We start from the raw sequence: 280,544 nt of genomic DNA on the forward strand, positions 1-280,544 counted from the left end.
TCCAAACTCTTCGGAGTTCTTATTTTCTCAACCTGCGAGAGTAGGCCTGATTTCATCCTCCTCGGATACGAAAACGGAGCTGAGTAAGAAGTCAGAAGGGATCGGAGCAGCAGGAGAAGTCTACCGGGACCAGCCTTTCCCATGCTGGTTGAGGATAATGGGGGTTGTAATCCAAGATGGCTAGAGGGTGCCGGCTGGGAGAAGGATGTCCTTGAAACGCTTCCTGCTGAGACCCAGCTGTCTCTCCCCTGCACTCCAGAAGGCCAGAAACACACGTTGTAGGCAAATTAGCCCTTAAAATGGGCAGACCTTGAAGCAAGAATATTTACAGCCCCAGATGAAACTTACTGGATACTGAGCAGTACGTTAAAATAACATTTCAGTAAATTCTTAGTTCAGGTGTTGAATCTCTTTTAGCCGGAGGGCCGAAATCAATTCCCTTGCCTGAAAAAAACAACCAGCAACACACTAGAAAAGGTCCCCCTTGTCCAGGGTTGGCACGGTGGGGCAGGACCCACACCCCGGCAGGGGCCCACCGACAAAGGAGCCCCCTGGAGTGCTCCTGCTCTTCCTCACTGCAGCCTGCTTGTCCATCCGGCTTCTTGCTCTGACCCAGACAACGGAGGCTGTGAGAAGGAGGAGGAGCAGACACCGTGGCCTCCTCGCTCTCGGCCTCTCAAGCAAGTGGTGTCCAGGAGGAGGAGGAGGAGGAAGAAGGACGACATGTGTGGGTAACCATGGTGGTGAGGGAGGGGGCCCTATTGAGGGTGCCCTAAAAACCACTCTTCCGTTTGCCTCTATTGCTGGGCCACTGGGCCAGTGACTCCGTTTCCCTCCACCAGGGATTCACGCTTCCACGACAATGCATCTCATTCAACAAGTGGGAGCTACACAGACCCTTCGCGGCAGGGGTCCGCTAGGCCAACACCCCCCCACCCCCAGATCCACTTGTACAAACAATCCTTCTTGCGGTTCACTGCAAGCAGGGAGAAAGAAAAAACTTACAAGCGAAACTTACTAGAATGGGCAAAAGCTCAACATTTCTGTTTGAGAACAGTAGGCAGGAATACTTTTTGGTGCACGGAGAGAAATCTCTTTCTTCTAAGCTTAAAGCCCACGACCACCCTGTCCCTTGCTTTTGGGGGGGGGGTGAGAATGGCCACAGAGCTCAGCCCCCCTTTTTCATTTTTGCTGCATGACTGCCCCCTGCTGGTGTTGGGAGCGGGGAATCGCGCATCCCAGGAGCGGGGTACAATCCCAGGATCTCCTTCTGAGACCGGCAAAGCTGGATAAGAGCTTTAGTGGAAATAGGGCAGAATTGACCTGTGGTTCAAGCAAGGCGGGTTCAGCAACCCTCCGGTGCAGGCGAGCATAACGTAAGCACGTGAGAAGAGCCGTGCCGGAACAGACCCAAGGGATGAATTCGGGATCTGCCTTCCTCAAGAGGGCGGGGTCCGCTCAAAGAGGGCCCCTCTGCCCCATTTTGAGGGCTTTCTCTCCGACACGGCAGCTGACCCTGTTCAGCGGGGGGCAGAGGCCGTCCAGCGCCAGTGCAGCTGACCCAGCGCAAATCTAGCTCCAACCCCAGGGGCTCACCGAGTTTTCAACGATTCAGAGCTGAACTTGGCTCCCGGCATCGCTTTCCCCTCCGCCCTGCCGCACTGGAAGAGTTTGTCCCCGTCAATCTCTTCCTCTGCCACAATGAGAAGAATGGCTGCGTTGGCTCCACGCTCCTCCTAGGCAGCCTTTTACGCCTTGGAGGTGACGGGGGACAGGATGCAGCCCTGGGGGGGTGGAGGAAGAGGCCTCAACCTCAGCCTTCCCCCACATGGTGCCCTCTAGATGTGTCGGACTACGATGCGCACACACATGTGGTTGGATACACGCACACGCACACACCACACAGCAGGGGTGCAAAACATCAGGTCTGTGGATAAAGCCCCCCCCCCCCAGCTCTCCAGTTCGGCGTTGGAAGAGGTTGGTGCCCTTTCTGCCTCATCCACATTCCCTCCACACGTGCTATCGAAGTGCAAATAAAACTGCATCGGTCCTTACAAACGCCTCCTTTCAATAATTAGAAACTGATAAGAACATAAACCTAAGAACAGCCCTGATGCTGGCCCAGGCCAAGCCCCCCCCCCCAGCCCAGTGCTCTGTTCACACAGGGCCCAGCTAGATGCCCACGGGAAAACCACACGCAGGATAGGATTGCAACAGCACCTTCCTGCCCATGTTCCCCAGCAACTGGTGCACATAAGCCTACTGCCTCTGATCCTGGAGATAGCATAGAGGCATCAGGACTAGTAGCCATTTGATAGCCTCCGCCGCTGCCTCTTCCTCCTCCTCCTCCTCCAGGGATTTATCTAAGCCCCAAGAGATTGGAAGAGACACATTCACCTAACCAAGGTAAGTTCAATGAAGGCTTTCTTCGAGGGGGGGGGATGTGTTGGAATAAGAGGGTATCAAATGGGGGTGTCCTTCCCCTTCAATCCCAGCTTTAGCACTGTCATTTGGGGTCTTTTTCTCCATCGCCTTCTAAGTGTTGGCTTGGGGGTCCCACCGGCTCCGCGTCCTCGAGTAGGAGCTCCACAGCGTCTTCACCAACGACCCGCCTCACTTTCTCCCCTTTGGCGGCCAGGATCTCCTCGATGTTTCTGCATCACGAACAACGAGGGCGCGTTAAAAGTGGAGAGTCGAGGCGGAGGCTGCATTCCTCTAATTCTGGCTTCCTGCAACCTGGGGCCCTCCTGCTGTGTTGGACTGGGGATGATGGGAATTGCAGTCCAACACATCAGGAGGGCACCAGGTTGGAGGAAGACCGCTCGAACAGCTGGAAATTCTGGTGTGATTTGTCGCCGTTTTTCCTTCTTCTTCCAGATCTCTTTATTTGTTTGTTTATTTATTGCATTTATAGCCCAACTTTTTTCTTCCAAGGAACCCAAGGCAATTTACATCCTCTTCCTCCTCTCCATTTTATCCTCACAACAACAACCCTGCGAGGTAGGTTGGGCTGGGAGTCTGACTGTCCCAAAGTCACCCAGTGGACTTCCATGGCTGAGTGGGGACTAGAACCCGGATCTCAAGACTCCCAGTCCAACACTTTAGCCACTACACCGCACTTGTGTCTTTAACAGTGGCTTGGCAGACAGAAGTTGAGCAGGTGAAGCTTTTCCAAGCAATGCACATCTGCCTGCTAAACGGCTGCCCGTTCAGCATCTGCGAAAGACACACCGAAAGATCGACACAAGCTTCGAACAGGTTCCGGTTCTCGCCCCCCCCACCCAGCCGAAGGACCAGAAATCCTAACGGAAGGCAACGTCTCCGGTCCCTTTTCCCTGCTCACCTTTTCCCACCCAAGTCTGAGAACCAGCCCAGGTTATCGGCGATGATGTGGTGGTTTTTGCAGCCCGAGCATTTCACGATCACCACGCCGTTGTGGTAAGCCACCTTGGAAATCGTCTTGGCGGACCGCGTGCCGCACACCTGAAAAAAGAACACAAACACAACATTACAAACTCCTTTAAAAGTGGTCGTCTGGATGAGCCAGCACGGAAACCTCTTTTCCTTTGGAGCCAGTACATTGCTTTATATTTTAGATAGACAATATTATTGCATAAGCTAAGAAACGAAGAATAGCTGGTGCCTGAGTGTTGCTTTCTTTCCTCATCCCGCCACAACGCTTTTCCTTTTGTGCCGTGTCTTTTAAGATAATGAGCCTGAAGGTAGAGACTTATACAAGATTACTCTTTGTAAGGCAAAGTGCTGGGAGTTGTAGTCCAACACCCCTGGAGGGCACCAGGTTGGGGAAAGTAGAGTCTGATCATTTCCCTCCCTGTCGCAGCCTTTTGTCTTTGAGCTTTCTCTAACTTGGTTCCCTCCAGATGTGCAGGACTGCAACTCCCATCATCCTCCCGCTGCGGAGTTCTGGGAATTGTAGTCCAACGTATCTGGGCGGGACCAGGTTGGGGAAAGCTGAGCCTGGCAGAAGGTTTCTTTGCCAGGTCCCAAGATGGCCGCCCAGGCTTCACCACTCACAGGCCGCGCCCCCCTCAGGTTTCCCTTCGGTCTCCCCCGCCGCGTATCCGTCCGTACACACAAACACGCACCTTACACGTGTACACCAGCCTATAGTGCGCTGCGGCCTTCACGGACGGCTGCTCCTCCGCGTGTCGTGATCCGCCGCCCAGGCTTAGGCTCAGGCCCCGCCGCCGGGGAGTCGCGGCAAGCAACGAGGCCGCCGGAGCCAAGCGCCACAGCGGGCCGCCGAGACCCCGCCACACCCGGCGGCCCAGGAGCGCACTGGCGGCTCCGGCGGCGGCGGCAGCGGCGACGCCGGGGCGCCTCAGCAACAGAGAGCAGGCCGCGGCCGCCATCTTAACTAAGGGCAGGCGGGAAAGGCCTTCCTCCTCCTCCTCCTCCCCTCAGCGCGGCTGGGGCATTCTGGGAGTTGTAGTCCAACACCTCTGGAGCGCCCCAGGTTGAGGAAGGCTGGTTTAGAACAACACATCATCATCATCATATACTAATTAATATAGTAAATGCTAATATAATATCATAAATATGGTAATATTTATTACTAAATATTTCCCACCATCCTAAACAGTCTCCTTTATGCTTTAAATAAATAAATAAATAAATAAACTCATTTCTTTTTATTTTCTCCCTCTTCCCTCCCCATCCCCTTTTCCTTGTGTGTCATGTCTTTTTTTTGGAATGTCAGCCTTCTTTATTGATAAATTGTAAGCCGCTCCGAGAGCCTTTTGGCTGACGTGCGGGATAAAAATACTCTAAATAAATAAATAATAATAAATGAATTAAAAAATAAATGAATAATAGTAAATAGTATAACATAACAACACATAAAACAATAAACTGAATATATAACTTAAGTATGCATTTATATAACTTAAAAATAGGTATAACTTATTATAAAAAGAATAAATATGATGATGATGATTTGCACCAAGTGAAATGTGTTTAATAGCTTATTTATTTATTTCATTTTTATATCGCCCAATAGCCGAAGCTCTCTGGGCGGTTCTTGGGTCAGATCTGGGGCGTGTGTGTTGGGGTTGCAACTCATATTAAACCTTGACAGTCTTTTAGCATTTACAAAAGGAATAAAGACTGATCTATTCCGGCAGGCCTGTCCGGTGAAATTTTAGAATGTTTTTTAATCAGTTTTTAATGTGTTTAGTATTCACTGTTGTTCCCTGCCTTGATCCAAGTGGAGAGGCAGGTAAGAAATTATTTCTTCTTCTTCTTCTCCTTCTCCCTTCTTCTTCCCCCCTCCCCAGCTGTGATTTCTCCTCCGTGCAAATCCTTCCCGCTGGAACTCCTGAGTTTCATTGAATTAAATGAAATTACTACCGTAAATGTAGATCGTGGATTTACCGGGGGGTAGGTGGGCGGGCAGTTAAAGCAACCGTGTTTGCATGGGGTTTCCAAAACCAAACAGAAAAGAAATAATATGCTCCATTTGTTTTATTTATTTATTTGAAAAGCCCCTGGCCCAGCCCTTCATGCATCGCCGCTCCGCCAGGATGACTTACGAAGAAGCTAAAACAATTCAAAACAACCACGTAACAGCAATAAAGCCGTGGGACAAAAGCACAAGAGAGCACACACACCCCCAAATAAATAAGGACGCAACCCTATGCATTTTTAGACAGAAAAGTCCTAGCGTTCCCCAGCCTGGGAGTTGTGGGACTTTTTTTTTTGTCTCAACACGCACAGGATTACCAACTAAATCACATTTCCACGTGGTTAATTATGCTGAACTTCACGCAGAGCCCTTTTAGTGCCAGCTTCGGCATCAGCATTCCCCAACCTGACGTCCTCTAGATGTGTTGGACTACACCTCCCAGCACCCCCCAGCTAGGAATGCTGGGAAACGTAGTCCAACACATCTGGACATGTTTGCAACCCCCTAATGTGGACCTGACCTTCCTCTGCCCAACACTCTGTGTGTGATGTGTTCAAGGATTCCCAGTTCATGACCCTGCTCACCTTGAGAGAACCAAATGCAGATTTTGCCCACCTTTACCCAAGTGCGGGTGCAACACTAATCTCCGCCTTTGCTAATGCAATGAGTGTGCCTTGCTCTTTCGCTCCCTGCTGTCAAGTCCAAACAGAGTCCGAGAGAAAGAGGGGCTGTATATAATCAGGGCTGCCGTCTCCAGGTTTCTGGGTGCCCTTGGGCAAGGCACTTTCTCCCCGCCATGGTCACCAGCGTCTCTTCCTCTACACTGCATTGGCAGGCAGGGAGCCAGGAGGCTGCGGCGTCTCCTGCTCCTCCTCCTCACCACCTCCGTTGCCTGAACCAAAGCAAGAGGCAGGTGAACAAGCCAGTTGCAAAGGGCAGGAGGAGGCACAACTCCATGGACTTCTTGTCAGTGGGCCCCTCTTGGGATAAGCGTGCCCAGTCATGCTTATCCTTGACTTGCCTTCCTTCCCTTCCTTCCTTTTTACTGCTTTCTCCACTACGGTTCGACAGGACTAGAGATTAAACCTGTTTGTAACCCGATTATGATTATGATTAACAACCACAAAAACTGTGCAAGGTTTTGAGATCTCCAGATCTCTTCATCGGGCGAGATGCCTTTTAAATGCTACTCAGTCCAAAGAGAACGGTCAACTGGGTATCCTCCACGTTCCTTGGGAATGAGAAGGACGACGCCTGGTTGACCGGAGGCCGACGCTGTCAGGAGCCCTCGGTGTCCGTGTTGTCGCTCCCCGACGTGTTTTCCCAGTCCACGGCGTGGTATTTGCCCTTCTGGGCTCTTCTCAGGGCCCTCTTTCTGCAAGGGAGGGTTCCGGGTGTGTCTTTAGAGGGAGGGGTGCCCACCAGCCCCATGGCCCAATAAAACCATCTAATTCATCATCACCAGCCAAGCCGACCCATCCCATCCCATCTTCCATGGGTCCCCCTCTCTCACGGTCACCGCGAAATGTTGGGAGGTGCAGGCTGCAAAAGGGGGGAGCATTTCTCTAGCTCTGCTCACGCACAAGTCCCGGGTTAGCAAAACCTAGCAACGCCTTTAAGTTTAGCAGAAATCATTAGAACCTACCATGCTCCCAGACTGTGTTTTCCCTTAAGCCACAGAGGTAGCATCTCAGGTCTGGGGACAAACCTGGCCCACCTGGGGTCCCAATCCAGATCCCCTTCCCCTGGCTGCAACCCCTTTCCACCAACCACCCATGGTTCAGTAGTTTCCCCCCTTTGGCCCCGCCCACCAGTGGGATGCGGCCCCCGAGAGTGGGATGCGGCCCCCAGGTTGTGCACTCCAACCTTAGCAGCAATAAGCTCGCCTGTATATTTTTGCCCGTCTCAGGGGTAAAGATTTGCATCAAGAAACTGGCATGGGGGGCGTTACCTCTGGTAGTGCTCAAAGCTGTCCTTCATCCGGCGGCGCCCTTTCTCCGCCATATCCCCGTTGAGGTGGTCACCATCCTGGAAAAGCAAAGCAAAACCAGGGCCTGAAGACTTTGAGCGGGCGGCAGCCCAAAGCCACTCCGCTAAATTGCAAGAGAACCAACCGACTGGGCAGGCGAGACCCTGAACTGCCAGCGCGGAGCTCAAGGTTCTACATCGGGTCCGTGCTGGTTGGGGATGATGGGATTTGTAGTCCAACCCATTTGGAGGGTGTCAGGTGGGGGAAGGCTGTCTGTGTCTTATATCATTCTACATGCTTGGTATTTAGGGAGGCGCTGAGAAGCACGTTTCCAGCCCTCATGGGTCCTGTTTTGCCTCATCGATGGATTGTTGCCGAAGCATCTGTATCTGAAGCTCCTACGGATCTCAGGCTACGTCCTATTCAGCCAAAAATCTTGTTTTGGGTTTATTGGACTCCACAACGCCTTTTCAATAAGGATCTCTCCAAATTGCATAACTGTTGGAGATGTAATGCACCTCACGCTTCTTTAATTCATATGTTTTGCCAATGCGCCGTAGTTGCCTCCTTTGGGGAGGAAGTTATAATAAGGATAAACTTTGTACTGGAACAGTCTTTAATATGGAACGATGTGCCTGCCCTCCTAAACTACCTACCGGCTTCTTGGAAGTTAACACATGGTCAGCACAAATGGATCTTCAGAGCCCCTTATGACAGCCAAAAGATTTAAACTATCACGCTGGAAGGAGAAATGCTCACCTCCCATAACAATGGATTGAGGACTTTGCAAAGTTATCAACATTTGAACGGGTGTTATATAGGCGCGACTTGCGAGTGGATAACTATGTGAATATTTGGTCTGCTTTTCTTGAAACCAATATATAACTCCTTTTTTTAAAAAATGAATGCTATACTTTGTTTATTGTTGTATTTTATATTTTGTCGAGTTTTGGTCTTTCGTTGCATTTTTATGAATGGGTTATAGAAGGTTAAAATAAACAAAAACCTGTGGTGATTGAGGAAGCGAGATATTTCCCAGAGAATTGAACTGCTGGTCTTGAATGTCGGAGCATTCTTCTGAGAACGTGGAGGAAAAACAGAGAGAGACAATAAACAAAATGCAGATTCACTGGCCAGTTATTACTTGCTAGTCAAAATATTATGCCTGTGCGGAACCAAAGTGTATTCAGAACTAGGAGACTTGTCTTTTTAGTTTTGATCAATGATACTTCTGAACCCTAACCCACCCCCCCGCCTTGAAGTCCTGCACCTCTGACTTAAGCAGAGAGGGAAAACCACACCGGGTGACATAAAAGCAACTTACTTTTTTCAGCGCCTTTCCCATCTTCGTCTACATTTCCATGGGGAGTCAGCTTCATGCAAGAAAAACAGAGGGGGTGAGCAGGGAGAATAGCTTCTTTTTGTGCATGCATGTTACTGATGATCCTTTCCTCATTTCCCACCAAGGAAACACGAAGAGACCGGGGAGAAAAGCGGGCTGTTTTCTGAAGGAATTCTGCAGATGCAATCAAAACTCTGCACATGTCTTTTTCTAGCAGTCACAGAACTGAAGATTAGTCAAGGATCCTCAGTTTATCACCAGCAAGAGGGCCAGCGCTTAGGTTATAGGCGGCGGCGGGGTTGTGGGGCCTGAGGGTCAATTTCCAGAACCTTCAGATGGGTCTTTCAGTGGGGGCTGGTGACTCGGATGTCAGTGGGGCAGTGAATCCATTCTGGGTTTCAGTCGGAACCAGTCAGAATTCTAAAGGAGCTGTCCGCACCTTGTACAGATTCTTTAGAGTTCTGACTGGTTCCGGCTGAAACCCGGAGCGGATTCACCGCCCCACTGACATCTGAGACACCAGCCTCCACTAATCCATACACACACCCAAATAGCCACCACCACCCTCCCCATATGTTGTAAATTTATTGTAAATATGAGAAACTTATTGCGGTCCTAAGGACCTCTCAAACAAAACCAAAAAAGGCATTGTTCCCGACGCATTTCAGGAAAACCTCTTTATAAGGGGAAATTCTTATATATATTTTTCTTCTAAAACCTCCAAATAATCCCAAGTAGCCATTTGGAAGTTTTAGGCTATAGGTGGGTAAATGTTCTAGAGACATGGTGTCAGCAGTGGGATTTTAATGAAACGCAACTCACTTCTTGGGAGCTTCTGGATGAGGTTTCTTCAAGGTCTGACGTCTGGAATGGGAAGACGTGAATTGGAAAGGAGTTAGGCAGCGACAATGGGGAAAAAACGAAGTTATGCACCAGGGCTCAGATGCTCAGAGAAAGCACTGCCTAAGGACAGGATCCGGGTGAGTGGGCAGGGCGGGGGGTGGAGCGATATTTAGAATGGACCCGAGCCTCCCTCCTGCTCTACAAAGGCTGCAGTCTGGACCGCCGGACATTCCTGTACAGGGCAGCCCTACATTGAGTTCAGTCAATCCCACCCCAGTTACTAAGGCGTGAATGGCAGCGAGAGCAAAAGTTCAGTCGGACGCATTCAATAAAAAGCAACCCCAGTGCTTCAATGAACAAGAATACTCTGAAAGAAATCACATTCCCTAAAGCAGCCTTCCTCAACCTGGGGCGCTCCAGATGTGTTGGACTGCATCTCCCAGAATGCCCCAGCCAGCTGGCTGGGGCATTCTGGGAGTTGTAGTCCAACACATCTGGAGCGCCCCAGCTTGAGGAAGGCTGCCCTAAAGCATTGGGGACCAAGTCGTTGTAGTACCAGGGTGGGGAAAGTCAGACCCAGGGGCCCAATCCTCGGGTTCCCGAGGCGGCCCCGCCCCCTTCCCTTGGCCCTGCCCCTACCCCCTTTGTAAAGTTTTCCCCACCATTCTAAAAGGCTGAAATGTCTCTCTGAAGGTGGAGAGAGTAATAAGCTACGGGAGGCCGGCATGCTATGCAGCTTTGGCTCCGCCTCTTCCCCCATCACCCCGCCCACCCCCAGAAGCTCCTCCGCAATGGAATTGGGGCCCCGGGGGTGGAAGCGGCCCCCCGCCCGCCGCTCGGCCGAGGACCCACCAAGGCGGAGGGATCGAGGCGCCGCAGGCGGTTCAGCTTGGCTTCGGCGCGGAGCAGCTGCTCCTCCTTCTGGAACAGCTGCAGCTGCAGCTCGTCGCAGCGCTCGCCCAGCTCCCGGATCTGCTTCCGGTAGAGGTCCTTGTCCCGCAGGCTCTTGGAGTACTGCTTGTGGAAGCCCTCTTGGGTCAGGAGGGCCTGGCGGGGGTCGAGGGAGGGAAAGAGGGTGGGGAGCGTCAAGCCCCGGGCCAAATCCGGCCCGCCAGAGCTCTCCGGGTGGCCGCACAGCCCCTCGCCTCGACCGCCAAGCCTTCGCGCGCTGCTTCCTCCTTGCGAAGAGGTTGAGATGCCTCCCCGAAGGCGCAAATGGCGGCAGCGGAAGCATTGAGCGAAAAGGGGCGGGTGGTGTTAGCCACGCCCCTTTTGCCGTCGGCTCCTCCCACCACTGGAATGCACCCCCCATAACTTCCCCAGAATGGTCAAGGCAGCCATTTTGAGAGAGCGCCCACAACACTCCCTCAACCCCACTTGGAGTCCCCTGGCTAGGATGTGGGGGAAGTATAAAGCAGGGATTTTGTGTCCGGCCATGCCCACCACGCAAACCCTATTGAAAACGGGCAAACCCCACCTTCCCCATGGCAGCCATTTTGTGAGAGCCCCCACGACACGCCCCAAATTCCAAATGTGCCGAAAATTCCAAATGGCCCCAGACGTACCTGATCCCTTTCGGCGGCCACCTCGTCCATCTGTTTCAAGATGGCCTCGATGCGATCCTGGTAAATTTGGTTATCGTTCTGCAGAGATATACAGCTCAGCTCCAACGTCTCCTTCTCTTCTACAAGCTATCGAGAAACACACAGGTGGGTTTAAGGAGTATCTGCGGGCATTAGGCATGGTAGGGCAGGGTTTTTTTTAGAGGGGGGTGGGAGGAGGAGAACTTAAGAACCTCAGAAGAGCCCTGATGCTGGACCAGACCCAGGGTCCATCTAGCCCAGCACTCTGTTCACAGAGTGGCCCACCAGCCGTCGGCCAGGGATGAACAAGCAGGACATGGTGCAACAGCACCCTCCCGCCCATGTTCCCCAGCCACTGGCGCACACAGGCTTACTGCCTCGAATATAAGAACCTCAGAAGAGCCCTGATGCTGGACCAGACCCAGGGTCCATCTAGAAGACACGGCTATTGCCAGATCTCTCCACTGCTCTGTGTTTGTGCCCAAGACAGAGAGGTGTAGTGGGGCCCACAGCCTCATGTGACGCACAGGCGCCCTCCAGGGTGAGCTCACTTTGTCCCTCGTGTCCTCCGTCCGCCGGAGCGCCTGGCGCACGTCGTAGATGGCGTTGACCAGCTCCTGCTGCTCGCCCAGCATGCGCCTCCGCTCCGCCTCCAGAGCCTGGGTGGAGACGCTGTCCTTGCCAGAGCTGCCTTTCTTGGTGACCTAGGAGCGTGGCGGAAAGAGGAAGATGAACGGGGCAGAGCTAGGTGGCACGGAAGACGGTCCTCTCTGCTGCTGGGAGACCCTCCCGTTGTCATTTATTTTAATTATTATTGCTACTACATTTATATCCCGTCTTTTCCCTCCAAAGGAGCCCAAGGCTGCTTCCAGGCACCTCCTCTCCAATTTATCCTCACAACAGCCCTGTGAGGTAGTCACCCAGTGAGCTTCCATGGCTGAGTGGAGACTCGAACCCCTGCGCGTCTGTCCATCCCCCCCCCCCCCAGCCATTTGCTCAGCTGATGTGGCCATCCCTGTTTTGACCCACAACCAGCAGGGGAAAACACACCAACGGCTTTGCAGTCACTCACGCCAACTGGCATCCCGTTACTTGGGCTTTATTTAGTAGATCCCTCGCTTTCTGATCCCAGGATTTTCACTCACATCCCCCTTCCCATATATTTGCTTAACCTTCAAGCAGGCTTTGCGGTACCCCCGCCCCACCCCATCCCCGTAGGCTTCCCTCAAAAACCACAGGGACTAGAAGCCCACTTCTTAAAACAAGCAAAAAAACGGGAGCCTTCAACTCCTGGCTCTGGCCCGTCATTCCCTTTGCCGGCTCATGGACAGCCACTCCAGGTCTAACCTTGCTCGTGGCCGTGGGAATAATACTGGCCTACCTCGCAGGTTGGTTGTGCGGTTTCATGGGGCAGGGGGGGGGAAGGGGGGGTGGACGGCGAAACGCTCTGCTAAGCTCCAAGGCCGGCGGAAGGAGCCGCCTGGCGGAGAGGCTGCAGTTCCCCCCGGGGGTCCCCGCGCCCCCGGCCCCAAGAGACCTGCAGCGTGCTCTCCAGCTCCTTGTTCCTGGCCAAGAGCAGCTCCTTCTCCCTCTGGATCTCCCACACCGCCTCGTGGCTGGGCCGCTGCGCGATGGCGTGCTTCAGCTTCAGCGTGTGCTTCCGCTCCAGCTTGCAGCTGTCCTCGGCTTTCATCAAACTGTGCCTCAGGGAGTCGATCTGCCAGGCGGGGTGGAGGGGGGGGGGGAGAGAAACGGAGAGAGGCATGAAGCGCAGCGGAAACAAAACGCCAAAGTGACTTCCAGGGAATGAATGGTGTGCGTCCGGGCTGAGGAAGCTTGCAGGGTCAGAGGGGGCGCCGAGGGTCAGCATGAGGGGGCAGGCGCCAAGGGCCCACAGCCCTGGAGGGGCCCATTGATGGGATCCCCCTGGAGCTGCTCCTCCTCCTCCTCCTCCTCCCCATTCCCACCTGCTTGTTCCCCTGCCATCTCCCACTCTGGCCCAGGTAACGGAGGTGGCGAGGAGGAGGAGGAGCAGGAGACACTGCGGCCCCCTGGATCTCTGGCTGCCAAGTAAGCCAGTGGCAGCCATGAGGAGGAGGAGAAGGAGGAGCAGCTGGTGAGCATGGCGCTGAGAAGGGGGCCTCACTGAGGGCGGCCATGGAGGGTGCCTTGCCGAAGGTCCCTCTGAAACCCAGGGGCAGAACCGTGCAGCTTTACAGCTAAAAGTTGGCCAAGCGCCACAACTGATTCCACAGGAGCTGAAGCCTCGCGCTGCGGCTGTTGCAGCAAAACCAGCAAAGAGCTTCGTGGCAACTTAGGCCACAGAAAAAGAAGCCCCACAACTCCCAGCCTTCCCCCCAAACAACCTGGAGAACGCTGGGAGCTGCACACAGAACTTTTTTCCCTGTCTAAACGTGCGTCGGAGCGCATCCTTGAAGATTCCCAAATTCGTTCTGGCAGGAGGTTTCGCGGACACGAACCCCCGTCATCTGTTCACCTCAACTGGGCAGGCTGATATCCACGTGCCGATGGGGGAGAGAAATAAACTGTGTTGTCAGAGGGTTCTGACAAACAGGTTCTTTTTTTCTCCCCAGGGATTATTTTTGGGGGAAATTTAGGCGGGGGGATGTCCCCGTACCCCAGCCCTGGTTTTTTCCCCAAACCTTCAGATCTTTAGTGAAAAAGATACTGGCATTTATTTTATTTTTGGCCCCGCCCACCATGGAATGCGGCCCTCGAGAGCTTCTCTGGAATGGAATTCGGCCCTCGGGATGGAAACGTTCCCCACCCCTGTTCTGTGGCAGGAAGAGCAGCACGGAGCTCGCTGAAGGTCTGGTCCACTCTCTCTCTCTCTCTCTCTCTCTCTCTCTCATCTGCATCCCCATTGGTAACACCTCTCTGATCTCCTCCGCTAGCAAGGAAGGGCGGAGAGGCCCACCTCCAGCTGCAGGTCCCGATTCTTCATCAGGGCCACGTTCTTCTCCTCGCTCTGCTTGGCGTAGCTCATGGCCAGCTCGTAGTTCTCGTCTCTGCAGAGCTTCAGCTCCTTGCTGAGGTTGTCCCTCTCCTCCTTCATCTTCTGCGCCCGCTCCTGGTGTTTGCGCAGGACGCTGTCCCTCACCCGCATCTCCTTGATGAGGTCCTCCTTGGTGCCGAGCACCAGGTTTAGCTCCTGGACCTTCCGCCTCTCTTCCCAGATGGCGCCCTGGAGCTTCGAGATCTCGCTCATCAGCAGTTCTGTCAGGCTGGACTCTCCGGCCGTATCTGCGGAACAGGGAAAGATTTGTGGGCTAGAGGGCGAAGGAGGAGGAGGAGAAGAAGGTGGTGAAGGTAAAGATGAAGGTGAAGAAGTGGAAGAAGGAGGAGATGAAGAAGAAGGTGGAAAAGAATAATGGGAGGAGGAGGAGGAGGAGGAGGAGGAGAAGAAGAAGAAGAAGGAGGAGGAGGAGGAGATGAGGAAGAAGAAGGTGGAGGAGGAGGAGAAAAAGAAGAAGGTGGTGAAGGAGTTGAGAAATTATGCCCAGCAAAGGAAGCGTAGGGCTCTCGGTAAGGCAGGGAGCTGCAAGCCAGCCTCTTAGTTACAACCTCTGAAGAAAGGGGGCTGCAATGGAAGGTTCGCCAAAATCTATCAGATCAATATATTACCTATAATCATGGAGAAGACCCTGGTGGGGTCTTCACCTGTTATTTTCTTGTAAAGCTGAGGGTAGTACAACTCCAGGCTCTCGAGGAATGCCACAAAACCTTTCTGGCCTGTCCTTTGGAGAATATCCAGGAGGACCCCTGCAGATTTAGAACAAAGAGGCGCTTAGCACAAAATATCCGAAGGTCAGTGAGGGCCGAGGGCAGTGACGGCAAATGGAGGGAGGCACCACACGGTTTTGCCATCTCGGTACACTGGAGGCTTTGGCCAACGCTGTGTGTGTTTACTCCAGGGGCATTGAACCCCATCGCCCCTGTGGGCACATTCCAGCCCACCTGGAGTCGCAAGCATGTTCCCAGACCTCATGGATACGGCCAAAACAATCAAGCAAACAAACCAACATTTGACAATGTACAAGTGGTGTCTGCCAAACTTTCCCAAATTGGCCCTGGTCCCAAAGCTGTTGTACAGATAACTCACAGAAAGTGCCTGAGATTTGAGTACTTGGGAAAGTGCCACACACACACCCACTCACACACCCACACCAACAGAACATTAAAACAGCCCAGCTGAAAGATTGCTTCATTTCCCCCCTCTTCCCTCCTCCACTCTTTTTCCTCGTGCGTTGTGTCTTTTTAGATGGTCAGCTTGCACCCAGGGATTGCTTTGATTTTCTGATTGCACGTAAGCCGCTCCGGGACCCTCTTTGGCCGAGGTGTGGCATTAACGAGACTTTAATTGATTAAATAAATACAAAAGTAAGTAAATCCATACCCGTTTTTCTTTTCCTGATCACCAGGCTGGGGTCGTTGAGTACTTGTTCCTCGTCGTCGTGGTTTATGACTTTGCACTGCCGGAGGTAAGGCGTAATCCTGGAAGGGTCGACCACCGAAATCAGCTTGACCCGGAAGTTCTCCAGATTATTCCAACACGTTTCGTCATCGTCCTCTAGCTCGGACATGGCGGAGGGAGACAGGCTGTGCCTGAGCTCTGCCGCTCCTCGAGGAGGGCCGGATCCGGCAGCGGGGATGGCAGCCATCAACTGGAAGGCAAGAGGAACGGGATGGTGATGCCGGAAGAGCAGGGAGCGAACCAGGAAGGGGAGCAGGTTGGTGGATACCTGCCAGGGAGAGAGGCAGGCGGAAGGAAGGAAGCAAAAGTCTAACAAGTCCCATTTGTTTCCAGGGGTCTACTCTAAGTAGGACTCACATGGGATACAACCCAAAGAGAGGAAGGCAACCGCGCAAGATAGGAGAGGTCAGCCAGGTAGCCATCCACCAGCTTTTTATTTTATTTATTACATTACTATATTGGCCAATAGCTGAAACTCTCTGGTTTCGCAGAAAAACACCCTCGGTCTTCTCTCCTTCCTCACGAGGCCTAGAAACTTCCTGCAAAGGGAGAGCGTCAAGGCCTCAAGATGTCAGCTGGCTTGCATGCGAGCGTCATTTCTTGCCCCATGACAGGTGCTAATGAACTTTGCAAGGCCAGGATAGTCAGGCGATGGCCAACGTACGCTTTGCGAACGGCTGTCGTGTTTCTTTTGCAGACATTTCGGGGTGCAATCCAGCGGAGGGGATTCGGGACTTGGCAGAAGCCCCGTTGCAACGGCAGAACGGGAGGTACGCCACCAGCACAAACAAATGCCGGGAGAGACATTGCCGGCTCCACGTTTCGGAGAACTTACGCAAGGCACCCTTCATGGGTCCCGAATGAGGCTGAGGCCCGACCGGGCGCGATTGCAAAATATGTGCCAGCGACAAGCCAGTGACATTTCATTTGAGGAAGTCCCTGAGTCAGCGAGAAAGCGAAGGGAAGCCTGGCTTCCTGCCCCTGGGAGGGAAAGGTACGCATTTCTCGGGACTACTGGTTTCTGGTACCTTTCTGAGAATCTGCATCAACAACTCACGAAGGGCAGGGGCGGCTCAAAAGTTGCCCGCACAAGCACGCCCCTTCCTTGCGTAACGTGGTTTCCAGAGTCACACAATCGTTGCATCTTCCCTTTTGCGGAAGACAAAAAACGCAACTTCACCCTTTGTGGGTCGGCGTACCGTCACCCCTGCACAGATGGACACCCACATCCCTGAGGCGGCTCGATTTTCTCGAGTTAGTTCCTCACTAGCTGTGCAACCACCCTGCTTTTCTTCTGCAATGGCATTTCTTTCTGGTACTCTAGCCTGCTTTAGAGTTTTTCTACACGAGGCTGTTAATTCACTGCATCTCCTTTCGGCTTTGTCACAAAATTGAGATCTGGGTGTTCCACGAGGAGCGTTTCCTTTCCTGCTTTTCCGCCATATAACCTCTAGGTGGCACTGCGGAATAGTGCAAATACACAAGCGGAAATCATACTTTCTTTCGCTTTCACAATTTAATGCGGCATTTAAAAATACTCACCAAAAGTGCCGATTAGACAAGGAAGCGAGACTGGTGGATCACACCATCGTCTTAACACCAATGAGTGGGGAATAACAATAAATGCTTCGCGTAGAAAAGCTCTTAGTTCCCCTCCCAACGATGCAGGAACTGAAACAGACAGTGGCAAATGGCAGTTGCTTGAGAAGCTGCCTGAGCAGGGGGTAACTTTTTTAAAAAGAGCTTGGCGTGTTTGGAAAAACCGGAGGAAGCAAGAAGAGAAAGAGAAGCCTAGCAGTTCCCTGTTGCCTCTGACTTCTGAGTTCTCCCCAGCCCTGGAATGCCAAATAGCTATTTCTTCCTGTTCTCTGTGGCACATGGGAGATGGTGGTGTAGCTACACCTTGGATTTAATTGTCTTATTGGGGGGAGGACAAAGGTTTGGGTGGGGGGAAACGAGACCATTAAATCCAGGGTTCAAAATAACTCCCAGCTGCCTCAGTTCAGTCGCTGAGATCAAGTGAGGCGACCCGTCTCTACTTGCCCGGGGGCAAAGAGAACCGAGTCTGGTCCCGCCACCATTCTAGAACTCCCTCCCAGCACCGGTCTCTCCAGGCTCAGCACTTTTAGGAAGGCTGAAAAACAATATACAAAATAGAAAGTGATTTGCACAAATTGCAGCCACAAACTATTTGCGCGTTTTACAGCCGAAATTTGCATCATGTGTGCGAATTGCTTTATACAAATAATTAAACACACCCACACCGAGAAAGGTCAGCGGGCTGAACTCCATGCAGATGGAATCAGGCCAGCTCACAGGAAAGCTAGCCCCAGTCCAGGGGGCCTGAAATGATTAAAGCTTGGCGAATTTCACCCCACCCACCCCCAGATGAAGTCCTCTAAAAGCCCCGGATTTAAACACAGCTCCTCTGGTATTTCCGAGGCCTAAAAAACCGTGAGCATAACCTTGACAGCCAACCTGGGTGGGGGGGGGGGGGGCGGCCCCTGCTTAGGCTAACCGGTTTATCATCACAACACTCGTCCGGCAGTATAGACCGAGAAGAAAAACCACTTCAGCAGAGGAGACCCCCCCCCAACGTAGGCACAGGAGGAAGGCGCAGCGTCTCCCCTCCTTCTCGCATCTTCTAAACAATGGACTTCCACCAACCTGAGCACGGCTTTCAGGTCGAAAACGCCCCTGGCAGCGCTGCAGCCGTCCTCCGAAACTGCGGTAAGAGTGTCTCGAAATAACCCGGGCACTGCTGAGAGCCGGCCGGGAGAGAAAGGGGAACTGACCGACACAAGCACGCACACTCCCCCTTTTGAAAAGGAAAGAGGAAGTCATGAGGCCGGGATGCTGCAGGATTCAGAATGGCCACTCCATTCAATGACAGCATGTCCGGAAACCAAAATCCACCCCTACCTCCTTCCTACGCCCCCCCCCCCCACGATTATTTGCCTGTTTCCCAATTTTCGTGCAGTTTTCCCCCATTCTAAAAACTTGAAATGCCTCTCCTGAGGATTCTTTACTGGTAACAAGAGCTTTAAAGGGAATACAGCGGAGTGTTTTTGGTTTTCTGGCTCCACTATGTTTTAAATTAAAAACAAAATCAACCGAGATGCTGCCGAGCGAAGCGTCAGCCTCCAGTGCCCTCTTTCTGTCCAATTCTCCGTCGTGGCCCACGTCTCTGAGCATCAACCGTTTGTCTTCTGCGAAATGCGTCTTGGAGCAGAAAAATGAGGATTTAAAGGAGTGGTTGTTAGGGTTTGGAGCTCAGCCCCCCCCCTCTCCCTTGTACTTTTTTTTGGGAGGGGTGCAAGCCCCCTCTGGAAAACATTTTGAGACCGGCAAGCTCCCCCATGGCAGCCATTTTGTGAGAGTGCCCACAACTGAGATTCCAAATGTGCCCACCGACCCAAAAACGTTGCGTCCCCCGTGTAGTGCAGTGAGGCCGATAAGCTTGGTGAATATTGTAATGGGTTTTGCGATCAGATCCTATGAAGAAGACTCAATCCTCTGGGCTGCCTTAAAATAATCAGAAAAAAGGCTACTAGCTCTGGTGCTATGAAATGTCAAAAGAAATTTCTTTATTTTTATCCGAAATAATTTTTTTTTAAAATGTTCAAAACAACTTTCAATCAAACTTGTACAACGCTCAACGTTTCGGATCTGGAGATCCTTCGTCATGGAGTTGTACAACGAAATAAATTACTTAATTATAAATTTAAAACCTAGATATTTTTTACGAAACCGCAGTGTTCATTGCAGTGACGTTTTTCCATGGGAGCTGGTTGTTAGATGATCTTCCTTAAGTCTTCTAACGACCACTACGAAATATCTGGGGTACAGGAGGATGTATACTAGCGATCTGTGCATGAAGAAGAGCCCTAGCGTGCCGTTTCTAATGTGGCACAGGGGCGAAGAGAGGCCGTGTCCCTAAATTCCCATTTAAACATCATCAGTAAGAACAATTGGGTGGGATAGCTAATACCCTGGAAGACAGAAACAAACTTCAAAGTGATCTTGATAGGCTGGAGTGCTGCGTTGAAAACAAAAGAATGAAATTTAAGAGGGATAAATGCCAAGTTCTACATCTAGGAAATGGAAACCAAATGCACAGTTACAAGATGGGGGATACTTGGCTCAGCAATACTACAAACGAGAAGGATCTTGGAATTGTTGTAGACTGCAAGCTGAATATGAGCCAACAGTGCGATATGGCTGCAAGAAAGGCCAATGCTATTTTGGGCTGCATTAATAGAAGTATAGCTTCCAAATCACATGAGGTCCTGGTTCCTCTCTATTTGGCCCTGGTTAGGCCTCATCTAGAGTATTGCGTCCAGTTCTGGGCTCCACAATTCAAGAAGGACGCAGACAAGCTGGAGCGTGTTCAGAGGAGGGCAACCAGGATGATCAGGGGTCTGGAAACAAAGCCCTATGAAGAGAGACTGAAAGAACTGGGCACGTTTAGCCTGGAGAGGAGAAGATTGAGGGGAGACATGATAGTACTCTTCAAATATTTGAAAGGTTGTCCCACAGAGGAGGGCCAGGATCTCTTCTCGATCCTCCCAGAGTGCAGGACACAGAATAATGGGCTCAAGTTACAGGAAGCCAGATTCCAGCTGGACATCAGGAAAAACTTCCTGACTGTTAGAGCAGTACGGCAATGGAATCAGTTATCTAGGGAGGTTGTGGGCTCTCCCACACTAGAGGCAGCTGGACAACCATCTGTCCGGGATGCTTTAGGGTGGATTCCTGCATTGAGCAGGGGTTGGACTCGATGGCCTTGTAGGCCCCTTCCAACTCTGCTATTCTATGATTCTATGAAGACAGTTTTGTGAAATTTAATTGTATTTAATACAAAAAAAGGCAGATTCAACTCTGAAACAAAAAACCCTGCTTAGAACAGTTAAATTTCACTTCCAGACCAGTTAACTCTCAAATATACATATAGCAAACATTATCCTTACTCTCTTTCTCACACACAAATGATCACAGGAGTTCAACTGAGACAGGTATATTACAAGGATTATAAATAAGGGTTTAATTTTCCCTCCTTCATTTTCTTCTGGGTCCGGCTGTGATCACGTCGCTGTCAGAGGATAGCAACGCCAGCCCACGTAGATCAAAAAGCGCCCTTTCTCCAAGGCGCAGAATTAAGCAGCGTAACGTTTCCATCTTCGATTCCCAGCTGCGAGGTTTGAGGCGCGCTTGTAGTTCGTGCAAACGGACGGCTGGGACCCTCCGGGCAGACGCAGCTGATGTTTCAAGGAAGCCCGCAACACGAGAACGCCCAAAGAGGTTGTTCACACAACAGGATAACAACGTGATTGTTGTGTTCTGTTAACCACGAACAACCAACGAAAGAGGACCCATGGTTTGTTGTTTGGGTTGTGAACTCTAGGTTGCTTGTGGTTAACAAGCCATCGTTTGTCCATGTGGCTGGGATCACACAACAACCCACGGTTCAGAAAGAAGCCGTACCCTGGGTTGTCGTGTTGTGTGAAGCAGTCGAGGGTCTCTTGCTCACACAATTGTTACTCCAACAGAACAAGAAATGGCAAAAAATAAATAAAAGAGTGCCAAATTTCACATTACATTTAAAAGGGCCGTGATGGCGGGGGCCCGCGGAGAGTTGTGGTGCCCACACTTCTGGAAGGCAAGTCCAAAAGGCTGCTTTTCCCTCGTTCCTCTCACAGCGGCCTTTTCCTTTTCCGAAGGCGTGTGCTTCTTCGGATCCTCGGTGCACTGAACTGGTCTGAGTCAGCACTGGCCACGTCCGGCTCCTGCAGAGGAGAGATTCACAGGATCAGAGACCCCGGAGCGCCCGGGGCAGAAGGCGAGGCGACCTCACTGCCCCCTCGCCTGAATAAGTGACACGGCTCTGCTGGACGGCAGCCGTGTGCCTGTGGCTGGCCGCCACGGAAAGTGCGTGAAAGAGAGAGGAAGGAAGCCAGAGCGCTCCGATTTTAGACTGTGCTGATGACGAAAATATGAGCACAGCGGCGTGGAACTCCAGTGAGGTTGGCACAAGTTCACTGGGGGCATTTCGAAAAGGAGCAGAAGAGGCAGGCCTCCCCAGATGTTTTGGACTACAACTCCTATCAGCCCTAGCCAGCAAAGGCACTGAAGAGGGATTCTGGAAGCTGAAGCCCAAAACATCTGGAAGGCTGCAAGCGGCTTACCCCTGAGCTAAGCCGCTGTGTCGTTTGTTAAAATCTGGCTACCTGTTGTTTGAACCTTTCCCAGTAAATCACCCCAGGTTTGTTGACAAGCTACAAACCCCAAAAGAAAACCATGGTTTGTTGCTGGCTCATGAACTCTGGCTAGTTTAAACCGTGGCTTGTTGTGCTGCCTGAACCCCAAAATCGTGGCTTATTCCCTGGCTTGTTTACACTTACAACCCCCCCCCCTCGCTTCCCCTCCCTCAAATGTTGACTCTCCTCTGAAATTCCAGCAGTGAGAAGAAAAACCTGAGCTCCGGCCAGAAGGAGGAAGCAGCAGGGACCCCTGAGCGATCTCCAGCCCGCCAACGTTTACCTCCTGCTCCACGCTGACGGCTGACAGCCTCCCGGGCCTGCAACCCGCCGCGCCGTGGGACTCCCTCTCAGCCGCGCTGTCTTCCTCCTCAGATGACGAGCAGGAGTCTTCGCCGTGGCCCCTTTCCCACCACCGGCCGCCGGAGAGCGTCGTCGTCCGGAAAGGAGGCAGCGCCGCGAGGGCAGCCGGGAAGGTGAAGGCCGCCAAGAACCGGCCTTTCAGGAGCTGGTAGGCCGGGTTGTCCCGGAGCCGCTGATGCACCAGCGTCCTCAGCGCTGTCAAGTCCGGCCGGCTGGGGCCCTCCTGCTGCCCTCCGGGGGCCACGAGAGACGCGGCGCTGCGTTCCAGGGCTTCCTTGTTGAGCAGCAGCGCCGAGAGAGTCTTTAAGCTGCACAGGAAAGGTGGCAGGTAAGGCAGGCCGCCCCCCGGGGAGGGGCCCCTGCCGTCCGGCCCGGCCTTTGCCCACTGCTTCACTGCCGCCGGTTCTTCTCGAGACAGGAGGCTATAGTCCGGGGAGACCTTGTGCTCCCGTGGCGGAGATGGCGCGGGGCAGGTGGGGTCCTGGACTGTGTCGGGAGGGGCAGGGCACGGAGGAAGCTGAGGAGGAGGAGGAGGGATCAAGGCAGTTTGCCAAGGGCCCCCGTCGCTCTCTGGGCTGCTGGAAGAGGCCCCGTGCGCTTGGGCTGCAGGAGGCGGCCAACTGAACCTGTCTGCAACCAGGACTGTGCTCACGGTTGGAACCTCGACCGAAGACACCGCCGCGGCCTGGCCCAGGTTCGGAGATGCGGCTGGGGCCCCTGTAGGCGGCTTCCCTTGCTTGGAAACGCTGACAACTGTCAGGGGAAGAAGGCCCTGCGGCGTCACCACCCAGGTTATGGGCAGGATTGTTTCGGAAGCCCCGTCGGAGCCGGGCTGGGAAGAAGCCGCTGCTGCCGGGGGCCCCACGCTGGCCGGGCGGCAGGAAGGCGCGTCCTCTGCACCGCCAGGATGCGGAGAGGGAAGACGACCGGCGGCGGCCCTCGCCGAGACGTGGAGGAGTGCGGAAGGGCCGGCCTTCTGGCTGGCCGGGGCGCTCTCATGGCCTCCGCCCCCAGAGGGAGCCGTTCCCTTGCTGGTCCTCCCTGCTCCTGTGTCCGAAGAGCCCCCCGGAGCTCCTTGCAGGGGGGGCGCATCGATTCCCGGCGCTGGGGCTGGAGGGCCGGAAGCCGCCACAGGAGAGGGCGCTGGCAGCGGCGACAGCCGGGTGTTTGTGTGGACGGGCTGCCCCACGTTTGGAGCGCGGCTCAGCCCCCGGGCGGCGGGAGTCCTTTGGGGCCGGGTGATGACGGAGGAGGGCAGCAGCAACCGGGGCTCCGCAACCAGCCGCCTTTGCTCGGAGTCCTGGGCCTTGGCCGTCTCCTCCCTCAGCCTCTTCTCCTTCAGCAGCTGTGAGACGGTCTTGGGCTTCGGGGCCGGACCAGAACAGCGCACCGTCCAGGAGGAAACCGGGACAGGGCCTTCCTTGGCCCTCAGGGGGATCAGCTTCTTGCGGGGATGCGGGCCGGCCGCCAGGAGGCTGGGCTGGGCTGGGGAAAGGCAACGTTGAACAGAGAGGGGGGCAAGTGAGCTCAGGTCTGGGACGCTGAAGACCCAGGATGTAACTCCCGCCGTGCTACGTGCAGGCGGCGCTCATCCGAAGGCCGGCCCTCCTCTCCTCCTGCTATTCTGACCCCTCTGATCCCTCTTTCTACCACGACTCTGACTAGTCTCATTACAACTGCTCTTCTTCTTCTTCTTCCTACTCTTAATACTATTAGAGTTAAATAATACAGCTCAGGCTCTCTTCCCAACGAAAACCTTAAAAAGCCTGGCTTCTACGCTCAGCAAGGATGCCCCCGTGCCTCTGTATCCCACCCTACCCTTAGACCTGGATGACGCCACAGCCCGTGGTTTAAGCAACCCAGGAACTGTCGTCCCCGAGCGGGAGACAGCGGGGCCACCGCCTCCCACGCATCCACCGCTTCTGCACAAGCGACGCCTTCGTGGGTTGCGGAGTGTGTCGTCCGAACCAGGAGCGCTGGGTTGCTTAGCCCACTCTCCCCCACTAGCCCACAGGTTAAACAACCCACGGGCTGCTGTGTGATGCGAAGAGGCCCTTAATGCCCGAACCCCTTCAGAGGCAGCTTTTCTGCTGAGCAATCTCCGGTGGGAGATGGGATTGGCCTTCCCCGTCTCCACCTTCAGGGCAATGCGCTTCTGTGGCTCAGGAGAAGGCCGGGGAGGGAGGAAGGAAGGCAGGCAGCCAGGCAGGCGGCTGGGTCTTGGGAGAGCGGGGAGGGCAAGGCCAGCAGCCGCGCACCGGAGGCTGCGTGTTCAGGGAAGCACCTCGCGGTATCCTCTCACCAGCGCCACACTGGAACCCAGGACAATGCCGCCCACCCCCGCCCCTCACAACACGACAGCCCCGCTCCTCTCTTGCCAGGTCACTGCACACCCGCAAGACGGTGCTTGCTCTCCTCTCGCACCAACAGATCAGCACGGGCACCAGGGCAGCCGAAAGCAAGGCCTTGCAAAACTCTAGAGGTGCCAACTCTGCCCCCTCCTCCCCCCCCCCCCACAAAATGGCACAGGCTGCTCAGGTGGGCTAAAGACGCCGTGCAGATGGGCTTCAAAGAACAGCAGAAAGGGGCAGGTACCTTTAGGATCCGTCACGGAAGAGGCCTGCAAGAAGTAGAAATAAATAAATAAGCATGATTAAACTCACGGGCTGGCAGACAGATTTGACCCATGCCAAGGTGGGGTGACAGCCACCAATCTGGATGGCTTTTAAAGGGGGTTGGATAAATTCCTGGAGGAGGAGAAGGCTAGCCATGGCTACTAGCCCTGTTGGCTATGTGGTACCTTCAGTATCCAAGGCAGTAAGCCTGCGTGCACCAGTTGCTGCTGGGGAACATGGGTGGGAGGGTGCTGTTGAACCGCATCCTGCTTGTGGGTCCCTGGTCGACAGCTGGTGGGCCCCTGTGTGAACAGAGTGCTGGATTCTAGATGGACCCTTGGTCTGATCCAGCCTCAGGGCTCTCCTTATGTTCTTAACCGGACAAACCATAAACTGACAAAGTATCTCCCATTTGTGTGAATAGTGAGGAACTAAAGGTTCGGGTGCAAAGATCTAGTTAATCCCAACACAAGATATTTGTGCTCTCTTTTTTAAAAAACACACACACACAACACCACGGACACACACAAATTGCACGTCTTGGAGCGAGAATCCAGGCAGTCAACGGTACTCAAACTTCTATTAACGTTGCGCCCTGAACGAGAGCACACCAGGCTGAGACGTCCCTCTGGACTCCCAGGCATTTGGCAGCAGGCAATGAGATTTTGAATCGGATCCTGGTGTCCTTATTCTTCCTTAAAACCAGTTATACGTTTGTTTGTGTGTGTGTGTTGTTTATGTGTAGATGTTTTCTTACATTATGTACGACATTGGAATTTTGAGGCTTTTCTTCTTTGTAGAAACCTTTGGCTTATTGGGCGGGATAGAAACGCAACCAATGAATGAAAGGGACACGGCCTGTACCTTCCCGGCGTTCCCAACGATGGCCTTCAGGAGCTCCGGCTGCCGGGATTTCCTTTTGTGGATGACTTTCATGCAGCCGCCGACGTCGATGTGAAGCAGCTGAAAGGCCAAAGCGTCCTGCGTCAAGCCCCGAGGCGGGCAAACTCACGCGGGCCGACGGCAAGAAAGGGGCCCCTGCCGTTCGTCTGTCAGGGGTGGGTGGGTGATGGCCACAACTGCTCTGGGGTGACTGAAGGGCACCTGTGCGCCTGGAGTTCTGGGACAGGTGTGCCCAGGAGACTTGGAGTGCCAGAGCCTCCGGGGGGAAAAGGAAGGCCTGGGAAGCCATCGGGGAAGCAGAGGGGTCCCGGGAAGATGTCCTAGGCTAGATGGGCCGCTGGGGAGGCTCAAGGCAGGTGCGGAGCCACAAAGCGATTTGCCTTCTGCGAGATGAAGAACGCTGGCCTGGCAGTCTTGTTCCCGAAGGAGCCCGTTTTACAGAGGGAGGAGGAGGGTGGTGGGAACCGCGAGGGGCCCGCGGGACCCACCTGAATGAACAGGGTGAACAACGGTGTGCTCGTGAGGCGGGCTGCCTGGAGCTGCTTGGAGATGAATTCCGCTGGGAAGGAGAGAACAGAGTCCCATCATTTAGGGAAACACATTTGGGACGTTCTCCTGATTGACCACTGCTTTGCCTGGGCCCAGTTTCCCAGGCGTTCCCATCTGACACAGGGACGTCGGGAGCTGCCTTCTGCGGAGTCAGACCCTGGGTCCATCGAACTCAGTACTGTCAACACTGACTGGCAGCAGCGCCTCTCCAGGGTCTCAGGTAGGAGTTTTCCCAGCCCTACCTGGAGATGCTGCCAGAAATCGAACCCGGGACCATCTGCCTGCAAAGCGGGGGCTTTAACCCTGAGCTATGGCCTTTCCCTATAAAATAACACACTCTTCTAGTCCTCAGGGTTCTCAATAGAGGGCTAAATCAACTGGGGGGAAAGGAAGCGGCCTTTTCGACATGTAAGCATCTGAAACACGGTGTGTGAGAGATTTATTTAAACGCCGAGGAACGGGACAGCATAGAAGGATCGCCTTTCGCGCTGCCCTTTATCTATCCTGACTGCACACAGCGGGAGGGCCAGGTACCTTTCGACTTGCGAGACGCTTCCGCCGTGACTCGCAGGGCCCAGCTCTGCACCGTGCTCCCGGCCCAGGGGGCCACCGCCATCATCAGCCTCCGGTAGAGGGTGGTCTTCCACATCCCGTCCTTCTGCCCGTAGCTTCTGCAAGGTTCGCTGGCGACCGGGACCAAGGATCTTCCAGGGCCCGGCTGGGAAGCGGAAGCGAAACGCTTCTTTCTGGTGATTTCTCGCTGGGAAGAGACAAGAGACGGAGCCACCCCGGTCACTGGCTTCTGAGCAGAGGGACTCCCAAGAGCCCAATCCTACACCTGTTTAGACAGGGGGGGAAAGTCCTACAATTCCCAGCATCCCTCAGCCTGCACGGCTGGTTGAGGGTTGCTAGGAATCCTGGGACTTTCCCCCCCACACTGGCTGAACAGGCCCAGGCTCCTGCCCTAAAGCAGCTTAACCCAGGTTTCTGATGGAATTTATTTAGCTGGATTGTGGGAACTGTTCTCCATCTGTTACCGCTCCGCCCTGTTCCGTTTCTCTCTCTCTTTTTCATGCTGTAGGATTTTAATTTTATTGGTTATACTCAGCTTTTGGATTATTTTATATTGAAAAGCCGGAAATCCGTTTCAGACATTTCACACGAGTCCTTTTGCCATTCTTGTTCTTGCTGGGGGGTTTTATTGGCGTTGATTGTTTTTAATGGCTGTTTTATTATGTTTATGTTTTCGGTGCTTTCGTTTTTAGCCCCCAACCAAGGCACTTACGCTCCTCCTCTGTAGCTCGTAGCTGTTTTTTCTCAACACGTATTTCACGTAAGCCAAAGAAACCCGCCACGCGTCCTTCGGGCCTCTGGAATTCTGCAGAAGAGGAGGAAGAAAACCAGCCAAATGGGGATCCCTCCGTCTCCTGCTCCTCCGCCTCCCTTTCTTTCTCTTTTCATGGCAGGGGCAGGCAGCTCGTGGCTCTCCGGAAGTGCCGGCTGACAGCTCCCCGTCCGCTGTAGGCATCGCAAACCTCAGGATTTGCAGGCGGAATAATTTGGAGGGCCCCAAGTTGTCCACCCCCAGCCCAGAGAAGAGACTTTCAGAAGCACGGAATCTGGGGAGGACGCTGGGGTCTCAGTGCAGGAATCCGGCCACCCTTGCAATCGGGTCTGCCCAAGTTCCCAGCTCGGTGGGAAACGCCCCTAATTCGCAGCAGGTGCCAGGTCGGAAAAGGACGTGGCACAGAATCCGAGCCGGAAGGGACTTTCTGCCGCTCTTCCTGCGGAGCGCTGAGCCGTCCCCGTCCCGGAGAGCTCCCGTTTAAGCGCTTACCTTCTTCCCTTCCTCCGTCGAACCCTCCTGCGCTTTGCTCTGGGCCGGCTGCAAAAGCCTGCCCCCTGAGCCGCCGCCACCGCTGCCACCCTCCACCACGGGGCGCTTGTCCTTGTCGAGACGGGCGCCGGGGTTCCGCTTCCTGTCCACGTCAAACCCTTTGGAAAGCAGCGTCACCGAGGCCAGCTGCTCCGGCGGCCCTTCCAACGGGCTCCTCCTCGTGGGGACCCACAGGTCGATGCTCGGCACCCTCCAGCGCCCCTCCGCTTTGGCCTTGGGCGCGTCCTCCTCAGTGCTCCCCCCTTCCCCCAGATCCAGGTCCGAATCTTCGCTGCTGGACTTCGGAAGGCTGGGGCTGGCCCTCCGCACGCGCCTCCGCTTCCGAAGGAGCTTTTTCTCCGGTTTCTTCCTCCGGTTCCTCTTTAAAGACAGAAAGTGCCGGCGCCACAAATTAATCTCACGGGGGAGCTGCAACACACCACCCTCCGTTTCTGGAAGGGCGGGGAGGGGCTGTTTTAAAGAAGGTCAACCTGACACAACGTCTTTAAATAAACCTTCCCTTGGCAGAAGGGCTGGATGCCCGCCTCCAAGGCGCTCACGATATTTTAGAACAAAATGATTCTCTGTCATAATAAAAGAGGGTGTGCATCCCTAGGCACCCTAAAATTGGCAAGCAAGCTAAGTCGGTTATACCGGGCTAGATGGACCGAGGGTCTGACTTAACCAAAGGCCGCTCCCTGCGTCCACCCCCCCCCCCCCCGTCTCTCACCCCCGGGGCTCCCAGCTCAAGAGCATCCAGAGGGCCACACCTCCCCCAATCCCAGGTTTCAGCCGCCACGAAGGGGGCTCAACTCACCCCATACCCCAAGAGCACTTTCCACTTGCTGAGACACTGACTTCCGGAGCGGTGGGGGAGCTCCGAAGCGATCTTGGCCCAGTGGCCTAAAGAGGGGGAAAGCGGTTCTTTGGTTACGACCCAGAAAGTCATGACGGCTTCGTGGTTAGACTCACCCCTTGTTTTGGGGGCCCAGGCAACATCAGCGGCTGAGGCGTGGGGGTTCAGCCGTAGCGCCCCACCCACCCCCCACCCCCACCGCGCTTCACCCCAGGCCAGAGTGCCCCATGCCCTGGAAAGGTCAAGATTAGAGGACTGCAATGTGGTTTATGCGGGGCTGCCTTAGAAGACTACGGGGAACCTCCAATTAGCCCGAAGTATCACAGCTAAATTGCAATGTATTATTATTATTAACCATAATATGATCTGCATCCCACCCTCCAACCAATAGCACTCAGGGTGCCTTATGATCATAGATAAATAAAAGCTTGAGTAAAACAATAATGAAGAGAAAGCCAGTGTGGCGTAGCGGCTAAGGGCTTGGACTGGGAGACGGGAGATCCGGGTTCTAGGCCCCACTCAGCCCCGGAAGCCCACTGGGTGACTCTGGGCCGGTCACAGACTCTCAGCCCAGCCTACCTCACAGGGTTGTTGTTGTGAGGATAACATGGAGAGGAGGAGGAGGAGTCAAACCCTAAAGCTTCTTTTCTGCCTATCTCCGGTATCCGGGGCAGTAAGCCTGTGTGCACCAGATGCTGGGGAACATGGGCAGGAGGGTGCTGTTGCACTCATGCTCTGCTTGTGGGTCCCTGACCGACAGCCGGTCGGCCACTGTGTGAAGAGAGTCCTGGACGAGACGGGCCCTCGGTCCCATCCAGCCTCAGGGCTCTTCCGACGCTCCCGCGTCACGCTGCCGCGGCCGCCTTACCCACGCCGTATTTTTCCGTGAGTTCGACCAGCTTCCTTCCCTCCTCCTCGCTCCATTTGCCCTTCTTGATGTCATAGTTCAGCGCGTGCAGGTATCTGCCATGAGGAGGAGAAAGGGATCGCCGTTACGCTGTGCTGGCTTTCTTGAGGGTCCCGGAAGCCCTGGTGCATTTTTACCCCGGTTAATAAACCCTAGAAGCTCTGGGATTCGACACGGCTGCAAAAACCGTGAGAGATCCTTCCGTCAATGCGTCGCCCTCCCTCCAGAGGCAAGCGCCGAGACAACCTTTAGAACTGAGCTGCCCCTGCCGCTTCCAGCAGCGGAGAGAAAGCCCCAAACAAATCCCGGCCTGCCTTCTGCCACCCCGGAGGGCTGGATGGGGACCCCAGGCCGGAGGTCTTGGACTCCTGGCGTGTCGGAAATAACCCCGCATTTGTCCTGCCTCCTCCTCCTCCTCCCTCTATTCCCACCCCTTCCTCCATCGCGTCGACTCCTAGACTAGGCTCCTCTGCCAAACCACTCCCTAACGGAACGTGCCCGAGGAGCCCAGAACCGGCACAACCTGAATCGCCGGCGCCCAACAGCACCAGCAGCGGAGCCAAGATGAGACTGACCTGTCTCGGCACTGGATGTCGTTCCGGCCGGGCACCTCGGCCCGGATTTTGTACCAGTCCCGCTCTCCGTATTTCGCCACGGCCTTCAGGAGCTTCTAAGGGAGCAACGCAAGAGCAGATCGCAGCTGTAAACACGGCTCCAGCAAAGGACGTGGGCCGGCATTACTCCCTCCAATGTTTTGCCCAGAGAAGTGGAGCACTGAAGGAGAGGATATTGCCTTTCTTGCAATATGGCTGCAAGAAAGGCCAATGCTATTTTGGGCTGCATTAATAGAAGTATAGCTTCCAAATCACGGGAGGTACTGGTTCCTCTCTATTCGGCCCTGGTTAGGCCTCATCTAGAGTATTGCGTCCAGTTCTGGGCTCCACAATTCAAGAAGGACGCAGACAAGCTGGAGCGTATTCAGAGGAGGGCAACCAGGATGATCAGGGGTCTGGAAACAAAGCCCTATGAAGAGAGACTGAAAGAACTGGGCATGTTTAGCCTGGAGGAGAGAAGATTGAGGGGAGACATGAGAGCACTCTTCTGTGTTGTCACACAGAGGAGGGCCAGGATCTCTTCTCAATCCTCCCAGAGTGCAGGACACAGAGTCAGGGGCTCAAGTTAAAGGAAGCCAGAGTCCAGCTGAACATCAGGAAAAACGTCCTGACTGTTAGAGCAGTACGGAAATGGAACCAGTTACCTAGGGAGGCTGTGGGCTCTCCCACACTAGAGGCCTTCAAGAGGCAGCTGGACAACCACCTGTCAGGGATGCTTTAGGGTGGATTCCTGCATTGAGCAGGGGGCTGGACTTGATGGCCTTATAGGCCCCTTCTTACTATTCTATGATTCTATGATTCGAGGATGGTGGCCCCTGTGAAGATTATTTATTCAGTTGCTGCGTTCTTATCCCACTTTTCGGACAATTCTCAGCTCCCAAAGCGAATCACCCAATAAATAGAGGGAGTGGCCCTGCCATGAGGCTTAGGAACTAAGGTGACGAGACATACGAGGGAAATGAGGAGCAGGAGGAAAAGGAAGATCCGTTTCTCGTGGCCAGGATAACTGGTGAACTCGAAGCGTTCTGTTAAATGCACTTTGGGGCCCGGCGATTTTGCTTGGATAGCAGCTTGTGGCGACTTGACTTTCGGCTGCTCTTTCCCCATCCTCCTGCACTCCCGAGGCTACGGGCATTTGGTGCATCCAAGGCTTCTTTCTGGCAGGGAGGGGGAAGCGAGCCTTCCACAACTTCTCCCTGTCTGGCTGAAGGACGGGGCCAAGATGCTCTTTCCCCACTTCACTCATTCGTTTCGTTTTCATTTCTTACATTTCTATACTGCCCAATAGCCAAAGGTCTCTGGGCAGTTTACAAAGATTAAAAACCTTCGAAAAAACCCGGCCCTTACGGCATCTTCCTCGGAGGTCCAGGGTCCTCGCTTGAGGTTGGGATCCACTCGCTTTGACCACCTGTAGATCAGCTGGGCGGAATCCCTGGCCTCCATGTAGTAGGCAACTGTGAGGACGGAAGAGAATTTCAGCTCACCCTTATTTTTTAAAACTGGAACAGACAAACTCACTCCGCGTACCCTGTTTTCAAATGCACAACTGCACACGGGTAGATTTTCAGATCCTACAACCCCCATAACCCCCAACCACTGGCCCTGCTGCCTGGGGCTGATGGGAGTTGCAGTCCCAGCAGACCTGGAGGGCACTTGGCGCCCCACTTCTGGTGCAGCACAGCTCCCAGGTGCCTGCAGAACTATCGTTTCTCTGTGTCGTGTTTGGGAGACTGACCGACCCAAGATTCAAGCAAGGACATCTGGTAAGTTCTGAGATCACTGCCTTCTCCTGTAACTGTGGGTGCGTATGTCTGATTGTGCCTTAATTGATTATGCAAATGTCCTTAGCTTATTCTGGGCTTACTCCTTTTTATGCACCTAATATCCTGGTATTTTGGAGTTCTGGAAGGTGCCACACACTTTGTGTCTGTGGTTTTTTGATGACCTCAGGGTTTAGCCCACAAGCGGACTGACTGAGAGTCACAACAGCGAAGAAAAACGAGTAGGCAGAGCGGGCGCATCACACGAAGGAGATGCTTGCCGAATAGCTGGGTCAAGATGACTCAAACACACCAGGCAAGACAAAAGGCAAGTGAAACAACAAAAAAAACCCATCCCATCCCACACAGAAACGCTTCCTTTGTCAGCCTGACCTGGGAGGCAAGGCAAAATATGGAGCAGTCTAGTGGCTTCAAGCAGCTGAAAAATCCTTTGGAGATGCAGAACCGGGATTCTGAACGGCCCCCAGATAGTCTAGAATTCAGCTAAAATATGCCGGTTGTTTTGGCATGTTGACCCTGCCAGATTTGCACCTGGCGCCACCCGCTTCTGCCTCTGGCCCCACCCATCACCAGAACACGGCTCCTGAAATGGAATTTGGCCCTTGGGCGGAAAGAGGTCCTGCACCTCTGATGCAGACAGACTCAGGTCTTGTGGGTTTGTCATGGAAGGCTAAGCAAGGAGGGCGGAAGACTGCGAAGCGTGAGAGCATGCGTGCGCCCCGGTAGGGTGGCTTACTTTTCCGGTAAGGAATGTGCTTCCCGACCCGCATCTCCTGCACAAGCTGTAGGAGCATGTGGTCCTCTTCCGGGGCCCACTCGCTCCTCTTGAAGTCTTTGTTGTAGGCCTGGAACTTCTGCAAGCACTGGAAAGCTGTGCGCTGGGTCTGGAGAGGACGGAGAACCAGAGACCGTGAGGGGAAGGGAGGGGAGCCGGGGGGGGGGGGGAGAGGGAAAACAGGAGAAGAGGTTGCAGTCTGAGCTAACTTCCTTAACTTCCTTGAAGTGGGCCTTCTGGGTGAAAAGGCGTTTGGGGAAAGCAGCATGTCAAGAAAGCATCGCAGGCGTTTGGACCGAGTGTTGCAGAAGTGCTGAAGAAAGTAATTAGGACTTCGAAAAACAAGACAAAAACAAACTGAAAAGTAGTAAGAAAAATCCGAAACCCCGTATCAATCCCGAGGCCTCTCCAACCTCCTCCCCTCCCCCTCCGAAGCGCCCCAGCTAGACGGGCAAAAGGCCCGTCTAGCAAAAATGCCAAATGCCTGTAAGCCTGAGCATAGACGGCGTTGTTAGGCCAGCCCAACGGTCACACACACAAAAACTGTGCCAGCTTTTGAGATCTCCAGATCTCTTCATCAGGCAAGGCATCACAGAAAGCAGGGCTGGTGGGCGGGGTGGGAAGCAAAAACCCGGACTTGACAGTCAAATCCCAAAGTCTGCGTGTTCAGAGCCCCAAGGCGACGTGGGGGAGGAGGAGGAGGAGGAGGGTAAGTCTGCAGGCATTCACCTTAAGCTCTGCAGGGCAAGAGGCGGTTACAGGCTGGACTCGGAGCTGCCCCTAAGGGTTGCTGGGAACCAGAAAGGGCAGAATGACGGGTCCCCCACTTCCCTTCCCTCTCCCAGCCGGCAGTTCCGCCACACTTGGAGGACACCCGGCTGGGGAAAGCTAGAGCCTGCGCAGCCTTGAACGGTTCAAGTTCTCTCTGCAAATGCTGAAGATCGCATCTGCACCGCGATGAGGATGCATGTCTTCAGGACCGGCGTGAAAGGCAGGCATGGTGGGGCAGGCGCCGAGGACCCCCACCGCAGCAGGGGCCAGCCCTGGGGCAGTCCCTCTTCTTCTTCCCCATTTCACCCTGCTTGCTCACTTGTCCCTCGCTCTGGCCCAGACCACGGAGGTGCTGAGAAGGAGGAGCAGGAGATGCCGCGGCCTCCTGGCTCCCTGCCTGCCAAGCAAGCAAGCGGGAGCACAGAGGAGGAAGAGGAGGAGGAGGAGCACGAGCAGGGGGTGACCCTGGCAGGGGGACAAGTGACTCGCTGCAGGAGGGGGGCCATGGAGGGCCCCCGGAGTAACCTGCAGCCAGCGCTGCCGGTTTCCCCAGCCTTACCGCCAGCTCCTGGGCAATGGCTTCCCAACCCCAGCAGTTGTGCCTCGTGGCGATTTCCTTCAGCTTCTCGATCTCCTCCTCGCTCCATTCCTTCCTGTTGATGCTGGGGTGTTCCGAGTTCTGCCAGTATTTCCGCAGCTCTGTTGCGTTGCGCGTCCCTTCGAACTGGAGAGACGCAAAGAGGACGGGGGGAAAGAGAGGAGCCCTTCAATTTCACTTCCTCCCCAAGGGCTGGGTCCAGATTCAGGCTGGATAGCCTGCACGGGGGGAAGTGGGGTTCCCCACACCACACCGAGTGTCCCATAACAGCTCCCCCAACCCAGTGCTGAAGTAGTCACCCGACTACTCACGTTGATGTTGGCAATCTTGTCCCAGTCATGTTCGTCGAGTCTGTTCCCCAACAAAGCCTCCTCCGGCATCAGGCTAAACCCAGAGGAGACACAACCACGTTAGCGGAGGGACGGTTTTAATCCACCCGCACCCAGAGCTGCGTCACCCATCAAGCTGTTCTCTATCACACGGCCGGAGCACGCGGAGGAGAGGCTGCACAGGGGCCATGAACAATACACAAGGACATGTATTAGTTCAAACACCGTTTATGTGCATTTCTTGCTCACCTCCAGCCATGTTAGCCCTTCTATGTTGACATGGCAGCTCAACGTCTTTATTTATATTTCTTTTTGCAAAGGGAAAAGGAGCAGCTTCGCCTAACAGGGAGCCCAAGCGCAACTCCTCTTACTTGATATCGTTGATTTCACGCTCCGTCTCTTGGATCTGCTTTTCCAAGATCTGCCTTCCCATTTCATCCTTGGATTTCCCTCGTTTCTCATTCAAATAGTCCAGCCTGTTTGAGAAAACGCCAAACACGCACACAGAAATCAGGGTGGCAAAGAACGCACCGGGAACATTTTAGAGAAAGGGAGGGAGGGGCAGGGGCGGCTGACGGGCAAACCGGATTGGCCCCGGGGTCCGAGACTTCACACCCCATCTTTGGCAGAGGTCCTTCTGGGCAGACTCTGGACTTACTTCAGTAGCTTCGGCTGGAGCAGACGCTGCAAACGGTCACTCATCACGGATTGACGCAGCAGCAGCTTCTCACGGCTCTTCCCTGGGGAAGAAGCACAGGGTTGATGGTGGGGGTGGGGGTGGGCTACAGAAGTCGTCCAGGCAAAAGGCGGCCGCCTGGGTGGGATTAAACCAAGCTGACCGACCAGCTCCATCAACCATCCGAGCGATTCAAAGCGAAATTCCCGCGCGTAACACCCCCACCCCCACACCCACCCAAGCTCCCTTACATTTGATCGTGACGAGCTCCTCGAAAGACTTGATGCCTTGGAGTGCCTTTTCGCGGGCATCGCCGTTCGCAGGAGGGCCCTGGGGGAGGGAGGGAGCCAACAGGGGTCACAACTCAACCCCTAACCCTTCCCCAAGCCCTCGCGTGAAGACAATGCTCACTAGGCGTCTTCACACGCAGAAACAAAAGTGCACAGATGTGCACGTAAACATATATTTGACTTCCAACACGTGCCTAGCAGTGTACATACAGCCAAATACCCATTTACAAAATGTGGGCAAGAAGGACCCACAGGATGAACTAATGTGACCTAACTAACGGGTATTGTGTAAAATCCAGGGTAAGTCCAACTTAGAGCAAACCCACTGGAATAAATGGGATTTACATTAGTCGTGACTAACTTAAATGCCAAATGCCTTCTCTAAGTAGGACTTATGTTGGATTTTACCCATTGTAACGCACTAGACAAGCCTGGGAATTGTAGTCCAACACATCTTGAGGGGAAGTCTGAGCTATGAAAAGGCTTCAGTAAAAACAAAACCATTCCGAAAACAAGGAGGAGAGTGAGATACGACCGTGGTGGGCCGCAGGGGGAGCTCCAGATGTTTTGGACTCCCAACCACTGGCCATGCTGCCAGGGGCTTCTGGGAGATGAATTCCAAAACATCTGGAGATCTCTTTTCTACCCACCCTTGAACACAACATGGGATGGACCAGCTGGGCAGTGCTTGATCTTAAAACGAAGAGGCTCTGGAGAGGAAGAACTTCAGCCTTCCCAAATCCACCCTTCTAATTTTGATGCAAAAAATGAGGGCTACAAACTGGGGGAGGAAACAGAGAAGCCCCCCCACCCCCCCCAACCTCTACACTAAGGCAGAAAAGCCCCAGGCAGGCCGGCAGCTACTTACAAACCCCGACGTTTTGTCCTTAAAGTACGGCTTCAGAAAATGGCCCAGAAACATATTTGCGGGCAAGGATTTGCCATCGCCCAATTTCGACACCCTCGTCCCAGCGAGCTCCCAGGTCAGCTTTTCCTGCAAGGCACGAACAAGAGAAGGGGGCTGGATTTTAAGAAACATCTCCGCACGTTCAGCAGGCACGAGGCAGCATGGGAGGATGGGAAGGCCCACCATGATCCAAGTCAACGTTACACACAGATCAACCCAACTGGTGTCGGTCAGGGTTCAGAGCCCCAAACCTGGTCCACTTGGGGTCCCCCAGGCGGCCACACACCCTTCCCCTGATCCTTTGGTTTCCCCATTTCTGCCTGTTTCTTTCCCCCCCTTTTGTAGAAGGTTGAAAATGGGTTTTTCCCCAGCAACCTGCACTTTTGCACCCCCTGCTCCAGACCATCCTTGAGCCCTCCCCAGTTTGATTCACCTGCTGCTCTTTGTTCTGGGCTAAGAGGAGGTTGATCTCCACAATCTTCTCTTGAATCACCTCCTGATACACCAGGTTCATCTGCAGGCAGGTCTCCGGGCTTTGAGGGAGATTAATGTCGACTTCATCCTCCTGCTCCTCGCTGGCACCTTCTCCCCCACCTGGGTCAACCTCCTGATCCAAGACGAGAGAGAGGAGGAGGAGTTAAGAGGACGGCTGGAGAAATGGATTGTATGCAAGGCAGGGGCTGCAAACTCTTCCAGAAAGATACATCAACGATGGATTGATTAAGCACATCGGGGAGTGAAAGTTATTTCTAACCTGCCCTCTTCCTCAAATTCCTCTTGAAATTTCCCCTTTCCTATGAAGCCTCCACCAAAATAAAGCCCCTGAATGTGCAACTGTATTTGCACATCTCCTCCTCAAACGGTGGCTTGTGACCTCTGTTTCTCCCTCCCATTTGTTCTCTCCCTGCCATGGATGAAATTTAGATTGTAAACCCCTTGGGGCAGAGACTTGTTCTGTTTTCACTTGTGTTACTCTCCGAGGTGCTACATACAGCAGTGATATAGTATAGATAAATAATACTCTGTCGTTGTGGAATTGAAAGTGTCCAACCACAGCTTCCTTTCTTTTTTTAAAAAAATCACTCTGCTCTATTTGTACAGCTGAGACGCAATTCATATGTTATATTTCTCTCTCAGGAGCGATCACATGAGTGGAAAATGTGTGGATTGGCTCTGAAGTGGAATCCCAGCAGAGGACTTGAAACCCTCAAATTAATGGAAGAGACCTGGACAGGATGCAAAAGTGACTCAGAAGACCAGGGACCTTCTTTTCCATCCATCCCTTTGGGATGGGCCAGGGCTCGGTGACAGATATGGAGATTAACTGTTAAACAGAAAGGGACGCGTCTATGTCACGGGTGTCGTCCAATTCTGTTCCTTCCTAACCTCCAAGACAGAAGGACACATCTTGCGCAGGGTTACCTACCATGTCAAGACGAGTGTCAGAATCGTCATCTTCGAGGTCACCTGACAAGACAAGAAAATGTCGGATAGGTTACGGAGACGAAACATTTCGAAAGCTATCAAGGATATAAGGAAACCCAAGAGTGATGCTATTCCTGGGTTGCGGTTAAGAAAACAAACTGCAAGTGAGAACCATGAGTGGGATTATAGAACAAAGAATTGGTGCCTGAATATATTTGCTTCCCTCCCCTTCATTTCCCCCCCTCTAAGTATTGTGTCTTTTGGAATGTGAGCCTGGGCGCAGGGGGTGTCTTTATCTTTTAACCCCTGTTCAGCACTTAGAAAATGTTATGAGTCCCTTAAGCGGAAAAGCACACGATGAATACTTGATGATGAATGGCCGTGATGATACTCAAACCCATAAAGTCTTTGGATTTGTCTATTTGGCTCTTCAACACCACCAAATTGCAGAACCACTGAGCAGGTCAGAATACATTTGGATGCTGAAAAAAGAAACCGTTTAAAATGTGAAAGAAAAGAAAACACTCAGCCAGTAATGTACCTCCATCATCAGAACCTGACTCAAGGCTTGAGTCCGAAACTTGAATGTCGAGGCACGGGAGGCTGGGGCCCAGACTCCTCTCCAGCTCTTCAATCTCCTGTCTGATTTTCTCTCGTTCAGCATCTATATCCATCGCTGACACATCTACTACCAAGAGAAGATGGAGAGGAAATGAGGCGAAGAAAAAGTCAGGTTCAGAAAAGACAATGTATAAGCAGGCCCTTCGCACAACTATGCATTAAGCTGCACCAGAAGATAGTTTTCACATATGATCAACCCATCCTCAAAAACGGTCATTTAAATACCAAAAATATTGTCAGGGACATCCTCAGTTGGATCCTGGATCTGCTTTCTGCAAGAGGAAGGCACCGTCCTTCTGTCCGGTTTTTGGAGATCTGCCTCCCACTCCACAGTTCACCCCATTCTGCAGGGGACTCTTGACTCTCCGTGTAGCATTTCCAGGGGGCTGGAGGGGCTGACATGGAAAGGAGAGGGGCAAGGCCTTCAAGAGGCAGCTGGACAACCACCAGTCAAGGCTGCTTTAAGGTGGATTCCTGCATTGAGCAAGGGGTTGGACTCGATGGCCTTAAAGGCCCCTTCCAACTCTACTATTCTATGATTCTATGATATGGAAGACCACCTCCATCAGGGCAGCTGATCCAGCATAAACCTGGACCCAACGCATTATCAGGAGCCAGGAGAACATAAACATACAAGGAAGCATCTCTTACGAGACCCTTTCAGCCTTTTAAAATAAGCCCCCACCCCAGATAAAGACGGGTCTCAAAACCTTCCCTCTTGTGAACCACAAATATGTGCAAATTGTGGCAAATGAAAGATGTGGGCAGCTAAAAGTCAGCAGGAGAGCAAGAGAATCTTAAAATATTTCAAATAAGCAACACGATTTGGGCACGGAAACCCCAGGCCCAAAGCCCCCGATCCGTGACAAGGACAAGGGAAGCCTGCCTCATAGGGGGTGGGGGTGGGATCCCGTTTCCTGGAAGGATCCGAGCTCCCTTTTGGAGGGGGGGGCGGTGGTAGTTCAGAGCCCAGGCTTTGCCCCCAGGGAGGCCCCGCAGGGGTGCTGTTGAAGGGTGTCTGGTGAAAGGGCTGGGAACAGCCCAGCCTAAGGCCCTGGGAAGCCCCCGGCAAAAGGGCTGTGTGGACCAGCTGGCTGCTGTCAGGGATGATGGGAACTGTAGTCAGAAATACCTGGACATGAGCCTTCCCCCAACCTAGCTGTGCTGCACTACAACTCCAAGCATGCTGGATGGGGGATACTGGGAGATGTAGTCCAACACACCCAGAAGGCCATAGGCTGGAAGGCCATAGGCTGGATACTGGGAGTTGCAATCTAACACACAACTCGCGGGCCCTAGAGTTGGGGACGATGGGAGGTGTAGTCCTGCACAGCTGGCGGGCTCTAGGGGCGCCCCCTCCGCCCTTCCAAGCCCCCCTCCTCTGCCTGGTCGCCCAGCGGGGCCTCTGACTAGCCACGGGGCAGCCGCCTCAGGCCAAGAGCGCCCATGCTTACCTGGGATGCACAGCCAGGAAGTGACGTCACGCCGCAGGCTCGGCGCTGTACAGACTCCGAACAGCGCTCCTTCCTTCCTTCCTTCCTTCCCCGCTGCCTAGCAACGCCTGGAACACGGCCACGCCCCCTCTTCCGCTTGCCGGCTCAACCGTTGGTCAAGCGCCCCTTTGGGCTCCGCCCACCGGCCAATGAGCTCTCCGTGTTTCTCCCGCGTCTCGGCCAATCCCCAACCTCTCAACAGCAGTCCACGTGCTCGGCGCCGCCCAATGACGGCACAGCCCTCTGAGGAAACCGGAGGAAGGTCTCGGGGTGATGCAGGAGGCAGCGGAACTCTTTCTGGGCTGGCGCCCCGCCCCTCTCTCAAACAGCACGTGATGCGTTGCACAGCCAATGAACGCTGAGAAGCCGCCCGTGACGGGGAAAGGATACGGGCCTGAGGCTAGGGGAGGAGGCGGTACCCAAAGTCGCTGCAGCCAATCAACAGAAGGGGAGGAGGGATGTCGCAATATGATAGGCGTGGAGGGGGGAGAAGAGGAGCTCCCAGGCTGCGGGTTCGAATTCCGATTCAGCCACAAAGCTCCCTAAGACTGTCATAAGGCAAACCACCTAAATACATGTATATTCATAAACTCAGTTTTGTGAAGTAGAAATTAGGTCCCCAAAAGATTACTTTAAAGCACTCTAAAAATAAATTGTATGCAACTGTAGATTAATTAGAGGCAGTGTGGCATAGTGGTTAGTGCTGGACTTTGGAGTCCTGGGTTCGAGTCCCCCCTCAGCCATGAAAGCTCACTGGGGGGGACAGGACACTTTGTGCCCATCACTGACTATGGGCCTAGCCTACCTCACAGGGTTGTTTTTATACTGCTCTTATGTTTTTTAAATTTTTGTATACTTTTAATGTTTACTATTTTTAATTGTTGTAAACCGCCCAGAGAGCTTCGGCTGTGGGGCGGTATATAAATGTAATAAAATAAAATAAATAAATAAAAATAAATAATATTGAATTGGGTAAATATGAAAGCCAAGGCACAACCCTACTCTCGTTTAGGGAGAGAGAGAGAAAAGTCCCACAACGCCCAGCCAGAGTTGTAGGCCTTGTTCTCTCTCTAAACGAGCGTAAGGTTGGAGAGGCCTTGTATTTGCCCTGCTTTTTCAAATCCCGATTTCTGCTTTTTCACACTGTATTTTCACGCCCAAGCAAAACTGGTGGGCTGGGATGACAAATTCCTGGAGGAGGAGGCTGACGATGGCTACTAGCCCTGATGCCTATGTGCCACCTCCAGGAACAGAGGCAGTCGGCCTAGGTACACCCGTTGCTGGGGAACATGGGCAGGACGGTACCGTTGCACTCCTGTCCTGCTCGTGGGTTTCCAGGACGCTGGGCTAAAGAGACCCTCGGTCTGACCCAGCAACGGCTCCTCTTACGTTCCTAGAAAACTAACAAGCAGCCGCTGCTGTAGAGGATCCAGAATCAATTCACATATATCGTACCTTGATATAAACAGGGATCTGCTTGTCAAATTTACCAGGCAGCACATGGCATCTAGTGATACTAATGTAAAATAAAGTCATCCTGGTAGGTTTTCCTTTTGAAGCAAACTTGGGCCTTAAAAAAAGAAGAAGAAGCAGAGTCCAAACAGTTCCAAAGTGCTCCGTTCAGTTCAGCTTCAATCTTCTACTCATTTACCTGGGAGTAAGCCCCATTAAAATGAATGAGACTTGCTTCTGAGTAGAAAGGTGCCTCTTTTCGTTAGCAACTACTCAAAGGTGTGAGAGGATTTCGTAGAGGAAGCAAACCAAAACAGAGGAATCCGTCCCACTTGCAATTCCATTTTAATTTTAAGAATTAGACCTTTACAAAACCTGGCGGAATTAAGAAGCTTCAAAACGATGCGTTCAGGAAGTGATGGTTAAATCTTTAATATTCTGCTATACAAAAGTGATAAAAGGCCTCCATTGCCACTGTCTTCACACAGCAGTGAACTCAAGACAAATTTTCCACAGGGAAGGTAGTTTCAGACACGTAGCAATGCTTTAGGTCCGATAATACATGAAAAATCAAGTGTCTACTAGAAAGTTTAAACTGGAATCTATGCCACCTGACCCCCAGACTTTGTCCATCCCTGTCGTATGCAGATGACCAGCCAGTCCCAGTGAAGTGGGAAACGATCCGACCACCTCTGCATTGTCCAAAATGCTGGATCAGGACGTAACGTTCTAGTGTTGCAGACTCTGACGCCGTTAGTGGAAGCGTAAATAGCAAAATGTCTTTCCATAGGTCTTGGCCCAAGAGTCCATGTAGTGGTTTTCATAGGGAATCTCGCGGCAGCTCGGAGATTTTGTCTATGGACTTCAGAAGTTCTGCCACCAGCTGTAGCTCTTCTGCGCCAGAAATCAGCTGTCTGGAAGGAAAGCAGGGCCCGGACCTCGTCAACGGGTGTGTGTCGAAGGCACGCTCAAGTTAAGCTTTTCAGCAAGGTACTAGAACAGGGGTTTGAACCTCTTTCAACCTCAGGGCCCAAGTTCAATTCTGGAGACGCTCTCAGGGGCCGCGTTCCAGGGGTGGGCGGGGCCGAAGGTGGGAGGGGCAGGGCCAAGGTAACAAAACCGCCGGCCTATTTTAGCATAACGCTCTTGCGGCCAGAATCTCAGCTTTAGGAGAGGCTTTTCAACCTCTTATAATGTCCCAGTACTGGGGGGAAAGGCGGATACAAATAAATATAATAATAACAATAATAATAATGCACAAATGCTGGGAACCACCTAATCATTGGTGGTCAAGGGAGAAGAAACGTGGCCATCTGGCAAAATCCAGGGCGCAGATATGAACCACAGAGGGACGGATTTCATTTCCGCACCCCTGTCTTACATGCGATTGGAAGCCAATAAAGAGTTTACACACTATCCCGCTGCACGGCATTTTCATCTACCGCCGACAGATTAAATCAAAACAAAACACCTTACTTGATTGACGATCTCGACTTCGTGATGACGGCAAGAAGGTTGTGCAAGGCCACGTCTGCGTTTTGTTTCGTTACAGCCAGGTTTGCCAAATGGCCGGACCTCAAGGCCTCGTTCTCGATCTTGTAGCTTTCCATCTGAACCTTTAGGGTAGCAGAAAGAGGTTTATGACATCCGTGTCTCCCACCAGGAAAGACACACATGGAGGGGGGTGAGCTCAAAGGATCTGCTCCTCACAACAACCCTGCGAGGTAGGTTAGGCTGAGAGTCAGTGACTGGCCCCAAAGTCACCCAGGGAGCTACATGGCCGAACAGGAACTAGATCTCCCAAATCCCCGTCCAACACTCAATCCACTACACTACTGTCCATTAGACATGCTGTCTGTGGATGATGGGAGCGGCAGTCCAACACATCGCTGGGCACCAGCTTGAACAGGACTGCTATAACTACTGTGGTGTGGGCGTGCGGGATTGCACCCCTAGCCTAGGGCTACACACCCCATAAGGAAAAACTTCCTGACAGTAAGATCTCTACCACAGTGGAACAGTCTGCTTATGGAGGTTGCAGGTTCTCAATCTCTGGAGGTTTTTCAGAAGCGGCTGGACAGCCACCTCTCATGGAGGGTTTAAGTGGTTTTCCTGCACATTGCAGAGGGTTGGGATAGATAATCTTTGTGGTCCCTTCCAACTCCACAATTCTACGAATCTATGACAAGCATGACTAGCAACCAGTGGGTTTTACGCCCAGCCTACACACACTGAATTACGGGCGGGTTTGCTGCCAAGCCCCAGCTGTGTGTAAAAACCCACCTAGAACCTACAAGTCAACCCCCTGCGTTACTGAGGTTTCTGTGATGTAGCCTTGAGAGCTGGAACAGACATCCTCAACTCGGCCTGATTCTTAGCAAGGGCTCAGAAACGCCTTAGGAGCAGCGGTGTGTGGGGGTTCCACAGCTCAGCACAAAGGTGGCCCCAGCATGTACCTGAAGGAGGCCGTTTTCCTGCTTCAGCTTGACGGCACAACTTTCCGCTTTCATGGCCCGTTTCTGGAATCAAAAGCAGCAAAAAACCAAAAAAGAGTTCATTCTGGATACATGAGGATTGGGTGAAGAGAAACAGATGTTTTATTATGTTACTGGATTTAATGATTTGTCTTGGGACCCACCCAGAGAGCTTTAGTTATCAATAAACATCATTGATTTATTCTACTTATATCCCACTTTCTCGCAGAGAACCCAAGGCAGCTCACGCAATCCTCCTTCTCTTCATTTTATCCTCACAACAACCCTGTGAGGTAGGTGAGGCTGAGAGTCAGGGACTGGCCTAAAGTCACCCAGTAAGGCTCATGGCTGGGGGACGGGGGGTGGGGGGGACTAGAACCCAGTTCTCCCCAGTCCAACACTCTAACCACTTCGCCACAATGGCTCTCAGCGCTGCTCTTCCTGTGAAGAGTGCTGGATCGGGGTGGGGAGAGACCAAGGTGCAAGAAATCCGGGCCGCAAGAGAGAGGAATTTCTCTCATTTCACACTCAGCCTGCAAACGCAGTGACCACTGCGCCGTATTTTGCAGCAGACACAAATTCCATCGTCAAGACAACAGGCAACTATCTCTATTCAAAACATAACATATTCAATACATTTAAGGCACTTCTAGATGAAGGGTTCGTAAACACCAGCGATCGGCAGGGATTATGCAGCCATTTTCTACATTAAGGAAAAAGGGGGAAGGAGTGTCAAAAACACATGAACCATTCATGGAAGACAACGATGTCCGGACCTCCTGTAAAATTATGTGAACAAGCCCAGGGGGATAGCATTCCCAGCACTGCCCCCTGCCAGCGCCTTGCGAGAGGCTTTTCCACCTTTCAGAATGTGAGGGGGCAAAACTATGCAAAAGGCAGGAAACACTCAGATGGGGAAAGGAGACTTGGTCCTCTGCAGAACCCCAGAGGGCTGGATCAGGACCCAAGGGAGGATGGATTTGGCCCCACGGGCTTGAGGCTCAGCGTCCCCGTTTTAAATTGTAATCCTGATTTCGAAGCTACCATGTAAGAGACCTTGGGTGGGGGCATATTTGATAAAAGATATCCACGGGCGCGTGCCGAGATCCCATCGCCAGGAGATGGGCCTGAGTGGGGTACGGTGCAGGGAGACGCGCCTCTTCCTCAGGGCTGCGTAGGAGCTCTGAGCACGGGAGAATTCGTTGCCTGGAAAGCCGTGTATTATTCAGGACACGGGGCCTAGGAAAGAGGAGAACCCAAGAGCCGCTCCTGTTACAGAGCCGTCCAGGGCAGAACCCGATTCCGCAGGCAGGTCAGGCGCACCGTCATTAACTGGAGATTCTCTTCCACCTGCTGAACCATGGCCTCCAAATCGCGGGCCTCTTTGGCTTCCTTCTGCTTGCTCTCTTCTAGCGTTCTTTCCAGCTGTTTCACCCTAATTTGTAGGCAAGAGAAAGAGACAGCGGAATAAGTGTTTGTCTGGTTGCTTCTGCTCAGCAATCCTATTATTGTGCTTATATCTTGCCCTTCATCAGAACGGGCGGGCCCAAGGCAACTATCCTGGAGGCATATTTTGCTAGAAACACAGCACACACACCTTTCTGCTTGGCTTTCAGAAACTGCTTGAATGTGGCTGATTGTCTTCCTTAACTTGGAATTTTCTTGTCTGAGCTAAAAAAAAAGAGAAGAAAGAGATCTCATTCAGCAAATGTAAAGCTCAGGCAGGGTACATTTGATATCCAGAAAAAAAACACCTTAAGAATCCAGTTTGGGGAGGCCAAGAAAACCCACATTCAGCATCCAGAGAAGCAGAAATGAAGCGGATTGGACAACATTTGTTTCCTGGGCAGATTTTATTCTGCTTCCAAGGTTCAGATGCTCAAAGAATTTGGAATTAGCGGGAGAAAGAACCCAGTGATGACTGTGGACAGAGCAGAGTGTGTAGAATCACTTTCAGCCCTGAATTTTCAGAGAAGCTATTGAGTGCCAGATTCCAGTGGTGGGCGAGGCTGAAATTAAAAGGGTCAGCGTCAAAAACCCAAAAATACCAGCAGGTTTTAGCTTCAGGCTCTTAACTGATAGTAGCTGGGTCTTTGGAGAGGCATTTCAACCTTTTAGAATAGGGGGAAACTACAGAAAACCATCAAATGGTCAGGGGAAAAGGGCTTGTCTTTCTGGGAATGCTGGAGGGACGGATTTTGTTCTAGTTCAGCCATCTACAAACTGCGGCCCTCCAGACATGTGGGACTTCAACTCCCACATGCTGGCTAGGGCATCCTGGGAGTTGAAGTCCCACACGTCTGGCAGGTCCCAGGTTCTGTTTCTTCTGCTGCTGCCAGTGAGGATTCTTCCCCCAAGTTCGCTGCGAGGATCTCCAGAAGAAAGCGAGGAGCGTTAGGAAAAGACCCCGTGAGCAAGAGAGCTTCCTGGCCCCTCACTTCTTCGTAACTCAGCTGCAGAGGCGGGGAAAGGCCATCTCCTGGGGCGGCTCCATCGCGAGGCGAGCTCTGGTCCCCTTTCCTGAGAAGGCCCAGCTGCCACAGAGAAAAGGGCCGGAGATTGGACACATCCGACGAGTCGCAGTAAAAAGAGTCATAGGTGCTGCTGAGCGAGGCGCTGGGGACCTCGGCCGCGTGCGCCTCTTCCACGACCGAGGGTTGGTACGTGCTGCTCCAGTCATCGTCTTCGTCGTCCAGCAAGGAGTTTGTCACGGTCGGGTCTGGGAAAAACGGCTCTTCAGGGTCCAAAGTCAATCCCAGCGACCGAGGAGAGGAGGAGCTGTCGTCCAGCAGGGAGAACCCGGAGGGCTCCTAAAACGACAGAAAATGGGAGTGGAGTCAGGGCCATTCCACCAGCCCTGCTAAAAGGCTACTTTTTTCCTCTGCCCTCCTTTTCCTTTTCTCCTTGTGTGCCGTGACTTTTCCGATTGTAAGCCTGCGGGCTTGTTTTGCTGACTGCATGCAAGACACTCCGGGAGCCTTATGGACTGAAAAGTGGGACTGAGACTGCTTCAGCTACTGGGCAGTATAGAAAAGTAATAAACTTTAAATAAATAAGCGACCCTAACATTTGAGTAGCAACCACACTGACTCTGTACACAGTGGAGAACTGAGTGTCCATTCTGGGTGACAGTAAGCTGCCTTCTGCCCAGAGCTTAATTTCTGTGATACTGATAAGAGTCGACCTAATTCGAGTCTCAGTTTACCTGCTCATTGCCCTGGAAAGCAGCATTAGCCAAGCAGCCGTTCCATTTTTTGCAACAGCTCAAGAAACCTCACGACTTTTCCTGATAATAATGTCATGCTCATTAAAAAGGCACAACTGTTGCCTCCTTTACGGTAGTTCCTTTTTTCCTCTTCCCTCCCCAACCCTTTTTCCTTGAGTGCCGTGCCTTTTTAGATTGTAAGCTTGTGGACAACAGGGACAAGAGGCAGCTGGACAACCACCTGTCAGGGATGCTTTAGGGTGGATTCCTGTATTGAGCAGGGGGTTGGACTCGATGGCCTTGTAGGCCCCTTCCAACTCTGCAATTCTATGATTCTATGACTATCTTGGTTTACTGGCTGAAAAGAGGGAATAAAAAAGATTTCCAATGTATTTATTTATTACAATTCTATACTGCCCAATAGCCAAACCTTCCTGGGTGGGTCACAATAAATAAACTTTCGCAGGTGTTAATCCAGGTGTTTCCCCAAGGAGAAGCAGCATTTTTGTTCCAGATAACTGCATTTTCTCAGCACTTCAATGAGAAAACACAGCCACGGATGGTTTATCTCGCTCCTGATGCCACAACACAAACTACTTGTCACCTGAGAGGACCCTAAACTTCAGAGAAAGTAAATAAGAGGAAAGATAAGCAGGAGTTCCACAGCCACCCACATCCCTTCAACCAGGAAAAAGAATATTTGTGCTCCTAATCGTCACAGCCTTACGGCAATTGTTTTAGTTAAGCTCTTGTTTTAATCCTTGGGTTCTATCATTGTTAACTGCCTTGTGTGCCATTTGGGGGGGGGGGGCGCAAAAGCAGAATAGGGTTCAAATCAATAAATGAGAACTACAAGTTGAATCCAGAATATTTGGGGGGGGGACATCCCCTCCCTCCCAAACACCCACAGCTCACTCCGTTGAACAGGATCCTGACAACTGTGCAGGATTTTCAGAGGTCAGGAGAGGCTGCCGTGGGAAGGGTGTGTGTGTGGGGGGGGAGCCTTTTTCCTCTGGCGTAGCCAATCCAGCATAAATCTGGATCCAACCTTTCGTTAAGATTTGGAACTAGAATTATGTGCCAAACCTGTCATGCACACTGAATGTCGATTATGCGGAAAATGCAAATTGCACAGGGGACATTGGCATTGGAACATTTTCAGTTGGCATCAGAAAATCATCTGATGTCCTTCAGAGTTACTGAATTTAAGGTGCCATCCTATGCCTATTTAGACAAAAAAGGGAGTCCTACAACTCCCAGCTGGCCGGGACAAGCTGGGATTTGTAGGACTTTTTTCTGCCTAAACATGCAAAGGATTGAGCCCTTCGCATTTTCATTGCACTTAGTCATCCGCAAAAGCTTATTTTTGGGTCCCCAATACAGCAAAAGCACTTCAGTTGAAATATTCCCAGGGTGGGTGGGGGGGAGGTATTAAAGCCCACGTAATGTAATTTATATGTAGGGTTCTGTAGAATTCTGTAGAAATGTTTGGATGCTTGTGGACGTTTAAAGACAATATCATGGCGTTCCCTGGTGTCGTTGAAATGTAAGGAAAAAGCAACTGAGAATTGTTGACACAGTTATCTAGCTTCCCCCGACTTGCTAGCTCTCCAGATGTGTTGGACTACAACGTTGTAGTCCAACACATCTGGAGAGCTAGCAAGTTGGAGAAGGCTGCACTGAAGTAAGCCAACTTCCTACACGAGGAGTCTTTGGGGACGAGGAGCCCATAATGTCACCCCATAGAATCCCAGTGCCCAAGGGTCGGATGCCCATTGGGGTCTCTGCCCGCCCCCCCCCGGCCTTACCTTGGGGCTGGCGCCGCTGCTGGGCCTTAATCCCAGGGGCACCTCGCTGCCCCTGTTGGCCCCCGGCACGGTGGCAGCACTCTGGTTCTTGCTCCGCACGAATTCCTTGAAGGAAAATGGGTTGGCCTCCTCCCCGGAGCAGCTGGGGGGTCCGACTGGGGGGAGAAGCAGAAGATGCCAAGTTAAAAGTGAGGGGAGAGGGTGGCCGGCTCCAAAGCCCCCTCCCCGAGGGGTGCTCAGCGCTCCCCCCTGTCCTCACGCAGCAGTAATCTATCCCGGCATTCATGTCGATAAACACTTCTCTTGCTCTCTTGGGGGGGGGGGGGAGAGGAGACGCTCTGCATATACTCAGAGTCCCTTTGCCCTTCGGTTCCTTTTAATTCAAACAAAATCTCCCTCTCTTCCTCTCTCTCTCTTTCCACCAAGGAAACATCTTGGCTCTTTCTAAAAACAAACAAAGAGAGCTCTTCCTTTGCACTCTGCACATGCTCCGAAGGACCCCCCTCCATATTCCGTTTCACTAACCCTCCAGCCTGGAAGCCCGTGTTTGTCTCCCTGTGTACTCTGTACATGCTCAGAAGCACTTAAAACACTTAATGCAACATAAAGACAATATAAAGCAATACATAATTAAACTACATTACAGCAAAGCCAACAGCGCTTATGCTGGGAGTGAATATTGTTGCTGCTGTGGATAACGATGATGATGATATATATACATATATACACATACAATACTATATGGTACTTAAACGTATAACATTTTTATATATTTACATTTAATTACATTTCGTCTAAAATATTTGACTAATCGTCATGATCAACACATTAGTAAATGTTAGCAGCAATAGCATTGTAATACATTTTCATCATTTGGGGTTTTGTTGCGAACCCTCAATCCCAAGGCAAGAAACGCACTCTGCGTATGCTCAGAGACTCCGCCAAAGGCCAGAAACGCGCTCTACGTATGCTCAGAGGCCGCGCCAGGCGGCACTGCCCCTCTTACCGGCGGGCCCCCTCCAGGGCTGCTGGAGGCCTCCGCCAAGGCCGCCCGCGCCCGTCGGGGGGCGGCCCAGCCCGGCCATGGGGTCCCTCGGTCGGTGGCTCGCCGGGTCGGCCGCTCTCTGGCTGCGCCGGATCGCGGGAGGCCGAGGGGGCGTGGCCAGGCCAGGCAGGCCCCGCCCACGCGCCGCGTCAGCTTCCAGGACCTCCAGATCGCCCCGTCAGTATTCCAATGAGGTGCGGAACTGTGGGGCGGCGCCCACTTCCTCCTGCCTCTTTACTCCCGCTCTCCTCCCTCCTCCTTTTCCTCCGCCCACAGAGCCCGAACGCTGCCCAATCACCGCCGCTCTCGTCGGCCAGCCAATCGCCGCCGCCGCCGCCCTCGCGGCCAGCCAATCGCCGTCGCCGCCGCCCGCCAGCCAATCCCGAAGCGTGACCGGCGCGGCTGCCCGGCGGTGCCCGTGAAGGGGACCCAAGATGGCGGCCAACGTGGTGCGGCGGGGCGGCTGGGGCTCGGCGCGCAGGTGAGGCCGGCCGGGCCGGGGAGGGCGAGCGGGCGGGAGGGGCCGCGGGAGCCAGGCCCCGCCCCCTGCTTGTCACGCCGAGGGGCGGGGCGGGAGGGAGAAGCTGCCTCCGCCCGAAATTCTCCCCCTCCCCAGGAAAAGGCGCCCGTGGGGGGGGGGGGAGGGAACCAGGATGCCTAGGCCGGCCTTCCCCAACCTCCAGAGGTGTTGGACTACAACTCCCAGCATCCCCCCCAGCCAGCACGTCCAAGGGGGGCTGTAGTCAAAAGAAACACTTGTCCTATGCATTCGTGGACGGCAACTTTCCCCAAGGTGGTGCCATCCTCATGTTTTGGACCACAACCCCCCATCATCCCCAGCCAAGCACACCCCAAACCTGGCACCTTTCTGATATGTTGGAATACAACTCCCATCATCCCCAGCCAAGCTTCCCCTGCTCCCCTCAAAACTGGTGCCCTCCGGATCAGTGTCTAGTGTCCTTGTACAGCTCAGCTATGTGATGTAATGATGGACTTTTTTTTAATGGCTTGAGTGAGATATTAGCATTTGTTTTCTAATTTTGTTATACTTTTGGATATACATAATTTTCCTTTAGCCAACTCTGTTTTTGTGGTTTTAAGCAGTTAAGGAGAATGGTGGCACGGACTGAACTGGCTTATTTTTTATTTATTTATTTTATTGCATTTATACACCGCCCCACAGCTGAAGCTCTCTGGGCAGTTTACAGCGGTTAAAAATGGCAAACATTAAAAAGTATACAAAATTTAAAAACCATCAAAAACATAAAAACAACAGTATCCATTTAAAAACAACAATTCTGGGGTCCATTAAACTTAACGTTGTTAAATGCTGTTAAAATGCCTGGGAGAAGAGAAAAGTCTTGACCTGGCGCCGAAAAGATAGCAATGTTGGCGCCAGGTGAGCCTCAAACTAAAAACTTATTTAGTTTTTAGATAAATAAGATAAATTCTTATTTCTCTAAAAACTTCACAGAGTGATAGTTGGTTATCACCGCTCTGTGGTGGTGGGGGAAATCTCTTCAAGTTGAAAGCTAGCACAGCAGGGAAAGTCTCAGCTAGAATTCTTCCTCCTGACGTGTTATTTTTCTATTTGCAACATTATTATTATTATTATTATTATTATTTACCACGTGCCGCTTCCCCCACTGCCTTTGCAATGCTCAGGGCAGCTTGCAAACAATGGAAGTTCAAGAAACCAAAAGAAAAAACTAAACCCAACTCTCCATCTGTATAGGAGAGAGCGGTCCAAAATGGCTTTAAGCCCTTGTAAGCCACCCTGAAATACACTTTAATAGAAACAACATTGAAAAAAATACTGATTGTTTTTACGCTCTAGGTTTGGACTGGTTGCCTACCGCAAGTACAGCAGTGGGGGCGGCTATCCGAGCATCCCGCTGACATCTCCTCTGCCGGGGGCACCCAATCCCGTCTTTGCCTCCGTCCATGGCCAGGAGGGCTTTGAAACGAAGGTCACCACCCTGGAGAACGGCCTGCAGGTGGCTTCCCAAAGCAAATTTGGACAGTTCTGTACCGTTGGGAGTAAGTAGCCTTTGGTTCCTTGGGGGAACAGATTTACCTGAACGCAAACGGCCCCGTACACTCCTGTGGTCTGTGGGTGGGACCGTGGCAGCCATTTTGTGACCGTGCCCACGGCACCCTCTCAGAATTGCAGAGATGACCCAGCCCTGGGCGAGGCCAAAGAGTTCATGGAGTAAGGTGAGTTTTGAAGTGGAAGGGAGAGAGAACAGATACAGTGTAGGAGCTCCGGGCCTCAGCAGCAGCTGGGGACATGGGAGGCATGGTAAGGTAACCCCCAATATCTTCTTCCTCTCTCTTTCCTGCCATTTGCGAACAGTCCTTATAAATTCAGGATCAAGATATGAAGCGAAATACACCGGCGGCATTTCGCACTTTCTGGAAAAGCTGGCTTTTTCTGTAAGTAAAGCGGAGGTACGGTGGTGTGGTTGACCTCCTCACTGCAGCCAGGGAGGTTAGAAATGGAATGCCTTATCTAAAAACAACAACCTGGCATGGTAGGACTCACGATGCAGAAGCCCGTGAGCCATGCTGCCAATAGAGGGAGGAGGTATGCGTACCTCTATAATTCCCCGGCAGCTTTTTCATGGCCTATACCACCCTTCCCAGCCTTATGACCTGCGGATCTGTTGGACTACAACTCCCAGGCGCCAGCAGCTAAGGCAGGGATGCCGAACTTTAGGCCGGCAGGGCAAATCCGGCCCACCAGGATTTTCCAGGCGGCCCTATGCTCCTCTGGTTCCCCCATGGCTCTAAAAAGTTGAAACGCCTCTTCTAAGGCTTAGTTATTTACCGCCAGTCAGAGCTTTAAGCTAAAACAGGCGGGCATTTTTCTCCATCTTTCACCTTGCCCCTTTGGCCCTTTCCCATCCCTGAAACGCAGCCCCTCCGCCGCCTCCCTAGAGCGTCTCCGAAACGAAATCCGGCCCGTCAGGCTGGAAGAGATTCTGCGTCCCCCGAGTTAAAGCGTGGTTCACCTCAAAGTCCTCCCCTGCTTTCTCTCTCTGGTTGTGTTTAGTCTACGGCTCAGTTTGGCAGTAAGGACGAGATCCTTCTCACCTTGGAAAAGCACGGTGGCATCTGTGATTGCCAGGCGTCGAGGTACGTTTTTCTTTAAGCATCCTCCGCTCACAGGGCAAGGCTCTTGCAAAGCAAGCAGAAAACACGTGGCGATCTAAAGCCGGCTTTTGCTTGAACCAGGCGGCAGCCACCTTTACGCCACCCACGGATGTTAATCCTGCTGTACACGTCTCCGTTCCTTAGCGTTTTTCTCTCTCCTTTCCCCCTTCCGGAAGTGGGATTAATATTCTGCTGCCAGCCTTAGTCATGTGCCTCTCTTGTGGGCCCTCCTTGGTGGTACGTTTTGCCCTTGGTCCTATGTAGTGTGATCTCAGGTTCTACATGGGAGGGCCGGCTTCTGTCTGTCTTTCTTCTGAATGTGGCTTTAGCCGCGTTGGACTCTGACCAGAAAGAAATCCAATGTACCTTTCTGCAGGCACAGTTTTAAGACCGCTTATTCCATCGTTTGAGAAGGAGTTAACAGACATGCACACAACCTCCTACCTGCAGAGCCTCACTGGGTTCCTGGGGGGTGGGGTGGGGGGATGATGATGTCATACAGACCACGTAGGGCTTGCGAGAAGGCAATTTGGCTCCTCTCCCGATCATAGTTCTGCCCCCCTGGGCTAACGGAATCCACAAAATGTGGCTGTAGAAGGTCTCGCCTCCTGGGCGCGTCCCAAACTGAACGCCGACCCAAATTTGCTTCCCTTTCAGGGATACCACGATGTACGCGGTTTCTGCAGATGCCCGGGGCCTCGATACGGTGGTCAGTTTGCTCGCTGATGTGGTGCTGCAACCCAGATTATCAGGTGAGAGGTAGCTGGCTGGGGCATGCTGGGAGTTGTGAGGGAGCCCCGGACTGCGTGGCTCCAGGCTTTAGCCCCGAGCGGTAGCCCTAGCTGCCCAAGATACCACACCGGCCCAAAGGGGTGGCTGGATGCTGAAACGGAACGAGGATTGAGCGGGAGAAGGGGAGGGCTGGGACCAGAAAGAGGCAGAGGAACGGGAGGCATCGCTGCGGGTCCAATAAGATTGGCCCCTGGGCGACTCAACGGAGGTTGAACTCGGCAGGGTCGGATGATTGATTTTGAGGTTTGGGCAGGATTTCCCTTGCACGGCAGGTTGGGCGGCGCACGGGCCGTGGCTTCATCCTCGGTCGGAGCTTGGCCTCGCACGCTGTGGGGGGCCAGATTCTAGGCTTTTTCTCTTGGGACAGATGAGGAGATTGAGATGACCCGGATGGCCGTTCGCTTTGAGCTGGAGGACCTGAACATGAGGCCTGATCCGGAGCCGCTGCTCACGGAGATGATTCATGCGGTAGGTCCGCGGGGGTTCTGGTTTCGTCTGTCCCTGGCGCGGGCTCTCGAGGCTGAAATGGGAGTGCTCTGGGTGTGGTGGTGGGAAAGAAACCGCACAGGGCTAAGAGGCCCGTTATGGCCCCTGGCAGCTTTTTAGGTTGACTTTGAAGGTGCCCTTCGGCCCACGCCATCGGTCTGACGAATCTGGACATCGCATGAACAGTGAGAGGCACCCTTGGTGTGTCTTGCTGTACCCCAGCAACTGCTGTACCCCAGCAACTTGTCTTCCTCTAATGCAGAAAAGGGAGACTTCCTGCAGTGAATCTCTTGTGATTTTCATTCCTGGAACTCATCATCTTTCATAAGGCAGGGGAATGACGGATTTGTGCGGATCACTTTTAATAATAATAATAATAAGAGTAATATATTTCTTTGTTACCTGCCTCTCCTTCTGGATCGAGGCCGGGAACAACACCAAACACAATGGAATGCATACACAATGGCCTTGTTTTCCAAATGTGACCCCCTCCACGCTTCTCGTCTCCGGCAGGCAGCTTACAGAGAAAACACGGTTGGGCTGAACAGGTTCTGTCCGGTCGACAACGTAGAGAAAATCGACCGGGACATGCTCCACGCGTACCTGAGGAATTACTACACCCCCGAGAGGATGGTGCTGGCTGGCGTGGGGATCGAACACGAGCAGCTGGTGGACTGTGCCCGGAAGTTCTTCCTCGGAGCCGAGCCAGTGTGGGGGAGCAAGAAGGCCACCGGGGTGGACAGGTCGGTCGCCCAGTACACGGGAGGGATCCTCAAGGTGAGCAGCAACAGTCTGCCACGGGTCTGTGCTTGCACAAAAGGTGCTCGCAGGCTGTGCTCAAAGGCGTGTACTGATAAACGGGTATTTTTAGGGCTCCGTGCGTGTCGGTTGCCTTTGGGGGCATTGGGAGGGGTGTCAAGACGAGGCGTTCGCCACTGCTGCCCCAGGGCTTTGAGGGCAAGCGCCAGCACTTGAGAATTGAGAACACTTCCTGACTGTTAGAGCAGTACGACCATGGAATCAGTTACCGAGGGAGGTTGTGGGCTCTCCCACACTCGAGGCCTTCAAGAGGCAGCCGGACAACCATCTGCCAGGGATGCTTTAGGGTGGATTCCTGCATTGAGCAGGGGGTTGGACTCGATGGCCTTGTAGGCCCCTTCCAGCTCTGCGATTCTATGATTCTATGAATTGTGGTTGGAAATGTTTCTGGAGCAAGGTAACAGAGGAAGCCCTCGCTGTCCGCTGAGCGTATGCCTCTCTCCTTGCAGCTTGAAAAGGACATGTCGGATGTGAGTTTGGGGCCCACCCCCATCCCCGAATTGACCCACATCATGATTGGGCTGGAAAGCTGCTCTTTTCTGGTAAGTGTCATCCCTGGAACACCCCTCCCTCCAACGCTAGCTGTGGGCCGGGGCCTTTTACAGAGCCCAGTGAGCCCCGGTCTTCCGCTCCTCTGACCTAGGAGGAAGACTTCATCCCCTTCGCCGTCTTGAACATGATGATGGGAGGCGGCGGCTCTTTTTCGGCCGGAGGACCCGGCAAAGGGATGTTCACCCGGCTGTATCTCAACGTCCTCAACCGGTGAGTCAAGGAGCGGCGGAAACGGCGACAGGGACTGGAGAGATGTGGGCAGGGGAGAAGGGGGAGGCCGAGCTGGGTGTGAACCTCTTGGAGGGGGGGATCTTTGTGGCATTTCCTTCTGCCCTGGGGCGCAGCACAGAGGGGCGGGTGGGAGCTGGCCTTCGCTCACCTTCCCGTCTTCGTCCTCTTGCCCTTCCAGCCACCACTGGATGTACAATGCGACGTCGTACCACCACAGCTACGAGGACACCGGCCTCCTCTGCATCCATGCCAGCGCAGACCCCAGGCAGGTGGGTCAACCCTCCCCAAAAATTCACCTGTGAAGCCCAGTCATCTTAGAGCTGGGACTCAAATGGCCTTCCTGCCCCCCTCCCCCCGGCTTTAGACGCCCCCAAGACTATTGTTTCAGTCCTGAAGCACGCCATCCACATTCTCTTCCCGCCCCGCCGGCCTTCACAACCGCCCATCCATTTCCCGGTGTGTTAGATCCGTCGGCCAGCCTTCAGTCTGTGGCCTTTTCGCATTTTGAACTCCCTTAAATCCCAGGGCCCTCCTGACAGGAGCAGAAGGGGAGTTCGCTTCTGCTGACGTGATGCTAAGCGCATCGAGTTGGGGCGGAGCGGTTTTGTGGTGGCGGAAGAGAACCTAGTTTGAAAGTCAGAATGAGCGTCTGTAACCGTGCAGGCGCCTGGCTGGCTGCCCCAGCTATAAACTTAGAAAAAAGAAGGGAGGCTCTTGGGCTGAGCCGTGCCCATGCCAGTGGCTTCGGACAGGCCCACCCACGCCGACCCAGCCGCCAACCATCGGGCCCGGGCCCCCTTCCCCCATCATCTGCTGCTCTCTGGGTGGGGCGCTGGGCTTGAGTTCTAGTCCGAGCCTGAATTCCTTCCATGCCACAATCCTCTTTTAAAACCTCCAAGTGGTTAAAGGAGTGGCTCCCAGAGGCTGGGAGACGTTTCGTACTCGCCTTCCGTTCTCCCGGCAGGTGAGCGAGCATTTGGCCCCCGGCTCTCTCGCTTCCCGGCATGGCGAGGTTGGGAGCCCTGCTTCCCTCCGCCCCGCCCCGCCCCGCCCCGCCCCACCATTTGGCCTTTTCCTTCCTCGCCATCTCTGCAAGGGAATGACGGCAATCGATCTGCGTCAGATGGAAGCTCCCGGGCCGGTGACCGTCACACCGCTTTTCACGCCCTTGCTTTTCTCTTATTGCAGGTTCGAGAAATGGTGGAAATAATCACTCGGGAATTCATCTTGATGGCAGGAGCAGTGGGAGAGGTAAGCCAGCCGCCCACCCTTCAGAAGTTATCCTCCCCGCCCACCCCTCTACTGAAAAAGAACAGCCGGGAAACTCTGGGCTGAAGGAAAAGCCACGTCCGCCTTCTCTTCCTCCAGGTGGAACTGGAGCGAGCAAAGACCCAGCTGCAGTCCATGCTGATGATGAACCTCGAGTCTCGGCCGGTGATCTTCGAGGACGTCGGGAGGCAGGTGCTGGCCACGGGCACCAGGAAGCTGCCCCACGAGCTCTGCGTCCTGATCGGTGAGTCAAGCTGCCTGCCTCTGCCTGCTTGCCTGCCTCTCGCCCAGAGCTTCCCCTGTGGGCGGAGAGGATTGTAAGATATTTTTGAATGTTCTTTTGTGGCAGGCCCACGAATGCCAAGGCCAGATCGCTCCTTTGAGACACCCATTCTAAAAGAAGCTTTTGTTTTGGCCCCTCCCATTTTGCTTTGGCTCCATCCACCACTGGAAACCCCCCTCCCCAGCTCCTCCAAAATGGAATCCTGTCCTCGGGCTGAAAGAGGCTCAGTGCCCGTGTCCCGTTCCTTCTGCTAAAGCAGCCCTCCTCAACCTGGGGCGCTCCAGATGTGTTGGACTACAACTCCCAGAATGCCCCAGCCAGCTGGCTGGGGCATTCTGGGAGATGCAGTCCAACACATCTGGAGCGCCCCAGGTTGAGGAAGGCTGTGCTAAAGGTTTCCGAACCTGCCTCTTTCCTCGTCCTGCTCTCTCTCCTTCATGCAGCCCCCCCCCCCCCGTCTCCCTTTCTCCCACGCGGCAGCTGCTTCTTCTCTTTGGCTCAAAGCCCCCCTCCTTCCGAACCCTTCTAGAAAAGACCGTTTAATTTGGGGCCTGCGTGTGCTGTACGCGCTCCCAAATTCTGTGATTTCTCCCAGTTTTGCTAGTTGCAGAAAGCGGTAGAAATAGTCTAACGAGCTGGATTCATATTTATGCTCGTGGATCAAATGTGCTGATGGAAGTTGGAGTTTCCCTCCCTTCCCCCCCCCCCCGGCTCGAAAACGCTACCCAGGACAGGGGGCAGGGGGGGGCAGGGGGGGGCTCCCTTCTGTCAGCGGAGCCCTTTCTCTCGCGGAAGGCCGGTCCCGGATTCAACGCCAGCTCGCCTGGCTCCCTGCACGTGCCCATTTCAGCAGGGCCTGACGGCTTTCCCCTCCCTCCTGGTCTGTAGGCAAAGTGAGCGCAGAAGACATCAAGAGGGTGGTGACGAAGATGCTGAGGAACAAGCCGGCGGTGGCTGCACTGGGGGACTTGGCGGAGCTGCCCAGCTACGAACACATCCAGGCGGCCCTTTCCAGCAAGGAGGGGCGGCTGCCCCGCGTCTACCGGCTGTTCCGTTAACGCCGCCGCTGCCGTGCCCACCACCGCCCCACGCCCTGATCTCCTGCCAAGGTTATGGTTCCCCCACAGAAGTGGTTCCCTGTGTGCAAGAAGGGCAGCTGGGCTCGCACGTGGCACCTCTGGCCCTTCCGCAGAGCGCCTCTGGCCCGTCTGCTCGAGCACCTTGGGCCCTGGGAATAAACTTTGCCGCTGCAAGAGACAAACAACACCGACAGGCCAGTGAAAAGACGGACTGCCTCAGCCGCCCGCTTGAGAAACAGCCGGGTGTTTTGGTAGCTCAAGGTTCTAGCCCTGTTGACCGGTCTTAAACCAGGTGGCTGCAACCCGGCGCCCGAGATCTGTTACGCTCCGTGGTAGAGAAAAGAAATAAAAGAGTTAATGAGTCAGAGCTCTTGTGCCTGGCGTTTTGATTTCTGCTCAGCCCCAAACGGGTTCCAAAGCTTTTGGTTGTTGTTGATCCAAGCTCAAAAATATACAAGCACAACCTTGCGCAATCCGGGGCTCTCCAGATGGGTTGTACTGCAACTCCCAGCATCCACCAGCCAGCGAGGGCTGCATTGCATGTTGGAGAAGGGTTCCGGGGGTGGGGGGGAGTGCATTCCAGAGGGGTGGGGATGATGGCAATAGGGGTGAGGCCCAAATTCCAAAACTCCAGGCTTGCTTTAGATTAAAGCTCTTACTGCCAGTAACTCAGCCTTAGGAGAGACATTGCGACCTCCCTGAAGGGGGAGGGGAATATGTAAAAGCCACAAAGGCACCAAATCGTAATGGGAAAGGGGGCGTTGGCCCCCTGGGGAAGCCTAAGGGGGCAGATTCAGCCCACAGGCCTGAAGATCAACACCCCCGGCCTTAGTGCAGTGCAAGAAATACGTTTTAAGCTCAGAGGGAGAATCCTGCATCTTTACTGCCTGACCTATAAGCACAGAATCTGCCACGAGACAAAAACGAAGCGTTGTGAGAAATGCAGCTTTTCACCGCTGAACATAAGAGCCCTGATGCTGGATAGGGTTGAGGGTCCATCTAGTCCAGCACTCTGTTCACACAGAGGCCCACCAGTTGTTGACCAGGGACCCACAAAGCAGGACACGGTGCAACATCACCCTCCCGCCCATGTTCCCCAGCAACTGGTGCACACAGGCTCACTGCCCTGGATACTGTAGACAGCACACAACCATCAGGGCTAGTAGCCCTTGATAGCCTCCTCCTCCTCCAGGAATTGATCCAACCCCCTTTTAAAGCCATCCCAATGGGTGGCCATCACTAGTTCTTGTGGTAGCGAGTTCCATAGTTTAACTCTGCACTGTGTGAAGAAGTCCTTTTATTTGTCCTGAATCTCCCACCCATCAGCTTCATGGGACGACCCCACTGGGTTCTAGTGTTCTGAGAGAGGGAGACCTTCACAAAACTGGATTCAACTAGGTATTTATTTTATCGGATGTAGAATTTGGCACATTGCCACACAGTGGGAACAGGAAAACCCGCAGAGTGTTTGAAAGAAGCACAGGCAGCGGATCCTACCTCGATGGGGTAGATTCCACTGGTGGCAGAATTGAGATTTAGCAGAATTACATGACAGAAAGGGAGTGGCGAGCAATGAAAAGTTTGGTTGAAGAAGAACGCGGCACGCCGGAAAACACATTTTTAACATCTGGCTCTCCTTTCATCCTTCTCAAGGAATGCTGGACACAAACGCAGCCCAGGTAATAACGAGGGACAAAACGCGGAGGGGGAAACAGCGCAGACAAGCTCAAAAGGCTCCTGGCGCCCAGCTTTTCACGCTGCTGAGACGCGGCCAAACGGGACCTTGCCGTTTCAGGGATCCGACTCAGAGAGCCGCTTGGAAAGAGAGGAAGCGACAGTCCTTTGTCAGACGAAGCCAGCTTGTATCCTGTCCCCTACAGTAATTAACCAGGGGGCTTTTAGAAACATGTAGCTGAGAGGTGTGTGTGTGGGGGGGGAAACAGTCCCAGAGGAAAGCGGGGTCTTGGTCTGGGAACAAGGCGAGAAGCGCGGAGGCTCCTCCGGTATTCCTGAGCAAACCATTGGCGTCGAAGGCCGGCGCCTTTGGACTCCTCCATCCCCCTCACGGTTGTTTCGGCTCCAGAGCTGTGATGGCCCCGAAGTGGGCCGTCAGAATTCAGAGCGCGACGGGGCTCTGGGTCGCCAAGCGAACGCTTTCTAGCTGCAGCTGCGGAAGGCGGGGAATGAAGCGGGCATAAAGCTCACGGCCGGCCTTTCCTTTGTTTCCACGGCGGCCCCACGAGAGGCCTCTTCCAGGAACCCCCGACGCGGACATGGCTTTGCATGCAGAGGACGCCAGACCCGCTGGGAGCGGGGGGCACGCAGGCTGCTCTTTTCAGGCAAACGTTTCACAGGAGAGCCGGGCTGGGCCGCGCCAGCATCTCGGCCCAGGGAAGGCCCCCGCCAGGCAGGATCGCGGCTCCTCGGCAAACCTCTTCTTGCGATCGCCTCTGTGGAAACAGGCAACCGCAGGGTGTTCCCTCGCTTTGGCCGTCGCGCCGCAGCAGTTCCCGTGCGAGATCGAACTGCACAGGCCGTCACCAGGAGGCGGTCGTCGCAGGCCCTCGTCGCTCAGGCCCACCCTCCGCCTGCCTCGGGAATCCTCTTTGGGCGGCTTTTTCAGGTCAGGAGACCGAACAGACGGCGCTGGATTTCTGGTCCTTCAGGGCCTGCTTCTTCTGGAGCTCCCGTGTGATCCGCCTCTTTATGCCAATCAGATAGAGTTCTCGGTCAAACTGCCCCGCAGCCAATGGGATGCTGTGAGAAACAACGACAGCCACCCAAGGAATCCGTTAGGTGGGTTGTAGAAAGCAGAAACTCCGATTCTGACGAGCTATCGACAGGGGTGCAAAACTTCAGGCCCAGAGGTGTATTGCTTTGGGGTTTGGGGCTGGGATATATTTCCTGTTTGGACCTAGGAGCCTGGGCAGCCCTATCTGGGGCTCAGGCTGCAACGCCATCCGTGGCAAGCCACAGCAGGCCTTCCACACAAGTGTGCCAAACAGCTGTGGCAAAAGCGGAAGGCCTGCAAGCGTCCAGATCGCCTGAAGCCCCCGTTCTGTCTCTGAGCCTCTTTGGAGCCAAATGGCAGCTTAGTTCACCAGGGCCCCCTCCTAATCTAGCATCCCGGATTAACCTCCCGCAACGTGCAGCCCTCTGGATGTGCTGGACTACAGGTCCCAGCATCCTCCAGCCGCCAGCCTAGGTCAGCCGTGGGAGTGATGGGGTTTGCAGCCATGTTGGGCAACGGTTCTCCAAAGCCATCAAGCGAAGAGACGCTTCACCCCCAGCGTCGTGTGTTAAGGCAGCTTCAGGGTCATACTAACTTGTCTCTTCCGGGTCTCACTTTGACCCGAAATAACCCGTACACAGGCCGGTGGTCCGACGTTTTGATCCCGAGGCAGGAAGAGTATTTCACGGCGTGGATCTCATCCTTGTGGCGGCTCCGGTATATCACCCGATCCTGAGAAGACCGGGGGGGGGGGGGGGAAGGTGAGCCAGGGCCTCCAGCAAAAGCGGTAGAGGCCTTCGTGAAGGATCTCTCTTGCTCAGTAAAAGGGCACAAGACTGGATTTCCCACCCTGCCCCAAAGATAAACGTTTCTCCCCCCTCCCCACTCCCTCATTTAATTGAGCTTATTGTTCCGCTGTGGAAGGCTCCAAAAACAGAGCGCGTTCTTCTTTGGAAGTCCTGCCTCCTCAAAGCAGGTGGGCTGAGACGCTCATCTAAGGCGGGCTTCCTTTTAGTGAGCATTAAAAAAAAACCCAAAACCCCTTCATCCTTCGGTCCAAAGTTTCTTCCCCCATGAAGTCCTCCTTTCGGAGGGGAATAGTTCTCAGATGGGAGACGTGTTGGTGGCTGACTCAGAAGTCCTTACCGTGTACGAAGGTGTCCTCTGCTTGGAAGTCGTGTCGTAGGTGTCCCGCCCAACGTCGAACTTGTAGGATGGTCGGAACAGGATGGGAGCCTCTTGGAACCCCTTAAAAACAGTGCCTATGGGAGGACAGAATACGGCGGGTCAACTCTACCCTCCGCTAATAGTCCATCACCAAATCCCACCGGCGGAGAAACGTCTTCTCAGGAGCTTGCTCAACATCCGAACATAAGCAGAGCCCTGTGGGATTGGACGAAGGGACCGTCTTGATCACACACTGGCCAAACAGCTGCCTGCGGGAGACCCACAACCAGGACGTGAGTGCGATAGCACCCTCCCGGTTCTGTTCCCCAGCATACTGCCTCTGATACTGGAGGCGGAATGCAACCATCAGGACTAGTAGCCATGGATAGCCTCCTCCTCCTCCAGGAATTAATCCAACCCCCTTTTAAAGCCATCCAAACGGGTGTCCATCACCACATCTTGTGGTAGAGAATTCCATAATTCAACTCTGCGCTGTGTGAAGAAGCCTTTCCTTCGATCTGTCCTGAATCTCCCACCCATCAACTTCATGGGAATTCTAGCATTTTGAAAGAGGGAGAAGAATGCTTCCGTCACCAACTTTCTCTTCACCAGGCATGATTTTGTACCCCTCTATCGTATCTCCCCCAGACCCGGCTTTTCTTCTCAGTGAAAAACAAACAAAATATACCAAGTTTCTAATAAGGCAGCTGAATCAAATTCTGGTGCAACAGGGCTTGTTCGTTGGCACTGCACAGCGGTGATGCCATGGAACGATGGAGCAATTAATAAAATAAGCAACATTGTCTATGTGAGGGCAACTTGGACTTCTTTTGAAGACAGGCCCTGCTGCCAGGCTGGGTCTAGGCTCTCTCCACAGCTGTTTCTTGTAGAATCACAGAATAGTAGAGTTGGAAGGGGCCTCTAAGGCCATCGAGTCCAACCCCCCCGCTCAATGCAGGAATCCACCCTAAAGCATCCCTGACAGGTGGCTGTCCAGCTGCCTCTTGAAGGCCTCTAGGGTGGGAGAGCCCACAACCTCCCTAGGGAACTGGTTCCATTGTCATACTGCTCTAACAGTCAGGAAGCTTTTCCTGATGTCCAGCTTGAATCTGGCTTCCTTTAACTTGAGCCCGTTATTCCGTGTCCTGCACTCTGGGAGGATCGAGAAGAGATCCCAGCCCTCCTCTGTGTGACAACCTTTCAAGTATTTGAAGAGTGTTGTCATGTCTCCCCTCCATCTTCTCTTCTCCAGGCTCAACATGCCCAGTTCTTTCCGTCTCTCCTCACAGGGCTTTGTTTCCAGACCCCTGATCATCCTGGTTGCCTTCCTCTGAACACGCTCCAGCTTGTCTGCGTCTTACAAATTAAGAGCTGGTTCCAGCTTAACTGCTTGCCCCAGACGAACAGGATCTGCTGCTCAGCTAGGCAACGGACTCCCCACTTCCTTTACTGAAACGCACCTATTTGTGATACACACAGCAGGGCGCAAAAGCGTTTCAACACCCGACCGCTGCAACAATTTCTCTGCCCGTGAGTCCTGCAGCGGCATAGTGGATTTTGGCTCTTAGCTGCAGAACTGAGGCTCGAAACACGGGTGCGAGGCCCTCCTCACCGTTGCCCATTTCCCTCATCAGCTGGTCGTGCTGCAGCAGCTTGGCCATGTCCGTTTCCTTGCCTTGGTTGAGGATTTGCTCAACCATCTCCCGGTTCTCATTCAGGCGGAAGTTGAAGTCCCCAAACCAGAAGACGTTGTCGAAGCGGGTCGTGACGTCGGCTGCAAAGGGAGCAGAAGGAGGAGAACTGGTTCCATGTATCAGGCATAATCAGGGAAGCAGCTGAAAATAAACCCGCCGAGAGCGTATTCTTCTTAGGCGAACCTATGGGGCAACCACACTTAGAATGCCGTGCACCGTTCCGGTCACTGCACCCCTAGAGCTGGGAAAAGGGCAGAAAAGGGGAACTATCCTCCCAGTCCAGAGGAGATGAGCAGCCACGTTCCTGCGTTTAGGTGCCACGTGCAGCCACTGAGGAAGGAGGGCTATTGCAGGCTTCTTGCCCACGGGCCCTCCAAAACTTGGAAGTGGCACAGCCTCAGCCATCTACTTTCAACCTCATAGAATCATAGAATAGCAGAGTTGGAAGGGGCCTCTAAGGTCATTGAGTCCAACCCCCTGCTCAAGACAGGAATCCACCCTAAAGCATCCCTGACAGATGCTTGTCCAGCTGCCTCTTGAAGGCCTCTAGTGTGGGAGAGCCCACAACCTCCCTAGGTAACTGATTCCATTGTCATACTGCTCTAACAGTCAGGAAGCTTTTCCTGATGTCCGGCTGGAATCTGGCTTCCTGTAACTTGAGCCCGTTATTCTGTGTCCTGCACTCTGGGAGGATTGAGAAGAGATCCTGGCCCTCCTCTGTGGGACAACCTTTTAAGTATTGGAAGACTGCTCTCATGTCTCCCCTCAATCTTCCCTATAAATCTGGTTTCCTCCTTTTGCTTCACGCATGGGCCAGGGCCAAACCACCAATTCGTTTCCAGCAAAGAAAATCCTTTTCCCCCGTGGGAATATTGACTCGGAAAATCAGCGCAAGGAAGAATTCCCGTGCGAAAGAGAGCGCTTCTAAGCTGCTGTGTTACTCACTGGAGCTGGAGCGGTAGGGGTTGGTGTCCGGAATGTTTTTGGGCAGGGCAAGAGCCTGGATGGTTTTGTTGTAGTCCAGCACCCGCTCGCACACTTTGCCGTCTCCAGCTGAAAGAGAAGAAGAGGTCTGCTCAGGGCAGGCCTGACGGAAGCAAGAGTCCGGGGGCAAAGCCCAGGGCAGGTTCAATCTTTCCCTGGCCTTGTGGCCTCTCGAAGACTGCAACTCCCAGCATCCCCCAGCCAGCATGGGGAACAATGCCTTTCCTCTATCACAAACACAGAGTCCCAGATCCCCAAAACTCCCAGCACGTTTTTGGGGTGGGCGCAGGGGCAATCTTAAAAGCAGGTGTTTGTGCATCATCTGACAAATCGCACTGAAGGCGTTAATTGATGCTGGGAAGGGAAATTCAACCCCTCGCTCCGGCGTTCGTGGCGCTGGAACCTGGCGAGCGACTCACACGTGAAATGGGACGTGATGAAAAGGAAGGATGTGCCGAAGAAGGTGAAGCCCACGCCCAGGGCGCCCTTGGTTTTGATCTGAGACACGATGCGCGTCGTCACTGTGGCGGACTCCACCTCTGCAGGGAGAAACGAGGGCTGTCAAAGAGCCGCCTCCGAGAGGCCCGTCCAAGACGGCGCACGACCCAACCGTGGGCCCACCGCTGTCGCTTGCCCATTGATCTAAGCGGTGGGGGAGGGGAAGGTGCGCTCCTCCAGACGTTGTTGGATCGCAGTTCCCATCATTCCTCACTATTGGCTGTCTTGGTTAGGGGCTGATGGGACTTGAAGCCCAACCTCGGGAGGGTAACATGTCCCCCAGCCCTGGTCTACGGTGAAGAATGGGAGCGCGTGCCAATCTTACGTCAACGGCTCTGGGGCAGTATAGAAATGCAATAAATAATAATAATTGTTGTGGTGGTTAAAGACTGGGTGTTGGCTTCCCTTTTTAAGGGAACTGGCAGCTTTTGCTTGTTACATCGTGGGTTCTCTCTCAGTTGCGAAAAAGCGTCCACGATCATCAGGTTCCCCCGGAACGCGGCTTCGTTGACGAGTAGCAAGGAATGGATTTATTTTGTATACTTTTTACCGTTCGCCATTTTAAACTTTTGTAAACCACCCAGAGAGCTTCGGCTACGGGGCGGTATATAAATGTAATAAACAAATAAGAAATAAATGCAATTCAGGACCGAAAGGCCATTAAGAACACCCAGCGGGCGATGCACGTACCCGAGCAGAACCAGATGAGATCCCTGCGGAGGAAGACGGACATGTAGAGCACGCCGTGGGTGGCTGCGTAGAGCATGACGTAATGGGGGCCCAGCGTCTCCTGCAGACGGATTTCCCATTCGCGCCTGAGGAAGAGAAGCCAAGAGAAGCCAAGCCAACCTGTGGCTCATTTCGTTTCATCCAGCCCCACACTCCACCGGAGCCACCGGAGCCTCGACTGGGTTTGTTAGCGAGGAGTCGGGCTTATCTTTGTGACGCTGGTGGTGGTGGTGGAGGTGGCATCTCTGAAATTAAAGGCTGGTTGTTCAGCGTGCTGTGTGGACCCGGCTAGGAAATCCACAGTTTTATGCGTCCAGCCATGGGTCCAGCCTGGGTCTCGCAACCTAGCAGGGAACTCTGCTCTGTGCCCACAATCCCTCGCAAAAGGCACATGGGTTCCCAAGTCTTTCGGCCGCTGATCGCAGCCACCAGGGTGCAAGTTCTCCTGCAGCCCGAGGGCCCAACGCCGCTTCGGAGAAGCTCTCGGGGCCGCGTTCGAAAGGGGGCGGGGCCAAAACACCCGATAACGCCTGCATGTTTTATCTTCAAGCTCTTACTGCCAGTGACTCAGCATTAGAAGAGGCATTGTAGAAGAGGTGGACTGCATAAAAGCGACAAAAACACCAAGCAATTGGTGTTTGGGGGATTAGGAAGCCTGGAGGCCTAGACTGCGACCCCAAGCGAGCTGGATGCGGCCCCCGGGTCCAAGGTTCTGCACCCCTGATATGCGCTGATGACAGAAGATGACCGAACAAGGGAGGGGAGCGACTTGCTAACACAAAGGCAGGCTCAGGAGACGGCCCGCACATGCACGAAGCCTCGCCGCATGCGAGACCAGGGGACGCTGCCTGTTACAATCGCAGCCCTCTGCGACCAGAGTTCCCCTCTGCACAGCGGGCAGAGATCAGGAGGTCGGCTGGGAGACGTGCCAGGGGAGGAACCGCGGCCGTACGCTGGGAAGCTGCTTCGCTTTGGGCCCCGTACCTATCTGGGCAGCCTTCCTGGATCCCGATGACATACATGTCCTGGGCGTAGTCAGGGTCAGAGGGCAGCAGGAAGTCGTCCAGCATCTCTGGGAGTTCCTGCAAGGAACGGAAGACCTTTAGCTGAGCGGTTACAGTAGGAGGGAAGGGAGAAGCAAACCTGACCAGGTCACCGGGGACGTTGCCAGGCGTTTATAAACGGTTCGGGCCCAGCCCCCTAGGGCACAAACCGGCATAACATTTTCCTGGGTTCATTGGTCTCTATTTGTGCACATGTAGAAAGAGTTACTAGGGTTTTTTAAAATTTCACAGCCAATTCATTTCTCATCCAAATCCCCTCAGATCAAAACAGTTCTTCAATCATTTGGCTTCCTGGTGATCTGCCCCAGATCATCTTAAACCAATGGAAAACAGTTGTGTGTTTTTCTAAGCTTAATTGCTATGCAGGAGAAGGTTCACCCCCACACCCCAGGGGTGGGGGGCATTGCAGCACGTGGGAAGGGGAAAGTTAACCTTTCCCTGCCCAGCTCCAGCCCCCTTTCGAATGTTGCACCCTGCAAATAAGCTGAGTGTTGTGTTTCTCAGAAAACGCCTGCTTTCGAGGAGGCTTGCTAAGTAATCCAGAAAGCTTTTATTAAGCAACAAATGTCTCTTCTATTTTAAGAGAGTCTAACCTCTTGGAAACGTCCCCCTAGGCAAAACTATGCAAACTAAGCAACACAATTGTCTGCTCAGGAAGAATAGGAAACCGCTTCAAAGAGCCTGGTGTGGAGGCAGGTTCTGGCGTAATCGAACTGACTTTCTCACTCCTTCCTTCCGCCCCGTGTGTTTGAGCTTCCAGCGGACCCTAGCATCAGCTAGCTTGTCGGGATGCTCACCTCCGGAAGAAAACTCACTTCCCACTGAGTGTGTAGGATTTGGCCTTGAGGAGACAAGCTCTGGAGAGAGCTGACTCCCAACTGGGGAATCGCCCGAGAGAGCTTCCTCCCCAACTGGTACAGGCTGGCTGGTGTCTGGCGCTGCGTCTTCTACCCTATTTCTTCGATTCTAAGACGCACTTTTCCCCCATATAAACATCTCTAAAAATGGGGTGCGTCTTAGAATCGCGGCTGTGTCTTAGGTTTTTTTCTTCTGCTGGTGGTACTGAAATTAGTGTCCGTCTTACAATCGAAGAAATACGGTAGTTCTGAATCTGATTCTGATTGATTACCTGAAACGTCTTCTCCCAAAACTGGGGCAGTAGGATTAGACATGGCACTGAGAAAGACACACGCCCTCCATCGGCATGTATGGACACGTTGGGCTCTGGGGAAGAGATCCAGGCCCCTGGGAAACGCATTCAGGGCTTGGGACCCACGGGCCCAGAGCTAGAAACACCGCTGCCGGTGGAACGACACACTTGCCAACGATCTGGAGCACCGGGTGCGCTCCTCGGGCAGAGGATTCACGTTGCCTCCACCCCGAGGGGGAACAGCCCTGGGTCTCACGGAGGCCGTGCGGCCGGTTGGTCTCTCACGACCACGCATGGATTAGCAGCTCTAATCCATGCATGGACCTGGCTGGCAGGATTACAGGGCCGCTCGGCTCCGTTTCCCCTCCCACCACGCACCGCCGGCTGTGGCGCCTGCCCCCAACCCACGGCACTTCCAGTCACGTGGGCAAACGGTTTCAGCTTCCGGCGGCTGTGAGTGCCTGGAAGGGAACTGCTATAGATCAGAACTTCTCCAAGACTCGTACTGCTTCCTTTGCCCCCTGCTTTTCTCCTTGAAGCCTCCTCCTGCTGCTGCTGCTGCTGCTGCTGCTGCTGCTGCTGCTGCAGCACCTGCCTTTTCCTTCTGGACTTGGTCAACCGTCATGGCTAAGAGAATGATGATCATTTAACCCAGGGGTCCCTAACATGGTGCCCATGGGCATCCGTGCACCTCCAGACACTGCTCTTGAGACTGCCAGGCTCCCTGTCGCTCCTGGTTTTTATTTTATTTATTAAAAGCAAACAGTAATTCGTTTTTTCAAACTGGGAGGCTGTCATCCTGCACAGTGACGTGCCGCTCTCCAGTGCTATCTTTATCGACATTCAAAATGGTGGCTTGGAGGCCAGAGCCCCGCCTCTGCCATGGGGCTGTGCGTGTGTAGGCCATGGGGCAGGAGGGCCCTGAACACTCCTGGAGTCACCTGCACAGCTTCCAGACTCTGGCAGTGTCTGACTGCACTTTCGTTGCCTTCTCGGCTTAGCCAGGGCTTCCTGGGCCAAGGGCTGACGACGGGCAAAAGCCCCCGGAGGTCTTCCTGCCCTCACCTTTTGCCCCTGCATGTTCCAGGTGGCGACGAAGATGCCAACGCTCCGATCGGGAAAATATCGGTTCAGCTCTTCGGCTCCCAGCAGCGCGCCGCTCGCAAGCAGGCTGCCCTCCAAGTAACTTCTGTGGGGAAAGGATGCCACCGATATGAAAGCCGTTTATAGGTTTATTTTGGAGCACGTCCCATCCTGCGCTTCTGTACCAAACGTTCAAGGCGGATAATAATAGTTAAGTACAACAAAACAAGATGTAAAAGAGGCAGAGGCGGCAGATGAAGAAAGCAAACGGACATGGCCCTGGAGACGAGAATCAGCAGCTCGATAAATCAACTGCACCAGAGAGGGGGAAAGGCGAGGATCTCTGGGCAGCGAGTTCCAGAGTTTCGCTGCAACCACCAAAAAGGTTCTGTCCTGTCCCCCAACCAAACGCAACTCAGAGGTTGTGTTATATGGAGAGAAGGATGTAGCCGCTGTATGGGATGAACTGGGGTGCCCCGCGGACTGAGGGTTCTGCACCCCTGGCATAGTGGTTAGAGAATTTAACTGGGACTGGGTTCAAATCACAGCTCAGCCAAGAAGCTCACTGGGTGAACTTGGGCCAGCCATAATCTCTCCGTTTAACCTCCCTCGCAAGGTCGTTGTGAAGATAAATGGCGGTGGCGGAAGACGCACTGATGCTACCACCATGAGCTCCTTGGAGCAAACCAGGATATAAATGCGACAAAAAACAAATAGATGTCATGTGCTATATCTCAACTGGCCATCAGGTTGGTGGGAGAGGAGGCTGTCTTTCACGATCCCACTTCCAAGACGTGTTGGGTCCTAAAGGTCACAACCAGCACTTTGCATTGGTCTCACAAACAGAATTAGGACACATTCCGATTCACGTTGAGACAGAAAGATGTCCTACAACTCCCAGGGTTCCCCAGGCAGGGAGTTATAGAGCTTTTTCTGTCTAAACCTGAACTGGATTGTGACCTTAATCAACGCATCAATTAATTCATAACCCGTCGTTCTGTGAGAAAATAGTGCTCAAGGCAGCTAACAATAAAATAAGAAGAGCCCTGATGCTGGATCAGTCCAAGGGTCCGTCTTGACCAGCATTCTGTTCACACAGTAGCCAACAAACAATAAAATCCAGATTAAAAACGGAATCTTAATTGAAGCATGACATAAAGACAAATACATTACAAGCCCAATCAAAAGCGCAATCAAAGAAATTAAACGTTGCCCAAGCCATGAACCCCCCACCCACCCCACCCATCAGCCAAGGAAGATTTGTAACAGAGAAGCAGGCTCCTTCCAGGCGATACCTGTCTGCTGCATCCTGGACCGCTGTCCAAGGCAGCCCCATGCAGGGAGCACCACAGGCATGTGACTGGAACTCAAGCATGCGTCACCATGGCCAGGTCGGCACACGCCTGGGGCTGTCGCACCAACCCAGGTTGGTCAAAGGCCCTCCTGGCTACGGACCGTCACCTGGACAACTGCAAACAAAACGACACCCTAACTGCCCCAGACTTCCTTCTTCATTGAGTCCTTGCCTAGCGCAGGATCCAGCAACGGAGGAGGAAACACAACAAAACAGAAATCCTGAAACACACCAACGAAAGCTATTTTTAAAAATAATAATAATAATATGGAAACTGTACATTTCCGCATTTATTCCAGGGGTGCAGAAACCCCTGGAATAGATCCAGCCGTTGGGAGTTCCGCTTACTTGTTATGACCCTGCAGCATTTTATTGGTTGCGGAAGAACCAATAAGGTCTCCTCTGAAGTACTCAGGGGTCGACGGGGTGTATGCATAGGAAGACGGACAGCTAGGCAGCCTGGCCCCAAGTGGTTGAGGGCTTTGTATGTCAATAATAAAACCTCCAACGCAGCTCGGTAGCTAACAGGCAGCCAGTTGTTCTTTTAAACAGGTGGAAGGGACCAGAGCAGCCCCGAGACGTGCGCTGATCTTTCAGGTAAGGTCTGTGTGTGCAAGACCAGATTCTGGCCTTCCCGTTCCTAAGACTTTTCGGGAACCCCCCCAGGGGTTTTCCATTCCAGCAGAAGATTTCCTTTCAGTGGAAAGGAGAACAAGGGCTTTCCTGTGACGGAAAACTCTGCCTTGAAACCGCCACTGCCCGAGGCCCACACGTAAAACGGCTGGGCCGGCACCGCCAAGGGACATACCTGTTCCGCACGTCCCTGACGCGGATGGGGGTCAGAAGGCTGAACGTGGACTTCATGGAGGCCGTGGAGCCGTTGCCGCAAACCATGCCTCGGCTGTGGAGCTGGGTGTCGCTCCAGCTGCTGCCCGCCCGCGGAAAGCAGCTCTGGGAAGAAAGCCGGTAATCCACGCAATCCGGGTCGATCCGATTAGTCGTCCTCAGAGAAGGGAAGGAGCCATCCAGTTCCAGCGGGGGCGGGGCGGCCCTGATTCTGGCCAACGTCCCGCGTGAGTCCAAAAGGCTCAACGTACTCTGCCCGGCGTGGGGAGCTTCAGAGACGCCACGCAAGCTGCACAGGGATCCCTCCCTTCGGGGCTGATCGCCGCCGCAGGTGATCTTCTGCCGGACGGGACTCCCCCGCTGGAGATGTCCATTGGAAGAGCCCGTCTCAGCGGGATCCGTCAAGCCGTCTTGGCTCATTCTGAAGGGTCTCTGGCGGCGCCAGACCAGCTCATCGAGAGACGAGGTCCGCTCCAGCCTGGGTTTGTGCGGAGGCTTTGGGGTGAACGATTTGGACTTGGCGTAGGCTTGGAACCCTTCGGGTTGGAATCTTGAAGTATCGTCAAAAAAGAGCGGGTTGATTTCTTGCTGGTCCTTGGAGAAGAGATTCCCGGCGTCGCCTGCCTCCTTCCTGGCAACACAGCCGGACCCCTTTGGCAGGAGATCTGGAGGCCTTTCGCCCTCGGGATGCTCCATCGTCCGCTGGGAGAATCCATGGGATGGAGCAGCCACCAGGGAGTCACAGAAGCGTTCTCTCTCTCACTTGGAACAGCCTAAGGCATCTTCTCGCTTGCGGGACGACGGAGACCCAAGAGAAAGGAAGTGCGGAAACAACACTGCAGCTGGAAGGGAAGGCAAATTCAGTCGTCTGCATTGTGGTGACCCACCAAAATAATAATAATAATAATAATAATAATAATAATAATAATAGGATTAGCTACATATTTTATTATTTTTAATAATTTCCCAACTGAGGTTCTCAAAAGATACTCCACATTTTCATCACTTCATGCCCATTTTACAGGTGGAAATCTGGCCTACTCCCACATAAGGAATCTGGGATGAGGATACTGGTCCCATCCGTTTCAAATCTGGAGCGTAATTCTGGGTAAGTACAGTGACGGCAACCCAGAGGCTGCATTTGCAGAACTGTATCACCAGCCTCAGTCTTTGTAGTGCTTGGATGGCCAAGACTCTTGTGCCGAATACAATCATGTGCCACAAACAATTCCCTGAATATTTCAGTGTTTTTGCTTTTAAAAACACAGGTTTCTATCCCTTCTGTCGTGGAGAAAAGCTTGCAAACCTATGATGAGTTCCTGGTGAAAGCACACATGCCGGAGACATGCCAGGCTGGACTTCCAGTGGGCAGGGTTGTTAGTACCCTGTAGAATCATAGAATCATAGAATAGCAGACTTGGAAGGGGCCTCTAAGGCCATTGAGTCCAACCCCCTGCTCAATGCAGGAATCCACCTTGAAGCATTCCTGACAGATGGTTGTCCAGCTGCCTCTTGAAGGCCTCTAATATGGGAGAGCCCACCACCTCCCTAGGTCACTGATTCCATTGTCACACTGCTCTAACAGTCAGGCAGTTTTTCCTGATGTCCAGCTGGAATTTGGCTTCCTTTAACTTGAGCCCGTTAGTCCATGTCCTGCACTCTGGGAGAATCGAGAAGAGATCCTGGCCCTCCTCTGTGTGACAACCTTTTAAGTATTTGAAGAGTGCTATCATGTCTCCCTTCCATCTTCTCTTCTCCAGGCTAAACATGCCCAGTTCTTCCAGTCTCTCTTCATAGGGCTTTGTTTCCAGACCCCTGATCATCCTGGTCGCCCTTGTCCACCCAACACTAACACACACCAGAGCTCATCCGTTCCTAACCTTGTATCAATTCCTTTCTCACAGTCCTTTGGATCACAGAAGCAGAATTATGCAAAATGAGCACATGTTAATCTGTGCATAATAATTTATTACTGCACATGGGTCAGATGCTGGTTATTATTACTATATATACCACTCACAAAAGTTCAGAAAGCAGTAAAGAGGACATAGTCCCAGTAAGGTGAAGGATTCCTCTGAATACCATTGTGTGGCACACCCATTATTATTATTATTATTATTATTATTATTATTATTATTATTAATTACATTTGTATACCGCCCCATAGCCCAAGCTCTATTACGATAGAGCTTCCGACAACCTACTAGGATAGCTTTTGTGACCGTGGGACCTGGCTCGGGGCAGCTATTCCAGCCTAAACCTCACACCACCATCAAGATTGCCGCTCACAACCCTGAAATCTACAACGATGCAACACAACACAATATATATATATATATATATATTTAAAAAACCTGCAGTATGAAATAAAAAATAACCCAACAGAACCCGGCAGCGGTGCAAAGATTCAAAACACCTGCTAGATTTAAAGCAGAAACTCAAAGGCTGGAAGTAATTCATGCCCCAGCCTGGCACTCTCTGGGTGTTTTGGATCCCAGCTCCCATCAGCCCCCAACCCTGCATGGCTGGTGGTCGGGAGTGCTGGGCGTTGTAGTCCAAAACATCTGGGTTTAGGAAAGCTGCTTCCCCCCCCCCCCACACACACACCCTCCCTCTCTTCCCCCAAAAGCAGCACTTTGGGGCGGGCGCCGGCTGGCCTGCCTCGCGGGGCTGTTGTTCGATCTGGCGCCGCCGTGTTTCTCTGGAAGCCGCCTCCCCACCCCCACCTCGACCTCTGATGGACTCCAACGCCCATTGTTCCTGACCCTGGCCATGCAGCCCGGGGGCAGATGGGGGTTGTAGTCCCACGGGTCTGTATGGCGGGTGGGACACCCCCCCCCCATGAATGGCGGCCTACCTCGCGGGGCTGTGGTGGGGAGGGCCGGGAGGGCGGGCGGCGGGTCGCTCTTGCGGCGAAGGCCGACATCTTGGGGAGCCGGGACGGGCAGGAGGAGGAGGAGGAGGAGGAGGAGGCCCAAGCCGCGCCGCTCCCGCCTCCTCGCCCCCCGCGGCCTGAGGGGAAGCGCCGCCTCGGTCGCCGCCGCTTCTCTTTCCGCCGCGGAGGGGGAAAGGGGCCGCCCCCTCAACGCCTCAGACGGAGGGTGGGGACCATGGGCCTCGGAGTCAGCCCACACGCAGCCCCCTCCCCCCGTCAGGTGTGCTGGACGACAAGGCCCAGCATCCCCTCTGCATCCTGCCCCCTCCCCATCGCCCCCACCTGAGGCCCTGCGGGTGTGCTGGACTACAAGGCCCAGCATCCCTTCTGCATCCTGCCCCCTCCCCATCGCCCCCACCTGAGGCCCTGCAGGTGTGCTGGACTACAAGGCCCAGCATCCCTTCTGCATCCTGCCCCCTTCCCATCGCCCCCACCTGAGGCCCTGCGGGTGTACTGGACTACAACACCCAGCAAGCCTGGCTGCCTTCCCCCAGCAATGGGTTGGAATACAACTCCCATCTCACACACACACACACACACACCGCCCTCCGGGTGTGCTGGACTACAATCCCCACAACCCCCCTGGCCACCACCCCCAACTTGCCCCCCAATCAGTTTGACTACAACTTCCACCATCTCCAACCAGCCGCCCCAGATGGCTTGGACTACAACTCCATCACCCTCCAAACCACCCCTCTGCTGGTGTGCTGGACTACAATCCCCAGCATCCCCCAGCCAGCATGGCCATTGCTTTCCCAATGCAACTGGAGGGCAGAAGGGTGCAAATAGCCCAGTTTGTAAACCGCCCAGAGAGCTTCGGCTATGGGGCGGTATATAAATTAAATAAATAAATATGAGCCATACATAAGAGATTATTATATTTATTTGTATCCCGGCTTTTGCCCAAGACGAAGAGCCCTGAGGCTGGATCAGACCAAGGGTCCATCTAGTCCAGCACTCTGTTCATGCATTGGTCAACCACAGGAACCCCACAAGCATGACATTGAGCGCAACAGCACCCTCCCACCCATGTTCCCCAGCAACTGGGGTACATAGGCCTGCTGCCTCTGATACTGGAAGAAGCACATCGCCATCAGGGCTATTAGCCATTGATAAGGCTAATTGGTGGCCATCACTACGTCTTGTGGTAGCCAATTCCAGAGTTTTAACTCTGCGCTGTGTGAAGGCACCATTGTCACACCTGCAGCCCTACAGCAAATATAACAATTTCTGAAAAACACACACACACACACACACACACACACACACACACTTACTTGCTTAACTCTTAATTTTTACCCCCCAGAAACATTAAGTTTCCCCATCATGCGATCATCGGTAAGAAACACAATGTTGAAAGCATCCATTTTAAACATGCAGCTTCCGGCTTCTTCAGCTCCCCAAAACGAATACAAAACCTTAAAAAGCGGGATCCAAAATCACTATGGAGGCAATTATAATGTATGATGACGCATGGAAGATCCGTTTTCCAGCTCCCCGTTTCACAGTCAACAGAACTGTAGCGACAGTTACGTTGTGCTCATGGTAAGCCTGCGGTTGTCTCCTCCTCCGGAGGAAAGATCTTTTGTGGGTCAAAAAGCCCCATGCTTCGCTCAGAGACGCTGCTTCGATATAGGGCAGAATCGTGCCCACCCCCCCAATAACCACAAGCCAAGTAAAATGTGAAAAAGTGCTCCAGAGCGCAAAATATTTTATTTAAGAATGTACAGTGTCAATTCTAACATTGAGGACAGAGAGGGGCGCTCTCTCCGCCGAGGAAACATTTGTGATGTTTGGCAGGTCTACGTGGAGAGTAGAGAGGAAGCGTGTATAAGTGGGGGGGGGGACCCCAGATATCTCAGAAGGCTTGGTACTAAAGACTGCCAGGGCGAGACCACGCTCTTGTGTGCGGATCGTGAGCAATTCCTCCCAAACGCAATCCCTCTGCAATATATTTAAGGCGTTCCAGTCCCCAGATATGTGGGGATCACCCACAGAGAGAGAGTCAAGGGACAGCATGAATTAAACCCACAGGAACATCGCTTCGATCATAAGCAGCATTGGTGGTGGTAAGACTGGACCGGCTCTATCGGAGCAAGCCGCACATAAATACTGACGTCTCCTCTGGTCGCTTGGTTCAAGCCGAAGTGGACGCGGACCCGGCGCCTCTCGAAACGCCCTGCCCCAAGCAGGAATGGGTTTCGTGTCCACCGCCGGAGAGGCTTGGCTGAACCCAAACCCACTCCAATTTAGTAGCAGTGTGACGGGTTAGCTAAACAAGGCCTCCGCCATTTTGATAACGGAGGAAGTTTGAGGCAGAAGAACAGAAACAAACCCTGAACACTACACTTTAAACAAAAAAAAACCCAACAGAACACAAACCCCTTTTGAGCTGTTAACTGCCTTAAATGATGAGATTGAGAGAGAGAGATTGAGAGAGAAAAGGATCCATATTGCACTTCGAGGGGAATCTTCAGAACGTAAACTGCACTGCCTACTGTACAAAGAGCTTCTGTTCTGGACTATACAGTTTGCTTTACAAGGCGCCTAAACACAAACTACAGACAGACTAAAGAAATTCCACTTCCAATTAAATCTTAGATTACAAATCACAGTTTTGTTTCGTTTTGCCCCACTCCCCATTTGTTATACATCTGTCTGTTTATTTGGATGAGCTATGACCCTTCCTCCCAAAGAGGCGGAAGGGAAGGTCGACAGGAGAAGAAAATCCCAGCCAAATATCTTAATGCTTCAAATAAGCAATAAACCTGGCTGGCGGTTTAGATGCATAAACGCTGGGCCCCAATCCCTGTAAGGCCACTAATTGAAACGTTAAAAGGTGAAGTGTACCCCCCTGCGTATTGGAAAAGACCCCTTTCCTTAAAGAATGCGCGAATCGCTGAGCATCCAAATTCTAGTCAAGTCGGGGAAAGGAGAAAAACATCCCCTCCTGTGCTCTGCTTGATTCCTGTGAACAGAGAGCTTTTCCGTTCGCTTCCGTTGCTTCTTTCCACTCACTGCGGAGTTAGGACGCGGCAGCTGGATTTTATAGAACGGGGCGCGCTGAGGAAATCCCATGGGCTGCAGCCTCAGTGGAAAACCCACACAAAGCAGGAGAGGACGGGCTCCCTGCCCCATGGAATCTCTGAATTAAGTCTTTGTAAATCCATGCATGACAGGCCCAGATCACAGGTTTCCTGGATGCTATTTTAAAGTGGGGTATTTCCTCTGTCCAATTCTGCTGAGCCTCAAACTTCCTGGAGCTGCAGCAGACTGAAAAAGACAAACACAACAGGTTTAAAATCAGCTTTGAACTGATGCTACAGGAAACAAAATAAAAAATCTTGTTGTAAATATGCAGAACCATTTTCCTCCAGTTTAGGGATGGCAGGGAAAATCACAATGGATTCAAATGAGTTTGGATAGCTATTAATCCAACCTGCGGATTCTGCAGCCGACTGGCTTTTTCTGAACTGCACGGACTTACGAACCCGTTTTTAATTTGGGTGCGTGTATGTGTGCACAAATGTGCACTTTTGCAATCAGGAATGAAATTCTTGTATACCCCTAAAAAAACCAACCCATTTCATGAGTGGACAACGGAATGAAAAATGCCTGACAATCCATGCAACAGAGGTGGAACGGGTTCAATGAAATACGCACATCCCTACTCTGGCTTTGGATTGAAGACACAACAAACACAAAACAAGTGGTTTGACTCCTGTGCCAAATCCCTCTCAAATTCTCAAAGGCAGTTTCTGCAAGAGTATTCCCAGATTCCAATAAAAGCCTCTCATTCCCCCTGCCCCTCAAAGAAGGGACGCAGCACTTCTGCCTTGTAAAAGCCTGCAAGTCGTGCCGCTGGAGAATGGCTGCTGTTATCTCCAATCTGAAGATGGAGATAACAATAGAGAGGCGAGTCACAGGGGGGGGGAAATGGAGGTTCTACCTCCCAAGGAAGATGCAAGGATGGACACCATTACCTGTGCAAAGTGGGATGGGTTGTAGAACTGGACAGCGCCCGTCGGGGGTCCTCCCAAAGGAGGCTAAAAGGAAAGAGGTTTCCATTAGCGAGATGTGACAAAGGGACTTAATGTTTCTTACCAAGACTCATTCCAGATACTTGACAGATAAAGAGACGGCACGACGACACTGGTGCCCCAAGAAGACACAGAGCAGCGTGGGTGCAAGAAACTGAAAACGAATAAAACACAGCGCACCCCCCCCCCCCGCCCCACACACTTTGGGAAGCTTCTGCGTCACCAACAGCGGCGGTGGCAACGACCACAAAACAAAAGCCACATGCACAGACCTGAAACGGCACAGGTTTGGGGGCAGGTGGGAGCAGTGAGCCACGCACGGCATGCAAGGAGCGGAGCGGAACGGAACAGGTCACTCGGGCCCCGGGCCCCAAGGAGCACCAGCCGGCCGGGTTAGTCAGCCTCATGCTTTGCTTAAGCCCCCCCGATTGGGCTGGGGGGAGCCCTCCCTCTTGGCATTATCGGGACAGCCCCCCTCCTCACACACAAAAGATGGAAGCGTACAAAGATGAAGCACTCGGTTCCGCCTTCTACAGCAGGGGTGGGGAACCGATGCCGGCCAAAGGGCCGGATGCCTTTGCGGAGAAGATCTCGGGGGCCGCTTCCCAGTAGTGGGTTGGGCCGAAAACACACGCAGAAATACCAACGTATTGTGGCTTAAAGCTCTTACTGTCAGTTGCGAAGATTTAGGAGGGGCATTTTGGAATGGGGGGTTGCAGAAGATCGTGAGCTGCGTGCGGATCTGGGCACTCCTCCCCCAATTCAGGAGGTACAAAAATATTTGAAAGGGGGGGGACACATGACAAAAATGGCACTTTCAGCACTACGGAAGCACTGAATTGAGCTTGCCTGTATACTGCAAGGTGAGGAGGGGGGGAACGGCCTGCGGACCACTTGCAGTAGTCCACCCCTGTCCCAGGGCATAAAGGACTTCCACAAACAGAGTTTGGGGGGGGTGGAGTTTAGGGATGTCAGCGTTAAGCAGAACAGCAACGTATCCCGTGGGAAAATGGGTCTTCCTTCTTCTATTTCCGTCTCGCCCTTTCCCCCTCTTGCGAGGAACCCAGGACAGCTTACATGTTCCCCCTCCTCCAGTCCATTCTTTAGCCTCACAACAACCCTGTGAGGGAGGTTAGGCTGAGAGTCAGTGACGGGGCCAAAGTCACCCAGCGAACTTCCACGGCCAAGCGGGGACTAGAACCTGGAACTCCTCACTGTGAGGATTGCAGCTGAGCTCAGAGGGAACAGGGCGGCCTGAGGGGGGTGGAGGTGGCAGATGATGTCAGCGAACCTGCTAATGGAGACGCCCAGGGGCTGTGTCCCTGCCAACAGCCTCTGCTACACCACTGTGACTAAAGCAGCCCCAAAGGTAATCCATGCCCTACACTGAGAGGGGGATACCTAGTGCATTCAACTTCTGATAGTTGCAGAGGAGAGTTCATAGAATCACAGAATCATGAAATAGTAGAGTTAGAAGGGGCCTACAAGGCCGAGTCTCAATGCAGGAATCCACCTTAAAGCATCCCTGACAGATGGCTCTCCAGCTGCCTCTAGGATGGGAGAGCCCACCACCTCCCTAGGGAACTGGTTTCATTGTCGTACTGCTAAGGACGCAATAATTGTACGCATGTTTAGACAGGGAGAAAGTCCTACAACTCCCAGCATGCCCGGGGATTGCAGGACTTTTTTTCTGTCTAAACATGCAAGAGATGCAGGTGCAACGAGTAGAGTCGATGAGAGCTAAATTTGACGCACGTCTCCGAGAGCTTCCTTTGAGGCTAGAAGGAACGCTTCGTCTTTGTGGTCTCCCGTTAGTCCCGCGAAACCGCAAGGTGGGAGAAGATGAACCCAGGCAGGATCCGCGAAACCGATGCAAAGGTGGAACACGGAGAGAGGGCGGGGGAGGAGGGAGGGGGAACCAAGCTCCACAACGGAGAGCCGGGAGGGGGGTGGGGAGGGGTCAGTGAGAACGGCCAGCCCAATGTACCTGGTTAAAATGCTGGCTAACTTCACGGGACAATGAACTCATAGAGCTTGAGCGCGAAAGCTACAAAACAGCAAAAAAAAAAAAGGGGGGGGACGGGATGGAAGCACACACATGACACAGACGGAGAAAGGAGTCAAAATCCGTCATGCAGCCCCTTCCCCCGCGTCAAGCGTTCAGTTACTCTATAAAAGGCGGGGCGAGGGCAAAAAGCGCTTTTCCAGCGCCGAGGGTTAAGTGATAGGAATGACGCGATGCGTATCAGCTCGAATCAAAGCTTTCTGGGTTACAAACGGGCTACGATGCAGCTGGAGACGACGGCAATTTGTAGCAGCTCGAAGCAGCGTTTTTGTGGCATTTGAACTCTAAACCGGATTCACGTACGGGAGGAGAGAGAAACTCGTTCCACGTTAAGAAGTAAAAATAAAATGAAGGGCGATACTTGGCAACGGGACGTCTTCTGAAGAAGCCCCTTCAATGAGCGTGTCAAGTTCTATTCAGTTAGCGTAAAGACACTAAAATGTCTCCAGGAAGCTTCGCTCCCATTTTTGGCTTAATTCTGGTTCTGATTCTGGAATAGATGAAGAATTTTTATTCCCTGCCTCCGTTTGCTCTTGGACCGGTGACCCCAGTGCCAAAGTTAAGTGCCTTCGGTCTAAGGCAGGGGTGTTGGATGTCTTTCGGCTCGAGGACCGGATTCCACTTCAGAGAAGCTCTCGGGGGCCGCATCCTGGTGGTGGGAGGGGCTAAAGGAAAAGGGGGAGGGGCCAAAAAGACCAGCCTATGGTAGCGTAAAGCTGTGACTGCAAAGTAACTCAGCCCCAGGAGAGGCATTTCAACACTAGAGTGGGTGAAAAACTGCACAGAACCTGGGAAGCCACAGTAGGGCAAAAAAGGGACGTGGCCATCTGGATCTGGCACCCGGGACTGAGGTTCTACACACAGACACACGCGATGCAAAGGTTCAGGATAGGGCCCCAGGGGTCCTGAGCACCCATCCACTTGGCAAGGCAGACCTACCTCTCCAGACTGGGATCCCTCTGGATTAGACGGAGGGAGCTCAGAGCCGGGTGGAAACGCGGCAGAATTTAAGTACTACAAAGAAAGAAACGAAGAAGCAATTGGGCAGGGGAATAAACCCCGGCTCAGGCGTAGTGCTCACGAGATGATGATCGAGCCAGTTACAAGCAAGGGGTAACGTGTTTGTTAAACAGAAATCCTGCTGGCTGACGGACAAACCCAGCCGGGTGGCACGGGAAAGAGAAGGCTCCTGTTTCTCTTTAGAGCAGTCTTCCCCAATCAGGGGTGGAGGGGGGTGAGCAAAGGTGGAGGGGGAGGCTGTGGGCCCCGTCATGAGGTCCCCCGGCAACGTTGCCACAACTCCCAACTTACGGGATGTTCCGCAGCCGTTTCGGGGCTGGGTTGGTCTCCGGGTGCCGCCTGCTCTTCTGGCACGGTGCCCTCCAGAGGCTGCTGCTGTTGCTGCTCCAGAGCTGAGTGGAAGAGGCCATGGCTTTAGCGGACAAAAGAAGCCCCGCATCCCCTTCGGTCAGGTGGGGGCGGAAAACCCAGGGAAAATCCCCCAAGATTGGAGTAGGGTGTCTTTTAAGAACAGCACGGGGCGAAGACAGCTCCCCTGGGCCCTTATCAGAGCAGCCTTTCCAAACCTAGCACCCTCCGGATGTGTCAGACTACAACTCCCATAATCCCCCAGCCGGCACGGCTGGGGGATTATGGGAGTTGCAGTCCGACACATCTGGAGGGCACGTTGGGGGAGGCTCCTGTAGTGATTTCTGGGACCTGTTAGAACACCGCCGCCTCTCAACGTGTCAGAATTTTTCTTAAAACAAGGAGAAGAGGAGTCACTGTTCAAACATCACCCCAACTGTCCCAGGATGTTTCAAAACTCAAGAAAAGCTCAGGCCGGAAAGAAACACACGACACTTTCAAAGGTGCCGGAAGACTCTTGCGGTTTCTGCTACAACGGGCCACCCAAGGGGTCCCCTTTAGCAGCCTTTCCCAATCAGAAGCCCTGCAGACGTGGCAGGTATAACTCCCATAATCCCCCACTGTGGGGGTTTGTGGTCCAAACACGTCTGGGAAGACCTCGGGTTGAGGAAAGGTGGTTTTGTAGCATGGCTCCAATCCGCCAGAAATGGGAATCGGGGGCTCGCCTGGAACGTGAGATGGCAGAAGAAGAGACGGTAAAGAAATTCATTTGCGTTCATCAGGGACTCGACAGGGACTATGGTTGCAAAGCACGTTAAAAAGACTCTTAGCGAAACCTTGCGGTTTGTAACTGCTGCTTTAAGAGAACGGAAGGCTTGCTGCAGGTCTACCTGTTTAAAGGCCCAACCAACCTCATGTATGTTTAGATAGAGATATAGTCCTATAGGGTCCCCCACCCCCACCCCTGTCTAAACATGCATAGGATGGCATCCTAACTGTCTTTGCGGATTCTCAGCTGCACTGACAGCATTGGACGAAGCGGGTCGTGACCCGCGAAAGCTCAGGCTAATTTATTAAAACACCTGCAAAACCGAAACCGCTCGTCTACGTCTGTGACGCACTCAACTCTTGAATTTCCAAAGTTGTGGCTATTCGTTCCACTTCGATCGCTCCCGTCCTCAAAGGACCGCAGGGAAAGGGGTACCGACGCCAACGGAACCCTTTATTTGGGGGAAGAAAGCCGTTGGGGGAAACGGGGCCCCCGCACAGGCCCTGCCTCTTTGCCCGCCGCCTGACTCGACTCACCCGGGTTCGGTACAAACAGGTTGGCCGGGACGGGCATCGGGGCCAGCGGAGCGAAGAGGTCCGAGGGGGCGGGAGCGGCGCCAGGCGATTTAGCCCCGCTCGGGTTCAGGATGTCGACATATCGAGCTCTGCTTCCGGCTGGAAAGAGGCAAGCCGGGGAGGTGAGTCGTGCTGGGGTGGAGGTTGACTGTGGAGAACGTGGGGTGCGGGTGGGGGGAAGGTGCTGCGGGCCAAATGCAGCTGATCTAGAGGTCCTAGGTCCCCCCTCCCCAAACATCTAGCGAATGGCTCCTCTCTGCCCCGAACCTGGGAGAGCCCCTGCTAGGCAGGAGAACCGGTTCCGGCTAGCGGACCGAGAGTTCTGACTCCCTCAAAGGCAGTTCCGTGCAGGTTCGTCCGCTCCGGACTACAGAGGAAGGCTCACCACTGCGTGGGTACCTGCTCTCCTGGAGAACATGTTGACGTTGGCGTTGGGAGGTCCTCCTGGTCCAGAGGGAGCCGCCGGAGGAACTTGGGGGAACCCCGTGGGAGGTGGAGGCGGCGGCTTGCTCTGCAAGGAAAAACCAACATGGACTCTTGGACCTGGCTTTTCTGGAGGGTTTTGCATCCTCTGCTTTGAGCTGGGAATATAGGGATGTCGGAGGAATCCGTCCCGGGGTGCGTGCGTGCGTGTGCGTGTGTGAAATGCACCAGTCTTTTACCAGTTCGCCTCGTCCCACCCAGACTTCAGCTCACTTTTCTGCATGGAGTCAGGCCAGTTCACGGATTAGGGGCTACTGGATATTTGTGTAAAAAGCAATTTGTGCAAATTGCAACGTGAAATAATTCCCACATTTCTGGAAAAAACCTGCAGCTTGGATCGCAAATGTAAGCAAGTGGGGTGGGTGGGGCGCAGAAATCTGGCGAGCTCAAAGCAGGCTGGATTTCCCGCCGACGGACATCTCTGGTCGGGATGGATCACGTCTGAGTCATCGGAAGGGGACTTTAGCAGGACTAGATGTCAGACTCCCTCTCCTCCTACCCACAAAATCCCCTTGAAAGTGGGGCAGCGTGCAGAGAGGGGGCAGAAGGAGAGAACAGGCTGAAAACTCAGAGTTGGAAGGAGGAAGGTTCCCTCCTGCCTCCCGAGGAACCCTGCCGGCCCTGGCGACAGCTTTACCATACCCTGACAACAGGCAAAGGTACACACACACACACACACACATTGTGTTTAGAAAACCCCTGATCCACATTCCAATTGCTCAACCACCTGTACAATACTAGTTACAAATCCGCACTCGGCACACCGCTTTACCTCTTCTTCCGGTTCATCTAAGTTGACCCACCGCTGTTTCTGTTCGTCCCAAACGATCTAGGGTGAATAACACAACAGCGCAGGGGGGGTCAACAGCACAACAGCGCCAGGACCCAAAGAGGAGTGCAGGCAGTTGGGAAAAGGGCTGGGATTCAGGCCAGCCTCCAGCGAAGGTGTGGCAATGGGATCCGTTTGTTGTTGTTGTTGTTACAAAACACCGGAGGTGGCCTGCTGCAGAGGTCTGCGCACAACATCCTGATTACGGATGAAAGAGGGTCCCAAGGGGGGGAAGTCCCAATGAGCGCCCAGGCCAGGGGTCTGAGCAGACGTACCGATTTGTTCTTGTCATCGGGAAGGTGAGCTTCGTTCTTGCCCTTCCCCATCAGCCAGCCGAACCACGTGGCGCCGCTCTGGAAACCAAGAGGAGACCCTGCTTACTTCTTCCTCCTCCTCCTCCTCCACCACCACCACCACCACCACGTATCTCCTTGTTGCCAGCGTAAAATAAAACGTTTCCCTTCAGGCTGATCCTGATTTATACAGCGCTGACACCTAGGGTCAAGGGTACAGGACCTCTCTCATCTCGAGGGCCGGATCCTGTTCCAGAGAAGCTCTTGGGGGGGGGGCGTATCCTGGTAGTGGGCGTGGCCAAAGGCAAAGGGGGTGGGGCCAGAACACCCAGCCTCCGTTAGCTGAAGGCTCTTCCTGACAGTAACGAGGCCTTCGGAGAGGGGTTTCAACCTTTTAGAATGCCGGGGGCGGGGGGGGGGGGGCTGCGTAAAAGCTGGAAATCTACCCAACGATTGGTGGTCTGTGGGAAAGGGGCGTGGCCGTCTGGGCAGCCCCAAAAGGGCCAGATTGGGACCAGAGGTTCTCCACCCTTGCACTGGAAGAACAGTTTGCAATACCGAGTTTGCAATGACTGCTTTCACTGAATAAATGAGTTTTCTCTCAGAGATCCCAGACCCACAAGGGAACCCTGAGCAAGGCTGTGGGGTGGAGGCACGAGGCAGGGTGACACACACACACCCCCGAAGCACTCCCCCGGCAAACCCGGGAACGAGAAGGGAGCAGCGCAGCACCCCCACCTCGCAGGAGAGAGCCTGCAAGGCAATGTTTCTGATGAGTGCAGCCGGGCCGGAGCTTACCTTTCGGGGCCCGGCTTCCTTTTTGGCTTCCTTCTTGGCTTCCTTCCCCTCCAGGATTGACGGGGGCGGAGGAGAGGGCTGCTTGGCTGCAGAGTTCCGCCTCTCGCGCCCGACGGAATGCACGGAGGACTCCGAGGTGGTCCGGGAGCGCTGGCCAAAGCCCTGCAGTGGCACAAGCAATCAAGGTTACGTTCTGGACTTATGCTGGGACAGGAAAAAAGGGACGAATGAACCATGGAGATGTGGAGTTATGAAGAAGAAGAGTGACATGGAAGGAGGAAGAGAGATGGAGTGTGAGGGAGTCTAACTTCATAGCATACCATGTGGGCTGAAGACTGGGAGGTAGTTCTGGATCGCCGGCCCGGTCCCTGCGTGGATATAAAGCCAGCACATGAACAAACAAGCGAAGCCGACGTCCTAACAGCAGGGCACGGTCAGGCCCCGTGCAGCCGCCTTCAGCAAGCAGCAAGGCCAAGAACAGGGTCTTGGGGGTGTCCTTTGTTTGGTCCTGCACAGATCTCCCCCTTGTCCTCCGGATTATCGGTGGTGTAGTGGCATGTTCTCTCAGTATTTTAACACTGAATTTTAACTTAAATTTTACTGTTCTAACTCTGTATTTTAATCTTATATCAATTTTGCTGCATGGTTTTATCCTGGTTGTGCTTTTTACATTGTATTTTGGATTTGTGTTGGTTGTTTTATTATGGTTTTAATTTTTGTGAACCGCCCAGAGAGCTTCAGCTATTGGGCGGTATAAAAATGTAATCAATCAATCAATCAACGAATGTTTCGAAGTGCCGCAGCAGCATAGGCCGTGAGCGTTCTCAGAGTGGAAGGCTCTCCAGTACGGTTCAGGCAAAACTGGCCCGCAACATAAGGGCCACTAAACGTGCAAAAAGGGGAGTTAAGAGAAGGGTCAATACCATGTTTGCCATCTTCCCGTAGAAGTCCTCCTCTCTGGGTTCCGGTACAGATTTCCAAGCTGGAGATCCCTGAGGGAGACGCTGCGCTGCTGACAGATACAAAGCAGGACAGGTTAAGCTTCACCGTTCGTCGATGAGCGGAAATAGGCCCAGGAAGCCTTACATCGCTAACGTGCATCGACTGATTAGCAGTTTGATCCTTGCAGGAAGCGGACCGGTGGTGAAGAATTACGATGTCCTGCGATTTCATGGAGAACCAACCGGTCAAGCCCATCTTGAAAAAGTGGGATCCTTAAAGGGCTCCCCATTAAAGAAAGGAAAGCATCTTAGGGAAATAAGGAGGAGGAACTGAAACGTCCTGACCTAGAAATAAAATACAAGTGGCTAACACCATTAATGTGTGGCCATCTGGGAAATCCTGGAAGGCTGGACCAGGACCCCAAAAGAGCCAGGTTTAGCCCACAGCTCTGTCGTTCAACACCCCTGCCATAGAGAAAAGAAGTGTGGCACAACATTTTATACCACTAGAATGTAAAACAGTGAAGCTGCCCCCCAAGTGAAGTCCTGCAGAATTCTTGAAAAATCCAGGCAAATCGCTCCGGCCCCCTCACTCCAACCAGGGAGGAAATCTCATAAGGAGGAGATGCCAGATTTATCCTATTGTTGATTGTTTAAAATTGGTTTAGATATGTGTGCGCCTCTGCGTGTGCTGTCTGTTTATAGGTCTGTATGGCCGATGGTTTTTATAACGTATTTTTAAGGTGTTAATCTTTTGTCAGCTGCTCAGAGCGCTTCAGCTCTTGGGCAGAACAGAAATGTAGAAACTGAACCACCGAACGAGGCCCTCTGCGCACCAGGCTGCAGGGAGGGCATTTTACGTGGACGACGCGACCCATAAAGGCACTAAAGCTTTCCAGAGGAGTTTCCGATATCTAGGGCCTGCGTTGCTTTGTTAGGGGGTTTGCCCTCACCAAACAGGAAGGGACGGATCCTTCCCCGCCACCCAACGAGGACTTGCCTGCTTCCTGGCTGAACTGCTCCTGCAGCTGAAACTCATTGGGTTGAGGTGGTGGGCCTGCTGGGGGCAGCCCCATGCCCGCGCACATGGGGGTCTGTTCCGCCGCGTAGGGGTTCGGGACGCCAGGCCGGGGCCCCACAGAGGAAGGCGCCACAGGGTAGAACGGAACCGTGCCGGCGGCCTCTGGCTGGGAAGGGGGCGCCATGGTGGCCGAGCCGTTGAGAATGGCCGCAGGAGCTACGGAGAGGACAAAACGTGAGCGCAGTACATCCACCGTCAAGGGATTACTTTGTGGATTCGTGGGTAGGCCGCTGCTTCTGCGCCTCAGCCCAAAAGGCTGCCGGGACGGCTTACATGTAATCGGCAAAAGAAGAGTGCCCCCGCCCGCAGGCTTACGACTGGAAAATACACCACACGCGAGGAAAAAGAAACGGGGAGGGAAGAGGGGAAGAAATTCAGGCTTTCAGCAGGGCTGGCGCAACGCTGCCTGCTTCGCCTTCTTATCTACCAACAGCTCCTTGTTCATGACTGAGGACAAGTCATGGTGCCGGTTACCACCTTGAAAGGCCTAAACCGTAAGCAGCTCGGGAGGTAGCTGCCCTGAGGACTGCCTCCGCCTCCTCCCGTCCGATCCTGCCCACTTGGGAAGAGGCTACCTTAGGGAGTGCCTCACCCCTGACGTCCCTGCCTAGCTGTGCGATCCGCAGGGGGACCCCGCCTAGGGTCGCCACACGCTCCGGAGGTTCGTCTCAGGAGCACAAGCAGCACAGCAGCGACACCCACCCACACACCCGCCGCGGACGCTTCACCAACGGACACTCAACCGGCCCCCACTCTTCTCATTGACGCAGCCTTTCCCTGAAGCGTGACCCAGCCAGCTACGCGCCTCTATTCCCGAGTCCTTTGTGCGGTGCTGTTTTCACAGTTCCATTTATGGTTGTTTTTCTGCCGCTGTCTTCTACGTCCACCGCTTTGATACCTCGCCGTGGAAAGCACGAGACCGAGGAGGGCCCACGCACCTGAAGGCATCAGCTGGACACTCTGCACAGAGTGCCCCGTGCTCAGCGGCTGCAAAGAGGCCAGGAGCGGGTTGTCGGGGCCCGGGTTCATTTCCTGGCCAGCGCTCACGGCCTCATGTTGACTGGCGTGGTCCAGCTCGGAGCTCGGCGTGCTGCAAGTGTACTGCTGGGGCGTGGATCTGCCGGTGTGGTACGCTAGGGCGCCCTCCTGGAAGGAGAAAAACACAGGAGACGGTGCTCACTCTCAAAGAGCCCGCGACACACGCGGCCACGGCCTGGGCCTGGGAAGACGGCAGTAAAAAGCTAATCGGACGGAAGGCCTGTGTGTGTGTAAACAGGGACGTGAAAGCTTGGAGGAAAACTGGGTGGAACAAAAACATTCAGAAAAAAATAGGGTTTCTTCCCCCAAAAATGTCGTCGTCCCCAAAATCCCTGGAAAAAGACAATTTTCCTAATGTTTCTAGTTTCCTCCAGGCGTTCACATCTCGAAGGGCGTGCGTGTGTGTGTGTGTATGGGGACGTGTGTCTCTCGCTCGCCACAACCCTCTGCCTCCCTCCCACCCCCTCAGTCCAAACCACGACATGAGCAGGGGCCCTGGTGCAGGAGATCCGGGGAAAGAATGAACATGGCCCAAACGGGCCGCTGACTTGAACGATCACGGTTAAGATGCCGCCGCGAACACCCGGAAGGTCGCTGGGCTCACCTTAATTTGCCCATCTAGGCTCCGAAGCTGCAGTAACCAATCGGGCTCAATAAATAACTCTTGCTCCGGCTTCTCTTTCATCTGAGGGTCGAAGAGCCGCAACTGAGAGGACATCTGTGGAGCCGAGCAGGGAAAGGAAGGAGTAGATCATGTCAGAAGGGAGGAGAAGTGCAGGAGCTGCGACGTCAATTCCCAAAGGGGGCAGGACAGCCGGAGGCCAAGAGGCAGGGAAAGAAACGTGCGTCGCGTTCAGAGGACACAGAGTCAGAGCCTGAGTCCATCTAGCCCGGCACTGTCGACACGGGCTGGCAGCAACGGCTTGCCAGGGTTTCAGGCAGGAGATTCTCCTGGTCCTACTGGAGGATGTCACTGGGGATTGGAGCTGGGGCTTTTGCAGGCAGAGCAGGGGATTCACCCCTGAAGTCAGGCCCTGCCCCAGCCAGACGGCACCAGGAAAGGCAGCTGCCCTGTCTCCCCACCCTCAGCATGAAGTTCAGTGGACGCTGCTGGAGCAACACTCCAGGACCTTTAACAGGGGGCACTGGGGGGGGGGGCTGCACCCTCTTGCCTCCCAGGAAAAACATCATGCCCAGGAGATCAATCCACCCCCCACACGTACATCGGCCAGAGGTGTATTTGTTTGCTTGTTTTCCTCCTCCCTCCTCATCCGCTTTCCTTTTGTGCAGTGTTCTTTTAAGATCGTAAACATTGACCTTTGTAAGCCACGTTGGGAGCCTTTTTGGGGCAGAAAAGAGGGCCCAAAAGGCAGCAAATAAACAATCCCGTACCTTGATCACCTGACCGATGAGAACAGGGGAATAGTAGCAGGGGTTCCTAAGGACGGCTTTGGCTATGACTTCGCAGTAATGAAACGCTTGGGCAGAAAGTCCCATCTCAGCGAGGCGGCAAGCGTAGATGAACTTGAAAACCTGCAAGATCCGAAGGGGGGGGGGGAGCGGCGGTTACGGAGCACGACGTGGCAGCAGCAGCAGCAGGCCCAGTGGGCAGCGCCAAAGTTCCCAACCCCGCAGACCCCTAGCATGTGGGGTGAAGAGGGGAGGAGGCGGAAGTGAGCCACCCCACTCCCCAGCAGGCGGGTCGACAAGGCGATCCCTCCGCAACAACTCCGGACGTTTCGATGGGCACCAATCGCCCCGAGGCGTGCGGCTCCTGGACCCCAGCCAGGCCCTCCCATTCCAAACTCTTCCGTCACACGCCGGGAGCCGGTCTGAGGGCGATGGCATCTGTGACCCCGGCACGGTTTAACGAGGGGAGGAGAAAGGAGACCCAAACCTGGAAGTTGGGCAGGCAGCAGGGCTGAGTCCCCAGCGACTGCGCGTATTCGTAGGCTTCCGTCCTTCGAATGGCGGCGTTGGTGGCAAACTTCAAAAAGGGCAAGCTAAGAGAATGCAAATGGGGGGGGGGAGGGAAGCGTATTTCTTTGAAGGAGGCGCCCGCATCGGCCAAGAGCTACCCCTGGGGTGTGGCCATCGGGGGAGTCCTGACTGGTTCTGGCCGAAACCCGGAGCAGATGCCCCGCCCCACTGACCTTGGAGCCACCGGCCTCCTCTGGCTTTCTGCTGTTACAGCCAGTTCATTTGCCTCGGCAGAAGCATTTCACCCCTGTCCGAATGGGGAAATACGTCCCGGGCAACGGCCGTGTTCGGCGGCCCCCTGGCTCCCCCCCCCACCCCATACCTGTGATTCGAGCCAATCAGCACCAGCTTGGTCGTTTTCTTCGTGTACACCCCAAATCCAACCTGAGCCATCAGGTAGCAAAAGTGCGCGGCGTCCAGGAGCCCTTTCGAAACTGCGGCAGGAGACAAAGAACCAAGGGGGAGAAGCCCTTATAAAAAGGGAAATCACACCTGAACGGGAGGCGCTACAGGTGTCCCAGGCTCCCAGGTCCTGAAAGACCTGATACAGGCAAGGGCGACAAAGGCCGGGTGCCGCTGCCAGCTATGAAGCTGTTAGGAACCCTAACAATCCTTGATGGTGCGCTTTTTTCCCGGCTGTTGCAAGGTTCCCCCCTCATTCTAAAAGGCTGGAAAACGCCTCTGCGGAGGCTCAGCAAGTTACTGGTGGGCAGAGCTTGAAGCTGAAGCAGGCTGGTCATTTGGGCCCGCCCACCCCTGGAATGCAGCCCCCGAGAGCTCCTCCCACATGGGCTTCAGCCCTCGGAGGTTCTGCGACCCCCGTGGTCAAAGAACCAAGCCTGAGAGCAGCTCCTGCCTTGCTGAGCCAGACGAGGTCCTGAAAGAACTGAGGAGCGAGAGGGTGGTGGTGGGGTTTTTTCAGAAAACCGGTCATGCAATGGTTCTGTGCCTTTTTTTAGGATGTTATAATCCTGGCTTGTGAGCACCTCGGTTTTTATGGAGGGACTGATTTGTACCCTGCCGTCCTATCAAGAAAAACAGCACCCTAGACAATCCCCCACCCATGAAAAAGGAGAGTAGACATCTTTTGGTAAGTAACGATACAGGGAGCAACATCTTCGCAGTCCGCTCTCACGATCATAACATTTCTAAAACACTGGGTAAGATCCCACTTACGCCCTACCTAGAGTAGACGCATTGAAACAAAATGGGACTTTAGGTAGTTTTGACTAACTGAAGTCCCATTCGTCCCAATGGCTCTACTCTAAATAGGACTCATGTTGGAGTTTACCCATTGCCGGCTATTTAAGTAGGGTGATCAAATGGAAAAGAGGGCAGGGCTCCTGCAGCTTTGACTGTTGTGATGAAGAGGGAATTTCACCAGGTGCTGCAGGTGTACAAGTGACACCTGAAGTTCCCTTTTTTGTACAACGGTTAAAGACGCAGGAGCCCGGTCCTCCTTTCCGTAGGGTCACCTCATTTAAGCTCCATTGGGACCAAGGGGTGCCTCCATCCCCAGAGATGCGCTGAACCCCGCATTTCCTCTGTGGATTACCAAGCGTGTCGCCCATGGTGACGATTGTCCTCGACTCCACGTCCATGTTGTTCGTCAAGTTGGACAGGACCATCGCCAGGTGGGGTCTCCAGTCACCCCATTTCTCGTCTCCGCAGCACTAGAGAAAGAGAGGGGGGAGGTTCAGAGGCTGCACCGCGGGAACAGCGAGGAGCAAATCACCGCGGCGCATTCACAAAGCAGACGTCCGCTTCGGGCCGCGGGTTCTGGGGAAGGCGAATCCCGGCTTACAATCTGTTGCAAATTATTTCTGCAGGCATCGTTACAATTCCTTGAAGGAGGCCTAAAAGAAAGCGAGAGGCCGAAACGCGTCGGGCTTTCCCCCAATAATTTCAGTTATAGCATCCGGGGGGCCTTTTTGCGTTGTCCTTTGTAATGCCACCGCACTGGGTTTTCTCTCCTCGCTCTGATGTACGGATTCTTTACAGCACAACAGCAGCGTATCCTTTCTTGTTGTTTTAGGTATGCATTGTTCAACTACGTACATAAATAATTTTATTATCGCATTTCGTTATAATTACAGTTATTGTTAGGAAAGCCCAACCCAACGGTTTCGTTGCCGCTTCTCGAACTCACCGTGGACGCTGCGGGCATCCGGCCGGACATGAGCTGGTACACGGTTTGCAGGGGGTCATTGATTGGAAGGCTGTTGGCAAACCTGGCAAGACAAGAACACGCAGAGCAGGTCTGACTTCCGGAAAGGAGCCTCACCTGGAGCAATGGGGATGCAGGAGGCCCCTTTCCCTCACAAACTGCCTACCTAAAAATTATGATTATGATTATGACCTTTTCTATACCACCCAATAGCTCAGCCTTCCTCAACCTGGGGCGCTCCAGATGTGTTGGACTGCATCTCCCAGAATGCCCCAGCCTGCTGGCTGGGGCATTCTGGGAGATGCAGTCCAACACATCTGGAGCGCCCCAGGTTGAGGAAGGCTGCAATAGCTGAAGCTCTCTAGGCAGTTCACAACAGTTCATCAGATGATAATACAGAATAAAATACACCATGAAAATATAAATATGCAAAATTCAAAACAATTTAGACAGCTAAAAAAAATATGTGCCCTCATATGCCATTAAACGCGTGGGAGCAGAGGACAGGCTTCACCTGGTGCAAAAAAGATGACAGTGAGGGCGGCAGGCGGCCCTGAGCGGGGTGCTCATTTCAAAGTTGGAGGGCCCACCACTGAGAAGGTCCGCCTCCCTTGTCACCACCCTCTGAGCCTCCATCAGAGGTGGCATCCGGAAGGACCCACCCCACCCCAGGGCCAAATATCTTTACTAAGGCAGGAAGAGCTTTATGTGAAAATAGGGTGGTCTTCTTGGCCCCTCCTGCCTTCAGCCCTGCCCACCATGGGAATGCGGCCCCCGAGAGCTTCTCAGCAACGCAACGCGGCCCTCGGGCTGAAAGAGGTTGAACACCCCTGTGCGAAAGCTGAGCAAATGTATTGTAAAGGGCGCTGCGGATTCCCCAGGACTGAGCTTTCCTCGCCAGAGAAAAAGGAGCGAGGAAAAGGTATTAGGTGTCTGTTACTGTCTGAGCGAAGATGCGCAAGGAGGGCGGTTTCTCACCTGGTCATCACCCTCGCGTGAGTCCTGCTGTCCATCTTACTGGCCAGCAGCAAGGCGTGGCCCCAGAGGCCGTGCTTCATGGCGGATTCCAGCGCGTCCTGCCGAAAAGGAGAGGATGGGTGAACCTGGGTGCGAAGCCTTCCTTCGGGGCGCCCGAGGGCCGAATCCCATTCCAGAGACGCTCTCGGGGGCCGTGTTCTATTGGTGGGCAGGGCGGGAGGCGAAAAGGGGGAGGGGAGACCAACACGGGGGAGCCCCAAACCACCCCAAATACCAGCAGGTGATTTATTTTAAAGCTCTTGTAACAAAGCCTTAGGAGAAACAGGTCGGCCTTTCAGAATGGGGCAGGTGGGGTGGAGGGAACTGCAGAAAAGCTGAGGAACCACCAAAGAATCGTTGGCTGGGGGGAAGGGGTGTGGCCAAGGGAAGGGGGCGTGGCCATCGGGGAGCCTGGAGGGCCTGATACGGCCCACGGGCCTCATGTTCCCCACCCCTGATTTCCTGGATGGCCTCAGCACAAACTTCTGCAACCTGAGAGCCTCCAGAGGTGTTGGACTACGAACCCCATAATCCCCTTAGCGCAAGCGCTTTAGAGAAGAGCTCCTTCTCGCCATAGGAACGAGCGAACCCAGCGGCTCACCTTCTTGCGGCCGTAGAGCAGGAGTTCCCGGAAGCGCTCCGTCTCCTTCTCCAGGCTGTCGATGGTAGCGAGGAGGCTGTCGGTGAGGAAGGACAGCTGGGCTTCTCCGGACTCCTCCGCCTGCTCCACGGCCTCGTTGGTGAAGTCGATCAAGTTCGCCTCGTTGGGCGATTTGCCCGGCAGCCACACGGTCTTGTGATCCTGCAGCAGAAGCTCGGCGATGTCGGTGCCCACCACGGTCTACGAAGGAAACGGACAGGGGTCACTCCCACAAAAAAGGAAGCGGGTCGGTCGAGGGCATCGTGTCCCAGACGCTTCCTCTCCACGGACGCCCCAGGTGCCAAAGCTCCGGAGAACGGCCGGGCCCCCTACCCCGTTCTGCCTGCACAGGAGAACGACGAAGTCCCAGAGCAGCCGAGCAGATTCCTTGTCCAGCAGGGCGTCGTTCTGAACGCACCGGGCGGCTTGGTTCTGGGCAAAATTGATCACGTCCACTTTGTGGGTGTCGTCTCTGGGAGGAGAGGGAGAAGACGCCAATGAGGCCGAGGGCTCCAAGGTAGCTGATCGCCAGCGGATGACACTGACGCCGAGGGGAACTGAGGTTTCCCCACCCGACCCCGAGTTTTCCATTTCCTTTGGACTGGGGAAAGCGACGCCGGTGTGCGAAACGCACGCCCTGAACGCCTGGCCAACCTACTTGGTGAGAGGGCCGGGGAACGCTCTCATCTCCTCTTGTTCTGGAGAATGCTGCAGCAGCATCTGCGAAGAAAGGCAAAATGAGAAGCAGGCACCACACGACCGACGGCAAGCAGGCTCCCTTGGGGATCAGCCTGCCCTTCGTGCGAGAGCCGCCGACACCCAAAAGAAACGCTAGGCCTCAACAGGAAGCTGACTCGAAAACGCTCGACAGCGATGCGGCCGGTGCCTGGGCTCCTTTCTCTCGTTTACCTCCATGCTGTGCAGTTCGACCAACGCCGGCTGTCCCTCGGAGGGCAGGTTCGAGAGGACTTTTATCAGGCAACCCCCAGGACCGAACCTCGCGCAGACGTGAGGCACTGAGAACTTCTCCGGCGTCAGAGGCCTTGACGGGACTGGGATGGGAAATGGAGAGGCGGGTTAAAAACAGGCAGGCAAATCTCCGACTGTCTCCCCGAGTTCCTAGACCAGACCAGATGCAAACGGCAGCTGCCGTCCCCCTTGCTCTTGGGGACTAGAGGTGAGCCATTCCAGGCTCCTCAAAGTGAACTGAAGGACCCATCGATCTATTCACCGGCTTCTTCCCAAGGCGATGGCCCTGGAGGCAATACCTTGTTCCGCAGCTGGCCAAGCAGGGTGGGCGGCGTGGTCATAATCATTCAAGGACTGCGCGTTGGCGTAGTGGGGGTATCCCGCAGAGGGATAGTCCATCTGGAACGATCCCGACGGGAGGTCAGTGTTGTAGGCGCCGGCTGTCAGGTCCTGATTGCTTCGGTAAAGCTGGCTCTAGAGCAGAGGCGGAAACACCCTCGGTCATAAACAGCACAGCAGCAGGAGGGACGGGGCAGGAGGATGAATGTTTTTAATCATCATCAACATCATCATCAACAACTTTATGACGGTCCCCAACCGGCCTTTACAAATACGAAAGAGCAGGGCCCCGGGATCGCAGGCGGGGGTGGGGTGGGGGCGCGGAACCGGTGCCCAGGGCCCCTCCGCCCTGCCGGGCCCCCGGCGAAGGGCCCTGGGCCGCCTTACTTGTTGGGAGCGAGAGCTGAAGCTGCTGTGGCGGCTGTGCAGGCTGTGGGAGCTGTGCAGGCTGCGGCCGGAGTGCTCGCTGTGGACGCTGCGCCGGTCAAAGTCGTCCCCGTAGGGGTCGCGCCGGGGCTCCAGGTCGTCTTCAAAGCTGCTCACGTAACGAGGGTCGTAGCGCCAGTAGTCCTCGTACCGATCATGGCTACGGGGGTGGGGGGTGGGGTGAAAAACGCAAACGCCAAAAAGCCGTGAGGTGGGGGCCAGCCCGAGGAAGGCCTTCGACTTCAACGTCGGCTTCCGTTAAAGCAGGGTGGCGAAATGCGGCCCTCTGGACTCCACACACAAACAGCTGCTTCCCTGGGTCTCACGCCTCTTTCCCTGAGCCAACTATCTTGCCCAACGTCTCTGCCATTTCCCCCTATTATGAAAGGCCTGACGTATGGTGGCATTTTGGTCGCGCCCCCTTTTGCCTTAGGCCTGCCCACTCCCGGAACGCGGCCCCCGAGAGCTTCTCTGATATGGAACGCGGCCCTCAGGCTGAAAGAGGTTCCTCACCCCTGCATGAAACGGAGAGCCCGGTTTCAGCCTGCCAGGGCTAAGCAGGCCACGTGAGGAGGGGCGTGAGCTCTGTGTGATACTCAAACTGTGGCGTTTCAAGAAACAGGCCCACGCACCAAGTGGCCGAAAGAGTTCCACCCATGGGAGCTCCGTCCTCGGATATCCACCAACCTGTTTCGGGTTGGGTAGGCCTCCGTCTTTTGGTAGGGGTTCTGTTCAGAGTCGTACCAATACCGCTGGTCTCTGTACCAGTCATCATACGCCGATTGGTAATGGCTTGGATCTAAAAAGGAGGAAGACAGTCAGGTAAGAAGCAGTCAGCCTCAGGCTAAGCATCGCCTAGTATTCTATAACATAATCGCCTGCCGTTGCTGCAGCTGTACAGTCCGCGCAAGATGGGACCTTGAGATAATTTCTACGCCAGGCTCTTCCTTATGAAAACGAATGGGGTCAGGTCCAGATAGAATAGATATTCATGATCTCTCTCCTTCTCCATCAGCGTTTTCCAACCTGGTGCCCTTTAGATGCGTTGGCCTGCAACTCCCAGCATGCCCCAGCCGGCTGGGAGTTGTAGTCCTACACATCTGAAGAGCACTAAGTAAGAGAATGGGGCTTTCACATCTTTCAGCTTAACTGGTTTTTAACCAGATCTTATGTATGCGTATTGGGAAGCGAGTCCAACTTAGCTGTCATCCCATGCAAGCTCAGACAGAAAAACATCCTGTTGTGGGACATTTTCAGTCAAAGTTCGCATGGGACAGTGCCCTTGGTTTATTCATTAGGAGATTTATATCCCACCTTTCTAGACAACTGAGGTGGTCAAAGAGCATAACAGGAGTTACTCTCAAGGTTGCGTAAGATTCCAACCCAGGAGTTTCAAAACAAAGTCAACATTTCATTTCAAGGTTCCTTTTTTGGACAAGTCAAGTCAACGCACACAACCGTTTGCCTTGCTTAAAGTATCGCCTTGAGTTTCATCGTTCTAGAACTGGGATGGAGAACCTGCGGACGTCCAGATGTTGCTGGACTCCCAACACCCATCAGCCGAAATCAGCACGGCCGATAGTCAGGGATGATGGCACTTGTAGTCCAACAACATCTGTAGGGCTTCAGGTTCTTTGTCACTGTTCTAGAACATGAGGAATAACGCCTATTCCCTCACAGTAATATCATCTAACGTTCTTCCTTTTCAAACATACGTAATTCCCACTTTTATCATTAAAGAAAAGATCACACACACCAGGCCTGGTTTTCCCCTGTCATGGGGAACGATCCCTCTAGAATTATGCGTTGTTAATCTGAAGGTTTTCTCAACCAGTGGAACTGGGCAGGTTGAGAGAGGAACAGGGCAGACCTATCGCATTGCTTGGTAGGCAGGATTTAAGCCAACGGAAGGGTGGATTCCTGCCTTGAGCAGGGGGTTGGACTCGATGGCCTTGTAGGCCCCTTCCAACTCTGCTATTCTGTGATTCTATGATTCTTGGGAGTCAGCAGGCAAAATCCATCAGGGCCTTCTCCAATGAAATAACAGGGGTTGGATCCAGATTGACGCTGGATCAACTGCACAGATAGGAGTGAACATCCCCGCCCCCAACTCCTTCCTTCCCACGACAGCCCCTCCACCCAGTCCCCTGAAAAGGCTACTCGGAACACCTTGCTCAATAGGGTGAGCCATAGTGCAGGTGAGGGTTCCCCCCCCAAAACAGGCACAGGGACCTTGTGTGAGCACAGCCCTTCGTCTACAAATGGGCCTCAGAGCACTGGGGAAAGAGAATCCCATGCTTGTCTTAAGTAATAGATGAATCAGTTGTTTCAAAAAGTTGTTCAGCTGGAGGGCGAAAGACCACCAAGAGCCCGCTACCTGCATAATCCGAGGCATAGTAGTTTGCGTAGTAATCACTCCATCCACTTTTGGGGTTATAATATTCGTCGGGGTACCCTTGCCTAGAAAAGGAGAAAACCGTGGTTTTGCTTTCGTTGCTCTGGAAGGGACTTAAAACCAGCAGAGACAGAGAGAGGCACAAGGCACCGCCGACAGATACGAGGGCACGTCACGCTCCTGAAGGCTGCTAACGGGTTGCTTCTTGATAAACGCCACGGACCATTTCCAAATGCTCCTTTCTTTCCAACGTTCAGGATGTTTTCACAAGCGCTCCACCCTTTGCAGAAGGGTCCCCACCCCCTCCCCGTGGTGGGTGTGAGGAGCAGGGGTTCTAGAAACATGCACAGATTCTAGAGCGACTAACGCGCAGGGGGCCTAGAAACGCGGCAGATTCTTGAAAGAAAAGCTCTAGCTTTTCTTTCAAGAATCTGCCGCGTTTCTAGGCCCCCTGCGCATTAGCCGTTACCTTTAGGCAGCGTCTGCCAAGGGCTCCAGCACCTCCTCCCGCCTTCGGAGCCGCCCCCACCCCCTTTCCCTTCCCAGTCTTTGGAGGCATCAGAGGAGCCAACGGCTGGCTAATCTACAACCCCCACCCCACCCCCGCAGTGGGAAGAGACCACCAACTGCAGCCAATAACACAGGCGACAGGGAAACCATTGCAGAGCAGTCAGGGGAAACATTAACTCTGAACATGCTTTTGGACACAGCACTTTGCTCTTTGGGAAGCGATGCTGAGAAGGCTGGGGGGAGGGTCGCTGGGATGCCTTCCGGAAAGGGCAGGCAAGACGCCTCTGGGAACTGCGCACCTTGAGGGAGGTCTGTCGGAGGTGTGACTTGCGCGGGAGCTGGGGCGCTCGGGCTCCACGGGCCGGTAATTCCCAGGATAGGCAGCGGCGGCGTTGTCATACAGCTGGTACGAAGGGTCGTATCGGCCGTACGGATCCTGCTGGAGCAAAGGGGGTTTTTGTATCACTCAGCATCACGTTTGAGAAGCGTAAGAGCCGAAGAAGCGCCCTGGTGGGCTGGATCCGAGCAGGGTCCATCTCAGCACCCCTGGTGTAGAGTGCAATCCTATTACGATGACTGCAAGGCCCAGAACCGGGGGGCCCACAAGCTTCCTACGCAGGGCAGGAAAAGAAGTGGAGGTGATCTTCGCTTCCCCCGTCTTCCTGCTCTGCATTTTCGCTAGATGGGCTTTTTTGCCCCTCTAGCTGGGTTGTTTTGAGGGGGGGAGGAGACTGGAAAGGCCCCGGGATGGCTCATATCCCGGCCTCTCCTGTCTCCTCCCACTGAAACGCCCCCTTCACACACACCCCCAGAGACCGTTTGCAGCCTCAGAGAGCAGCTGGTGCAGTTCTCTCTGCACCGGCTATGAGGGGGCGGAGCTCCAAGCCCCTCCTCCCAAGTTGGAGTGCTGTCTCCCACCCCAGATTTGGGAATCCAGACTACCCCTCAAACATTGTCTGGGACCAAAGGATCGGTCCCTGAGTCCACCCTCCCGTACCTGGGGCAAGCATGCAGAACTGAACGCCACTGGCGCTCCCCCGTAGAAGGAAGATCTTTCCTTGGCTGTCTGACCTTCACTAAAAATCCCTCCCCCCGCGCCCCACCAATGCTGACAGGACAACAGGACCCACTTCAAACGTGGTGCGAAACCTCCCCCCCCCTTTGTTCACAGGGCAACGTTCCACCACCCATCTCGTGTTTCCTTGGGTCTCTCTCAACAAGCCCACCCCAGTCAGCATCGCACCCACAATCACAACTGTTGATGCACACAGAGAGAGAGAGAGAGAGAGAGGGAGGAGGTAGCCCAATGGAAAGGGGAGCAGAGGTCTACTCTACCTGGTAGTAAAGATGAGCTGTCCGAGGGTCCACCGGAGGGTAAGGCGGTTGATACGCCGACGCATAGGGATCGTACGGGTTCCGGTAGTAGTAGTGAGGGTTTGGAGGCGGAGGAAAGGCCGTGGGAGGGGCGTGAGGCGGCTGCGGGGGCGGCTGTTCCTGCCGAGAGGGGGGCCGAGCCGGCTGGCTAGCGCTCGCAGCTGCTGAGGCAGGCGGCAGGCCCTTGTTTTCAGCGTAACTGGCCGGGCCATTCCCAGCCGGTCCGGGCCTGTGGTTCGGTGCTTGAGCGGGACTATTTGCAGGGGGCACCTGGTGGTTCGGAGGTGCCCCTGGGGGCTGCTGCAGAGCCGTCGCCTGCGATGGCGAAGCGGCCCGTGCCAGCTGCTGCGAGGGGGTGGCTCGGCCCGAGGGCGCGGGGGGCTGCCTGTCTTTCGTGACCTGCTGATAAAAATGCTGCGGGTCGTGAGCCCCGGATGCTGCTTGGCCCGCGTGACCGGGCGGCTGAGGAAAGCCCTGGGGATGCGAAAGAGGCGGGTTCTGCACCTGGGCGTGACTCCCCGCGGCGCTGTGCTCCGGGGTCTTGGCGACTGTGAAATTAAGCCCTCTGGACAGCTCTTGGCTGGTCGAACAGTTTTTCGTTCTGCCGGGATGGCTATTGCTGGATCCCCCGGCAGGCCCCAGACTGCCTAAGCCCGCACTTGGGTTGCCATGGGAGCCGGAGGCATTAGCCCCAGGCTGGCTGGCTAATTCAGGAGGCAGCCCTTCCAAACCGGTGCCCTTCTGACTCTCCAGAACCAAGCTGAGCGGGACTTGAGAGGCAGGCTGGGCCAGTAAGTGTGCAGGTGCGCTGTGAGTCACTTCAGAAGCGCTGAGAGGAGGGCCTTGGAAAAAATGGGAATTGGAGAGGGCGGAAGCAGCCGGCGCCTGAACAAAGGAGCCGGCGGAGGGCGCGTTCTCACCGCCCGAGAACGGCTTGTGGCTACTTCCGGGATCTTTCGCCGGGTGATTCTTTTCGCTCCTGCTCAGCTGATTAGCGAGAGAGAAATTAATCGGCTGTGCCAAGCTGCCGCTCTGATTCGGTTGGGCAATCAGGATCGGCTGGTTCTTGAGCGCCTCCGTAGGCGGAGAAGAGAGCAGGGTTGCGTAACCCGAGCTCGCCTGGGAGCGGACGGCCTCCTCGTCCCCCATCTTGGGAGGGTTCTCCAGGTTCTCAGAGGAGACGTTCGCGGCCTGAGACAGCGGAGGGAGGAGGGCGGCCGGCTCACGCGGCGGTGGCTGCCCGGGCGTCCCTTCCTCCGGGGGCTGAACGACCTGAACTGCCGTGGGCTTGGCTGGGACGTACACCACTGGTGCCGCGGGGGCGAGGAGCACGTTCCCCCCAAAACTGGACAATTCGCCGTGCGCCCAGAGCGTCGTGGCTGGACTCATGGTGCCCTGAAGCCGGGCCGACGGTCTCTTCTCGGGGACCGACTGCATGTTTTCTGACACGGACCCCCCGATGGGCTGCAGCACGCTTCCAGGGTTGCCCACGAGCGTTAGGGGCAAAGGGTGGGCCTGGGGCAGGAAAAGTGTTTCCAGGTTATCAGGGGGCTGTTCAAGATTCCCCGGGGAGGCGACCGGCACGGCCGGGCTCTTCTTGGTACTCCTTTGGGTCGGGCGAGTCTCTCTCCGCTCAGCCACCATCTTCGCCTGGTCAGCCTCCGGAGGCCTGACGCCCAGCCCGTGGGACCGGACGGGCTCAAACGAGCTGTTCGCGCTGGTCTGAAACACTCCCGTGGGCTTCGGGGGGCTGGGGGTGGGCGCCTGAGAGGGAGGGCCGCGGAAACTCTTGCCGGAGTTGCTGCGCTCACCTGCGTCCCCTCCCAAAGGGGACGAGTCGATCTGCTGGAAAAAGCCCGCGGAGGGCTCCTCCGGCTTCCCGCTTTCCTGCTGGATGAACGTGCCCAGTTCTTGCGGCCAGGCCGAAGTCGGGACACTCCTGTAGCTCAGGCCGCTGTAGTTGGACGAGACACTCTCGGGCCGGACGGGTCGTGGCAACGAATCGGGGGCTTCGAGGTTGGGTCCTCCTTCCAAGGGGGCCCCTAGGCCGCTCTGCGGAAGCGACGGCCCCAATAGCAAGGCATACCTATTTGGATCCGCGGCGGCGCCCGGGGAAGCGCAGCTCTGGGCCGGCGGCTCGCTGGGCAAAACCTCCTGATTCTGGACGCACTCCTGGTTCTCGACGCTTTCATATCGCGGACCGACACGGCTGCCGGCGCCTTCAGCAAGGCCGGTTTTGTCTTCGCTAGCAAAGGATGGGGTTTCGCCGCCCCGGATGTCCTGTTGCGGCGCCGAGGTTCGGAAGGGATGCTGGACCTCCTTTGGCAACGCCTCCGCCGCAGAAACCGGATTGGGCTGCGCGGAAGAAAAGGGAGCGGTCGGGGCCTGGTGCGCGTGCAGCGGCTGGTAGTACGTATGCCCCATCGTCTGCTGGAAAGCGTCGCCGTCAGCTTTGCCGGCCTGCCCGGCCATTTCTGACGAAAGTATCTCCTCGTTCTCAGCTTCGTCTCCTTTGAAAAACATCGAGACCGTGCCCGAGTCCACATCAGCTGGGCACTGCCCGCCTGCCGTCTCGGGTGCATCTCGGGTCTGCGCCGACGGGCTGTTTTCCTGAGCGGTCGAATTGCCGTAAGGGTGGGCAGTTTCAAGAGGCTGCAAATAAAAGTGTTCTTGGGGAAGCTGGCCGGGCCAGGGACTCGCCCCTGCTGCATTCTGCCAGGCGGTGTGGTGGGGCGCGGTCATGCTCGACGCATCGCCAAACATCAGCGGTGTCTGCGCGGTGTTCTCGACCACGGGATGCTGTGGAGGGCTTTGCTGGGGGGCCCCGTGGGGGCCCGGTTGGGAGACGCCGAGAGCAGCCTGAGTGTAGAAGGCATTTTGGGGCGGGGCCTCCGAGTAGGGCGGGTAAGCATGGCCTTGGGGCTGCAAGTTGCCTTGGACAGGTAACCACTGAGGCACCGCTTGTTGAACAGGGGGGAAGACAGGCAAGGATGTGGGCCCCGAACCAGGGTTGCTTGGATTTCGGCTAATATCTTGCTCGCTTGGTGGCCAGTCCAGCATGGAAGTCAAACCCTGGTGTCCCCGGACAGAGTTTTCAAGAGCGAGCCCCGTGGGATCAGGCTGCCCCGCGGGGTTGCGGGCGCCGCGTCCGGCATTCGGATGCGCGTCAAGGCGGGCAGGGAACGCCGACAGCGGGGGCGCTGTGTTTGGGAACGTGCCGTTTGCTCCGGATTGAGAGGCGGGCGCTGGCAGAGGCGGGTTCGAGCCGTGAGAACGCTCCCCGCTGTGCGGATGGGGAGGGTGGGAGGGAGCAGGCGGCGGAAACGCCATCGGAGGGAAACCCGGCATGACGGGGGGATCCCCTTTGGTTGGGTGGGCCGCCGCGGGGCCCTGCGGGGCTTGCCGGCCGAAGGCGAACGGGTCAGTCACAGGCTGCACTGGCCCGGCTGCCGCAGACACAGGTGCGTTTGGCCGCCTGCCGAACGGGCCGTTCCGCCAGTACACGTTCCCCTGGGTCGCGAGGGGAGGCGGAGGCCCTGCCCCTGCAGGGACTGCCTGGGGCGGAGGCTGCATCGCAGGCGTCTCGCTGGGTCGGACGCTACGGGTAGAACGCCTGGCGGATGCTGCAGGAACCGGGTCTCCTTCACACACACTGCAATGGGGGAGAGAGAGAGAGAGAGAGAGAATTAGGGCACTAGGCTGAGACAGAATGCTCTATGCCAAGGGTGCGGAATCGAGAGACCTGCTGAGCAGCACCGCAAGTGAAAAGGATTTTAGGACTGGAGTTGATTTATGCATTTATTTATTGCATTTTTACGCCACTCAATAGCCGAAGCTCTCTGGGTGGTTTACAAAAAATGGATCACCAAAAGGGCTACTACGCGAAGTCACAAGACGTGTAATGGTTACACTCCGTTCTGCAATAGCAGAGCTCGTTCGTGGGTGCTGCATTCTAAAAAGGAGTCAGACAAACCGGATTGGGTTCAGAGGCGGGGAACGAAGGAAGAACCCAAGTGCTGTGAGGAATGGCTGAAGGAACGGAGTCCCAGTAGAAGAGAATACGTTGGGGGTGGGTGGGTGGGAGGGACCCGGCAGCGCTCCGCAAATATCTGAAGGGTTGCTGCGTAGAAGAGGGAGAAGACTTGCTCCCTGCTGCCCCAGAAGGCAGGACTACATTTAACGGGGTTAAGTTACAGGGGAGGGGGCAGGTTTGGGTTGAACATTAGAAAAATTGTATTGCTGGTAATACCACTGGCAAGGGGTGAGGGCTTCCTCGCTAGAAGCCTGCAGGCAGAGGCTGGGCACCCATCTGTTGCGGACATTCTAGCTCTACTTCTCCTACATCGAGAGGGGATCGGGCCATAACTCCGTGGCAGAAGAGCCCCCGCCTGGCAGGCAGAAGGTCCCGGGTTCGAGCCCTGGCAGCATCTCCAGGTAGAGCTAAGAAAGAATCCTGCCTGAAATAATGCTGCTGCCAGTCAGTGTCAACCACACTGGGCTAGATGGGCCTGATATAATGCAATGTCTAATGTGCCTCTGGCCCCTTTCATTTCTAGAATCTTCTTGACTGTTAGAGCAGTACGACAATGGAACCAGTTACCTAGGGAGGCTGTGGGCTCTCCCACACTGGAGACATTCAAGAGGCAGCTGGACAACCATCTGTCAGGGATGCTTTAGGGTGGATTCCTGCATTGAGCAGGGGGTTGGACTCGATGGCCTTAGAGGCCCCTTCCAACTCTCCTATTCTATGATTCTATGAAATAAGATGCAACCTTTTTTTTCACTGTTGGGTAATGCAGCTACTTCCAGATTGTATTTGATGTTTAAGATGCTCTGTCTTTACGGCATTCAACGTAAGTGAGTAAAACTTTTACGTAATATTTTACACAACTTGCAGAGAATTACTACTTTAAAACCCAAATAAGCCCAGTCTGCGAGAATGCAATCCAAAACAGGGAGGGGTGGTGGTGGGGTTTAGTCCCATTGCAAAGGTCCATACGGATTCCTTTATTAGGGTGCGAAGGAATATGGCAGCGAAGGAAATCAGAAACAGTGGGGGTTTAGAAGCAGTGGGGCTCGGAGCAGCAGGCCTCACGCCAACTCACCCAAAGCTCATTCACACTGAACAAAAGCAGGGCTGTTATCAGATGCTAGCCGTAACAGGCTGCTACGCTTCCCGGCCTGGACAAAGGACAGACAGCTACAGAACTCCTAAGCAAACTTAAAACGCCAGGCCTCTACTCCCTAGGGAGATCCAACTATTAAACAACAATAATGCCAAGAGAAGCTTCATGCTCTCGAAGCGGCACAGCCCCTGCTTCGCATACGGAAGGCCTCAGGTTCGATTCCCAGGTAGGACTGGGAAAGAATCCGGAATGAAACCCTGGAAAGCCGGCTAGATGGACCGAGGGTCTGACACCTGGATAAGGCAGCTTCCAATGTTCCCACTGAAAACGTCTAAGAATCTGACTCAATCCGGGGCATGTTCTGATGTTCCTAAGTGCCCTGATAACGTTTCAGAATCCTGTCATGCTGACGTCACAACCCACCCGACTGCTTCATAGACGATTTTAAATGCCATTTCGGCCGTTTCCCCTCCCTTATCCCCACAAACACCTTGCAAGCCCATACGCCAATTCCTCTTAAGAACGTAAGCGGTGGCCTGCTGGGTCAGACTGAGAGTCCATCTAGTCCAGGACTCTGTTCATACAGGGGCCAACCAGCTGCCGACCAGGGACCCACAAAGCAGGACACGGTGCAACAGCACCCTCCCACCCATGTTCCCCAGCAACTGGTGCACACAGGCTTACTGCCTTGGATACTGGAGGGAGCACAGAGCCATGAGGACTAGTAGCCATGGATGGCCTCCTCCTCCTCCTCCAGGAAGGCTTCATTATTCTCTGCTGTCCAAAGACAAACCGCCCAGAGAGCGGTATAAACATGCAACAAACAAATAAATAAATAAATAACCCCCCCCCCACAACAGAAACCACAGCCAGAGCAATTGTTACACAACCCCGTTCTCCGGACACACTCGCACCGCTGTCAACAGTTGCTTGTGCAACCAGGAATGCTGGATTAGGAGGGAAGTTGGATCTCGCCCAGTAGAGCAGTCCGTCCACGCTTACGCAGCACTCAGGAGTTGCCACCTGTTTCTCAGCCCCGGCCCTCGGCCTGCAGACTGATGTGGGGAAACTGGGGCAACCGGAGTCTAATTAAAATTAATCCGGCACTCACCCCACCGCCACCCCGCTGAAAGGAATAAGATGGGGCATTTCTGTATCACCGGTGCGGGTTCCCCGATGGATTAAGCCCAGTCAGGTACTGGGAGTCCTCTTCAGAGACTCTTGAACTCAGCTGAGGAGGCTCAAGAGATGCCAAATTTATATTCTTTGGGGCACCAAATGAAACCCTCTTTTTATCTGCACAGGCCTCTTAGCGCCTGGCTATTTGGTATTAAGAACGCCTGCCTTGGTTGCATTTTGTTGCTTTACAGATCTTGTTATTGTTCACTGAAGTCGAGTGGATTTTTACTTTTAATTGTAAAGACTCCAATTAAAAACTCCCACAACAAGCAAACGCTACATCTCCAGCTCTGCAGTCCTTCGGGCAGCCTGGATCCAGAGGTGCGGGACTACAATCCCCAGTATCCCCTAGCCATCATGGCCACTTTCCCTCAACCCCCAGTGCTCTCCAGCAGCAAGGACTACAAATCCCATCCCCCACAGCTGAGTCTTGCGTTGCTGAAGGTTGTAGTGGAACGTCTCCGGAGGACAGCAGGCTGGGGAAGGCTGGCTGGGGGATGCTGGGGACTGTAGTCCAAGAAATCTGGAAGGCCCTAGGTAAGAGACGCTGGGAGTTGTGGCCCATCACCAGACTCAGCCCTGTTGGCTAGAGTGATGGGTTTTGTAGTCCAACACCAGGCTCAGCCCTGTTGGCTAGGGGATGCTGGGTTTTGTAGTCCAACACCAGGCTCAGCCCTGCTGGCGGGGTGGGGGGCGGTGCTGCTGCTGCTGCTGCTGAGCATTGCAGTCCAGGAAGTCTTGAGGGCCCCAGGGGAGGCTGCTGGGAGTTGTAGTCCAGGACGTCTTGAGGGCCCCAGATGGGGCTGCTGGGAGTTGCAGTCCAGGACGTCTTGAGGGCCCCAGATGGGGCTGCTGGGAGGGGGGTTTCTCCCCAGGTGGAGGGCAGCCTGCGCCCCCCGGCCGCCCAGGTAGCCTGCGCCTGAGCGCGGAGGCTCCCTCCCCCGCCCTGAGGCCCCGCGAGCCCCGCGCCTCAGCCCCCCGGTCACCTGCGCGGCCCCTCCCTCAGCGGCGGCGGCCCCCCCGGGCGGCGTGGCCCCTTCCTCCCGTCGTCAGCGCCGCAGCCGCCGCCGCCGCCGCCATCTTGGGACATCCGGCTCGAGCAGCCGACGTGTCACGTTCGCCGCGCTCCGTGCGCGTGACGCCATCGCGCGGCCACGCCCACCTCCTGCCTGCCGGCCGGCCGCCGACGCAGCGGAGAAGGCGGCCGTGCGCGTAGAGCTACGGTCCTGCGCCACGAGAAGACTCGCGCGCGGAGGGCGGCTTCTGGGTTCACTTCGCAAAGGCAGCGCGACATGGTGGGCTGCGGGCAGAGGAGGAAGAGGGGTGGGTGGGGGTGGGTGGACTGCAACACCCATTAGCCCCAGCCACGCTAGCCGGTGATGGGAGCTGCAGTCCAACGACACGTCCCCAAGTGCTGCTACAACACCCGTGGAGGCCGGTGGCCCCGATTTCGGGGGGGGGGGGGCTGTGAATGCCCCCTGAGTCAGCCCCGGCCAGGACGCGAAAGGAGCTCTCCGAGGTGCTGGACCCGTCCCGGCTGCTTTTCTTTCTTGCTTTCGGCGAGACCAAACGTTCTCACTCAGTATAAGGAAGACGAGGGGGGAAAGAACAGAAAAAAGAGGGGTGCGGTGGAATATCCTGTGAAAGAGCTTCATGGCTGGCTGAATCAAGGAACAGGAGCACTCCATACTGCAACACTTTATTGCAGTGAGGCTCCCTCGTCCGTTGCTGTGGACAACTATCACTTCCACCCACCCCCACGCCCCAGGAAGCGAAACATTTAAAAACTTTTTAGAATGTTTTTAGAATGTTTTAACAATGTATATTGTGTTTTAGTTCAGTTTTATGTATTTTACTGTTTACTGTTGTTCCCTGCCGCGATCAAAATAGCTTGGCCACGGTGGTACAGGCATTGGTAACCTCAAGATTGGGTTACTGCAACGCACTCTGTGTGGGGCTGCCCTTAAAGCTGCTCCAGAAGCCGGAGCCAGTGCAGAACGCTGCAGCTCGGCTGTGGTCCGGAGCTGCCCCTTTCCAGCATGTAACTCCTCTGCTGAGGGAACTGCACAGGCTGCCTATTCGCTACCGGGCCAGGATGAAGGTTCTTGTACTCTAGTGCATGAAGCCCTAAGCAACTTGGGACCAGGAGACCTGAGAGAGCGCTTTCTCCCCTACCAACCTGCCCGGTCACTGAGATCATCCAAAGGTCTGCTCCTGGTGGTTCCACATAGCCCTAGCGTCCAACTGGAGTCCACCAGGGGAAGAGCCTTCAGCGTGGTGGCCCCCCTCCTACGGAATTCCCTGCCTCTGGAGGTCAGGCAGGCACCAACCTTGTACTCCTTTCGGTGCCTCCTGAAAACACCTTTATTCCAAGAAGCCTTTCCTTAATATGCAGCCTTGAATCTCTGTTTTTGTTTCTTTAAATTTTGTTTTAAATGTTTTATTCTGTTTTTATTTTCATTTTATCTTGTACACCGCTCTGAAATTTTTCAATGGAGAGCGGTATATAAATATTCTAAATAAATAAATAAATAAAATGGAGAGGCAGATAAGAAATAAATTTATTATTATTATTATTGTTAATTAATTAACTAAAGCAACCTCGAAGTTCCTTCTCCAGACAAAAGCCATTGTCAGTCAACCCTTTCTATTTCTATGGAAGCACAGCTAAGTCTCTATGAGGGGCGGGCAGCCCACCATAGAGATATGTTCTGAGCGTGTTTAAACGGAGACCGGAAGTGTCCACTAGGCGTGCGGTGCGTCCTTTTCTTATCTCTACGTTTTCTGCTCTCGATCAGAAGTGGTTGCCTGGTTGGCGTCTCCGTCAGTTAAAGGGGAGGGAGCGGTCCCTTTAAGAAGGTTCGGCTCTTTCCGGCGGCCGGAGGCGAAAAGAGCCGAAGTCGGGTCTGTCTTGCTCTCTTCGGAATCTGAGCCAATGCCTGGCACAGCCGGGTAGGGAAGTGGGCGGGGCTGAGTGGCCTGCCTCTGAGCATGCACAGAGTGCTCTTCAAGCCATGATGCATTCTTTGGAGTTTGAATATTATTATTATTATTAATTATTATTATTATTATTATTATTATTATTATTATTATTATTATTATTATACCTGTGCTGGTCCATGAGAAAATAAATCCAAAATCCACACTTGTTAGGACCAACCCAAATTGCACAACACTGTGCAAGCTTTCAAACTCGCCAGAGCTCTTCATTAGGCTCGGTGGAACAAACCCAGCCTTGATGAAGAGTTCTGGAGAACTCGAAAGCTTGCCTATTTCTGTTTAATTTGGGTTTGTCCTAACAAAGCTTTAGCCCAACTGTAGATTTTGGACCTTTTAATTCAAGAATTGGCTGAACTCCTCCTTTTCCACCTGCACAAAGTCTGCTTCCCGTTTACCCTGCAAGGACTGGAGCAGGTGCAGGCATGCTGGAAACATTTTCAGGGAGTGGGGCGCATGCTGGCCAGGCCACACTTTTCCAGTGCATCCCCCCCCCCCCATACATCTGCTTCTTTCATGGGGAAATCATAAAGCGATCCAGTTCCATTAAACATTGTTCAGGTGAATTTATCACAATCACACCTACCCTTGCATAGGAGGAGGAAATGGAACTCGTAATGGATCAAGCTAAACATTACAGAACATCAATCAGCATCCGGCCCTACCTTTAGTCCAAGTCAGGCAGTTGCCTCAGACAGCAGGTACTTGGATGGAGGAGAAAGATGTGTGCAGGTGACTTGTCCTGCCCCCAAGCAATCCTCCTGCCTTCAGGTGTGGTGGATATTCTCCAGCAGAATGTATAGAGGAAGATGAAAAGGGACCATTCCACCGCCACCATTGAAAGCCTTACTTAACTTTTTCCTCTTCCCTCCTCCTCCCTTTTTCCTTGTGCATCATCTCACTTTAGATTGTAAGTCTGTGGGCAAGGTTCGCCATGTTTTACCCACTGCATGTAAGCCACTTTGGGAGCCTTTTTGATGACTTCCGCTACAATCCCTTCCTGGCTGTGTTGCAGTAGTATTAAATTAGTAGTAGTAGCAGCAGTAGTATTAAATATCTTTAAAGTCTTTCTAAAACAAGATTCAAGGAGACTTACATATTTACGAACTGAAACATACGAAAGTTTATAACTATTTAACTATTTATTGTTATTAAGGATGATGGTGATAATTTATAAACTGTTAAAATAAACTTGTAAGTCAACTTGAGTCTTTTTTTTTTTTTTTTTGGAGAAGCTAACAGAGCAGTTCTATGCATGTTTAGGCAGAAAAAAGTCCTACAACTTTGTAAGATTTTTTTCCTGACTAAAACATACGTAGGATGCACAATAAATAACTTTTAAACATAGAATATAAATTTTTGCTGGTTTTCAGTCCCACACCAATTTGTTTTTTTGTGGGATTTTTTTTTAATTATGTGGCTCCATCAAAATCCCCTCTCCGCAATAAGATAAAAGATCAAGACGACAAAGAAAGACCATATTCCACTTTTTGTAAAATCCTAGATGCCCAATGGACATAAGTTTATTGCAAATCAGTTAACCCCAAAAATACACATCATTTTTGCAAACTACAATCTTGCGTGAACTTTCTTTATTACAGAAGGTTGCTTTTTTTTATTATTTCAATCTCCCACAACACCCCCCGCTGATAAACTACACTCTAGTTTATAAAACATAAAAAGATTTAACACCAGAGGGTGCTTTTAAAAATCGTTTGCTTTAGGGATGCCCCAATATCAGCACTTCACTGGTTTTTAAGAGGTGGGGTTTGCTCAAGAGACACCACCCCCAAAACAGGGGCGGGGTGGGGAGCGTGTGTCAGGGTATTCCCACTAAATATGGCACCACCTGAGCGCCACAGAGATATGGAAGGTCAACTCTCTTTCATTAACTGGCCACAATAATCTGACCTGTGCTGTACAGCGATGTTGAGGAGAGACCGGTTGCTCCTATACAGGCTTGCGTCCCTGCAGTTTTAACAGGGGGTTCTTCTAAAGGAAATATATGTACGGATGGAAGCCTTAAGAGGAAACTCAGTCGGCATGTCCTCTTCCTGCACGAGTTCCAGTGAAACAAATCATTCCCAGAAGCATCCTGGACAACTCTTTTTCATTTCCAAAGTTCTCGTGAACAAGGTCTTGCCAGTGGCTGGGGCTCAAAATCCCCCCGTTTGAGCAATACATTTCAACACCTCTAAAACCAGTGCAATCTTTACGTTTTAATCATTCAGATTTTTTAAACAAAATCCACCCTTATCATTTTATTTTTTATTTTATTTTTTTAAAAAAACACCCTTATTTACAGAACTTTAGCTTTGCCATAGGCTTATACTATATATATATATATATATATATATTTATTTTATTTTATTTTTACACAAAGTCAATTCCACCCCCCCTCCCGGCCCCATTCTGCTGGTCTCCACAAGAACATACTTCCCGTCGGAAGCACGATGTGCCATTCCCCTGAAAATGAACAAGGTCTTTATTAAAAACAAAAGACTCAATAAGGACGCCATCGGAAGCTCCGAAATTGTCAGCTCAGACCGAAGTGCGCTTTTTGTGTGCAGAGGAATCTCCCATCACCGTGTTTAAGAATAACTTCCTGGTCTTTGGAAGAAAATGGGTATATGGCAGCTAGAAGAAGAAGAAGAAGAAGAAGAAGAAGAAGAAGGAGGAGCAAGGCTTGGAAAGGTTAGCCTAGACTTTGGCAAGCGGTGTGCCGAAAGCACGCATGTATCTGTGATCTTGTGCAAGGTGCGTGTCTGCGATGCACACACCCGTCCAGGGCGATATATACACCCAGTGTCCATACACGCAAGCACACATGCCTTGCCGGTTATAAGGAGGGCATTTTGCTCAATCTAATAATGAGGAGGTGGTCCTTAAATCAATATCCAAGATTATGGATTGTTTCAAAAGTAGCATTGTTGCAACCGTTCGAAACGAAAAGCAAAAAGATGTTGGCGGTGAAGCCAAGTCCCCTTCTTTCACGCCAAATCCTTTGCAGGTTTTTCTTGGGTTTTACATTTGCAATTGGGCACATGTCTTTTTGTGGGGGAGGGAAGGAAGGGGTCTGGATTTCCTTCCTAGCTTGGAACCCGAGACCCTGATTTTTGATCATCGGCAGTATTTAAAATAAATAAAAGAGAGGAAGCCCTGCTATCATCCAATAAGACAAGATGCATAAAACTATGTAATACTGAAACTTTTAAACAAAGATTCATGGCTGGAATTCTAAAATGATCCCCACTCTGGTCTATCATTATCCGAGGGAATATTTTAAAGCACTTTAAAAACAAAAACCCATCAAGTTATATTTAAATTATCATTTCCCCTCTAACATTTTCAACAATTTGCCCCCCACTCCCACAAAAAACAAACCTTTTTTTCCAGACTTTTAAAAACAAACAGGAAAAAAATTCCTGCTCAATAAATAAATCTAAACTTATAATCATGGATCTTTGCTTATAGCTTTTACCGAAGAAATCCTCCCTACACAAGGACAACGTGATAAAAAAGTTTTTAAAAAAGATTTCCTAAAAATACAAACAGAAAGAAAAGCAGACGAACCCCCTTAATATTTTTCTTTCTTTGACGTTTCTCGGAACGCAGCAAACGCGTCCCACCAAATTCTTAAACATAACATATAAATAAAAAAAGGCAGTGTTTTCATGTGAAATTAAAAAAAAGTACATAAATAAATACTAAAAAGGAAAGGAAAGGAACATCGAAATTTCCTCTTATTGTATATGTAAAAATATTTCTTTCTTTAAAAAAAAATGGTCACTTTAGTCCGACCACCGTGTGTGTGTGTGTGTGTGTGTCTCTCTCTCTCTCTCTCTCTCTCTCTCTCTCTCTCTCTCTCTCTGCACGAGAAATCCCTCGTTCCGGGGCTTCAGCCGCTGCCGGGAGGCCGCCCAGGTGATTGCTCCTGTTACTTGAAGGCTTCCGGGATGTGTCCCATTTGCGGCTGCATACTGGTGGGTGGGCTTGAAATGCCTTCCGACCAATCGGAGAGGTTGGAATGGGGAGATGAGCTGGACCACTGGTCAGGAGACTCGGGAGAAGGCGTGAGGAACGGGTGGTCGGGCACCTGCAGCTGGTGGCTGGGCGTGTGGTCCAACGCGGAGGAGTAGCTGTGCTGCGAGGGCGGTGTGAGGAACTGGGTGGTGGTCATGGGCTGGGTGAGAGCCGAGGGGAGCGAGGTGGTGAGCACCTGGGTGTCTTGAGGCATGATGGCGTGGACGGCCAGGGCGCCCCCGTTGACTTGCTGCAGCTCCGGTTGGCTCAACTCGTTCCCGAGGAAGTTTGGGCCCACCTGGGGGCCGGCGGCGTTGTGGGGCGGCGGGGGCTGCTGCTGCTGCTGCTGCTGCTGCTGCTGTGCCGGCAGGAGGTGGGTGTTGGGCTGGGCGTTGGGCTGCAGGCGGCCATTCGGAAGAGCCTGGTAGCTCATCATCTGGGACAAGGCGGTGGTGGGCAGGCCGTTGTGCAGGGAGGTCAGCAGCCCGTGCGGCAGGGCCTGGCTCTGCGGGTGGGCCCCGGGCGGCAGGCCGGCCCGCAGGGGGTTGTACTGGCTCGCCACCAGGCCGCTCTGCAGCCGGCTGAGCCAGTCGCACTGTCCGTTGAGGCCGGGCCCTCCGCTGACGGTGAAACTCAAGGGCGCGCCGCCCATGACGGTGCTGGGGCTGGAGACGGGCAAGTGCGAGAGGCGCGGGGGCACCGGGTCGAAGGCCGGCATCCGGCTGCCGCCCAGGCCCATGTCCGGCTTGCCCACCAGGTTGAGATGGTTCATGCTCAGGTGGGCCTCCGGCATGCCGGGCAGGTGGTTGAGAGGCAGGGAAGGGGACGGCTGGAAGGGGGAGGCCATCAAGGGCGGCGACGCCACGTCCGACAGGTACCCGCGGGGCGACTCCAGGGAGTCCACGGGCGAGAGCACGCCGGAGCTGTCCAGCAGGCAGCCCTTGCCCTCCTGCGACTTCTTCCGGCGGGCTTTGAGGTCCTTGCCGTCCTTCCCGTGGCAGCTCAGGCCCTTGGTGCTGGGCTTGCGGGCCTTCTTGCCGTGCAGGGCGGGCTTCAGGTTGCCGAGGTAACCGCCGGGCGAGCACAGGGGCGGGGAGAGGGTGGGGCCCCCCAGCGGCCCGCTGTGCAGGGGCGGGCTCCGCACCAGGTTGTACTCGTCCAGCAGCCGCACGATGTCGTGGTGCATGCGCTCTTGGGCGATGTCGCGAGGGAGCCGGTCCATGTGGTCCGTGATGTCCCGGTTGGCGAAGCCGTCCAGGAGGACCTTGGCGGTTTCGTAGCTGCCCTCCCTGGCGGCCAGGAACAAGGGGGTCTCTTCCTAAAGGCACAGGGGAGGAAAGGGCTTCAGCCTCCCCCCACAAACTGAGCAGCTGAGGGCGCCTTCAGGCGGGGAAGTCGGGGGTGGGGGGGGGAGGGGACGGGGAAGGTGTTGAACGGACGGTTCAAGTATTTGCTCATTTGGTAGGATTCCTTTCTCAGGCGGGAAAGGTCAAGAGAACATCCCCGCTGAAGTAACCATTAGCAACACAAATGAGCTCTCCTGCACTCCGGCCCCCACACCATCTTTGCTTGAAGATCAAACTATACGCTTCCCCCCCCCCCTTCCTCAAGGAAACACAGGGACGTGATCCGGCAATCGCTCCCCCGGCAGCCACAGAGCCCTTCTGCTAGCGAAGCTTCTAGAGAACCCCCCGGACCCTTCAGGAGAAGAGCCGGCCTCGACCGGATGGTGGGGACATAAGCAGGGGACCCCAACACCTCTGAGTCGGTGGGCACATTTGGCATTTTGAGAAGGCGTCGTGGACACGCTCACAAAATGGCTCCCATGGGGGCTGGGTGTGTGTGTGTTAGCCATTCATAAAATGGCTGCCGTGGTGGGCATGGCTGGTCACAGAACACCAATTTCCCAGAAGGCAAAGTGGTGAGACTGCAAGAAAAGTTCACCTGCCCCAAAGCAGCAGAAGTAGTTCTGAGCTCCCAAGGAAAGATGGCGCGGGAGGGGCAGGAAGCCCGGTGGACCCAAAGATGTGTGCCTATGGGTACGCTGGGGGCCACGGGCACCCTGTTGGAGACCCCTAGGCAACACTTCTGCCTGTTGGATCAGCAACAAACCTTGCGCAGATCCAAACCGAGCACCCCTGACGGAAGACTTCTCAGCTCCCAGAAACGGAGGACACCCCAGATCAGTCACGGTCACCAGGCTCTTTGGGATTGTTCCCTCTCGCCCAATAAAACTGGGCTTTGGAGCATTGCTTTGGAGTTGCCCCTTTGTTGAACCCCAGCCTGGTCCAGCCGCGGCAGGACCCGCGTGCCCGCGCAGCACCAAGGCCCCGCTCCTGGCAGGACTTCTCACCTTGTTGTTTTGCATGTCCTTATTGGCCCCGTTCTTCAGTAGCACCACAGCGGCATCCACGTTATTCACGGCAGCAGCCCAGTGCAGCGCCGACTTCCCTGCAGAGGGAGAGGGACGCGTGAAGACCCTCTGCCTGCAGCCCCACCCACCCACGCTCCCTTCCCTTCGGCCTCTGCGCCCGCCCTTTCCCAGAACGCTTCAGGGCCCCGGTACCTAGGTCATCCACCGTGTTGACGTCTGCGTGGCAGCTGATGAGATCTTCCAGCATGCCTTCCACGGCCAAGCGGGCAGCCAGGATGAGGGGCGTCGTCCCGTCGTGCATGCGCGCATCCAGGTCAGTGGCCCTGTTCCTGATCAGAATCTGCCCCGGAAAGAGATGGAGAAAGGTTAGGCCTTCTCCCGGGTGGGCTGGAGGACAGAGACGGAACGTTCACTCTCAGCTGACACCACCCAAGACGGCTAGAAGGCAAATAGCTCAATGGAGGAAAACAGCCTCAAAAAAGCCAAGACAAAAATTCCACCATCGTCATGCGGGAGCCACGCCGCCCTTACCTGGAAGACGCCCTGAGCGTCCGCCGAGACCGCCGCGTGCAACGGCGTCTTCCCCATGTGGTCCTGGATATTGGCGTCCGCGCTGGCTTCCAGGAGCCTCTTGGCGGCATCCGAGCGGGAGTAGCGGGCGGCCAGGTGCAGCGCCGTCTCTCCCGTGCGGTCCGTCTGGTTGTGCAAATTGGCCCCTTGGTAGATGAAGTCCGAAATGACCGCGGGGGCGTCTTCCTCCTCCTCGCTGTTGCCCGTCTCCAGCCCTCCGCCGCTGCACGAAGCGATCATGAGCGGCGTGAATCCGTCTGCAAAACCCCGCAAGCGGAAGGTCATATCGGTAGCTCTTCCAGAAGCACAAAGCCTTCTCTTATGGCCTCCATGAACTTCTAGGCTGGGGGAGATCTACTTTGTGGTGGGTTTTTTTGGCGAAACCCCCAATATACTAACTGTTGTTTTTAAATGTATGTTGTCTTTTGCTCAAAGTTGTTTTTAGATGGATGTTGTATTTGTGTATGCTGTATGTTCCTATTTATTTATTGCATTTCTATACCGCCCAATAGCCGAAGCTCTCTGGGAGGTTTACAAAATTAAGACAATTCAAGTATAAAACAACAGTATAAAACCATAATATAAAATACAATATAAAAGCTCAACCTGATAAAAACAGCAGCAATGCAAAATTACAAATTTAAAACACCAAGTTAAAATTTATTTATAAACTGTTAAAATACTGGGAGAATAAAAAGGTCTTTACCTGGCGTCTAAAGGCATATAATGTAGGTGCCAAGCGAACCTCCTTAGGGAGCTCATTCCACAGCCGGGGTGCCACAGCAGAGAAGACCCTGCTCCTGGTGGCCCCCTGCCTCACTTCCTTTGGCAGGGGCTCACGGAGAAGGACCCCTGAGGATGACCTTAGGGTCCGGGCAGGTACATATGGGAGGAGGCGTTCCTTCAGATAGCCTGGCCCCAAGCCGTTTAGGGCTTTAAACGTTAATACGGTATACAAGATTTAAATGGTTTTAAATCTTGTGTATCAATTTTTAACGTTTTAATCTTTTGTAAACCGCCCAGAGAGCTTCAGCTATGGGACGGTACAGAAATGTAAATAATAATAGTAATAATAGTAATAATAATCAAAAGACAGGCACTGAGAATTAAAGAATTCTGAGCCCAGGGTACTTGTTTTGAGCATCACAGGCCATTGCACTAAAATCCACTCCTGGTTATTCCAAGAATCTTTTCAGCGCAGCAGAACAGCTGAGAATGTGGGCAGGTGGAGAGATATTTTCTCATTGCTATTGTTAAGCAATGTGGAGACAGAAATCGTTGCTGATCTACTGCAGTTCGCCCAAAGATCTACCGGTGGATCCCAATCTACCTTCTGCCCAGCGCTGTTCTAGGATACCCAGGCGCTGGGCCTGAACCCAGCCTGAAGGAGCTGCAGTCGATCACAAGCTCAATACGAGCCAGTAGTGCGATGTGGCAGCAAGAAAGGCCAATGCGATTCTATCACTCTGCAACGTGGAGGTGATCATGTTGGGCCTATCTCGCTGCAAGGAGATACATAAGGAGAGAGCGCCTCTCCTTATATATGCCTGCCCGAGACCTCAGGTCTGTTGGAGGAGCCCTTCTCCGCATCCCACCAATGCAACATATACACTCTGATGGGACAAGGGAGGGGGCTTTCTCTGTGGTGGCACCCCGGCTGTGGAATGCCCTCCCCTTGGAGGCCCAATGGGCGCCAACATTGATTGCATTTCGACGCCAAGTAAAAACATGGCTTTTTAACAAAGCCTTTGATGGTTAAACTCACTGGCACATTGTTTTAACTGTTTCAACTGCATCTATTGCTTTTACATTATATACTGTTTTAACTTGGATTATGGTTTAATTTGTATTTAACTGTGCATATTTATTGTTTTATACTGTATGTTTTTATCTGTACGCCGCCCTGAGATCTTAGTGATATAGGGCGGGATATAAATATTTTAAATAAATAAATAAATAAGGATGATGAAGACAAAAGATAAAGAATGGGCCCTCCGAAATACGATGTGAATGCCATATATAAAGAGGGTCTCGTTTCCCTTTGCATTGCTCTACTCTTGTCTTCCGTAGAATCCTGGCCATCCCATTTCATCTCAGCTTTTACTTGATGCAGCTGTGTTCACCACCTCCTGCTTTTGCTCCTGACAAAGTCATCAAGACAGAGAGAGAGACACAGAGAGAGAGAGAGAGATCTGGTCCCCTACCTGGCCCCCGCACATTAACATCCATGCAGTCTGAATCAATCTCCCCTTGCGGTGGGGTGGGTGCCATGGAAGAAATGCGCAAGTCCGCCGCATCGAGGTGCTGCTGGGTCCACTGCCTGTGGTCCGTCTGGTCATCCACGTCAGGTAACATCGCCTGCTCTTCCACCTGGGAAAGGACCCAAGGCAAGAAGGTGAATGGGTCGCTTTCAAAAGCACGGCGACGCTGGCAGAGACACACAGTGAGTCACCTGCCCTGCCCACCCCCCTGCCCACAAAACCTGGAACGAAATAAGCAACTACATCTTCCGTAACCAGGTACTGAGAACTACACTTGGTTGATTTTTACACATAACCATGTTTTAGTTATTTATCTTATTGCACAAATCCGTATGCTGCTTTGGAATAAAATGATCAAAGCGGTTAAAACCATCATGGGTAAAATCTAACAAAGGTCCTACATAGTGTAGATCCATTGAAATGAATGGTGCTTAAGTTAGCCACAACTAATTTAAGGTCCATTTATTTCAATGAGTCTACTCTATGTATGACTTACGTTGGGTTTTACCTTATACTACACGGGCTGGATCATAAGGAGGTAGGTCTTAAGCAGGCGCCTAAAGGTCAACAAACCTCTGAACTTAAGCAGGCGCCTAGAGGTCAAAAAACAAACCTCTGATATTTTGGAATTCCGGGGGGGGGGGGGCATTGGCCAGGAAGGCACAGAGGAGGAGAAGCAAAGAATAGCCACAATGACTATTGAAGGATCTTCCTCTGAGAGTATGACTAGAAGCTTGCTTTCTGGAGGAGGAGAAAAGGTGGGGGTCCTCAGCACGCTGAAATCCATGCGCTGGGCAGAGGCACATAGGATTCATGTGGCTGCTGTGGGAAAGACAGACAAGCCCTCTCCCCTGTCCGCTACTCCTGCAGGTCCAAAGCCCCTGGGAGTCCCATCCCAAAGGCCTCTCCATACCACCACTGCGTCTGCCTGTACTTGACCAGTGCAAGCCGAGATGCTTCCGTCGGGCCACGCCGTGAGCTTAAGGCAGGGCTCTCGCACGGGCTTACCCTGAACTTCTTGGTGTCTAGTGTCTCTTCATCGCCCCATTCGTTCTGGTTGCCGTCCATCAAGGTGCCGTTCGAAGCATTTTTCAAAGGCCTTTTGGGTGGAGAAGAAGAGGCAAAAAGAAAGCCACAGGGATTAGATCCGCGGCTAGGAGAGTCAGGCCACGAACGGTGAATTCTGTCACCAAAGCTAAGTGGAAGTAATTAAAGATAGGACGGGGGGAATCTCCCGGAAAACATTTCGGATCCCTTTGGTCAAAGTCGAGCTGGACAGCATGCCCACAAGGTTGATGAAGGGAAGAGAAATGAAGACGAAACAGAGATCTCAGCCCTCCCTCCTGCCTCTAAGTGGCCTTTCAGAATCATTTGGACGATGCACCTGATTAAGTTTTATCTGGCCACTTGGAAAACAAGTCATATGAAAGACTCCATTCTCCCGTCTGAGCCTGCCTGAGCTTTGAGATCCTCGGGGGAAGCGCTTTTCTCAGTCCACCACAGATGAGAGGCCCATTTGATGACATCACGAGAGAGGGCCTTCTCGGTGGCCGCTCCTAAACTCCGGAACTCCCTGCCAAAGGAGTATAGGCTGGCTCCCTCTCTGTTGTCCTTCTGCTGGCAGGCAAAAACATCTTTTACTCATCGAGGCTTTTGGCTGGTGATCATCTAAGCTGATGTGGTACTAAAATTGTTTTTAATCCAGTGGGTGCTAGTTTTCCCTTTTTACTGAGTTGCGTTTTTTTATCTGGCGCGTTTTAATGTTCTGATGATAACTTGGTCACTTTCTATTTGTATTTTATCATTAGCCACCCGGAGTACTAATTTTACTGGGACATGCCTTTAATAAATGTAAAGAAATAAACGCAATGCATTCATGGCTCTTCTCCGGCAGAGTTTTGAGCGGGAGGAAATCCAGAGATTTCACACTCCAGCCTTGCTCGACTGGGTCAGAAGGAAGGGAGCCTAAAGCAGAGGTGACTAACCCCAGCCTTCCCCTCTGCCCCTGCTCTTCAATGGGTGGGATATGCCCCAACCGAAGAGGATTCCGCCGCCGCCCCCAGCCCCAAAGACGGAATACACAGAGCACTGAAATGCGACAGGGCAGCCCTGTAGTTTTAGAAGCAATGCAGAAGAAGGAATTTTGGCAGGTGTGATTTGTCCTGCAAGGGTGGGTGGGGAGAAAAGCAGCATGTGCCAGAATTCTCCCTTCTACCTGGCAATGAAAGGCAAAGGAAGCCCGCTTTGCATCTGGGCTTGAGAGAGAGAGAGAGAGAGAGAGAAAGTCTCAGACACAAGGTGGTAGTGGGCTGATTATCTGACCCACTCACCCTGCCGGACACTTTTCAAATCCATCAATCCCCGTAAAATCAGAAGCTGCCTTCTTCAGAACCGGACTGCCCTCCTGGGTCCATCTAGCCCATATCGACACTGACTGGCAGTAACGGCTCTCCCGGGTTTCAGGCCGGCGTTTCCCCCAGCCCTACTCGGAGACGAGCCTTCTGCACGTACACAGGGGCGCTACAGTTCCTCCCAAAGCAGTGTCTAAAAATCTACACTTGAACGAGTCACAGGATATTCCTTTGAAAACCTAACACCGTTCCTCCACTTTCTCTGCACGGCACACAGAGCTCCCGTGCTGGGAAAACAAAAAACGACCTTCTACGTAAATCGGGTCCCACGCAAACCAAGGAGGGGGGCAAGAAAGCACCCTCCCCCCCCCTGCCAAAACGGAGGCAAAGGCAAGCCGCTGGAGTGCCCTTCCCAGGTGGACGCGGAGGGGATCACTCACTTCAGCCCCACGGAATCCTCCCCCAGCGGCTCCCGGCGTTTCTTCTTGCTCGAGTCCGTCACTTTGAACCCCTCGGGGAACCAGAGCTGGCCATGTTCTCTCCGTCGCTTGCGAGATGCCAAGACGCCCACGACGATGAAGAGGAGGAGGAAGGCAGCCGGCACGACCACGTACATAGGATACAGCGGGGTGCTCTGCGGCTGGTCGGTCGTTTCGCCTGGAAAAAAGCGGGGGGCACCGAGAGCAGGCAGAGATAAGCTTCATATCAAGTCAGAGGCAGAGACAAAATGAAGCGAAATTAGTTAATAACCGTCTGTCCGGCTCATCTAATTCTCTCCCCCCCCCCCCTCCAACCTCCACCCCCACAATTTCCTCCAAAGCCCTCTGGAAGAAGAAGAAGAAAAGAAAGAAAAAAAACAGGGGAAAGGAGAAGGTCATTTTCTACAGAATTCATCAGAATTGCAAACTCTCCGTTGCTTCTGTTGCTGCACCAGGGAAGGAGGGCTTTCCTTCCTTTAAGGGAAAAGGGATTAAGCAAACTTCAAATCGTTGCATTCACATTGAGCTGTTAAGTCAAAAGGATTGAGAGGGGATTTGGGAGATGCAAACTTCAACACTTCACATGTTGCTGATCGATTGCAAGGTTTGGGTTGTGGAGTTTGATCCCCCCCCCTCTCCTCTCTCTGCCCTGGCTGTAATGATTTTGAAATAAGCTCTGGATGAGAGGCGAAACTTAAAAGACAGCTTTGTTGGGTGGTTGGGGGGGCGTTGTGTGTGTGTGTGTTTTTAAATAAAAGCGCAAAGTTGCTTTCTTCTTCAATCGCTGCATTTTTAACTGTGTTTTTATGTTAAGTTTTAATTAAGATTTCAGTTTTAACCTGTATTTTGTTAGCACTGGCCACCTTTTTTGACAGAATAAGGTGCCATTTTTGACAAGATCTAAAATAAATAAAAGAATTTATACGGGTATCACAGGCTGTATTCCCTTGCATTTAAATACTTTGGCTCCATTATCTACAATTTTTTTTTTCATAATCATGTATGCTTATTACGCGGTATATATGCTTACTGTGTGTATACGTGTCTCCTTCTGTTACACACGCACACACACACGTTTTTGTCATTCACAAAAGCTCTAAAACAGCCTTCCTCAACCTAGGACGCTCCAGATGTGTTGGACTGCATCTCCCAGAATGCCCCAGCCAGCTGGCTGGGGCATTCTGGGAGATGCAGTCCAACACATCTGGAGCGCCCCAGGTTGAGGAAGGCTGCTCTAAAACCATCCCACAAGACTTATAACTTGGTTTCGTTCCATATGAACAGGGCCCAAACTCCTCTCATTTGGCTCAGAGGTCTTACTTTCCCTATGTTAATGTCAACAGCATTTGGGGGATTTTTATCTAAGCAAACATATAACGACTGGGATAAAAGTTAGCATTATGTTTTTTAAAATGTGGATTTTTCATCTATTTGAACAGGGGTTGTTCTATCGTATTCTTGCTTTTATCAGCTTGTCCTTCGCCACAAAGATCTGTGGGTAGCGGTGGCGTAATAAGCTAAAGCTATACCGATTTAGCAATTTAAGGCCTTTCTTTGCAGCCATGAGGGCTAGGAACTTGGACCTTCCCTCTCGCTGCCCTTGCTTTCTCAGGTTTCAATGCAATTGTTAATCTTAAAAATCCTTTTAAAAATTCATCAGCTGGATGCACCATTGCTGGAATACTGGAATACTACCAGGGCTGACGGCTGGCCGGAACAGAGGCGGCCCACGGACGTGAGTTCCTCCGCCTCCCGGGACGCAATCTGGTTCTCCAACCCCAGGACGCCCCACCTGAATCCCCAGCGAGGGGTTCCAGTTCGTGTCAAACTTACTCTTAACAGCTTCGATTTTGTAAGGGATGTCTAAGTTGCCAAGAGAAGCCAGAGCTCCCAGGAACGCCGCGACGTCTGTGGTACTTTGGAAGCACTGAGAAGAGGACTGGATGCATTGGCGGTTATCGATCTCCAGGTGAACGATAGATCTGCGGATTTTGGAAGAAATAAGCCATGATCTGAATTGCTGGATGGGATGGGAAGCCGTGCCGCGTAAGCTGACTCCAAATAGACTCCGAATCTATTTCCCAAAACCGTGAGTAACTACTGATGTCAATGGAAGGAGTCCCCTCCCCCTCTCTTGCTTAGCTTAACCGCTATGCAGGGGACAATTTTCAAGGGGGAGTATTGCTGGGCAGAGAAAGGTTAACTCTCCCCTCACCACATGCCGCAACGGCCCCCACCCGCCCCCGAAAGAAATCTCTCCTTGCACGGCAATGAAGATGAAGGTTTTGCCATTGGTTCGGGATGATCTGGTGCAGGGCGCAAATTTAATGGAAGGATTTATTTTATTTGAGACAATTTGGACGAGAAAGGAATTGCCTCCGGTGAAGTTTAAATAAATCCTAGTCGTTATTTCTACATTTGCAGATCTAGGCATAGATCGGCACGTTCCCATTTCGCGCATGTTGGTGTGCTATGGGCCTGCGGCCCCGAATCTTTGACGTGCCCAGCGACGCCCCTGGAGCGAAGACCAGGAAAGCGGGAGGGCGCAGCCGCACTGGACAAGGGTCAGGTCCGCCAGTTTTCCGCGCTGGACAATAGGAGGTCCCCTGCCCCAGATAAGGCCTGCTTGTTCCACTCACCCGATAATTTCCACCTGGTCCAGCTCCCTTCTTTGCCTCCCGCCGACCCTCGAGTAGAGAGAGGACTTCATCCTCAGGACCACGTCGGACACATCCGGCCAGCTCTCGGTGGACCTCTGCATGTGGTGCTTCCTCAACTCCTCTGGGTTCCCATAATAGGGGAAGATCATATATTCGCCCTTGGCGTCCTTCTTGAAGAGCACGTTGGTGTGAAGGACGCGGCTGAGCTCCCGCAAGAAGTTGAAGGAGATGTTGCGCAGGGTCTCCGGCGTGGTCAAGACCACCACCACCAGGGTGCCGTCCGCCAGCTTCTCGGGCGTGTCGGCACAATCGAGGCCGTCCCACTCGCACTCGGCGTTGTTGCAGCCCTGGTCACAGTAGCCGTCGGAGAAGTGGTCTTTGCAGTACTGGTCGTACAGAGGGCTACGCAGACGAGAAGGAAGGGAAGGCAGAAACCGGTGTAACGGGGGTCAGTGGACACGGATGGAATTTGTGGTGAGCGTTCTCACAAAATGGCTGCCACGGGGGTGCAGTTGTTCATAAAATGGCCGCCACGGTCACAAAAACACGCATCCCCCCACCCCAGAAAGCAAAGTGCTGAGACTAAAAGGAAAGAGTGGAGTCTGAGCTGCAGAACTGCTCTTTGGTACACTGCGCTCAGCACCTAAGGTCCTCCTCCGAGTGCCTACTCCGAGGGAAGCTCGGAGGAGGGCAACAAGGGAGAGGGCCTTTTCGGTGGTGGCTCCCCGACTGTAGAATGATCTCCCCAATGAGGCTCACCTGGTGTCAACACTTCTCTTTCAGGCACCAGGTCAAGACTTTTCTCTTCTCCCAGGCATTTAACAGCATTTAACAACACTAAGTTTGTTTTTTAACGGATCCCCAGAACTGTTGTTTTTAAACGGATACTGTTGTTTTTATGTTTTTGATGGTTTTAAATTTTGTATACTTTTTTTACTGTTTACTGTTTTTAACTTCTGTAAACCGCACAGCGTTGGCTATGGGGCAGTATATAAATGAAGGAGGGGAAAAAACACTATGCGAATCCAATGAAAAAGAAGAGATCGTCTCTAGTGTTGGAAAATAGAAAAAGGATATTATTTTTTGCTACATTATGTCTTCAATCTTCAAAAATTGTATTGTTGTAAAAGGACTTAACGCATAAAAAGGATCTCCCGATCCTTCTTCAGAAGTTGATAACAGCTGAGCGGGTGTGTTAAACGTAAGCACGTCTACAGCAGGGAAAGAACGGAAAAAACTGTTGCATCTAGCTGTTTTAAGCTTACTGTATTTGGACTTGTGGTTCACGGATGTTGTTTTGTTTCAGAAGCTCCTGAAGAAGGATCGGGAGATCCGAAACGTCGAGCTTTTTTATACATTAAGTCCTTTTACAACAATACAATCTTTAAAGATGGAAGACATACGTAGCAAAAAAATAAATCCCTTTTTTCTATTTTCCGACACTAGAGACTCCCTCTTCTTTTTCAGCGGTATATAAATGCAATCCATCAATAAATGATGGGGCTGACAAGGTGGGCACCATCTGACCTTCCCGCGGCTCTAGGGCAGCCTTCCTCAACCTGGGGCGCTCCAGATGTGTTGGACTACAACTCCCAGAATGCCCCAGCCAGCTCTGCTGGCTGGGGCATTCTGGGAGGTGCAGTCCAACACATCTGGAGCGCTCCAGGTTGAGGAAGGCTGCCCTAGGGAAATGCTGCCCGCCCCGCCCCTCCTTCCACCCCCCACCCCGGTTGAGAAACGTGGGGCGGCGCTTACTTGCATTGCCCCTCGACCTTCTGGCAATCAAAGCCATCGTAGAGGCAGCCCGTGTTGTTGCACTGGGCGTCGCATTTGCCGTCGTTGAAGTACTTCCAGCACTGCAGGGACTGAGAGCAGTTCTTCCAGGGGTCGTTGAAGTTGAGCGAGCAGTCGCCGCCGTCCCAGCCGCAGGCGTGGTTGTTGCACTGCCCGTCGCAGATCTCGTTGCCGGCGTGGCTGCCGCAGCCGGGGATCTCGCAGCGCTCCTGCAGGGGCGGCGGGGCGATGTCCTGGCCCACGCCCCCCAGGAACTCAAAGTCCAAGATGTGGCAGTTGAGCCCGTTGAAGTTGACGGGGCAGTTGCAGCGGTAGTGGGGCGGCTCCTTGGCGGGCTGGCAGGTGCCGCCGTTGTAGCAGGGGCCGGAGCGGCAGGGGCTGTGGGAGGGGAAGCGGCACTCGGGGCCCGTGAAGCCCGGGGCGCACAGGCACTTGGAGCTCGGGGCCCCCGAGACGCAGGTCCCGCCGTTCAGGCACCGCAGCGCCCCGCAGCTGCGCAGGTCGTTCTCGCAGGTGGCGCCGTCCAAGCCCTGAGGGCGGAAGATTCGAGGGAGGGGGGGGTCAGAACGTCGGGAGGGGGCCCGAGGCCGGATCGGGCCCGGGGCACTCTGCTCATGCAGCGGGAAACCCACAAGCACGACGTGAGTGCAAGAGCACCCTGCCACCCATGTTCCCCAGCAACTGGTGTACATAGGCCTAGTGGACCTAGCACTTAGCCGTCAGGGCTATTTATTTATTTCAAACATGTGTATCCCACCCGATCTCATTAAGATCTCAGGGCGGCTAGTAGCCATGGCTGGCCTCCTCCTCCTCCTCCTCCGGGAAGGCATCCAACCCCCTTTTAAAGCCACCCAACCGGGTGGCCGTCACCACATCTTGTGGCAGTGAGTTCCATAGCTGAACTCTGCGTGGTGTAAAGAAGGGCTGCCTTTGATCTGCCCTGAACCTCCCACGCAGCGGCCCATTGGGTTGCAGCATTTGAGAGAGGCACCACGGTTCCCATTCCTTCCCGACTCTGCTTTATGTGTCAGTAGGGTTCCGAATGCATGCTCAGTTGGGACGTGGGCAGTTTCCCCAAGGCTCTCCTCCACCCCGAACCCACAGACCCTCCGCCTGAGCCCCAGCACGTACAGGAGGGCATCTGCAGATGTAGCCGTGCAGAGTATTGCTTGCCACGGCACAGGTCCCGCCGTTCCTGCAGGGCTTGTTCCGACAGCCGTCCACCACGGACTCACAGCGCCGCCCTGCAAAAGAGACGGAGAAGACTTTGCCCGGTTGCCACATCCTTGGAGGGGGTGGGGGGGCATTTTCCGAGCCACATCCTCTGGAGCTTTGGCCTTGACACTTCCCCCTCTCTGCCCCTCCCCGCTTTCAGCAGAGGCCTTAGGAGAAACCTTACGTGCGGACGCCAATTTGGAAACGAGGGTTGAAAGGAGGCCCTACTTGATGTTTCTAAACGTAATCCTCTTTTCTTTCCCCTGACTCTCATTTGGCTTAATATGCTTTGTTTATTATGCTAGTGTTTAAAGAAGTTTCCATTTGCGATGGTTTAATTATGCCAGCGTTTAAAGAAGTTTTCATTTGCATGTCGCCTAGGGCGCTTCTTCTATTCCCAAAGGCGACTAATAAATACTAGTAAGAAATAAAAGGATGGCCGTGGACCCAATGTGGGTCTGCCCCCTCATATATAAAGCGGCGGTGGATTGGGTCGTGTGCACACAAAGATTTAAAGCCAGGGTCAGGACCTCTTTCCATTCCACTTTGTGGCCACATTCACTGCAAAAGAGGCGAGGCGGAAACTCAACAGCGTCTTCTGTCTTAACGCGCTCATCGGCAGTCACACAACTTTAAGGGAGCCGTTTGGACCTTTTGAACTGCACCGAAGCCGGGGCGGAAGCTTCCGGATTCACGGCACCTACCGGAGTAGCCCGGACGGCACTCGCACTTGAAGTCGTTCACCCGCTGCACGCAGTTCTGGGTCCCGCGCAGGTCGCAGGGGTTGGAGAGACACTCATTGACGTCCCCCTCACAGCGCTCCCCGACGAAGCCCGGCGAGCAGATGCAGCTGTAGCCGCCCACCCGGTCGACGCACTTGCCGTTGTTGAAGCACTTGGGCGCCAACGTGTTGGCGTCCGAGGAAGGGCTGCAGTCGTCCACGTTGATTTCGCAGTGCACCCCTGGGAGCGGTGGGGGGGGGGGAGACGACAAGGCACGCAGGTCAGCAAAACCCACGGCACGTTGGAAGTCCCACGGATTTGCTCTCCCAAAGGCCATGCTTCCACACCGAACAGGGCTGGGACTCTACGGCCAGCCGAGGGAGCCCCCAGAGGAACGGCCACAGAGTGGTCAGTGACCGGGCAGTGGCGAACAAGCCTTGCTTGGAATGAGCCGGACGGGGCCCCCGCTGGGGCGGAGGCTTCCGGCTGCAGCATCGCTTCTTTTAAACAAATGTTTTATAGCCAGCCAGGCTTGCCCGTGGTTACAGACGCTGGCTTTGTTATTCCATTACGCTCATCTACCACAAAACGGTGCGTATTCCCCAGTAAATGGGTTCAGCATCAGGGCAGCGGATGCAATCTCCCGTTTTATTCCTTTAATCATGGAAGTGCTTTGATTTCAGTAAGGTAAAGCAGGGAGTTCCAATTCTGCTGCTTGCCACTGGCAAAGCAAGAACCCACCGCAGGCCCTGGAAACATTACTCAGACCTCCCCGCTCTGAAATCTCAGCAGCTGTTGCCCCCATACCTTCAAAAGCATATATTTGAAGACATAAGGACTAGAAACTTAAGGGTTTTAAACGAGAGCTGAATTCTGCAGCCAAACAGCTCTGCCCGTAGCCCGCTCCCTCCTGCAAGGGGGGCTGGCCTTCAGCAGGGCTGCCGGACGAGTGGAAAGCGAACGGATCTGCACTGCCGAACTCCCACCACCAGGGGGGGACAGAGCTCCACCTGTCTTCCCACACTAGGAACTGCACTGCCCAAGGAGGCCTCCGACCTCTCTCGCACTTTGACGCCCCCTCCCCGCGACCTCTGCATGCTCCCCACAAGGGTCTCCGCTCCCCACTTCAGCCCTCCCCATCCACTTCCCACCCCTCTCAAAAACTGCAAACCCCCCAAATGCTGCAGTCCACTTGCATGGCGCAATTCAACTGCCTTCTTGCCCATCAACTTAACCGGATGGGCAGTGGCTCAATGAGAAGAGTCCCTGCTTTGCATGTCGAAAGTCACGGGTTCGATTCCTGCCAGTCCGTGTCGACAATACTGGGGCTGGATGGACCGTGGGGGTGGGGGTGGGTCTGTCTTTCTATATTTGGATCTGGCACCATCCCTCTGGGGCTGCCTCGGACGTTGCTCTCCGCCTCTGCCACGGCGGCTCCCGGACCGTCACGTTAGAAAATGGATGGACTGGCAAAACCCTGCTGCCCCCCACACCGACCCCCCTTATCCAACCGGCGTCACTCGTTTACCTTGAGTTCCCCGAGGGCAAGAGCATTTGTAGGTGTTGATGAGGTCAATGCAGGTCCCTCCATTTTGGCAGGGGTGGGACACGCATTCGTTGATCTCCTCCGAGCAGTTCAGCCCATGGTAGCCAGCAACGCACTGCAAGAAAGCGGCACGGGGGACCGCGGTTTAGGCAAGGGCGGCCGGGGGGGGGGGCTGTCCCCGACGGCAGCTATGCTGGGAGTTGTAGGACTTCTTTTCTGTCTAGACAGGCACGGGGTGGCACCCGACGTGGTTTACATACAAAGCAAATATTGACCCTGGCAACATGGCTTCTCTTCCCTGCCCCACTGGCCATTGGGTGGCCTGCTGTGATGTCATGAGAACTACAAATATCCTAGAGGAAGGAAACTCATCAACGGAGAACGTTGAAGTGAGAAGTGAGTTTGATTTGGCAGAGAAACCAAGGAATCCACGTTTAAGGGTGGTGGTGGTTTAGAACAGTCCTCAAGACTTTGCGATGAGCAGCCTCTGCAGAAACCCAGTATCCTGCCTCCGCTCCCCATTCCCACGCCCGCACCCTTCCAACCGTACCTGGCACGAGTAGCCTCCGAGGTAGTCGGTGCAAGTGGCCCCGTTCTGACACGGGTTCGGGGAGCACTCGTCCACTTGCTCCTCGCAGTAGCTGCCCGTGTAGCCGGCCTGGCACTGGCAAAAGTGAGTGTTGCCTCTGTCCACGCAGAGCCCAGAGTTCCGACACAGGTACACTACGTCGACCCCTGCAACGAGCAAAGGTGGGCTCCGTCAAACACGGGGAGAGCAGGGGCCTGGGGGTGCACGGCCACCGCTTTTGTGGCGGGGAGGGTTCAATTCCTCCGAGTCTTTTGGGAGGAAAGGCATCTAAAACATCTAATACACCACAACGACAACTTAGGCAAGACTTTCACAGAGCCTGGATCACACAGCCTGGGACTTTGTGTGCTGAGAGCGCCTCCTTCAGGCACAGAAGTGAGCAGCAGGCAGGACAAAGCCTCTAGTATGGCTGGTTCTTCTATCATCATCATCATCATCATCATCGTCAATCATCATCTAACAATTACGTGCCGCCTCTTTTGCTGAAAAGCCGCCAAGAGAGCGTGCCACAATTCAAAGCAACAAAACCTTATCACAACAAAAAAGCCAGAACATTAAACAGTAAAACGTTAAAACTAAATCACTTAAAAGGGCTACGTTAAAAAGACGCACCTTCACACCCTTTTGGAAGCACAAGAGAGTTGGGGGCGAATCGTAATTGTCGAGGGGACGCGTCCCACGCTTTGGGGGTGACACAAGTGGGTCTCTGCAGGTAACGGCGCCCTCAAAACGGGTCCTCTGGCAGAACTTTCTACCCAGGCAGGCCACGGCTTCGGTCCTGTGCCATTTAGGGAAAGCGCCCAGACCCGGCCTCTGGCCTCCTGCTGCCCAATTTGCCCAGGCAAGAGAAGACGACTTCTGGCCTGCTCTATTTCAGGCTGGCCTTCCTTGGACACACGGCAGAGCTCCTGGGTGGGGTCAGGCCGTCTCTCTCTCTCTCTCTCTCCCTCTCTCTCAGAGAGAGGAGAGCTGCCCCGCTCTTCCTCTGGGGACACGCCAGCGCAGGTGCAGAAACACAGGGGGGACGGGACGGGACGGGACCCACCTTGCTGCCGAGCGGCCACCTCGCAGGAGACGTTGGGTACGTCGCAGTAGAGGCCGGTCCAGCCGCTGGTGCATTCGCAGCGGTACAAGTTGTCGATCTGCCAGCATTTCCCGCCGTTCTTGCAGGGTGAGGAGTCGCACCAGCGCACCAGGTTCTGGGGAGAAAGGGGAGCTTGATGAAGGGGTGCGCAGATTCCACGTCAAACCCAAACGGACGGCCCTCCCGAGGCGCATAGGCCCCCCAGGGGGGTGGGGGAACGTCTTTCACCCACTGATCCACCACTCAGAGCTCACAAAGAAATCATTTATGGAAAAGGAAGGAAGGAAGGAAAATTCCAAAATGTGTCTCTGGTAGGATTTGTTTTAGAACTCAGTGCAGACTACGGAGTGCGGGAATGCCCCTCGGCACGATCAACCCCACGTCCTGTTTGATATTTTACCATCCGCCTTCCTTTCTCTTTTTAAATTCTCACTTTCACTCCCCGCCTCTTCCTTTCATTCTCTGTGTGTGTGTGTGTGTCGCATGAGCCCATGAGCCCTTGACCTGCACTCTGGGATGATCGAGGAGAGATCCTGGCCCTCCGCTGTCTGACGACCTTTCAAGGCCTCCAAGTGGGCTCTCCTGTCTCCCTTCAGCCTTCTCTTCTCCAGGCTAAACAGGCCCGGTTCTTTCCGTCTCTCCTCGTAGGACTTACCTGGCAACTGAGGCCAGTGTAGCCTTGCGGACAAGTGCACTTGTACGTCCCGTAGCTATCCTGGCAAGTGCCGCCGTTCAAACAGGGCTTGGAGTCGCATTCGTTGATGTCGTGTTCGCAGTAGATGCCCGTGAAGCCCGCCGGACACACGCAGGTGAAGGTGTTGATGCCGTCCACGCAGGTCCCCCCGTTGAAGCAGGAGCTGAGGGGCAAAAGGAAGGAGACGGCTCACCAAGGGGTCTCTGCCACCGCTGTGCTCAGCACACCCCTCGCACAAGAACCGACACGCTGTGTTTACAACATGGAGACACCATCCCCGAGCAGTGAATAGCCGAAGGAAGAAAACAGAAGCCAACTACAGAATTGAAATATTTGTGGTCAGATTACGGGCGGTGGCTGGTCTATCAGGGAAGGCTTTTTTAAAATAAAAATGGCTCCAGCAGTCCCCGGAACCAAGAGAAGGCCATCAAGGGTTACCAGAACCGGTGGCTCTGTGCTACCTCCAGTATCAGAGGCAGTAAGCCTGTGCACGGCAGTTGCTGGGGAACATGGACCGGAGGGTGCTGTTACACCATGTCCTGCTTTGTGGGTCCGTGATCGACAACGTGAGGACCTGGGGTACCTTAAGTTTCACAATGGAAGAAAGGTGGGGATATGAACGTAAAAAAAATAATATGTAAAGAAAAAGCTCTGCTTAAAGGATGCCGTTTGTCCCATTTTCCCGCAGCCCAGAGACAGCGAGGGCCGGTTGCATCTGCAGCGGGCTCTTTGCAAAAGAGGCAAGATTGGGCAACTAACCTGCGACATTGGGCAATGAACCTCCAGAGTGCAGAACGTAGATCCTCTTCAATGGAGCCCAGCCCGGGGCCCTGACTCCAGCCCCAAGCCTTTCTTACAGAGCCTGCCCAACGTATCCCGGGTTCGAGGAGGCTCACCTTTCCGTGCAGTCGGGCGTGTTGTGCTCGCAGTGGATCCCGCTGAAGCCGGAGGGGCAGGTGCAGGTGTAGCTGTTGACGCAGTCAGTGCAGTTGGCCCCGTTCTTGCAGGGGTCGCTGGCGCACTCGTCGATGTCCTCCTCGCACTTCAGGCCCTGGAAGCCGGGCAGGCAGTCGCAGAGGAAGGTGTCGGTGCCGTCGGAGCAGGACCCGCCGTTGTGGCACGGATCTGGGGGGAAGGGAGGAGGCGCGTTGGCATCGCAACCAAGGCAGCCTCGGCACGTGGGCCGGCCAGGGAGGTGGGGACCCAAGGCTGGGCATTCTGGCCAGGCCAGCCCTCTGCCCGGCACTGGCATGGCGGTCAGGTCTCAAGTCCAAAAACAGAGCCCCCAAACGGATCCATCTCGACAAAAGAGTTCTAGGAGCATTCATCTCCACTGGGAGCAAGTCAGAGAATCAGAGAATTGTGGAATAGTATTGCTGGAGGGGTCCTCTAAGGCCACGGAGTCCAACCCCCTGCTCAATGCAGGAATCCACCCTAAAGCACACCTGACAGATGGCTGTCCAGCTGCCTCTTGAAGGCCTCTACTGTGGGAGAGCCCACCACCTCCCTAGGTCACTGGTTCCATTCCCGTACTGCTCTAACAGTCAGGAAGGTTTTCCTGATGTCCAGTCTTTTGTGAACTGTTCTTCATGGCCCATTCAAGAGCAAGGGATGGCAAAACACTTTGCATAACAGAGATAGCTCACATCTATATATCGTTGATGGGAACATACACACACTCTCTCTCATTCTCATACACACACTGCACAGGGACTGTGAAAATTGCAGCAAAGCTCAAAGGGAAATGGCAAACGCCCTGCTAATCAAATCACACTGGCTTTTCCACTACATCACTGCTTGGTCCAGATGTGCTGCAGTTCAACACATCTGGAAGGCACCAGGCTGGGGAAGGGTGTCATAAGGCCACGGAACCCTTGTCCGAGGTTGGGACTCTTACTGGGTTGGCAGTCATCGATGTCCGTCTCGCAGTCCCGGCCCGTGAACCCCGGTCTGCAGGCACATCGGTAGCTCCCGTTTGTGTTTTGGCATGTGGCGCCGTTCCGGCACGTGCTCTTCACGCACTCATTGATGTCAATCTCGCAGGTTTGCCCTGAGAAGTGAATGTAAACATACAGTCCATACACAAGTGCCGTGCACGGGAGTGCAAACCCAAACATTCTTTAACCCACGTGCATTCCCTGCCACTTGGCCACTGCGTGAACAGAACGATGGGCTAGATCAGCCTTCCTCAACCTGGGGCGCTCCAGATGTGTTGGACTACAACTCCCAGAATGCCTGGGAGATGCAGTCCAACACATCTGGAGCGCCCCAGGTTGAGGAAGGCTGGGCTAGATGGACCCTTGGTCTTATCTAGCCTCAGAGCTCTTCTGTACTTGAATAATAATAATAATAATAATAATAATAATAATAATAATAATGATAATAATATTATTTCTTGCCCACCTCTCCATTTTGATCGAGGCAGGGAACAATAATAAATGATAAAATACATCCTACTCAATTAAAACATAATATACATAGTTAAAAACATCCTAAAAACATTTTAAAAACATCTTAAAATTCCACTGGATAGGCCTGCCGGAAGAGATCAGTCTTCAATGCTTTTTTAAATGCTAAAAGACTGTCAAGCTGATGAGTCTCCTCCGGCAGGCCATTCCACAGTCTGGGAGCAGCAGAAGAGACGGTCCTCTGGGTAACAGTTGTCAATCTAGATTTTGCTAGCTGAAGTAGATTCTTCCCAGAGGACCTGAGTGTGCGGGGCGGATTGTACGGGAGAAGGCGACCCCGCAGGTAGCCTGGACCCAAACCATGTAGGGCTTTAAAGGTGATAACCAACACTTTATAGTTCGCCTGGAAACTAATTGGCAGCCAGTGAAGAGATTTTAAGACTGGTGTAATGTGGTTCCCCCCTAGGTGTACTGGTGACCAGCCTGGCTGCCATATTTTGAACTAGTTGAAGTTTCCAGACTAGGCACAGAGGTAGCCCTATGTAGAGCGCATTGCAGAAGTCGAGCCTCGAAGTTACCAGTGCGTGCACGACCGTCTTTAAGTCTTCCGACTCTAAGAAGGGGCGCAGCTGGCGTATCAGCCGAAGCTGATAGGAGGCACTCCTGGCCGTCGCATCTATCTGGCTGTCATTTGGAACCTATTAATATCATCTGCCTATTAATATCCTTCATTTCTCTATTCATGTTTAAATATGTATAGCCTGCCTTTCCATCAATCACACCTAGCAGGGCTAACGAGGAGCACAAACATTTCAGTAAAGGAATTGAAAAATAAAAGGAAAATGCTATCAAATTCAGGAATAAAAAGCCAAGCAACAATATACACGTCAAAAGAGTAGACAAAATACGAAGATGATATAAATGGCAGTGAGAGCAACGTGTCACAAATTATTATTATTTTTTAATAATCTTAAAATGGGAAAGTTCAGTCCAAGCAGGAATATTTTCACAGAGGGGTAAAAAAACCAGCCATGCGGATGAGCAGGTGAGGTGGCCCTTTCTGGTTTTCAAACTCCAGCAGGAACCACGGGAAAAGCTAGCGAACCTTCCCAGGAGATCTTAATAATCGGACAGGCTCATAAGGGACTAATTGGTCCTGCAAATTGATGATTAAATCAATTACATTTAAATGCACATCAACGAAGCCTCAGCACAGGAGAGGTGGTGAAGAAAGGCAACCCTGTGGGTGTAACAGAGGCCCCTTCTACACCAGGGGGGGATTTGCGCCGCCTCCCATATGTTTTCAACCTAGAACTCCCATCAGCCCTGGGTGCCACAGTTAATAGTGAGGGATGATGGGAATTGTAGGCCAAAACATCTGGAGCGTTGAATTAGCAGAACCTTTGCCAACCTGGTGGTCTCCAAATGTGTTAGACACAGGCCATTGGCCTGGTTGGGAATTATGGGTAGTCACAATCCAACACATCTGGAGACCACCGGGTTGGTGAGGGCTGCTTTAGAACAAGGCCAGGCAGGGACCTTCAATGAGTGAGGAGGGGCAGAAAGAAACGGGAAAACATTAACTGCTAACCACGGAGATGGGGCTTGCAGGAAGCCAGGTGCATCCTAGGTAAACCAGTGTCTAGCGAGCGGTTGTAGCTTCAGGCAATAAATCAAGCAACGGCAGTGGGAGAATTTGATATCTGCAGCCCACTCAGAACATCCTTTATTTAGAGCGGACGTGAAAGTGTGACTCTTTTCTCCATCACATTGTTGACAGGTGGGCGGGTGGGAAATTAACAGTATTTGAGGCCTGCTAAGATTTAACACACACAACCCTTTCTCTCTCTATACACACATGTGCTTAGCCTCTGCCATCCTGCGTCACCCAATTTTCCCCAGGACTGTCTTTGTGCATGTTTATTTATTTGTTTATTTAGGGAGACCCTATGAAAAGGAGGACAGGGCTCCTGTATGCAGGAGCTATACTAGAGTGACCAGATGCAAAAGAGGGCAGGGCTCCTGCAGCTTTAACAGGTGTGATGAAGAGGAAATTTCACCAGGTTCCGCATATATACAAATGACCCCTGCTGAAATTCCCTTTTCTATGCAACTGTTAAAGATACAAGAGCCCGGTCCTCCTTTTCATATGGTCACCCTAGTTTATTTCTTTACAACATTTACGTATTGCTCCACACCGATTATGCAGCAGTGAGCAATAAAAGGTAAGAAACTAAAAGGATAATACTCCACAATAAAAACGGTTGTTTTTGAAAACAGAATAGAGATTTTAAAAAAAAACTTGGCTGGTTAGTTGAGGAAGCCTTCCTGAAATAAAGACGTGACTGAATTCACAAGGTCATACCAACCCAGGGTTAATCAGGCCTCGTAAAGAAGTCGTACCTTGCCAACCAGACGGGCACTCGCACGAGAAGCTCTCGTAGTCTTCTGACGCTCTGCATTGACCGCCGTTCTTGCAGGGACCGTCCGCACACGGGGCCAGGACATCCCTGCACGTGGGCCCTACAGTTTGAAAGACCAAAGAAGCCCATTCTCACATTGGGTTGTAGCCTACGTGCCCACCTAAAAATGGCGGAGATGTGTGTTGTTTGGATCATGCTACCCAAGAAGCAGGGGTGGAGGGGAATCAGGGCTTGCGGGGATGAAGCCCCGGGACTTTTCTAGGAGCAGAGACACGGACATTATCTGCCACTTCCTTTAGATTTCCCCCCTTCCCTCTGAGCTGAGCTGCAATCCTCACAGTGGCTGGGAGGAAAATGCATTTTCCCAGCAACGATCGATTGTGCCCTGTCCTAATGCAAAGTGTTTGGGGGTGTTGTCCTGGTCTTGAAATTAAGACCCATTTGCTTTACAAAAGACCTCTTCTGCGGAGAGACAAACACTGCTAGAAGTGGGTTTTTAAAATGGATAAACCCAGCTGCCTGAATTTTTGGACTCTCCTTGAAGCACTTGGCTGCGGAGGGCTGTCAAAATATACCACGACCAAGGAGTCGCGGGCTGGTTCCAACGCCTTGCATGCATAGCGGCGACGTTTCCTCCAAAACCTTTGAAGGGGTCGGCCGGCATTCCCACAGATTTCACAATGGTCTTTTGGGCTATGTATAGCAACAGGGCCTCCTTCTCTTCACCCCTCTGGGAACGACTTCGGCTTCTTTGGAACCTTTCCAAGACGTTTCCTTCTTGGAGAAGGAAATTATCCCCGGCGAGGGGCATTTTGGAAAAGCGCGTTTCCGAAGAGGCTGCAGCCACAAAATTCCGCATGCTGATATTTGCTCACTATTGGGTTCACCCAGAGTAAAAAACACCCCCACGCATTTATTTGCAGGGAGGGGGAGTGCGGTTTAGCGTGTATTTCTCTTCTCCCACCTCTGCCCTCTTGTCCAGAGGCTTTTCCTGTTTACAAAGCCAACGTTCTCTACATAGCGTTATCTTCCTCGTCAGCCAGTATCATCTAAAGGCCTTTTCTGTTTTCCAGGGCCTTCCCATTCCCTGCACCCCAGCACAATCCCGGTTTGTCTCCACGGCAACCGGCAAAGACAGGAAAGAAGTCACGGCTTCCTCCAATTGTGCACAGGCTGCCATTTTGTGTAGCGAGAGGAAGCAGGAAACGGGCAAAGAGGAATCGGCTCAGCAGAAAACCGCTGGCCTGTGAAACGGACCGCCTGTTAGGCAAGCGAGCCCAAGCGCGTCCTTCCAGAAAGGGACGTCGACGGGGCGTCGTTTGCAAGCAAAAACGAATTGGGCTGAAGGAAGGCCAGTTCGTTCAAGAGCGTCGTCTTGGAAAGTGGTGTGGTTTTTTCCAAAGGTGTTTCCGGGGCTGGTAAAAAGGGCGGAAGAAGCCTTCGCCTGTTCTGGCAAACTAAAAATGGGAGGGTGCATGTTGCACTCCTGTCCTGGGTTTCCCATTGGGGCAGCCGGTTGGCCTCTGTGTGAACCGAATGCCGGACTACATGGACCCTTGGTCTGATCCAGCCTTGGGGCTCTGCTTCGGCCCTTGTGTGTGCACGTCTGCATTTGGGACTTGTGCATGTATGAAAATTAGGGGGTGTGCACATGTGAAAATTTGGAGTGGAGAAAACGAGAGAAAGAATTGGTATCTCAGAATTATTGTTTTTTGAAAGCTTCTAGGGTTTTCCCCTTCCTGACCTTCAGGGGAGCCAAAATTTGAGTGAGTGTGACTCCTTGACACAGATCCTTCTGTTGGTTTTGATACTGGGGTGAAGGAGAAAACAGCTCATGATTCAGAGTTCTGCAAGCTTTGATATTCTCCACCTCTTTCAAACTGAGGGCCACGTTCCATTCCAGAGAAGGCGAAGACAAAAAACGTGGGCCAAAATGCTAAAAAATGCCAGCCTGTTTGAGCTTAAAGAGTGAGAAAGCCAACTCCAGCCCACGGGATAAGGTTGTGCATCCCTGCTGAAGATCGAAACCACAAAGAAATAGCCCCCTGGAAACAGGACGGGACTCATGTTTCCTGTTCCTCCCAGAGCTGGTCTCAAGGTATCCTGGCTGCCCAGAGACGTTGTCCCAGGTCAGGCGGCTGCAAGTCATGACTCAAGAGTCTGGCCTCTTACCAGTGTATGGAGGGACGCAATTGCACTGGTAACGAGCCACGTCATCGATGCACGTGCCTTGGTTCAGGCAAGGGTTGGAAGCACATTCATTGATGTTGGTCTGGCAGTTGGGACCTAGAAAGAAGAAGACCTGCAAAGTCAACCCTACCAGCCCAACAGAGGCTCCTCGACGGAGCTTCAAGGAGGGATCTCTCCCAATCCAGCCTCTGAGAACCGTGTAAACTGGAGACACTGGGAAATGCATGTGAGGCCTTCTGAATGCAAAGGGCTACTCCACAATAAGACGTAGCATTTAAATGTTCAAAGTGCTTTAGATTTCATTGCCTTAGGGCACAACCCTATAGATATTTAGACAGGAAAAGAGTCCTAAACTCCCAGCATGCCCCAGTCAGTATGGTTGGCTGGGGAAGGCCAGGAGTTGTAGGACATTTTTTCTGTCTAAAACATCTATAGGATTGCACCTCTAGATATCCTTTTACCAACCCTGCAGGGTAGGCCTCTATTACTGTTCCAATATCACAAATGGGCTTGCTTAGCTGGCAGGGGTCCCCAACCTTTTGGGGTCGTTTGGAACTTTGTGGGAACGTTGTGCGCTCCCACAAAATGGCTGCCATGAGAGGGGCCTCACCCATTCATAAAATGGTGGCCATGGTGGGCGTGGGCTGGCATAAAGCACCCATTTCCGCAAAAGCAAACCGGTGAGGCTAAAAGAAAAAACAACGTGTCCATGATCTAGGGCCAAGGCAAAGGTAGGCTTTGAACCCTAAAACTACTGTTTTAAACCCATAGTTTTTCTGCTCTAAGACGTCCCTTTCACAGAAGGGAAAACTGATGAGACGCAGGGCCAAGTAACATGCCTGAATACAAGGCAGAGTTTAAGCTCAAAATGCTTCTTTGTCCCCATAAAGCACGACAAAATACCCACTTCACAGAAGGAAAACTGGTAACGCTTGGAGAAATACCCAGCTACACAATACACACAACACACACACACACACCAAACATGCACGCACACACAGGGACCTCCTGGCTTATAGGTCAGCCACAGAGTTTGCGGAGAGAAAAGGTTGCCAACATATGGAAAGGAGGACCGGGCTCCTGTATCTTTAACAGTTGCATAGAAAAGGGAATTTCAGCAGGTGTCCTTTGTATATATGGAGAACCTGGTGAAATTCCCTCTTCATCACCACAGTTAAAGGTGCAGGAGCTATACCAGAGTGACCAGACTTAAAAGAGGGCAGGGCACCTGCAGCTTTAACTGTTGTGATGAAGAGGACATTTCACCAGGTTCCGCATATATACAAACGACACCTGCTGAAGTTCCCTTTTCAATACAACTGTTAAAGATACAGGAGCCCGGTCCTCCTTTTCATAGAGTCACCCTAGCCAACATCTCTTTCACCCCCCTGTCCCATCGTCAAACAAGGCCACGTTGGCCACGAGCGCCCAACCCACCAAATACGGAACAGGCTCCCACGGGGCACGGCTTCCCATGGAAGCACTCGCCTTTCTATTTGCAGGGAGCACAGTCCACATTTATTTACACCCCTGTTTCCCTCCAAATCTATTCAAAGCACATGCTAAAGACAGCCTTAGTCGTCTAGCTGTGGGTCAGCCCCACTTCGTGGCGTGCCCCATCGATCCAAATACTTAAAAGGTTGTCACACAGAGGAGGGCCAGGATCTCTTCTCGATCCTCCCAGAGTGCAGGACACGGAATAACGGGCTCAAGTTAAAGGAAGCCAGATTCCAGCTGGACATCAGGAAAAACTTCCTGACTGTTAGAGCAGTACGACAATGGAACCAGTTACCTAGGGAGGTTGTGGGCTCTCCCACACTAGAGGCCTTCAAGAGGCAGCTGGACAACCCTCTGTCAGGGATGCTTTAGGGTGGATTCCTGCCTTGAGCAGGGGGTTGGACTCGATGGCCTTGTCGGCCCCTTCCCACTCTGCTATTCTCTGATTCTATGATTCTATGATCCGCTCTCCCGCAGGGCTCCTACCGCTGAATCCGTCTTGGCAGGTGCAGATATAGCCGCTGGTCATATCCTTACAGGTGCCGCCGTTCATGCAAGGGTTGGATTCGCACTCGTTGTTGTTGATGTCACAGTTTGTTCCACTCCAGCCGTCCGCGCAATCGCATTTGTAGCTTTTGTTAAGAAATGGAAACAGAGGACGTATGAGCCGCATGGTGGTGTGGCCTTGGTTTTGTGTGTGCGTGTGCGCGTGCGTGCGCAAGGAATGTCTAACGGAAGATGACAATGTAGGCGTTTTTCCAAGATAGGAAAAGTTGGATGACTGGAAATAAATTAAAGAACTCTTCCATCCTTGCACAGTTAATACCATTGCTTCTATTTAAAGACATCCTAGAAATATCCCTTGCCTGGTATGTCAATTAGGATGCAATCCTATGCATGTTTCCTATGCAACTTTTTTTCTGTCTGAACATGCATAGGATTGCGCCCGTAACCATTTAAAATGTCATTAAACCATTTTTAAAAAGTCCTACAACATCCTGCACGCCCCAGCCAAATTACCCTTGCTCAATTATAAGGCTACTTAATCCTTTTAAAGCAGCCTTCCTCAACCTGGGGCGCTCCAGATGTGTTGGACTGCATTCTGGGAGATGCAGTCCAACACATCTGGAGCGCCCCAGGTTGAGGAAGGCTGTTTTAAAGGCATCTAGAATACTCTTACTCAAAGTTTACTTTAGAGTTAAAGGAAGACCCCACCACCTAGATTTGGCTTAAGTTTCTAGGATCTGGCATTAGAAAGTACTGAATCAAGATCAAAGACTGGGTGGAAGGGTGAAATTTGCTTTTATTAATTACAAAGACAGTTTCACACTTACACATGCCCCGTATACGCTTAGTACAAAGATAAAAGGAGGAATCGCACACGCTTCTTACAAATATTCGCTGGCAAAGGAGTACTTTCCTTGAGAATCTCTAACCCAGGGCTGTGGAAACCACCAGTCACCTCGACTTCAGAAAGCCGACCCCAAAGCTAGCGTGAGGTTCTTCTTCTATACACCCTCTTCCTCTGCCAAATATTCTAAAATCCATGCCTATAAAAGCCTTAATATTTTAAGCTAGCCGATCAGTTCTCCTGCGGTGATGCAGCTTTTGGGGGGACCTTAGCGACAATCCTCTTCTGTACTGTTTTTATTCTAAAAAAGTCGCCCAGATCTCTTTACCTGAACCCTGCGGTTTGTTCCTGACTGTCTGTGTTTTCCCTCATGGGGCAAAACCCACAGATGCTTCCAGCGCGACCTCATTCGCGAGCAATTCTAGGTTACACAGAACGTTTGACCCCAAACAGCTTCTCTCTTCTAGGACCCCCCCCCAAACGGACTTTGGTTCATCAGTGCAATGCCAGCAAGTGCTAAGCTTAGCTGAGCCGCCACGGTGGACTTTTAGGTCCTTCGCCGGGATGAGCAACACACAGCTGCAGCCCCTCGCACACCAGCTCGAGGGAGCTCCATCGGTTCCCTTCCGGGGTCGCCGCGAGCCCCCGGACCCTCCGCGCTGAAGCTCACCCGTTCCGTCCGTCGTGACACCGCCCGTGAATGCAGGGGTTGCTGTTGCATTCGTTCACTTCCGAAAGGCACATGGCGTCCTGGTAGCCTTCCGGGCAGACGCACGTGAAGCCATTGATCCGGTCCTTGCAGGTGCCGCCGTTGTGGCACGGGTTGCTTGCACACTCGTCAATGTTGATATTACACATCCTCCCTGCGAGAGAGGAGGGGGAAGGTGGACGGGGTGTCGGAAGAACAGCAGAAGAGCCTCGCCGGGTCCAGACCAAACGCTTTTTGAGTCCAGCGTTCTGTTCACAGTTGCCCCCAGGAAGTGCACAAACAGCACATGAGAGCCCACAACCTAGGGAGGTGGTGGGCTCTCCCACACTAGAGGCCTTCAAGAGGCAGCTGGACAACCCTCTGTCAGGGATGCTTTAGGGTGGATTCCTGCATTGAGCAGGGGGTTGGACTCCGTGGTCTTGTAGGCCCCTTCCAACTCCGCTATTCTATGATTCTATGATTCTATGCAACAGCACCGTCCCACCCATGTTCCCCAGAAACTGGTCTATATAGGGATAATGCTTCTGATACTGGAGCTAGCACTTAGCCAACAGGACTAGTAGCCATGGATGGCCTTCTCCCCCAGGAGTTTATCCACACACCCCTTTTAAAACCATCCCAATTGGTGGTCATCACCCCATCTTGTGGAAGTGAATTCCATCGTTTAACTCTGCGCTGTGTGAAGACATCCTTCCTTTTATCTCTCCTGAATCCCTCACCAGTCAGCTTCATGGGATGTGACCCCGTTGGGTTCTAGTATTATGAGAATATTAGGAGATCCACACCGTACATCATTTTGTACACTTTTATCCTGTCTCCCTTGAACATGACTTTCCCCCCCTAAGCTACACAGTCCCAGACATCATCACCTTTCCTCACAGGGGAGCTACTCCAGCCCTTTGATCATTTCGGTAGCTCTTTTCCGTACTTTTCCCAACTCTATAATCGCCTTTTTCATATGTGATGTCCAAAACTGGACACACGTTCCGGAGTATGGTTGCACGAAGGGCGCCTCAGCCCCCGAGCTGCACCTGAGTTATTGCCGGTCTTCGCCCACTCAGCGTACGGATTGTGACCTGTGATCTTCCCCGTCCCTCCTGCTGCTGCTCCCTTTCCTTTCTCACCTGTATATCCGGGCTCACAGGTACATTCGTAGCCATTGATTTTGTCAATGCATTTGCCGGAGTCACAGGGGTTGCTGGCACAGTCGTCCAGGTTGATCTCACAATTGGGGCCTTCAAAAACAAATATTTACTTATTTATTATAAATGCGTATACGTCGCCTTACTTGCTAAAAAGCCAGCAAATAAAAGCAATAAATGGTTGGCTTTGGCACTCAAATAATAACAATAAAAATCAAGAGAATTAAAAACAGTAAAATGTTTAAACAACTACATGAATTAAATAGATAAATTAAAAAAGAGGCGTCTTCACACTTTTTCTGAACACCAAGAAAGTGTGTGTGTGTGCGGGGGGGGGGGGGGTAATCGTATTTATTGGGGGTGACAAAGGAGAAAGGTCTTTCCTGCATGCCCAACAAATGGAGTTCTGTGGGTAATGGTGCCCTCAGAAAGGTATCTGCTGGGGATCTTAATAACCAGGCAGGTTCATAGTGAGACAGGCAAGCCCCTGAGACAGCCAGGTCCTAAGCTGCTTAAGGCTTTTTAAGGTTAAAACCAGCACCTTGATTTGAGTTCTGAAAGCATCACCAGTGCAGCTCTTTCATAGAATCACAGAATCATAGAACAGCAGAGTTGGAAGGGGCCTACAAGGCCATCGAGTCCAACCCCCTGCTCAATGCAGGAATCCACCCTAAAGCATCCCTGACAGAGGGTTGTCCAGCTGCCTCTTGAAGGCCTCTAGTGTGGGAGAGCCCACAACCTCCCTAGGACACTGGTTCCATTGTCGTACTGCTCTAACAATCAGGACGTCTTTCCTGATGTCCAGCTGGAATCTGGCTTCCTGTAGAATCATAGAATCATAGAATAGCAGAGTTGGAAGGGGCCTACAAGGCCATCGAGTCCTTGAGCGCATTATTCTGTGTCCTGCACTCTGGGAGGATCGAGAAGATATCCTGGCCCTCCTCTGTGTGACAACCTTTCAAGTATTTGAAGAGTGCTATCATGTTTCCCCTCCATCTTCTCTTCTCCAGGCTAAACATGCCCAGTTCTTTCAGTCTCTCTTCATAGGGCTTTGTTTCCAGACCCCTGATCATCCTGGTTGCCCTCCTCTGAACACGCTCCAGCTTGTCTGCGTCCTTCTTGAAATGTGGAGCCCAGAACTGGACACAATACTCTAGATGAGGCCTAACCACCTAAGACAGGTGTTAACACGTGGCCCTGATCCTTCGCACCATTTATAGGCCTAGTTGCGTTTTCCACCAGCTGAAGCCTGTTGTCAGCCCACGTAGAGCAAATTGCAGCAGATTAGAAAAGGACCAAAGCTTGACAGCCAATTACAGGGGTCGGCCTTGTGGGGGTTCCTGTCTAACTCCCCTGCCCTATGAAACACTCTTCCTAAATAATCACATAAGAAGCATTGGAAGTAAAAGTCACTCAAGAAAAACGGTGGAAGGGAGCCGGCCTTCTGAATGAGTTAGATTGCAACTCCCATAACTCCCAGCCGGCATGTAGCCTCTCCTACTACAACAATAGGAGGATGTTGTCTCAGCAGGGAGCTAAAACCAAACTGAAGCTGTTGGCCATGCTGGCAACTCATCTAGCTTTGGGAATGGTGACGTAGGCAGACGCTGCCTGCTGAAATCTTGAGAAATCAAAGGAATAGCTGAATAAAGTTTCCAGGAGTTGGGGCTGACAGCAAAACTTCCTGCCTCTCCTGATGACTAGCAATGCCAGAATAAATTAAATTATGATACTATGGACAATTGCCAGAGCTCCCAAAATTCAGATTGCCAGGGCTCCGAATGTTATATGATATACACACACCTGTGCTAATGTCAGTGTAAACATCTTGGCTCTCCAACAACTGCCCTGTTCTGTGGTCCCTTGAGGCTCGCAGGGGAAGCCGACAGAACAAGACAAAAAGAAAACAGGACCTTGGATAGCTCCTGGAACTCTCTCCAACAACAACAGGAGGGTGTTGTCTCAGCAGAGAGCTGAAGCCAACAGACAAGACCTGCAGTGCAGTCAATTTTGCCCGTCCAGGAAGAGCTGACTGGACTGCTAATGGGCCCATTTATGGTCTGAGCTAGGGAGCTGGAGGTTCTGCTGTTGACTCCTGCTCTGACCCAGCAGGGCCCTGAATAAGGCACCCAAGGAAGGAGTGTGTGACTCACCCTCATCAAAAGTCTCTGCTGCACACAGGAAGGTCTGAGGATTGGGGTTAATGACACCAACCTGACCTTGGCTTGGTTTTGGATCTGAAGCCCACAAACCTGAAACTAGGATTGCTGGGACAGTTTCTCCTGGACGGAGGAGGAGAAGGAGCCAGTGCTATACAGCTCTTACCTGATGTCCCTTTGAGACACAAACAGTTGTAAGCGTTGTTCCTGTCTTGACACGTCCCCCCGTTCTTGCACGGTTGGCTTTGGCACTCATTGATGTTAATGTCACAACGGTGGCCAGTGTAACCAGGCTGGCAAAGGCACGTGAAGGTGGCAATGCCGTCTCGGCAGGTCCCGTAATGGCAGGGGTCTGGGTCACATTCATTGATGTCAGTCTCACAGTGGGGCCCAGAAAAACCTGGTTGGAGGGGGTGGGGGTAGGGAACGGAGGAGAAAAGACAGAACATCATAAGAACAACATCATATTTTGAGAAGAGAAAATTTCATGCAGGAGAACAAAGGTTCCGCGTAACCCATTCAGGGGGTCCATGGCACCATTCACCTATCTGCAAGGTCCGCATTTTAATAAAAGAAAAGACGCCGCCTCCCGCGCTCCGTTTGCTTCGACGGTGACATCATGCGCAAAAGAACCTGCGTGACTCAGCGACTAGCTTCAGAGATGGCTTCCCTGCACCTAATCCTGAAAACTCATGGAGAAGGAATCCTTTTGAACGTGGTGATGTACAACTAACAACTCTCTGTGTGGAAAAGCAAGATGCACTTGTTGACTTGACTTGTGATGGTTCACTGAAATCATTTTTCAAAGAATATAGACTGGACCAATTCTGGGTGACGGTTTTTCCTGATTATAAGAAGTTAGGTGAGAAAGCTTTGAAACATCTAGTTCCTTTTTGTTCCACATATCTTTGTGAACAAACATTTTCGACATTTTGTTATATGAAGAACAAGCATAGAAATCGGCTCGATCTTGATCCAGATTTGAGATTAAAAGTAGGAAATGTTGAACCGGATGTGGAAGGGATTGTTCGGGACAAAAAGAGGCACGATTCCTCCCATCACATTTAGGTTTAGTAGCTGCTAGACATGTCATAATTTGTTCAGTTGTAAACTAGACATTAGTAAAATTAAATTCGTCTTTATATTCCTAACGAAACCATTGTCATTTTTGTGTGGTAATATCACAAATTTTATGGTCTGTTTTTTAGTATACCTAAAATCCTTTGCTTATTAGGGGCTACCTCTTATTTTCTCCAAAAAAATTGCTTCACACAGGTAACTAACATAGAGATAACAATTTTTTCAAAAGTAGGGGGTCCGTGGCTTGGCACTTGAAAAACAAGGGGCCCGCAGTACTTAGCTAATTGGGACCCACTGCAGTAGAAAATCCCACTGTTGTGCCCAGCAATTAGCTGAGAAGGAAACAGCCCTACATTGGGCGCAATGAGTTCGGGAAAATCAGTCTGAGACTCTGGCAAATAGATTTGGGTCTGGCGAGATGTTGCTCTGTTGGGTTTGATGCATGTTGTGCGGGATCTCCTTTAAGCCACTGGGCGTCATTCAGCAGGACGGAGCCCCCAACCTTACGAATTCCTACGGTGCTTGTGGGCTTCCGCAGGCTCTAAGTTGGTGGCACGACTATGCTGGCGCCTCTCTCTTGCCAAAGGACGCCCCACGGAAGCAGCCATGCAGACGCGGAGCCCAGAAACTCAGCGACAGCCCTGCACGGACCTGGTGCCTGGCCGCTCGCAGCTGCCGTGCGAGAGGACGCGGGAAAGACGTGGGGAGCGTGCTGGTGGCAAAGGGAAGGGAACGCGTGGCAGAGGATGGGATGCAGGGTGTGTGTGTGTGTGTGTGAGTGAGTGAGTGTGTGTAATAAAAGGTGGCGCGCTAACGCTAGGAAGACGGCCTCCTCCGGTTCGCAGGGAGCCTGGCTTTGTCCCAGGGCGGGTACAATGACTCCTCTCGAACAAACAAGCCCTTTCTTTTCTCTTTCACAGGGAGCCAGGGCCGGCTCCTCGGCTCCGCTGCTTGTCTGCCGGCGGCTCCAATAGCCCGGCTGCGGAATCCAAAAGGGCAGGGAGGGGTCAGAGACGGGTGCCGGTGTGCGCCCGGGGGATAATCGCAGCGCCCATTATCTCGCCGTCCTCCAAGGACTGAGAAGCGCGGGGCCCGAGGGAGGGCGACAAAAGCGGAGGAGGGGAGAACAGAGGGCGGGAGGGAGAGGAGGGGGGGCTGGACGGAAGACAAAGTGAGGCTTTGACTGCGCCCCTCGTGAAACCCCCATCACGGCTTTTCATCGCAGCTCCTGGCCGACCAAGACGCTCATTAGAGACAGTTCAGCTGGAAGATTTCTGGCGGGAGCGCCTCCACAAAAGCTCCACTGTTCGCGCCCGGGGGGTCATGGCGTCGGTTTTGTCCGGGCGCGCCTCGAGTTTCGCTCCTCGGGTGCACACGGCCCCCGTGCCGGGGGGGGGGGGAGGTTGGCCAACACGTTGGCTTCTTTCCCTTTTCCTTTTGGTCCCTGCTTTCTCCTGTCTGAAGGCGCCTGGGGGAGGGCAGGCGCACGCAAAAAGGCCCCCCGGCGGCCCACCCCCACCATCTGAACCCTCCTTGGGGCAGGTGCTGCAGGCGGGCGTTCACCGAGAGAGAGGGGTCCATTCCCAGTTTGGGGACTCGTCATTTCTGCCAGCGTTTGTGGGTTACGTTGGCACACTCTGAGATCCACCACGCTAAACCCAGCTCTCTCCAGCCCCTTGATAACGCCCCCAGCATCACTGTCGGGGATGTTCACCACGCAGCTGCCACAGGGGGTCACGAAACACGCGTTTCCAGAAGGAAAAGCGGTGGGGCCCAAATGAAAACGACTTGCCTGAGAAGCGAAGTAGAAGGCAGAGGGGATTGCTGAGCTCCAAAACGCACACAAACGCTTTTTTGAACCCAGATAAAGATGGGGCCAGAGGGCAGCACTTTGCCTTGCACCCCCAGATGAAGGTGGTGATGAGGATTCAAAAAAAGGGAAGTAAAATTAAAATGAGGAGGGGCAGGGTCTCCTAAGTCTTGGGTCTCCAATGTGGTGCTGCGTTGCAGACCCCAGACTTAAAAACTCATGTAATAACAGAAGGTAACGTGTGAGTCAAGGTAACGTCTCACCCACACCCGCACTGAAATGCCTAATGCACCAGGAAAGGGCACCGGGCAATGGCCCCTGTCCTGACCCAGTGGGCGCCCACTTCTCACCGAGCCTACGATCCTGCAGCTCAGACCAGGTCCCCTGAGAGACGGCCTCCTTCCTCAACCCCTGCTCACCTTCGGTGCATTCACACGTGTACATGTTGGGTCCGTCGACGCACTTGGCTCCGTTCTTGCACGGCGTGCTGGCACATTCGTCAACGTCGTGTTGGCAGAGGTGGCCGTTGAAGCCTGCAAGGGAACGCAGAGGGAGAGGTGGCCTTGAGCGCTCCCGAGCTCCGTCCCGGGACCTGGGACGCCTCCGCCGCCCCCGGGATAGAGGCCCTGTTCAGGGCCTATAAACCTCCTCTTCCTGATAACTACCGAAGATGGCTCAATACCTTCCCCCGAAGCCAAGCCAGGTGTTCAACCAGCCTCTGGCTGAGTCACACCTGAAGCGCCTCAAAGCGACCAGAAAGGAAACCAAAAGGAGTTAGTTTGCTTCCTCTGCGCTTCCAACCAGAAACGGGCTCATGCAGGTCCGGCAAAACACCCAGAGAGCTTCGGCTCTGGGGCGGTATATAAATGTAATAAATAAATAAATAGAAGTGTGGGCAACCCGGCCAGCGAAGAAAAAACAGAGGGACGAGCCCAATATTAATAGCAAGGTCGTAAAATGAATCTCTGCATAGGAAAAAAAAGAGGAAACTTATAGGAAGGGTGGAGCAGAAGGTTGGAAATGGAGGAGCAGGAATTCCGCTCCGGAGAAGCTGGATTCACGGGCTGGATTCCCGTGGTGGGCGGGGCATAAATGCCTAAAATGCCGGCCTGTTTTAGCTTCAAGCCCTGCTAGCGAGTCAGTCTTAGAGAGGCTTCTCAATCTGTTAGAACCGTGGGGAGCAAGGCACGAAAGCTGTACGACAAGGAACCAGTTGCCGAGGGAGGTTGTGGGCTCTCCCACACTGGAGGCCTTCAAGAGGCAGCTGGACAACCCTCTGTCAGGGATGCTTTCAGGTGGATTCCTGCCTTGAGCAGGGGGTTGGACTCGGTGGCCTTAGAGGCCCCTTCCAATATGATTCTAGGAAAACTACCAAGTGATGGTTCCTTTCTTGACCGGAGACATCAGGCGCTCTGCCACTCGGTGGTGGTCCCTTCCCTTTCTTTCCTGACAATCCTTCTCCCGTTTCAATTTTCTGTGCATCTTCGTTGGGCCAGGATACAACCCTGCTCAGCTACATCCACTTCCCAGACCTAGTGCTGATTTGGAAATGGGAAAACGCCCCCCCCCCCCCACACACCAGCCTTCGTTTTTTCTACAGAAAACAGCACGGATGGAAGCCAAGGAGCGAGTTGGGAATAAAACCAACAAACTTTTCTACGAAACAGTTTGTGGCTTATTCCCAGTTAGCCACCCTTACACTTGCAGGACGCATCCTCAGGCAGAAGGATATCATGTCGGTGAAATGATGACTGTCATTTCCCACAGACAAGCTGTAGAAGAAGAAAGCGTCTTCCCCGTTCTTTCTATTTAAAAAAAATGCCCAGAAATGCGAAATGCACGTCGGCTTTGGGAGCTCCGCGTATTCCCAAGGACGTTTTCCTTCTCTGGGAAGCCATGTGCGGGATTTCCGTTGCCTGGCTCCCTTTTTCGGTTGCTCCACTTGGCCCGCTGCCTGGGATAAGACTGACAGCCAAGTGTGCTTTATTCCCCGCAGCCCTCCCTAGTAACACATTTTGTTTCGCAGTGCTGGGAAGCCCGTAACGGCGGAGCACAAGAGACCCACTCTCAAAAACTGCAAAAGGCCAAAATGACTCCACACACACACACACACACACCAGTTACCCTTTAGCATCCTTGATATACCCTCACAGGAAGGGTAAAAAGAGGTTGGGTTGCCCCCACAATACTCTCACACACACACTGCACGTTTAAGCACAGGATTCTAACCCCCTTTTGCCAGCAACTGTGAGCAAAAGCAGGCGTTCGACGCGTGTGTAGTAGCTACGCCTCCCACCCCTCAATTTTTACTCCATCCAGATGGGGACCCTAATGTGGGGAGTCGGGGGCTTTGAAGGTCTGGATCAGGCCCCTCGCACCTACTCTAGAGCAAAATTGAAGAGGGAGGGGGGAAGACACAGCTCCGGACACGTGTTTAGAGTAATGTCTGTTCTGATTCTACCCCAAAGTGTGGTAGCTACTCCATGTTCATGCAGGGGGTGGTAACTTGTACATGTGGGGTTTCATTCTGCCCCGCCTGTTGGGTCCCCAGCTGAGTTTTTCAAGGCCCAGTTCTCCATCACCATGGAGACCGCGGCCCGGGGTTCTGAATGAAACCACCATGGCCAGCAGCTCTGAGAACAACTTATTTACATCTCTAGAGGAGAGGTTCTCAACTTCAAAAACCCTATTTCATGGATTAGCCGGGCCCTCTTGCTTCTCTCTCTCTCTCTCTCTCTCTCTCCTTACCCCATGGACTTCAACACCTTATTTAAATCCACCCCCAGCCTCCCCCCTCCACGATTCCCAAATTGGGGGCTCTTTTCAATTGCAAAATTTCTTGCTGCTGTTATTTAAATTGATCCTGGGTTTCTCTGTTCACTCTCCCAGATGGAGGGCGGGAGGCAGAAAGTAGTTTGACGGTCTCTTTATGCTCAGGGACTGCAGGAATGGGGGGGGGGGGCTGTCCTGAGACGTGTCTGAGAGGGGCAAAAAAATAAAAAGGAAAGGGGGGGAAAGACCCGGCCCGTTTTATCAATACAGCGGAAACCCTCTCCGCCTTCTGTACCAAAAACAACACAGAAGCTTGCTCTGCAGCTGGTGAAGTTTGGCGAATCTTCACAGGCACCACTGAGACCGTCTTTCCCATCCTTGTTCAAGGTTAGCTTTTTTAGTCGGCGCCTTCCGGCATTAAGGGCTGCCCCGCACACGGGAACAGCACACTCAGGCTTGCCCCGGAACGGACACCCCTTGCAGGACTCCTGTCTCTTGTGATGAGCCAACTTGTATTGTTGTGCAAAGTGCCCGGAGAGTGTCAGCTAATTAATTAATTAGTTAATTAATAATCCACATATTTCCAATCACATGTTTGTCTCATTCACATCATGTGCGAATTGTCGAAAGGCAATTCTTGCTCAAGGGATTTGCAGCACTCCCTTTAACCCACAATCCAGCAAATTTAGCCTGTGGTGGTCACTGCATCTTGTGGGCCTTAATTTAATGCCATGCCATGGCACGAAGCACTTTCTCTTGTCTGCATGTCCAGAGCCAGGTGCAAATTCATTTTACTGGGTGATGCCCACTATCTGGTAGTACAGGGGAGAAAAAACTCTCTCTGCCGGGTCGCACCACTTTAATCCACCTTCCCTTTTCCTTATTAATCTGTCACAGAATCATAGAATCATAGAATAGCAGAGGTGGAAGGGGCCTACAAGGCCATCGAGTCCAACCCCCTGCTCAACGCAGGAATCCACCCTAAAGCATCCCTGACAGATGGTTGTCCAGCTGCCTCTTGAAGGCCTCTAGTGTGGGAGAGCCCACAACCTCCCTAGGTCACTGGTTCCATTGTCCTCGATCTCTTGCCCCACCCCACCCCGTCCCACCCTCCATGCGTGTCTCCTCTATCAAACTTAGGCGATAAGGAAGCCCTCACAGAGAGGGCATTTTCGTGCAGGGCCTTGCTCACTGTTGGCCCCCGCAAATACCTTCTCATAATGAAAACAGCAATAATAACAAGCAATCAGCAAAGGTATTGTGAAGAGGGAAACTAGGAAGGAGGGACAATACAGGGGACTGTGAGGAGGAAGGAAGAGGAGTTGGAAGAAAAGAAGAAGAAGAAGAAGAGGAGGAGGAGGAGGAGGAGGAGGAGGAGGAAGAGGAAGAGGAAGAGGAGGAGGAGGAGCCTTGCTGGATCACCCCAAAGGGAATTCCATCTAGCTGAGTATCCTATTTTTTATATTGGCCAAACAAGTAAGGCATGAAAGCAATGAAATGCTGAGGTCCTCTAGGTTTTGGACTACATCTCCCAGCATCCCCCAGCCAGCTGTATTCCACTGCACATGGAGGTTTCCTCTAGCAATCACCAGTAATAGCAACCCGTTCATAGGAAGGCCAAGAAACATTCCGGTTTTAAGCCCCGCCGCCCCAAGCCCCCGCGGACGCTGCTCCGGCCTTCCAGAAGCAGAAGGCATCATTCGGAACGTGCGTCATTTCCCCCGAGCTGGACGCTTCGACTGGGTTTAAATCCGCTAGCCCAACATTGCCTCTGGGCGGTGGATTAATGTCGGCTGCTTTTCCACTACAAAGGCTTCGTGCTGGAGGCACAGCGATCGATTGCCGCCCCCACCCCACCCCCCGCCCCCCCGGCAGTACCTATGGGGCACTCGCAGGAGAATTCGTTGATCTTGTCTACGCAGTTTCCGTTGTGCAGGCAGGGGCTGCTGGCACATTCGTCCGTGTTGATTTCGCAGTAAACGCCCTCGTACCCTGCAAGGGTGTTTGGGGAAAGGAAGGTGAGCCCAAGGTGTCGTCCTCACCGCACCTGGCAGAAGCGGCAGCGGCCCCGCCCCTCAACGTCTGGGGCCAATGGTCCCCCATCTACCTCGGCGACTTTCCACGGGAGATAATACCTGCTGCGGCTGGCCACAGCTCCCCACAATCCTATAGCGCAAAATGTTTCAGAGCGGGCTGCTCCTGTTCAGGGTTCCACAATATCCCATTGTTTCCCTGGGTTGCCCCCTTCGAGGGTATGTTGTATTTCTGCAAAGCCCGGGGTTCCTCCCACCATCCCAATCGCCTCCCAACAGCCCGTTTCCATCTGCACGCACCACCCACGTTTGCTCTTAGAGGGAGCGAGTAAACCCACTCCCCCGTGGAGGAGAAACCGGCTTTCGCTCCCGTGTCTCCATCAACGTCGCTTTTATAGGGGGGAAACAGCATTCCGCCGGCTCACCTGGCATGCAGATGCAGTGGAAAACCCCAATCTGGTCTAAGCAGGTGGCATCGTTTTGGCACGGGTTCGAGGAGCACTCGTTCACGTCGATCTCGCAACGCGGGCCGGAGTAGCCTTGCTGACATTGACACAGGAAGGAGCCGTCCTTGTTGATGCATTTGCCGGCGTGCTCACAAGGGTTGGCACCTGCAGAATCGAAGGCAGAAAGAATAAAATAAAGCCCGCTCCGATCCGTGCTGCTTTGGCTAAGGGCAGCAGGCCTAGTAGTCACCCCGGCCAGTTTTTAATTGAAAAGCAGCCGTGCTTGGCTGCCCGTCGTTGCAGAAGAGAGGCAACACAGGAAGATTTAATCCTGGGCTCCCCAACATGACGCCCACAGATGCCTCTCTTAGCTCCGGCCCAGCTCAGCGCCCCTTCTGACGTTTATTTTATTTTACTTCTTAAGATCCTTTTAATAACTAGGGCCATCTTTATTGCTCAACTGAGTGGTTTTGCCTCACCACCACCACCTCTGCCTTGGACTTGCGTTCTCGGGCATGTGACTTTATGAGGAAAGTCTCACCCGCTTACCTTCCAGGAAACTAGCACCTTGTGAGCGGCCACACCAACTGCAACAGCCTTTTTATGAAGAGGCAAAGCCCCCTGCCCTGAAGCAGCCATTTTGTGAGAGCGCCTATGAGACTCTCGAATTCCAAATGAGCTCACAAAAACCTCGGAGATGCCTGGTTTAATCCTCTCCATCCCAGCCCTTCTTTGCCCCATTCAGAAATCACACCCAGGTCCCCAACCAGCTGAAGTTACACAGCGTCTGTACCTTTTCCCCATGGCTTGGAAACTCATTTTGAGCAGGAAGGAATTCTGGAATTCCTCAGCTGCTTTTCACAACAGGAAAGAAAGGAGAGCTGACCTTGCATGGTCAACTTTGGCCCTGACTCTGGCTCTGCGTTGCTGGGCAGGGCTGCCCAGTGTGGGAGGACCCAAAAGCCACGGGGCGTGCAAGGTCAGGACCTGCTGTCATTCAGCTTTCAGCCTCTCCCTCCTCTAGTGTGATGGGCAGCGTTGGGCTCTGCCATCAAACCTCAAATGGGGCGTCTCCTTTCCTGAACCTGTAGAGGCCCTGCCGTGGGTCTTTTCCCACGTAAAGGCGGATGCCCAATGGAACGAGTGGAGCATTATCGAAAATCCCTCCCTCAGGTGTCACCACCGCCACCCATTTCATCAGAGATGAGAGGAGGCTGCGGACCCATTCCACCAGCCCCACTAAAAGACTGTGTCTTTCTTTTCCTCTTCCCTCCCCGCCCCTTTTTCCTTGCGTGTCGTGTCTTTTTAGATTGTTAAGGCTGCGGGGCTGGGGTTTTCTTGTTTCGCTGACTGCACGTACGCTGCTCTGGGAACCTTTCCAGCTGAGGGGGTGGGATAAAAATACTGGGGGGAAATAAATAAAGTGGCTGTCACAGAGCGCTGCCTCCTGCCTGCTCCTTTCTGGCTCCTCCCATCTGCGTCTCTGCCCTCCTTCCCTCCACCCTTCTTTCAGGCACAGACACCAGACCCGAAATGCAGGCTTGAAGCCCGACTCGGTCCCTGACGCAGACACACCCACGCTCCGCTCACGTCAAGCGCTCGCTGCGGACGGCTTACCCAGCGCGCACTCGTCTACGTCTTGGTTGCAAGCGGGCCCCATGTAGCCCGACGGGCAGGTGCAGATGGCTTTCCCCGTGACGGGGTTGGTGTCGCAGTTGGACCCTTCGTTGCAGGGGTTGCTGATGCAGGCGTCGTTCAGGTGACACAGCAGACCTGGCGGAAAACAGGGCGTCAACGCCAAGAGCATGAGGGGACACCCCTCCCTCGCTCCTGCCCACCTCCCCGAACCAGCAAACCCGGTTCCACTGACCCACGGAAGCTAGGGACCCCTTCTCCTCCGGCCTGGAAGGAGAACTCTAGGCTTGACGGGCACAAGGTTTTCACAGCCCTGAGGGTCACATGGGGTTGTGGTCCGGGGGTCCGGGGGGGGGGGCTGCCCACGCAGACACACTGGGGGCGCGGAGAAGGGGGTGCGCAGCTTGCTTTGGCATCTAGATCAATAGGATGCCTCCCTTGGAGCTCACATGGAGGAGAAGGGCCAGAGGTTCCCTCCACGGCACAGGGGCGCACGCCTCCCGGGACCCAAAACCTTCAGCCTGAAGGCCTGTTTTCCCAACAGGGGCAAACTGATGACAGAAGGGGCAACCTGATGACAGAAGCAACCTGATGACAGAAGGGGCGTCTGCTCATACAGCACGGGACACCGCGGCCTCTGAGGATCCAGGTCTTCTCCACTCCTGCCCTAAAGCAGGGCAGCGGATGAGGAAGAGCGTTCTTCCCCCAGAGCGACGTGCGAGGCAGGAAACCCAGGGCTGGAAAAGGGTAACTCCTCCGCCCCCCGCTAAGGTCACGGCTCCTTCTCCCGTCTACTCCGTTCGCCTGCCTTGCTTTCCTGCGAGTTCAGTCGCTCCCTCCCTCCCTCCCTCTGGGAAGCCCTGCATGTCGTTGGAAGGGAACAGCCCTCCACCCCAAAGGGAGATGCCGTGGCTCCGCTCGTGCGGCCGGGGTCTGGCGTGGCTGCTTGCGCGCTCTCCCCTGCCGCGACGGCCTCTGCCCCCCCCCCGCTCCCGTCCCTCGGCACGCACCTGTACGCCCGTGGGGGCATTCACAGTAGAAGGAGGCCACGCGGTCGTGGCAAGTGGCTCCAGTGAAGCAGGCGGCGCTGGCACAGTCGTCGATGTTCTCACTGCAGTCCTCGCCTGTCCAGCCGTTGACGCAGACACAATTGTAGCCCCCGTGGGTGTTGTGGCAAGTGCCACCATTCTGGCAGGCGTTGGGGATCAGTTGGCACTCGTCCACGTCTTCTGTGCAGTACTGGCCTGGGGGCAGCGGGAGAAAGGGACGGAGTCACGTTTCTGCCAGGGGAAGAAGGGAGCGGACCGAGCCTGGCGCACTCCAGAGGTTTCGGAGTGCCACTCGAATTAGACTACTGTAATGCCCTCTGTCTGGGGCAGCCCTTGGGCCTGGTTCGGTACGGCTAGGGCAGAACGTGGCAGCTACGACGTTGGGTGATGTTCAGTGGAGCACCCGACACCACACACCTTAGACCTTCTTAAAGAACTGAGCTGCCTGGCTATCAGCTATTGAGCCACCCTCAAGGTTTGGCTGCTGACATTCAAGCCCCGGACAACTCAGGCCCACAATACCTAGCGGGCCGCCTTCCCCTATACACACCGAGTCAACCCCTGAGATCTTCCGAGCAGGGCCTTTTTGGTGGAGGGGCCCACTCCCTGGAATGCTGACACATTTGCTGCATTCCCTCTTTCCATTTTTAACTCTAAGGGAGGCGTCCAAACATTGATTGATTGATCATTACATTTACAAACCACCCGTCTGGATGAGGGTTGCAAAGCCATTCGCCCTCATTAAAAACAAACCGAAAGAAGCAACAGTAAAACAACAACTAAACTAATAATACAACGAAGATCCCAAAATACTAAAAAAAAATATGTAAAAGATTAAGACCCCAAACAATAAAATAACAACCAAAGCAGTAATACAACACTGAAAACATAAAAATATTAAAACGTTCTTTAAAAAAATTAAGAGCCAGCAATAAAATTAATTATCGGAGGAGGAGGATTATGATTTATTAGCAGGGTTTATATACTGCTTCTCGTCTGAAACAAATCTTGATTAAAGATTAAAAGCTGGTGGGAAAGGACCCGGAATCTAAAGGAGTATAGTGAAGACACCAGGTGGAAACCCCACTCGGTGAACCCTGTCGTATCTGAAGGGGCCCTGAAAATCCAAGCGTCAGTTTCAGGTTGGCTTTTAACATAATGCTTTCAGGGCAGTTTATGCTTTCTCTCGCTCTGTAAAACTGGAATCTCTATCACCAGCTTCTAAGAAGAAAGGATTACGGATGTGAATAAGCTAAAGAATAAATACGAAACAAAACCTTGAGGTTTCCAGAACTCAAAATCCAAATGTTTAGACTCAAATCCTGAGACTGTTTCTGGTGTGGGCTGCTGCATTTGGCCAGGCCAACGTGCACGCCCAAATTTGGAGGCGTTTCGCACAACGGGTGAGCATTTTTAAAAGCAGCTGGAAAAGCCTAAACCTAAAAACTCTCCTCGGTCAGACACTCCTTAAGAGCAGCAATAGCTTTGTAGCTGCCAGGAGTCCTCCAGTCCCTGGAGAGAGGCCAACCACGCCATCCTCCAAAGCCCCATGGCAGCCGCACCGACTTCTTACCTGTCCATTCAGGTAGGCACTGGCAGTTGTAGGTGTTCACCCCATCCACACAGGTGCCTCCATTCTTGCAGGTGTTGCCCGGACAGTCATCAAGGTTCTGCTCACAGTCCTGACCAGCAAACCCTGCCAAGTGGGAGCAGAGAAGACAGGGAGGGAGGGAGGGAGGGAGGGAGAGAAAAAACGCGGATCAGACCCGTTTTTGCCACCCCTATGACAAGGGCAGGATCCGTAGCTCAGGCTTAGAGCGCCTGCTTTCCACGCCGACCATCTCAGGCTCAATTTAAGCATCTCTAGATAAAAGAAGAACCAGGGGGCAGCTGATACGAGAACACCAGGAATCCACAGCTCATCACTCAAGGGCAACTTTCCCCAATCTAGCGCCCACCAGATGTGTCTGGACTACAGCTCCCATAATCCCCAGCCTGCATGAAGCTCACTGAGTGACTTTGGGACAGTCACAATAGGGTTGTTGTGAAGATAAATTGGGTGAGGAGGAGGAGGAGGAAGGCCACGTAAAGCCACCTGGGGTCCCTTGCAGGTAAAGTGGGATAGAAAAGAAATAATGAAATAAAACATAAGCCCTGAGCATTATTATTCCCACATATTTCCCCTCTTTGAAACTGATTGTGGGAACAGGGCCAGGAGCATTCCGGTTGCCTCCCACCATAGCCTGACATGCTGCACCGCGGAGAGTGTGCGCTATATTTAGATCAGCAAGATCTGGGTTCAAGTCCTGCAAGCCGGAAACCACAAAGCAGAAGCAAGCCAGCAAAACATTTTTTAAAAAATCAACCAATTAAACTTTGCTTTATTTGGACACTGACTGAAGTGATCCAACTAGGACAAAGGGCCAAGAGCCAGCTACGGTTGAGTTATTGGCCAGAGAGGAGAGCGGCGGCTGCTTCCTGTAAGTTCTCGTGATGCCTCGTCTCACGTGTGCAGAATCACGGGGTTGAAAGGGGAAGACAAGAGAAGCCCTTCATATTTATGTCATTTACTTCCAATGACTGCTTTCTTGCTTTTCTAGTACCAAATGCATTTGAACCCTGCAACGCTGACCAGTGGCAGGCATGTACGCAGAGAAGCGCGTAATCCGAAGAGTGCCGGAGGAGCGTGGTCCAAGAACCGAGTTCAAATTTTGCCCTAGGCATCAATTCATTCTCTCTCTCTCTCTCTCTCTCTCTCTCTCTCTCTTCTCTGACAGATGAAATACTTAAACCAGGATTTTATGGGCCAAATCTGTGGGCTGAAAGAGGTACAGCATTCCTGATTTAGCGTAACCTTAACAAAATAATAAAATCATAGCGCTGGAAGGGACTATTTCGGCCATGGAACCCAACCCCCTGGTCAGTACAGGTATCCAATTTAAAACCACCCTGACAGATGGCTGGTCTCTGCCTGAAAACCTCCAGAAACCTCCCTAGACAGTTCCCCCTCAAATGTTCAACCGAAATCTGCCTTCCTGTAACTTAGGCCTGCTATTTCATGCCTTGGATGACAGAGAACAGGTTGCAGCCCTCTTCCGGGAGACCAGGGACTTGAGAAATGCTGCCCTGCCCCCTCTCAGCCTTCTCTCCTCCAGGCTAAACAGACGCAGTTCCTCCATCTTTCCCCACAGGACTGAGTTTCTAGGCTCCTGGTCGTCTTTGTTGCTCTTCTCTGAACGCCTTCCAGTTGACGTGAATGTTCTTCTCTTTCAAGCGATGGAAAGAAACAGCCGGCACGGTCCTACCCAGGCAAGCCCCCTCCCTGGCATCTGAACAACCAAGCCCCTAAAAAAGGAGACGCTTCCCCCTCTCACCCAAGAACTGAGTTTGTCGAACTCTGTGCTTTCTGAAGGCTTGGATGTGATACGAAAGCAGCAGGGCCAAAATCTCTCCCGTTTCACAGGAACGTAAGAAGTAGGGCTGTGCACGCCCCCCCACCCCCCACCCCGGAACCGCTTTGTGGCCCAATCTGGAACTTTCGGATCCGCTTCGGGTCGATCCGATCCTCCCCCCACTCTGCTCCGGGGTAAGTGGAGGGGGGGGCAAAATGGGGGCCGCATAAGCCCCCTCCCCCATTACCTGGCTCCGCCGCCGTCGTTGCACGGACTGCAGTGGCGGAGCCAGGTAAGCCCCCTCCCCCCCACTTACCTGCCTCCATCACGGTCTGGAGCAAGCTTCAACTGAGGCCCAGGACTGCGCTGGACACAGGTAAGCCTCCCTCCCCACTTACCTGGCTCTGCCGCCATCACCACATGGATTGTGGTGCCGGCGCCCGGTGAGCCCCTTCCCTCCCTTCCCTGCATTTGGAGCTCCGGATGGAGGCGAACCGCTTCACCTCGATCCGCAGCTCCCCTGACCCTATTCGGATCCGCCTTTGGCAGAGGCGGATCGGGTTGCTCCGGTCCAGATTCGCGATCCGAATCGGAGTGGAGCACAGCCCTAGTAAGAAGCGGCTTTCGACCGAGGCAGCTGTGCCTCAGGCCATCTACCCCAGTATTGCCGACACGGACTGGCAGCAACGGCTCTCCAAGGCTTCAGGCAGGAGTTTTCCCAGCCCTCCCTGGAGATGCTGCCGGGAATCGAACCTCCTAAATCTACTTTTTCCAGCTGCTGCTACCTGTCCTCAGCTCAGGGTGGAAACGATTCATTTGCAGCTCACCGAGAAAAGCCCAAAGCAATGCTTGCAAAGGCTGCCGCCCCGCCCTCCGCCCTCCGCCCCCGCTGGAGTAAAGCAGCGATGGTTTGGGTTCCGGCTCGCAAAGGTTTTCAGAAAATCTCCACCTCCTGAAGGAAGCAGGCAGGGCGGAAGCACCTCATGGATGCCGAGTCAGGAAATGCCTCTGACGGGCTTCAGCAGCTAAGGAGGAACAACAGCCGCTGGAGCTTCGCTTGGCCGAGAACAGCCGTCCAGGAGGGCGGGAGGAAAAGGAAAGAAGGAAAAGGGGAGGGGGAGAAGAAGTATCACAACAGCAAGCTCTCTGGGAAGAAACCAAGACCCAAACAAAAGTGAGCGTTTCTAGTCCTCATGACCGTGGGGAAGGAAATGAGCCGCTGACACGCCCTCTCCCAGGCAGGCCTACAGGGCTGGGCTGCCTCAGAACGGAACACAACCAGGCTCGGACCCGTCCCCAACGTTTCATCTCTGCAGTCCGAAGCAGGCAGCAAAGCTAAGGCAGTGGGCAGATTTGCTGCTGGGCCCCCACCGATGACCGATGAGTCGTGCCCAGTGCAGAGGTCATGAACTTGGGGCCCTCCAGATGTGTGGGACTACAACTCCCAGCCAGCATTTGGCCCCTAAAATCCCCATCTTCCAAAGCCAGCTACAAGTGAAGAGTCTCAGCGTTCAGCTCCGGGGAATCTCCGGGGAAAGGGACATCCCAGAGCTGGGGGCGGCCACCAAAAACTCACAGCCCCAGCACCGAGTGGGGGGGGCAAAAGCCTTTCAGGGGCCCCACTCCTCCGGCAGGCAGGGCCGAAGGAAAAAGGGTCGTGGCGAAGGCCAACCAAAGTCCCACAAAACAGCGCGCGCGCGTCCATGTTCTTCAAAACCCTTCATTAGGCTACGTCAAGTAGTAAGCAAGTGGATGCCCTCCAGATGTTTCGGACTACAATACCCATAATACCTGACCACAACCCCTGCTCTGCTGGCTGGGGCTTATGGAAGCTGTAGTCCAAAACATCTGGAGGGCACCAAGGAAAAACAGAAAAAAGAAAGGGGACGAAGCGAAAAAGGGGGAAAGCGCTGGTTGGTGAGGAAGCCTTGAAGTCTGGATTGAGTCTTAAAATGGACTGTAGAACGTCGGAGGGGGCGACAGGCCCTTAGATTTGGCTCTCCTAAGTGCTGAAAAGGGTTTCAGTTTGCACCTAGGACTGCTCCTAGGATTACTGGGGAAGTGTGTGTGTGTGTGTGTGTGAGGCTCAGTTCAGATGAATCACAAAACCAGGGTTTTCGTTCGCGCCGGATGCAGCGAAGAGGCAGGCAGGCTGGGTCCCTGCTTTCTGTTGCTCTTTTCTCAATGAACAGCCGGCTTATCGAGTGACAAAGGGCCTCGCAACCCTCCTTCGCCTGTCCAAGTGCTTAATCCGTGAGTGGGGCACAGCCCCGTCCTTCTCACAGCGATAGGGGACTTAGATGAGATTAGCTGGCAGTTGGCACGGAAAATGAAGAAGGGGAGGCTTTAGGCGGAAGAAGCCGACACGTTGCTCGCCCGCTTCCATCACGAGAAACGAACCTATCTGCACTTTTGTCACATGGCGGGATCTGATAGATGCAGCCGTTGGTGCGAGGCACACACCCTGCCCGGTGCTGAGCGGTCCTTGGCGTCTTACAGCACAAGGAGCACCAAGGGCAGAGGACAGAGATAGCTAGTAAAGGAAGGCGCAGCCTGGGTGCAGCTGGACAGAGCCGCTGGTCACGAGGGCGCTTTGGCGAGGGAGATCACGGCGAGGTTTCCTTCCAGGCTCAACGAAAGAGAGAACCTGGGCTGGGCTGCACGCCAGAAGAGCAATACCCACACGTCAAAAGCTCATGCAGAGTCAGCAGCGTGTGTTTTTGGAGGACGCAGAGCGTGCGTGCACCCACACAGGCACCTCAGGGCTTCCCCCAAAGTCCACCCGTTTCATACTTCAACGCAACGTTCGGACAGGATGAAAACAAGCCACTTTTCGTAGCGGCTTCTGTGCGCGAGGCGCTCCCAAAGCAAACAGAGAGAGACGTCACAGGAGCGACACTTGGGCAAAAGTGGCCGAAGGCGTCTGGCCAGGTGAAAAAGAAGAGGCCAAAATGAGGGGGGGGACGGGGGACGGGGACCGGAGCGGATTTTAAACACTTCATTCAGAAGGATTAGAATGCTTAACTAAGGGAACTCTGTGCTTGATGACCAATCATCCTGATGACGGTGATGATTTAATAAATCCATAGACCGCTTGCCATGCTGAAAAAACATTTCCAGGCGGTTCTCCTTGCCACGCTGCTCTCCAGGAAGCCCAAGAGGAGAGAGGCCCATCCCTCCCCCCTCGCCCACCTGAGGGCTCCTAGGAAGCCCGGAAGGACATGGCGGCGCAAGGAAGCCCGCGGTACCTGGGAGGCAGGTGCACTCGTAGGTGGTGTCTCCGGTCTGGCGACAGGTGCCTCCGCTCTGGCAGGGCGAGGGGTTGCAGGGCACGTAGAGGTGCTCGCAGGTGGGGCCCGTGTACGCCGGCCGGCAGTGGCACTGGAAGGAGCCGATGTCGTTGACGCAGGTGCCGCCGTTCTTGCAGGTGGACGGGCTGCGGCTGCACTCGTTGATGTCCTCTTTGCAGGTGGCGCCGTGGAAGCCCGGCGGGCACTTGCAGAAGTAGTCCGACTCGAAAGGCACGCACTGGCCGTTGTTGGCGCAGGGGTTCGAGGCGCAGGGGTCGGCTTGCAGGCAGGTCGTGCCTGGAGGCCAAAGAGAGAGGAGCGGGGCCCGCGTGAGGAGGGTGGGCATTCACAGCCGCAGAGGAACCGGGGGAGACGGAGACCCGGCTGGGTCTGCACGGCCCCTCCGTAGCGCTGTTGAAGCGCACCCATAACTGCTGGGACACCCCCCACGTTCCACGGGCTGCTTTCACAGGGTTGTTTCCTGCTTTTAGTTCCACGTTACCCAAAATACCACCCAAAATGGCACTGCGTGTGCTACGTGGCATGAATGAGCAAGGGGGAATATAGCGTCACCAGGATCGGATCGTAATGATTGGACACATCTGATCCCGGAAGTCACGGCGAACATGGCAGAATTTGACCTGGAAAGTTCACAATGGCTGCGATGCAGAACCTCATCCCCATGAGCCAGGTGTGGGCCGTGGACCCTTTCCCCCTGACCACTGGCCATTTGGCGGATTTCCCAGCTTTTGTGCCATTTCCCTTATATCCTAAAGCTGACTTACAGGCTTTAGGAGAGTTTCAAGCTAAAACAGATGAGCATTTGGGGTTGGAGGCTGCTCCGCCCATTTTGCTTTTCACCACAGCAGGCATGTGCCCGTCCCCCCGTCCCCGGAGGGCTTCCCTGGAATGCCATCCAGGTTCTGCACCCCTCCTGGGTGCGCGGTTTGCTCCCTTACCTGACCACCCTGGGGGGCAGCGGCATTTGTAGTTCGTCAGGGTGAGAAGGTCGCAGGTCCCTCCGTTGCGGCAGGGGCTGCTCAGGCAGGCGTTGTCCTCGGGCGTCAAGCACAGCTTGTCGGTGAAGCCCAAGCGGCAGGCGCAGGTGTAGTCTGCGACATTGCCACGGACGACGGGGCGGCAGGTGCCGGCGTTCTTGCACGGGGAGCTGCGGCACGGGTTCGGCAGCTGACACCGGTTGCCGACGAAGTTGCCGGGGCACCTGGGGAGAGGAAGACGCAGAAAGGGGCATCAGGGTGGGGCCGGCAGCACCTCTCCACGAAGCCAGGCGGCACAAGAGCGGCACAGGCATAACGCTCAGCATTCATACAGCGCTTTCCCCAAAGGCTTCACGTCCATTCCCTGAACAGTACGCACGACGACCGTGTAAAGGAGGCTGACATGATCTTCACATGGCGGGTGGTGGACCAAAGACAAAGGAATCGTGGCTTGTATCGGGAGTTTTTCTTCTTATTGTTATTATTAGTGTTGACTGGTATTTATTACATTTCTCTACCACCCCATAGCCAGAGCTCTCTGGGCAGTTGACAAATGTTAAAACCCACTTTACAAAGTGTAAAAACCATTTGCATAAAAGCATATAAACAGACAGCGCACACACACACACACACACACACACACACACCATATATCTAACACAATTTAAAATAATCAACCCTAGGACAAAGCCAGGAGTTGGTTTTTAAAAAGGGTGGCAGCTGAATCGAGCTTTGAAACAGGGACTTTTCCTTGTTATCTTATATTATTATCTTAACCACTAGTCAACCCATATGAAAATCTATCTAGTTTAACAGTTATAATGTATTTGTTTTGCGTGGGTTCACCTTTTGTGATGAAGGAGCAGCATAGGCTTTTTAAATCAATCAATAAAAATACTACCCAGTTCCCTACTCTATCCAAAAAAGGTTCAAGGTAGATAGCAACACCTTGGAAACACCTGAGTAAATAAATAAACTCAAACTGGGTCACCAGGGAAAAAAACCGCTGAAAAAACCTAAGGCTGTCCATTCTTAAAGGTGTAAGGAAAGCTGTGCAGGATCAAACCGAGGCTCCGAGGATCCCCTTTGAACCAGGTTGGAGAAGGCCGGCCTGCAGTCACCTGTATTCAGAGGTGCACTGCGTCAGAAACTGGGAGTTCCGCTAAGGAATCACGGCTAACATATTTATTATTTACGTGTAACATGTATATCCCAACCGTTGTTGTTGTTTTGTCTTGCAAGGGCGGCTTAAATGATCGTCCTCCCTGTTTTATCCTCACAACAACCCTGTGAGGTAGGCTAGGCTGAGGGCCTGCGATGGGCCCACTACATCACACCGGCTTCCTGTGGGCAGATGTCTCCTCCCACCCTGGATCCGCCCAATCCCCTTGTAAATCAAGTATCTGACGCAGTACGCCTGTGTGCACCAGTTGCTGGGGAACATGGGTGGGAGGGTGCTGTTGCACCGTGCACCGCTTTGTGGGTCCCTGGTCGACAGCTGGTGGGGCCCTGCGTGGGCAGAGCCCTGGACTAGATGGACCCTCGGTCTGATCCAGCATCAGGGCTCTTCTGATGTTCTTAAACCCACCTAACTAAGCAGGTGTCCTTCAACACGGCAGCGAATTTCATGAGTAAATTATGCATCTGGCATGTCCCCAAACTTATTGCCCAGAACATTTTATTGCATGGCTAGCCTGCATTCTAGTGTTACAGCGAAAGACGCAAGGGTCGTCTCGCCCGGTCGAGCAGGCCTCCTGAAGAACCGAGACGTGGTCCCTTGGGCTTTATAACAATGTACGCATATCAATGGAGCCTTGAGACTCGCAACCCATTGGTCAACTGTCCATGGCTTCCCAGCGGCCTCACAACCCCATGGGAATCTCTTTTTCACACCCTTCTTCGCCGGGCCAATATCCACACACCCGCCCCCCAGAGCCACCTGCCTCAACACTTCCCAGGGCCAGCGAGGGCCATAAATCTTCTATGTTTCAAAGAAGCTTCTCTGTCGTCGTCGTCCCCCGCCCCAAAGATCAAACAGAACAGCATGAGAATCACACCCTTCGCATCGACACCAAGCAAGAAGCAGGGTCTGTACGCAGGGTCTTCAAAAGGCAAGCCCGTCGAACCTCACAGCACACAATCCAAAATCCATCTAGCACAACACTTTGCCATGGCTAGAGAATTCCCAGAGGATACAGAAACTGCTACTTTGTTTTGGGAGACACCCGTTGTGCTTCCAAACCAAGGGGCACCTGAATTGCAAGCCGAATTTTGGAACGTTTTGGTGCACAAACTCAAGAGACAACCATGAGAGGGCTGGTAACTTTCGTGGCTGGGTCCCCTTCCCCCATTTCTACTGGTAGATGAAACTATAAATGCACAAAACTGTTTTCCTTACATTTTTGAAAGTCGCACAAACATTTACAAGATTCTAGTGCTCACGATTCAAAATATGACAATATTTTGGCAAACTGTCAGGTAGAATCCAATTTTCACAGCGATCTAATGCTGAGCATAAGACAAATCCCGAGGGCCCGTTCTGCTGTGGCTGTTGACAGTTGTCCATGAAGACAGGTGATAAATCCTTAACCCCCTGCTTGCGTACATAACTCTCCAACACAACTTATTCATCTCTGCCTTAAAAGATAAGCTCCCGTATCAAAAGTTATTATCAACAGCAAAAGTGCAGGGCTAGCAGGCCTCCCAAACCCACACATGCTTTAATTCTTATATCAGCATGAGAGCCTTAATTTTGTTTTAAATTTATTTTCCTTTTCTTTTCTTTCTTGAAAGCATCCTTGCCACAAAACACCCAATCCATCAACTGGCCACCGACACGGCCATCTGCTCCAAGAAACCATAAGGGGTTCAGCCAACTGGTTCGTTAAAAAGAAATACACACACATACACCAAACGAAAGCAAAGAGAGCATAACACACACACACACACACACACAAACACACCCCTTTCTGAAACAACTGGTCAGAGGAACACATAACTCAACTCTGAGAAGCAGCCCAAGTGTGTGCATTCAGCCACAGAATAGATACGTTGGTTTACTGCATTCACTCACTAAACCAGCAAAATGTCTTGGAGGAGCAAAGCTCAGGGAGTCGTAAACTCTTGAAGTCCCCAGTTTAGTTTTTACACAGATCACGTTTCGATCCTCTGGGACTGTCAATGTGATGTGATGCCTGTAGACACCAATGAGCATACAGACATCTCTCTTGGTGCCTACCAGGAGCCCTGTTTCGCCCGATTTGCATTTTATTTCTTAAGGTATTTTTAAAATATTTGTTTTAACCCTGGGAAGTCACCGTGCTGCAAAGTGCCTGCCTTCCAGCACCATCTTTATTTGGGTTTAAGAGTGGTTTTTGTTTGTTTAGGCACTCAGGCCCCATCTCTGACTTGATATTTAGGTTCTTGGGCTTGTTACTTAGGTTCACCGACTGGTCTTCTGGGAAATGAGTGCTTTGTAACTAGCCGTGCCCAGCGCAGCAGCCATTCGATGCGTGGGCAAAGCGCGCTCAGCCCGTGATCCTGCCAACATGCCCAATGTCCAATCCACCAAAGGAGCCTGCCTTGAGGTTGCAATTGTGGTTTCTGGGTTCAGGGCAGCCCTTTGCCCTTCCTAGTCCTAGTGAAACTTTGCCAGTAGGGTGGAGCGTGGGGAAAACACTGAACGGGTGTCCTGCGTGCAGCAGTTCTCTTTGGTAACACAAACAACTAGAGTTCAAAGGCAGAAAAATGAAGGCCCGTCTTGTGCTCAAGAGAGGCGAAGAAAAGCAGGAGAGGCCAGACAGGTGGGTTTGCACGGAGAAGGTGTCGACAGCAGCTGTCTCTGGAATATTCCTTTGATTATGAAGCTCCCTGCGCCTGGATCCCCCCAAAAGCCCTCTCTGTAGTGACCGGGTTTGCTTCCTTCCTCTCCAAACCCCAGAATCTCTTTCATTTGTCTGGAAAGCTCCAGTTGCAGGAACAAGGCGTGCTGGAGGCATCACAGTTTTTTACTTTTGCCGTGAACGGTGCATTTGTTCACGGCAAAGAAGGAACCCTTTAGTTTGAGGGGCAAGAGTGAGGACGACCAGGAAGAGCCAGAGGGAGAGGCATTATTCAAGAGAGAACTTTCATGGGTGGGTATCGAAAGCTCTGCCCACCACGATGCCTCACCCACCTGGCCAGCAGGGAGACGCATTGCAGCCATCTCCTCTCTGAACAGAACCCCATTGCTCCAGCCACCCACTGGGAGCCACGGGCGTCTTTCACCGCCCTCTCTGGTGATGAATCTGGAGCAAGGCAGCGGCCCCACAGGGAGTCCCCTGCACCCAAAGTCACAACTCCACCACTCCTGGAAGACGTCCAGACGGTTCAAGAGCTATGTAAGGTTGGAGCAGGAATGATCAGCTCTTGGTCTCAACGGTGGGGTCGCTTTCCTTCCTCTTCCAAGCACAGGAGGACAGTCCCAGTTTTCACCCTCTCCTCAGCAGATCTGGACATTTTGCCCCAACGTTATCTCCAAGCCCCTTCTGCCAAAGCCTTTGCCCATCGCTCCAGCCAACATGTCTTTCCTGGAGGCCCTGATAGGGTCCCTTCCTTGTCTCCCAATTCCCTTCTTGCATCTGCTGCTAATCTATGGCCAACCCCCCCCCTCACTGCCCAGTGAGGACAGGGTAGAGCATCCCCCCGCAACCAGGCGCTCTCCAGATGTGTTTGGACTACAACACCCATCAACCTCAGCCAGCATGGCAAATGGGAATTATGGGAGTTGTAGTCCAACCCATCTGGGGATGTCCAGTTGAGGAATGGTGCTCTTTGCCGTAACAAAAACATCTGTATCTGGGCAATACTCTCCGTTGCGAGTTCATACCCTGTTTGGTCCTCGCATCACATGAGCCGTGCCCACCCCACCCCTGCTTGGAAGTTTGGGGAGAGCGCTACTCATGAGAAATCCAGGACTGGATGTAGTTTTCCGTCTAGCGGGCGCAGCCTGGCGGCTTTGTTGACCTAAGCAAGGTGCAACATGTCCTACACGGTGCCTTTCGGAAGCGTGTGTGCATTCTCGTGTGGCCATTCCTCATCTGTGGTGGGGGAACCCGGCGCCCTTCTCTGATGCCGCACAAGGAGCTCGTAGAAGAAGCTCGTCAGCATTCGCCCCAGTCGACCACTTGGAACTTCGATATCCCAACCAGCAGAAACCCCACTAAAGCGGTTTCATCCCTTCGTTTCTACCCTGTTCTCCCCACCTCAAGCTCTACTTCCAGAAGGCCAAAGCGTCTGTTTCCATTTTAACAGGAGAGGCCGAACAACGTGTCGCTCTCTCCCCGCCGAAGCCCTCACGAGACTTCAAAGCGCTCGACGCTGGGTGGTCCGTGCCCAGCATTTTGAAGATGTCTAGAGGAGGAGCGTCGGCTTTGGAGCCGTTCAGATGGAAACAATCAAGGCAGGAACAAAATCCCAGGCAGCAAACTAAGAGGGGAACAGGGTAGAGGGGTGTGTGGGGTGTGTGTGTGTGTGTGTGTTGTTACGCAGTGCAGCTGGCCAGCCTGAAGAGAAACTAAGTTCCAAATATCCTCCGTGAAAAGACAAAAGATAGAAGCGTTAGAAAGGACAGAGAAACGGGGAGAGATCTCCTCCTTGTCCCCTCTTCTCTTTCCAAAGCCCGATTCTGATTTCATTGTCGGGAGCTAGTGTGAGAATCCGCCGAGGTTCGAGGCCATTTCAAGTTAATGAGATGGCATGATCCGGACCCCCGTGAAAAGGGAAAATGGGCATTACAACAGAAGCCGGGGCATCTGCTAGGCAGACAAAAGGGTGCCGGGAGCAGGTGGGCATGTTAATGAAGAGTGCGGCGGCAGCGGCAGCTGCTGGGCCTCCCCTCAGCCAACACCGGGCCGGGGGGGGGGGGAGAGGAGGAGGGGGACCGGGGGCAGCTGAGCCACCCCGCTCTGTGAGGGAATTCAGCTCGCTGCTTTGGATGCAAGCCTGCTGCTCACAGGCTGCCAGCGCACCGGAATCGTCCCTCCCCAAAGGCCCAGAAAAGGCAGCAAATGCATCTCAACTGTGTGTGGTTGACCTACCGGTGGCAGATGCAGGGCTCTACGATTCTCCTTCCAGACCGTAGAGCTTTCTGCTGACGTTCCCTACACCGTCGCCGCCCCCTCCTCAAAAGCTCGGATCGCACAAGCACACTATGTTCCCTGCATCGCTCTGCCTTGAGGCTGGCTGCACCCAGCATCACGGCCAACTTCCTTATTTCAGTGAGTGGATGGACTTGATTGGAGGTGCCATCGCCACCACGGGGAGACGAATGCAATCTTCTTCCATGGGGTGCCGTCCGGGTGTTTTGGACTTCAACCCCCATCAGCCCCAGCACAGCAAGCCAATGATCAGGAATGGTGTGAGATGTAGTCCAAAACTTCTGGTGGCCACCAGGGTGGGGGGATCTTCATCCCCCTGTACAAATCTAGAGTGCGACCATAGACGGAATACGGTGTCTAGTTCTGGTCACAGCACTTTTTTTAAAAAAAGTGATTGTACAGCTGGAAAAAGCGCAGAACAGAGCAACGGAAGTTCTCAATGGGCTGGAGCAACCCCCCTACGAGGAAAGGTTACAACGTCTGGGACTGGTTAGCCTAGGAGAAAGGCCACGGAGAGGAGACGCGATGGAGATGCACACAATGATTCGTGAGGTGGAGAAAGTGGGCAGGGAGACATTTTCCTCCTTCTCAGATAACGCCAGTGGTCACCCTATGAAGCTGATTAGCGGGAGACTCAGGACAGAGAAAAGGACAGAGAAAAGGAAGAACTTTTTCCCATTCAGAGCATTGTTGGACAAAATGTAGCGAAGGCCACCAACTTGGATGGCTTTAAGACGGGTTTAAAGAGAATGGGATCGACGGCTTCTAGTCCTGATGGCTACCTATTTCTGTCCTGTGTCAGAAGCAGTATGCCTCTCTATGCCGGTTGCTGTTGCACTAATGTCCGACTTGTGGCCTTCCCCATCAACAGCTGGCCGGCCCCTGTGTGAACAGACAGCTCAACGTGACGGGCTTTGGTCGGACCCAGCATCAGGGCTCTCCTTGTGTTCTCCCGCAGTTGCGGCCACCGCGCACTTCCGCTGGCAGTGCCAAGCGCACCGGCGCACCTGCGCTGGACCAGCCCTCGCATCGTGGGCAGGTCTCGGAACAACCTGCACTTTCCTGATCCCATATTGCCAAGAAAAGCAACTTCAGTGGTGGGAGGAAGTTGCAGGAAATGATCTCATATCTTAAAAACAAACAAAGGCATCGCGGCAGGCGAAACTTTGACAAAAATTTGCCTGAATTAGCGACAAGACTCGTTTAGGAAACACATGGAGAAACGAAAGAGAACTATACCCCTCAGAAGCCTTCGACGGCAACTCCCAACTTCCCTCATCGTTGACTGTGATGGCTGTGCCTGATGGGAGCTGTAGTCCAGAACTGCACCTTGAGACAGATTTTAAAACAAAGTGCTGGATCCAGATCAGGGCTGGGTTACTTGCAGCCTTCCAGATGTTGATGGACTCCGGCTCCTATCACTCGTGACCACTGGCTATGCTGGTTGTGGCTGATGGGAATAAGAGTTCCACACAGCCCTGGGCTAGACTTAGCCATTCTTAGAGTACAGCCATTGAAATCAATGGGACAAGATATCCCCAAGATAACGAAGACATGACTTATGTCCCAGCAACACTAAGCATGACTACTAAGTGTGGTTCCATCCCACAACAAAACGATAACCTTAATCTGACCACAGAATTTGGGCAAAAGAATTAACTGTAGCTTTCACAAAGGCGTTGTTCTTCCCGGATTCCGTTTTTAAATGGCTTCTTCTGTTGCTAAGGCCTAAACATGGAAAGGATGATTAAGCAGTGCAAGGTACCTGCCGTACGCTGGGCACAGACACACACAGGCCGGTTCGGCGTAAAGCCAAAGGCCTCCCCAATGACCACCCAAAGGGTGGCAGGAGATGGGGACAGCAGCAAACAGGGCCAGCGTCAACCCCGAGTTTGGCAAGGACACGCCGACCCCACCAGCTCTGCATGCTCCTGGCCACAGCTGGCTCCCTGCCTTTCTTTTTAAACATACATTTTGTAGTCAGGGTGCAGCCAGCCAAGCATGGGCATAGTTAGAGATGCTCATTTTATTGCATGTCTCATAAAATGTACTATTTTCTACAAGAAAATGGTCTTTATGCCCAACCTAATGTGTTTAGCATCAGGGCAGCAAAAGCAAACCCCATTTTATTCCTATAACCACGGCAGTTCTACGATTAAAGTTTCAAGCGCCAAACTACCCAAGCTCAGAGAGTTTCTTTCTTTTTGTCACAGTGGGCAAAAAGTTTTTGTTTCTTCTAAAGTGTCAGGAATGTAGAAACAGTTGTAAAGCAAGGCATGGTGGCTGGACAGGTACGCGGAACAGGAATCGGAGTCATGTGCTTTGCAGCTGGAGTTACACACAGATCTGCAAGTCCAGGGACATCAGGAAAAACTTCCTGACTGTTAGAGCAGTACGGCAATGGAACCAGTTACCGAGGGAGGTGGTGGGCTCTCCCACCCTAGAGGCCTTCAAGAGGCAGCTGGACAATCAGGGATGCTTTAGGGTGGATCCCTGCATTGAGCAGGGGGTTGGACTCGATGGCCTTGTAGGCCCCTTCCAACTCTCCTATTCTATGATTCTAGGGTCTAAAATTACCTAGCTGCACCACTGGATGATGCAACATCTTCAGACAAAATTCTCCAATGCAATCATTTCTGGTTAGATTGCCCAATTACTCTTCAGGGAGGCCAAGGTTGTCTCTTTGACCAAGGGAAAGTCATGGCTGTGAATCCTAAGTCTCCCCTCCCTCAGATTAAATACATGCTCGGACCGAAGGAGCTTTTGGCCCAAAGGACAACCGCATGTCGAAATCGGTCCGGTGCTTGTTTGACAAACGCCTCCCCCTGGATTCCCCCCCACCCGTTACTTCAATATTTCCACTGTTTCGGGGCTTTTCCTTCCATTCTACCAGCAACAGGTTTTTGTCTTTTCCACACTCTCCCGTCTATAGAAATGCCATCGCTAAACACATCCCAAGGCAGATGTTTTGCTGACCTTTCACCCGAGATTAATTCAGAAGGTTTGGCGCTTCCTTTCAGAGTCTCCAACTACCATCTGCCACCCCAGGGACAGATGTCACACACACACACACACACACCACCGCCCCTCCGTTTTCTTATGCCTTCTCCCCATTTTTCTCAAAGAAAAGGGGGGGGGGAAACCCTCCACCACCCAAGTTACTAAGGATAAGATCACTGCCAATTTGATGCAAAAATAAAAAATAAAAAAAAAAAATCAAAGAAGCCCATTGTGGGATGAATGAATGTTTGAATGCAGAAGGAGAATCAGTCCCGAGGGAATAATTTTTGCAGCGATTCGAGAAACCCCCTTTGCTGAGATTCCAGAAGTCTTTGGAGGATGCCTTCATGCTCCCTCAAACAGATTCCTATGTTCCGAAGTGCCTCTCTCCAATTTGGACACTTTGCCGAGAAATTTGAGAAACAAATGGCAGACCCTGCTCAAGTAGAAGACCTTGTGTTAGCAATATCTGGTGTGAAGAACTTATTGGGCCTCAACAGTAGGGGCGAAAAGCGGGGGGGGGCGTTAAGTAAACACACTAGAAAGGAACTGAGCTATTTATTTCATTTCTAAGCTGCCCTTCCACCAGAAAAAGAAAATGGTGCTCAAGAGGGCTAACAATAAAATCTAAATGAACAAAACCTTAATTAAAACATAGCATCAAAACACATGACAAAATAAATAAATAACACCAACCAATTAAAAACTCCTTTAGTAACAGACCAGTGGAAGGACAACAGAGGGTGAGTCAATCTAGCTTCCCTGGGCAGGGAGTTCCGCAGTCTGTGAGCAGCCACTGAGAAGGCCCAGTTGGGTATCCCCATCAAACACACCTCCAATGGGACCAGAAGAAGGGCCTCTCCCAAAGATGTTAAAATCCAGGCAGGCTCTTTCAGCTAACCTGGACCCAAGTCATACTGGGCTTTATAGGTCATAACCAGCACTTTGAATTGTGCCCAGGAACTGACCGGTAGGCAGTGAAGCTATAGTAATAAAGGAGTCACGTGCTCCCTGTATAACCGGATTTGGTCAATGGTCTGGCAACAGCATTCTGGATTACTACTTTGGTCTTGTCCAATGATTATGAAATGACAGGAAGTGGTATTACATCAGGATCCAAAATCAACTTGCAAAGCTCTTGGGACTCCCAGCTCACTGGGTTGTTGACATGCGAGAAAAGGTGGGCTTTGAGTCTGTTCTTCCGGCCAGGAAACAGACCCTACCTTGCCTTGGGAAAGCAACATTCCCACTAGGGTTGGAGGCTTCACCATTGTATGGAAGTATCAAGGTTAGAAGAAAGGGGAGGATGAAAGAGGCCTGTTTAGTACCATTAAGTCAGTGCTTTGAAAATGTTGACTGTCGTGTGCCCTACTTTGCTGAGGACGGTCCTCTGTTTGACGGCATCCTGTGTTTGAAAGACTTGCAGAGGGCCATCCAGTGGCTGATCTTTAAAACCACCTGACCGCAATATCAAGCAACGATGAACACCTCTGGGTCCCGTTCACTGGTGTGTGCGACCCCAGGGACAGAACTCACCTAACGCCTTGAATGCAATGGTTTAACGGGTTTGCAGGATTCCCACGTTCAGCCGCAGAGATAAGACGCACGGATTCGCCAACCCTAAGGACGCACGGGGGTCATTTACTGAGCTGCACCAACTTGCCCCAAATGTACGCAGAGCCCCGCTTATCTCCGTCACGCAAGTAACCGCTCCCCACCCCCTCGCTGTGGTCTGCTGGAATCATAAAGGCCCCGTCTGTTTCCCCCCTCTTCACGGTAAAAGCACTCGTGGGAAAGTCTGGGAGAAACAAGGTCACGCTCTTTTAATTAGACCCCCTGCCTCTGCATTAATTAAACAAGGCCTGGGAGTTTCCCCTTCCACTCGCCAGGTAAGCTCTGCAGCTGACAGCTGACCCCCCCTCCAATTGTCTAAGCCCTTCTGATTACAGGTATCACCTGTTGGGAGATTACCAGAAGCCCTTCTGCACTCCAGGTGCTGTTTTATGGAGCAGTCACCCCGCCCCATATCTCTCCAGCTTAATGATCGATTCATCTCCGCCGAACGCGAGTTTGAAGCCGATTGAGAAGTCAATAAAGTGCCTTTATCACCACCTGGGCCTGGAAAGCACCCCCAGGAGAAAGTCTGGCACCGCACTTCAGCTTAAAGATTAAAAGAGGAACGCCTTTCCTCCCTGCTCAGAGCGATGCTGGTTTTTCTGCAATTCCTGCAGCGATGACTAGTGAGGATTTTATAGCAGCCATCAAAGGACTTGCCGCGCTCGCCATAAACCGCCTCTGGTCACTTTGGTCGAGGCGCCACATGAGCCTCTCCAGCGCAGCAGCAAAGGGGGAGGGGCGCATGGAGGGCGTGGAGGCTTCCTCTTTTAGCCACGTTCCAAAGTTCAGGATGCGAGGCAGCCCGTCCAAGCGGCGGGGAAGGAAGCGTAAAGCTCAACTCCCAAATCCAAAAGTTCCATCAGGTTCTGTCGGCGGGCGACAGGGGCCACCAGAATGAATTCCGTGGGCGTCCCGGTCACCGACACAAGCGTCTTGCGCCAGATCCACAATCCGCCCCCCTCTCCTGATTTGTCACAGCACGTGTGGCTCTCTGCGTAGCAGCCGTTCGACCCAGAAAGTGCCCCCCAAAGCAACTTAGGCTTCAAGACTTTGAAACAAACCACCCGAAATGAGGAAAAGAGAAATCGGGCTGGAGCAATTTCCCTCGTAGGACCCTAGATGGGCAGAAATACCACAGGGGGCTCTTTCTCCACCCCCACCCCCCAGCCACCAGCCCTGAGCCTGAACCCATTCCTCCTGACCACCAATAGTTCAGTGTTTTCCTGACTTTAGTGCCATCCCCCCCCCCCATTCTCAAAGGCTGAAAGGTGTCAGCAGGAAGGGCTTTAAGCTAAAACATGCTGTTATTTTTAGCCCCCTACCTTTTGCCTTCGCCCCCCCCCCCCCGCCTCCCTGGAATGCGGCCTCCAATTGTGCTTCGAAGTGGGACTCATCCCTGAGGCTCGTCGGCTGTTTTAAATGCACCCTCCACTTCCCCTTCAAGATAATCCAGACACAAATGCCTCAACTACTTACTGCCTGACGACAGCGCTCAGTTAAAACCATGAGACATCTAGAACCACGTTTATTAAACTCTCCGAGATGCCAATGAGGGAAAATAATTAAGCAGCAGGAGTTACGCAGGTTGCAAGTTACAGATGCTCGCTGATTTGTAAAAAGACCGCTCCTTCGGTTTTTAAGATTTTGATAGGGTAGGAGATTGCAAATGTTGTTGTTTTTATTAAAAACACATCACACGCAACGTATTGTTCCAAACCTCAAATTGCTAGCTGTTTTCTTCAAACAAAGTAAAATCATTCCACGAGGATGTCAAACTATACCATTTACGCTGCAAGCTTGATTTTTTAAAAATTTATTTTTGGTTTCTGTGTTACTTGTGGAATCATTTTTCTTCCTTTCTGCGTGGAACAAAAGCCCTGAGCTGCCATGTGGGCAGATGTTGGCCAACAGAGTTTTGGAATGGGAGCCCCTATTGTAACGAAAGACAGTGCAATCCGGCTGACAAAAAAGGAACCACATCTCATCTATTTCTGAATGGGAGAAAGAGAGGAACTGTTTTTTTTCAATGGAACATCTACAAAATTCCATTCACAATAGAAATGCTGCTTTGCCAAGTGAAGGGATTGTGAATGAGCATTTGCATCCACCCCTCAGAGAAGTCTAAGAAGGACCTCTTGTTTTCCAGTCTCTTAAAATTAACTCTGTATATTCCGAATTTTCAAATCCTGAGAATTATAGCTTGTTGGTTTGTTTGCTTTAAAGGAAAGGAAAGGAGCTGCCAATTCTAGCACTTAATGCAAAATTATTTGCATAGCAGACTGTCCAAATGCGTGATCCTGACTTGTTGCTCTTTTTACAAGCCAGGATCATAAACCACAGTTTGTTCTTGTCTCACAGATCCCGCCTTATACCAGAAGCAACAAGCCACGGTCCCGTGTCCACAGAGGCAGAATTCTGGGTTCCACGCAGTTCTAGTTCCTTAACTTTCGCAGGGGCTCTATGGACCTCCGTGCAGGCTGGGGACACATTGGTAACATGGTGGATCTCGTCGATGGCTTTGCAATGTGGTGGGGCAGCGGGGATGCTCTGTTTTGAGACCGCAATACCAGTGGTTAATATTTGGCCTATGGAGAGATGACATTTCTCTAAGAAAATGAAACTACCTTGGTCATACCGATTGTTTAAGGCTACCGACTTCTCAGCAGCAGGTGATGACTCAGAAGCCGCACCAACCTTACCATCAACCGGGGCAGGGGGGAGCATTTGCAACAACTCTGCTTTATCTTTTCGGCTGTCCAAATGGCAAGAAGGGGAATCAACAGAATAAGAATCCAGAGTGCTTTCAAACATTTCTAAAGAGAAACATCTGGTTGGTTTAGGTGTGTGTGTGGGGAATTATAATATTCCCTCCTCCTAAAACAGAACAGCACACGGAAACTCAAGAGCAGATAAAACAATTCCCACTGGGGCTTGGATAGGGTTAGCCGCTCCCAAACCGAACCGAGGAATCAGCCTCTGCCTCGGTCTTCTACCGGCAAAAGCCCAAATGTCAACACAGGGTCTTATTGACCAAGCCCAGACAACGGAGACACTTCTGCTCCTGGCATTCTTCCACGGTCTCTTAGAAACCCACCTTTTGTGAGGAACAACAGGCTCCGCGGAAAAGCTGTCTGTCACCCCTGCCTTTTGACTCTGAGGCCGGCATCCAGCTTTCTAATCGTGGCTGGGGGAGGGGGGGCCTTCTTTGGACTCCCTCACAATTTCCCTCCGGGGCCGTTCTGTTGCAGCGTTCACTCTCCTGAGCCGGCAAAAGCCTGGAGCCTCCTTCTCTCTCTCTCTCTCTCAAACGCCCTCTAAAACAGGGGTGCAAGACCTCGTCTAGCCCGAGGAGGGCCAGATTCCATTTCTGAGATGCTCTCGGGGGCCGCATTCTAGTGGTGGGTGTGGCCAAAGGAACAAGGGGTGTGGCCAAAAGCACCAGCATTTTTTAAGTTAAAACTCCCGCTGCCAGTCACTAAGCCTCTTAGGAGAGGCATTTCAACCTTTTAGAACTGGGGTGGGTGGGGGGAGAGACGGCTCAAAGGACAGGAAACCGCCAAATTATTGGTGGTTAGGGTGGAAAGGGGGCGTGGCTATCTGGGAAACCACAGAGGGGCGGATTGGGACTGCAAGTGGGCCAAAGATTGTGCACTCCTGCTCTGAAAGGTTTTGCAAGACCTAAACTGGGACAGAGAAAGAAAAGAGCCTTGTAGGCCCCTTCCAACTCTGCTATTCTAGGTACCTTGGAACTGGAGACCTAGACGGCATTCTAGGAAAGCATCCTATCAAAAGCTGCAGCCCACGCTGCGAAACAAAACGAAAAATTCCTCGTGCTTTCTGTCGTTGCTCCAGCCTCATGACCCACCTCTTGTCTGGGCTGAAGAAGAGTCACATCCAGGTGTTAAAGCAGAGCTAAGAATAAAAACATAGTTGCCTGCCTGCCTGCCAGCGGAAAGAGAGCGGGAGCAAGCACCGAAAAGGCCCTTTCTCATGTCTCTACCAAATGTGCCTCTGATGGTGGCTGGGCTGAGGGAAGAGCCTCCCCTGAAGATTTTAAAACCCAGGAAGGGTCCTAGGAGAGACGGCAGGTCTCTCGTCTTTCCCCACCAGTTTTGCAATTTAGGTTGCAAGTGCCTTGGGAGCAGCGGCCTGCCTTTCTGGCTTCTGTTCAGCGTACACCAAAACTGCTCTATAAATACATCCCCGATTGCAGAGATGGATGAGTGTTACAATAAATGACCTCTTCCTTCCTGAACAGGGCAAGGCTCCGGAGCTGCAAGACGTTCTCGTCACAAGCCCGGATCTGCTCAACCGGCAGGGGAGAGGGAATGCCGTTTCGGCATCATAAAAAGGTGCAAATCCACGGCATGTATAAATAGCATCCCAATCTCTCACGTTCTCTGTGTGTGCGTGTGTGTGTGTGTGTGTGTGTGTGTGTGTGCATGTGCACATGCGCACGTGGAGGTGGGGAGGGGTTCGTGTTGAGGGAAACAGGTTAACAAGCAACCGGGCATGCAAGCACATGGAAAAAAATGCCTGTTAAGGAGGCACTGATTTACGTGCCTACACATTCTTGCAACTAAACCGAGCATGAAACTTGCCCATTAAAATCTGACTCCCCGCCCCCATCCCGCCTCGCCACCTTCCTAGACCATTCAATAGAGATGTCCAAACAATATCCGTGATATTAATTGCTTGTAACTTTCCCTAACTTTACCCGTGAATAGCTTCAGGCAAGCAAAAATGAGGAGGGAGAGAGGGGGGGGGAGATCAAGACACAGATGGGTCTTCATCGTTCTAAATAGTTGTGTAATTCTTGCTCTAACACAGCCTTCCCCCAGGCTGGTACGCTCCAGATGTGTTGGGACTACAACTCCCATAATCCCCAAGCCAGCACATCTGGACAACACCAGGTTGGGTATCGATTGTCAACAAAACTGATCCCACGTCCATTTGGCCGGTCTCTGCAGCTGCTACAGGCGCCCTGGCTGGCCGCATGTCTCACTCAAGGGTTTGACTCTGGCCCCGGCTCCCTGAGGCTCAGCTCCCGGCCCGGCCCATTTCCTTCCTGCCCGGAGCACAAAGCCCTTTCGATCTCCAGGGATGGAGCAACGCCACACAGGGGCCCAGCGCCAGGCTCGGCTCTCTCGTTCTTCAGCTCGCTGCCTCCCCCCCCTCCCCAATTGTTTGCCATGGTTCCTGTTGCTTCGGCCGCCACCGACTTTTGTCCCCACTTCCTCCAGACACCCTTGACTCTTGACCAACCCTTCTCCCCTTCCCACGACAGAAAACAGCCCCTCCTCACCTTTGGCCCTGTGCAGTTTCTTCAGAAACTCCGCTCCTCACGTCTCTGTGCTCTTTTCCGGCAACCCTCATTTCTGGCCTCTCTTCCTTTGGCCTTCTTCTCCCTCAGTGGGGCTGTTCATGCAACACACTAACCCCCACACAGTGGTTGAATGTAGGCTGTGGTTGAACCGCGGCTTGTTTGTTGAACTGTGGGTTAGCATGTTGTGTGAACCCAGTCAATCTAATCTAGGCAAAACCTATGCATCTTTAGACAGAAAAAGTCCTAAGACTCCCAGCATTCCTTAGCCAGCATGGTGCTGGGGAACATGGGTGGGAGGGTGCTGTTGCACCGTGCCCTGCTTGTGGGTCCCTGGACGACAGCTGGTGGGCCACTATGTGAACAGAGTGCTGGACTGGATGGACCCTGGGTCTGATCCAGCCTCAGGGCTCTTCTGGTGAATGCTTTGAATTCTAGGACGTTTTTCTGTCTAAACATGAACTGGATTGTAACCTAAGCCAACTTTACATGTTTGTGGGTCGAATGCTCTGCAGGAAGACAAGGAGACCATTTGGTGTGCGGATCTTTGCCGACTTGCACCGGTTGAATGCCTCGATCGTTGACCCCAATGGGTCAGGTTACATTTTGCCCATTTGAGAGCTGACAAACAACTTCCAACTGCATAAACACTAAAACGCTCTCCCAACGTGGGATCTCGGCTGTTGACACCACAGATTGCATCGCACCCTCTGTAGGGGCCCATGCATTAACGTCTCGGTATGAATTACGGCCCTGACCTCTGAATATACATTATCACCCCCTCAGACACACGTGGTCCAACACTCCTGTTATCACACAAGAGTTCCATGAGAAACGCATTATGCCCACAGGCCCACACTGAAGCCTGCCACATTAATCAAGATCTGAAGGGGGCCCCTCTGAGCGCCACCTCCAAGGGAAACTCAGAAGGTGGCAACAAGGGAGAGGGCCTTTTCAGTGGTGGCCCCCGGCTATGGAATGAGCTCCCCATTCAGGCCCCCTGTCATCTTTTCAGCACCAAGTAAAGACCTGCCCTCTACTCTGTCTATCTCTGCTGATTTAGAACAGGTCTATTTGAGAGAGAAACACCACATTGTTTATTTAAATTGGTTTTAACTGTTTACATTGTTTTAATCTTTCTATGTTAAAAATTTCAGATTGTTTTTATTACGTTGTATTTTTAGGAATTGTTGTAAACCATCCAGAGGGCTTCAGCTACAGGGCGGTATAGAAAAGAAAATCATCACCATCTAAAATTCTTGGAGAATAGCTGCTGACACAGGCGAAATATGGGACTTTCCCCAACTCCGGGTGTGCAAGCAGCGGTTGGTTTTCTCTGGGTATAAAAAAGCCAACTTGGACAACCACATGCAAAAACGTTTCAGAGGGAACTTTAAAAAACAAACGAACAGAGAGGTAAAGAGATTTGAGGGAGATGGTCCTCGCCAGGAAGAGGGCGCAACAATTGAAAACTGGCGATAAGTTAAAGATCCTCTCCGGCCCCTACATCGATCTCAATCCAGAGCTCTCCATCAGCAAAAGGTCTCTGTCAGAATCCCATCGCTATCCAAAGCAATTTGCTAATCAGCTCAGGTACCTGAAGGACCACCTTCCCCAATACCAGACATCCCGAAATCTGCGGTCAACCTGGGAGGCTTTGTTCATGGCGCCCTTGGAGAATTTGGCTCGTGGGGCTATCAGACACGGCGGGGTCTTTTCACTGGGGGCACCCTGGCTGTGGAACTCGCTTCCTGCAGAAATTCAGCTGTTGTCATTTAGGCACGTTAAAGACCTATTTATTTGTGCAGGCTTTTGTGATACAGACAAGTACTCTGCTTGTTTTTTGATTGACTGAGTCTGCAGTTGTTTTTTTGTATTTCATAATAGGATTGTGATTTTAGAGTCATAATTTTAATGTTGTCTACTTGATCGTTATGTTTCATGCAGGTTTCTAGCCTATGAACAGGGGAATAAATAAGTAATATAAACTCAGAAGTGCTTAAGTTCCATCACAAGCCAGGCTTCCGCAGCAATTCTGTAGTTTGGGGCTTCAACCTAAGGATGCACAAATGTGTCAGTTTCACTTACTGCTACATGCATGGTTTGTTTGTTTTTAATCTCCAGTTCTTTCTCTCCTGAATACAATAACTTTGAGGATTTGGATAGATTCTTATCAAAAACAAGCTGAAATGAAATTCTCACCCATCTGGATGCAGCCAAATTCAACAGGCATAACTATTCCCATCACAAAGAGAACCGTGATGTACTTGTGATGTACCTATACCTCTTAAAGATAAGAAGCCTGACAGGAAAAAAAATAGGTGGCAAATCTAATTCAGTACTGATATGGTTGAATACAGTAGCCAAACTTTTAAGATCAAGGCCCACAAAGCCCTGTCTATTAGCTTTGGTTTCTCCCACATTTGATTGTTTTTTTTAATCTCAAGTTCTTTTTGTCCAAAATATGGAGAAAGTTGTGAATTTTGGTAAATATTTATCAAAACAAAACTGAAACGAAATTCCATCCTACTCTAACCACGGAGGTTCGAATTCAGATGTTCAGTCAGGAAGATTTGCATTGGGGAAGTGGGAGAGAAATGTAATAAATAGTCACATCTACAAGTTGCAGAATTCAAGTACAGCATTGTTGTCAATTTATGATAAGGTTAACTGCACGCAAGCTATTAAAGTTTTAATAACAAATTTATTGACAGCAGCGAGATTAATGATATCCCGAAAATGGAAGAGGCAAGGCGATTATCAAATAGAAGAATGGTATAAAGAAGTATTGAATATTGCTATCAATGATAAGTTAACGTGTTGTATTAAAGTTAAAAAAGGATTATTGAGTCGAGATTATTTTGAAGAGATATGGAGATTATAGAGTTTGTTTTAATAAAGGGGAAAGGGGGCACACCTTCACAAGAGTCATTACAATTTTGGAAAGTAGAATAATGGTCCTGGGGGTGGGGTGCACATTATTATTATTATTATTATTATTATTATTATTATTATTATTACTACTACTACTTTGTGTTTACGTATAAGATTAATTTGTTTTTTGTCATTTAATTTGTAAGTTAAAAAGAAAAAAAAGTTGCAGAATTCAGCTTTTCAAAGTGCAGTTTTTGTTTTTGTATTTCCTCGTTTTAGCCAGTCCCAAAGGCCCTTTCTGAACTCAGTGGACTTGTGGGTCCTGTGCTCCAAAGAGCGGCAGCATATAAATAGGTGCGCGCCCCTCCAAGGACAGCTGTGCACGGCAAACTCCCAACGGCTGCTAGCAGCGAAAGGCGACAAGGCCATAAAGCAGCGTCTCACCACCCCCACCGTCCACATACCATTCCCCAGCCCTCGGAAAGAGGACCGCGGCCTGTCAAGATTCTCAAACGGGTGTCAATTCTTTTGAAATTAGGCAGCAGTCAAATTCCACACGCAGTTACAAAGCACACACATACAACCCAAGTGGCTCAGAAATCCAGTTGGAACATTCCCATGCAAACCCAGAACTCACGTTGGCCTAAAGCTACTGATGGAAGCTAAGGATAAACTTGCAATTTAACAAATTACTACCACTCTTTTTTGTTGTTTTGTTATCGATTTATTTAATGGACTCTGAACCTTCTCTCTGCTCAGTGGGCCGGTCTGCACATCACAGCACATAAAGCGTTTTGATTTATTTGTTTTGAATTCTGGTTTGCAGTGAACACATTGCAAGCTGATGCTCACCCATGAATTGCTCCCGTTCAGCTCCTTCCCCCTGTTAGAGTGGGCCAAACAAGCCAGGACTCTCCATCTCTGGTTTGTTTAGCGTGACATTTGAATGGGCATCTTGGCTTGTTTCTCTCCTAACGAGCCAGCCAGAAATCTCGGTTTGTTCTTAGCTTATAACTCTAGCTTGTTGAAGGGACCCAGGTATGGTGCATGCTGAAATACGGTTTAACGTCTCTGTAACGTTTCAGCTCCATTTGCATGGAAATTCCCTGGAATCCTGGCTTCATAGGAATGAGCTGTGCACTAGTGCACAGAGTCAGTCTGTTCCTGCCTGGTTCCAGAAGTTTTTATTTATTTATTTATTTATTGCATTTCTATACCGCCCAATAGCCGGAGCTCTCTGGGCGGTTCACAAAAATTAAAAACATTCAAAGTATAAAACAACAGTATAAAACCATAATATAAAATACAATATAAAAGTTCTTCCTTAGTGTGTTGTCTGAACCAGGGCTCTTAGCATTACAAGCCAGGATCGTCAACCAGGGTTTGTTATTGGCTAATGAATCCAGGGATGTTCAGAGGAGGGCAACAGGATGATCAGGGGTCTGGAAACAAAGCCCTATGAAGAGAGACTGAAAGAACTGGGCATGTTTAGCCTGGAGAAGAGAAGATGGAGGGGAGACATGAGAGCACTCTTCAAATACTTAAAAGGTTGTCACACAGAGGAGGGCCAGGATCTCTTCTCCATCCTCCCAGAGTGCAGGACACGGAATAACGGGCTCAAGTTAAAGGAAGCCAGATTCCGGCTGGACATCAGGAAAAACTTCCTGACTGTTAAAGCAGTACGACCATGGAACCAGTTACCTAGGGAGGTTGTGGGCTCTCCCACACTAGAGGCCTTCAAGAGGCAGCTGGACAACCATCTGTCAGGGATGCTTTAGGGTGGATTCCTGCATTGAGCAGGGGGTTGGACTCGATGGCCTTGTAGGCCCCTTCCAACTCTACTATTCTATGATTCTAAGAGAGAAACCAGTCATACCAACTCGACAACAGAATTTAAGAAACGGCAAGGCGATTCCTTCCAACTTGATGACATTACTATATAAAAAAACCCTGCTCTTCGCACTATGATATGAAAAGCTCTTTCGAGTTCCATTTTGGTTTGTTTTGCTGCAGCGGCTGTCGCAGCCGCAGAAGACTTCCTCCCGCTGCAAAACCAGAGGGGCCCGTCGTCGTCGTCGTCGTCTACAGCGCAACAGCTTTAGGGAAGCTGCCCGGGAAACGGCTGCCCAAGCGGTTCAGCGCTGGGTTGCCGTAAAGGTCACTCAGCCCCACGTGACGCCCAAGTGCCCCATCGACAGAGCGGAGTCCAAATGGTGCTTTAGGTTTTGCATGCCAAAAAGGCTGCAGGTTTGGACCCTGGCAGGCCCTTCTCCGCCGGAGGGACCCTGCCAATCAAGAGTATACCTGAAGTCCTGACTACCTGAAGTCAGTCGTGCTGGGAGTACCGCTCCTAGCATCCCACCGCCAGCCTAGGCAGTAACGGTGGGGATGGGCCAATGGACCCACCTGGGATAAGGCCACAAGTTCACAGTATGTCTTGGCTGGTCACCCCAAGGGGCAGGGTCTATTTCTGATACCACAGGGAACCCAGCAGTATCGGGACAGGTGGTGGCAAACGTCAGCTGCAGACGGCCGGGGAACGCAAGAGGTGCCTGGGCAGAGCTTCTTCAGTGGTCTACAGCCTTCCAGGATCCCCCGGGTAGCCCCACTCTCTTCTCCCTAGCCCAGCCCACTTACCCTGGGGGACCAGTTTCCAGGCTTTTGCTGGAGCAAAGCAATCCAAGTAATTTCCTTAGAAGCATCAGGGAGGAGGTTAGGGGGCGTTCACAGGCATATTGTTCCATGAGGTTCCACATCAGGGGGCAGAACCTCAGCCCAGGGGCAAAGCCCGCCCTCCTGAGCTTCACCAGAAGGCCCCTCCCTTCCCCAGGCCATGCCCGCTATCATCAGACGACCAGTCGTTGGGAGGTCTCCCAGCTTCTGTGCAATCTAGAAGGTGGGACTGCCTCACCTCTGCTTTTAGGGAAGGATGGAACAACCTCTGAGAATATGACAGGGCGGTACCTGTCTCTCACCACTGAGCAGCCTGTCCCCAGATGCTGAGTTAATGAGTAGGGCATACTAGGGCCCCAGGACTACTACTTCTGAGTAAAGCAAGGCTGCCTTCATCACCTACGAGACCACCATCCAAAAGTCTTCTTTAAAAAGTTCAAAGCTGATGGCCATACCTCGGGGCCAGGTGTAACCCTTACCTGCATACGCCCCATAACTGCCCACAGCCACTCACTGGCAGGATTTTGCACAGCACCCCGTTCAGTGGACTAGCAATGCTCAAAATAGATCCTGCGCTCCTGAGGTCTGACCACGCCTGCCCTGAAGAACCCTCTGCACGTGGAAAGGAGTCCGCAGAGGCAGGTAGTTCAAAAGCCCACGCAGCGCGCCCCAAACGAGACAGCAAAGGATCTTTGATTTGATTTGTTTATTCCACTGATGTGGCAGAGAATACATGAGAAAATCCAATTCTATTTAGCGGGTTTCCTGCTAGCTGCAAAATACTCGTTTTAGTTTTTAGTTTTCATTTACGGGACTCCCCGGTCGTCACCCTCAAATTGTTCTTTCTTCAAGAATAAGGCTACCAGGAAACCGAAAGAACCCAAGGTGGTGAGATCCCTGCTCCATTATTCCCGTCCCTCAGATTACGGACTTCCTCGGGCAATTTCCACACCACACCCTTTTCCTATCCGGTGCAAGTCTTTCATTCTCCCCCCTCCTTCCTCTACCACCACCACCACCACCACCTCGGTTATTGTCTCATGGAAGTTACAACAGGTTAAAACGCAAGGGGGAGGGGGAATTCAAGCCAAGAACTTCTGTCCCTTTAAGAAGATAACAATGGACTCCGGAGCGGAATCTCCCCAGCGGCTCCAGGAGGCTTGGGAAGCAAATAAACAAACAACACAAAAACTCTCCCACCCACCCACCCAGCGCCTGTGAATGGCCAAGTCTTGCCACCAGAAGCTTTCAGCCTAAAGCCCTTTGCGCTTCTGTACTCTCTTCCTGGATACTTTTCCCAACAAGAGCTATGAACCCAACACTAAGGACGCGAGGAAACCTTTCAAGTCTGGATGGCAACTCTTCTGAATCTCATTAACACCGTACAGAAAGCAAGAGAGGACTTTTAAGGGCGAGTTTCCGGTGTAGTCAAAAATAGCTGTTAAAATGGCATGAAAGGGTTGGCTTCTTAGGGGGGAGGCAGTGGAGAAAACTTCGTCAGCACCCCTTTTTCTCCTGCAAGCCAGGAGCACTGGAATCTCTCGGCCATGCGAGACACGGGCGTCCAGGAAGCGGCTTTCCACTCAATCAGGTCCTTCGTCCATCTAGGTCGTCATTGTCAACACTGACTGGCAGCAATTTCTCTCCACGGTTCCAGGCAGGGTTTTTTCCAACTGCACCCTGTAGGGCTAGGAAAGAATCCTGCCTGAAGCCTTGGAGAGCCGCTGCTGCCAGTCAGTGCCGGTAATTCTGGGCTAGATGGCTTGGGACCGCAATACCTGATGGAGCGCCTCTCCCAACATGAACCTACCTGTACACTGCGCTCAGCACCTAAGGCCCTCCTCCGAGTGCCTACTCCGAGGGAAGCTCAGAGGAGGGCAACAAGGGAGAGGGCCTTTTCAGTGGTGGCCCCCCGACTGTGGAATGATCTCCCCAATGAGGCTCGCCTGGTGTCAACACTTCTCTTTCAGGCACCAGGTCAAGACTTTTCTCTTCTCCCAGGCATTTAACAGCATTTAACAACGCTAAGTTTGTTTTTTAACGGAGCTCAGAACTGTTGTTTTTCAACGGATACTGTTGTTTTTATGTTTTTGATGGTTTTAAATTTTGTATACTTTTTTTTACTGTTTACTGTTTTTAACTTCTGTAAACCGCCCAGAGAGCTTCGGCTATGGGGCGGTATATAAATGTAATAAGTAAAGTAAATAAATAAAACAAGGGCCTGACTCAGTATCAACACCTTCCGGTATTCCTAAAGCCTCCCACTCAAATTCTAACCCAGCCCCCATCTGTACCATCTGCTTTTAACTAAGCTAGCAACTGAGGGTGTTCCTGGGAAAGCACCACTCCAGGTCGCCACAATCTCAAAAATAATAAATAAATCAGCCCCTTTTCTTCTGCGGTGAGGGTGCCAGTCCAAAAACACTGTCATGCCAAGCTTTAATTAGTACCCATCACTGCACAAGCTACACGATCCTTCAGGGAACCTTTTCATGTGATCTGGGAAAAAGTATCCTCCTCTCAAGAGAGGGACCGAATTTTGCAAAGCTGCTGTTAACACTCACGACCACAAAAACCACGTTGGCAGAAAACTGAAGCCACCATCGCGGATGACTGGCGTAAAACCACGGCTGCCAACTCCAAATGTTCGTTTTATTTATATCATATCAAATATAAAATATAGGGTTCTTGCAATCTGGATTCTAAAGCCTGAGAATTTCTGGGGAGATTTGCAAGGTTGACAGAACACAAATCGCCATGCAAGAGGAGACCTTAGCTCAGGGCTTGGATAGTAAATACTCCTGGCACGATCCCCCATGGGGAGCAAGCGTCACCCCAACAAGCAGCTAGACTGGGAGATATTTTCTGAAACAGAAACTGCTTCTTTTCTTCTTTTAGGCCACAAACGATGCACATTAGTGCATCTGGGCAGGTGTGGAGCTAAAAAAATGGGGGGGAAGAACCCAACTGGTGGAATTGCCGCATTGTGAATGAACCTGGCATCTTGTGCTGAAACACTCCACGTTTTAAACTATATTAATACATTTTCCTTTTGTATCAACTGATAAACTGTGTGCACAATTGCTGGACATTTATCTTGGCTTTTGGGGTGATATGTCACGGGGATCGTGACACCTACATATCGGTGCATTTGAACCAACTTTGGTAAATTACCAGTTTCGTAATTGTGTTTTAAACTGTTGGGTGTTTTACTGTGGTTTTAATTTTTGTGAACCGCCCAGAGAGCTTCGGCTATTGGGCGGTATAAAAATGTAATAAATAAATAAATAAATAAGTTTCCCTACCAAGTCGCCTGGATGCAATACCAACTCACCGTAGACGACTAGGAGAATAGCTTATTTTTAAGCCTCTTTTAATTTGTCTTTTGAAGTTGGAAGTCAGATTCTCAATCAAGTTAAGAGGACTCCATACTGTGTCATGCAACCTCTTCTCCATCATCCAAGAGTGAAATAACAAGCTGTTCTTCAGCCAAAATCTGCCATCCTGTAACATCAGAGAAACTTCCTAACAGCCAGAGTAGTCAGACAATGGAACCAATTGCTTAGGGAGGTGGTGGGCTCTCCGCCCCTGGATGTATTCAGGCAGGGACTGGACAGCCATCTGTCAGGGATGCTTGAAGCAGGATTCCTGCACTGAGCAGGGGTGTAGACTCGATGGCCTAAATGGCCCTTTCCAACTCTGGGAGTCCCCAAACTTTCTGGGCTGGTGAGCACGTTTGGAATTTTGAGAGGGTGTTTGTGGCACTCTCACAAAATGGCTACCATTGGGGCAAGCTTGCCCATTCATCGTATGGCTGCCACGGTGGGACAGTCCCAAAACACTCATTTCCCCAGAGGCAAAGTGGTGAGATTGTTTTAAGAAGATCCCGAGATCCCAAGTCCAAGACAGAGGGGTTTCAAAACAGAAAAAAAACTGTACTTTGGAACCCAAATAAAGATGTCCCCAGCCTCTGATGCCTCTTGTGCTGTTGGTTCGGAGGAACTCAATGACCTTGAAGGAGTCCTCTTACCAGCGTTTGCCTCCTCAATGATCACTGGAAGTCATAAACTTTTTTTAAAAAATTGCACAGATGTGGTCCAGACATTTCCAGGGTGACGTATAAAACCAGAAGGAAATTCGTAACTGGAAAAGGCTTCTCTCAGGTACGGAAGCCTTCTCTTCTACCACCTTCACCACCACTGCCCTCCAAGTGGAAGTTCTTTGCAGCCTCATCCCTTGGGAGAGCGCTCACACACACACATACGCACACGAGTCCTAATTAGATTCCACTGCCATCTGTACATCCAATGTAAATCAGAAGGAGACAAGAAGGGCTTTTTAGATGAAGAAAGAGTGAGAGAAAGAATGACCAGAAAGGGGGGGTGGGGGGAGTGGGAGTAGGGGGGAGACCAGAGGTGTGGGGGGGGGAAGAGGAGTGAGTTATGCATTCTGGGAAGCCCTCCACGATTAGTCACATAGCATTAATCTGCCTTCCTCAACAATAGCTGCCGAATTTCGGCCGAATCCCAGCTGTCATTCTTTGAATGAAAGAAAACAAGATTTAGAGCGTCAAGCGTCGGTACGGCTTCTGCGGGCAGAAAAAAATTGTGGCGTGCATTCATTAGCGCCTTACAAAGGAGCCCCTGCCTTTGTCCATTAAATTGCTCATGTGCTCGATTAATTTGCTGAAGGTTTCCCTCTCTCACTCGCTCGCTCTCTCCCCTGGGCAAACAGAAGACGCCAAAAGGGAGCAAAATGAAATAACTGAAGCAGACACACTAGCCCAGTCTTCTGCCTCTCCTCGGCTGCATTATTCCCCAACGGCACAGAGAAAAGTCTGCCATTCAACAGTTGGGATTAGGAATGCCGCTAAGGGAGTGGGATCATGAGGACCCCCTTAAGCCTGGGCTCCGCGCAGTGGCTCCTAACAGGCGAGAAACCTCCGCGTAGTCGCTCTCGGTCAGACGCAGCTGCAAGGCAGTTACAAGTTGCACCAAACACTCCCAAGCAAGACGTGGAAGAGTTGAGAGGCGAGCGGAAGAACTCAAGAAGAGCCCTGATGCTGGATCAGACCAAGGTGCAGATTGTCCCACATTCAGTTCACACAGCCGCCATCCTCAAGCAGGAACAACAACGTCTCCGTCCCAGCCCCATCTTAGAACCGCTTCATGACATACTCTTGAGTACACCTGCGTTTGCGACAGTAAACAGGAGACACACATCCCCAAACCTTCGGGGGAACACGCCCCGGAACCACAAGGTCCCAGTTCCGTGTCCAGCATGTGTCTGGAGACAGAGCCCCCTTTTAATCACAGCAAATGCCAACACTAGTGAATCCACAGCGCCACGCCATTGCTATTGGGCTCTTCCAAACCAGGTTAATGGACCCAAGGGTCAAACCTTCCTCCTCAGAACAAGAGCCTGTTTTGATCTGCCCACAGAACTGGAAAGGGTTGCAAAGGTTCCTTCACCTACTCTGTACCAACACAGAACTCTCCAACCTTAAAGAACGTGCTGGATCAGACCAAGGGTCCGTCTAGTCCAGCTTTCTGTCCACACAGTGGCCGACCAGCTGCCCTTGGGAAACCCCCAAACATGAGCGCAACAGCTCCCTCCCGCCCATGTTCCCCATCAACTGGTGTACCTAGCATACTGCCTCTGATACTGAAGGTAGCACAGAGCTATCAGGACAGGTAGCCGTTGATAGCCTTGTCCTCCAAGAATTTGTCTAACCCCCTTTTTAAGCCGTCCCAGTTGGTAGCCATCACTCCATCTTGTGGAAACAAATACGACAGAGTTTAACTATGCACTGTGTGAAGAAGTGTCCTGCATTGAGCAGGGGGTTGGACTCGATGGCCTTATAGGCCCCTTCCAACTCTACTATTCTAGGATTATATGAAGTTCTTCCTTTTCGCCAACTGGCTCATCGCACAAGAGGCCAAGAGATCAAACCCTGCCCAACCCCCTCATGTTGAAATAAATATTAGAGTTCTCTTCTACCCAACGGAACCAACGCTTAGCTTAGCTCCATCTGTCCATCACCAAGGGCCATTCCATACTCACGAGCACATTTCTGTTCCATTGGGATAGGGTTCACACTTTCCTCCGTTCAAGCAGCATTCGGAAGACTGGCTACATCGAAAACCTGCAATGAGAGGAAAGAGAGTTAACCTCAAGAACTTGAAAACAGAAAGTAGGGGACTGCGACAGAGAGAAAGAGGCACGTAGTTTTTGATCCCCAACTCCATAAATAGACCACTCAGACGTCATGTCACATCGCATTCTAGCTCTATTCATTATGCTTCTTTTTTAAAAAGACAAATACAAACACCCTCAAGTGCACAAGCAAATCCAAACATATTTTAACTCTTTCCTCCTAACAGCAGAACCCCATTTGTACAGGGGACAAGTTTTCCAGATGTTGTTGGACAGCGACTCTCAATGTCCCTCAGCATTGGGCCTGCTGGCAAGGGCTGATGGAAGCTGCAGCCCAGCGATCACTGGAGGGCCGCATGTTGCTCAATCCAGCCACGAGGTTAAAGAGCGTTATCCCCATTTTACAGACGGGGAGCTGAGGCCAAGAGGCCAAGAACGGCCTGAGGCCACCCACTGAGCTCAAGGTTGAACGAAGATCTGGTACTCAAGATAGAAGACCTATAATCTAGCCGCTGGACGGTTTTCAAAGTAAACAACAGAATCTGCAATGCAGAACCGCAGCCTGATATATATCTCAACTGAACTGCTGCTATAAAACCGCCTGATTGTGTAGATCAGCCAATCTGCTGCCCTCCAGATGTGATGGACTACAACTCCCAGCATTCCCCAGCCAACATGCTCAATGTGGAAGGCTAGTTGAGAAAGTTTCCCAATGCATTTCTTTCTACAAGTGAAGAAAAATGTCTCTGCAGCCTTCCAGTTGTGAATCACAGAATCGTAGAATTGGAAGGGGCCTATAAGGCCATCGAGTCCAACCCCCTGCTCAATGCAGGAATCCATCTTAAAGCATACCCATGTTCCCCAGCATTTGGTGCATTTATTTTTTTACTAAAGCATTTGTATCCCACCCTGATACTAGACTGCCTCTGATATTGGACGTAGCCCAGAGCCATCAGGGCTAGTAGCCATGGCTGGCCTTCTCCTCCTCCAGGAATTTATCCAACTCTGTTTTAAAGCCATCCAAATTGGTGGCCATCACCCCATATTGTGGCAGTGAGTTCCATACTTCCAAACCATCTGGAGGGCAACAGGTTCAGGGAAGATGCTATGAAACATCGCAAAACCATGCATATCCATGGATAAACTACAGACACCCACATGACTAACAGCTTCCCGCTGGCATTCAGGAATTCTGTCACTTGAACTTTTGCAGAGTTGGCAGCTAAAATTACGATGCTGGCTCATATAATGCCTCTGCAAAATGGAAAGAGTGCTAAGCTTCCTCAGCAGGCTACTGAGAAGGCAAATAAAACAAGCACGTATTAATTGCTATCCATGTGCAATAAAGGAAGCCAGCTATTGAGTGAATTGGAAGCTTCTTGGAGCAGTGAGCTTTCTTTTTGGATTGTGCTGTAAAGCACCAAGTGTATTGGAGACCCTGAATGGCGGTTAAATATACATTTGTCTGATCACCTGCGGTTAAGAAGGATCACCTCTAGGTGACTAAGCACAGAAGCTTTAGTGAAATCTGGAAAGAGTTGTGGGTCCTTTCTGGATGGGTCACGTGTGAGGAAGGCAAAGGACTCCCATGCCACCTTAAATGGCAATCAAAGCATCCAGGGATTCAAGCCAACTTCATCAGATAATGGAACCACCATAGTTCAGGTATGTGTGTGTACAGACACCCACACACAGGGCTGTAAAGGGAGTGGTGGAAGGTGACCAAAAAGGACATTCTGTGACAACTGAATTAGAGCGTAAATGCATGCAAATTGACCCCTTCACAGCAGGAGTAATTGGCATAATGCAATCGCCACAATCACCTTAGCATTACTAAGTAAATTATCCCCTGTCGTGGGGCAGGGACCCATTGTCACTATTCCCACAAACACAGCTACCCCCATGGAAACTGTTACAGGAGGTGTGTGCGTGGCCCAGTTGCTATTGTGGACTTAGGTGCCAGGCTGGAATCCTGGGTTCAAATCCCCATTTGGCATGAGGATCTCACTGGGGAAATTACTGCCCTCCATCTATGCCTCAGCACTGTCAGGGGGACAGAGAGGAAGTAAGGGCAGATTAAAGACTGCTGCCCGAATACAAATTATTTATGATCTAAATAAAATGCGCCTGATTTCGGCATGGTTCTCACCTCATCCACCGGGCCTCAGTTCCCTCTCCTTAAAATGGGAGCAACAGACAGGTGGTTGCATCCAATCATAGTCCTATCTAGAGCAGACCCAGTGATATGAAAGGGACTTAAGTTAGATAAACATTGGCTACAACCTGACAGCGTAATTGTGAGCAGGGACAAGGTAAGAAAAAATGCTGATTTATTCTCCCCGCCATTCCAAAAGCACCAAAAGTTTGGTGCTGCACTAAGTTTCCAGCTTCTGCTTGCAACATGCAGACAGGAGTTGGATAAGATCTTCCTTTGCATATCAAGTTGGAGATTTTCTAGAAAACCCATTCCTCAGGCGCTCCAATGAAACAAGACCTTGCTTTTATTCACAGCTATCCGGTTTTCAACTCATTTCCCTCCCTCCCTCCCTCCCTCCATCCAACACACAAACACAGCTATTCCTGAATTGTCTGGCTGTTCAGATATTCATGATTCAAAAAGAGAGAGGGGGGGGGAGAGGCTGCAAAAGTAGTCCTACGGAGGGGCAGAAGGGGAGTGTTGTAAAGCAATAACCAAGAACGCCCCCTCCTCGCTCGTGGGAAAAAGCAACAGCTGCAGAACAGAGCTCTCTCTCCCCAGCCAAACAAAAGCGGGGGGGGGGGGTGAATCAGAGTTGCCCATTGTCAAACGCGAAAGATACCTCTTGTATTTACGGCAGGCCTGGTGCATGGAGTTAGAGCTTGGCCCCTTGATATCAATACCTACCTGTTTCGGGTTGAATCAGATCAGAGCGCGCACAGACACACAGACCAGCATGCATAGGGACGCGCACACACACACGCATGCACACTCATCTAGGTTCCCTTGTTAGAAGAGAAAACGAGGAGGGGATTTGATTAAAGCAGCTAGAACTGCCGTTTAGAAAACACACACAAAGTGAAACTAGACATGACCCCTCCCAAAAAGAAGTATGCAAAAAGGGGTTCCTCCCCCCCCCCCCAGTTCCCGGAAGGCAGAGACAAAATGACTCTTTCGCATTATGACTAAAACGCTCCAAACTTCCACTGTGCTCAGTAGCACCAAAAGAAGCCGCCGGGCTTCAGCTGGCAGCCTCTGTGGGTTTTTAAGAGGCCCAGGTTCTTAGAAGGCCCCGGCAAGCCTTTCTACGGGCTGTTTCAGATGCACCCGTGTGCCTTTACCAACTTCCACTGAATCATAGAGTTGGAAGGGGCCTGCAAGGCCATCAAGTCCAGCCCCCTGATCAATGCAGGAATCCCCCTTAAAGCAGGAGCTGTTTCTAGGCGACTAGAGACAGGTGTTTTTTGTATGAATGGGGAAACATGATTTTGGGGCCCAATAAGATTTGGGGACTATTTTCAAGGCATTCCAAAACAGAGGGGGATTGTTTCATTTGACAAGGGTGGCAGAGCTCACGGCTTCTGGAAGTGTAAGAGTGGCCGACCCGTCAATGGAAGTTTATTCCAGAGATCTCTTACTGTATTCTTCCCCCAAAGGCTCCAAGTGGCAATCCTGAAGTAGAGGAACCACAGAGATTCATGTCCTAGTAGCGAGCTGCAAGAGGTAGGCCTGGATTCATTAGGCCAGACTTTCCCAACTTGATGTGTTAGATCACAACTCCCATCATTCCCAGCAAGGATTGGGAGATAAGAGCCTGCCTTCTACTGGGTCAGAACTCGGTCCAGCTGGATTCTTTCCTGAATTGTACCTGGGAATTCTGGCCTGCAAAGCAGGGGCGCTATCACTGAACTATGGGCCTTCTGCTAAAAATCAAGCAGGATTCTAGTCCTCATAGTTCTGGATAAAGGGGCGATTTAAATGGGAACATAGGAAGCTGCCTTATATGACATAAGACCCTTTGTCCACCTGGCCCAGTATTGTCAACACTGACTGGCAGCAATACGTCTCCGGGGTTTCAGGCAGGAGTTTTTCAATGGCCTTCCGGTGGGTTGAACCTGGTACTTTCTGCCTGCAAAGAAGGTGCTCAACCAGAGCTCCAGCCAACTCTACACTCTGCAGTGCAACACACCGGGGGTGGGGTGGGGGGACAGGTTGGAGAAGTTGGGCCATGGATTCAAATCCTGCCTTGGATCGCCTAGATCTCCAAGTCCAGTGAGCCGCCCTAGTTCAAAATATCCATGCACCATGAACGTCAGAGGAGCCCTGAGGCTGGATCAGGCCAAGGGACCACCCAGTCCAGCGTTCTGTTTACACAGCGGCCAGCCAGCTGTTGACCAGGAACCCACAAGCAGGACATGAGTGAAATAGGGGCGGTCCAGAAACGCTCCCAGTAGCCTCTTAATCCCAGGGCAGAGGCCTCCCTTGGCGGGCGCATGTCAAAAGGAAGCTCACACAGACGCCGTCTGGCCACACTGGCTGGTTGAGTTGTAGTCCAACACATCTGGAGAGCTCCAGGTTGGGGAAAACTAAACTAAGAAGCAGCCGGACACTTTCTCCGCAAGCCGGGCACGTGCCGTACGGAAACCTGAAACTGGCTTCTTCTTTTTTGGCCGCAGGCTGTGTGAGTGGAAGTCAACTTGTATACCCAGAGGATTATATGGCTCACCTCAGTGTGTACACACACACACACACACCACACTGTCCAAGGACCAGAGCTCAGTAGAAGAGTCCCTGTTTTGCATGCAGAAGGTCTCCGGGTTCAATCCCCGGCACGTCTAGGCAGGGCAGGCAAAAACCCTGCCTGAAACCGTTGCTGCCGGTCAGTGTCAACAAAACTGGGCTAGATGGACCGAGAGCCTAAGGCAACTTCCTGACCCAACACCTGCCTGGCATCACAATGCAAGAAGGAGTGAATGAAGGTGAGGGAAACCGTTGAGCGCACAGCTCAACTTACAAGCCAATTTGCGCCGTGCACTTTGATTTGAAACCGACCTATCCACTGAGCCAGGCAATTTGTGGGAAGTTCCGTCTGCCTTACACACACCCCAAACTCCCCCCCCCCCCAGTAACTAGAGAAAAACTTTGCAAACTCCAAAGTGGGCGAAATTGCACCCAGGGACTTTTGGAGGGGGGGGGAAGGAAGAATGTGAAGCCCTCTGTACTGTTCTCTCCGTTCTCAATGAAACTTGCAAACCCTGATGGATCAGATTTTACTTTTAGTGCAGTTTCCATTCAATTGTTTCTCCCAAATACTCTATAGAACAAGCAAGTGGGTGTGCGCGCACACACACACAGAGTGTGTGACATTTGACATCCGCCCCCAGAAAGTAATGAGTAAAAAGAAAAAGAAAAAAGGAAGAGGAGGTGCAAGAGAAAAGGTTGTGAATACAGGAAACCTGACGCATGTTCGCAAAACAGAAATTTCAAAAAAAGCTGTGACTGAGGACAGGCAGCCTTTAACAATTCAATTTCCCTATGAAATTCGAACAGACGAAAAAGTTTGCCCTTTCCTGCCAGACAGGGGTGGTCATGTCACACATGCCAAAAGGAGCCAGCCCAAGTTTATGTGCAGACGCGAAAGTACGATGGGCTGCCAAGTGGCCAGTTGGGAGTGATGGAAGCTGTAGTCCAAGACACAGGGAGGGCACAAGGTTGGGATACTGTTTTGGTTAAGTTTCCGGCAAACCCTCCTGTGTTCCAAGGCTTCCCTTGGCCTGTTTATTCGGAGATTTGCCGTCCTGCGCTCTCTACCTCTTGCTAGATTCACGCCTTCTGCTCTGTGAGGTCGGGAGATGTTCCCTCAGACCCATCTGCCCTGCAATGGACCCGTGTGGAGTCTCCCGCGTCTCCCCTTCCCACTGGGGTTTTTTGTGAAATTTAAAAAACACGCAAGATGGCCGAAGGAGAAGCTTTGCACATGCACACGCACCCCACCATCACCACCTCCTCTTCCTCAAGTGTCAGCAGCAACAAATGCCCAGGACCACACAGGAGTCTAACAGTGAGCCAACATGTTGCAAACTATGTTCCAAGAGACTCTCCACGTCTCTAAAACGAAAAGCCAAGCGTGAATGCCTCCTCCTCCTCCTCCTGCCTGCTGATCCGGTCTGTTTGGTTTCACTTTGCAAACTAAAGCGCCTTTTCAAAACAAAACCGCACACACTCTTCAGCCTTTCTTCCTTCAGGTGAGGGGCAGGTCAGGAGAGCCCTTGCTGCATCTCAGGCCAGGATCAGGCCAGCCTGGGGAGTCGAAGTACGGGGCCAGTGGATGGAGACAGTGGCTTCCCCAGCCTGGTGTCTGAGACTCCAAAGCCCATCAGCCCCAGCCAATGGTCAGGCATGCTGGGAATTGCAGTCCAAACCCAGCTGGAGGGCACTAGATTGGGGAAAGGTGCCCTTGGGTTTGCCTACAGCACCAAGAGATAGACCATTCCTGTCCATGGAGGTTTCACTTACAGTTGCAACACTTGCCAACAGAGCAGCCCACAGGGAGGGGGTGGGGGTATCCCAGGCTCTGTAAAAGGGTGAGAATCTCCCGCGTGGGGTCAGACCCGGGTACTTTCCCCGTCCCGTCCCCAGCAGGGGTCAGGCAGAGGTTGCCCAAAGGTATACATAAGTCCGTCTAACTGGAATCCCATTCCTTTCAATGGGTCTACTTCAACCCCCTGCACCCGCCAGATGAGTTGCACTACAACTCCCATCAGCCGCAGCCAGGAGGGCCATGGGCTGCACTGGCTGGGGATGATGGAAGTTGCAACGCAGCCCGTCCCTCAGGGGAATGATGGAAGTTCCAATACAGCACCCTATCAGGTGGGGGGATGATGGAACTTGCAATACAAGCCCCCTCGCCCCTCAGAAGAGGATGATGGCACTTACAAATACAGCTGGCCTAGAGAGGGATGATGGCGCTTACACCATCCAGCCCATCTGGGGGTGGGGGTTGAACGGTGGGAGTCGTGTCACAGGACCCGCCCGGAGGACGCCCGCCTTGAAGCCAGCCTCCCCTCGGCCACAGCCCCCTTCCTCAACCGCGGCGACGCAAGCAGGCGGCGAGTTCGAGTCCTGCCCCGGCCCGCGCCCGCGCCCGCGCCCTCCCCGGCGCCCGGCTTACCTCGGCTGAGCTCGGGCAGCAGCGCCAGCAGCAGCGCGAGCAGGAGGCGGTGGCGGAGGTGGAGGCGGAGGCGGTGGCAGCTCCGCGCCCGAAGGGGCCGCATCCCGCCCGCTGGCTCGGCGGCGCTCCAGGAGCCGCCGCCGGGGCCCGCGCGCTTCCCTCCGTCCGGAGCGGGGAGGCCGCCTGCCCGCCGAGGCGTGGGCGCGGGCGCGGGCGCGGGGGTGGCGGCAGCGCTCCGCCGGCCCTTGGTCAGCGCAGCCGTCCGGCGCCCGAGCGAAGAGCAGCTGCCTCGCGCCGCTGCTGCTGCTGCTGCTGCTGCTGCCGCCGCCGCCGCCGCCGCCGGAAAGTTTGGCGAAAGTGAGCGAGGGCGCGGGCGAGCGGGAGGGCGGGCGCGCGCGCGGGGGGCGGGCGGGCAGGCTCGGGGGCGGGGGCAGCCGGCGGGGCGGGGGCGGGCTTTGGGGAGCGGCGGCCCCTCCCCGCGGTGGCCGGCCTCAGTCCCCTCGGGGCCAGGCAGGCAGGCAGGCGGGCGGGCAGGCGGGCGGGCGGCAGCGGGGAGGGGCCCGGGCGGGCTGCGCCGGAGAGGAAGCGAGAGCGGCGGGGCCGCGCGGCCAGGGACCCGAGCTGCCTCCCGGAGGCCGCCTCGGGGCTCTCCCGCGGAACTCCCGGCCACGTCGAGCTGCTTGCGCCCACCACTCCCATCGACCCTGGCCTCTGCCGGCTGGGGCTCAGGGCAGTTGCAGGCGCAAACATCTGGAGCGAGGACATGGGGCAACCGCACCCTCCCGCCCATGTGCCCCAGCAACTGCCTGAGGTAGGCAAACTGCCTGATCCTAGAGAAGGTAGCATAGAGCCACCAGGGCTAGTAGCCATGGAAAGCCTTCCCCCCCCCCGCCTATTAAAGCCGTCCAAGTTGGTGGCCATCATCACCTCTGGTGGTAGCCAATTCCAGGTCTACACTTTGCGCAGTGTGAAGAGGTCCTTCCTTCCATCTTTCCTGAATCTCCCACCATTCGGCATCACGGGATATGACCCCACCAGGTTCTGGTATTTTACGAGAGGGGGGGAAATGTCTCCTTGTCCACTTTCTCCACCCCAGGCATCGTTTTGTACGCCTCGATCCTGCCTCCCTTCACTCGCCTTCCGCAGCCATCAGCCCCTCCAGAGGCGGGACTCGCCCTCAGGATCAATAGTGCCCTGGGCCAGGAGTGCCTTTGGTTCCCCCTCCCGTGCCCAGCTTTGCAGGGCCACCCCGAGGGTTTACGAGGCCTGGTGCAAAGTTGGGCCCCCTGCTGCTGCCACCCCTGCAAGGGCCCGTGCATGTGGGAGGGGGCACACGAGAGAGAACTGCTACATGCACCACGGACTACACCTGGGGGTTCTCACCTGCAGCTCCTCCTTGTCCTGGGATCAAGGAGAATGAAAAGTCGGGCCGGAGGAAACGGCACTTGCGACATTAGATCTGCATAAATACAGACACACACACACACACACACACACCCATCTTGCGGGCACGAGCAGAGACATGCTGGCCGCTTGTGTGGTTCGCTATCATCCTGGATCAGTCCAAAGCAATCCGAAGCGCTTCGGCCCCCATCCAACCCACTTCAGCCCAATTTTGTCCCAATGCAGATTTAGACGGAAGTGGTTCGTATCGACTCCCTTCAGTTGGGGATCCGGAACCAAAGTGGTGCACGGCCCTAACCGCTATCCCTGCCGAGACGTAAGGCAAGATGTTCCTTTACCATGATGGGTTTAGACTCCCTTAGGATAATCAGGCCCAGCCTCCCTTCCAGCCTCCCAAGACTTCATTTCACAGCCAGCTTCAACCTCCAATTAGCATCTATTCTGTTTCATACACAACTATGTAAAATGTTTACTTCATCACGGCTAAGGAGAAGTCCTCTGATGTCACAAGTAGCATGCTGAGATTCAGTGTCATCTTACATTTCCTCTTTTTATGAAAACTTCCAACAAGATACCAAGGATTCTGGTGAGCAATTTTGCATGGCAACAGGTACCCACAGGAACTGGCTTGCTTTTGGGGGATCACACCCACCCACCCACCCCTCTGGGCAGCCCCGCAGCATTACCAAGCTGTTGTGTGGCTTTTGTCTAGCAAACGATACCAAAAGTGGAAACGGAAAAAGAAACATACTTTAAAGCGAACTGAAGGAAGATAATTTTTTGTGGTTGGTTCCCAAACAACCTCTAGAACAGCCTTCCTCAACCTGGGGCGCTCCAGATGTGTTGGACTACAACTCCAGCTGGCTGGGGCATTCTGGGAGATGCAGTCCAACACAACTGGAGTGCCCCAGGTTGAGGAAGCCTGCTCTAGAACCTTGAAAACCTTTGAATCTTTTTAGTAGTTTATCTCTTACGTTTGCCGCTCTGGAATCTGTTTTAGATACAACTGTTGTCAATCAATCAATCACTCAATCAATCAAAAACATGGTTACAGACACGTGCTTTTGGCCACCTCAGCTCACTGCAGACAGTACCTTCAACAAAAACAGACACTGAGCTCAGCTGGGCACCCTGGGTGACTGCCCAGCTGGCCCACCGCTAAGGCTGGCCCTGTCTAGAGCGGTTGGACTACAACTCCCAGCATGCCCTTCTCCAACCAGGGGCCTCTCCGGAGGTGCCGGGCTCCAACTCCCAGCATGCCCCTGCCAGTCTCCTAAAAAGGACACACCCCTTCCCTTGGCCACACCCCTGAGAAGAGATGCATTCCAGTGGTGGAGATGCCCAAAGGCAAAAGGGGAGGAGCCAAGGGGGAGGGGCAAAATACCACCGTGTTTTAGCTTGAAATTCTTCCTTCCAGGAACTTGGCCTTCAGAGTGGCATTTCAACCATTTAGACAGGAGGAAAAGCCGCACAGAAGCCAGGAAATCAGCAAACTATCAGTGGTTGGAGGGAGAGGAGGGAGACCAGGTGAAGTGGCTGTGGGAGGCCACGGACAGCGGTTTTGGGATGCCAGATGGGCCAGATTCGAGGGAGAACCGTGTTGCCATGTCGGCTGGAGGATCGCAACCCCTGCCTGGCCAACACCCTTGAGTGGCTCAGCCACCGCTTGCAGCATGAACTCCAGATCGCACAGGCACACACACCAATGCACAGGGTCATTTCATTGTTTCAGCGAGAGCTGCTCAGAACCGGCCATAGAGGAATGGTCACAGGCGGTCTTAGAGAAGTGGCAGGCCAGATGTGGCACCTGAGTGCAGGGACGTTGCTGCTCACCTGCGCTGGTCTGGAGTCACTGCGATTTGTAGACGAAAACTGCCGTAAAGGGGATGCTCCAGGTTTCAAAGGGGCGCGAGTCTGCCTTCCCACTGCCATGGTCCCCAGCTGCTCTTCCTCCTCCTCCTCCTCTTCCTCATCATGGCTCCCACTTGCTTGCTTGGCAAGCAGAGAGCCAGGAAGCCAGGAGGCTGCGGCAACTCCTGCTCCTCCTTCTCACCACCTCTGTTGTCTCAGCGAGCGGGAGAGGCCGGTGGACAAGCAAGTTGCAGTGGGGAAGGAGAGGGCCCTTGCTGGGATGTGGGCCCTCGGCTGTCGCCCCAGCATGCCTACCCTCGACGCCGGTCCCAGAGACACCAAAGACATTATCACAGAAACACGTTCAATGCCATAGGTTATTGGGGTGGGCGGTATGAGCCCTACACCTTCTCCGTTGTTTCTTATGGGTTACAGGTTGTGTGTGTGTGTGTTTGTATATTGTAACTGTTCACTACCATCAGCATAACTGATTTCCCTATTTTAAAACACTTTCTCCGTTCTTTGCCCGGACTTGTTCTTTCCAACCGGGAGAGTATTGAGGGTTTTTTTAAAATAATAATAATAATAAACCCAGCCCTACAGAGCTTAAATTGTAGTGAGAAGATAGCCAAAAATAACCTCATGGAAGGTCTTGCACGGAAGATGGTGTTTTGGGGGGACTTGCTGATAGGTGAGAAACGTCTTGGAAATTATTTGAAAAAATATCAGGAAAATCTCCCCTTTTCCTCTCCAAAATATAAGCAGCGATCTCTGGAAAAGCCTGTTTCCAGCGATCCCATGAATGCAGCAAAAGACATATTTTTAAAAATCATGAGACTTGGGACATAGAGGCTCTTTTCTTCTTTGGTAATAAATGCTTAGGTTTATTTTATTTTTTAAAAGAAAAAAGAAAAGATGCCATGGAGAGGAATATTTCCACAAAACAAAACGTCTTAAGTGATACTGGGTGCTGTAACAAAGAAGTCCAGTTTGAGTAGACCTTTTGGGTTAAAATAGTAGGACTTTAGGCATTTAAAAATAAATGACGGTTAAGTCTGTCTTAATGGGAACCTTGGCCGTTCTCCATAGGATTAGCAGCTCTTTCCTTGCCTGGACATATTTAAACATGTCTTTACGTCTGGGGGTTGGAGGGGGTTTTTGCTGGCTTTTTTCCCTTCTTTTTGCAAGTTAAAATAAAATGGATGAGGAAAAGCTCCATGGGATTTTTTCGTTTTTATTTTATTTTATTTTTGTTCCTGCAAGCTAGGAAGTATTATGTTCGCTAAGGAAAACCTAATGCAAATATAAACAGGTAACACACATCTGTAAATTATTTTCATGTCCCCAGGGCCTGAAAAAAAAAGTCTTCTAAGTGAAACCAGCATGCTTATATATTTTGCCCTGACAGCTCGGGGAACAAAAAATTGCCAAAATCTGCAAGCTGAGGAGAGTCCCAGCGTGGGAAAGTTGGTTTAGTGAGAAATTTGCCCTAGGCTATTTAAATAAAACCAGCCACTTTTTTCTTTTTTAAAAGCAACAACTGGCGTTCAGCAACAGCGATTCGGTTGCCCGTGCAGGCCACTTTTATCTCTTTTACCATCATCATAATCAAATATTATTATACATATTTGCTTCAACGCGTCGAAAAATGGGACCCCTTGAAAAAGGCAGCCGTCAAACTTGATTTTTCTTGATTTTCTTTGCTGGGTTTATGTTTTGCATTCTTTTGCCTGCTGACTGCAGTCCTCCAAGTTCAGAGAGGGGTTTTCAATGACCCACCTCCCCCAGACGCGTTGTCTCATACAAGCAGCCGTGGAGAAAGAAACCCTCAAATTCTGATAGCCTCAGAAAGACAACCTCAGAAAGAGTTCAGTGGACCAGTTTTTTAAAATAAACATCTGGGGCTGGCCATAGCCGTACGGCAGAGCATCGGTTGCGGGGATTTCAAATGCCAGGGCCAGGAAAGTCCTCTCGGAGAGCTGCCGCCAGCCATGATCCTGGGGTCCCGAATGTGGGCCCAAGGCACCAATGTGTCCTCAGACACCTGGCTCTCCTGGTTTTTACTTTATTTCTTAGGATTTTTTGCTTTCGGGGAAGGTGGTGTTTTGTGACTGGCTATGGCCACCACGGCAGCCATTTTATGAATAGGTAAGGCCTCCCCCATGACAGCCATGTTGTGAGAGCACCCACAACACTCTCTTAAAATTCTCATTGTGCCCATGAATCGGGCATTACTGGAGTTCTGCCCTTTCAACACAGTTCCACACGACTGCTTTATAACGGTTTATAACGGTATTGACAACCGTTGGGTCCCAGGACACACGCCATGTGCCGTTTTCCAGCGGCTTTCAAAGCGTCCTATCCTGCTTGGTGTAGAATGTGGAGCCAGCCTGTGGCACAGTGGAACCAGGGCTCAGAGGGTCAAAGCCCCGGGACTTTGACATTAGCAGGGATGCTGGCTCACCTGCCACTCTCCTTCCCTGTCCCCCCTGAGCTGAGCTCCAACCCCCACCCTAGCTGGGGAGAAACTGACTTTCCCCAAAACAGCAACAGATTGTTCCGTGTTGTAATGCAAAGTATTTTCAGGCAGCTTCGTCTTGAAGAGACAATTAAGAACCGTACAAAAGACCTTACAAAAGACCTGATCCTGATGGAGATGAAAATGGCTGATATGGACTGGAGAACCTAGGCAGCTACAGTATCTGAGGAGGTAAATTGATATACACCAGTTGCTGGGGAACATGGGTGGGAGGGTGCTGTTGCACCTGCGTCCTGCTTGACAGCTGGATGTGTGAACAGAGTGCTGGACTAGGTGGGCCCTTGGTCTGAGCCAGCTTTCTCCATAGAAAGTCAAGCTCCGTATCAGCCCAGTGTTGTTGACACATTGGCCCCGTTCAGAAGACACCTTAAACCACGGCTTTAACCACGGTGGTTACGCCAGAAAGCGGGGCTGTGTTCAGAAGACACCTTAAACCACGGCTTTAACCGTAGTGAATAAAGCAAAAAGCCTTATTCTCAGTGGCTAAAGCCGTGGTTTAAGGTGTCTTCTGAACGGGCCCATTGACTGCCAGCAGCTTTCCAGCCAGGATTCCCTCCCAACCCTACTATAGACGTTGCCAGGGCTCGAACCTGGGAGCTTCTGCCTGCAACGCAAGGTCTCCACCACTGAGCGATGGCCCTTTCCCTAAAACAAATAGAGCAATACTCTAGTCCTCATGAGGCTGCTTTAAAGTGGTTCATAGGAAGCTGCCTTCTACTGAGTCAGGCCCGTGGTCCAGCTAGCCCAGTGCTGTCAACAAAAGAGCTCTCTCTTTTTTCCCCAGCCCTACCAGGAGGTGCTGACGGGCATCGAACCGGGGGCCTTGTGTTTGCCACGCGAGGGCTCTACCACAGAGCTACGGCCCCTCCTAACGTCACCACGAGCGCTTGCACATCAGAATGTACCAGCACACCGCAGGACCAGCAGCACAGCTTTCCAACCCCGGATGCGCCTGTATTTAAAGGAGGAGGCGGAGGCCGAGAAGGACGTGATTAAGAAGGAGTTTTCATTTAAAAGCCGACTTGTTGATTTTGAACGGAGAGTCATATGACAGGCTGGAGGGTCATTTGCTTTCTCCCTCTGTGGCTGCCGCTCATTAAAAACAGCATTGAAAACACGCGTCGACCCTCAATAATGCTCGCCTTATTCCAGCAGCCGCCCCTGACTCTGAAAAAGGGGGACATTGACGGAAGGATGAGCATCTGACCAAACTCCGAGACGGATTTCACCGAGAGCCTGAGGGAGCCACGCCTGGATTAAATCCTGAACCAGCGCCATGCGCAGAACCGAAGGTTATGGGCAGCCCCGGCTCCCAAGAGCCCTGGCACGGCACCTGGGCTCTTTCCTGGTCCAGCAGAGAGCATGTGCAGAGTGCTTTGGCTCCACTGGTTCCCAAACACCTGGGATTATGGGAAAGACCTTTCCCATCCAAAATGCCCGTGTGGGCTGTACCAACCAACCTGAGCAATAAAACATGCACCAAATGTGTTTTCGCAGTGAAGATTCAGGTGTTACTCTTTCCCTGTGGCTGGCTATCCCATTTTGTTTGTGACTCCCCAGTTCATAGAATCATAGAATAGCAGAGTTGGAAGGGGCCTACAAGGCCATGGAGTCCAACCCCCTGCTCAATGCAGGAATCCACCCTAAAGCATCCCTGACAGATGCTTGTCCAGCTGCCTCTTGAAGGCCTCTAGGGTGGGAGAGCCCACCACCTCCCTAGGTCACTGGTTCCATTCCTGTACTGCTCTAACAGTCAGGAAGTTTTTCCTGATGTCCAGCTGGAATCTGGCTTCCTTTAACTTGAGCCCGTTATTCTGTGTCCTGCACTCTGGGAGGATCGAGAAGAGATCCTGGCCCTCCTCTGTGTGACAACCTTTGAAGTATTTGAAGAGTGCAGCGGTGGGGAACCCAATGGCCACATTCCATTTCAGAGAAGCTTCCAGGGGCCACATTCCAGTGGCGAGTGGGTCCAAAGGCGAAGCGCAAAAGGCTACGGCCAAAATACCAGCTTCCTGCAGCTTAAACTTTTTTTTTTACTGCTAGTAAAAAACTGTTGGGGAGGCATTTCCTCTTGACTTTATAAGACTTGGGCTATCTGCACTACAAATTTTACATCAGTTTAACTGTCTCAGCTCCCCGGCTCCCTCCTCCAAAAAAAAGCATCCTAAAACTAGTGCCACATTATTGGCACTTGCTAGGCAAAGGGGGGTGGGGAATTGGCCACAAATCCCCCTTTTCCTAACAAGTGCGAATGGCATCACGCTATTCACTATCCTTGATTTAAACGAGTGCCGTGACAACACCGGATTCTGCTCTAGACGTTTTATTTTTTATTTGTGACGTTTTGCATATTTGTACGTTCATCATAATTTCAAAACGAAAACCAAACGCAGTAAAGTCTACAACAGGAAGGCACAGTGCACACTCCACAGCGGCTTCTAACGACACGGGCATCCACAGAGAGAATCACTCCGTTGTGTTCACATCCTCCAAGCGATGAGTTCATCCCCCTTTATTCTTAAGGCGACGTTGGGAGCTCAGAAAGAGGCCGTTGAACGTTCGTGCCCGAACACGTAGGACCAGGAACCAGGCTTAAGAACTACCACCACCCTTTATTTTTGGCTTGTTTTGCTCGCTGCGGCCGCTGCCATCCATGGATCTGGGATGATGCTGTTGGCTTCTTTTCAAAGAGCCTAATCCCACAGTTGTCTTGCGTCTCGCGCTCCGGCCTTCACCAATGAGAGCATCTAGGCGGTTCAGGTGGAAACACAGACGTCATCCAGGCATCTCTGGCTCCCACCGCAACATTCCCTGAACTTGGCTTTTCATCCCATCCAGGAGCAGGCAAAGCCGGCATTTTCTCAACATTCCGATAGCTGAACCACTCCTTTTTCCTGAGTTAAAACTGGAGTCACATTTCAAACTTATGCTTGGAAAAGTGGTTTACTTTTTAGAATAAAGAACTGAAGCAGGATCGACACCAAAGATCTCACCCTCTGAAACCTGGAGCTGTAACCCATCCTCCTCCTCTTGACAGCAGAGGCTGCCCATGAGACCGCAATCAGAGAAATCAGAGCTAAACTGTCCCTGGATGGGGAGGTTCCATTGATCTGCCATTGCCCATCACTGTTACCAGACCTATCCTCCTAAGAACGGTTCTTGTTTATTTCTTGAACGAAGGATTTCCCCAGGAACTCAGGCACACAATAGATTACACCCAGTACCGTAGGACGCCAGGAATCCAGCAGCTCCTGTCGATCTCTCTCTCTCGGTGTGTGTGTGTGTTGTGTGTGTGTAGCTCTTTCCTTGGACTCTTCCGTGAGAAGAAGGGGGAAGGGAGGTCTCCACTGGGAACACCAGTGGCATGCAGACTGCTCCGTGGAGACAGCCGGCTTTGAGCAAGACGCTTGGGATAAGGAGGCACGCACGGCTGTGATGGAGTTGAAGACCAGAGTGGACTGAGGCAGGATTCGGTGAGGTTGTAGGGTAACCAGGAGGCTCACTTTGTGGAGGGTCAGCCTTTATTTGAAGCTGTCCTCTCTTTGAAGGGCTGCCTCTAAGCAACTCCGAGCTTGTAACGATGAATCCAGTGCCCGGATGTGTTTGTTAGTTTTGCTCCTCCCTCCTCCTCGCTTTTCCTTTTGTGCCATGCCTTTTAGCTTGCAAGCCTGAGGGCTTTGGGGGCTGAAGAGAGGGGTTAAAATGCCTTTGATTCATAAAATAAAGATGTTTGTGAACTTCAGAGGAACAAGAGACATCTGGAGTGATTGGAAAATGAGATTCCAACGTTCTTAAAATTAGTAAATTAAAGAAAAATCAATTAGTAAAATAAGACAAAAACAAAGGAAAACACACGGCAAAATATGCATCTTCATATATATATATATATATATATATATATATATATATGAGAATGATGTTGACCCACTTTCAGCCTATGGGCAAAATTCCATTTTGGGGAAACTCTTGGGACTACATTCTGGTGGTGGGCGGAGCCAACGGCGAAAGCATTGAGTCCAGAATACCAAAAATACCAGCATATTTTAGTTTAATGCTTCTACTGCCAGTAACTAAACCTCAGGAGAGGCGTTCCAGCCTTTTGGGGGAAGCACGGTGCAATTGCAGGAAAGCAATGCATGATTGGCAGTCTGGAGAAAGGGGTGGGGCCAAGGGAAAGAGGCGTGGCCAAGTGGTGGGCCAGATCTAATGGGCCAGATTCAGACCACACTGAGGTTTTTGCACTCCAGAGAGAGAGAGAGAGAGAGAGAGATTTCACACCAATTTCAGGTTTCATCGTCTGGTTTTGTGAGCTAAACACACGAGTTGAGTTTGGAAAGCCAGGATTTGCACGCCGCATCCACATTTTCCAGTTCGTCTGGACTGCAGGGGGTGGGGTGTTGTCTGGCACTCCGAGGGCGGCTGGACCCTCAGGTTCAGGGGAGTCTTTCCCACCCGGCTACAGCAGTGAAGTCCTGGCTAGCAGTCGCTTCTTTGACTGGCTTCCCACCAAAGGAGGAGGAGGAAGAGGAGGAGGAGGGGGAGACGACGCTCCATGATGGCTGAGCCTGCTGTCCCGTCCCCCGCGCGCTCCTTGTGTGAAAGGCCTAGCTGGAGGAGAGAGTTTCCCACCCCTTCCTGAACCGGGTGTCTCCAAGCGAAAAGGCTGGCTGGACAATAGCCAAAAATAATAGCCAAGTCCTCCTCCTCCCTTCCTTCCCAGGCAGGCCACATTATCAAATTAGCTAAATGGCGGAGTCAGAGTCAAACCTGCGCAGCTGAGGGCCATGAGAAAACGAAGGAGGAGAGGGCGGGAAGAAGGTGTCAGCCCCCGAAATGTTTGTCCCCACTGGGTTAAATCGAGCTGCACTCGGCAGGGCGTAGAGCCCAGAATTTCCTTTCTGTACCAGGGCTGAGGCAGCCTGGCCATAAAGATGAATGTTACTGCTGTTCCTGGACTGCTGTGGTCCATTGCATTGGTAACCCCAATGCTGGACTGCTGCAATGAACTTTACATGGGGCTGCCCTTGAAGTCGCTCCAGTTGATGCAGAGCGCTCCAGCCGGGTGGATAACAGGAACAGCTTAGCACGATTATTTATTACATTTCTATATCACCCCATAGCTGAGGCTCTCCAGGCAGTTTAAGATTAAAACGTTAAATACAGTATACAAAGTTTAAAAACCACTTACATAAAACATACAGACAATATACATGAAGACAACATGTATCTAAAAACAACTTTGAACAGTCAGCCATAGAACAGATCCAGGACTGTTTCAAAACCCATCATACACTGCCAAATGCCTGAGGAAAGAGACCAGTCTTCATCTGGCGCCGAAAAGATGACCATGTTGGCACCAGGCAGGCCTTGTCAGGTAGATCATTCCACAGATGGGGGGCCACCACTGAGGAACACCCGCTGCCTCAAACTTCCGGCTACTACAAATCAGGCAGACTCTACTGAGAACATACCTTTTCCGCCAAGCATTTCCAGGAAGGTAATCTTGTCCTTTGTCCTCTGTATAGTGTTTGTTTTTGGTACGTTGCTCAGAAATTTTTTGAATGTAAGTGGTTCATAAATAAGGGCACAGTCCTATGCATGCTGGCTGAGGAATTCTGGGAGTTGTAGGACTTTTTTGTCTGTCTAAACATGCATAGGACTTGGGCACTAAGTATTTTATTTTCATTTATTCATTGACTTTACTTTGAAACCAGCTGATAGCTGAAGTTCTCTGGGCTGGTGAGCAATACGTTAAAAACGTATAGTACAAACAAGAAAACAATACAAACTGCACAGAACAAAACTAGCAGCAAAGAATAAAAGAAAACCATTTCAACCTCACAATCAATCAATAAAACGTGTGTGTTTCTTTCCCTACGCACTGACTCGGATGGCAGTGCGAAGAGCTTCTCTGCATTCGAATGTCAGCCGTTAGGCGGAGACAGTTTTGTCACACCTGGTTTAGGTGTTCCCCTGTAAAACTTGACCCGTGGTTTGGAAAAACCAAACCTGCCTTCGCTGTCTCTCTGCATATAGCCCCAGCTGGGCACATGTGGATTTATGAGGTATTCCCCCCCCCTGCTCTTTGCTGGAGGAAAGGTGGGGTGAAGTTGGGGAGACTCCCTTCCCGCCCAAGCAGCTCCAAGATGTTCGCTTCAGTGCTTCCATGACTGCCGGAATCCAGACGCTCTCCCACAGGGCGAGACGCAGAGAGAAACGTTGCCCAATTGCCTTCCTGCCCAATGGACACTGATTCCCTTGAGAATCTGTTATATTGTTGGCTGATGCACGTCAAGGTGCACATCTTGTAAATGTGAATTAAGATGGGTGGGGAGAAAAGTGCCCTGTTCTTTGTCAACGTGGGAGAAACGTGACACATCCTCAGGACAAATGTCCCAATGGTGAAACCAACAGGGCTTGAGATCATGAATGAACTCATAGAGGGAAGATGTCGTGTTGTGGATGTCAACCCAGGCTGCCTTTCATCACACGCAGGAGTCCAAGTCGCAGACGTACAACACACAGAGAGATCTGATTGGGCCTGTAGGAATATGCTCATTTAGAGTGCTGGACTAGATGGTCCCTTATGTCACCACACTGAAAAAAAGTAGAGTTGGAAAAAGTGTAGAAAGTGATCGAGGGGATGGAGCAATTCCCCTGCAAAGGAAGGTTACAACATCTGGGACTAGTAGCTTAGAAGCAAGGCAAGTGAGGTGAGACAGGATAAAGGTGTGGAGAAAGTGGAGAGGGAGGCATTTTTCTCCCTCTCTCATCATACTAGAACCCAAAGGGGTCACGTCCCGTGAAGCTGATTAGAGGGAGTTTCAGGACAGATCAAAGATTAGACGGCTTCACACAGTGCAGAGTTAAGTGGTAGAATTCACTTCAACAAGATGCAGTGATGGCCACCAATTTGGATGGCTTCAAAGGGGGGTGAGAGAATTTCATGGAGGAGAAGGCTAGTAGTCCTAAGGGTTATGCACCACTTCTAGGATCAGAGGAGCGATGCCTACGTACACCAGTTGCTGGGGAACATGGGTGGGAGGGTCCTGCTTGTGGATTCCCCATGGGCAGCAGGACGGCCAGTTTGGGAACAGAATGCAGGACAAGATGGATCTTTGGTCTGGTCCAGCGCCAGGGTCTAACAGTTTGATGTCATGCAAATGCGTGTCCTGTTTTGTCTTTGTGTGTGATGCATTTCCTCTTTTATGGCAATGCGTAATTGGCCATCCTGCCTCCATCTGGAAGTAGCCATGGAGAAGCTGGTCTGGCAAAAGGCTTTACCAAATATATTTTGACTACCAAAACCTTCAAGATTCATCAGCCATTCCAGGACGTCTTGGGTTGACATCGGGCCGCAGAGGAACGCGCACAAACTCCTGGCGTCTGCTTCAGCATTAATCTGATCCCTGCCATTGCAATGCAGCAGGAAACACAGGCCCAAAAAAGGAGGAGAAGAAGAAAAATGACATCAAAGTCCATTTGTTAGGGGAGACAAAAACAGGAAAAGAGCAGACAAACAAGAGAACTGTAATTGTTCAAGAGAAAACAAGAGCTAAGGATGGCAGCTGAAGGAAAGCCGTTTTCGCACACCGATTCGCAACCTTTTCCGTAACCTCAAATAGTTTGCACAGCCAAATAGTTTATGCTCTAATGATATTAATAATAATAATAATAATAATAATAATAATAATAATAGCAGCATATCAATAGATTTGTACCTATATGGTGGCAGTAATCTAGCTCTCACAGCGAGATCACAATATTTGCAAAGTTCTAGCCACAAATGTCACGTAGCACGAAGTGGAAAACAACAAAGACGGAGGTGTTTTGATGGTCCGTCGACATCAGCAGCTTTATAATTCAGGAAATGGCACCTCCGCTCTTTTTCAGAGCAAGGTTGTGGGCAGCTTTTCTCCAGGTTTGCAACTGCAGTTCAAGGCAGTGTGTTGAATCTTTGCCTTTCTAGTCCAAGACCAATGGCTCCAGATCAATTTTGCCCAAATGGGTTTTCTCCAGATGCATCGGACTACAACTCTCAAAATACTTTTTTTTTTACCCTAAATAGCTAGGAAGGTTGTGGGGAAGGGGGTGGAGCCAGGGGAAGGGGTGTGGCCTTCTGTGGACACTCCTGAGGGCTAGATCAGCCCCTCCCCAAACTAAGGTCCTGTGCCCCTGCCTGGGACCTGAATTGTGATGGCTGATCTTTTGACGTTTGGAGCAGAGATGGACCGTTGTGACCAGTATCCGGCTCTATGTATCCGGAGAACAGAGGCATGGAGAGAGCCTGTGCGGCGTAGTGGTTAGAGTGTTGGACTGGGACACGGGAGACACGAGTTCTAGTCCCCACTTGTCCATGGAAGCTCAGTGGGCGATTTTGGGCCAGTCACAGCGTCACAGCCCAGCCTACCTCACAGGGCTGTTGTGGGGTTAAAGGGGACCATGGGCTCCACCTTGGGCTCCTAGGAGCAAAAAAAGACGGGATATAGATGTAATTAATTAATTAATTAATTAAACCTGGACAATCAGGACCACTGTAGGGGTGAGCGACTGGTACTCCTTTTCTATCCATCCTGTCTAGCTGGTCGGACACGGAGGCAAACAGAAGACAGCTCTCTCCTTAGACTAATGATGGGCAAACCCCTCTGTTGCAGGTTTAGTTCCTCATTTTTCCAATCTGAAGTTTGGTTCATCCCAATCCTTGGTCCAGTTCACCGTAAACCATGATCATGTTCGGTTCCTCTTGAACCCTGAAGATTTTTCCAGTCTTAACTTTGATTTGTTCTAGCCGTTGAGAAGTTGTTTTGTTAAAGCTCGCTCTGATATTCACACACATTGCTGTGTGTATTTCTCCTATGGTGTGTGTTTTCCTTACACCATTTTGCCTAATATGGACTTTTTCTTTTCTTTTTTGCAAGCAATGTCCCTAATATAATGAAGTTATGTGTGTGTGCTTTCCCCCTGATAGATGCCCTTTGTATGCATTTTTGGATGAGAAAAAATTGGCAAAAGTTTGCAAAAAAACACAAAACTTTGCAAAATGTGCAAAATTTGGAGAAGTAGACATGTTGAAGGAGAACTGAGTTTTGATCCATGCACTGGTCTGAAAGAGTGACATTAAGTAAGTTTGCATGAAAATGTGTCACAAACAAGTTTCTCCCCTGCACCCTACCTGGCACCCCTGCAAGTAAATGGTGGGAGACCTTTGACCTCTCACAGAGAGAGCCCCTCCCCCCCCCAAATCTCCATGTGACTCTTCCCCTTCTGACAAGATTAGAGCTGTTGACTTCGAGGTGGAAAAGGAGACTGCATAATCCGATTACGAAACAACCAGGCTGCAGGAAGTGCCAGAAGGAGGGAAGGGGAAAACGTTGAACCTGACCCCGGGTGTGAAAGGCGTTAGGAAGCATTAACGGCAGGTGGAGCCTTAAAAAGACTCCCAGTTGTTTCGTAGCTGGAACATATTTGGGAACGACTGATGGTTGGCCTGCAGAAGAGAAGATTAAAGGGAGACATGAGAGCAGACTTCAAATATCTGGAACACCGTCACACAGAAGATGGTGCAGAATTGCTCTCTGCTGCTCCGAGGGCCGGTCTAGAACCCACAGGTGGAAATGACAGGGGAGCGGATTTTGGCGAAACATTAGGAGAAACGTCCTTAAGCGAGGGTGTTCAGCAGTGGCACAGGCTGCAGCAGGAGGTGGCTTCTCCCTCACGGGAGGTGTTTAAGTAGTGGCTGGGCAGCCACTTATCAGGGATGTTGTAGCTTCAAGGTTCCTGCACTGAAAAGGGGGTTAGTCTAGATGGTCTCTGAGATCCCATCCAAAACTCAGGCTGACACTGAACAGGGAAGTCTTTCTGGGTTGTATTTGATTCAGCGCACGAAGAGGTCAGTCTCTAAGGCAGCCTTCCCTGGCTTAGTGCCTTCCAGATGTTTTGGACTTCAACTCCCATCAGCCCCAGGTGGCATTGCCAATCATCCCAAATGCTGGGAATCACAGTCCCAAATGTCCAGAGGGTGCAAGGTCAGGGAAGGCAGTCCTGCGGAAACGGATCAATAGACGCAAAGCTGACAGCAGGGAAGGCAAAAATCCACGAACCGGCAGGAGAACCTTTTAGCCCTCCGTGACACTTTGTCACTCACCTTAAAGTGACCACTGTCCTGCCAGGGAACTTCAAAGGGAGATTTAGAGCGAGGAAAATGCCAAATTAGAATTCATCAGCTGGTTTAATTCTGTTGCCAGAGGCTTGAATCAGGATGAAGGATTTTTATCACACGACCTGCGTTAATTGGCTTAACCAGCCCCGGGATGTTTGCGTAATCAGCAGCAGCCACACTGTGAATCACGACTGTTAATAATGTATTACTTTTTGCGTTTGATTTCCTTGTGACCTCACTCTTAACAATCCCCCCCTCACACACACCACGTATATCTTTTATATATATATATAAAAAAACCTGAAACTCTCCATAATACTCCATGCATCTGATGAAATGGGAAAGACTGCCAGAATGGATTGGTTTGTCTTTAAGGCGACACAAGATTCTTTGGTTGTTTTGGCTGCAGTAGACGCGCACGGCTTGCCCGCTGGGAAGTCGCATTTGGAGCAGGGGGTCCTTTTCTGGAACCAAAAGAGCATTTGGAATTTGCTGTGCGTGGACCAGTCATGTTCCCGCATGGCCAGGGAAGCATGAAAAATATTGCTTCAGCTCATTTTTTAAATCAGGATTTTACCCAGTTTGCACCTTCTGGACCAAACCTGGACTTGGATGCAGTTAGTGGTCGAAGTCTGTACAGTTCCAAGTTTGCAATGTGTTTCAAAAAAGCTTTTGATCGCAATGGGAGAAAACCTCCATTTCCACGCCACCGCTCTGTCTGGGCTCCTGGTCCCGTTCCCCTGGACATCGCCAGGACGGTTTGGAGGTACGTGGGTCGCCCCTGGACGCCTGCCAGCGATGGGTCTGGAGTGGAGCTGCTTTGCTGGGCTCGGCCACTCAGGAAGACGAAGGGTTAAAATTGCTCAGCGGTGCCTCATCCGTGGCACCCACCGAAACTGGCACAGGTCCCTGGGTGTGTGCAAGCAGCGGAGTGACGTCGCTCAGCCCAAACAGCTGCAATCCTGCCCGTCGTGAGGAGCACCCCATGTGCTGAGGACTTTCACAAGGAGGCTCCCTTGGCCTCCAATGGCTCAGCCGTCCCTCAGTCCCGTCCCTCAGACCAGCCGACAAGAAGGTCTCCCTTTTCAGCCCTTCCCAGCCCCCCCCCATATAAGAGGGAACATATTTGCATAAATTTGCATGTGCTCATTTTATGCATATATGCAAACTTGGAAATTGTTACTGTAATTGAAACAGAAATACATCTCGTCACGTCAGCCCTTCTCAGCAAAGAAAGAAAGAAAAAGCATGCGTTGAAAAGCGGCGTATATTTGCATCAATTTGCATGTGCTCCTTTGTATGCATATATATGCAAATGTAGAAACAATGACAATAATTTAGATAGATAAACAACACACCTAGTGGGGAAGAGTGTGAAATGGGAGATGGTGGCTCTGCTGTCCAGGAGCTTCCTGCCAATGGGGAAATTCAAGGCCTAGCTCTTTCTCCAGAGGTTTCTTTGGGTTGGATCCCAACATGGTTCCAGCTGAAATCCATGGGACCTGAGTTAAGCCACGACTGACTTGTTCCATTGACTTCATTGTGGGATCTGTGTTCAAAGAACGTAGTCTGGAACAAACCCTTGGTTTTTAAACTGGGCTTGGACCAGACGGCAATTCAAATAGAGGACTGTTCTCAGTAAAATTGGACACTTATTTATTTATTTATTTATTTATTTATTACATTTCTATACCGCCCAATAGCCGGAGCTCTCTGGGCGGTTCACAAAAATTAAAAACATTCAAAGTATAAAACAACAGTATAAAACCATAATATAAAATACAATATAAAAAGCTCAACCAGATCAAAACAGCAGCAATGCAAAATTACAAATTTAAAACACCAAGTTAAAATTTATTTATAGACTGTTAAAATGCTGGGAGAATAAAAAGGTCTTCACCTGGCGTCTAAAAACATATACTGTAGGTGCCAAGCGAACCTCCTTAGGGAGCTCATTCCACAGCCGGGGTGCCACAGCAGAGAAGGCCCTCCTCCTCCTGGTAGCCACCTCCCTCACTTCCTTTGGCAAGGGCTCGTGGAGAAGGACCCCTGAGGATGACCTTAGGGTCCGGGCAGGTACATACGGGAGGAGGCGTTCCTTCAGACAGCCTGGCCCCAAGCCGTTTAGGGCTTTAAATGTTAATACCAGCACTTTGAATCGGGCCCAGACCTGGACTGGCAGCCAATGAAGCTGGAAAAGGACTGGCGTGATGTGGTCTCGTCGGCCAGTCCCTGTTAGTAACCGGGCTGCCCTGTTTTGTACCAGTTGAAGTTTCCGGACCGTTTTCAAAGGCAGCCCCACGTATAACGCATTGCAGTAATCCAAACGAGAGGTGACCAGAGCATGGATCACTGTAACTAGGCTATCTCCGTCCAGATAAGGGTGCAGTTGGTATATCAGCCTAAGCTGATAAAAGGTGCTCTCTGCCACTGAGTTCACCTGTGCCTCAAGTGACAGTTCTGGATCAGAGAGCACCCCCAAACTACGGACCCGATCCTTTAGGGAGAGTGCAACCCCGTCCAGGACAGGGTGAACGTCACCTCGCCGGACAGATGAACCACCCGCTAACAGTACCTCCGTCTTGTCTGGATTGAGTCTGTTTATTAGCCCTCATCCAGTCCATTACAGTGCCCAGGCACTGGTTCAGAGATAAACCAGAGATGAAGGACCTCTAGTCCACGGGCCCTAATCCGGCCCCTCACAGGTTTCCCATCCAGCTGAAAGCTTCATCCCATGTCCCTGCTTCCCTCGGATTATCCCCGTAGCGCTAAGCTTTCGCGGTTGTTGTTGTTTTGCTACTGGGCGACAGCAATCCTTTGCATACCAGGAAGTGAGTTTAAGGGAGGAAATGTAAAAAAATCATTAAAAAAATCAACGGATGACCCAATTCAATTCAAATTTGGTATGCTTAAAGCTCTCCCTAATATCTATTACTGTGCTTTATCTTTAAAGCTTATGCAGATGTAAGCATTTCTTTAAAATCCTGCTCCTGCACCCCAGCGGCGGCTCAGAAGATACGCTCAAAAAGTAGGGGCTAAATACAGCAAATCTTTTTGCTTTATTGCACAATTAAGGCAGGATGCCTGGGAGTACTTCACAATCAAAGCAGATTACAAGGTGGAAAACTTCTGAGTCCTTTGCATGCAGTTCGCAGTGATTGCACAGTATAACGCTGGTGTGATAAAGCTCTCAAAGAGCCCCCTTGGACTCCTCCAGGGGAGCCCAGCTGTTATCTCCAACCCCTGCTTGGAGATAACAGCAGGTTTTTCCCTCCATGTGCCACTCACCACACATAGAGTGAGACATATGGAGAGAGACACAAACAGGTACACAGAGACAAGCAGAAGTACGCACAGAAAAGCAGAGAGACACAGGCACACACATACACACAAGCAGAGACACACACAGAGAGGCATACCAAAACAGAGACACACACACTCAGACTCATCGATATACAGAGAGAGAGAGAGAGAGAGAGAGAGATACAAAGACATACAGAGAGCGAGAGAGAGAGATACACACACAGATACTGAAACACACACGGACACACGGACACACACACAGAGAGAGAGAGAGAGAGAGAGAGAGAGAGAGAGAATCAAACAAAGAAACCCACAGACAGGCACACACAGAGACACACACACAGAGAAAACCAGAAGAAAGTCAGAAATGCCGGCTCAGCGAGGATTAAAGGAACCAGTGAATGTTGACCTTGGGCACTAACTTCCCAAAGATTATTGTGTTCAAAAGACATTCCAGAAATACTTTATTAGCAGTCATCTGTTACGAGCCAGTGCGGGGCTCTACAAATTGGAGTGTTTGCTTCAGTTTCACCCCCAGCCCACAAGGGTAAAGCTATTAGCTCAGGATCATTCTGCGGGTTGCTCAGAAGACAGCAAAGCGTTGGGATTTGGTGCCAGCTTTCAGCCCGTTCTCAATCCAACCGGGGATGACAATGACGGGACACACAGAGCAACAAAAGCTCCATCCCATGGTCTGACACCAATGGCGTGCACACGAGAATCTGGGAATGCACAAAGTGGGGAAATCCCCTTTCCCCACTTCTGAATTCAAGGTTGCAAAGCACAACTCTTGGGCCACAGAAAGATGTAAGAATTACCTTGCTGGATAGGAACAAAGTTTGGCCCAGTGCAACGTTCAGCCTGTGTTAGGGATGCACGGATATTGTTAGATTCGCTCCGCCTGTGTTCCAAAGATTGCCAAAAGCCTTTTGTTCCATCGTCCGCTCATTTGCGGAATAGGATTTTTTGCGGGAGAATTTTGCTCGCTGGCAACAGCGCACGTGTGCAAACGTGCGCTTGCACTAACGTGCACAACTGCACCATTGCGCAAATCCCCCCAAAGTGAAACACCGGCCTGCATGTCTGCAGAAACTGCACAACTCAGAAAAAGCGGGTCTGCTGCAAAATATGCAGATCAGGTTCACAGAAATCTGATCTCAATTTAATTTGTTTTGAATGTCTTCGGTCTCTCCTGTGCCACCTCCTATTTGTCAGAAAACATAGAGGGATTGCGTAGACAGGGATGCCTGCAAGTTCACCCTGCGAGACAGGACAGGTTGCGAGGCACTGTTTTGCCTGCATTCCTCCGAAGTTGTGCAACCGCCATCCTTGTGCCTTTTGAATATCCCTTATCCTGCCCACGCGAGGAAAGGCAGGCACGTGGGAAGAAGAAGGATGAGTCCCTTTTCCAGCGCTTCCTTTAAACTCCTTAAAGGAGTTTAAAGGAAGCATGTTTAACTGGCTAGCATGTTTGCCAACCAATTTGGCTGTCCTTCAAGAGTTAGCACCTGGACAGCAGACAGAACAGCTCATCTGGTCAGATTCCACCCCACTAGAGTGAGATGCACTATCATTATCATATTTATTTCTTCATTTATTTACTTATTTGCTTCATTTCATTTCATTTCCATACTGCACAATCAATGAAGTGTTCTGGGAAGGTCACAAAAATTCCAAACTACAAATACAGGATATTAAGATTTTTTTTTCTTTTTAACATACAACACGTAAAACAATTTGAATACGTTACTAGACCCGATAAAGGCAGCAGACATAAATGTCCCACCCTATGCTTTTGAATGCCTGGGAGTAGGGGACAGCCTTAACTCAGCGTTGAAAGGATGACGGTATTGCATTTCGATTGGAATTACTTTGTAGTTCTCGCTAAAGTTTCGACTCCTTGAGCGCTTGGAAATCATAAGAGGACACGGGTCTTCTTTTGCCTTCTTTTCCCGTGATGGTTGTTCTCTTTCTTAGCAATGTGCAAGTGGCCACCTTATCTCCCCTCTGACCTGGGGTGCTGTGGGACTTTTTATAAGCAGCAGGAAATCCAATTGTGAAACTCCCAGCGTCCTATGTCTTTGCGCCTGAAGGGTTCTCGAATCAGAGAATAGCCCGAGTGAGAACGTGGGTCCAACTCCAGGATCACAAATCCTTTCCGTGTGACCTTGCGAGATCCTGACCGGCCCAAAACTTCTGCCTTCCCGCTTCTCCTTCACACAACAGCTGTCTCGCTTCACAGTGCAAGATTACAAAGAGGGTTGATGTATCAAAACCCGGATAATTGGGGCCGGCTGGGGCCGAGCTGGCCTTGCTAAATTTGCCGACACTTAAGCCCGTCTAAGGGACGTGGCGCCTGCTCCACATTGACCTCCAGATCTGGCATGTGGCTTCCTGGTCCCCATTCGGAATGTGCTCCCAGCTGCTCGTCAGATTCACCCTCCGTGCCTGGAAAATGCCTTTCTATAAGGGGAAGGAGAGTCATCAAGCGCCGTAGGAAGAGGCTGGCAAAATGGACCCCGGGCAGACGATGGATACAAAACAGTGGCGAGACTACAATCCACAGTGACTGTAGTCCCACTCGGAGGTGGGAGGAGGATGGGGCACTTTTTAAATCAGGGATTTGTGTCGTGCAACCTTTACAATTCGGGGAGGTGAACTTGAGTTATCAGTAGTAAGAGCTTTAAGTCAGCGGTTCTCAACCTGTGGGTCGCGACCCCTTTGGGGGTCGAACCACCCTTTCACAGGGGTCGCCTAAGACCATCGGAAAACACATATTTCCAATGGTCTTAGGAACCGAGCTACATAATTTTGCTACATAACAGTAGCAAAATTACAGTTATGAAGTAGCAACGAAAATAATTTTATGGTTGGGGGCCACCACAACATGAGGAACTGTATTAAAGGGTCGCGGCATTAGGAAGGTTGAGAACCACTGCTTTAAGTTGTCCTGATATTTTTGACTCCGCCCCTTGCCTTTGAACCTGCCCACCACTGAAATGCAGCCCCCGAGATGAAAGAGATTCTGCACTCCCACTATAATTAGAAGTGCGGAAGTCAACGCTGCATCAGTCCAGCCCTCGATGAAAGGGTAGGAGCGATTCATAGCCCCATTTCGTACATATTCCTGCTGCCGGCAGGTTTTCAGGTGGGACGATTGAGAGTCCTTCACTGAGCTTTAAGATCTTCTGCTTCCGCACCATGGGAGGAGATATCTGTGGCTGCAACCCCAAACGGTGACTGAGAGGGAATGACGCTACGGAGAGAACAGGGATCCCCAGACTTTTTGGGAGGAGGGAAACAAGCCAGCCAAGAATTGAGAAAGCAAACCATGGCTTGTTTGGTCGTCTGCCATACATACCCTGGGTCGGGGACCATACATACCCTGGGACGTCTACCATACATATCCTGGCTTAAATATACCATGGGTCATCGGGTCAGCATTGGGTGCGAACCAGGCCAATAGCGACGTTTACAACGCCCCAAAGGACCGACAAGGAATCTCATTGACAGCTTGCACGATGCCCACTCTGCCTGTTCCAAGAACCAGCCCTCGGCTTAGTTGAGCATGAAGCTCTCCGTCGGCGCAACAGCAGAAGGAATGCTCAGAACGGCCATTGTCTACAACCAAGGAGCTTATCTGATGGGCGCCTCCTGTTTCACAGGGCTGGGAGGCCCAACGCACCTTCCCGCCCGGCCTCGCTGTTCCCCCTCTGTCCCCTGTCACCGAACCTCCCTGGCACCCAGAGGGATCCCTCCTCTTGCCGCGCTGCCCAACAGATAATGCGCTCAAAGGCCCTTTGTCGGGCAGAACAAAAGGAGGTTTCTCTGGTGGCAGCGGCCCCTTCCCCGTTCAAGGCTTTCCCAGTGTGCTGTGTCAAGCATCAAAGGGACGGACCCAAAAGGACGAGACGCCCACGGCAGCCAGGACTGGCCGCACACAAAAGGAGGCCCCTGTCGTGGAAGCACAGAGGCCAGAAGTTCACTTTTGCCCACCAACACCGCACTGCTACATAGGGTCAGCATGATGGGGCAGCTGCCGAGGGGCCCCACGCCAGCGGGGGCCCAGTGATGGAACACCCCCTGGACTTGCTCTTCCCCTTCCCCAGTGCAACCTGCTCGTTTGCCTGCCTCTCCCTCTGGTGCAGACAATGGAGGAGGAGGAGGAGGAGGAGGAGGAGGAGGAGGAGGAGGAGGAGATCCCATGGCCTGCTTGCTCACTGTTATGCAGCCCAGGAACGATGGAGTGGAAGTCCAACACAGATTTCGGTGAAACGTTAGGAGAAACTCCCTAACAGCCAGTTCTGTTCTCCAGTGGAGCAGATTGTCCCAGGCAGTGGAGAGTTTTATTCGTTCCTGGTATTTAAACAGAGGCTGGGCGGCCACCTTTCAGAAAGGCTGTTGCAGAACTGGCCTTGAGCAAGGGTTTGGGACAGAGGATCTTCGAGGTCCCTTCCGTGATTCTACCTGGAGGGCGTCCGATTGGGGGAGGCGGCGCTGGAGCACTCGGAAAAGGCCTGATCCAGCTGAGAAGGTCTCCTGCACAGGCCCCCTTGAAAGGAAGAGCGACGTCTCAGCTCCTGCCCCTTTCCAGGCGGCCCTAAGCAAGGAGGGCTTGCATGCAAACCGGAGCTATTGTTCTTTCCCCCCTTTTCTTTCAGAGAACTCAAATTCCTCTTCTCAGTCCTGCCTGATGAGGGGGGGGGGGAGGAGGAGGAGGAGGAGGAGGAGGCAGCCGGCAGCCTGGGAGCCTGACTTCCTGGTTCCCAGCCTTCACACGCCAAGGGACTTTATTTATGACCCATCCTCAAGGTTTTCATATTGAACTGAAATCGCGGGGAAGGGCAGGACACGGCCGGCCAGCTCAGCATCCACTCGGAGGAGGAGGAGGAGGAGGAGGAGGAGGAGGAGGAGGGAAGCTTCTTCCGTTGCAGGAAGCCAGGGCCCAGAGGGAGCGCGGCACTGAAAGGGTTAAAGGGGAGACCTCGTGGGTCCCTATTCTCTCCCCCTCCTGCCCCCCTGCCTTTCGCCACCCCACACAATTGAACCAGGAAAGCAACAAAAGGCTGTGTTTTGCTTCATTTCACAACTGCAAAACAGAAGGGATTTCCTCTCCGGTTTCTTTCTCTCCCGAGGAGAGGCCAGGCATGACTTCGCTTTGAGGACCTCTTTCTGGCTCTCTGTTCCACGCGGTGTGGATTTTTAACGTGAAGGGAGAGGAAATCCTGCCCCAGGGGCGCAGGGAGTTCCAGGATCTAAAAGGGGCCCTGGAAGACACAGGATCACAAGTTGTTCTTGGTCTTCATAGGAATGCTGGATCAGACCGAGGGTCCGTCTAGCCCAGCGCTCTGTCCAAGAAGTGGCCCACCAGCTGTCGACCAGGGACCCACAAGCAGGACTCGAGTGCAAAAGCACCCTCCCACCCATGTTCCCCAGCAACTGGTGCACACAGGCTTACTGCCTCTGACACAGGAGGTAGCACCTAGCCACCAGGACTAGTAGCCACTGATAGCCTTCTCCCCCTCCAGGGATTTATCAAACAGCCCTGTGGTAGTGAGTTCCATACTTTAACTCTGCGCTATGTGAAAAAGTCATCCCTTTGATCTATCCTGAAACTCCCAATAATCAGCTTCATGGGACGACACCACTGGGTTCTAGTTTTATGGGAGGGGGAGAAAAAGGTCTCCCGGTCCACATTCTCTACACCAGGCGTGATTCTTGTCCACCTCTATCCTGCCTCCCCTCAGCCACCTTTTTCCCAAGCTAAACCATCCCAGCTGTTGCAACCTTCTCTCCTGAGGGAGATGCTTCAGCCCCTCGATCATTTCAGTTGCCCTTTCCCCAGCTCTACAATATCCTTTCGTAGCTGTGGTGACCAGAACTGTCCACAGTGTTCCAAGTGTGGTCACACGTTAGATGTCCCAATCTGTAAAATGGGCGCACCGCAGTAGAGCAAAGCATCCTGGAACTCTTCTCCCTCAGCCCTGCAGAGTGCGGACTTCCAAACGGCAGGTTAGGGGGATGCTCATGAAAGGGTGACACCCAGAGGCACCTGTGTTTGGGGCCAAGGAGCGAAAGGCCGCCCCTGCGCTCCGTCTCCCAATGCTTAGGAGCAAGCGCCCAGCCAGCCACACACCCCCTGGGCTCGCTGGAGAGGCCCCTCCCTGAAGCTGACATTTGCGGAAGAGGTGCTGCTTGAGACACCCTTAGCCAGCAGCCCTGGGCAGAGCTCAGACCCGCTGTCATCTTCTCTTGCACTGCGAAACTCAAAGGGAAGCCTTTGAAAACGGAGGTGGGGGGTGGGGGGGTGGCGATGGAAGAGGCGCCTCCCATTTCCTCCGTTCTTGTGTGTCGCCGCCGTTGTTTACGACGGGTTCCCATGGCGGCACCCGCAAGGGAGCCTGGGAGCTTCTGAGCCATCCCCAGCACTTTGTCAAGCAGCTCAGAGTGCATTTATTTATTTATTTATTTATTAAATTTATATACCGCCCCCATAGCCGAAGCTCTCTGGGCGGTTTACAAAAGTTAAAAACAGTGACCATTAAAAAAAAAGTATACAAAATTTAAAACCATCAAAAATATATAAAAACAACAGTATAAAACAGTATCCATTTTAAACAACAACAATTCTGGGGTCCATTAAAAAACAAACAAACTTAGCATATGTTGTTAAATGCTGTTAAATGCCTGGGAGAAGAGAAAGGTCTTGACCTGGCGCCAAAAAGATAACCATGTTGGCGCCAGGCGAGCCTCGCCGGGGAGATCATTCCACAATTGGGGGGCCACCACTGAAAAGGCCCCCTGCCTTGTTGCCATCTTCCGAGCTTCTGTGTAGTTTTTTTGGGAAGATGGATATCCCCGATTTGCACTGCCAGGGCAGTGCTCAAGGTGGCTTGCGCCGTGAAGGGCTGGCATCAGGGGCCAGCACAGCTGAGGACCCGCACCGCAGCCAGGGCCTACTTCCGAAGGAGCCATTCTTCCATTTCCCCTTTGCCGCCTGCATGCTCACCTGCCTCTGGGCCAGGCAGCTGTGGCGGCGAGGAGGAGCAGTGACCGATTTTCAAGCAAGCCAGTGACGAGGAAGAGGTTGGGGGCGAAGAGATCTCAAAAACCTGGAAGCTTTTGGCGGTTGGGGGGGTGTTTTACATGGTGTCATTTTAACGTGTCGGTGTTGCCCTTTCCACGACACTCGTGAGCTCTCTCCAGCATAGGATACGTCCATATTTTAAAACGACGAGGAAATAAATAAATAAATAAACGAGCCACAGCGGGAGCGAATTTCAGCTCAGCCTTGGCAGACGGAGACGGAGACGGCAGGACAAAGGCGGCTGTTGTCTGGGTCCCTTTTTCTCGCCGTTGCATTCCGCCATCGGCTTGCAGGGGGAAGACGCTGCCAGCCCAGAAAGGGCTTCGCTAACCTCATTAAATCCAACCCCAGGTTATTATGCCCGGGAACGCTGGGAGAAAATTAAAAGTGTTCCCACTTTCACCTTCTTTCTTGCGGTAAATGGACGGGAACTACAAATTGCCATGTGAGGGGTTTATGTTAAGACCTTTGCTACTACCTGGGCAACACAGTCAGGTCTCAATCGGGACCCCGGTGAAGCTGATGTGGGTGTGATGGAGTAAAACCCAAACTTCACACACAGAGACGCAGAGGCACACAGAGACCTGGTTCACACAACATGACAAGCCAGAGTATGTGGTTGAGGATGGATTGCCATTAAATCGTGGGTTGTTGTGTTGTATGAAACCAGTCACACCAACAAACCATGATTTGTTAACCAAGACATTTGGTTAACACACATTTCACAATCCAACAACAAACCAAAGGTTCTCTTCATGTGTTGTTCATGGTTAACGAAACATGGTTAGTGTGGGTGGGTTAACGCCCTACAGCAACCCAGAGTTGTTGTCCAATCGGGGGCTGTCCTTCAATCGTGGGTTGTTGTGTTGTGTGAACCCAGCCATGCTAACAAACCATAGGCTGGTGCAAACAACATTGAGTTGGACGTACGAATAGTAGAAGGCATCTTCTAAAGCACATCTGATAGGTACGTAGAAGAGGGTGCTTTCGCCCCCTTCTTCAGGACCGCCTTCACCTGCTGGAATCACTTCTGTGTAGATTCCACTGCCATGCCTCCAATGCCTCCGTTGAATTGGGCTTCAGAGTCTCCTCCTTGCCTTACTGAGGCACAACCAGCCCATTTCTGGGGACGAAGGGCAGCCTCTCTCCAGCACCCTCTGCTGGCCGGAGGTCTTTGTGGGTCTCCGTTTCTTAACCCACTCCCTGGTATTTGGAACGGGTGGGGGTTGTCCTCTCCTCTCCTCTTGGGAGCATAGAGCCAGTGCCAGGTTTCCAAGGGACCTTGACCAAGAAATCCTCAATGAGTCCACCTTCTCACCACCATGGCCCCCAGCTGCTCCTCCTCCTCCTCCTCTTCCTCATCATGGCTCCCACTTCCTTGCTTGGCAGGCAGAGAGCCAGGGAGCACGGAGGCCACGGCGTCTCCTGCTCCTCCTCCTTCGCACCACCTCCGTTGCCTGGGCCGGAGCGAGAGGCAGCAGGTGGACAAGCAGGTTGCAATTGTCAGGAGGACGAGTAACGCCAGGGGGCTCTGGTCTGGGGGCCCCCTGCTGGGATATGGGCCCTTGGCAGATGCCCCACTATGCCGACCCTTGGCGCCAGGCCTGATAGATGCACTGTGGGCCAGCCTACCATGTTGCCTGTTTGCTTTTGACTGAGCAGCCAGCAGAAAATTGCCCAGACCACAACACGTAACCACAACCTCGAGTGCTTGTCCAGTGGCCAGTGTTTGGGAAAGACAAGGCCAGGCAGGCACTGCTCAACGGGTCTCCTCGTGGCTTCGGCTGGCAGTCGAGTTCAGGCAGAGCAGCTGCTCTTGGCTCTATCGAGGCTGCGGACTCACAGCAGGCCTCAGATACCCGTCTCCAGATGACTTGGGCCGCTTCCCGGGGCCTTCCTCCCCTCCCCTCCCCACCCCGGCAACGCAGCCGACAAAGACGTGATTCTTCTGGCTTCCTCCAGCAAAGGGAAGGAATCAATAAAAGCCCAACTTGGGCTTGGAAGAAGCGGCAAAGATCCACCTTCCCCCTCAGGCCAAAGTTCTGGGACGGCACCTGAAGGCACAGCGAGGCCGTGGAAGCTAAGCATTGCTTGGGCAGGTCAGTGCCTGGATGGGTGACCTCTCTTTGCCGAGGAGACTCATCTGTGCAGTGTCTTGAATTCTCTGGAAAAAGATGAAAGGAAGGGAAATCAACCCCATCAACAGATCCGCGGATAATGATTTGAGATCCTGGATTTAATTTTAGACCCTGGGCTAGGGATGCCTCATGGCCAGTGGCCAGCTTGCAAGTGCAGGCGTTCATCGTGACAATCCCATAGCCACGCCCCCAAGGACCACGCCCCATTCCCCAGAGTCACCCCCACCCCCGAGGAGACTCCAAAAATACAGGCAGCTCTGGCAATCCAGATCAAGAAAGCAGTTCTAAGCGGGTTCATCTCCTCCAGGAGCAGGACTTTCGTAAAGCAAACGGGTCTCGTGTGTCTGTTCAAGACCAGATACTTTGCATTTAAACTGGAATAGCTCACAACAGTGTGTTGCTGTTGGGAAAATCTATCCGCTGTACCTCTAAGCTCAGATGGAACAAGGAGGGCTGGCGTCAATGGTAGGCCATGTTGGCCACCCGCCAAGGGCCAGCAGGGGACCCGTGATAAGAGCGCCCCCTGGAGTTGCTCCTCCTACCCCCCATGGCAACCTGCTTGCTCGCCTGCCTCCCGCTCTGGCCCAGGCAACGGAGGTGGTGAGAAGGAGGAGCAGGAGACGCCGTGGCGGACTTGCTCCCTGCCTCTCTGCCCGCCAAGGAAGCAAGAGGGAGCCACGATGGAGGAGGAGCAAGAGCCCCTGGGGACAGTGGTGGTGAGAAGGTGGACCCACTGACAGAGGGGGACGCAGAGGCGGTTGTCCAAGGGACCTCTGAAACCTGGAGCCGGCACCGGAACGGAAAACTGGGCCGGCGCCATCCCCATCCGTATGAATCCAGATGTTCCTGGCCCGTGCTTCTCCAAGCCCTGCCTCCATAACGCCACGGATCGTTGCTCTGGCTCCATAGAAGGCCGCTTCATCCTTGCTACAGCCTCTCTGCGATGCCAGTTGCTCTCGCATCCTCCCCCAGAGGCCTGGGTGGCCGATCTTTTCATCTTCCAGTTTGCATGGGAGGGTGGTGAACTGGCAGGCCACCCAGGGACTCCCGTGGAGGTGGGGGGGATTTGGACCTCGCCTTCTCAGGTTCCACTGCAGCACCCAGTTCCTGGGATCGCGCTCCCTCTTTTTTTTCTGCCTGTAGGCTTCTCCTGCTAAGGGAGGGTTTTTCCTCTCCTTCCTGGAAAGATCTCCCGTCTTCAACGGTGGCCTTGGGCATCAAGGCAGGTGGCAGCCTGACCTGACACTTCCCTAAGCCTCACCCCCACCCGCCACCCCGTCCTGAGCACCGTGCCTTCAAAACCCACAAGCCTTCTGGAGGGCAAATATTCTTTGCCGTGTGGAATCTGCCCAGACGTATCCCGGGAGCACTGTGGAACCGGAGAAAGAGGAAGGTTCCCACCGAAGCGCTTCCAAGTCCGTGTCTCCAGGCGGTGTGTTCTTGGAGAGAAAGATGAGTAAACAGGTGGAACCTGGAACACCTGCCGATGCGTTCACGGCTCCGGCAGAGAGTCTCAACATGCGCCGATGTAGCTCCGGGCGGCGGGCAGGGGTGTGGGGGCGAGAGGAAAGTAGCCCACTGTTGATGGTGTCAGGCACTTGGCTGCCTGAATCACTGCTAATGCTTGCCCCAGGCGCCCGTCCCCTAATGAGATGGGCGTTCCCCCATCTCAAAGGCAGCCTTAATGCGAGACACAAGAAATAAATAAATCAAGACAATTCACTCAAAGAGGACGGCAATTACTTATGCACCTGAAGCCACGAGTCAATAAGGCGCTCCCAACGTCAAGGTGGAGTTGCTCCACCAAACGAGGCCCTCGCTCGCCGTAACGCAGCTTCTGGGCTTTGGCCGGCGGAGAGACGGAGAGGCCCCCAACGGGAGAGCCTCGCAGTGGTACCAATAAACCAATTTCAAAAGCCAACTGCAATCGGCTGGTTCAGACTTCTGGCAGGAGAGAATGACAGGGCGGCCGCTCATGGATTGTCAAAAAAGAGGAAACCATCGTAACCTCCCCCCACCCACCCCGCCGCAAAGGGGATACCGATTTGCCCAAGGTTCACACCTGCTAATTGGTATGTTTTGATGCAAATTTAGAAATAGTGATTATACTTCAAATAGAAATAAAGTCCATCTCACTGTTGTGTGGAAGACCAGGTGGCCAGGCGAGCTTTAGGCCGGCGCAATCACTCTGCTGCCCAGCTGCTAACTAGTGGCGGGTCTCTGTTCTGATAGTTCTTGAGCTTTCAAATGGAACTGGACAGGACAGGGTGGAAGGCTGTGACCAGGGGACCCACGTTGTCTCACTCAGTTCCCCTCCAGGTGCTAATTCTGGATGGGCACCTCCAAAGCCCAGCGTTTCCCGCGGCGAGTTCTTCGTCTTCATGGCGGACCTGGAGAGGGCAGCCCTGCAAAGAGAGGAAGCCTTGAAATAGAGGGCAGTCCTCTTTAAAGGAGGACACATGGCCACCCTGTGTAGCGCCACCTTTGAGAACTGGGGGACAGCTGGGAAACCACCAAATGTTGGTCATGGGAAAGGGGGTGTAACCATCCGGAAACCCCGGAATCCGGACTTGAAGTCCAACACTCCTGAACCAAACGCATCCACAAAGGCCTCCAATGAACACGGGAGGTCGTTGGAGTCGTAAATGGGTTCCTTCGCTCCGTCTTGCCACAACATCTAGGAAGAGCCAGATCCTGGCTTGCGCTGCGTCGTTTTCTTTCTCCCCTTTTCTGCAGCTCTGGAGCCTCCGTTGGATCCGTCCGTGTCTCTCGGAGGAAACCACGTATCAGTGCCCTGAAAATTCCATTTGGGCCCCGCGATAGGCGGCCATTGTAACAATGGGCCTCACAGGAAGGCCCTGTCCTGGCTCCCTGCTGATAGCCAGAGGGAGGAGGAAGTCTGGCTGTTGTCACGGGGGCGATATGGGGAGGCAGAACATTCGGCCTACGCCATGGACTCGGAATGGGAATGAGGTGAGAGGCGAGTCCAGGTTTATAGGTTACTTCTATATGGATGTTTGGCAAGTGTGGTGGTGCGGTTAGAGAACCGGTGGAGCACTTTGGGCAGTCCGGGGGGCAATTTCCACCCCCTGGAATCTGCCTGGGGACCACACTCCTGTTGCTGTAATAAATCCATTTGCTTTAAACAAAACACACACACAGAGATCTCTTGCACGTGACACCCAGCCAGCCAATCGCATTTTACAAAATGGTGGGATACGAAACACAGAATGTATCAGCACGGAGAATTAATTTGTCATTGGTTGGCTGCTTACGAATCGACCAAAAAGAGAGGAAATGCATTCCCCCCCCCCACCCCCAGAAAGGGGACAATGAAGGGAACGGTGAATTGCATTGTAATTTCTATGGACAGAAGCCAATTCAGAAATATGATACCCTAAGTTTTACCATTCTGTCTCTCTCGTTATGTGAGGAGGTTATTAATAAGAAACAAAGGATGCACGCTGGATCGCTGAACGGCTCTTGTCGTTTGCAATCCTGAATGACATCTGTCTGACTGTCTTCTTTTGCACACAAGTGTCCCCCGGACGGCGCATGGAAGTTACAACCGGGGACTATTTTTACTTCCTTTCCAGGCTCTGCAGGACGCAACGGCTGCCCAGCTGCCTTTGCCCTTCGTGGGGTGGAAACAGCTGCGTCCAAGGAGAGGAGCAACAGGACAGCTGAGTTCCTGCTTTCTTCAGGTGCTTGGAGCAAAAAAATAATTTAAAAAGCTCTTGGTTTGGGTGACTCTGGCACAGGCAATGGTAGAAATTACATCCACACCTTCACAGGGGCCAAGGGACCTGCTCCGGCTGATGGGGTCCTGTGGAACAAGGTGCCAGTAGTGAGCAACCCGCTCCAAGGAGCTAGTCTGAAGCCATTTATGCAGCGGTCTCTGCTCTCCCAGGGTCAAAGCCCCCTGTACTTTTTGATCTGCAGGGACATCGACCACTTCTTTAATTTATTTATTATTTTTATTTATTTATTGCATTTCTATACCGCCCAATAGCCGGAGCTCTCTGGGCGGTTCACAAAAATTAAGACCATTCAAAGTATAAAACAACAATATAAAACCATAATATAAAATACAATATAAAAGCTAAACGAGATAAAAACAGCAGCAATGCAAAATTACAAATTTAAAACACTGAGTTAAAATTTATTTATAGACTGTTAAAATGCTGGGAGAATAAAACGGTCTTCACCTGGCGTCTAAAGGCATATACCCTATTTCTTCGATTCTAAGACACACTTATTTTTTCCCCATATAAACATCTCTAAAAATGGGGTGCATCTTAGAATCGCAGGTGTGTCTTAGGGTTTTTTTTTTCTGTTGGTGGTACTGAAATTAGTGTGCGTCTTACAATCGATGGCGTCTTACAATGTAGTAATTGTAATGTAGTACAATGTGGTAATGTAGGTACCAAGCGAACCTCCTTAGGGAGCTCATTCCACAGCCAGGGTGCCACAGCAGAGAAGGCCCTGCTCCTGGTAGCCCCCTGCCTCACTTCCTTTGGCAGGGGCTCACGGAGAAGGTCCCCTGAGGATGACCTTAGGGTCCGGGCAGGTACATTCGGGAGGAGGCATTCCTTCAGATAGCCTGGCCCCAAGCCGTTTACGGCTTTAAATGTTAATATCAGCACTTTGAATTGGGCCCAGACATGGACTGGCAGCCAATGAAGCTGGAAAAGGACTGGCATGATGTGACAGCTTGTGTGTGACAGCTTCCACACGACCTTGTTCACATATGCGAAAACCCAAACGATGTGGTGTTGTACTTGCACCGCTCTCATGGGGCAAATCAGCCGGGGTGAGTCAAGATGGTGCACTGGGAGCATTTATACCCTCTCTGAGCATCTCCAGGCCAAGCGTAGGAAAACAGATCGAGTTCCTCAAAGTCCTGCACGGCTCCTCTGTGTATCGCCTCCTTCTCCAGGCCCGGGGACAGGGATGGGCTCATGGACCATCGCTGAGCATTATGGGCTGGTTTGTCATAGCTCCTTGTTAACTGCTCTCTGGATGCAAGAGCTGTTCTACCGGTGGAGGAACGTTCCACTTGGCTTGGAAATGACGGCAGCTCAGGAAAAGCTAGTTAATTAGCTGTTTGCTTGTTTATTCATTCATTCATTGATGAATGTCCTCATAAAATAAATCCCTGCAGGCGTTTGTAAGAGAGTCTTGTGTCACAACAAGGAAACGTCGGTGAAAAACCAAACCAACAAGAGAGGCAGCAGCTTGGTGAGTCCAGGGCCGGAGGAGCTGCTTTTCGGCATTCGGCAAGGAAGGTGAAGGAAGAGGGTGCCTGGAGAACAATGACGCCGCAGTCAGACTGCGCACGTTCCGGCAGAACGTTTGGGCAATTAGCCTCCTTGGGGAGCCAGGAGGGAACGCTGGAACCAGGTGATTCCAAAAGGGAAGGAATGGAGGCGCACACCTGGTTAGCAGGCTGCTACTTTTTACGAGGACCTTCCAACAGGGAAATGGCAGGAGCCCCCGACCTTTCTGCATGCGTCAGTGGATGCCTTTGAGACTTTGAGAGTGTTGTGGGTGCTGTCACAAAATGGCTGCCATGGGTGCGTGCCCGTTTTAAAAATGGCGGCATGGCCACTCGGAAAATACCCATTTCCCAGAAGCCTCCATTTCTCTTTGTACCATGCCAGCCTCTCAATTAAATAATAAAACTAATGCTACTACTTCCATTACTAACATTAATTCTAAAAGTGCTAACATATTCTAGTTTAAGGCCGTTACTGCCCGTAACGAAGCCATAGGGAGGAGAGGCATTTCCACCTTTGGGAATGGGGGGGGGGGAAACGTGCAACGATTGGTGGTCGTGGAAAAGAGGGTGGAGCCAGGGGAAGGGGCGTGGCCATCTGGGGATGTCAGGTTTGGATCTCAGGCTCCTCCTCCACATGCTCTGATGTTTCCCCCTTGGGATTAATTTTCTTGTTCCTTGCTCTGCTCTTCCTTCCTGCCCCCTTGGCTACCGAGCCACCCTCATATCTGCCCGGGGTTGATTTGCTGGCTGGGGGGATGCTGGGACTTGTAGTCCAACAGGCCAGGAGGCCACCTGCTGGGGGAAGTCAAGACACATGACGGTGGCGACTTTAGCCAGATGGCTCTTTGCATCTAGATGCTCGAGTGTATTTCGAAGATGTTGGCAGAGGAGGGACCCTCCTGCCAGGCGCGTGGAGGAACGGGGATGCTTTTGCTTTGACTTTGGATGGCCAAAAACACATTCCTGCCTTCCCCCAGACTCAGCCGTGGCCGAGCAACAGCCCTGGAAGAGGGTGGGGAATGGCCCCAGACTGCACTAAAATGCCCATAATAGGAGGAAGGAACAGGGAGTCGTACGGCGAACGCAAGACAGTTTAGACTGGAGCTTGTCTCCTTCGGTCTCAGAGCTGTCCAAGCGTTTTCTTGGATTGAAACAAAAAAAACCACAGTTTGCCGTCTCCGTTGTGTAAATAGTTGGGTAGGAACGGGGGATGCGGGAGCAGCACTCTGGCTCGAGCAAAGCAACAGCCCTGGATGAGTCACAGGGTCGCCCTGCCGCACCGGCCGCTTCGAGGGCCTCTGAGAAGTGGCAGCAAAGGTGCCCCCTGGGCCAGAAGGTGAGCCGCGTCGCTCCTTTGGACCCGTGGCAGGAGTGAAGGAGGTCCTTTCCTGGGTGCCCCTGCTGAATGAGTTGAGGCAGGAGGCTACGAAGGAGAGGGCCCGCTGGGAACGATGGGAGATTCACAATTCCAACGTATCTGGAAGACCCCTGGTTGGGGAAGGCTGGTTTATCCCCGTCTCTGGGCCAAATAAGAAGGATGTAGGCGCGGCGTCAATTCATGACATCCCCACCCAGCTGCTCTGGCCTGTGCTAGTGTAGTCTTTGCCATTAAGGACATTAAGAACATCAGAACACCAGAAGAGCCCTGAGGGTGGGTCAGACCAAAGTGGGTCCATCCAGTCCAGCGCGCTGATCACACAGGGGCCGACCAGGGACCCACAAAGCAGGGCACGGTGCCACAGCACCCTCCCGCCCACGTTCCCCAGGGCAGCTCCTAATCATGGTTGTCTGCGCCACCGCCCAGATGGGTGGTAGGCTCTGGAAAGGCCCCTCCCGACTTTCAAAGGGACACGTCAGCCCGTCGCTAGGGCTTTCTCGGGCCGTGGATCTGTTATCTCCTCAAAGAGGGGGCCGGCTGGAGCCATGAAGATCAGCTCCTAACAATCATTTCCTTTCCCAGGCACCTTTAAAAAAAATACATGAAAATGAAAAAACACAGCCGAACTTTGGAGATACAAACGCAGCTGAGTCAACACCTCTGTTCTCTGTGGCCACGCTCCCTTAGGAGGGGCTGCAAAGGAGAGCGGGACCGGGCCTAGGGAAACAGTGGCGCCAAGCCACAGCGGTCCGGCGTTTTGAGCTAGGCATTATGGCTTCGCGTGTCGTGGGCGAACCATTCCTCGCCATGGTGGCTACATAACCATGGTTTAAACATGCTCACTAACCATTGGCTGCAAAGGGGTTAGCGGCCTACCCATGGCTTAGTGTGTTGTCTGAACAGGCTCGTAATGGATAAATGGGGCTGGACAGAGGGGGCAGGGACACCAGCTGCTCTTCCTCCTCCTCCTCCTCCTCCTCCTCCTCATGGCTCCCACTCGCTTGCTTGGCAGGCAGAGAGCCGGGGAGCCAGGAGGCCACGGCGTCTCCAGCTCCTCCTCCTTCTCACCACCTCCGTTGCCTGAGCCAAAGCGAGAAGAAGGTGAACAAGCAGGTTGCAATGGGGGAAGAGGAGGTGGAGGAGCTCCAGGGGTTCTTGCCCTGGGCCCCTGCTGGGGTGTGGGCCCTCAGCAGGGCCCCCAGCATGCCAACCCTTGACGCAGACCCAAGACAGAGATGTTGGGCTCAAAGGCACAGTGGTTTCGCCAGGGCGCCTCTCACGGTCCCTCTACTCAACCATCCACTCAACAGCTAAACAAACTGTACTCAGGTGTCCTGGTATCCTACTTCACAGGGGGCAGTCCTCTGTTTTGGAGAGCTGATCAGAGGGTGTCTTCTATTTGAAGGTGTCCTCTACTTAAAGATAAAGCACCCGGAGAAGGTCGGGGGGCAGCTGAAGTTGCCCTTCAGCACTTAGCAGCACCTGGATGGCAGACGAAGCAGCAAGTACACAGGTCTCCGCCACAATGGCAAGATGTAATTCGATTTAAATTAAAGTCAGTATTTCTAGCTGTCCATCTCTTTCTCTCCCTCTTCCTCCAAATTAGCACATGCTGATGTTATGCAAATCGTTGTCCTCCTTCGTCCTCTTTTGGGGTGATGCGTTTTTCAGGGGACACACATCAGTGCCTGTCCGATGAAGGTTCCATCAAGGTCAGGCAAAGCTACAGAGGCCCAGGTACCCCCTGGGCCCCGGAATTTGATAAAATTCAACCTAGTGGCTCCAACCTAGTGGCTCCACTGATAGCAAGGGACAGAATGCACCCAGTCACTCATCCTTGGTGTGAGAACAATGACGAGAAATGTCCCTGCGGAATTGTCGGAGCCTTGGCGGTCCTTTGTATTCTTCCGGAGTGGATCGTGGCCTGCCAGGCTCCCACGTCTACCTTTCCAGCTTCCCTTCTCCAGAGAGCGCCGGCCCCCGTTAGAGCACTTCCTCCAAGAGCTGCCATCGATACGGCCCACTGGATTCCCCTCCTGCGCTTTCTCCATCTGCTCGGGCCTGAGAAATCCCAGACAGCGTCGTGCAGAGTCCAGGCCTTCCCCCAAAGGCACTGTGGGAAAACGGCTCTCTCCAATTCTCTAATTGAAAAAAGGATTTGCTGCTCTCCGGAATGTCCCCTCTCCCAGCAAAAAAAGTGTTATGTTCCGAAACAGAGAACACGCTTTAATAGTTAGTGATCTACACGTCCTCTTACATTATCTACTTGCTTCCTGGATGTTCACGCGTGGTCAGCGCGAATAGATTCTCCTCCGTGCCCTTTTGACACCTAAGAAGAGGGCAATCCTATGCATGTTGAGAGGGAGAGGAAAGTCCTACATCTCCCAGCATTCCTGGCTGGGTTATGCTGGGAGTTGTAGGACTTTTTCTGTCCAAACATGCATAGGATTGCATCCTGAAAGGCTGATATTTCAACACTGGAAGGATAAACTCTCACCTCCAGGAAGGCTCAGCATTTGGACGGGTGGTGTACGGAATGGATATTTGTTCTGCTTTTGTTGATATTTATGCATCATTCTTAGAAAGCCGTATCGTCATATACAAACACACTTCAAAGGCAGGCATTGAAACTGATGCATTCAAAACTTTGGAGCTACATATTTCTTTTCTTTTGTTTGATGGAAACCTGGCGATAAACATGTTAATATATATTTAAAAATAAGTGTGTGTGTGCGTGTGTGTGTGTGTATGGCGGAGATGCTCAACCCTATATACCCAGCCATTCTTTTTTCCTTCAAGGGGAGGGTGGGAGGAAAAAATGACCCATAAAGGACAATTGATGCTCGGCGATATCTTGCGCTGGGTATTACAGACACTTCGTCTCTTAAGATACATACCAGAGAACAGTTGGTGGAGATTTTGCAGCTGTGCCGAGCGCAGCGATTTGGATTCCAGACGAGGGACAATTGCAAGAAGAAAAGGATATTTGCTGGGCACCCCTCGCCGGCCCAGAGCAGCTGTGGGGCTCTCACCCATTTTTCCACTCCCCCACTGCATTTGCGCAAGGATGCTGTAGCATTTGAACACCGGGGAGCAGAGCAAGGCAACCGATTCAAGGTCGCAGACCATGTGCCCTCCATGCCTTCTGGGACTCCTGCTATGGGAGCAGCCATAGCTCAGTGGTAGAGTCCTTGCTTTGCATTCCAAAGCTCCCCAGGTTCAATCCCAGGCATCTCCAGGTCTGGAAAAACTCCTGCCTGAAACCCCGGAGAGTCACTGCTAGTCAGTGCTGACAATACTGGGCTAAATGGGCCAAGGGTCGGACTCAGTAGAAGGCAGCTTCAGATGATCCACTTTAAAGCAGCCCCTGTATCACACCCATGAGGACTAGAATCTTCATTTTGGTTTTAGGCAGAACAGTTACAGCTCAGTGGTAGAGTCATGCTTTGCAGGCAAAAAGTCTCAGGTTCAAATAATTGTGTCTATTGTTTAAAATAAAAACATTTTCCTTTGGTTTTTGGGAGAATCTAGGGCATTGTGCAGCTAAACTGAAGGATATATTTTATCTGAGATTATCGATTGGCTGGCTTTAACGCCTGCGACACTGAAACAAAGCCCTGCCATTATGTCTCAATCTGCATAGGTAGATACAAATTAGCCTAGGGAGATTTTTTCCAGATTTTATGCAGATTTCTGTCCTGGGGTTCCCCACTCCCCTGATTCTTTGATGATTCACGCAGGGGAGTTCCCAACCTTTCATGAACTGACGAAAAGATCCGCCAAGATCAGGACGTACTGAATTTGAGAACAGCTTCAGTTTTGGTTTCTGTGTGGCTGTGGGCAACCTCTGTCAGCCACGCCGCAATGAAAGGGTGTGGGCATTTTTGCACTGTTTTTGCACAAGCTTTTGTGTGGGGAGGGGGCACTTCCTTTCACCAATATGAAGAACAACTCTGGAGATGACACATGCAAAGTAGGAGTCTGCACACACACACACACACACACACACACACACACACACACGATTCGGAGCTTCCAAATCGACCCCGATTCGACTTTGGGCACCTCGGTCCCAGGCCGTCTTGCTTCGGTTCCGAACCTGAATCACGCACAGCTGCTGTGGTTTCCCAGGTGCCCGCAGGAGTCTGAATCGCATACCTCCTAAAACGTACTTCTGCACATCTGGGGGGCACCACATTACAGATACTATCCATGCTTTGTTTCGGTTCCCAAGCCTGAATCCAGTCAAAGTGGGCCAATTCAGCCCGCCTTGGCCTGAATCTGGTTCGGGGCCAGATTGGGCGATGTCGGCCCGAAGCAGCCAAAACACTTCAGGCCAATTCTAAACTTTGTTTGGCTCTTTGCTCAAAGCAGAGCTGAGGGATGTGCGGATTTCTGGATGTTGTTCGTCGGCAAACTCCATCACCCATCACCATGCGCCATGCTGGCTTAACAGGGCAGAGCTTTGCGCATCGCTGAGGAGAAAATGCGTTGCCAAAAGAGAGGACGCCCGAGTGTGTGCGCAGCATTTGCACCTGCGAATTTGTATGTCTGGAAGCAAAGTGAGACGTGTGCAAATCAGGGTCCTCTTTTGTGGACGTGCGTAGGTGGCCCCCCTGACCTGACGTGGCATGGGGGAGGGATGGTGGATGAGTGGGAGAACCCCTGCTTTGCCTATAAAGGGCACCAGGTTCGATCCCAGGTAGGGTTATCAAAGAACCCTTTCTGAAACCCTGGGCAGCCATTGCTGCCAGTCAGTGTCAGCAATACTGGCCTAGATGGACCAGTATAAGGCACTTTCTGAGGTTCTTAGGAAGACAGCGTCCTCTGGCTATACCCCCATAAAATTCTGTGCGCAAGACAGGGGGATTGCACATGAGAAGCCCCTTGCGGAAGCCCCTGTAGGCCAGAGAGCAGAGAGCATCTAACAGAGCGGTGTAGGGAAACTCTCAAGTCCCAGGGGCAAGTCTTAACAATGGAGATCAACTGCAGCTGATTTCATGTCAACATGTGCTAATTAACACACTAATTACCGGATAGATGCCTTATTACGGTTTGGGTGCAAACGTGTGGCTGCACTCCAGACGGACGGTGGGATCACCCAGGCCACACCAAAAGGCAAATGAAGCCAGCTCGAGGGACACAACCCAGGGTCCTCTGGATGTGTGGGACTATAACCCCCCTCATAGCTGGCTGGGGGATGATGGGACCTGTAGCCCAACACAGGGCTGCAAGCTTTTACTGCCAATTTATCAGCCTTTAGAGATGCATTTCAACCTTTTAGAAGGGGAGGGGGAATGGCATAAGAGTTGGGAAATGACCAAATGATTGGCAGGTGGGGGAAAGGGGTGTGGCCAGAGGAAGGGCGTGGCAACTTCAAGGCAACGAACCCACTCTCTTCTTAGGGTTTCTTACCTTCAAACTGGGCTTTGGTTGGCCATGTTCCTTGAAACAGAGGACCTGTTCAAAACGAGAACCAAATGTCCTTGGGCAAACAGAGGACTGCAAACGGAGGGCTGCGTCTCTGTCAGGGGACATGGCTACCCTACGCCACAGGCTGTGGGGTTCTTTGTTGTGGCAAAGCAGGAGCTGGCTAGGTGGGGCACCAGGGCAGGCACCGATGCATTGCTAAAAAGAGAAGGCAAAGCAAAAGAGAACACGTGGGTGTCCTCTTCCAATGCTCAGGTGCTAATCGATCCACGTAGATGGAAATTTAGAAAGAATTATTACGTCATTTCAATCAAAATGCAGTAAATCATGGCGGGGTGACCTGCGTGGACACTCTGCCTGATGACCAGGTGCTAACAGGTGATGGAAAATTTCAAGGCCTCCCAGCTATCCCTTCTTAGGTTATTCTTACGTTTAAGAGGCAGGGAAGAACCAGGGATGTTTGAGGTTGCTGAAATTCTCCAGACGTCACGACAAAGTTCGGTTTGGCTCTCTCCCATTTCCGTTTGTGAGATTTTTCAAACAGGAAAAGTGGGCCCTTCAATCTGCATTTTTCAAAAGAATCAATCCCCCCCATTGATTGAAGTATGAAAATGTGCTTTAAAAAACACATTTAAAAGTGTAAGTTTTTCAACAAAAAATTACACATTTTTTCAACGCTATCGCAAATTCAGGAACGTGCGAACATTTTGGGGAGGGAAAGAAGTTCTCCCATCTGCATCCAAGGTTGTGAACAGGGCACGTCCAGAGGATTTGCGAACTGAACTGAAATTCCTATTCTTTAAATTGGATTTGGCCTTGCAAACCGAGGATCCCTCCAAAGAGAGGACTGTCCCCCGAGATCCCTCCAAATAGAGGGCTTCCCTGTCTAAAGAAAGGCTGTACTGGAATTCCAGCACAGAGCAGGGGGCGGGGGCTCCTCTACCACACACGGTAAAATGTTCGCATGGGTGACATTTTGGTGGTGCCAATGCATTTTTCTTCTTCTCGACCTTTGCCCATCTTGGCTCATAAAAAGCTGCCAGAGTGGGGAACAGCCAAACGGGTGGAGGAAAGTTATAAACGCTTCATGACAGGAGGGGCAAAATGCCAGGGGTTCGAAAGAAAACAGTGTGGAAGAGAGAGAGAAAAGGAGAGAGAGAGACAAAGAGAGAGACAGAGAGAAAGAGCACCATTTAAGTATGCCCTTCTTGGACATCCTTGACAACTCTTAGACAGTTCCCCCTTCTAAGGCAAGGGGTTGAGCCGGAAGGGTCAGCCCAGCCCATTTCCTGGGCCTGTTTGCCACAGCCCGCATCAATCGCCACTCTCTGGTTGTTCATTGGGGGGGCAGGATCTGAGCTGCAGGGGGCCAGGCTTCGTCCCGGAGCACCAACTCTGATCGCACCACTGCCCCGTGGGCTCAAAGGGACACAGACGAAGAAAGGAAGCTAGAAATGCCACGGGTTTGTTCAAAACCATGCGGGCCGTGGCTATGGCTATAATTAGCCCGGAGGATAAGAGAAAATGCTCTCATTGATACAGTCCCATGGAAAGAAGGCGGGAGCCGGAAAAACAGCCGGCCCTGTCCAGCCTGTGTCCATCGCACACTTCCTGATGGCCGCGCTCCAACGCGACGGAAGACCTGCCCCTTTGGAGAATACGCCGGGGCGAGTTCATAATAAAAACGTCGTCTGTGCAGCTCGGCAGAGATAATGGGCACTAATATCTTTGGGCTGGGCCGCTGCATCTGCTCCAGTTCAATCACCTTCCTTCACCGGAGTGACGGGATGCTGCTTCCTCCGCTCTTGCCAAAGAGCAGCTCTTGGGCTTTTCGTTCCCACCAGAGCACGTCTTTTTCAACAACAACAAATACGTGGTTGTTGTTTTTAATTATTATTATTTTATTTTCAATTGGAGTGATAGTGCCTTTAATCGAGAAATGTCAGTTTACTACATGCTCAGAATCTGTATCCGTTTGGGAAACTAGGAGGGCGATTTATATTTTTTCTAAAAACAAATGAACAAACCCGCCTTTTAGTGGTGAAAAAAAGGCACATTGGTATTATTAACTAGTGAATGGAGACGGCTTTGCACGGGTGCAAACAGCCTTTCTTCTGAAACAGCGAAGCCCTCAGGCTCATTGACGCAGCTGTCAGAGTCAGACACATGGCGCTTGCCCCATTTGAGTGAAGCCACGCCCGTTGGCATCCCTAGGCACCCCCCCCAGACATGGCGCATTCCTATAGCGCCCCTTAAGGGAGGGTTTGTCCACTCCATCGCCCTGAGGAGGGACTGCCCCACCCAGCAGGGGAGAGGGAGCAAGCGTATGACTCTGTCCCTTGGCCTCCTAATCACCCCTGGCTTCAAACTATGCAGATTGGTTTGGAATAGTTGGGCACCTGCTAAGGGCCCAGACCCCAGCAGGGGCCCACTGGACATCAGGAAAAACTTCCTGACTGTTACAGCCGTACGACAATGGAACCAGTGACCTAGGGAGGTTGTGGGCTCTCCCACACTAGAGCCCTTCAAGAGGCAGCTGGAGAGCCATCTGTCAGGGATGCTTTAACGTGGATCTGTGCAATGAGCAGGGGGTTGGACTCAATGGCCTTGTAGTCCCCTTCCAACTCTGCTATTCTATGATTCTATGAAAAGCCCCCTGGAGCTCCTCTTCCTCCTCCTCCTCCTCTTCCCCATTTGCAGCCTGCTCGTCTGCCTGCCTCTTGCTCTCGCTGAGACAACAGAGGTGGTGAGACAAAGGAGGAGGAGACACCACAGCCTCCTTGCTCCTTAGATCTCTGCCTCTCAAGCAAGCAAGTGGGAGCAATGGTGAGCTGTAGCAGGAGGAACAAGAGCAGCAGGTGACCATGGTGGTGAGAAGATAGATTCACTGAGGGAGGGGGGCCATGGCGGATGTCTTGCCTAAGCTCCCCCCCTCAAATTTGGAGCCGGCACTGCTCCAATTCCCTCGCTTTGAATGGAGCCTGTCCCTGGGACTTAGAAACTATCCTGGGAGTTTGAACCACAACATGGCACCACCATGGCCTGCAGATCTGCATTCAGGCGAAAGGAATGGGTTGCAACCGCTTGCCCAAATCCTCCGTCGCTGGCCCTGGGTTGACCCGACCCTTTCTCTCGCCACTCCGGCCCTTTGAGGTTGCTACCTGCAGGAGAGGCGCACCGGCCTCCTGAGAGGCTACACCCTTCTGCAGAGCAATTAAGTTTTAACAGTTTGCATCACGTGCCCATTTAAAGGGCCTGGAAATGAGAGCATGAGGCAGGGTGTGTGCTGGCACGGACCCGGTTGGCTCTTTTAAAGAACACACCAGCAGTTCCTCAATTTGGACGGCATCCAGCCAGCCAGCCAGCCAGCCACCCACTCGGCTCAGCTCGGCTGGCAGCCCGTTTCCTTGCAGGGCACGGTGGAGCGTTCCCTTCCCTATTCTCTCCTCAGATGAGATAATTCAGGGAGACCCGGAGCTTCAATCAAGACCGAACCTGTTGCAGGTCGCGTTTCACTCCCCCACACCCTCTGCCCAGGTGACGACGAGAAACACGCTCCACTCCCGATTGGCGGATTTCGAAAGATGCTCGCTGCCAATTGGCTCATCCTGTGCCGCTTCTTTCGTTGAAAAACAACACCTGTCAGTAGCAGAGCAAGGCCATGATCCACCCCCACGCCACCCCCGAGAAACAAGCCGTCCGAGGAAGTCAGATTTACAAGCAGCGATCCAGGCAGTCGTGCGAGGAAAGGGGAGAAGTTGCACATGGTGGCCGCATGCATGGCTGAAAGAGAGGGGGGAAGAGGGTCCACGTCCCCTTACAAGGGGCATGTCCAGACTGATACATCGTGATGCACATTTAAGGTGGTGGTATGGTGGTTAGAGTGTTGGGCTCTGAAACTCAGGAGATCCGAGTTCTAATCCCCACTCAGCCAAGAAGCTCACTGGGTGACTTTTGGCCAGTCAGTGGCTCTCAGCCTCGCCTACCTCGCAGGGTTGTTGCGAGGATAACACGCAGAGGAGGAGGAGGAGGGGGATCATATAAGCTGCCTTGGGCTGTTTACAGGAGGGGGGAAGGGGGGATAGAAATGGAAGAATAAAAATAAACACATCTTACTCTAGTGGGGGAAACAATGGTCAGATGTGCTCCAAAGGGCCAATTCAAGACCCTTCGAATAGTTTGAATGTTTTTAATTTTTGTGAACCGCCCAGAGAGCTCCAGCTATTGGGCGGTATAGAAATGTAATAAATAAATAAAATAAAAAATAAAAAAAATAAAAATAGTTCTTCCAGTAGGGGCTGGTGGCTCTGATATCAGTGGGGCAGTGAATCTTTTCCGGGTTTCAGTCAGGACCAGTCAGAAATCTAAAGGAGCTGTCCAAAGTATTTCTCGGACTGGTCCTTACTCTCTCTGGGTTCAGGAAGGGGGATGAGACAGTTCTATTTAAATGGTTATGATTGTTATGACATGGTCATCACACACACACGCACACACACGGTCATCACACAAACCTATCACACAACAACCCCGTGAGGTAGGTGACACATATCACAGACACAACACACACATCACACACACACACACACAGAGTCATCACACAGACATATCACACAACAACCCTGTGAGGTAGGTGACACATATCACAGACACAACACACACATCACACACACACAGAGTCATCACACAGACATATCACACAACAACCCTGTGAGGTAGGTGACACATATCACAGACACAACACACACACACACACACACACCGAAACACACACATATAAACACAGTCATATCACACACCCAGCACAGTCTTCACCCAAACACATCACATAAACACACACACACACACATGCATACACACGTAGGGTCTTGTGCAAGGTGGCAGCTGCTGAGCAACCCTCCTGCCCCCCCCCCCCCCCCGTCCTGCCCCTTGGCCCTCCCGCTCTTCCCCACCCCCAGCCTCCTACCCCATCAGCTGTCTTGTTGACAAGAAGCAAGGGATATTTGACCTCTTCCCCTTCCTGCCATGAAAAGGGGAAGAGGGTGGTTTTATTTCCCCTGTGCGGCTCTCGAAATTCTGCTCTGCGAAGGCCGGACCGGCTCGGAAAACCCATCTCTAGGCCTCTATTTGCAAGCGCTTTATGCAAAGGGTGGGTGGTGGCTGCATCTCGCAAAAGCCACGGGCCCTGCTGAACCTGATGCCGAGAGGCTTCCACCGGCTCTTAGGACTAGACCACCAGGTTGGGCTGTCTCGTCCTGCTCCGTGATCCTCCTACACTTTTTTCGAAACAGATGGATGCAAAACAAGAAGAAGAAGAAGAAGAAGAAGAAGAAGAAGAAGAAGAAGAAGAAGAAGAAGAAGAAGAAGAAGAAGAACCCAGCAGCGGCGTCACACACCAGGGGTGCACAAGGGAGGGATTTGCTTTTGGAGAAGCTCTCGGGGGCCGCAGAAGCAAAATAGCAGCGTATTTTAGCTAACGGCCAATAATTCAGCCCTAGGAGAGACATTTTTCAACTGTTTAGAATTGGGACGGGGTGGGAGGACGTACAGTAAAGCTGTGAAGCTACGAAGTGATTGGTGCTTGCTGGGAAAACCTGTTGCTTTACACTAGCCGGAGAGACAAATCCTTTTCTTCTGTGTTCTTGTCACTGGTGTGTTGGAAGAGGTGGGGTGGGGTGGAATTCAGCCAAGGGTGTTCTCAGCCTGTGCATCAAAAAGATCTGAAATCCAGAGGTAATGGGAAACAGAAAAGGACCCATCACCTTCCTGTCGCCCCCACCCCCAGAAGTGGCTTGGATTGAGACCCGGGAAGGGAGGGACTCCCCAAATGATTCATAAATGGGAGAGGTGTGTGGGAATGGATTATGAGCGGTGTGGTCCATTCCTCCCCCGTCCTCCACCCTGAACACCGCAGCGAAACAAAGCAGGAAGGAGGCACAAATGAAGACACGTGGGGTGGAATGATTCGGACCGTTGAGCCAACACGCCTGGCTGAGAGCGGAGAAATTCAAAGGCTCTTTAATAAATTATTGACTTACCCCTAGGTTAAAAAAAAGAGAGAGAGAGAGAGAGAGAATTGAGCACACCTTCCGATTAGGTAACTAAACACCTGAGTGCCCGACTCCCCCACAGAAAGCCATAGCTGTCGTATGGCGTGAGAGTTCATCAACAGCTCCTCGTGGTTCAATATATAAATACACCCCGACGTGAGCCGAGTTTGCAAACCAGCTGCATGTTAGTTTTTAAAAAAACCCAAAAAACGAAAACAAAAAACCCACACACACAACCCAAGGTTGCGACACAAGTGAACTCTGACAGCCAGGGTGTTCTCCTGCCATGAGAAACTAGAGACCGGAGACGCTGGGGACAGTCATATTTCAAAATTGGAAGCGGTTCGAGCAAAGCTCCACTTCCCTTTCTCTTGGCACGCATCGTGGCTCGTGACGCACTGTCCCCTTTGGGTCAAACAGGTGGCACAGGTTTTTGAAACAACCTGCCCAACCTGTTTGGACAGCAGCTATCCTTTCAGACCAACTTCAGTTCTCTTAAAAACTGTATATACTGGGGGGGGTGGTGAGAGAGAGAGGGGGGTTTTCTTATGCACATTTTCGATCACAAGTGTGGAGGGAATGAGATATTGCCAATTATAACCACTGTATAAGGGCAGCGCGTTATTATCCAGAGGAGCGTGGTGTGATTTCCCCAGCCCTAAAAATATCCTGCCAAGGGGATCCTGTCGGTTTCGTGACCTGCCTTGACTTCATTTGTCACGGCCAAGCCTTCATCACCGTCTATGGGAAGAGGAAGACGAAGGGAGATGTCGGCCCAGTGGTGACGCAAGCCCTCTTCCGGTTGTCTGGAAAGAGCTCCCCCACCCGCTTCTCCTTCTCCTTCAAGTGTCATCTTGTGCAATGGGGTGTATCGCCACGCAGGAGCACGGAGGCGGAAGAGGCGTTTTGAGCGAGGCAACAGCACCTCCACCTGCACCGGAATTCAAGCGACAGTGGGCTGATGTTCCAGTCAGGGCCTAGTTGGAAGGGAAGCCCCAGGTGCTCGCACCTGTGCACGTCTAGGGCTTCTTCAGCCAGGAGAAATGGACGGCAATGGATGAAAAACAGCTGGTTTGCACCAGCTGGAGGGACATATTCAGCAGGCCGTGTTGGTTTGCTGCATGAGGGACGCGCTACGTCTCGCCCATCTGAGGACGGTGCCTCAAGAGCAGCAGGGACCTTCGGTTTAAGGCATTCCTCTTTACCTATTTGGAGAGATCCCTAAAAAGCAATAGTTGCAGTTGTTGCTCCTTGCACATAGGATAAAGACTATCCTATGTGCAAGGATTTGGGGTTGGAGACGGTGCCTCAAAACCACCAGGCTCCCGGTCTCTCCTGGTTTTAATTTTATTTTTGAAGATTTATTTTATTTCACCTGGGAGGCTGCCACGTGGCAAAGCAAAGCACTGCTCTCCAGCACCATCTTTGTTTGGGTTCAAAGGGTTCGTGCTTCGGAGCTCTGTCCGACCTCTGCCTTGGACTTAGGGCAAGGGACCTGCCTTTTCGCCTCGCCACTTTGCCTTCTTCAAACAAGTGTTTTGCGACCAGCCATGCCCATTTTGTCAATGGACAAAACCCCGCCCCCCATGCCAGCCATTTTGTGAGAGCACCCGCAACGCTCTCAGAATTCTAAATGTGCCCAGCGACTCAAATAGGTCGGGAACTGCTGACCTACGCAAAGGATTCCGATTTGGAGATTGCCTCTACAATCCCCCAACGTTTTCCGTCGGCCTTTCGGAAAGAACCAATCCGTTGCAATGGCCGTTCGGTCGGTGTCCTCTCTCAGCATCTCCTGCACCGACAGGTGAGGTTTAAAGCGCTTTCTGGTGGAGGGGAGAGGCATAGCCCACCTCACCGGCACCCGCGGAGGCATGTCTGGCTAATTACATCTGATGCAAGCGCAGCAAATTATTTGAGAAAATGTTCTTTGGCTGAGAGTCCCCCTCCGTTCTTATTATTATTCCCCCCCTTTTTTTGGAACACACGCAAACGCACACACACGCACACGCACACCCCACCCTCCCCCTCATCTCTAACGTTACAGAGATGCCCCGAAGTCACAAATCTCGCTGCCAAACGTTTGGGTCTGCCTTGATTTCGCTCTGAATCCTGTGGGAACCTGGCATCTCCGTTCTGCAGGTGAACAATTCACTGTCATTTCCCAAGACCTGAGAATTTTATCTCAGGGGCATGGAAAATGGCCGGGTGCCCCTCCTCGTTCCGTCCTCTTCTCTCCCTCGCTCCGTTTTGGCCCCTGTCAACAGGCGGGGCTGCAGGACCGACATATCCGGCCCTCTTGGGGTCCAAATGGTTCCTCCTTCCTCTGCCTCCCCCTCGTTCCCCCCAATCACTGCTTTTGGGGGGCACTTTCCCGGCTTTTCTGCAGTTCCCATCCTCCACCACCCCATTCAAAAAGTTTGAAATGCCTCTGCTGCAGCTTTGCTACTGGGAATAACAGCAATAAACTACGCTGGCATTTTTGGTATTTTGGCACTGCTCCCTTTGCCTTTTGTCCCGCCCCTTTTGACTTTGGCCCCACCCACCACCAGAATGAGGCCCCCGGCAGCTTCTCCAGAGTGGAATTCGGCCCTCAGGCCGGGAGATGTTCCACACTCCCGGTCAATGTCTCGATCTGTTGCTGCCAAAGTAACATGTAGTGGGAAAAAGGCAAAACGAAACAAAACTGGGTCTCTTTAGCTTCTCTCTTCATCATAGAATCATAGAATAGCAGAGGTGGAAGGGGCCTCTAAGGCCATCAAGTCCAACCCCCTGCTCAATGCAGGAATCCACCCTAAAGCATCCCCGACAGATGGTTGTCCAGCTGCCTCTTGAAGGCCTCTAGTGTGGGAGAGCCCACAACCTCCCTAGGTAACTAGTTCCATTGTCATACTGCTCTAACAGTCAGGAAGTTTTTCCTGATGTCCAGCCGGAATCTGGCTTCCTGTCACTTCAGCCCGTTATTCCGTCTCCTGCACTCTGGGAGGATTGAGAAGAGATCCTGGCCCTCTTCTGTGTGACAACCTTTGAAGTATTTGAAGAGTGCTATCACGTCTCCCCTCAATCTTCTCTTCTCCAGGCTAAACATGCCCAGTTCTTTCAGTCTCTCATCACAACAGATAAAGCTGCAGAAGCTATACTCTAGTATAGCTACAGTGACCAGATACAAAAGAGGGCAGGGCTCCTGCAGCTTTAACTGTTGTGATAAAGAGGGAATTTCACCAGGTGCTCCATGTGTACAAAGGACACCTGCTGAAATTCCCTTTTCTTCACAGGAGCCCAGTCCTCCTTTTCATAGGGTCACCCTACCCTAGAACACAGCGAAAAAGACCATAGCGAATGCCTTCTTCAAAGCAAAGAATGATGAACGGTGCATTGCCACGCTTCCTGCACTCGTAACACAGCTGCTGTGAATGCTAGGATGGAGGAGACGTGTTGCTAACAGCATTGGAGTTTTTGTTGGGTACCTCTTCAGAGCTGGCTTCCAGTGGGTGTTATTCAGCATCGTTCTGTCTAGAGCCCTCCTGATGCAGAGATGCAGCCCACAGAGGAGGCTGCCCGTTGCACCTCGGCATGTCTGTGCACTGAACTTGCGCCCTTCCAGTCATGCAGAGGCACAGACAATGGTGAGCTCCTCTGAGGAGTGGCCATCCTTCTCTGCAGGGCCTGTTTGAGTTTTAGAGAGTCCTTGGACAAGACACCCGCAGTGGACGCCGTTCCTCAGTGAGTCTGCAATCTCACCGCTACACTCGCCGGCTGCTTCTCTTCTTTCTCCTCAGCGTTGCCTCTTGCTTAGGCAAAGGTCCGGTGAGCCAGGAGTCCGCGGCGGCATCTGCTGCTCCTCCTTCTCATTGTTTGGGCCGGAGTGAGAGGCAGCAGGAAAAGACACAGGTGGCAGTGGGGAAGGAGCAGCTCTCGGGAGCGGGCCCCTGCCGGAGTGTGGACCCTGGGCAGCTGCCCCACTATACCCACCCATGGTGCCGGCCACAGGGCCATCCTGCTCTGTCCAACTTCATCTCATTGACACCCCCTCCATCTGCCGCCTCTTTGCTGCCCGCTCCAACACACTCCACAGTGCCTTCCCACCACCATGGCCCTAGCTTCAGAGGGGAGGAACAGCCATGTGTTCCAGTTGGTGGTGGCCTCCAGGGCGGTGTGGTAAGGTGGCCACCACCATCCATGACCCTCTGGAGCTGGAAGATTCTTAAGCTGAAAGAGCTCCCTGCTGGCCAAGCAAGCAAATGGTACCCATGATGAAGAAGAGGAAGAGGAGCGCGAGCAGCTGGGGACCCTGGCAGGGAGACGGTAGTCCCACTGAGGGAGGGAGGGAGGGAGGGGCCCCATGGAGGGGTCTTGCCCAGGGCTCCCCAAGGAGATGGCCCTGGAAGTCAGAGTCAAAGGCCAGTCTGGTTTGCTTGTGCTCCTGCCAGGGGCGTGGGCTTTGCGGATGGCGCCGTGTTGTCCTTTCCCTCCGGCCACAAAATGTCTTGGGGAAATGTGGCCACCAGTCAGGGGTACGTTGCATCATCCGCTTTGACGACAGCCCTTCAGGCCTCAACGTGCAGGGTTTTTTGAATCTCACGAGTATTTTATTACTTCGGGGACCGGGGTGGGGGTGGGGAGAAACAAAACTCAAAAGAAATTAAACAGAAATAGGAAGAAGTAGGGGCATGTCGAGATGACTCATAGAACTTGTCCGTGTCTGCCTGTCGGAACTCACCTTTGCACCTGTTGAACACGGCACGGTGCGTTCCTGCGTCTCTCTCTGAGCCCGTGTTTCTGTGTTGGCCTATGTGTCACTCTAGGTGTGTCTCTCTGTGCTTCTGTGTGTATATGTATATCTTTGTATTTGCTGTGTGTGTCTTTTCATTGTGTGCATGTGTGTTTCTCTCTCTGTGTGTATGTGTGCTTCTGTGTGAATGTGTTTCTGTGTGCCGAGGAAGGCAGTTGAAGAACTGAAGATAGAAGAAGGTTGGGCAGAAGGTGGAGCGCCAGGTGTTTTGGACTTCAACTCCCAGAAGCCCCTGCCAGCATGGCCGATGGTCAGGAAGGCTGGGAGATGAAGTTAGAGACAGGGAACTCTGGTCCCAGGCGGCTCTGGCCACCTCTCCAACCAGCTCCTATCACGCCAGACAACAGGGCCAGAATTTGTAGTCCCAACACATCTGGAGGTCACCAGCAGATGTGACACCAAACCGGAAAAATACGTTTAGAAGGAAGTATGGCGACTGTTGATTGCCAATGCCTCTTTGCTGGTCTCCTGACCAAAGATGCGTCCGTGTGGGTGACTCTGGGTTGCCAGCCAGGAAACGGCTTGTGCATTGTGGAAGCCCTTCAAGCATCTCCACAGCTTATGGGAGCACAACCTGTGGGCTTTCTGGCAGGCCCTGAAGACCTCCGGCTCCCGTGAAAACTGACGCCGTGCTGTGTAAGCTGCAGCGGTAAGGCCCACGTTGAAGCCTGACCACGGCTCGCCCCTGGGGCACAAGCGCAGAACCTCTTTCAGCCCAAGGGCCGAATTTTCCATCTTGAAGAGGCTCCTGGGGGCCGTGTCCCACTGGTAGGCGGGGTTGAAGGCAAAAGGGGAGGGGCCAACCCCCCCCCCCAAAAATACCCTCTATGTATTTAATCTTAAAGCTTTTCCTAAGTGAGCCTGAGGAAGCATTTCAGACTTTTCAGAGGGGGGAAACCTGCCTCAAAGCGAGGAAACTACCCAACTGTGGTTGGTTGGGAGAAAGTGGGTGGGACCAGGGGAAGAAGGCGTGGCTTTCTGGGGAAAGGCCGGCGGGGCCAGGTTTGCCCTCCGGCTTGAGCGTCCACCCCTGTGCTCTAGGGCCTGCAGCGAAGGCCTGGCTGTGGAGATGTCCCGTGCCGAGGGGACAGCCTCTTCCCCCCACCCCGCATGCAGCCGCTCGGCTCTTGCCGCCTCAGGGCGACGATGCGAGACGGTCGTGTCAGCCGAGGGAGGTGTGACTGGTTGGGAAAACAGGCCCTGCGGTGCGGGCGGGCAGGGCAACCGGGAGGAGGCTGCGGAGCCGGTTCGGAGTCTCGCTGCGGGCACGAGGCCCTCGCGAGGCAGCGCCTCAGCCTCCCTCCGCGGATCAGCTGCGCCTCTTGCATCCACCGAAACGCTGGACTCCGGCCAGGTGTTGCGCTCGCAGGTGAGCTCGTCCCTGGTGTGCAAGTGCCTGCCGAAAGAGTCCGGGCTGCTCTTGAGAAAGGGCCAGGCGTGGCTGAAGGCGGAAAGCACCTTCTCCCCGGCCCTTTGCCGGCCCCAAGCCACACACACAAAAGTCTTGTCCTTTGGCTTCTTCCCCGCCCCCATTACCTTTCTAAAAATGAGATCCGTTGCCTTGAACTTTGGAATGATCAGGTGCAAAAATATGAAAGAATAGACACACACAACAAATGTGCACGACAAGAAGGGCTCAGGGGTGGAAGCTACGAAGCAGGGGCGCCTATAATGCAGGATCGTGGGGGCCCTTAACCTGGGGTGTGGGTGTGGGGGTGTTTGGGGGAGCTAATGACCACCCAGAGAGCAGCGGGTGATGAGGAAGCAAACTCTCATGTTATTTCTGCAGCCATGACTGGAGTCAGCTTAAAATGCACACCTGTGCATGCTCAGAGTACGTCTTCTGTCAGAGTTGGCCATTTTTTAAACTGCAGAAGAAGTTGGGAAAACATGGAATGGCAGATGAAAGGGAGCAGGGTGCCTCATGTTCAGACTGTACCTTCATCCTCTTTCGCTGACTCTTCCCTACATAAACGGCCTCCTCTGAAAAGCATCCATCGTTCATTTAGTTATTTGCTTGCAGGAGTTTTAGCCCGCTCTTCAGCCAAAAGAGGCTCCCAGAGTAGTTAACAAAAATGAATGAGTCAGTTTCTGCCCTCAGACATGACACGAAAGGAAAAGTGGCTGGGAGGGAGAAGGAAAAAAGCAGAAGAAGCAAAACGCAGGCACTAGTTCTTAGTTACAAAGTTATTGTGGGTGTGCTTTCCAGCAGGGAAGGATGAAACAAGCACCCCACAGCTATTCCTATATAGTGGTGGTGGGGAGGGCAGGTTGGTCTTCCCTTTGCCACGGTATGCTTCCTCCCTCTTCCCGTGTTGCGCAATCTCCTAGCAGCCCTTGGTTTTTCTGGCTGAGAATTGGGGTTTGAGATAAGGTGACCTGGGCAATCGAAATGCAGCGTCTATAAGCTGTTAAGGGCTTTATTGATTCAGGACTAAAATCGGAGGCTGCTGTGTTGGTCCGTTAGGGGTATTGAAACTTTTTCAGCCAGAGAAATTCTCGGGGGGGGGGGGCACATTCCAGTGGTGGGTGTGGCCAAAGGCAAAAGGGGTGTGGCTAAAGGACAAGGGGTGGAGCCAGAACATAACAAATAGCATGCTTTAGCTTAAAGTTCTTACGGTTACCAACATCCTTAGCAGATGCATTCCAACCTTTTAGAATGGGGGGGAAACTGTGCAAAGACTGGGAAAATGCCTAACCATTGGGGGGGGGGGGTGGAGTAGGGGAAAAGTTGGTCGCTCTGAACGTTCACTGGGCTGAATAAAGCAGCAGCGCGACTCCTGCGAGGTCGGCTGGCCAGCCCCAGTGTTAAGGGTCAGTTTCCAGGGACAAAACAGCCTTGGTGACTTTTCACAATGCCTTCCTGGTGTGTTTGGCCGGTTCCTATAGATGAAGGTAGCGGTAACAGTACACTGAAACCCTTGTGCCTTTGTCATTTCTCGGGCATGTTTGGGCTGGCCCCATATTTATTTATGAATCTTGGACTGGCTCCAAAGTCGTTCGTTCTTTCTTTCTTTGGAAAGCTCTGAACCTGGCTGAAGGGGTGGAAAGAGGGTACCAGAGAACTGACGGCCACCGTTTGCCCGACAGCCCAAGAGATTGCAATATTTTGCAGGAAAGGCTAAAAAATGGTTTTCATTCCACCAGCTGAGAATGACATTTTCTCACTGGATTTTGGCAGCCAAGAACTCCGGGCCTCTGACCTTGGGCGAAGCATCCTCTGCAAAACTTCCTGCGGTTTTATTTTGGCCTTTAGGATTTTTTATTTATTTTTTGGTAGGGTGGGGAATCAGGAAACACTTACAGACACGGCTCTAAAATGGATTTTTGCACCCCACGGGATTAAACATCTGGGCCCGTCACGTTTATACTTTCTGCCTAATTTGCAGCGGGAAGGTCTCAAAGTGACCACGAGGCCTCCGCAAGGCATTGAAAGAATGATCAGAAACATCACTGAAACAATGAGGAATTGATGGGGCAAAAAGTCTGAGAACGAGTTTGTCAGATTCATATTTGGACTGAACAGTTTCCAGGGCTTTGAGACTGGATGTGTCTGCTGCATATTCCACACCCAAAGTTCCCCTGCTATCTTATACTATGAGCTCCCACCCAGCTATTTCGTCGCTAAGACAATATTTCCAGGAAATAAGAATGCCTACTTCCTTCACAACTCTTTGCAGGTATCTGCTTCCCCCATTTTAACTCCCATCACAACTCCCAGCAAGGCCAAGGGGTCAGGATGGTAGGGGCTGTAGTCTAACAATATCTAGGGATCCACAGTTAGAAACCACTGAAACCATTTGCTTTTATAGGGATGGGAGAATCTGGGATTTTCGAATTCGCCAAAATTCTCCAAACTGAGTTTCGTAGCTCAGTCTGGCTTGCTCCTGTTCTCATTTGTGACCTGCCTGGTTCAGTTGAACAGGACAAGTGAACATTTCAAATAGGAAAAGTGTTCCTTTCCCACCTACATAGAATAAAATGTGAAAAATTGGATTTTTGAAAAATGCTCATTTCAAAGTGTCCGTCCTTTAAAAAAAATTGATTATATAAAAAATCGTGTTTAAAAATTTAGGAGAGTGCAAACACATTTTTTGGGAAAAAAGTTCTCTGGTTTATATTCAGGTTTGCGAACAGGGCAGATTTGGGTGATTTGTGAAATAAAACGAAATTCTCATTTAAAATAGCATATTGTATTAACGTGAAAACAGGGCTTGGATCCAGGATCTCCTTTTTGCAAAAGGTAATGCCTTGCTCATTCCTTGGCCTGATTTTGGGGGTTGCCCATAGCGCCCACTGACACCACAGGTCGCCCCATGCAGCAGGGCCTCCCGGTTCTCTGTGTAGCATTTTCAGAGAGGAGGGGCAGCAGGGACCAGGGACCTGCGTAAATCTGGGCCCAACTCTCTCTGTACTTGAATTTGTCTTCATGAGAAGATTACGCTTAATGCCATCAGCACCAAAATGGCACAAAATGGCACATGGAAACAGGCTGCGGGTCTGTTTCCATTCCCCACAACATAGCAACTAGACAGTCTGTGGGTGACGGGTGGGGTGGGGTAGAGAGCGAGGCCAGTTCTCCGAGCCCTTCCCCACAACTTCCGAACCACGTTGGGTTGCAATTCGCTTCAAAGGGAAGCACATGTATTTTTAAATATTTATACTGCTTGTCTGATCCCAGTGGTCTCCCACGCAGTGGGCCGGGGGGCGAAGGTTCAGCCATGCAGCAACATCCGTGGTCTCCAAACCAGACAGAGACGGTTGCATTTTCCCTTGCCCCCAAACCTAATGATGGGAGAACCGGGGGTGTTTGAGCTCACCGAAATCCTCCGGACTTCACTTCGAAGGCCGGTTTGCCTCCGTCCCCTTTTCATGTTTCGGGTTCTGCAGGGACAACATAAGCACCTAAGCAGAGGCCTGAGGCTGGAGCAGACCAAGGGCCCATCTCGTCCAGCCTTCTGGTCACACAGTGACCAACCAGCTGCCCACAGAAAACCCACGAGCAGGACACGAGTGCGACAGCACCCTCCTGCCCATGTTCCCCAGCAACTGCTCCTGGTACTGGAGGTGGCAAAGACTAGTAGCCATTGATAGCCTTCTCGTCCATGAATTCGCCTAACCTTTCTAGGTCTCCCACCTGAACCTATATATCTCTTCTTTCTTAGGCAAAAGTTACAGAATTCCATCACCAGCTCAAGAAACAGGCTTTGCCTGGGCATGTCCCAAAAGCAGTACACACGCCGAGCATCCAGCACTGCCTTCTTTGAAAGGACGAGAAAAATGCTATGGGATGAGAAACATTATACATCTGCACTCAACAGGCATGGTGTGTGGGGGGGGGGGACACAGGACCGAGACCACCCATGTCCTCACCATGAGAACCTCCTTTTCTGTGCCGAGAGAGGTGGCAAAAAGGGGGGTGCTGTCCTGCCCTCTTTCCACCCAGGCTTAGCTAAACTTGAAACTCCACAAAGGAAGCACCTTGGATAGCTGCTTGGTTCGGACTGAAACCCAGAACAGATTCACCACCCCACCAACCTCGGAGCCACCAGCCTCCACTGGAATCCTCCAAAAGAAGAATTAAAGGCCTGGAAGTCCGCTATCCGGAGAGGTGCTGCAATGCTGTAAATAATATTATAGTATGGCTGTGTTTGGTTAAGTGTAGCACAAATATAGACTGACGTTTAGTTGTTCAGATGTTTTAATAAATTAGCACAAGGTTTCGTGGATTCATCAGATGCTGCCAGTAGAAGCTGAGGCTTTGAAAAGACCGTGCAATGGGTAGATCTGCAACAAGCCTTCCATTCTCTTAACGCAACCGTGCCCAACCACAAGGTCTTTATAATGTGCAGAGAAACCATGTTCCCTATTGAGTCCCAAATTAACACAATCAAATTTCTTTATCATCTCTTACAATGTCACATTCCAAGTGAGCCCCTGATTTTCATTTCTTTAGAACTGCCACCTTGAAGTCCTGGATGGTGTGTCCAGGCAGGTTAAAGTGTTCGCTGACAGGTTGTTTTTTTGTTTGGTTTTTGATGTTCTAATGCTTCATGTCTGATTTGTGCTCATTTAATCTTTGCCTTCGAGAGAGGCCTATTTGGCTGATGTCAGTGGCTTTGGGGCCCTTGATGCAGGAGATTTGAATCTGAACAAACAGATTAAATACACAACATTCGGTGATCCTTGCCAGCAAACCACCAAGGTCCGGTGGTCTGGGAGCGTGAGGTGGGGCCAGGGAGAGGGAGCCGTAGCCCCCTGGAGAACCCCAAACTGGGAGACTTGTCCCACGGGCCCCTTTGTGGTGGGCTTGCTGAGGAAGGAGGACCATGGAAGGGGCCTTGCCCAAAATCCATCCGAAATGTGCAACCAGTGCTGGCAATGCATTCTGGGAAACCAGAACAGGAAGAGGAGTCAAGGTTTGCCGTTCGCAGATGGTGTCTCAGTCTCGAAATCTGACAAAGAAAAAGAAGGGGGAAAGAAAAACAGAGGAACGCCCCCCTCCTCGTCCTCCTCCACCCCCCTTCCCTTGCCATTAAAATGTCAGTCGTGTTTATACATCTGGGAGCTGCCCCATCCCGGTATTTTCTCACGCTCGGCTGCTGGCAGCCGGCTTGGCCAGGAGTGTTGCGACTTGCCCGCCCGTCCTGCCTGCCTCTTTATCTCCCTCGTCGAGGCCCCGAGCTGGAAAAGCGACGAGTAGAGACAGGGGCGGCCTCTTTCTCGGGAACCGTTGCAACACGGGCCGAGGGAGCGCCTGGGGTCCGTCTCCTTCTCTCCCTCTCTCGCGCACACGCACACGCACGCACACGAGACACCCCGCTTGGTCACGCTCCTGACGTCTGCAGCGGAGAGGCAGGCCATCTATCTATTTCCCCTGTAGGGCTGAATTTGCTCCCCATTTCCAGAAGCCTGTTGGCTGGCTTTCTCCTTGCGGAGCTGTGCTGGTTCTGGTGCGCAGAGGGGTGGCCTTTCCTGCACCAAATGGTGGAGGAAGGAAAGGAGGGAGACGCTCCCCCAGTGAAGAAACGAGAAAGACCCTGAAATTATTTGGTTTAGCCCGACAGGAGCTACTCTGAAGCTGTCTTTCTTAAATGCGGGGACCAGGGGGCCACCACAGGACCCACGTGTTACTCACCCTTAGTTTAACTTGCACCTTTGAAGAAGAAGCGCGGACTGGAAATAGGGATGGGTGAAGTCCTGGGTGTCTGGGCACCCGATTACCCTGCAGCCCTGGCAGATTTCATGGCTCCCCCTTGCCCCTAGGTTTTAAAACGGCAAGTTATGCTATTTACAGCCATATTTGACACCATTTACGGCCGTAAAGCACGTACCTCTAAATGAATTGTGCCTGTAAAGCGCTTACTTATATGTCAATTTCAGCCGTAAAGCGCTGCAATTTACATAGAAGCATGTGCTTTATTATGGCTCCAATTTATGTAGAAGTAAATGCTTTATGGTCACAAGTGGCGTAAAGAACCTATCGTGTCTTTTGAAAACCTGGAAAGCCGCCTCATGGGAAATCGGGAGGGTGCACAGGTGAGGGGAGCCGGCCCGATCCGGACTCTGCAGGTCAGATCCTTGGGAATACAACCACGCTGACCTCCGCAGAGGATTTATCCAGCATTCCCTGACTTCGGAAGGCCTTGGGATGGACGGAGCGCATCGTCCGCGCTCCTCTGAGGCCTCGTCTCTCGTTGCCACAACACAAAATGGTGGGGGAGGATTGCCAACTCTTCCAGGACCCATGCCTGCTCACTAGCCAAGGCCTTCTGATATAAAATTACAGTAACAAATTCCCAGAACTGGCTCAATAACAGAACCGGATGCTAAGAGAACACACTGATCTGCAGACACTCAGTAGGTGATAATAATGTTTATCTTCGTGCCGTGAAAACGTAACCTGTTGAGTTCTGCAGATCACTGCGCAACGGCCAATCGCCTGCCTGTGCAACGCCCACGCAAGTAGGACGTGAGTGCAATAGCACCCTCCTGCTCATGTTCCCCAGTATACTGCCTCCGTTACTGGAGGTAATCTGTCGCCCTCAAGACCAGTAGCTATTTATAGCTGCTGATAGATCTTTGCAGGCCCTCCAGAAGGGATCGTCAGGCTGTGTTGTGAGGAGGCTTCCCATGCGGGCAGCCCTTTCTTTCTCAGCTCATCACAGAGGATGACACACGTCGGCAGCGTCCCTACACCCAGCTCAGCGCAAGCCTCCTTTCAATACAAGGCCGTCAGGATCAGGTTGGGGGCCACACCCTGTCTTTAATTTGCTAATCCAGTTTGAAAAGAAAACACACACACACACACACACACACACACACACACCAAGCAACGCACGTTGACATTTTTAAAAATAAATCACAGGCATTCATGCCCACACCCGTCTCCTTCCCACCTGCGGACTCTCCTCCTGGGATGGCCCAATGGAGTGAAAGAAAAACAAAATGCCATCCGCTGAGTGGCTGAGTTTCAAAGAGAAACAGCCAGGGATTCTCTTCTCCAAAGCTTTGATTCTTGCGATCCACTTAACGGCAGAGAGAGAGAGAGAGAGACAAAGAGAGAAACAGAGAGAGATGTTCACAGGAGTGGCTTTATGAGGGCCAAGCTCTGAGAGCTCCTTTTAAAAACAGAAGTGAAGTCCCCACTGGTAGGTCACAGGAAGGAAAAATAATCCCCGGAGTGGGCAGCCCTGGACTGACTGCTTTCATGGTTGGGATCCTTTAAAGAGAAAGGTAAAAAGTAGTCTCCAGGTGAACGGGTCGTGACATCCCCCCACCCACCCACCCCGCGAGAACTGCTCAGAAATAGAATTTATCCCCCGAGCTGATGGAGGTTCAACAGCCATTAAAGAGAAGATGTCTCCCAAGAGCAGATGGTCCCATGTCAAGTAGGGCACACGGCTGTTATTATATTAAATGGTATATAAGAATTACAAATAAATAAAGGAACGAAGAAACAAACAAAGACAGTTCAGCTCTTCTGTGCTCATGCATGCACACAAACCCACACGCAAAGAGAGATTTGGGAGAAACACAGTCAAAGAGCTCTGTCAATGGTTATTAGCCATGATAGATCAGCGGAACCTCCAAGTCCAGGATCAGTTTATCCCTAAAGAACAGATGCGTTATACAAACAACAGAGGGGGCAGAGCTGTATTCATGCCGTGCTCCTAAGCATCCTGAAGGCATCTGGCTGGTCAGTGTTGAGACCAGACGCTGGATTATACTGGCTACTAGTCAAGGCGGCTTTCTGTTTTGCCTTTGGTGTTGCCCTTTCCTTTCAACCCCACCCCTTTTCCTTTAGCCCCACCCCTTTTCTTTAGACACACCCCTTGTTCCTTTAGCCCCACCCCTTTCCCCTCTAGCCCCCCTTTTCTTTCAGCCCCACCCCTTTCCCTCTAGCCCCACCCCTTTTCTTTCAGCCCCGCCCTTTTCCTTTAGCCCCACCCCTTTTCCTTTAGCCCCACCCCTTTTCTTTCAGCCCTGCCCCTTTTCCTTTGACACCACCCACAATTGAAATGCAGCTAAGAAGACACTGAGTTTTTAAATGTTTTTTTTTAAACCACTTTTTTGCAGCCCTCTTGAGTTAGTAAAAACACAAACAAAAATTAAACCGTGGCCCTTAAAGTGATTCCAGTCACACACCCATAGTTTGGGATCAAGGTGAGCTCTAAGGGTGATGGTGCAAAAGGGCAGCCGAGCCAAACACACACACACTCACACACGCACGCACAAGCACACACAGCTGAGGCAACGTTCAGCCCCAAGAAATGCCCAGCCGAAAGTGAGGAGCAGCAAAGAATGTGTTTGCCTCTCCGAGAAACCTGCCACCGTTGCCGCCGCTGCTGCTGCTGCTGACTTGCTGCCAGGAACACTTCTGTTATCGTCGCAGGAAGCAAAGTTCAGTAGCGGCAGCACCTTATCTGGTCTCTTTGCACATTTGCGCACAGACAAATTCCCACTGCGGAGAGGCAGAGGGTGCTGCAAAAGTGCGGCGTGCAGGATGCTGAGAACTGGGCATGTTTAGCCTGGAGAAGAGAAGATTGAGGGGAGACATAATGGCACTCTTCAAATACGTAAAAGGTTCCCACACAGAGGAGGGCCAGGATCTCTTCTCGATCCTCCCAGAGTGCAGGACACGGAATAACGGGCTCAAGTTAAAGGAAGCCAGATTCCGGCTGGACATCAGGAAAAACTTCCTGACTGTTAGAGCAGTACGACCATGGAATCAGTTATCTAGGGAGGTTGTGGGCTCTCCCACACTAGAGGCCTTCAAGAGGCAGCTGGACAACCATCTGTCAGGAATGCTTTAGGGTGGAGTCCTGCATTGAGCAGGGGGTTTATTTATTTATTTATTTATTTAAGCATTTTTATGCCGCCATTCAGCCAAAAAAGGCTCTCACGGCAGTTTACAAAAGTATTTCTTGACAGTCCCTGCCCACAGGCTTACAATCTAAAAGACATGACACGAAAGGAAAGGGGAAGGGGGGGAGGACTCAATGGCCTTGTAGGCCCCTTCCAACTCTGTGATTCTATGATTCTGTGACTGAAGCTGGCATCTTTTGGAAGCAGAGCACATGCGAAGAAGAAGAGTTGGCACGAAGAGGCATCTGCCGGTGGGGGGGGGGCACAGTCCAGCAGGGGGCCACCACCAAGAGCCCCCCGGAGTTGCTCCTCCTCCTCCTCCTCCTCCTCCCCCATTACAGCCTTCTCCTTCACCCGCCTCTGGCTCTGGCCCAGAGAGGAGGAGGAGGAGGAGCAGGAGACGCCGCGGCCTCCTGGCTCCCTAGATCTCTGCCTCCCTAGCAAGCAAGTGGGAGAGAGGAGGAGGAGGAGGAGGCCCCTCCCACTGCTAGGCTTGCAGTGGGAGGGGCCCCATTGTGGGTGTCTCACCCAACGGCCCCCCCAAAGCCCAGAGCCGGCCCTGGCAGGGGGTGTTGGAGGAGAGGTCTGTGTGCATTACGTACACAATGACCCCCCTTTGGGGACGCTGGAAAACATGGGGGGGGGTATAAACATAATAAATAAATCATTAAAATAAAAACTAAATGATAAGAATTATTTGTGAACTGGCAGCTATGTCAATTAGCAGGTGCAAATTACAAGCAAACCGGTGTCTTCTTTCTGTTGGGATCGACGCATTTTGTCTTTTTGCGGTAATTCAAGGAGTGGCCTCCCCACACGGGGACCGATTTCTCACCGGTTCGGCTGTCGATCCATGCCAGGAATTCCGGAGGCTGGAAGTAAAGCCAAAAAAGTGGAGTTGAAGAGGACTGTTTGGATGGCAGGGAACCAAGCATCCCTCGTCTCCCGCTGCCCGCTGACCTTCATTGTCTTCCAAATAAGACCGCTCAATGGCTGGGAGAAGGTGATAAGAATTGTCAACAGTCGCTAGTGGGGCTGCATCCAGGCCAGAGAGGTCACCTTGCAGAGAAGGTCAGCAGCCTCTCGCACGGGACTGTTTTCTTTGCCCTCCCCGCTCCGTCGCCACCTCCCAAATTCTTGTTCCACATCCGAACTCTCCGCGTTTTTTTTCGCCGAGTGGATGTTGTTTCTGGCCAAGCCGAAGGCTAAGTCAACCTGGGGCAGGATTTGTGAGGGGCTGTTTTCTAAAAACGAGAAGAGCGAGCACTTCCTGGAAGCCCTTATCTGAATTTGCGGCGATGGGGGCTGCTTAAGATAAAACCGTCACGAAAGAATAACCCACAAGCGTGTATGGAACGTTTCGAAGCATTTCACGTACAATTGCCTGGTCCACACAGAACACGAAGCCGGGGTGTGGTTGGTTGAAATCTGGCTTGTTGTTGTACACATCCCTAGCGGAGCGTGCCTGGGGAAACTCGCTGGTCTGATCTCAACATGATTTTTGACTCCCTCAAGCTGCAGCTGCTGTCTTGATGGAGAAGGCATCTTTGCTGCTTGCCCCAGAACAACATGGAGGCATTTCCTGTCACATGTATAAAAGCCAACTGGTCTGTTCAGATGAATGTGTCTTCAACATTGCTTAAGCATCCTTTACAGTAGCTGAAGACAAGCAGGCTAACTTAGGGGGCACAGAGCAGGCTGTGTGGTGCATAGCTTTCTCCTCCAAAATCTTGCTACCTCCGCCAAACACTGGCCACCCAACACAACTACTTCTCTCTGCATCATGGTAGGGCCGGTCCATTCCATCACAGATGAAAGCAGAGGCATGATCAAAATGGGTTTCTGGCAAGTCCCCTCTTCTACGCATCTTATCAGTCTGTGTAGGGGGAAAAACATTCACTCAGACTGATAAAGGGTCACCAATTAACATTGCCGTTTGCATTTCTGGAGCCCTGGCAAAATGTAACTGTTGTCGCCAGTGTGATACTTCAAAAGAGGCAATTAAGGCCAAAAGCTTAACAGCAGGCGTGCTAATCTGACAGCTGGCTGGTCTGATGGGCTCATGGGACTGTTTACACTGGCTTCCCATTCCCTTCAGTTTTATGGGGGGGTTCCTATGAGAACGGCAGCGATAGGGACCAGACGCTATGGGCCATGCAGCTCCTCTTTCTGGCAGCAAATAAAACATGTGATTTAAAGGTCCTGTCTATAAATTCATTACGTTAGAAGGAAAAACAACACACAATCCTTTACGACAACCTGTGACTCTTGGCTGGGTTACGATCCCTGATTATATCTCGCTTTTGTTTGCCTAGTACTTGTGGGAGAATTATGTGCAAACAACAGGTGAGATTACCTGGGAAAAGACCCCAAATACTGGGGTGACGGGAGAGACTCGTGGGGTCTCATGACCGAGGCAGATTTTGGGACCAGACCCTAAATGGTGATTCTTACATTATTTACGATTCAGAAAATGGTTGTATTCAGGATGTAGGTAGTGCAGGGGTGTTGAACCCCAATACACTGGTGGACTAGGTCAGGAGAGCTGGGTTCAAATCCAGCCATAAAATGCACTGGGTGACCTTGAGCCCATCAAAATATCTCCTATTGCTAATATGGGAAGAACAAAATGCAGAAGTGACATCTAAAGGCTTAAATGTGTTCATGATGATGGCAGTTGTAGCTGCAGAGTTCATAGAATCAAAGAATCATAGAATAGCAGAGTTGGAAGGGGCCTACAAGTGCAGAACTTTTAACACAGAAGTCTGGTTATACGGGAAAGTGTCAAGTAGCCACGGCAGAAAAACCAAAGGGCCAACTGAAACTAGCCAAATGCAAAGGCAAAACACCTGACTTTCATAAAACATGGCAGGATTTTATTTTATATGATAATCCGGGACATTATTTGCCAAAAGCCTTCCTCATGCTATGGAAAAGGGACTAAATATCTGTTAGCATGAAGAATTATAGAGAAAACCTCCAAGCAGCCTATGGATTCCACCTATATCTTGGTTTATAAAGGGGGGAAATATACATATATGTTAAACTTTTGGGAAAGTAATAAACCCTTTCATTTCCCCCCCCCCAATCTCTCTGCTGAATCTACCTCACAGGGTTGTTGTGAGTTCAAAAGGCAGCAGGAAGGAATCTCTATACTGCCTTGCTCTCTTTGGAGAAAACTTGAGATACGAGCGACACCAGTAAATAGGCTAAAGATACGTACCAAAGGGGTTGATATATTGTGTGTTTCTACGTTGGATATGATTCTAAGTGCAGCCAAGCAAGGAGTAGGGAGAGGGAGGCTTTTGCATCGCCAAAAAAGGAGGACAAAAGAGGACACTGATTTGTGTAACATTTGCATGTGCTGAACATGACAGAGAGATGCAAATCTAGAAAGAATTGCTGGAATGTAAATAGGAATGCAATACATCTCCGCCTAGGAGGAAAGGCGGTGACCTGCTGCGTCTGCCTTGCTCCGACTTTGGCCCGGTGCTCCCTGCTTTGAGCTCCCTGCCTCTCCCACCTTATGCTTATCGTTAAACCAGACTTGGGCTTGCAGCTCTTCAACAGAGGATGCCTTCAAACAGAGGACGGCCCTTTGTAAAAGAGGATACGTGGCCACCTTATTTGCAGGCACAGGTAAAAGTCCAAGAGTGGGTGGTGCAAATCGAAGACTCTGTTACGTTTTATGAAGGGGCAATTTCAAAAACAGCTGCAAAAATATGTGGGTCCACCCTGCTTTAGCCGGAAGGTGCAGGGAAGTTAAAAGAAACCCACAAAAGGATGCTTTGGTGGCACATTTTCGGGTGTTGCACCCACCCTACGTAGCTGTGCTAAAACCACAGTAATTTATTTATTTATTTGCCACCCTCACGTATGCTACGGAAACATTCTGATCAATGTTCCTGGTCCCTGGCACATGTTTCTGTGGTGTACACGGGGCTTAAAAAGATGTCCAATGCACTTCAGACACCACAGCTGGCGCGTAAAGCAGATGTGTAATGTCAGAGCCGCTGGCCCTGCACCCAGAGAGTTTTGTTCGGTTTGCATTTCCGAACTGCTCCGTGAACCGAAACTCAGTTCTTCTTCACCATGTGCCCTTCTCCAAATCCTGTCATGGAGTTCTTCAGTCCCCCCGCCCACAAAATGTGTGCAAAAATGGCTGCCGATGGATTCTACCTATAATTTTGTTGGCAAAGCTAAAAGAGAAAGGGGGGGTCTGAATGTGCCACCCTCTGTCAATAATTAGGTTTACATTTGATGTTTTTCTTTCCCTTTGCTTGTTGGTCTTTGGATCACACAATTTCAAAATGCATACATTGGGGAAAACAACATGGAGACGGGCATTGTATCAGGAAAATTGCTTGCAAAAATGGTGGATGTTAAGCAGAAATGCATGTATGAGGAGCAGGGCCAGCAGCGGCGGTAGGCATGGCTGGTCACTTGTCGAGGGCCCACTGCTCAGCAGGGGCCCACTGACACGAGCCCCCTGGGCTAGCTCCCCTTGCCTCATTGCAACCTGCTTGTTCACCTGCCTCTGGCTCTGGCCCAGGCAATGGTGGTCGTGATAAGGAGGAGCTGGAGATGCCGCGGCCTTCTGGCTCCCTGGCTCTCTGCCTGCCAAGCAAGCAAGTGGTGGCCATGAAGATGAAGAGGAGGAGGAGCAGTAGGTGAGGAGCATGGCGGTGAGAAGGTCGACTCCCAGAGGGTTGGGGTCCATGGAGGGTAGGAACTCCAAAGCCTGGAGCCTGTGCTGAGCAGGAGAGACGTGCTCAAAGCTGCTTATGAATTTTCATGTGACCTTTTAAGAACATGTATAGCTTCCAAATCGCGTGAGGTACTGGTTCCTCACTCTATTCGGCCCTGGTTAGGCCTCTAGAGTATTGCGTCCAGTTCTGGGCTCCACAATTCAAGAAGGACGCAGACAAGCTGGAGCGTGTTCAGAGGAGGGCAACCAGGATGATCAGGGGTCTGGAAACAAAGACCTATGAAGAGAGACGGAAAGAACTGGGCCTGTTTAGCCTGGAGAAGAGAAGATGGAGGGGAGATATGATAGCACTCTTCAAAGACTTGAAAGGTTGTCCCACAGAGGAGGGCCAGGATCTCTTCTCGATCCTCCCAGAGTGCAGGACACAGAATAACGGGCTCAAGTGACAGGAAGCCAGATTCTGGCTGGACATCAGGAAAAGCTTCCTGACTGTTAGAGCAGTATGACAATGGAACCAGTTACCTAGGGAGGTGGTGGGCGCTCCCACACTAGAGGCCTTCAAGAGGCAGCTGGACAACCATCTGTCAGGGATGCTTTAGGGTGGATTCCTGCATTGAGCAGGGGGTTGGACTCGATGGCCTTGTAGGCCCCTTCCAAATCTACTATTCTACTATTCTATGATCCACAGAGACCGCTGCAGAGACAACATACGAACATAGGAAGAGCCGTGCTGGAAGAGACCAAGGGTCCATCCAGTCCAGCACTCTCTTCACACAGTGGCCAACCAGCTGTCGACCAGGGGCCCACAAAGCAGGGCACAGGTGCAACAGCACCCCTCCAGCCCATGTTCCCCGACGATATGTTTAAAAACATATTCTCAATGTTTGGGATGAACCAAACTTACGACAGGAGAAATTGGAAAGTTTGAAATGAGCCGGACTACTGACAGGAGAAATCCCCAAAGTTCAGGATGAACCAAACTTACGACTGAGGAAATTCTCAGAGTTTGGGATGAGCTGAACTCAGAACGGGACAAATGAGAAGCCGAAATGGGCAGATCCTTTCCTTCCCGGACTGCGGAGGCCCTTCAAGTGCCTTGGCTTCGCCTCCCCCACCCCTCTCCGTCACGTGGCCCCCGCAGGGCTCCACGTCCGAGCCACGGGGAGAGGAATCACCGCTTGCCTGTCGAGCGTGCCTTGTGCGGCGTTCCTATAATCGCTCCAGGCAGGGCAGCCATCTGGGATCTGCGAGCGTTCAATTGTTCTGTGAAGCTTCCCTGCCCCCCCCCTTTTGAAGCGCCCATTCATCGGCCGGGGTCGGTATTGATTCGAGACTCCAGGAAAGCATCTGCCCTCCTCCGCCTTCATCAATGCCGTTCCCACATTAATCCACCTGGTCCCTCGCTCACCGCCCCTCGCTCTTCTCAGCTCCGTCGGCTCCAGCAGGTTGGGGAGGGGAGGGCAGGAGAAGAGATCCCGCTTGGTGCAGCTCCTGGCAGCTTATTTATTCATTTCAAATGACGGAATTCCCCTACTCAGCAAACGGCATCTTTGGAGCATGAGGGGCGTGTGATCAGGGAAGCACCTCAGAGAGCTGCTTTCGAACTCTGACTGGTTCTGACTGAAACCCAGAGTGCCCCACTGCCCCACTGACTTCGGAGCCACCAGCCTCCACTGGGTGGGATCCTGCACCCGCCTTTAGCGACACGAGAAAGACAGACTGCAGATCCCTCGAATTTTCGCTCCTTGGGCAGGGACCGAATTCGTCCCTGGAGGTAACCAGGCTCTAGTCCATATCTGAGATTAATGGTTATACTCCTTCTTTCTTCTCTTTTTCTTTTTCTTTTTACCCTTTAGGAAATTCGGAGCCGCTTAGATGCTTCACGGATGGGTCTGTGCAGATTCACGGGAGGTTTTGCTCATCCATTGGCAAGAACGGAGGAAGCGTCAATGAATGGGGAGAGGAACGTGAACAAAAGACCAAAGGAGAGAATCGGGAAAAGTTTCGTTCTTTTCAAACAAGAATGCACAAGCTCAGAACCGTGGGCCAAATGGGGCCCTCGAGGTTCTGCAGAGGGCCACGCCCCCTTTCCATGGCCCCGCCCCTTCCATTGACCAACCATCATTTGGTGGCTTCCTGGCTTTTGGTGCATCTTTTCCCCCACTCCAAATGGCTGAAACGTTTCTCTAGTTACTGGCAGTAAGAGCTTTAAGACAAGAGAGGCTGGTAATTTTGGGATGTTTGGCCCCACCCCTTTTCCCTTTGACCCCGCCCACCACTGGGGTGCGCTCTTCCTCCTAAAGCCTCTCTGAAACCGAATTCGGCCCTTGGGGCGAAAGAAATTCAACGCCTCTTTACTAAGCTATCTGAAAAACTCAGAATACTGTGTGCATATGAAAACAGTCCTACATAGAACACCTTCAACAATCCAACATTTCATGTTATGGTCTAGTTATGGTCACAAGAAGACTCACTGACAAACCTAAGACCCATGGATTTCAATGGATCTACTCTAAGACGTCTGGATCTAACGCCCTGGGTTGGGTTTTCATGGTGCCCAAGATGTCGTGATGAATCTCCTTTTCCTCAGAAGACACCCACAAAGCAAGGCCTCCATTCTTTTCTTGGGATCACGCAGGAGTCAATGTTCCTCTGCATTGACCTACCATGGCTCTTCCAGTTTTCTGAACGGGGGCAACCCAAGGTCTCAGCAGGTGAACGGCAGCTGCACACCGGCCGTTGGCTGCCTGTTGCAATGCATTGTAGTTCTCTTCCAGCTAAGCAGGCCAACGTGTTCCTTCGGGTGGCCACTGACGAATCGCCCGGAAAGAGGAAACGTATCACCCAAAAAGAGAACAAAAGAGGACACCGAATGTACAAGGCTAGATGCACATTTAGAAATGATGATTATCATTTAAAAAGAAACACATCTCACCATTGTGTGGGAAATGGCGACCAGGGTCTAACTGCTGCCCAGGTGCTACCGTTGAATGGGCAACTTTAGCTCTTCCTTTGGAGGGTTCTTTATCTTTAGACCAGGCTTGGACCAGAGAGCCCTACAAATAGAGGACACCTTCAAACAGAGGACTGTGCTCTGCAAAATAGGACACATTCCTCCCCCTGTGGCTTGCAGCTGCTGGGCTTACCTGAGTTATGTAGGCCAGATCAAATCAGGCATGATTTTATCACCGGTGCTGCCCTAAACTTTGCCAAAAGCACAGCCATCTTTCTATGTTTGGGAATAGTTGTCTCTGGGTCTGATGTCAAAGAAATCTGTTGGGGGAGAGGAGTTTGATGGGTTTTCTTAGGTTAACCCCCCCCCTCCCAAGACTCCATTTTGGATCCTGCAGCAGTACCCAACTTCTTAAGCACTGAGTCAGGGCAGTTTGGAGATTTTGCCATTTTCTCCCCCTGCAGATTCCAAATTTTGTGCAAATTTCTGAGTACTCTGCCCAAATTCAGCCTTATGTGTGCCAATTGCTCACAAATTGGGGAACCTGCAAAAAATGTGCAAAAAAAAGTTCCGAGTGCAGGAAAAGCCTGCGGCTTGGCTCACAAACACATCTTGCAGAACTCCATTGAGTTAAAAAAAGATCAGATTTCCAATTGACGGACCTCCCTAGTCTGATGTAGCCATGCACAGAAGAGAACCATAGAGTGGATACACCTCTTGAACATGTGCAGAAGAGGGGACCTCTGACTGCGGTCACTTTTCTCTTCCCCACAGGAGAAGCTGCAGAGGTGGAAATTCCCTCCGTCTGCACGGCCAGGTCCCACAGTTTTCCTTCACCTCTGGTCCTCCCTCTTGGGGAAATGCAGGGGGCGCACGACGGCGGACGAATGCGGTGTTTCGCTCTGGAAGGCGAAGGTGCAGCAGAAAGAACGAGGTTGACTTCTCAAGGCCTTGTGGCTTGGTCTTCACACCTTCTCAGCCCATTTTGTAGGCTGAGCCTGCCATCTAGTGGCCAAGAGAGAAGCACTTTGCTTGCAACAAATACGTTGCCTTTCCTAACCAAGTGCTTTGCACTCAGAATCAGAGCCAGTGTGGCGTAGTGGCTAAAGTGTTGGATTGGGAGTTGGGAGATCTGGGTTCTAGTCCCCATTCGGCCATGGAAACCCACTGGGTGACTTTGGGCCAGTCACAGGCTCTCAGCCCAACCTACCCCACAGGGTTGTTGTGGTGAGGATAAAATGGAGGAGGAGGATTATGTACGCCGCCCTGGGTTCCTTGGAGGAAAAAAGGTGGGATAGAAATGCAAAAAATAAATAAACCAACCCTGTTCTGTCTCCATATGACCCTCTTACTGTTAGCTCCAGTTATGTTTACTTCTTATTTGCCCTAACCTTCTCCCGTACCAGCCCCAGTATATGTGAGCCACCACTGGTGTGTGTATGTGTGATGGAGAGAGAGAGAGAGAGCTATGAGATACAGAGGGGGGAAATAAGGAGATTAAAAGAGATGAGGCCTCAGGGGGACTTTTGAGGTCAACAACTGGGGGCAACTGAAATGCAGACGCTGGGTGGATGGTGCAGAAAGAGAGGGCTGAAGGAAGGGTTAGGAGTGAGAGTTCACCTACAGATAGCGGCCTGAAGAGCAATAAGCCATGGATGGCAGAGAGTTAATCCTCCAACAATTGATGGATGGTGTATGAGGGTTTGTAATATGGCCTCAATGATGAAATTAACAAATATGATAAGCAAATAATATTTTTATAGAAAAAATTGAGTCTTTTAAGTTAGCGTGATAAAGTATAAGATTCAGTACAACCTTATTTACCATCAGGGCCAATTTAAATGCTATGAGTTTATAACATTATTATTATTTTGGTTCTCATTTGTATTTAAGAATGAATGCAAGATGAAATGTTCTCCTTGGGTTTAATTGTACATTGATGGTGCTATATAAATAAATAAATAAATAAATAAATAATAATCTACTAGGAGATCTCTCTGCAATAGCAAAATTCAAAAGACCCCAAACTTTAAATTAAGAGAGGGGGGCGTGGAGAGGTCTCTGCATTGCAGAGGGGAAGGAGAGAGAGCAGGCTATGAAACACTGAGCAGAATGGGGAGGTCAGTGGAGAACGGGCGGAAAAGGAAATGAGTACAGGTGACCCAGCAATGCTTGAGCGAAGCAAAAGGTCGACATTTATTTATTTATTTATTACATTTCTATACCGCTCAATAGCCGGAGCTCTCGGGGCGATTCACAAAAATTAAAACCATTCAAAGTATAAAACAACAGTATAAAACCATAATATAAAATACAATATAAAAGCTCAACCAGATAAAAACAGCAGCAATGCAAAATTACAAATTTAAAACACCAAGTTAAAATTTATTTATACACTGTTAAAATGCTGGGAGAATAAAAAGGTCTTCACCTGGCGTCTAAAAGAATATAGTGTAGGTGCCAAGCGAACCTCCTTAGGAAGCTCATTCCACAGCCGAGGTGCCACAGCAGAGAAGGCCCTGCTCCTAGTAGCCACCTGCCTCACTTCCTTTGGCAGGGGCTCACGGAGAAGGACCCCTGAGGATAACCTTGGATACCTCAAAGACATCTGCAGTGGGTCATAGTGACTTATTGCTTTTATGGCAGATAATTATTAAAACATGCCTTCTACTTTCTCAGTTCAATGCTTTCTCCCTAACTTCATTGTTATTAAAGGTACAATGGTATACTATAGGGAGGAGAGAAAAGTCAGGAGGAAAAAATAGGCTGAAGTCAGATCATTGCAACATCTTTACTTTCACTTTACAAAATCAACCAAGTCATCTCATCTGTGCTATAGGGAGATAATTGGCATTCAAAGAAAGGCAGGGGTGGCATTGAATAAAAACTTTTCATCCATGAGGAGGAGGAGGAGGAAGAGGAAGAGCAAGAGAAGCTGGGGACCAGGGTGGTGAGAAGGTGGACTCCCCGAGGGAGGATCAAGAGTCCTCCGAAACCGGGAAGAGCTCCCTCATTGCTTTCTCTTGGCAGCAAGGGAGAGGGACTTTTCGGTGGTGGCTCCCCGACTGTGGAATGATCTCCCTGATGAGGCTCACCTGGCACCAACGCTGTTATCTTTCAGGCACCAGGTCAAGACTTTTCTCTTCTCCCAGGCATTTAAGAGCATTCAACAACACTAAGTTTGTTTTTTAACGAACCCCAGAACTGTTGTTTTTAAATGGATACTGTTGTTTTTATGTTTTTGATGGTTTTAAATTTTGTATACTTTCTAAACATTTACTGTTTTAACTTTTGTAAACTGCCCAGAGAGCTTTGGTTATGGGGCGGTATATAACGTAATAAATAAATAAATGACTAAATAAATACATTAGAGACAGAAGCAACCAGCACTGAAATGTTTCCATGCCTGACACTGATGGTGGTGGGGGGTGGGGAAATGAGGGTGTGGGTGGGTAATGGGACCCTGCTGGTGCATCGTTTGGGAGGACGTTGACCACTCCTCGTGGCTTCCAAGAGGTGGCTGCCCACTGGGGTGGGGACGCTCGCTTCGAAGAGCCTTTTGCTGACGGCAGGTTCCTCTGAGCGGCGATGTCTGCTGCTTCTATCATGACTCACAGGAAAACTCTGGAGAGGAGGAGGTCTTCTTCGGTGCAGATGTGCAGTCCCTGGACAGCGGATCCGGGACTGGCAAGACCATTGTTAATTCCGAACACCTGTGGCCCTCTTACTTCCATTCTCCTGAAGCGTAAAGAAGCCTCACACACCGTCTCTCCCCCCTTGGCTTGAGTTTCCACTCCAGAGCCCGGCCGCGGGCCATGAGGGATCAGTGATTTATGAACGGTGATAAGAGGAAATGCCAAACGGAAACGTCTGTACAGAAAGATTGGGTCTCTCGTGGACTGCTTCCCTGCTGCAGGCCTTCACAGGGCTGCAGCTCCTGGGGAATCACATCCCGTCCCTTCTGCCTTGGGCGGGTCGACGGCTCTGCGCTCTGGGTTGTAAGAACAACAGAAATGGGGAAGTGGAATCCATAGAAATCATTTGGTCTGTTTGTGAGATCACTGAAGGTGCCAGATGTGCCTTGAATCACTTCACAAAACCTTGGGTTTTCTCCTCTTCCTCCTCCTCCTCCTCTTCCTCCTCCTCCTTTAATGATGATGATGCATATTAAAAGCCTTTCCTGGAAAAAGACTCAAGGTCTCTTAACAACGAGGATTAAAGCATGCGAAAATTGTAAACAATTTAAAGCAGCTAAAAACAACGAACAATCCAATACCTGGACACCTGCCCATGGGCAAATCTGCACATTTCGCTTTTGTTTGTTTTTTACAAACTCCAACTTCTTTCTCTCCCCAGTATGAAGAACTTTGAGAATTTTGGGAAATGCTGGTAAAAAACAAACTGAAATAAAATGTTCACTCACCTGAACTGGCCAAATTCTGTCAGTTCATGTTTTCCCAGACACGGAGAGGACAGCGATGTACTTGCCGGTCATGTCCTCATTAAAGACGAGGCACCTGTCAGAATAAAAATCTGGCAACTTGAATTCAGTACTAACCTGTACAGGGATACAAACCCAGACTGGGTCTGGAGGGATGTATTTGACAGTTAGAATTTCTTCTACATTCACTTTTTTTTAAAAAAAAAACAACCCACATTCTGCTGGTCTTGAATATGCAGATCTTTGCAAATTTTGGTAAATCCTTATCAAAAACAAACTGGAACGAAATTCTTACCCGCCCGTGTTTCCTCTGTTGGGTCTTGCCACCACAGTTTAACATCCAACATCCCCAGAGTAAAAACGAAAAACCGACATGTGGTTGAAGCCACGTCAACCCAGCGATAACGCAACAGTTTTTTAACTGCTCACTGCTGCCTAGGTCACCACCGTGTTTCACATTCACCTCGTGGACGTTTAAGCTGTAGAGGGATGATCCAGCAGGGGTTTATTTAATCACTTAGTACATCTCTAACCTGCCAAACAGCTAATGTTTCCTGGGTGGATTACGAGCAGTTAAAAATGGCATCTAACTGTTAAAAACTATAAAATACAATGCAAATGTTTTAAAGGATAAAATGTGATATAAAGCAAGACAATAAATGACGCAGGAATTGATAAAGCACACAGTAACTTAGAACTTGGTCTCTAAAATGCCTGGGAGGAAAGGGGGATTTAATGTCACACAAGTAAAAGGTTAAAGACTGAGACCACAGGATAATAACAACATCTAGGTAGGCTGCTCCTGTCTTTTAAAATAACTATAGGATTCCGTGATGGTGAATAAAATCACAGGTAATAAACACTGATGGGAGGGGAATAGAACACAACATTTCAACAGAATTGGGTTGCATTTATTCAATTTGAGGGTGGTGGGGACAGGTAGAGGCCTTCTGGACGTGGACCTACAGACCTTTTGACAAGGTGATCTCAAGAATATCTGTTGTACTTTGGAGTTATGGTTTGTAAACCTGGATGGACTTTTAGCTGTGATAGCCTGCTGTACCTGGCTAACATTTTGCCCGTGTTTCTTAAAATCAGGGCATGTCAGATGGACAAATAAAATGCATTTGGAACAGCCAAGGCGCAGTGGCCTTGACAAGGCGCTGACTCATAAGCTAGGGGGGTGGGAGGGGGGCAAAAAGAATCGGCAGGCATTGTGCAGAGCCTGGTGGTTTGTCGGAAATGAAACCCATTCCGTACGGCTGGATGCTTTTGGGCAGGAAGGCCTGAAAAAAGCCAGGGACAAAAGGCGGAAGTGACCGTGGATCATTTGGGAGTTTATCTTGAGGCTGCAGTCGCCAGAGCTGTTGACTGATGGCATCTTCTGACTGTTTTGCTCCAAAGGGCCAGGAAAACCTCATTCTCTCCCCCACCCCGTGACTCAACCCCCAGCTCTTTTCCTGCCTCGGCGTAACGTTCACAGTGAGGTTTACGGTGCAAGGATCACCTCCCCTTCCTCCGTTCGCCTCTCGCCTCTTTCCAGAGGGGCAGCAGCAGCCCATGTTCGCCCGTCACAGCGAAGCGAATGTGGGTCGTGTGGCACCTGAGAGACGAACAAATTCAGGGTGGCATAAATTCAGTTCATCCGACGTGTGAAGCGTTAACATCACATCGAAAGGTCTACATACACATGTTTTGGGGAGTGGGGGGTGGGGAGAGAGAGAAGTAAACTCGGCTGTCCGACAGAATTGAAATAAAAAGTGGGGGGGAAGCACAGACCGTGATGAAGACTTTAATGGTTGCCGTTCGCAAGTCACTGCTGGGCGGTAACACAGACGTGATGGATGGATTTACGTATTACATTTCTATCCGGCAGAATGGCCAAAGTTACCTGGGTCACCCACAACAGTTAAAACCATCAAATGCAACCCGGTAAAATATAACGACAACAACAACCACAACACATGCTGTATTTCTATGGAGACTCATCATTATTTCTAAACTGGCATCTCTACATATAAATTAGCCTAGGCCAATTTTTATGCAAATTGCCGTCCTCTTCCATGTTGACTCATTTCCTTGTCTTTGGTCTGTCTGTCTGTCTTCCTTTCTTTCTTTGTTTCGTACCTTTCTAATCCACTCCAATCATTCATGGTCCCTGGGCAGATTGCGAAGAGTTAGAAACCAAAATGCCATAGAAACAGTTAAAAATATAAAAATGTAACACAAATATTTAGAAACAATGCGATGCCCAACCCTAAGCAGGACAGGGATCAATGAGAAAATAAAACGGCGTACAACTGTAGAACTGGATCTCCAAAACGCCCTGGTGTCGGAAAAAAAACAACGTGGGCACCAGGCGAACCTCTTTGGGGAGTTCATTCCGTAAGTGGGATGCCACCACTGAGAAGACCTTTTCTCTTGTAGCCCTTCCGCCTAGATTCGTAAGGGGCTACCCTACATCTGAAGCATCTGTCCATGCAAGAATGGACATTTACAATGCTCTCTTTGGGGTGTCCCTTCAAGGGCCAGCCTTGAAGCATGTTTTCTCTGCATCTGGGGAGTGCTTGGAGCAAACTCAGCCCTGCGGTGAGTGCAGTAAGGATTATAAACTGTCAGGCTATGACTATTTTCTAAAATGAGAGGTTCAAGATTGCCTAGAAGTCCCGTCCTCTACTTAATGGGTGTTCCTAGGCCATGTGCACTGAATGCAGAGGAGAAGGCATTCTGTACATGTTCAGCAGCACCCTCTACATAAGACAAGATGAAATGTTTGCCGTACCCAATGGCTGCTTGTGTCTCCTCCTTGGGTTGCCAAATGAAGATTGCCTAATTGACCAGCCCCCAAACAAAGAGACTCCCAAAAGAAGAACCGGGGGGGAGGGGGGCTTTCCAAAGAGCCAGAAATGTTGTGCCGTCGACATTTCTCTCCCGTTCACACACATTTCATGTTCACGGAGTTCACTCCTTTGCCTCTCTTTTTTGAGAGGCTTTTTGCAAAAGAGGACTCTGATCGGGAAATGCTGAGCCGGCGCTATCGCTGGGCCCCAGCGCACGACGGCACGCTAATTAAAGCTGGTAAGGAGAAGCGAAGTGGGGGAAGGGGAGACATTGGGGCGGTGAGGAGGGGGGAAAGAGCCTGTCTGGCCTGCAAATCCTCCCTCCTTGTCACGAACAAAATGCTCTGCTCATTTCCAGCCCTTTGAGAGCCGCCCGGACCGAGAGCAGCTTCCAAACTCCGACGTTAATCATTCACACCAGTCTTTCCTCCCAAAGATTCTCATGGCTGGACTTTTTTTTCAAGGGAATTCCAACACACATACATCTCCCCAAACATGCTTCACCACCATGGGCTTGAAGCAGCACCACGGTGAAAAACGGGGTTCAATTCTACTGCAGCGTTGAAACCAGATTCCATGACACCATCAGGGGGAGGACTTTGGGGCAGGGGGCCGGCCAGGGCTGTTGCTGGTCACCCCAGAAACCTTTTGCCTTGTTTTCAAAAATATTTTATTGTCAGTGGGCCATTGGCCGTAGTGCTGACAGGGGGTCATTGGGGGGTCCCCTTGGGCTGTGGGGCTCTCAACCTCAGCCCTCAACCTTAGCAGCGCCACTATCATCTGTGATTATGAGAAGATGCAAACACGTCCCCCAGAGTATCCTCTGGCGACCCAGTGAAGAGGGTCCAAGACCATCAGTCCAACGTGGACGGCAGGTGAGAGTCCTCCTTCAAGATTCCTTGGAATTTTGGACTGGTGACACACACATACACAACGGTAAACTCGGTTGGGCTGTTGATTCCTGTTGACAAAAGATCCAGGGATCCTGTTTTGCTCCCAAGGAAGTTTCTGGCCGACGTGAAAAGGACACGGAATTGGGTGGGGCCCATTTAAACTTTGGCTCTCTGGCCGGTTCGACTTTAGAGTAGAACTTCCTGCTTTCCAAAGCTCTAAATCGGAAATGGAGAGTTTGATGTTTTCAAGGCGAAAGAAGCTGAATTGCGAGGCAAAGATGGGTGGTTTTTCAGCTAGGGCAGCTAGTTGCTCTCAAATATATGGGGGAGGGAGAGGTGGAACCAGAAACACACACTTCCATCCCAGCTTTTCTGGAATGAAAGGATTTAATCCACGGCTGTTGAAGCGCCGGACTCCATTTTGGAGAAGCGCTTGAGGGTGGGCAGTGGTGGGCAGGGTAGAAGGCCAACGGGCCAAATTGCCAGAAATATCGGGCTCTTCTCACCTAAAGCTCTTTCAGCCAGTAAGTGAGGCTTAAGAGAGGCAGCCCAACCTTTTAGAACGGGGGTGGGGTGGGGAAATAAAACGGGCAATGGTCAGGCCAGCGAAGGCTGATGGCTCCAATGTCACTGGGGCGGTGAATCCTCTCCAGGTTTCGGTCAGAACCAACCATGCAGAGCACCTTGGGCGGGCTCCTTTAGAGTACCAGCTGCAACCCAGAGCGGATTCACCGACCCACTGACAACAAAGCCACCAGCTTCTACTGAGTCAGGCATTCTGGGAGTTGGGAGTTCAAAAAGTCCTACGCTCTGGAAACCTCCAAGCTAGATTACTGCAATGTGCTCTACACGGGGCTGCCCTTGAAGATGGTTCGCAAGCTGCAGCTTGTGCAAAATGCAGCAACTGGACTATCTGAACATCTCACACTGATTCTGGCCCGCTTGCACTGGCTGCCTGTATGTTTCCAAGCCCGATTCAAGGTCCTGGTTTTGATTTACAAAGCCTTACATGGCCTAGGACCGCAATGCTGAGGGCGCATCTCTCCTGGCATGCATCTGCATACACAAGGTACATCATCTAAGGCCCTGCTCCAAGGGAGGCTTGGAGGCTGGCAACAAGGCAGAGGGCCTTCCCTGTGGCGCCCCCTCCCCCATTATGGAATGATCTCCCCAGTAAGGCCCACCGGGCACCAACATTGTTATCTTTTCGGTGCCAGGTTAAGGACCTTCCTCTTCTCTTATGCATTTGGCAGGAGAGGATGCGGGGGGGGGGGGTTAATCAGCTCTTGGGGTCTGCTCTGTTTATGTGTTTGTATCCCAACTGTATTGTTTATTGTTGTTGTTGTTGTTGTTGTTGTTGTTGTTGTTATTATTATTAGTAGTAGTATCCCACCTTTTGCCTAATGCTGGGCCTCAAGGTGGCCTTACAAAGTTTAAAATATACATGGGGGGGGGGAAACAAAACTATAAACATTTAAAATACACAACAAAATTATAAGACATTAACATAGATGGAGGGCTGGATTATTCTCCAAAGGCCTGCTGGAACTAACAAGTTTTTGCCTGCTTCCGAAAGCCCATCAAGGAGGGAGGGAGCCAGCCTAGCTTCCCCGGGAAGAGAGTTCCAGAGCACCAGAGCAGCCACCGAGAAGGCCCTCTCCCATGTTCCCACCAAGCATACCTGTGAAGAAGGTGGGACTGAAAGAAGGGCTTCTCCAGAAGATCTCAAAGCACATGTACACTGATGGTGCTATATAAATAAATAATAATAATAATAACGGGCAGGCTCATAAGGGAGAAGACGGTCTTTCAAATAACCTGGACCCGAACCATATAGGGCTTTATAGGTCATAACCAGCACTGGCTAAGGTTTTTAATCTTGCAAACCACCCAGAGAACTCTGGCTCTTGAGAGGTTTAGAAATGCCATGCCATGCCATGCAATACTGGTTTCTGGGAACAAGACGCATGAGGCAACCTTGGGCCTGATGCATCGAGGCAGGCCTCACGCTCCTGAACGTCTCCTCCACACGCTGCAGAGTCAACATCAACCTTTTCAGAAGCAGTTTTCTCTTTCGCCTGTTGAGAGCGCGTCGCCCTTAAAACTTGGGGGGAGGAAACCCCAACATTTATCTCACCCCTCAGCTCTGTTGCCTTGTTAAATTCTGTCAACAGAATTCCCCACTGAGGCCCAGATGCAGCAACTGGCCTAAAGCCTGTCCAACCAAGGAGGAGAGGGGATCTTGGCCAAGAGTGACGTCACGCAGAGGGGAGAAAAGCGGCGTTGGGACAGAATTCTCCCTCCTGTGTAATGATTTCAGGGCTAGGAGCCCTGTTGCCCTCTGGTCACTCTACCTGCCAAGTCTCCGTAGGTAGTTACACAACTTGAGTGCCAACTTTCTTAAACGTATGCGGACACCAGTAATTCTCCACCCAACCCCTTGGATCACGCAGAACAAGCAAGGAATCTACCAACATATATTACTCACAAGAAAGTGTGTCAGTTTCAATGGGATTAATTGATTACTGTGGCCTACCCTAACCTATTTCCCAAGTCCCATCTTCCACAGCCAGAATGGCCAATGGTAAACTGGGTGAGGGTGACGGAAGTAGTTGTCCAATGCTTGTGAAGGGTGGTGGGTTGGGGAATGCTTCTGACCTAGTGAGAGTGTGTTGTAGTGTTGTTTCTTTTGTTGTAGTGTTCTTTCGTTGTA

The 280,544-nt window shown here is 52.1% G+C and overlaps 8 protein-coding genes across 11 annotated transcripts; 1 reads left to right on the forward strand and 7 right to left on the reverse strand.

Moving 5' to 3' along the window:
• Positions 1-315: 315 nt before the first annotated feature.
• DNLZ (DNL-type zinc finger) lies at positions 316-4,373 on the reverse strand. The gene is made up of 3 exons (XM_063144997.1): positions 4,107-4,373; positions 3,344-3,483; positions 316-2,654 (listed from the first exon to the last, which is right to left on the reverse strand). Exons 1-3 carry the CDS (start codon positions 4,371-4,373, stop codon positions 2,507-2,509), a joined length of 555 nt encoding a protein of 184 aa, XP_063001067.1. The 3' UTR covers positions 316-2,506.
• A 1,355-nt stretch (positions 4,374-5,728) lies between these two features.
• On the reverse strand, positions 5,729-15,844 carry CARD9 (caspase recruitment domain family member 9). Its single transcript, XM_063144528.1, has 12 exons — positions 15,580-15,844; positions 14,808-14,945; positions 14,101-14,426; positions 12,700-12,879; positions 11,714-11,866; positions 11,145-11,270; positions 10,432-10,626; positions 9,559-9,600; positions 8,719-8,767; positions 8,401-8,471; positions 7,377-7,453; positions 5,729-6,800 (listed from the first exon to the last, which is right to left on the reverse strand). The coding sequence occupies exons 1-12, from the start codon at positions 15,842-15,844 to the stop codon at positions 6,704-6,706; spliced, it is 1,719 nt and encodes a 572-aa protein (XP_063000598.1). The 3' UTR covers positions 5,729-6,703.
• A 4,842-nt stretch (positions 15,845-20,686) lies between these two features.
• Positions 20,687-39,172, reverse strand: SNAPC4 (small nuclear RNA activating complex polypeptide 4). The gene is made up of 24 exons (XM_063144846.1): positions 38,996-39,172; positions 38,691-38,834; positions 38,151-38,191; positions 37,158-37,331; positions 36,686-36,811; positions 35,779-35,857; positions 35,510-35,591; positions 35,223-35,327; positions 34,834-34,906; positions 34,484-34,648; positions 33,115-33,262; positions 31,945-32,051; positions 30,559-30,653; positions 29,945-30,039; positions 29,038-29,123; positions 28,182-28,601; positions 27,630-27,722; positions 26,879-27,104; positions 26,284-26,354; positions 25,757-25,855; positions 25,078-25,194; positions 24,873-24,897; positions 22,198-23,762; positions 20,687-21,443 (listed from the first exon to the last, which is right to left on the reverse strand). The coding sequence occupies exons 2-24, from the start codon at positions 38,821-38,823 to the stop codon at positions 21,351-21,353; spliced, it is 4,218 nt and encodes a 1,405-aa protein (XP_063000916.1). The 5' UTR covers positions 38,824-38,834; positions 38,996-39,172; the 3' UTR covers positions 20,687-21,350.
• A 2,950-nt stretch (positions 39,173-42,122) lies between these two features.
• Positions 42,123-50,307, reverse strand: ENTR1 (endosome associated trafficking regulator 1). The gene is made up of 8 exons (XM_063144432.1): positions 50,209-50,307; positions 49,203-49,357; positions 46,628-46,999; positions 45,787-45,860; positions 45,513-45,624; positions 44,172-44,234; positions 43,192-43,331; positions 42,123-42,629 (listed from the first exon to the last, which is right to left on the reverse strand). Exons 1-8 carry the CDS (start codon positions 50,285-50,287, stop codon positions 42,536-42,538), a joined length of 1,089 nt encoding a protein of 362 aa, XP_063000502.1. The 5' UTR covers positions 50,288-50,307; the 3' UTR covers positions 42,123-42,535.
• Positions 50,308-50,676: 369 nt separating this feature from the next.
• Positions 50,677-58,953, forward strand: PMPCA (peptidase, mitochondrial processing subunit alpha). The gene is made up of 13 exons (XM_063144689.1): positions 50,677-50,728; positions 52,085-52,287; positions 52,604-52,683; positions 53,303-53,385; positions 54,061-54,155; positions 54,563-54,663; positions 55,195-55,458; positions 55,950-56,042; positions 56,144-56,262; positions 56,462-56,552; positions 57,472-57,534; positions 57,652-57,796; positions 58,724-58,953. The coding sequence occupies exons 1-13, from the start codon at positions 50,682-50,684 to the stop codon at positions 58,891-58,893; spliced, it is 1,554 nt and encodes a 517-aa protein (XP_063000759.1). The 5' UTR covers positions 50,677-50,681; the 3' UTR covers positions 58,894-58,953.
• A 1,346-nt stretch (positions 58,954-60,299) lies between these two features.
• INPP5E (inositol polyphosphate-5-phosphatase E) lies at positions 60,300-75,090 on the reverse strand. The gene is made up of 11 exons (XM_063144721.1): positions 75,072-75,090; positions 72,177-73,056; positions 69,997-70,120; positions 67,702-67,799; positions 66,679-66,803; positions 65,910-66,029; positions 65,452-65,559; positions 64,425-64,586; positions 62,792-62,907; positions 62,241-62,377; positions 60,300-61,671 (listed from the first exon to the last, which is right to left on the reverse strand). Exons 2-11 carry the CDS (start codon positions 72,908-72,910, stop codon positions 61,539-61,541), a joined length of 1,857 nt encoding a protein of 618 aa, XP_063000791.1. The 5' UTR covers positions 72,911-73,056; positions 75,072-75,090; the 3' UTR covers positions 60,300-61,538.
• A 1,735-nt stretch (positions 75,091-76,825) lies between these two features.
• Positions 76,826-108,587, reverse strand: SEC16A (SEC16 homolog A, endoplasmic reticulum export factor). Of its 4 annotated transcripts, none has more exons than XM_063144871.1 (31): positions 108,538-108,587; positions 101,208-104,898; positions 100,172-100,308; positions 99,345-99,427; positions 97,655-97,766; positions 96,929-97,127; positions 96,502-96,676; positions 96,143-96,285; positions 95,892-95,953; positions 95,567-95,705; positions 95,195-95,434; positions 94,555-94,652; positions 93,559-93,640; positions 92,965-93,082; positions 91,732-91,843; positions 91,327-91,432; positions 90,822-90,962; positions 90,034-90,147; positions 89,330-89,537; positions 88,311-88,547; positions 87,293-87,381; positions 86,690-86,737; positions 86,370-86,531; positions 85,554-85,631; positions 85,222-85,278; positions 84,366-84,477; positions 83,928-84,065; positions 82,566-82,666; positions 82,194-82,268; positions 79,133-79,195; positions 76,826-78,422 (listed from the first exon to the last, which is right to left on the reverse strand). In XM_063144871.1, exons 2-31 carry the CDS (start codon positions 104,817-104,819, stop codon positions 78,354-78,356), a joined length of 7,110 nt encoding a protein of 2,369 aa, XP_063000941.1. In that variant the 5' UTR covers positions 104,820-104,898; positions 108,538-108,587; the 3' UTR covers positions 76,826-78,353. The 4 variants fall into 4 exon arrangements, with proteins under 4 accessions (XP_063000941.1, XP_063000942.1, XP_063000940.1 ...); XM_063144872.1 differs by having other exon boundaries at positions 87,293-87,378; positions 100,172-100,311; XM_063144870.1 differs by having other exon boundaries at positions 100,172-100,311.
• Positions 108,588-114,369: 5,782 nt separating this feature from the next.
• Positions 114,370-201,012, reverse strand: NOTCH1 (notch receptor 1). Its single transcript, XM_063144998.1, has 35 exons — positions 200,713-201,012; positions 200,223-200,466; positions 192,982-193,063; positions 165,256-165,518; positions 164,255-164,593; positions 159,188-159,310; positions 157,576-157,809; positions 156,548-156,703; positions 154,910-155,095; positions 154,330-154,443; positions 150,099-150,212; positions 146,956-147,189; positions 144,613-144,723; positions 143,450-143,642; positions 141,915-142,060; positions 139,914-140,027; positions 137,722-137,841; positions 134,808-134,960; positions 133,807-134,035; positions 132,872-133,073; positions 132,178-132,331; positions 131,094-131,278; positions 130,526-130,658; positions 128,980-129,237; positions 128,192-128,304; positions 127,022-127,590; positions 125,246-125,668; positions 124,440-124,588; positions 122,568-122,784; positions 120,785-120,875; positions 119,720-119,885; positions 117,477-117,772; positions 117,138-117,285; positions 116,925-117,022; positions 114,370-115,889 (listed from the first exon to the last, which is right to left on the reverse strand). The coding sequence occupies exons 1-35, from the start codon at positions 201,010-201,012 to the stop codon at positions 114,486-114,488; spliced, it is 8,061 nt and encodes a 2,686-aa protein (XP_063001068.1). The 3' UTR covers positions 114,370-114,485.
• Positions 201,013-280,544: the final 79,532 nt, after the last annotated feature.

The sequence above is a fragment of the Elgaria multicarinata genome, chromosome 19 (genome assembly GCF_023053635.1).
Source record: "Elgaria multicarinata webbii isolate HBS135686 ecotype San Diego chromosome 19, rElgMul1.1.pri, whole genome shotgun sequence".
Classification (NCBI taxonomy): Eukaryota; Metazoa; Chordata; class Lepidosauria; order Squamata; family Anguidae; genus Elgaria; species Elgaria multicarinata.

Coding starts and splice junctions, on each gene's coding strand:
- DNLZ (XM_063144997.1), bottom strand. CDS start 4,373: ATGGCGGCCGCGGCCTGCTCTCTGTTGCTGAGGCGCCCCGGCGTCGCC. Junction 3,484..4,106: donor GGCTGGTGTACACGTGTAAG/GTGCGTGTTTGT, acceptor TTCTTTTTTCAG/GTGTGCGGCACGCGGTCCGC. Junction 2,655..3,343: donor TCAGACTTGGGTGGGAAAAG/GTGAGCAGGGAA, acceptor TTCGTGATGCAG/AAACATCGAGGAGATCCTGG.
- CARD9 (XM_063144528.1), bottom strand. CDS start 15,844: ATGGCTGCCATCCCCGCTGCCGGATCCGGCCCTCCTCGAGGAGCGGCA. Junction 8,472..8,718: donor TGGGAAAGGCGCTGAAAAAA/GTAAGTTGCTTT, acceptor CCACGTTCTCAG/AAGAATGCTCCGACATTCAA. Junction 7,454..8,400: donor CGCTTCCTCAATCACCACAG/GTTTTTGTTTAT, acceptor TTGCTTTTCCAG/GATGGTGACCACCTCAACGG.
- SNAPC4 (XM_063144846.1), bottom strand. CDS start 38,823: ATGGATATAGATGCTGAACGAGAGAAAATCAGACAGGAGATTGAAGAG. Junction 36,812..37,157: donor CCCAGAACAAAGAGCAGCAG/GTGAATCAAACT, acceptor CGTGCCTTGCAG/GAAAAGCTGACCTGGGAGCT. Junction 33,263..34,483: donor CCATTGCCCAGGAGCTGGCG/GTAAGGCTGGGG, acceptor CGTCCTCTCCAG/ACCCAGCGCACAGCTTTCCA.
- ENTR1 (XM_063144432.1), bottom strand. CDS start 50,287: ATGGCCGGGCTGGGCCGCCCCCCGACGGGCGCGGGCGGCCTTGGCGGA. Junction 45,861..46,627: donor TGCAGCTGAGTTACGAAGAA/GTGAGGGGCCAG, acceptor CTTTTTTTTTAG/CTCAGACAAGAAAATTCCAA. Junction 45,625..45,786: donor TCTGAAAGCCAAGCAGAAAG/GTGTGTGTGCTG, acceptor CCTACAAATTAG/GGTGAAACAGCTGGAAAGAA.
- PMPCA (XM_063144689.1), top strand. CDS start 50,682: ATGGCGGCCAACGTGGTGCGGCGGGGCGGCTGGGGCTCGGCGCGCAG. Junction 53,386..54,060: donor TGTGATTGCCAGGCGTCGAG/GTACGTTTTTCT, acceptor CTTCCCTTTCAG/GGATACCACGATGTACGCGG. Junction 57,797..58,723: donor CGAGCTCTGCGTCCTGATCG/GTGAGTCAAGCT, acceptor CCTGGTCTGTAG/GCAAAGTGAGCGCAGAAGAC.
- INPP5E (XM_063144721.1), bottom strand. CDS start 72,910: ATGGAGCATCCCGAGGGCGAAAGGCCTCCAGATCTCCTGCCAAAGGGG. Junction 70,121..72,176: donor GTCAGGGACGTGCGGAACAG/GTATGTCCCTTG, acceptor CTTTCCCCACAG/AAGTTACTTGGAGGGCAGCC. Junction 67,800..69,996: donor GGAACATGCAGGGGCAAAAG/GTGAGGGCAGGA, acceptor CGTTCCTTGCAG/GAACTCCCAGAGATGCTGGA.
- SEC16A (XM_063144870.1), bottom strand. CDS start 104,819: ATGCAGCCTCCGCCCCAGGCAGTCCCTGCAGGGGCAGGGCCTCCGCCT. Junction 93,083..93,558: donor GGATGCCCGCAGCGTCCACG/GTGAGTTCGAGA, acceptor CTCTTTCTCTAG/TGCTGCGGAGACGAGAAATG. Junction 79,196..82,193: donor AGGGATCCCAGTCTGGAGAG/GTAGGTCTGCCT, acceptor CTTTCCTTTTAG/CCTCCTTTGGGAGGACCCCC.
- NOTCH1 (XM_063144998.1), bottom strand. CDS start 201,012: ATGGGCGGGAGGGTGCGGTTGCCCCATGTCCTCGCTCCAGATGTTTGC. Junction 156,704..157,575: donor ATGCCCCCACGGGCGTACAG/GTGCGTGCCGAG, acceptor GTTTTCCGCCAG/GTCTGCTGTGTCACCTGAAC. Junction 130,659..131,093: donor TCGGAGGCTACTCGTGCCAG/GTACGGTTGGAA, acceptor GCTTTCTTGCAG/TGCGTTGCTGGCTACCATGG.